Source organism: Pogoniulus pusillus, chromosome 22 (genome assembly GCF_015220805.1).
Source record: "Pogoniulus pusillus isolate bPogPus1 chromosome 22, bPogPus1.pri, whole genome shotgun sequence".
NCBI lineage: Eukaryota > Metazoa > Chordata > Aves > Piciformes > Lybiidae > Pogoniulus > Pogoniulus pusillus.
The window spans coordinates 12,045,209-12,257,129 of record NC_087285.1 but is presented as its reverse complement, the minus strand read 5'-3'; the positions used below and the strand labels follow the sequence as shown (position 1 = coordinate 12,257,129).

Sequence of the window (211,921 nt, the reverse complement as noted above, 5' to 3'; positions counted from 1 at the left end):
CATTCCATTCAAACATATTTCCGTATTCTAATCTCTGTGTAAGAAAGCTTATGTTGAGCAAATAGAGGCTATTCATATTTGTATTCCCGACACAGTCACAGCACCCACACTATCTAGCTCATTACTGAAAATTACTTTAGAATGCCTTCAGTATGAAAGGTGTTATTACAGTATCAAGTCTTACTCTAGTCTGCATTTCAAATTCTTGATTAAAACAGTATTTTGGGCTAACAGGTTCTCTATTAACATCTCACCTATATACTTTGAATAATTCTAAATAATTTGTTACATGTATGGAAGGTTAAGGCTGCTTGGAATAAGTCTGCTATTACCACTTCAAATGAGATGTTTACTGCAACACTGGATTCAGTATTGTAAAACATTACATTAAATCAACTGCTGCCAGTGACAGAACCTAAACGTCTGTGGTTAACAGGAGTTGTATGGCTGAGGCTAGCATCACACACTGCTATCATAAGGATACACTCTTTGAACAGGTAAGTGAACAGCAGATTGAGAATCATTTTTCTCCTCCATAGCAGAATGAAATAGAAATTTAGTTGCACTAAACTCGTCTGAAACTCTGATAGTGAAAACACTAATAAAATATGAAGGCGTTTTGGTTAAGGGAGCAGAGGCTTAACTTAAGTACTTGAAGTCAAATCTAGAAGCTCTGAACATCGCTACGGCTTATGTTATGCTCCGGGAGTCTCTTCGCGGAGCGCTGTGAGAGCTGCTCCGGGAGCGTCTTGGAGAGCAGGGCTCGGAGCGCTGTGCGCACCCCAGGGTGTCCCGGGCTAGCCTTGCGCCGGCCCTCTGCTCACAGCAGCGCCCTCTGCTGCTGCCCTGCGGGGCGCTCCTCGCCGCCGCCTCCCTCGCAGAGCGGTGCGCACCAGCATCCCGCTAGCGTCTTCCGGTGGGGCTCGATTCATGGCCACGTCCCCGTGTAAAGTACCTCTCGCTTGTAACAACTGACCCAAATATTCTAGGCTTCAGAAGATCTTCCTTCATCGCAACGCAAAGCTTTTCATTTCCAGGTGAAACTAAACTGCCCGTACACCCTGCTCATGGGGATGCCCACCACCGAATGGCATCCCTCTGCACAGGCGTAGCTCTGAGAGAACACCTCAGGCACATTTAAAAGCGATCACCTCTGTAAACAGAAAGGCCCACAGCCTGGAATACAGAGGTATAAAAGCACTAAATCTGCTTCAGAAGGGTATAATGCTCAAGACAGCAGTGAGTAGGCTGAGACAAAGCTTCAGAAGTGATCTAAGAAATTAGGTCAGACTTAGTTACCATCAGGGTATGCCAATCTCTTAAGCGACTTAAATATGCACGTAAACTGCTTTATCAAAATACTTTCCTGACATTCTTTTACACAGGAAAGTTTCTTTCTACTATGGTTGATTTCTTAGTATGGTTGATTTCCAAATAAAATCCAAGACTGATTTTTAAAATCAAATACATGAATTTTAAAGGAGATTTCTTTTCTTCTTTAACAACAGGTCATAGGTCTCTAAGAAAAGAGTTGCCAAACCTGCAGGCAAATGTGCTGATGGCCAGGAAACTGCAGCACTAGGGGTGGTTGGTACTGGGAAGACTGTGGAACTGCACAAGTAATTCTCAGATACATCAAGAGCAGACACCAAGACAAAAGTTAGACATGCCTTTACTCTTGTAGCATAACTTAGCTCAATAATCTTAGAAAACAGTACAGTTAGTAGGAATAGATCTGAGATGTTTTCAGCTGCATCTGAAAAAAATAACACTGAAGCCTGAAAATCTGTAACAATTTATGCCAGTTCATAACATTCCACAATCAGTCCTTACACATCTTGAATGATATTTACATTTTCAGAAGACTTTTTGAGTTAAGCACTCATGTAAAATATTTCACAGCTTCTGGAGATATGCTCAGCATATATTTCCCTGCATATCTATGACAAGTAGATCGGTTTCCTTTGGGGTTAACTGAGTAGTTTACCAAAGAGTGGGAGAAAGAAACTGAGAGACAAACTTTTCACTTAATAATATAAAAGCTATCCATGAAAGTCATAGCCTTCAGTCAAGTACAAACAATAAAATCTATTAGGATACAGTCAGAGATGGAATTCTGGATTGTTAAAAGTGCTATTGTGTCACTTGTATTTCCTCTGTGATAAATAGAGCACTTTTTACAAGTTCAGCCTCAGTTTTGATGACCTTGCTCTAAGCACCTCACAGACTTTGAAATGGAGAGCACAGCTTAAAAGGAACATCAAAACAGTTGAGTCCTCTTGAGGCTCGAGGTTTAAAAATGCATATCTTTTAACACAAAATGAAACTTTGAACTTTATTTAGTTTCGCATTATACTGCCACTTGTTCACTGTACAGTTAATATTTTCTAGCAGAGATCTTCACTAAGATAAATTTACCCATGGATTTAAATCAGAGTGAAAAAAAAACAACACCAAAACAACATAATTCAAATCAGTAACATCTACCTCATTTCTCATTTTTGAATGCTAAGAAATTTTTCTCCTCTCCATAATTCCCTAAGCATAACATAGCAGTTAAAACTCACCATATCCCCAGGTTCCAAACCTTGTACTGTTTTCACTGAGTCTTGGTTCCATTTTGGTCTGAATTAAAATCCAGATATTGTACTTGTTTACTGAAGGAAGCAAGGCCAGCTGCTGCTTGTTCATCCTGCATAGAAAATGTAGTCAAAGACAGGAACAAAGGAATCAAGGTTACTGCTATGAGAAAGCAGGGGAGAAACTAACAGTGAATTGTGAAGTTAGAGAAGTGCTATGACCTGAAGCCAGCAAGAAAGCAGGAAAGGTACATAGTGTGTAAGCCACCAAGGAGAATACTAAGAAAAGCCAAATTCATGGGCTGACCAGACCACAACCTGAACAATGCGGCCCCAAAGGAGTCGAGAAGCCTGAGAACCAGAGCTCATAAGTAGGTATACAAAATGAAGCAAGGAGATAGAGAAGATATTCAACTAATGTTGTAACAAATAGGACAATACAAGCAAGAAGTGTATAAACTTGGCAAATGCAAGCAGAAAAGTGTTTGCCTGCAAGATGAAACTCTTCTTTGGAGTCCACATGGAAGTTAAGACTCCTGACATTTATGGTTCTAACAGCTAGGATATGAAAAAGCCATCAGCTGTGCTGCTCCTTCATTCCATTCAGTGTTAATGAATACTGATCATAGCCACTACTTCTGTCAGCAACTCAAGTTTGTAAGTCAGACATCTGCTGGGTAAATGTAATGTATTCCCTAAGTGCTGATCTTATAAGATAAACTTAATATATATTTATAGTTTTAGTGCAAGTTCTTTATGTATAAGTGTATGTGTGATTTGTTTCTGTCTTCATCAATACTAGAAATAAAGTGAAAACTTCATGCTTGAATACAAGCTTTTGGATTGTTGCATTGGATTGACCAAAAGGCCTATTGTTTCATACTTCAACTTAATGAACACCTACATAAAAATGCAGAAATTGAAGTATTATATTCAATTTTATTTTTATTAAGATGTAATCAGTCCTTTAAAAACAGATAATATTAATTATTTTTTTCATTTAATAAGTGATCTCTAATCTCTTCCAAATTCAAAACCATTTGAAGTGTATCACAGACTGTTTCATCCTAACACGATAAGGGCACTAGGACTAAAACTGTCATCAACTATCAGTATCAGTCTGGTTTGAGTGAACTGTGGAAAGTGAACAACTAAAGGCCACAGTGGCCACAGTTGGGTGAGTAGCTGGGTAGCAATTTTATTCCTACAGACTACTCAGATTTCAGAATTTTCCCACTCTATATTGCAACAAATTAAAGCACTCTGAAACATTTTTATGACAAAGGAATGAAGGGAGAGGCGGGAAGCCCAAAACTACATCCTTACCTACCATAGATGTTCACCTAGGGTACATGGAACTTGTATTGTGGTTTTCAGTCTGCTAGGTTGAGCACAGGAACTCTGAAGACAGTTTTTCTTTCTTAGAAAATACAATGGCTTTGGTTAGAGAAATCTTGTTTTGCTTAGAATTAGCCTCTTGGCTAATCAGAAATCAACTTCAGGACAGGTAAATGGATCTTTGGGGGGAAAAATGTATTACAGTAGAAAGTTTCTGCTTATACAAACTTATTTTTTCTTAATGGAAAAATATATAATCAGAAAATCCATACTAAGTTCTAGGGGAAATATTTCTTCATTCCTTTGTTTCACTTGCAAGCTTTGTCACTATAATTAAATGATTTGTTTCAGAAGATAAAGCTCTTCTAGAAACTAGCATCGTATTTGCATTTCTATTAATTATTCTGATTGCATGTTATCTTGAAAACACAGTGCTTAAATTACAACATTTACTTCCCTCCCCCCCCCCCCCCTGCTGTTTATTTTGAAGGCATAATACTTTCTCTATACAGATATCTGTGGGACTTCAAGTAAGTAATTCAAATGTTTGGTTATTAAACAGAACTTGCTGATTCTTAATTCAAGTTTGAATTCATTGCTGGCTTCTTTCTCCAATTCAGGCATTCAAAATCGGTTCTGAAACAGATCTGTCCTGAAACATTTTAAGACTCATCAAGAAAAAAGAGGTTTCTGCAACTATTTCTTTCAAATACATGTAGAATTTCTACTTATGTAACCACATTAACATTTGCCTTCTGCTGGCCACGAATTCAAACTTCACAGTTCTCAGCAGAAAACACAAGCAGTCCAGGTGTCTAGCTATGATACTACATTTGACTTACCTTACCAGTCACCTCAAGTTAGAAAAGCAACAGAAGTAAAACCCTGGAAAGGTGAATACAATTATGTACATCTCCTAATACCCTTGCAAGGATCACAGGCAGCAACAGCATTGACTGGACCTTTAATGAGAGGAACTATCATGGATTCAGGGGATACAGACTCACTGATATTCACTCCACCCCCTCCGCTGTAGAGGGTATCCTCTCCAAACAAAGTGGTAAGGACAGTGTGTGCCCGCCCTCAGCCTTCACATCAAAACACATATTTACCTGCAACTTTAATTAAAGGTCCAAACTTTGGCTAGAAATGGTTAAAACACTGTTGAATTTTACTGATGCTGTTGAGGTACCACTCAGCCCTGACATAATGGGCACTAACAAACGAAGTAGGATTTTATGTATTTATCTGTGGTCATGGAAGATGAAGACTTTAAAATAATAAGCTGTTTTTTAAAAAGAAATCCTCATTCTATGAGCAGAGGTCAAAGCATACACAAGGTCTGCCTTGCATATTGTATTTCATACAGTAATATTTTCATCAAACTTTGAGCAGGGAACAAAAAAGTGTGATACCAGACCAAACAACAAATGCTTGCCCTGTTCAGCAGACAGGAAGACATCATCAGTAAGAGAACTCAAGAATGTAATAGAAAATGAAGAATTGAATAAGGTTCTTAGCTCTGTGTGTTGGAATAGCCACAGAAACATAAGGAGGACACAGTCACTTCGGTCCTCTGTTCAGATAAAGATACTGTCTCTCATGGGTCAGGAAAACTTGCATTGTCTGAGTCTGCTGACTTTCCTTCTAATAACTTCTTCTAAACATAAAACTTAATTTTACTCCACATTTTCTCTTTTCACCAGTTGAAAGGCAGTACGTTTTGAAGGACTCAGGAAGTTTTTTTTTTCTGTCCTTCTGAGGGCATAAGCTCTCATTGTACGAATGAACAAGACTTATCAACCAGGATGGTGTGTAAATGGATTCCTTTCCTTCACCCCCTGCTGCTCATCAGATGATATTTACACAAGTATATTTGTTTTGCAGAAGAAGATTTGGAGAAGCTTGTGTACAAACAGCACCTACTATTTGCTCTCTATGTGTTAAACACTACATAACTCTGCTTAGTAGTTATTTCTTGAACTACTACTGAGTAAATAATAAGGCAGTATAGGTGCCTCTAACACTTGTAAAAAGACTTTTTTCCTAGATTCATATTTTGTTGCATTTTAAAGAGCAACTGGGAGTGTCTGTGCGGCATTTCTCTGACAATGGTGTCTCATGATATACAAGTGTTTGCTTTGTTGGCTGATAATAATAGGGAAATGAGCTAAAAATCTCTTTCCTAAGTAAAAACAAGTCAGCTAAATCAATTCATTTTTAACTAAAACCTCTCTCCAACTTCAATTCCACAAAAGCTGCTTTTAAAAAGCTGATATTTATACCATTTTCTACATAAAATTCAGCATAATGAAAAATTGAGGCACATTGTAGGAGAGGAGGAGACATCCCAGGGAGGTTGTGGAATCTCCTTCCCTGGAGACATTCAAAACCTGCCTGGATGTGTTCCTGTGTGACCTGCCCTAGGTGATCCTGCTCTAGCAGGGGAGTTGGACTTGAAGATCTTTGCAGCTACTTCCCAAACCTTAACATTCTGTGATTCTGTGATTCTCACCTCAGTTCTGGCAAAGTAAACTGAAACTTCTTGACATCATTACTTATTTCCTAAGGAAAATACAGCAACCACGGGTTTTTTTCCCCTTTAAGTTTACCTCTAAATGGTAATGCAGGAAATTACTTGCAATTAATTGAAGTGTTAGGAAGGTAAGATATTTTACCTACAACAGCAGAGATAATATTATTCAGGTAACTTTCCACATTTATTCTTTTGGAATGTAAGCAAAAGTTGACATTTCCAAATTATTGCCTGATGTTTCTTTATGAAGACTGCTATATTTTCTTTCTTGAGCTTTTATTTAGCCATTCAGATATTTCCAAATTGCTCTCTAACAAAAAAAAATTGTCTGGTTGATTTTCAGGAACTGTTGTCTTTTTGGTAAATACTGTTATTTGCTGAATTTTGTATGTGGCAAATTTTTCTCTCCACTGTTCTAAGAAAGATTAGAGGGAAAATGAGCTCCTGTGATTAAATTTGCTTGTAAGAGGATAATAGATTGTAAATCAGCAGTAATAATGCTCCGTTACTATTAAAATACAAGAATTAAATGACCACTTTATGACAAAACATTTCATAAACCATGAAAAATAATCTCATTAAGAAGTATAAACTTTAACAACAACAACAACAAAAGACAAGTACAGCTGCATATGCCAAAAGTTTCACATGATTTTGAAGTAAATATATAAAAAACTATGAACATGGACTTCCATGTCAAGTCATAGATAAATTTCATGAGAGATATTGTTAACCACAGAATTGTAGAATGGTTTGGGTCAGAAGGGACCTCCAAAGGTCATCTAGTCCAACTTTCCCTGCAGTAAGCAGGGACATGCTCCATTAAATCACATTGTCCAGAGCCTTGTCAAGCCTGACCTTGACTATTTTCAAGGATGAGGCCACAGCTACCTCCCGGGTAGCTACCTCAGCTACCTGGACACCCCATGCCAACAAGTATTAACATAATTTACATTAATTGCCGTTGTCAAATATAATTTTAATATCAATAATCAGATAAGTCTTGTGTTAATGTTTGAACTCCATCCCTGTGCCTTTAAACACTGTTAAAAAAATAACACCCCCAAATTATACTCAAATCAGTTTAGCCTAACTCACAAGTAATAATAATAAGAGCAGATAAGACATCAGCAGCTACAAATTGGTGTAATCTGTCTACAAGCTGTGAGATCACACTATCACACATTTGAAGATGTGGCCTTTGCTTATTTTCTTTGGGAACTGCGTATGAGAGACCTATTTATGATAAATAGCACACAGCTCTTGGGTTTTCTCTTGGCAGAATCTATCCAGAACTTCAGAGAAAGCTATTTGTAAGAAAGCAAAAAGCAGTAAGGCAGTAACAAAGATAAAGCCTTTACCCTGAAAAAGGATCTTTCGGTACAGGTGTGTGCAACTGATTACTAGTTCTTTCATGGGCAGAATAACTGACAAAGTTTTCTTCTCTTAAAGCTAAGACATCCTGAGAGCATCTGTGAGAATCAGGTAGTAATGAGAGAGAGCAGGAGGGGAGTGAGTTACACAGGGCTGAGAGAAGTCATCCTGACTCTCTGTGAGAGAAGGCTCTCTACTAGTATCCTCACTAATTTTAGTTCTTTCACATCATCTTGCATTCTGCAGAGTGAAAAAATGCTGTTTGATTTGAAAGGTTTTGAATCTTCATCGTGAGGTTTAGTTACAGGTTTCTAAAAGGAAAGATTAATAATTGCTGAATGTATTGTACATGTTGTTTTTAATGTAGTCTGGATATAGAAAACAAGTTCCATACCATATTTGAAAGCAGAGCTACTCAACTTATGAGAATGAATTATGTTCATATATTATCTACTAGGATTTATTAATTATTTACCAGGATAATATCTCTTCTTTCAACAATATTAAGTTATTGTTGTAATAAGATAGCTCAGTGTGAAATAAATCTCTCAATTCCATGTAGAGCCATAAAGAGAATAACTGTTAGCCAATGCAAATAAACTAAGCCTAAATTTCCCTCTCTGTAAATACTTTTTTCCCCCTTTAGATTTAAAGAATGTGTCATTTTTCTCTGTCATGCCTTCAAACTTCTTCATGTTCACTTGAGTCTTTTTTTTTTTCCTTTATTGTCAGTTTAAGTGAGATCTTAGTGCTCTACAGATGCTCCTGAGTCTCCAGGTGAACGTAATGATAACTGCAAAAAGCTCTTTGGAAGCAGCAATAGTATCAGCAGCAAATCGAAGATAATTCAAGGAATTGTTCTCAATGGTCTGTCCTCCCTTGAAGATTTTGGACAAAAGGTGAATAGTGGATGGCACAGTATCTGCCAGTCCAATATATCACTTTAACTTGCTATCTTAACTTCTCTTGTCAGTCTGAAAGTTGTTAGACGACTCAGATTCAGATGGATTCAGTTTCATTTAATTTAGCTTTATCTTAAGTCTTTTCCTACAAAGAATCTCAAAGTGCTTTGGAGTTGAAGACAAGAAATGGAGATAGTGGTGTAACAAATTTGATACAGTTACCCTCATACAAATACAAAGACAGATGAAAGTCTGAAGAATGGGGAAAGTAATAGAGCATAGCAGGAAACAAATAAAAGAGATTTGAGAAAGTTTTTTTCCAAAGCTCTGTGTGTGACTTTATGTGCTGATATCTGTATGTGCTCCACTCAGAAACACACAACTCCCAGCTATACTGACAGTTTGTAACTAACGCTTCATACTGGTACTGAAAATCAAGTAACACAAAATACCAGGTAAGAAAAGTGGCATTGATAAGACCACACCTGCCCATATTGGGCATTTGGGGCATTTTTGTTTCTTTTTAATGGGTTTCAGAAGCCAATGCAGGAGGACCAAAGCTGAGTAATGGTAGTTCCTTCAAAATTCTGTCCTCTGCAGAACAAAGTTCCACAATTCACCATCCTATTGGCATCCAATTGATGCAATAGAATTGCAAAATACTGCTCTAAGAATTTCTGTCTGGAATGAAAGTTAGAAAAGAAAAAAAGAAAGCAAACCCAAGAACAATTTAACAGCTGTGGAAGTAAAATTGTTCCTTTTTTTTAGGTACATGCTAAAGATAACATAAGAAAATAAAAACATCTGCTGGGGAAAAAAAATCTGTGGAAGAAACACACCTTAAAAATTGATTGGATCATGAATGGGGGAAAAAAAAAAAGTAGGACTGTGAAGTCGTATGTACAGAGGCAAACATGAGTTGGAATTCTGAGATCAGAAAATCAGGGAGGAGCAGTTTGAAATTTCTCTAATGGATATTGCAATAAGATGGTTTTGCAGGGGGTATGAATGTGCACTGCTACATGACCGTCTCTAAAGCACCATTTGTTATCCTTCTGAAATTCATATGTGAGAAATTACTTTCGAACCTTCATACATATGCTTAGAACCTTCAAGTATTTTGTAGTATTAGAAGTCATTAATATTTCCTTTCTTGTAGTTCAGCGTACAGGAGCAAGCCAAAGTTGAGTAAGCATCTTAGGGTCTGGCCACATATTTTAAAAAACTAACTCTTCAGAAGGATAATTCTGAATCAAAATATCAGCTCTATGCTTCTCTAAGACTTCATTGATATAAGAGTTCAAGTATTAACTTCAATTTTACTGCTGGACTTATTTGTAATTGTAAATCCTGGATTTAGTTTTGGAGATTAGTTGAAATCCTGACCTGATTTCTTCTTTCTGTCTTCTTCAAAACAAGAAAAAAAATTACAAGATCCAACAAGAAGAGGTAATGCAGAAAATGAGGCTTGCACATGGAATGAGCATATTAATAGTGTAAGGACACTGCTCCTTTTCTACATACTTTACCAAATGTAGCTCAACTGGTGCCTGAATTTACTGGCTACTTATTGTGAACAACCACTGAAATGTGAGTTTCTGATGAACAGAAATAAATCTTAGCCAATGAAAATCAATAAACTCTCAGTGCTGAATACCTCAAAAATCACATTATGTGTTTTTTTCTGGTGGGGAAGAGTGTTAGACGCACAAGATGAAAGAAATGGAAGTCTGAAGAAAGTGTTTTATTATTTGAAGATATTGCTAACAGTTTACCCTGGGGACTGCCTTTATTGCTCTATTTTCATTATTTAATGAAATACATCCTAACTAAATGTGTTCCAAATGACTCTATCACTTTTTTTCCCCACTTTAAAATATCAGTAGTAAACACAGTAATCATAAGTCCTTGCCCTGGAAGACTCTGTTTTTCATTAGTGTGAGGGACATGAAGTAACATAAGTAGGAAATAGAGGCAGTTCAGTTAGCACAGAGGATGAAGCATAGCCAGATGTTCTGGAGGAAATATATTAAATGGAAACTAAAGGTAACTGATGTGCCCATCAATCTTTAAATGCATTATGAAATAGAAGATCACTTGGTAGAAAACTGCCAGTAAAAATACTGATATAAAATTTCAATGCCAAATGGCTAAGCCTAAAGTGAAGCTTATCATTTAAACTTCAGGAATAATCTTTCTGAGAAATTATGTGCTGAAGCAGTTGCTGTTGCCAGGAGGTGTCTGTATTATTTCTTGGATCCTCAAGATAAAAGCTCCATTCATAAATTATTGTTTGAACAATTCTTGAATGAATGTACTTCGAAGTGGATTAATTTGTCACAAAGAAAAACATGTGGAATTAACAAGATAAGACCATTTAAAGAACATGATTTAGCACTACTTGAAAGTGGAGGCATCTCTCATACACAGATGGGCATTTTTACATTATAGATTCTATTTTGGATGTAGTAGAATCAAGAGAAGATCAGGAAGTGAAAGAAGGAAGACAGCTGTGATTCTAACTGATTCCTGCATTTAGGAACACTATTTTCAAATGAAGCTATAACTTTTTCTAAAGGAACAATTGAGCCAAAACACATGGTGGAACAAAGACTTACTATGGAAGTCAAAATCCTCTTGAAGAGTCAAGTGGACCCAGCTCTTAAAAAAAGAGAAGGGGGCTGGGGGGAAAGAGGAGAACAGGGCAGCAGAGATGACAGGCACACCAGGAAATACTGCTTGAAGTGAGATTTTAAGTGAATGCCTTGGTTTTAACTTAGCTGCCAGCTGAGCTCTATCAGTCTGCTCACAACTTCCCAGATCATGGAGTTGTGAACATGGTGACAAGCCTTTACCACGTATGTGGTATATATACCACATATATGCCTAGATATGTGGTATATGTGGATTAAAATGGTCTTTTATAATTGTCTTCTAATCTTACAAGAAAATTGTCTCAGTGTAGAATCATAGAATCAGTCAAGGTTGGAAGGGACCACAAGGATCATCTAGTTCCAACCCCCCTGCCATGGGCAGGGACACTCTACCCTCGATCAGGCTGCCCACAGCCTCAGCCAGCCTGGCCTTAAACACCTCCAAGGATGAGGCCTCAACCACCTCCCTGGGCAACCCATTCCAGGCTCTCACCACTCTCATGCTCAACAACTTCCTACTCATGGCCAGTCTGAACCTCTCCACCTCCAGCTTTGCTCCATTCCCCCTAGCCCTGTCACTCCCTGAGAGCCTAAAAAGTCTCTCCCCAGCTTTTTTGTAGGCCCCTTTCAGATACTGGAAGGCCTCAATAACTTCACCTGGGAGCCTCCTCTTCTGCAGACTGAACAGCCCCAACTCTTTCAGTCTGTCCTCATAGCAGAGCTGCTCCAGCCCTCTGAGCATCATAGAATCATAGAATCAACCAGGTTGGAAGAGACCTCCAAGATCATCCAGTCCAACCTAGCACCCAGCCCTGTCCAGTCAACCAGACCACAGCACTAAGTGCCTCATCCAGTCTTTTCTTGAAGACCTCCAGGGACGGTGCCTCCACCACCTCCCTGGGCAGCCCATTCCAATGGGAAATCACTCCCTCTGTGAAGAACTTCTTCCTCCTGGCCCTTCTCTGGACAGACTCCAGCATCTCCACATCCCTCTTGTAATAGTGGCTCCAGAACTGGATGCAGTACTCCAGGTGGGGTCTCACCAGAGCGGAGTAGAGGGGGAGATTCACTTCCCTTGGCCCTGTTGGCCACACTTCTCCTGATGCAGCCCAGGATCTGGTTGGCCCTCCAGGCTGCAAGCGCACACTGCTGGCTCAGTCCACACTGTTGGCTCAAGAAGTGTACCTGAAGAAGATTTAGACATATCAGAAAGATCACAGCTGTCCGTGCTCAGATTGCTCAGGTTATGTTTTTTTTGTCTCATTGGAGATAATTAATTGAAATCTCTGGCAACTGAATCTACTAAAACCTTATTCCAGTAGAAACATCCATTTCATAATTTCTACCAAAAACTCAAGCAAACAAAACCCCCAAACCACTCAAACCATCAAAAAACCCCACAAAAATTCAACATATAAAATGTGCTATTGCATGAAAAAACAGTAGAAACATCTATTTTATATTTCTACCAAAAACTCAAACAAAACCCAAAACCCACTCAAACAAACCATCAAAAAAAACCCCAAAAATCCAACATATAAAATGTGCTATTGCATTAAAAAACTCCAAACTTCTTAGCAGTTCTTTCCACCTTTGCTGACAAATTCTCTGACTATGTTCAGAAGAGGTTTTTTCCTTTCATACACAATGGAAGAATATAAATGTCATAGTTTATGTATGCATTTATATGCCTTTATTATTCCACCATAGCTTCAACAAGCAAGGGTTTAAATGTGTAAAGATGTTATCAGCAGCCTCCCTTCAGCGCCTCATTATTCAAAAGCAAAATTGACTTAATGGGTTGGATGAAAGATGATGTTTCTAGATAGGGAGGAGGGAGCCATTGAACAGTGCACTGGTGAAATTAAGGCTTTTCTAAACTAATGGCATTCAGCAAACAATGTTACAGTTTAAATCTGATATGAATAAAAGAAGCAGATGGATGTAATAATTCAGGTCAACATGCATAAAGAAGTTGTATGGCATTTTGGCAAATGTGCAGTTTGATACCATTTCAACTATTCTGGCTGCTTGCACAGGCTGAGCAGAGCATAAAACCAGAGCCCATCTCCAGTAATGACCCATATCCATGCCCACAGCAATCCTCTTCAGTAGCTAACTGCACCTCTAACTATCAGGGAGAAAAAAAAAAGTGAAACACATCTAAGGCATTTGCTGAAAACCAAAATTGGCTCATTACATTTCCACTGAAAAGAAAAAATAGTGTGGAATTTTAATAAACAAGAAATTGGTTACAGTTATGAATGTGCAGAAAATCCATTAAATTATTTCCTGCTGTCCTGTCCCCCCAAAGACAATCTTCTGGTTAATACCTATCCCAGCTAAACACTTCTGCAAATGCCATACACAATTTCAGCTTATTGTCAGTGGAAGAGACTCACTGGGCAGAGAGTATCTGAATTTCCAATTTCAGGAGTTACCAGTTTCAGCTGGTAAAAACATTTGCACAGTGTTTACATATCACTCAGAACTGTATTGAAAGCCTTCAGCAAAAAGACCTTCTGCCTTGATGTTGTTTTCACTGAACAAAATGCTGATGAGTACACAGAAGTGTCTGAAGATAGCTGTTGTCTTCTAGAGGTCTTGCTCATATTCAGAAGTGATGTCACAAGGAGATAGTGAAATTTCTCCACTTAAGAATTACTTCCAAGAACAGGTTTTAACACTGCAACAGGGCTATTTGTCATGTAACTTTGCATGAATGCTGAACCAGGTTGTCCAGGGAGGTGGTTGGACCCCATCCCTGGAGATACTCAGAGTAAGGCTTGACAGGGCTCTGGGCAGGCTGACCTAGTTGAAAAAAGCAAACAAACCCAACCACAAAACCAAAAACAAAGCCACAAATTACTTTAAAGCAAATCTGTCACTCATTCACTGCAGGATGCCACTTAAATCTGTGGCATTTTACCCCATATTTGCTCCTATATTTATATTCATATTTATCATTCTCAGGAGACAGCAGTTCCCCTATTCTAAACAGGAGAGTAAATAAATCAATATTCTTCTGACACATCAAACGCAGAAGGTGCTAATGTATAAGGGAAAGAGAAGAATTTGGAAAAAGAAAAGGGGTCAAAATGAATCCTGCCCTCTGCTTGGGTTTGTCCTCCAGCCAAGCATCCATTTTTTAATACCTAGTTAAAGGCTTCCCACTGCTGCTTATGCCTGGACCACCTGTTCCCATAATGCACTCAAATCAGCAGGGTTTGGCGCTGCATTAGTTCAGAAAAATACTAGTTCAACATCAGGCATTTAGGGTGAGTAGTCTAAAGCACATGACCTGGGAGCTATTTATTTTCCTTCCAAAGATGCATGGTTTATGTCTAGGAAGGAGTAAAGGGAAAGTATTGAATACATTTGAGTATAGGTCAGGTTAGTAGAAATGAATGAGAAGGGACTTGGTAGAAATGCCTGGAGCATATTTGTAGCATGAATATTACAGGCAGGTAGCAAGGGACAGTGAGGAGGAAGAAATGTAGATAATAATTTGTGAAGTTAAAGGAGTGTGAATGCTGTAAAATAAGGAGAAGAGGCAACTTGTCTATTGATAGACAGGTATAGGAAGGGCAGGTGATAATTCATCTCATACAAAGAGGTAAATGAGGGGTTTATAAAAAAACAGTCCAAGGGGAAGGAGAAGGTAAAGTGATAGATAGCTTGCAGATTAAATAGGCAGGTTAGTTAGATAATTCCTGAGTGGCAGTTTCAAAAGATTGCTAAATCATTAATCAACCTTCACAAGTGTCCTCTGACAAAACTGTTGTCCATAGGTATGTATTTTCATAGCTGGGGAAAAATATCCTGAAAGGCAGTTACAAGCTTGTAAGAAACTTTTCTGGCTTCAAAGATGGAGCTTTCTGGTCTGTTTTGTTCAACATGCTCTCCTGGCTCCAGGCATAAGACACTATATAACACCTCATGTCTCAGGAAGTGATAGTGCTGCCATTCCAGGAGGTGAGGAGAAAGAGGAGCTCCTCCTCTTTCTGGAAGGAAGAGATTTTTGTTCACTCTGGTTACAACAGCATGCTCAGACCTCTATCACTTGACTTTTATTTTTTTTCTCTGATGGAGAAAATACCTTTTTTCCAGGCCTTGGCATTATAGTGTTCTTTGACATTAGGTCCACAGGGGTGTTCTCCCACACATAGTGCCATGTTATGAATTATTCATAACCTTTTAAATAAACAATACTAGATGCCACACACTTCATCCTCTAAATGCAAAAAGAATTTTTTGCATGCTTTCAGAACATGAAACTGAATGTACAACCTGAACAGGTCTGTACCCACTACATATTCCCTGGTGAAGTGGGAGGCTTACACAAAGAGAGAAACAGAGGTAGCTTTCAGTGAAAAGGGCATGATACATAGCTAAGCAATATGTTAGTTCTGGAACCAGAAGAAGGGTTGAAAGGTGGATTAAAAAGATAGCTCTTTGTGTGAAGTAGGAAGGTAGAAACAAATAGATGATGGAATATCATAAGGGTCATTGTGACCCATCTTTTACCTGGCATGGCTTCTACAGATCCAGAGCCAACAAAGCCCAGCTGTCCCCTTGCTCATTCACTTCAGTGTCTCTGCTTGGAGACTGTACAGTTATGAGCAAAAGGTAGGTCCACTACAGTTGAGTATGCACAGAGCTGGCTCAGACCCATGATAATCAACACTTTCATAATATAGTCAATGGCTCATTCAAGCACTTTGTAGCTGAAGAAGTACTGAAGAAGAAACTGAAGACATATTACTGTAATATATCTTCTACTTCAAATACACACATTACTGCTCATCTAAGCACCACCACGTTTGCTTTTTTAGATTGCCCCTTCATGCATGTGAAGTGGATACAAAAAGACATCATTGAATTTAAGGCAAATTGTTGAAAGAATTTGAAATATTCTTAGTCTCTAAAACTCAACTGAAGAACCAACCTTCTGCTTCCTCATCATGCAGGATTGAGCCCTTTGTAACAGTGCCTATGGAGTGTCTTGCCTCTTAACAAACATCACTACACAGAAGCAGACAGAATTGATTAGTATTTTCTATTAAGAAAAGAAATAAGTTAGTCTTCAGCAGTCTGCATTTATTGGGTTGTTGGAATTTCTTATGGAAATAGAACTATACTACAGTCTATATGGCAGCCTGCTGATACATGGCCCCACCATAGACTAGTTAGAACTTCTACCCCATGCTTCTCTCTGTTCACATCCCTCCACTAATACTGAACATGTGTGTATTTCCTACCCTTTTTGACATCATGAAGCTGGCAACTGTCTCATCCAATTTGCTGGAGCAAACCAAGGTGATGGCATGGCTTTCTTGAATAGTAAATATCACTGAATGTGCAACAGCTGAGAATGTTGCCTCTAGCATCTGCCCACATGCTGCAGGACTATCTGGCACATCCACAATCTGTTAGCAGGAAAAGAAAAAAGCCAAACCTACAACACACACACAAACAGGCATTCAGCTCTAACTGAAGTTAACTCTTTCTTTAGCAAACCCAAAGATAGCAGATCCAGCTGAAGCTGACTCTTTCTTTAACAAAGACAAATATCACCGTCTCTGCTTCAGAAAGTCAAGTTAACTATGAACAAATCACTCATACTACCCACACTTGCCTCCTCCAAAGCTGCAAACATGATACAGTTACAGAGGAAGAAATTCTGTCAAATTTCATGTGGTTACCGTTGCTTGGGAACCACTTCCTTGGTAACTACAATGCATTCCCAGCACGTCTCAATATCAATTTCTCTCTGGCTTTGAGACACGCAAACCTGCAGCATGGTGTGAAGAGAGAAAAACAAAAACCCAATAACAACAAAATCAACCTGAAGGGAATAGGACAGAATGAGCAAAAGATTTGTTGTTGCTGTAGTTTCAAATATGTCCAAATGAAAGATAACATAATTGAAAATATATCTGGAAGTTGTTTTTAACATTGGTCTGAGGAGAAACTGTGGACATATGTCAATAAATGTGTCTTGAATCATAAGAACAAGGTTGGAGATAGGTACTTTTGTGGATCCAGAGTTACTGGCACTGGGCCTGGTAGCAAAAGTTAGCTGTCACTGGTATTTCCTTTGTTGCAGCTTGTCAGAGCATTTGTTGCTGAATCTGAAATACGCTTTAGAATTCAGCTTTGGAAAGCATACACTAAAAATAACTCATTTGTATTAAACAAAACAAAACCAAACCAAACCAAAAAACTGAAGGAAATCATTAAGAAAAGATGAGATTATGAACTGCAGAGACCTTTCACAAACTGCTCCATAAGTGTAGCTCTGGCAAATCATGACACTAGGAGATGCTGCTGCTAAATCAGTGACAGTCTCACCATTGCTAAAAGTACATTGATCTTTCTTCCTAGTAATATTTACTCGAGCTCTTTGCATAGAAAACTTGGTTTATTCATCATTTTGTACCAAACTCCTTGCCTTCTGTTTATGTGGATCTCCAATCTCTCTCTGACAACAGCACCATGCATGCAGCTCAGCACAGGTGCTGCTGATGGACAGCACAAAGGAAATCCAATTATTCTATAAAACAAATGGAAAGAGTGCTCTGGTGACAGCATGGACTATTTCTTTCCAGTTTTGCTTTTTCTCATCCTTCTATTAGAATCATTAATGTGTTGCTCCTGCAGCCCAAATTAACTGACAGAAAGAAAGAAAAAGCAGCACTGAGAATTAGCGCTGCATTAAGTGTCTATGCACTATGCTTAAAAGGCAAAGCAGACTCAACAGCCTGTGCAGTCTATAAATGTGTCTGCAAAGGAGGATTCTTTTTACGCAGATAGAAATGAGTAAGATAGCAAAGAGGAGGCAACAGGACCTCTCTCCTGCTCCCATTTGTATTAACTACCTTAGAACTTCAGAGCACCTCTAACCAAGCATGGAAAAACAAATAAGGAAATCATTTCAATTATCCCAGTTCTCACTGTAATGAGAGAGATTTTTATGCGTCTGTATAAGTAAATGCACATGTATCTACATGCACACAGAGTCCTGCCTTGTCAAGGACAGCAGTAAGTCCTTTTGTTACCTTTTTGGTGTTTTGGTTTTGGTTTCTCCCTCTTTGCCCCTGACAAAATAATTAACTGGCTAAAGTTATTTTGCTCCCATAGGAGGAGCATCATCCCAAAACATTAACAGTGTCATTTTAACACCTTTGGTTCAAGCATGCCTCCCACCCACATTCCAAATGGTGGAGGATCTATGTAAACCACATCTCTTTCAGGAATACAGGAACTTACTAAGTCAATGGAAAGGTTGGTGCTAAGCTACAACAATATACTCATTGCTTTCCTGCTGCTGTTTAAATATAGGGACAAATCAAGAAATCTTTTTTTAAAAAGGAAGCATTTGCTCTCTGGGAACACAGCAGTTTGTATGAGATCTGCAGTATAATATGTGGCTGGAGGCCAAGGCAGGATGATTACTGCTATTCTGATTCCTAGAGAAGAAACAATGGAGGGATGTAATAGATCCCTACGAAAGTAATGCAGAGGATAGTATTTTTTTCTGTGATGGCTGCCTGGGACAGCAGCAGTTTCTCACAAACTATACTGTCTTCATTTAGAATAATGTATGGAAATGTCCAGAGTTGTTCAGCTGAATATTGTGCTGCTATTCCCAGGCAGTGGAAGTATTTCTTCAGCATATCTTTATGGTACTTAGAGAATGAAAAATGACAGTAGGAAATGTAAGACTTCCACATAGGTGAGACAGCACTTAAAGTGTTTTGGCAGCATTCCTTTCTCTCCCTGTGAAGTTTAATTACTCCATCCAAAAGCACCAAGTAGCCATTAGGATCACCAATACTGATGCCATGAAAGCTCTTCAGCATTACTGTAATATGGTCTCAAGTTGTGCCGGGGGAAGTATAGGCTGGATGTTAGGAGGAAGTTCTTCATGGAGAGAGAGATTGGCATTGGAATGGGCTGCCCAGGGAGGTGGTGGAGTCACTGTCCCTGGAGGTGTTCAAGAAACAACTGGATGAGGCACTTAGTGCCATGGTCTAGTTGACTGGCTAGGGCTGGGTGCTAGGTTGGACTGGATGATCTTGGAGGTCTCTTCCAACCTGCTTGATTCCATGATTCTATGTTTGTTTTTTTTTTATAGGTCTTCTGCTCTATAATTATTACTAAATTATTCTTTGAGGAAAAGCAGGAGGTTACATACATACAAGAAATAAAATAAAATAAAATAAAATAACAATAGAAACTCAAACCCCCCAAAGGGAATAGTGATAACTGAGGTTTTTGGTTTTTTGGTTTTTTTTTTTAACTTTCATTTTTTCATTACATTTCTCAGGGTTAAATTGAATATTCCAGAAAGTCACATGTAATAGAGGCTTCATTCCTATCCTCTCTGCACTACTCTAGTTTGCATTTCAGTACTGCAGCCAGACTTCTTCCTTTGGCCACATGGATGCAAAGTGCTTGAGTAAATCACTCTGATTTCATTTCTAATTTTGCATCTTATGGAATAATCATGTACTTTTGAGTAATACAATAGCATGTACATTTATCAATTAATCCATGGCAGAGGCTTTCCTAAGCATTTAAAACTTACTTCTATATCTAGCATTTGTTGAATATTTCACTACTGAAGTTTTCATCAATAAAACTTAAGTATTAAAGACATGTGAAAATGAGCACCCAATGTTACAGGGTGTCAGACTTAGACTTTACCTGTGGCCTTTTTCAGTCAGCACCATGTAAATCCAATGAAATCCAAAGGGCCTTTAGTATCTCACATTATCAGTTTCTAACGTAATAAAAAATTAGTCTGAGGGTTCTAGATTTTGCTGAGCCATCATCCCACAGGGTCATTGTGTGAGAGCCACTATTGTAACCTACTTTGTGGATTATGAAATGAGATGACAGGAGATACATACATGTAATAACCATGCCTTGTACTGGATGGTATTGAGGTGATTGCACATTAACTTGCAGTGATTGGAAAATCTGTGCTTATGGGAGTATTTCATCATACCTTCTGTATGTAGTTCTTAATGTCTTTCATCCTGGTATTTAAATGGAAGTGAAAAATTTATATCCTCCAGACAGAAGATTAATCAAACCAAGATTGTATTTCTGCGGTCTCTGTACATTGACATTTAACATTCCCTGTCTCCAAATATCAACTAAACAAGAAACTGTCAATTTCTATTGGACTACATTCTGATTTTCTCACAAGACACTGAGTAACATCTTACTTCAAAAGGGGCACCAACTAGTCATAGTTTACTAGAAATGCTTTAGACAAAAATTTGGAAAAGCAGAAGCTTGAGTTAAGGAAAAAAAATACCTACACCCTGGTACTATCTCACAGGATCAGATTTCTGCCTGATTAAAGGCTGTCAACCTGCCTTTAAACAGACAAATATTGTTGCTTCTTTCATATTGCTGGCTTGATTCAAGCAAATCCATCCAGCTTTTTAAAAGGCAGTGTTTGTATATTTAATTTCTCAGAGGATTCAGCTATGTTGACAGTCCATGGAATTGAATCGAGATGATTATTCTTCCTTCCAAACGCTCATTTGCAGGCACATCAGGTTTTCTGTGACTTCCCCACACACACATGCATTTTAAATATGTTAGTATATATCTGAAGGAGGAGTTTGTTTAACATGAAATGAATAATAACTACCATTCATCTTTGAAGATAAAAGATAGTATAGGTTGGGGACTGACCTGCTGGAGAGCAGTGAAGGGGAGAAGGGCTCGGGAATCCTGGTGGATGGAAGAATGGTCATGAGTCACCAGTGTGCTCTTGTGGCAAGGAAGGCCAAAGCCATTCTGGGATATATTAGAAGTGATGTGGTTAGTAGGTTGAGGGAGGTTCTCCTTTCCTTCTACTCCATCCTTGTAAGGCCTCATCTGGAGTATTGTTCTGGGGTCCACAGCTCAAGAAGGACAGGGAGCTGCTTGAGAGAGTTCAGCACAGAGCCTCAGAAATGATTAAGGAAGTTGAACATCTTCCTTATGAGGAGAGACTGAGGGAGCTGGGGCTTGGAGCTTGGAGAGGAGAAGACTAAGGGGTGACCTCATTCATGATTATAAATATGTAAGGGGTGAGTGCCAAGTGATGCCCAATGACCGGACAAGGGACAATGGGTGGAAGTTGAGGCATAGGAGGTTCCATGTGAACCTGATGAGGAATTTTTTGCAGTGGAACAGGCTGCCCAGAGGGGTTGTGGAGTCTGCCTCTCTGGAGATATGCACGAACCCTCTGGATGTGTTCCAGTGTGATCTGCTCTAGGTGATCCTGCTTGGGCAGGGGGGCTGGACCAGATGACCTTTCAAGGTCTGTTCCAGCCCCTGAGATGCTATGATTCTACAAGGATGCTGCAAATTAAGTTAGTACTTTATGTTAACTCAGTGTGCAAAAGACATTGCAGTTCATTGAGGTGAGGTACAATGCGAGCAAACTCTTTTCTAATACAGTTCCAGCCTAGAATTTTGCCTTTCTGCTGAAATGCTCAGTGGCTGTCTGTGAAGCATTTCAAAGCATTCACAGAAAGCTATCTTGTTCTTCAACATTAGAACACACTGATAAATTTTCAAAAGAAATGTTCTTAATGTATGAAGATCCTCTGAAGCAGTTTTACATAGAGATGTATAATTAAGAAGAGTGATTCAGAGCAAAATGATGCTGGAATAGTGAAGACTTCTAGTGAGAACAAGGATTTACGACAAAACAGAGACAAATATTCCTCTGTCTTGTACCTTTGGTTGAAGTCCTAATAACTGGGATATTTGTATTCTATGCCACTTCCCATACCTCTTTAAATATTCATCAAACTAATGAAGGGTGATTTGGAACATTGCCCATGACGCTAACGAATCGGGAAGAACAGCATCTCAAACCTCAGGCTCCCAGCAGCTATTGCATTGTTGAGCTCTCTGATGTTTTCACAAACTTAATTTGCACAGTCTTAATTTGTTTCAGCGCAGAATAAAGAGCTGAACCCTTACAATTTTAACAAAGCTTCCATTTTTCAGGCAGCCTTCCCTACCATTTCTAAAGACTTTTTCCTATGGCCCAGAGGAGTCACAGTTTCATAGACAAAACCCAAACACGGTCCCAGGTTTCCTCCAAACTAGAATTAACAAGCAAGAAATTTGTCTAAACATACATTAAACCTTTCCCTGGAGCTGCAGGGAGTCCAAGCAAAATAAAATCCAGGAAAGGAATGATTTGCAGAGTACATTGGACAATTGTGGCCAAACTGGGGCCCTGCACTTCCAAACATCCTTCTAAACCCCAACCAAGGAGTCACAGGTGGCACTTAAGACAGGTAGCATTAAGACAGGTGACAAAGAAAGCCTAGAGAACACCATTAGGCAATGGGAGCAACTATTACAGTGGTAAAGCAGAGATCTTCCAAGGAAATGTCCACAGAGTTTTGACAATACTTACATGAAATGGATTTAAGCTTGAGGAGGGTAGATTTAGCTTTGACATTTGAAAGAAATTTGTCACAGTTAGGGTGATGAGACACTGGAACAGGTTTCCCGGGAAGGTTGTGCCTGCCCACTCCATGGAGGTGTTCAAGATCAGGTTGAATGAGATCTTGAGCAACCTGATCTAGTGGAAGGTGTCTCTACCCATAGCTTGGGGCTTGGAACTAAGTGATATTTAAGGTCCCTTCCAACCCAAAGCATTCTGTGATTCTATGATCTTCACATAGACCAAGACCTCATCTCTTGACACCTGACCCTCATGGCCACACCACATTCTCTCACATCTCTCCAGCAAAATGATTTTGGTTTTTTTTGCATTTTCCTTAGTCTGCTGCTCCTTGATTTCCTTCAATCCTCTTCCCACTTAAGGGTGATATTTTATCTCTCTCATTGTGAAGGTTAAGGTGGGGAAAGTGTAGTTGCTATTATATTGCCCCCTTCCCTTGTGGTTTTCATCCACTGTTCTGTTCATCAGCAGATAAACAATGATTACAAGGAAGTAAAAGTAGTTTTTCTGCTGTTGCTAACTAAATGCAACTTACAAGATGGAGGTTTTCAAACATGGTAACTTGTATTAAAAAGGCTACTTTGAATTTTAAAAGCCTAGAAAAACCAGAAAATGTACAGTGCTTAGCATGTGGATGTGGGACTTCTGGAGATGGTTTAATGGCTATGGTGGTCTTACATTGATGGCTGGACTCAAATAATTTTTCCTGACCAAACAATTCTATGATTCTATGGATTCTATGACCTGAGTCACACTTTTGCAGGTAAGTAGGCTCTGGTTTGATGCAATGAAACTAAGTTGAACTCAGAACTTTTCCTGTTGCTTGTCTTGCACTCCAAGTCATCTCAGGTGCACTGAGTTTTCTATACTATTATCAATTAAATGAAAAAGAGAAATTAGGATGAACACTTTGTCTTTGGAGCAATAGTTTATGAACAGATTACTGCTTTTTTAAAGACAACCTTTTGTCCAGTGTATCTTATTTAAGCAAAGCTGTCATATGTCAAGAGAGAATTTCACCTTTAGCTGCTGGCTACAGTTGTGCTAATACTAACAATATGCAATTGGCCTTATTGATGCAAGGGCACACTACAGACCTGCAATCAACTGGTTGTCCCCTAGGTCTCTCCAGCACTCTCCTGCAAAGCTGATGTTTTCTAATGATAGAAAACTGCTACTCACAGCAAAAGAATCCTGCTAAACCCAGTTTCATATTCATATTACAGCACTGATATTTATGAAGGCTGAAAAGAGACCTTTTTAGCATTCTTCTGGATGTTTTTAAGTACCTCCTATGTATTCATAAGATATAACAGAATTGCTTGTGTTTCTGAGTCTAAAATCTTCATTAAACTGTTGAACTACTTTTCTACCCAGGAGTAACCCAAACAAGGAGGGGAAATTGCACTACATTTCTAGTTGTGTTCACAGATGGGTAATTACAGTCTACATTAACCTTTTTCTATTCAAAAGCTAACCTATGAAAGCACTCCCACTTCATTAAAATCAGCTTCAGAAAACCTTTCCTCTTATTTTCCTTTTTACTATTTATGAACCTTCAGGTTATGCATGAACTTTCCTGGTGTCCATCTGACCAAGAGGAGCTTCTGACTTCCCTGACTTCACACAGCCTGCAAGGAATTTGAAATTCTCAAAACTTTTTGTGCCAGGCTCTTTACATTTTCTCTAACTTCATTTGAATTGGTGATATTTATATTGCACACATCTCTGCCTCTCATTTGGATATACAGTTTCTGTGCAACACTCTGAAGCTGCAAACACCTGCACATAGAAAAGGTATTTTTATGCAAATACAGGATGTTATGTTTAGCAAATTGCTAAAGGAAGGAAATTATTTGTTACAGATTATGGCTCAGTATGTATTTAAGTGCCCCTTCAAATCTTCAGAGGACTGGCCTTTACTTAGAACTTGCATGTTCAAAACGTGTTTTAAGTTAAATTGTAGTGCAAGTCATTCTGCACATTGCTGCTACCAGTTACATCTAATTAAAATCTCTTTCAAAAACAAGAAGTCTGGGCACACAATGTTGTAAAAAGATCAGAATAAACCATTTGGAGTTTGTAGTGTTAAACGAGGACACTGAAACATTTACCTCTGAACTCTTGAATGGTGAAAGAGGAGCATTCAGAGACAGCAAAGAGTTGGCCTGTTAGGTTTCTTGAGCAACTTCCCAGCCATCTTCTGTCCTGCAGAGAGAAAGGATTATTTTCTTAAGAACTCCAAAGGAAGAAGAAAGGCTAAGAGCTGGGATAGCTTGATACTTTATATTGCAAAGAGTATTACTGTCATGTAATTGCAGCCCAGCATTCAGCTAAACGTGAACTGTGGTGCTGGGACATTTGGAGGAAGAGGACATACTTCCATCACCCATCTCTGCCTGTCCAGTAGTGACTCAGAAGAGTCCATTATCACTGCATGGTGCTTCAGTTCCAGAGTTTGCAGGATCAGTGGATTTTGTGCCATTTTCTCAGGACAAAAGTTAGAACAGAAGCAAATAGCAGAACAAAATTGCAATAAAATAACGTGGAAGAGAAGAGAAGAGAAGAGAAGAGAAGAGAAAAGAGAAGAGAAGAGAAGAGAAGAGAAGAGAAGAGAAGAGAAGAGAAGAGAAGAGAAGAGAAGAGAAGAGAAGAGAAGAGAAGAGAAGAGAAGAGAAGAGAAGAGAAGAGAAGAGAAGAGAAGAGAAGAGAAGAGAAGAGAAGAGAAGAGAAGAGAAGAGAAGAGAAGAGAAGAGAAGAGAAGAGAAGAGAAGAGAAGAGAAGAGAGGAGAGGAGAGGAGAGGAGAAGAGAGGAGAGGAGAGGAGAAGAGAAGAGAGGAGAAGAGAGGAGAAGAGAAGAGAAGAGAGGAGAAGAGAGGAGAAGAGAGGAGAAGAGAGGAGAAGAGAGGAGAAGAGAGGAGAAGAGAGGAGAAGAGAGGAGAAGAGAGGAGAAGAGAGGAGAAGAGAGGAGAAGAGAGGAGAAGAGAGGAGAAGAGAGGAGAAGAGAGGAGAGGAGAATATTTCACTTGGAAGAGATACACTCATCTAGTTCAATTACCTAGACTGTGTGGAATCACAACAAAGGAGGTGTTTCTTGCCTGAAAGGAACATAACCTGTCGATTATTTTGGATTATCTTAAACTGAACAAGAACAAAAGTCAAACCAGATTTTTTTTCAATGTTTACTTGTTTCTCTTCTTTGCTATGTTCAGTTATAAATGTCTGCACAGTGGAATGTACTATCAGCTCTTCAACTATGTTCAGGAAGACATACAATTAGTATAGCAGTAGTTTTGCCACCTATTTTTCATATGATACACTAAAGCTTTCTGGCAAAACTCCCATGGATGTGTTTCTTGAAGATAATAATTTATAGTATATAGCAATCTGAAGGCATTTTAAGTTGAAGTCTGCTCTCTTTCTCCCCTCTAAGAAGCTGAAGTGTGAACACAGAACCAGAGTTGTGTTTTGCTTTCAAAATTTTGTTGAAAACCAGACCAGAATTTGAAAGATTCTTATTCTTTTAAACAAACAAACAAAACCCATCAGCATTCACAACTGTCTCATAGGGTACATTTTGAAAGTATACAAGTAATCTGCCATTATCTATATGTTAGAGTAACTTGTGCTTCGCAGTCTTTTCTCTCTGCTTGCTGCACTAACTGCTTAGGAGCAGAAGCTCCAGGAGCCAATCTGCCACTGTTGTCTGTTTATGTAGTCTGATAGAATTTACATGGGCTGGCAGACAAAATTGCCCTTTGCATGCTTTGTCTCTAGGGGAATTTGGAAGTATGGCCAAGTTTTATAAAATAATGATAATCACACTATACACCAAGCACAAATAGCAGATTTTTCCAAAGGCCTTTTTCTGTACAAGTTAAAACTGTGGACAAACAGCAAATAGCAGTATTAAAAAAGAAAGGCAACCCATTTATGCATCAAAGTTTAAGTGGGTCACTCTGCAATGTAAAGTACATTTTTAGTGGATATAAATTTAGCAGCTCTCTGCAGCATTATGCATGACAGCAGTCTTGTGATATTGCAAGTACAGAAGAGGTCCCTGGAGACACCATGTAATTTATAATGGACTAACCATAATAAACTGTAACAGCCAGAAAAGGAACTAGTTACAATGAAATAAAACATGTTAGTCTATTGTCTTATGGGAACAATGTCTGTCGAAGGTACATCTAAGATCAGGTTGAAACAAGGGGTAGGTTGGTTGATTAGCAAAAAGACTTGCTAAAACGGAAGCTCTCCTCCTTTAACTTTCAGAGTAAGAAATTAAAGGAAAGAAAACAAAGACAAAGGATTCAGTACACTTTTTCAGTTGACTAATAATTAGCAACCTCTTCTTGCAAGTGCACAGCAAATGCCTTATTGTATTTTGTGCTGGCAACGCTTTATCGTAATTGGTGCAGCAGTACCTGCCGGGCCGTAGGCACTGCCTTCCCCAGCTTTGCTGCAAATTAATTAGGCACCAGCTGTCTACAAAGGCACTCTTTACTTTTGACATATCTGTTACTTCATTATTTCTCCCAGTTCTTGCAGGTAGACTGTGGGTGTCTGTTTGCTCCCTTCATAGCTACTAAAGATTGGTAGCAAACAACACGCACAGAGAGATGAGAAATGATAAGCAGATGAAAAGTGCTCATTTCTAAAACAGGTTTATTTAGCAAGACCACTCAATGCAGGCATCTACAAACTCTAAAATTAATGAATATTTAGGTTAACCCATTGGTGTTTAGGGACCAGAATATTCATTTCTAGATCCTAACTTCTTACAGGCCTTTGATAACCTGAGCAACTATAAAAGACATGGTTACAGAATCACAGAATCGTTTTGATTGGAAAAGATCTCTAAGATCATCAAGTCCAGCTGTTGACCTAACACCACCAAGTGCCATGTCTACACCTTTTTTGAATACCCCTGAAGAAGATGGCTCCACCACCTCCCTGGGCAGCCTATTCCAATACCTGGCCACTCTTTCAGTAAATATTTTTTTTTCCTAATATCCAATCTAAAGCTCTGCTGATGCAACTTGAGGCCATTTCCTCTTATTCTATCATTTGATGCTAGGAAGAAGAGACCATCACCCACCTCACCACAATCTTTCAGGTAGTTGCAGAGAGTAATAAGGTCTCCCTCAGCCTCCTTTTCAGTTCCATTAGCGTGAATCTGTGAAGAAAACGTTTGATTTAACACTCACACTCTGCCACTTGATCTTTAAAAATACCATTTTGTTAATGAAATTAAATCAAAAATCATAGGATCACAGGATCTTAGGGGTTGGAAGGAACCCAAGGGGATCATCTAGTCCAAGCAGGACCACATAATCAAGCACAGATCACAGAGGAATGCAACCAGACAGGCCTTGAACGCCTCCAGAGAAGGAGACTCCACAACCTCTCAGGGGAGCCTGTTCCAGCACTTTGTGACCCTTACAGTAAAGAAGTTCCCCCTTGTGTTGCCGTGGAACCTCCTGTGCTGCAACTTACATCCACTGCTCCTTGTCCTATGCCAGGGAGCAAGTGAGCAGAGCCTGTCCCCCAATTCCTGACCAGTCCTCAGATGTTTATAAACATTTATTAAATCCCCTCTCAGTCTTCTCTTCTCTAGACTAAAAAGCAGATCCCATCTACTAGTTTATGCATTATGAATTACTGATGTACTTGCCATGGCCACGCAGTTCTCATCCTCTTTAGAGGTGGATCTCAAACACAGAAACTAGCAAGTGCTATTCTGCTCTTGTCTCTGCTATAGAAGAATGGTGTGGAGGCATTACAATAGAACTTTTAATGTTTTGCAATGTCTGTTCTAATGTCATTGGAATTAAATAATGCAATTAATTCTGGCACAAATGAGCAAAGCCAGTTCTGTTCTCAGTACTGTACAGATGCTGCATACAAGGCTGTTTCCAGCTCAGCAATATGCACGACTGCCTCCAAAACCTAAACAAAATGTTTGCATTTAAAGCAGAGAGATTTGTCTTGTTATCTCAGTTAATAAAGGAGAAAGATCTTCCCTCCTCTCCTCCATTGTTTTAATCACTCAAACATTTTTTGGAGTGTGCACAGTAAATAGAAATACTCTCTTTTCAATAAGGTGCTTAACATCTTGTGAAATCCTTTGGGCCTTCCCACTAGAGTAAAGGATTTGGTATTTGTATTCAAGCATTGTCAGATGTAAAGTACACACCTAGGGAAGAAGTCTAGGCTTAGTCTGGACATCCTTTCCTTTCATCAACACCAGGAGATATTACCTCATATGGCTCCCCTGTAAGCAACATGAAATAGGATAACCAGGTGATGGATGGCTGAGCTGAAGCTAAAAAGCAGAGAAGCATACTAGGTCAGAAAATCAGCTTGCATTTAATTTAAAATCTCATAAAAAGAGTGAGAAAATATCTTTTACTTTTCATCTGCCTGTCTTTTCCACTTTTTGCTTCTTTCTTTTGTAAGTGTTTGTTTGGATATCATATAAAGACCTTTTCTCTTCTTTCTAAATTTTCTTTTCTTCCTCCATCCTTAATTAGTTTGAATGTCAAACCTGTTCAGTAATCACATTGCTTTGGGTGGTAATGAAGGCAAATAAATAATACTTAACCTTTCTCAGAGAGATCTGGAGACCCTTCCAAAACCAATTAAAGCTCGCATGATTCAATGGAATTAGCCAAGTTCTTCATTCTAAGTTTCCAGCCTTGTGTGAGAAAGAAAATATTAAGGGAGAAGGAGAAATTTGTCCTTCTTACAGTCTTACACCTTTCTAATTTTAAAGTATAGGATGATTGGGAGAAAGAAAACAAATTAGGCATTGTAGACTACATTTTATTGCTGCTTGGGAGATTGGGAGGATATTAGTTTGTTTCCCCCATGTATGAGTTCTTTGAATTTAGTTAGGTTTTCTATCACCTTTTCCTACTAAGTGAATTTTTCTCCTGTTTGGCACATATTTCTCCTGGTATCTTTTGAAATGTGACTAACAACACCAATAAAAAAGCATCAATCTTTTATAACATAAAATACAGAAGAGAGGCCAAAACAATCCAATTTTCTGCAAATCTTGCAGATAAATCTTGCTATCTTGACATGTAGGTTTCAGTCTGTTTATTATCCACATTTCTTCTCCTATCAGTATCCTCTTACCTAAGAGAACAATTTCTTTCCATGACATGGAAGGGGAAATATCATCCTCGCTAATGGAACTGCACTGATCCTTCCATGACCAAATTAGCTTTCGTGCTGTGGGTTTACCACTCCACATCTTTCCCTTTTTGCTGCTATCAAAGAGCATCTGACAAGACTCCATTCCCTGTAACCTGCATGACATTGCACTCTGTGCCTGCCAGTGGTCTCTTTGTTGTACCTTCATAAACATCAATGCCATGGAATTTCCACAAGGAAATACTGAAGATTAAAGACTGACAGGATCAGTCAGACTCTTCAGAAACAATCTTGGGAAACATTTAGCAAAAGGGGATCTCAAAGGCCACAGACCAGTTTCACACAGGCTTCAAAAGCAGCGGACGTTATCAACCAAGCCTGGAAGTGTGTGTGTGGCTCTACATACCCATGAGTACACACATCTCTACTCAGATATAGTTTGAAAAACAAATAGCACTGAACCTGAAAATCTGCACCATTTACACAGTTTAGTTTTTAAAGTATTTGTAAGGAAACATAAATAGTCCAATCCAGGACCCAGAATCTCAGAAAACCTTTGTTTCCTTGCTTATATTCTTTCTAGAAAAGAGAATGTTTTTAAAAAGTGGTCTCAGCTGGAAGCATGCCCTTAGCAATTAGATTGCCAAAATGAATGCAGGATGTCAGCTCTGACAATCTGTCAGAGAAGAAACAGTTAGGTTCCAAGAATAGGATGTATTCAAAAGTTTTGTCCCAAAATTAACAAAATACATGCAGCAAAACAGAAAATACCCCAACAGTGAAGGCAAACAGATCTCCATTTACATAAGCAATTTACATCACCTGAAAGCCCAACCCCCACTTCCAGACATTTCATTTTTATTTACTGCTTTCCTAGACTCACATGAGCATCATAATAAATGAGGCACTTCAAATATCCTTCAAGAGTAACAAGCATTACAAATTAGTAATGTCACGCTGGTCATTAACTTTGATAACCAAAGAATGTGCATTAGTGAACATAGTTGCTCTGTATTTGTTCGTGTTACTCTTATTTAACATGCAAGCTACAGCACGTTAGAAGCTAGTTGCCATTATTTGATTCCAGAACTGTTCAATATTTGGCAGATGCATCATTTCATTCCTTAAACCACTGATTTTCTTTTTAGAACTTGAGAATTGCACACACACACTGAATCACAGAATGTTAGGGCTTGGAAGGGATCTCCAGAGATAAAGACCAGGCTGCGATGTTAGATAATTTCTGTGATGATTTGAGATTATCAAGATATGTTCAACAGTATGATTTATCAATAAGAAACCAGTATTTATGCTTGTAATTTGCAATCAAGTAAATTGAATGGAAAGGCCATGTTACACAAGTCATTAAATGTTAAAGCTCCAAATAGAATAATGTGAATAAATTATTCAGATGCTTTGAAGTATATTAGTCTTATTTTTGTGTTCAGATTTAATATAATACCTATCAGGATGTGACATTAAATACACTTAAGGACACAGACAGGTGAAAATACAGACAATTTGCTCTATTTTGACTTGGAAATGATACTCACCAGTATGTATAGAGTTGAACTATTTTGCTTTCTAGCTTGTGATCTCTGAAAACATGGGCCAACAGTACACTACATAGTTGTGAAAAAGCATCTGTGCTGGCATTCTTCTGAATCTACTGTTCAGAAGCTTCAGAGGAAGATGAGATGTATGCTAAACAGTGAAGAGATGAAGTCATACTTGAGCTTTCCTTCACAGTCTGGAGTATTTTACTTCTTGTGTTCTGTGTCTCCTGATGCAGAGCAAGCATCCTGCAACCAGCAGCTCCTCACCTCAGTACCAACCACAGAGACTCATGAGTCTTGCTGTCTTCAATCCCTGCAGAACTGGTGCTATTTACCCACAGAAAAGTGACACAGAGCAGACCAGTTATTAAAGGACTGCTGTTTGTGGGGCTAGGAACAGAGTAGCCGGGGGGCAATTTCAAAAGGAATTATCAACTGCTGTCTCCATTTCCAGATGAAAATAAGGATTTAGCAGTTTTAGCCTTTGGCAACCTTTTACCCGATGGCCATTTGTTCTCTTTTCTGGTACTCCCCCTACTCTCCTTGGTTAAACTGACTGAGGAATCAGGTTGTGGCAGAAATTGCAAGTATGTAAAGCTAAGGCTACCAATAAAACCCTGCCATTTCCCCCATACAGTGATCCTTGGGGTCTGCAACCACAGCTATGAATTCCCATTTAGGAGAGTGGACTGACATGGAACAAGAAAAACTAATAGACATAAACAGTTCCCTCAGCAGGGGAAACAAAAAAGTCTAATTCTGACGTCTAGCTAATGCTCAAGATTCTCTAGGACAGAAAAAAGAATCAAGAACAGAACCATATTTGTAGACATTTCACATCTTGGGAGCACAAGAAGAGACTCAGCTTCTAGCCCCTGCTACGGCCAATGAAGTTTTGTAAGGAATGGTCAGCAGATGGAGCACAGCAATACAGATGTCACTTATGGCCCTGCTTGAATGCACTCTCTTCCTTTGCTGTTAATCTTGAATGATTTTTTTTAATGGAACAAAATTGCTCCAGCAGGAAAATCTGTAAGGCTCAGCACGTTGGTCATACAGGATCTCTCTTGTTAAATGTTAAGTAAGAAGAGCCAGGAATGGAACTCAACGCATACATGTCTTAGGTCCACACAGACAGACTTAAGACAGTGTAGGCCTTTTTTCCTGTAGAAGGAAATACCATTCCACAACTAACAGTTGCTACCATATTTCTATGAAGAGGCCAACAGCAACTTACAATCAGTAACAGATTCACAAGAGTTGATTCTGAGGAGTTAATGAGCTGAGATTTTAATCTGTGCCTCTTCTCTCAACATTTCCATACTAACTAGCACTAAGCATCCAACTCCACATTGATATATTCCTGAGACGCTCACCTCCCTGTGACTGCTGCACAGGCAAATTAGCACCACAGTATGGCTACCCTTTCACATATTAAACCTACACTTGAAATGCCTCAGTGCCCAAGAGTGCCCCCTTTCTGACCCAAATTCATAGATATTTACTTCAGATGAAAACTGTAAACTTCTGCAGCACTGAAAAAAAAGAGCCTGCCCAACATAACACAACTACATATACATCTTTTAGATTTTCTTTATTTATATTTTTTAATTCAAGAATTACACACTAGCCAACATTATTATATATTTACATGCTGAAACTGGCTGCAATAATTTTAAATTCAAGAAAATATCTCTTATGTGCTACTCATTTACAATCATCATTTTACTACCTCATATATCCCAGAGGTTAGCAGTCCTTTTGAGAAAGACATGAAGATCTGATGCAATGATATCCACTAGTATTTTGCATTTTCTAGCCATTGGAAAATGTGCATTATGTGCATATAAGAAAGGCTACAAGGTCATTAGTAAGGCTGATGATTACTACATTATGAAGTAAATAGTACTAAGTAGAAAAAAAAATCAAATTAAAAAAACTCAGAACTGTGCAAAGACAGTACTAACAGAACCATTTAAACACCCATGCAAAGAAAAAGGTGACAGAAGTCAAATCATAGGCAGCTTGTTAGAATTAATCACGTTTCAAATGTTCTTTTTGTCTTCAACTGAAAGCAACAGGACGGACCATGAACAATACAGTCTGGAGAATGTCTGTCAAATGACAGGAATAGTGGAAACATACAAAATGTTATCAAATTGGAATAGATGACCTCATGTCTGAAAAACATTAAAAAAATACAACCCTTAGTATGAAAGTAGAGGTGAGATCTTTAATCATTTAGGTTTCTTCTTCTTTTTTTTTTTTTTTGTCAAAGCACTTACAAAGAAAATAATTTTATACTTATGAAATGTTAGTGTTGCATATTCTTGTAGAGATGATCTATTTCGATTTTATAGTCATGGATATTGAAATTATTACTCTTTTTACAAAGTAGAACTGGGCAGTATTTTAGATCAACATTCCATCTGCTTCTTAAAAATTTAGACAAAGTTCCTAGTGCATTTTATTTAAGCTTTACCTTTGGTGTTAAGCAGTGACTTATTAGACTTCCCTTTTAAACAATTTCTGGAGTGAAGATTCTTTGGCTTTGGGGGACTATGCTATCTAAGGACAGTCTAACATCCTTTTTTTGTCTTTATTTTTTTTTTAAAGAAAAATATATGTCTACTTTTAGGTACCATAGGAGATACAGATTTCAGAAACAGACAGATGCAATATGCAGGCTTTCTGTAACGAAATCACCGACAGCTGAATTCTCACTTACTCTAGATTCCTTCACCTCTCCACTCACTGGAGCAACATAAAGGTGCCTGATTGTAAGTGAAAACCAGCCCTATTTGTTTTTGCTAATCTGAGTACTGAGTGCCAAGCTACTATCTTCTGTTGGCTGAACATTGTAACCATACAAAAGACTCGATTGTGCTAGCAGTAACGTTGCCGCGATGGCTATTTTACACCACAGTACCTTCTGGACTTTTTTGTATCTGGAATCCAAATCTGTTTATGCAAAAGGGTGTTTAAATTACTCTGCTAGAGCACTGCAGATATTGTACTTAGTAAAAAAAAGTCACTAAACAATTACTGTATCTATCGACTGCTCATTTACAGCTTATTTAATTATTTACATAATTTTAGGACACATTAACCTAAACCATAAGTAGAATTAGCTTTTTGCCTTACCATAAAGTACAAATTAGAAGTTAAAAATGTTTAAGAAATCTGATAATATTTACACACGTTCAGCTTAAGTCATGGTTGCTCACATTGGATGTTCTATGTACACATAGCAAAATGTTATGATCACTACTGATATAGTATTTGTACCCTGGCCATCCCACCCTCGATTATTTTCTAGAAATAATTAATAGTTTTGACCTTTTTTTTTGTTGTTGTTGTTTTCCTTCTTCTTGGTTCCCTAAGGATCTTGTGGGTTTTGAAAACTTACTAGTGGACAATGCTGTTATAAAAAGAGAGAGAGAAGAAATAGGCAAGCAATGTGAGGACTAGTCTAATTTCGGATGCTAGGAGGTACAGTACTATCATCATGTCAAATGGTGCAATGCTCCATAAGAATTCTAAGCATTGATCTGCTGATATAGAAATGCCCAGATACCCTGTATAGTAAGTTGTTTGTTTTTGTTTTTAAATACATTAACCTTTTGTTCTCAAAAATATATTCATACACTGGTTGATGGTAGAAACAAAACTATTATTAGCTTATTCCTTTAATATGCCAACATATGAATGTGTGTGCATATATATATATACTCGGTATGTGTATACATATACACACCTATGTCCATATAGACATTTAGGTACATGTCCATATGCACATATAGTTGGGTAATGTTCAACATCCATTCACTTATGTTTAGTACTGTGTTATAATAAAGAATTGGAACACAGTCTAATAATTATAGTGAAAATTAACTGAACTTTAATTTTAATGCATATTGGTCTGAAATAAATAGGACTTTCCCCCCAGGTGTAAGACCACCACTTGTTTTCTCTCTGCGTTGTGCTTTTGTGCCATACACATTTTATGTCCCTTTTGTTAGAACGTAAAAACTCTCTGAAGATCTCTGCGACATGCTGTTATCTAAGATTCTGTTTTCCTCCCCTGGGAATGAGAAAAGAAATGATCACAATGTCATTGCTTGAGTCTTTCTTCCCAGTCCTTAAACTGTGATAGGATAGAAACATAACATTCCTTATGCAAACACAGAAATATGTTGCATGAGTTTTCAGTTTGGAAAATGTGTATCATACTTACTAGCAGTCATGTACAGTATATATTTACAGATTGATCTCAAAGACTTCATTAAAACTGTGCCATGTTATAGTCATAATTTGCCCATGAATTTCACAAAGATGAAAAACACCTTAATTGCTGGCTATTATGTCTAATAGAACAATAGAATGTGCAACTATAATTACATTACAAGGTTTATCTAAATTATTAACTTTCATATTTTGCTTGTTGAAATGAACAACAATTACCACAATTAAAAATATCCAGAATATCCATTTTCAGTCAATTCCAAAATAAAAGCAATTTTATTTCAGTTTACCTGGAGGGTAGCATACATAGCAAACCCTATTTATCATGTTTGTTGATATAATTTTTCTTTCACTCAAGTATCTCAGAAGAGGAGTTAGGGCTCACCTTGGGCTTGAGTTATACTTTTCCCTTGACAGTGCCTCACCAGTCTTTCTCACCCCCACCTTTTTATATCACAGTGTTAAGCCTTAGTACAAAATGATAGAATCCTTTTCTTTCACTAATTTTATACATCACATTAATAGTCAGGACATAGTAAAAGCAAAAGTGCTCCTTCCCCCCAGATAATATATATCTTTCCTAGTGACACCTGAGCAGAAACCAAACATTTTCTTTCACTCTCTGCATAGTAACATCAGAGAGTATTATGGCTTGTACTGTAACTTCAGATAAATTAATGTGCAGTTCTAGGATTCAATCTCTGTGGTTTTCCTAATAGCTGATGTGGTAAACCAAAGCAGAGTCTCAACACATTCTCTCTAAGGTTTTACATTTGACAGGTATCAACCACAAACAGGCTGTGAACTCCCTGTAGTCACACTATGCTTCTGAGAAAGGAAAAAAAAAAGGAATTGGCAGCAATCTGTGAAATGAAAGAAAAGCTTGTACAGAAGGATACTGTAAGACTGCTTTTATTTATGATAATTAATACCACTTCAAAAGAACAGACTTTGAAGAGAATTACTGAATTTTGGTGTGGCTCCTTGTCTTAGAATTGGAGAAAAAAAATCCAACATGATTCATACCTATCAGGTGAAATTCCAGATGCATCTACATAGATCATTGCATTATGCAGGAAATGTAGTCAGAAATTAAGGATGTGAACAAAAAGCAACATTTTGACTTAGAAAGGTAATCGTGTGATGAAAGCCTGGCTCTACATATTGCAGACTCTGAACCTGGAGGCAGTATGAGAGCATACACACAACTCCCTTGAAAACAACAGCTGGTGTGTATGCCTGGCAAATCCCATTTCAGGCTCAAACTATTCTCTCCCATTTGAAGCAGGAATAAGGATACGATACGCTCCAAACAAAGTCAGAAAATTGGCCTGCTGGTTCCCAGCGCTGTTTTCTTCCTATCACTGTCATTCACTGTCAAATGGGGGGAAAAAATCCACAGAACTTATAAGAAAATTACTCTTTTAAAACAAGAACAAAATAATCAGAGAAAACATTTTATGAAAAATATTCTTCAGAACTGTCTTAAAGTATTGTCAAAGGAATGGGGAAACAGTATCTGCCTGAAGAAACTCCTTGACTGTTTGGAAGATACTTGGATTCTAGTTTCTTTCAGAAATTTGTACACAGATGAGAGGTAGTGTAGATACAACAGATGTGGCTTTTGCTTCATGAAATATTTAGTGTCAAACAATACTGGGGATCTAATTTAGTAAAAGCCATCAGGAATTTATACTTTATTATATACAGTTCTTGTGAAGTTCTTTTCAATCAAAAAAACAGTTTCCACAATGGACAAAATGGAAAGTTCTGCTTTGCCTATAAAATTCTGGGTTTTGTCTATTCTATTTTGCCTATAAAGTTCTCTGCAATGACAAAAAAAAATCTCACCAAAACTCATAAACAACACTCCCCATCCCCCCACTGCCATGTTGATTTAGAAGTTTCCCAAAGCAAAACTGAAATTTGGTAGTTTTTCAGTGGAAGTTACCCTAAAGAAGGAAACACACAAGAATGTAACTAAACTCCTAGTGATAGCTACCAATTTTTTTTTCCCTTTAAAAAAGTGCATTAGGAAAAAAAAATAAAGATGAACAGGCCTTGCCTAACCCAGACTGAGAAAATACCCTGTAAGGATTTTTTGTACTGAAATACATAAGCTTGAATCTTTCCTGCTGAAAGAGATATGATACCTTTAATCAAGCTGGATATAAGGTGTTAAACATAATAACAGTAGCAAGCATAATTGGAAAGATTGCAAACGTGGAAGAAATCACAGAACTCCACATGAGTATTTCAGACTTGGGTACATACTATAACTGACAACATTCATTTTCACAGTATATAGATATATGTGTATACATATATATATATACACACACTTTTACATATATGTAGCCTTCCCTATCCTTGGCTCTTGTGTTTTACAATCGCTCTCTAAGCTTTCTCCACCCTGGAAATGCAGGGCACCACTGGTTTACTTCAGCCACCTAGAGAATGTCTATTTGGCCAGCCAGCATCCTTTGGCACTTTGGACAGATGACTTCTTTCCCCCCCCCCCCCAAACCAGCAGCACCTCTACCCATTCAGAGTCAATGCATTTTTATACCATTGCTACATTCCTCTATGGATCACAACTAGTGTCATTGTGACTGTCAGCATATGTTCTCTCAAAATCCAAACAAAACTAGTGCTTTTTGCTTCAGCTTCTGTGCAAACACCCAACCCTAATATTAGCAGTCAAAGGTTTAGATCTTTCAATACAAAACAGGAAATACCTGAAAATGGTTGGGAAACCTCTGACCATCATCATCTCAGAAAGATGATAGGCACTACTTGTTTTCAAGTTTACATGTTTAAAAGGTAAAGTGTATGTGTTTCAAAAGCATGATAATAACTCCGTACACTCCCTTAAGTGTAGATGCATGTCTCAGGTGAGCAGTTTCTCTGGGAACGGTATGGACTGATGTTGAAACTAGAACTTGTTTCTCAAATGCCACTCTGTAATTTGTATCACTAAACTCAAATGGTCACTAAAAAATTAAGAAAAAAGAAACAAAGTGTGAGGGACAATGAGATAGGAGTGATTGTCAAAGTCTAATTTGCCTTCACACTCAAAATGCACTTGTATTCTGGTAAGGGGATAGGTCCATACTGCGACTTAACATATTCATGATTTAGCAGATACAACCAAAACGTTATAAAAACAGACCATAGAAGTGGGCCAGCAACTAAGGTGTTTTAGAATAACTTTTTGTCCTGAATAGAATTTTTCTAAGTCCCACTTTTGGCTGTACAACCGATTTGAAGAGAAATCCAGTTCTTTCTTCCTGTGTGGCTTTGCTTCTTAGTTCACATAGTAAAGCCAATAGACAATATTGAAGAAGGAAAAAACAACAGGGAAGAATATGCGAGACCATCGATCTATGGCATTTACATCAGTCAAGTCAGGAATGGTGATTTTCAGCTGAGATGCACGTCTCCGTAGCCTACTTTTCTTCTGTGCCACATGTCGCTCCAGGGCATTGCGGCCAAAGCTGTGTCTAGGTAAGCCAGCTTTCCGGTACTGGATGCTTGAAGTGTCATACGCCAGCATAGTGCTTCTAGGGTCCCCAAGCCCCATCACAGCCTCAGAGGCAGCCATCTCATTTTTAATTTCAAGTGTGCTCAACAAAATATTTTCATGTGGATCCATCTGTAAAAAATAAGAAAGCAGATTTAACAGGAGAAAAAAGAAGCGGAACCAATGGCAAGCTGAAGCCATGCTGACAAGTGGCAGATCTAACATTACTAATTCATTGGACGTCAGCCTGTCTGAAAGACTTCAAGCATAGCCATGACTGTATTTATTGCCATTTCTCCGTGAACTCAGGGAACAAAAGGCCTGTATAGTATGATGGGAAGAACGGTATTTCCCTAGACCCCATGTTCTGTGGGCAGAAGCAGTAGCTGGAAATGCAGTACATGGTCAGCTCGTGAAAGTGGGATTCTGCTACTGGGTAGGATATCTGTGGCAAACATTGAACTTTTGGTGGGGTTTGGAGGGAAACCAAATAGAAAAGATTCTGCTTTGGTTTAGTTTTTATTCTTTCAAATGGAAGCTTCTGCTCTGACAAAGGTCTTTCTGCCTCCATATAATGAGGCCCAGAGCACTTCACAAGAGAATGCAAATTTTCATTTTTATCCCTGTATTCCAGCCAGGATTTTTGGTTACTTGGAAAAAGGCACTGACGTAGTCTAACATGTGGAAACTCCATTCTGCAGTATTAATGAGCTTCATAAATACAGTGCATGCTGTGTAGACCTGAGTGCAGAAATAGCAGAGATCTGCCATTTCAAGCAAGGAAAAACATATACAGAGTGTAATCACAACAACTGAACAGCTGTTTCAATGGGTACTTTTAGAGACTTCATTTATTTATTTTAAAGGCAATTCAGTGAAAAATATTTTAATGCAATGTTGCAAAGAAACTCCTTGGACAATCAAGAGGGTCTCAAAAATGAGGAACTAAATTCTACTTGTAAGTAATCTGGAATAAATTTGAAGTATAGTAGCACAACTTCTAGATAATCTTCAAAATAATCTACTTAGAGAAAAAAAATAGAAGGCTATTTAGGAAGTTCTAATTTTCCTCAGCTTTCCCTCTAAGCATATAATTGGAACAGTGTAAAGAGTATAATAAAATAAAAAATATTTTACAAGCAGTAATAGGTAATGAGCAGCTAATTAAGTTCAGCAACTTAGCAATGGTAGTGCAGATATACTTTAGGCCAATTAAGGCACGAAACTGTCCCAGAGCTCCTTTAAGAATAATTCAGCCACATTATTCATTTATCGTGTACATGATATGAGCTATAATTATTACTGAAAGTGCACAAATGATGACTTTTGTGCATTTCTAAACAATAATATAGCATTAGTCTATTTTAACACTGAGAAGCCAGCAGTCAGCAGCAGCTACGTGGCTGCACTACCCAATGTAACACTGTATTTGCCTGCCATAATCTGTGAAGATTAGTTTCAAAATACCCTGTGTAATTATCTCTTGTGGCATCCTGAGAGAACTGGGTTAAAAACAGTTGCTTTTCAGTAGTATCCGCTCACAGTAACACAAAATGGGAAGTTGGACACTCACAAAAGCACTTTAGACCTATTGAAAAACTGCCATTTGAGTGATTACATCTGTTCAAGTGAAGCATAAAAACTGGCATTGCTGAGATGCCAGATTTCCCTCTTTTTTTCTCCCTTTTTTTCTCCAGTCTATGTGAGTTTGCACCCCTCTAGTTGCATTAAATTTTAGTTTTAGTTTAAATGTAATGACTCCATGAGAAGCAGCCAAATTTGACTATTTTTGCTTGCCCTCCATCAAAGCCATATGAAATCTTTGAATTTTCTAGCATGTGAGGGAAATCAATCTTTTCTGAGAAGCACTGAAAAAAATGTGAAAGCTGAGCTGGAGTCCAAGAAAAATTCCTTTTAAAAGCATGATATCTAGCATAGCGAGGAAAGAAACATTGTGTCCTAGCCAGGAGGGCCATGAAATCAGTTCTCATCCCCATTTGACAAAACTAAAGGAGAAACAGAGCATTCTGCTGTTGTAACACAAACAAAGCCAAACATATGCAAAAGCTTTCAAATAGATGTGTGAAACTTCTCAAAATAACTTTCAAACATATTCTTATAATGAATGCAGTGATTTAGAAAAGTCTTATGTGATTTTTTGGGTTAGACAACAATGGTGTCATCTTTTTTATTTCAGCAGCCTGGAAATACAGGCAATTGGCATTCACTGATCCCAAGAATGTCTAAAAACATATAGGACAAGAGGGGTGCAAAGCCATTTGCAAACTGCATTCTCTATAGTTGCACATAGCCTTAAGAAAAGAGCAGAAATTTTAGTTCCCATGACATCAGAGGAAGTTTGAAGCAACATCCACTAATGCAGTGTTTTTAGCCTCAACATTGTGCATTCTAAGATACTATCTTTGGAAAAGATTTTAGTGCCAACAAATTTGTTCACATCTTAAATCTTCTTAGGATGATTTTACTACAGATGTGTTATCCTTTTGATCTGCAGTAGTTTTAGACATTTGAGTGCTCTGTACACACCTGTATACTTTCAATGCAACACCAGTGCAAGAAAAGTTACTGTAGTCTACTAGAATTAGACACAGACATGTTTTACTGACATCACTCCTTCAGTTAACTTCTTGCTTTGATTCTTTTATCACTTTTGCTTGCATTTCAGTAAATTTCTTAACACAGCAAACTGCTGCATTTATCTGGTTAATCTTGGCAGTAGGTAGCCATATTAGTGATGCTGGGCAGAAAAGAAAACATTTAGCAGTATTCTAAATTATCTTCTAGGGCAAAGTGTCCTCTTCTGCACACATCAGACTGATGTGAGAGTTGGAGCATGGCACTTTGCAGTATTCCAAGAATTTTTCAGAAGTAGTAATGCAAGATACAATAAAAGTTAGTGATGGGCGAACCTTTGAGTGTTACAATAGCCAGGCAAGCAAAGTAACTTTCAGGTGCTTCTTAAGCATTAACTTCAATCTCCTGCACCTGGAACAGTGGACTAGGCATAACAAGAACTACATTTTTCATGGTATTTTGAATTCCCAATCTGAGGAATTCCCAAAGTTCCAATTTATAAGAACAAAAGAATGTAAAAATCAAAGAGACAAACACCCGGAAAAAAACCCAACAAAACAGAAAGAAATTAACCTAACTTCTCGACCTTTGATAAAACATTCCTTGTCAGATTAGAGAGAGCTGGGAGTGTCATTTCCACTAAACAGGTTCGCCCAACTCTAAATAAAACATGCCTTTTGTAAGTAAAGCCTGAGGCAGAATGTTAATGAATTACATCTCTTGTACACAGCACCGCCCAATCAAAAGGATCCCAAAGCGCTTTACAAGCATTAGTAAGAAGAACTACTTCACATCCCAGTGAAGCACAATCACCTCGGAGGCGAAATGTGGTGACTGACAGTGCAGAACAATACACTATATTTTAGTCAAGGAAATGGAGAATGGCCAATTGAAACTATGGGGTGAGTGAGTGGTGGTGGGGAATGTTAGGTAAGCAAAACAGTTACATAAATTGATATTTGGCCAGATGCTTGGGATTGAGATGATCACGCTATAAAAAAGTGCCATGGGATCTTTAGTGACCATAAGTGGTCAGGAACTGAATTCTAAGTCTCTGAGGATAAAAACATTAGAAAACAATGAAAGATACCTTTGTTGAATACATTTCTGGACAATGATATGTGCCAATTATTCTTCTGTCCTGTAAGTTAATAAAATCAAGACCAGTTTCCTTAGAGATAAGGCAGCTATTATCTTTCATTTAAAATTAAAGCACTCTAGGGTAATAATAGGACAACTAATGAAAAGGTATAGGGACCTCTAAGCCAACAATTAGCAGAATATTCTGGCTTCAGAGGTCCTATTTCTGCCTTGCTCTGCTCTTCAAGGTAACATAAGGTTGTGATGTAAATGTATTTTTTCCAGCTGGTCACTTGACCAAGGAAGATATGATGATATGAAAACAATTGTTAAAATTATTTTGGGGGAAAAGTGTAAAAGTGGATTCAAAAGGAGGTGGAAGAAGGTTAAAAAGATCTCTTAGTGCTGAAGGATTGTTCAACCATAGAACTGGACTCCTTATGGTGAACAGGGGAGTTCAAACTTAATGGGGAAATTCCCAGGGACAAGAAAGGAAGGGAGGATGAAGATGAAGAAAAAGCAGCAGGAAGTACCATGGAAATAAAAGGTGACAGCAGAACTGGAAAAGAAATGACCAGAGCTCAGTAAACATGCAAAAAGGTGTTTTTTAAAAGAAATTAGTCTTAAAGGTGGATGACAAAATACATGATGCAAATGATATTCACATGTAGGTCCAGGTCAACTGGAAGAAAAGTTGACCCTGGAGCCTTGAAAGAGGTCATGACAGTTTTAGTGCTCTCAAACAAAGGGAATAGAGAGGAAAATGTAGAAATGTTACCATTATATATTCTTCTGCTACCTACAAACTCCAAAATGATGGCTTTCTTACAGAATTCCTCTTACAGTGATACATTAGCAAGTGTGAAATACAAGGAAATTACAACTCACACACACACATTAGGAATCTTCCAAGGATGACCAGATCTCTGAAACTACTAACAAGGAATAAAACAGCATCTTGGTGATTATGCTCTATTGCTTTGTCAAAGGAGGAAAATTCATACTGATTAACTGAAAAAATGTAATATTGACACTTTTCCTTTCTCCTAGACTATTCATTTTCACTTATAAACTTCATTTAGAGGCATGTACTGATGGTTCATTTTAGGGAGAATGGCACAGAAGCCCTAGATAGAACAAACAGAAAGTCTGGAATTTCTGATGGAAAAATCTGGTGAAACAAAGGTTTTAAATTCAAAAGAAATATCCTTTTGTTACATAGGCATTAGACAAAAGCAAAATCTGACTAACTAAACTATGAAGGGACAACAAAGCACCAAATCTATTATAAAGATTAACACCTGAGATTAGGTTTCAGCATTTATAGGTCCTGTGAACTAACATTCTTTTCAACTGAAGACAGACATAAAGATCCAATTCACTATGAAGACCAACATAGGATGCCTAGACATAGTAGATAAACTGTTAGAGCTAAAAATCCTTAGTACTATCTACAACATAGCTTCCCATTTCTTAGAAGCTGACCTGTGTCTGGAAAAGCTTTAATATCCCATTCCTGACTAGTCCCAGTTAGATTTGCAATATAAAATGGAAGTACAAAGTGCACTTTACACACAATAGGGATCTGCCACCTCATCAGCAAGGCTTGAGTTATTGATTGGGAACCACCTATCTCTGAAGATTGCACTGACTACACAAGCTAATGTCTAGAAGGTACACAGTCATTTACAAGCTGCTGCTATGGTTGCTCTGGAAGAAAAAATGAATTAATGATTTTAAAATGGCACTTGCCCAAAGCCATACAGACATTTTTGCCTTGATAAGCAAGTCTGCTGTGGTAAAGCCCCATGAACTCATAAAGCCTAAATGCATAATATGTGAAAATATCCATACATGAAACAGGGCCCTTAGGAACGTAACAAAAACTGCATTTCCATGCACAAAATTGTACAAACCTGAATTTATTGGCAGCATTGCAGTAACTGAGACCATGTTAGCATGTGTTGGCTCAGACTGCATTACACACCTAAGGTGCAGGTGAGGCTGCAAAGCAGACAGTTACAGGACAGTAAAATTAGGCTGAGTTATAATTTCAGGTTACTTTGATTAGTTTCAAGTCAGACAACTCAAAGAAACACAGCAAATTAAACCAGATTTTTCTTTAGGTTCTTGAGCTTTCCAAAGGCTGAAAATGCATGCAAAATAACCACGAGATCAGTAAGAATTAAGAAAGCGACAGTGAGAGAACTTGGGAGGTCTGAACACGGAGCTTTAACACTGCTCTCCTGTCTTAGCTTGAGCTGGAAGAGCTCTGGGCAGAAGGAATTTACCCTGAAGGACTAAATAAACACCCTTGTAGAGAACTGGCTGTTAAATGGAAATACTGTTTAGACAAGTGAACAAATACAAAAGGCACCAAGGTAGAAGCACATATATACATTCAAAACCAAGCCTCAACCAGCCAAGCCTCTCTCTCCACCACACCAGGCCTCAGTAGGTCTCAGTGCCCCCTCGGAGCTGGCCTCAGTTGCGCAGCTGGAGAACAGCTTGCCAAGAAGGACCACAGAAGGCTGCACTCCCCCACAAACCAGAAACAGCAACAGCAACTGCCTGCTTGGAGGAGAGGGGAGGGAAAGGGTGAGACTGGACAGTCTGCCCTTTATATAAGCAGATGCAGGAATAGAGAACACAATAGCAGTGCAATATCCTGTGCCCCTTCCTGAAGGCTTTCTAGGCTCTGGAAGATTTGTATCTCTACAGTAGGACAATCAGCCCTAAACATATGACATTTAGGTACATACAATTTGATTTCAAGGCATCCGTTTTTACCCTCTGATATATGTGATTTCTTGATCATTACCTTTAATAACCTGTACTGTAGGACTGGAGAAGTGGTTGAAAAGATGCTTCCTTTCAGCATCACTTCTCCCTACCTAAGACACTGCAGAACAAATGCCCACATAGAACAAGAGACTAAAATATCTTTATCTTAATGACACTTGAATAAAAATCACAAAATACAAACTTGTTCAAACTGCTGGATGAAATCCAATGTTCTAAACCAACAGCCTACACGTGAAATGGGTAAAATCAGGACAACTGTTTCAAATACAGTACAGAATAAGAGAGCAGGGAAATGGTGTACTGGTGCTCTATTCTCAGCCTGAACCTTACACCAACATCTTCTAAAATGCCACAAAAAACACCCCTGGGTGTTTTGGAGTAAAGGGAGCAAATCACCTTTGTCAAATAAGGAAGCAGAATAAAGAGAACACTGATTCCTCAGAAAAAAAACCCACATCTTCCTTCTTTGCACTTTGGGCTGAGATAATTCAGTCCAATGCAATCTCTAGTAAAGTGGAAAGAATACATTACATAAGTAAGGCCTCAAAGTTGTACATGTAATTTTCATTCTAGTGCAGTGACTACACATAAAAAGTAGACAGATATTTGAGTCAGGAAATAGACTTCTCACTTCACTTAAGCAGACATATTAATTTAATGGGATTTAACTAAATATTAAGGTTAGTCATGTTTTAAAACGATTTCCTCCGAATTAGACTTTTGCTTTCAATCCAAACCCATGATTAATGTACACTAGGAGGGGGCCTGGTTTCAGCTGGGACAGTTAATTTTCTTCCTAGTAGACAGTGCAGCACTTTGTCCTGTATTTAGTGGGAGAATAATGTTGCTAACACACTGATGTTTTAGTTGTTGCCAAGGAGTATTTACACTAAATCAAGGATTTTTCAGCTTCCTATGCTCTGTCAGAGAAAAAGGTAGAAGGGCAAAAGCAGTTGGGAGGTGACACAACCAGGAAAGCTGACCTAAAGGGATATTCCATACCACAGAACATCATACCCAGTATATGAATGGGAGGCAGTTGGCAGAGAGGGCTGGGTCACCCCTTTGGCACTGGCTGGCCAATGGTAAACTTCGCAGAATCATAGAATGGCTTTGGCTGGAAGTGACCTTAAAGAGGTAAAGCATCATAATTAATAGCTATGAACAGACTGAAGATGGGCAAAAACTATAGGAGGGATTGAAAATACTTATCCTTCTCTTACTGGTTTGGAATACTGTAATTCTGATCATGAAAGCACTTCTGATATGACTTTTGGATCATCTGAAATTGACTTCCCCTAAATTAGATACAACAATGCATTGCTATCATCTCAGATACCATAAATAAAGCAAAAGGATTGTTAAACTGTCACCTACATTGCAGTATTTTTACCACTAGTGTCATCCTAGAGTGCACAATGCAGTGATCTCAAGATTCATGAGCACAACTAGGTTAGATGCCCTAGTATATAACATTTAGAGTTACCACTTTTTGGATAGAAGTTGACTGATTCATGGTTGCTCAATTAAACTCTGGCAAACTCTTTAGAGCTGGGCTGCTCTGGCAAATCAATTCAGCAAACTCCTCAGAAAGACCCAGCTTCTAGACTGCAACTGCATACATTTCTTCTGCTCCACTGTACATTTTTTCTACTTTTTGTGCCTTATTTCCCCAAAAATTAAAATAATGATATTAATTGCAATAATGCAACCGAAAATGTTACTTCATTCAAGGACTTGGGTGGATGGCAGGTTTGTGGATGCACTGCAAAAGCGAAATGGGTAACATGTTCTAAACGAATGGACTGCACACACAGCCTCCTAACAATAATTAAACATGGCATTCAAAGAAGCACGGCTGCAGAAAGAAAACCTCACGCAGTTGACTTGACCTTTATTCAGATGTCATGTGGAATACCAGCACAGACCGTGGAAGTAAATCACCTTCTGACTGCTGCTGCAAAGTGCTGCAGGCTAAAACTGGAACTTCCTCAAATTTCGCTCCTATCAAACCTCTGGTTTCAACATAACACGAAGAGGATGGCTGAGCACTCCGTGCATTGCTGACTGTTGTTTCATACACAAGTAGTTTTTGATAATGCACGAATGTAAAGGAGGAAGGCTGAGTTTTTCTATCCCATGTCCTTTAACAAACTTCTGTGTAAGCAATACCTTCTGACACCAGATTAAGGATCAGTCCTTGTGCGATTTCACCTGCACTGCAAATGAAAACTCTCCTTGGAGGGGAAAGGAAGAGGATGAATGTTTTCTCTGAAATCTGGACAACACCAGCATTGGCTGCAGCAACACAGAGCAGTAAGGCTGTGAGATTTTAGTCTGAAATTTTAAGAACTTCATGTAGTGTTTTAATATCTTGTTCAGTTTATCAAGTCTCTGCTTACAGACATTTTAAAATGCCTTTTTTTTCCCCAAAAGCTTTCCCATCTTGTTGCAAATATGCTTTACATATTTAGTTATGATTTATACTAGAAATACCTTTACTACATAGCATGTAAGTTTCAGTTATACATAACAAACACAACTACTTTTAGTTACCTTTGCAATAATTCTTCCTCACTAGAGGTTCACTGCATTATCTCTCCAGGTAGAAATGAACAAATACTGCAGTGAACTAAAAAGGCTGGAGGCGAGGCAAGAGTAAATCAGAGGGCAACAAAGTTACCACGTTAAGTGCAGCTGAGAGTAGTTTAATCTTTCATTTGTTCTTTCTTTGCCATCTCATCTCCTTTACCAACTGTGAGCTAATTTGGATATAACAACAGCGGGTCAGAAGGTCAATGAATTGCAATGATACTGTAGTTGTTTAAACCTTTTTAGCTTACTAAGCACTACATTCTTCAAGAGAACATTTCTATTGTGATTCAAATCTATTAATATACTATTTAGTTTCATCATCATGTTAAAGTTCTGTGTTCTCTACTTAGTACCCAAACTTCTGATACAACCCCACCATTAACCTGACAGTTTCACTTGCTTGTGACTTGGCACTGTAACATTCAGGTGTGCTGACTGAATATCTTACGTAATACGGACTACCGAGTAAAGAATTACTCATTGTTTTAAAAACACACTTGATATATTTTAAAGTCTTTGTGCTCAGAAAAAAACACCTCCTTATCTAAATATGCAAAGTTTAGCAATGTCAGTCCACATTTATTAAAAAAAGTTAAAATAATAATAAAAGATCTGTATAAATTTTCAGGAAGCTTTGCATAATATGATGGCATTTTCTCTTTCTTTTCAAAGGGAAATTGCTTTACTAATGTTCACAATAACATCAGCATGATTGCAAGACTAGAGGTAGTTTTATTTATGTAACTTATGATGTCCTGTACTTCAGGTGTAGAGCCTTTACACTTAACAGCATCTCTGTGCTTTAAAGCTAGGTCAGAAATGTTTAGGCTTCAGTTATTACTGCTCTAAACCCACAGTCAGTGCTTGTTTATATTATGTAAAACATAATGGGCAAATCAAATTGCTTTGAAAGAAGATAACCAACATTTTTTCAAATGAAATGGTAATCTGCAATAATTGACTGTTTTAAAGGTAATGATCTAACTATAAAGAAAAAAAACAACCACAAAACCAAACCAGACATAATTTAAATGCTACCTGAGTGACATGCTTGTATTAGATAGGACTAGAAATGGAAGGTAAGATGCATCAAATCATTATATGGCAATGCCTCTGTAAGTTCTGCTGTCTGTGTTGAAGAAATACAAACCCCATATCCTGTTTCTAGCTAATATCCTGCTAAGGAATTCAGTGTTGTCTAAAACTAACAACGAGCTCCATCAAGAGATGGATCTGTAGCCCTTCTTTTAGTAAGAGATGCAGGAACGGATAGCAATACTGACAGCGAGTATCGTCTTTGCTGCCTGACTCACTTCCAGTCTCTGTTGCTTTGGAAGAGGATGGCATACAGCTGCTTTACCATTATAATCACCCCTTGTCAAATGTACAGATGGCAAGATGCAACAAGCACTTCTTAGAGAGGAAGAAGAATCAGCCTTTCATTCAGCCCAGTACATTTACCATGGTCTTTACAGTGACAGTTCTGGTTTTCATTGAATTACCACATAGCTGTAACAACATATTTCTATCTATCCAGAATAATAAATACACATATATTGTTGATATTGAAAAGCATTTTTGCCTTACTTACAACTCTAGAGAAGTCAATTTATTTATGTAGTAGTCTGGAATAAATGAGTTAAGACAAGCAGCTGTGGACAAGCCAGTAACAGAATCCAAAACACATAGCAGCAGCATAAGCAGCAGATTGACTGGGAATTTACTGACACAAGAAAATATACTGAAAATACAGAGCTTAGGAGGTGATCAGACTGCAAATCCTCAACAACACAAAGACTAGAAGATACATCAAAGACATCACAGCGATCAGCATCAGCAAGCTCATCTAAGCCACAGTTCCCAGATGGAAACATCAAAGGTAAAAGTTTTGGATCCAAAAATGTAAGAGAAAAAAAGTTAATCAAAAATATCTTGGTTACTGGATTTTAGAAGAAAATTAGTGGGGATAAATCAGTATTGATAGAGCACAAAGAAGTTCTTTATTTGAACTGTGAAAACAAAACCTAAATATATTAAAATGGATGGAGGTCTACACCAGAAATTATTCACACAGCTGTACCAGGCTAAGATCCTGGTTGGGCTAATCATCTCCTTGAAATCAAAACTAAGCTTTATAAAGGAGAAAACTTTGAAGCTTGTTTCCCTCTCCACCTCACCCCTACCCCCCTTCTATCCCAAAAGGAAATAGTAACAAAAATTACAATTAAAAGGAAAAAAGCTTCACTGGAGGCTTCTAGAACAAATCCTTCCAGGTAATTTTTATGTAATTACAGAATTAACAGATACAAGTTATGGATCTCTGTAAAGCCTTTGACATACTATCTTAAAACTGAAGAGATGGTATGTCCCAGATATGTACCACTTCCCACAGGAAGACAGTCAGTTGAATGATAGTGTGAAGGCAGAAGTTGGGCCTATTTTTCAACATATCTGATAATTAACTGGAATCAACAGACAGTATATTAGATTAGTCCCCTGACCCTACAAAGCATCAAAAGGATGCTGATGACCATTGACATTCCTATTAGGTTTTCAAGTAGAGGTAGACTACTCCCAATTTACCTCTCCTTATATATACACACTGCAATAGCATACCATTCAGAACAGATGACATTAAAGAATTTGAAACTATAAGGATAACAAAGGCATTTGAAGAAATAATGTAAGATGAATCTTAAAGGTCTTTTTCAACCTAAATGATCCTCTGATTCTGTAAGGTGAGGCCTAAAAAAAGAAGCAAGGAAATGATGTGAATGCTATCTCCCATAAACAAATGATGTCTCAATTAGGAAGAAAGTCAGTGATTTACCTCTAAGCAATATGACTGTTTACAGAAAGAACAATTAGCCTTACCATCAGCAAAAGATGATGAGATAGACTAATGAAACAACCTGCTGAAAGCAAGTTAAGAAACTTCAAGATGAGAACAATCTTAACACAGCCATTTTAACCTGAAGTCACTGCAAAGAAAATTAAGCACATCTAACATAATTTAACAAGTTTGTGATAACGTAGCTGCTGCCAATTTGTCTGAATATTGCATCCTTTAAATTCCTCCATTATTTTATTACACAGATTTCAGACTTCAGGAAGTAAAGATCCCTTCTCTTGCTTTCCCTTACCACAAAGACAGCCAGCAGTCATTGAAAATGAGAGACTGTAAGAAGTTACAATCTTCTGTGATGTTTCAGACTAGATAAAGTGAAGAAATTTTGTATGATGAGAACAATGAAACACTGGTCCAGGTTTCCCAGAGAGATGGTAAATGCTCCATCCCTAAAAACTTTCAAGGTCAGGCTCTGAGTAACCTGATCTAGCTGAAGATGTTCCTGTTTACTGCTAGTTGGACTTGATGACCTTTAAATGTTCCTTCTAACTCAAACTATTCTATGATTCTGAATAAACCAAACCCAGCATCTTGGGCATATGACATGAATTCAACATGAAATGTAAAGAAAGATTTGGCCACAGTTTTTTTCTGGAATAGCCCTGAGGAATCTGCAGCCAGGCTGATGGTGTTCACTCCAATGGAAGAACAAGGACATTCTCCTGTCCAAGGATTCAGCAGCAGATACCACAGTCATGGAAGAACAACTTCTGTTGTGCTTCTGTAGAGATTTATAGGTTCTCTTGCATCTTCTGAATAACACTGAACAAAAACAGAGACTCTCCATGCCTGTGGCTGCACTGAGATCACAGAACACAACAGCATAAGCAGGGTATATGTTAACATCTAGTTTGATTTTGTAAGTAATAATGAATGGAGAGATTAATCAGTACTTCTCTCACCAACCACCTTTTGTTCTTTAGGAAGTTGTCAGAGGCTGTTATCAAAAAATGGTGTTGGAATCTGACTAAATCTCGTGTAGGTTTGATGGTCTATAATGTATGAACAAAGATGCTGTGCTACAAGCAGTATTTCCAATAACTATTTATCTGCCTTTTTCAACAGTATCTATGCTGAACGCAGTAGTGGTTGTACAGAAGTTTTCATCTTCATGTTTTGAGGTTTATTACTCAAGGCTTTAATCTTTCCTCACATAGTATCTGATTTGTAATATTCCATGTAGTGATGCAAAAGGCATCTATTCAGTAACATATCGAAAGAACACATGCAATTCATAAAATCAGTCCTTCAGTGTTGGATTCTGATGGAGTGTTCATTTGGTCACACTTCTGAAATACTTGGATTTTAATGGAAACCTGCATCTGAATCAAATTAGGCAATTCAGGCCCATTTCTGATTCTCTTACATGAGAATAATTATATAATGTTTGGCCCCCTTTCATAGATAAAATATTCAGGTCCATTAAATATGAATCTGTTTTCTTGCTGCTGGTCAAACAGCAAGAACAGCTGTCAGCTCCTTTCCTCCTCCCCAGAGCAGTCTGTGTGCAGTAGGACAACACTCTCTGATCACTGCTCTTTTCTGATCCTCTCCCATACAAATCACTTTCTATTGCTTAAGGGATTGCAAACCTGATTATCAGATCAGAGCATATCTGGATACCAGAGCAGTACTGTCACAGACTGGGACCATGCTGGCCTGGTATATTAAGTAAAATGATCAGTAGAGAAAAAAAATGTATAAATAATGTGAAGTTATTGCAAGTGCATTGTGATAATCCTGTAGGATTATTATTTCCTGGTGAATTAATTGGAATTTATTTATTCTGCTTACCAGATTGGACTAGTATACTCATTAGTGCTTTCAGATTCTAGTTCATGATTAGCAATGTGTCACTATAGCTTGTTCTGTTACATGGCTGAAAGATTTTTCATGTGAACAAGCACTTAGAAAATATCACAAGTGAAGTATTACACAAAAATACACCTTGGCTTGTGGAGACAACAACAGCTATGGACCTTAAACTTCAACTGCTGTTAGAGGAAAAGATTTCAGGGAGGTGCAGATCTAGTCTTATAAAATGGTTAATAGCTTTGATTGTTTAGGGCAAAACTGATTTCTAACAAATAAACTTGAAAATTAAATAAAAGCTTGCAGCTTTTTAAAACATTGCTGAAAGATAAAAGTCACCAAGAGAAAGAGAAAGGTTTCACAGTGTCTGCACGAACATTACACTGGTAGCACACTATCAGAATTAGTATCATCATTATGCATTTACCTTCATTCAATAAGCATGTTTCTCTCAAATTAAATAAAAGGACATTAACGAATGGGTGAGACCTGAGCCATGACAATATCATCCTCCACCTTCAAAGACTACAAACTTGCATTGTGCCATCAACACGCGGTGGATTATTGTTCCAGCAAAAAAACAGAGCAAAATGTTCTTCTATCTGCAGGCACACTATGGTAGTGTAGAAGTTCTGAACAAACATGAGAAATTCCACCACAAGAGCTGTATGGAACATATGTTTCACTTGGTATTTTCTGATTTACTTTTCCTTTTTTTTTCCCCCCCTTTTTTTTTTTGCTCTGATTGTGATTTTTTTTCCCCTTGAAGTATCCTGTTGAATTACAAACTCAAAAAACCTTACCATGCAAAACAAATAAAAGTCACTTATTTAATTTTATTTAACTTTCCAATTTTGCTTGTGTGTGGAAGTTTATACATTTCACACTGAGCACATTTTTAGTGTTTAGCCCAATTTGCCTCTGTGTGAAACTCATCCAAAAAGGCCAAAGCGAAAAATTACACCTGCTTTATGATAAGTGCTCTGTTTTCATTAAGTATAATGGATACTCCTTCCAAAAGTGTGTTATCTTGGCAAACATACTTTCTGCTTCAACTCTTCATCCCCAGGGGACCACTTTTAGATTCAAAATCAAGTGTGCAGAAAGTTGATGCCTTATTTCTGAACAGTTTCTCATTTAGTCAACAGTATCCTGGGCCATTATATGTTGAAAATATGCAAACTTTTCAAGCTTTAAACACTTCTGTAGCAAATATTTCTTATCCAGGTCATCTGAAAGAGTTATGAAAGTAGGTTAAATTTAGGTTTTATTTCCAATGTTTCATACAGCTCTTACTAGAATATGAGCTATAGCCATCATTTTGGATTTGTTCCTTTGGAAACAGATTAGACATATTTAACTCTATATCCTGACTGAGAAAGTATCTCACAGTAAAGCTTAACTGAATGCATGCTTTAGGAAAAACAACATTCAGTTTTCCAGCCTATGCATTCATTGCTGTGGTAGCTACGTACACTGCTCTGCAGAGCTAAGACAAGATCATAATAATCCCACTCCACTCATTTTCTACAAGAAATTACAGTTTAAAGCTCTATCTGGCAGAAGTGGAAGTCTGCTTTCCTGGGCCAATGCTAAAAATGTATCTCCATTTCAATTTACCTTATTGACATCCATTCGCAACTTCTCATTGTTGGCACTGGCAGCTTTTTCTGCTGCTTTCTTTTGACGCTGTGGTCCTCTGCCAAAGAAGATGTAGTTGACCAATGCATACTCCAACAGAGCCATGAAAACGAAGACAAAACATCCCATAAGGTACATGTCAATGGCCTTCACATAGGGAATTTTGGGAAGAGTCTCTCGAAGATGGGTGTTAATTGTTGTCATTGTGAGCACAGTTGTGATCCCTAGAAAAAAGAATCAGCAGGTGTACAGATAGAGTTAATTTAATTTTCTAGCATAGGAGGTTATAATATTCAACACTAGAACTGAAAAAAATCTATTTTTTTTCTTGGTGGAGAAGAACTCACCTGCCACCTCTGCCCATATGCCTGATTTTTGTCTTTTATTTTTTGTACAGCAAAGAAAATTACACCAGTAATAAACTGCATCCAATTAGATTCTGTAAGTATTGTTTTTAATCACCTAAACTGTAACCTTCTCTGATGAGCCTCAGTTACAAATTACCAGTCTAGAATCTCTGTTAATCTTGCTCTCCTCCAGCATTTTCAGGATGTCTGCACTCTTGACTTCTTCTAGATGATGCTACACAGAAAGGCCTCGGTAACACACAGACAGCACTCGAAAAAGCTCAAATACCAAATTCTCATTTGTATCTTTTATGGTGATTTGCTTATTCCAGCTATATGACAGCTGTACTGGCAAGGACTGGTCTGATTTATATAAATTTTAGCAATGGATACACTTACTTATTTTTGCAACATGCTTGAATCTTCTGACAAGGGGCACAGTATAAACAAACACGCATGGGATTAGTGATGAGATGCTAAGAGTACTCTAGAGGTTAATTAAGGAAATGGTTTGGGTTTTAAAATGTAAGGTACATGGTAAGGAAAAAAATCTTAAACATAAGAAGTTACCTATACAACCCTAGTAAAACTTTCTTTAATTCATACCTGAAAGGAAAAGCATTTTATAATCCATAACACAAAGAACGTGGTTTCTGGACTGCCATGAGCAAAGCAAAATAAATGTACACTCTTTGGAGTAAAAAACAAAGCAGTAAAGCAACAAGAGAACATGTTGAGACAGCTAGGGTAACTCTGGCTACTACAATGATACAGTTAGCTAATTCAGATATGAAATCACTTTATTTTTTTAATTTAAATTGTGATGATTTAACTGCTGATTTAAATAATATGAAGCTTAACAAGCCAGACATAAAAAGATCTAACAGATTTATTTTTGAAATCATGCACTATCCACTAAGCCAGAAGCAAGAAAAAGCATTCAGCTAATGCACACTGCATGAGATGTGTAAAAATGCCTACCTAAAGCAACTCTTGCAGCTGAAGCGTCATAATTAATCCAGAAGGAAACCCAGGACAGGATAGTGATCAGAATAGAAGGCATGTAGGTCTGCAGAATGAAGTAACCAATGTTTCTCTTAAGTTTAAAGCTGAGAGACAGCCTTGGGTAGGCACCTAAAAGAGAATATTTGGTATGGCCATAATTTACCTGTATAAAGCCTGAAAACATTTTTCTGTCATTTTGGTCTTATTGTTTCATGCAACACAGAACACACACAGAGCTGAAAGATCCAGGATTATCAGCTGCAGAATTTCTAGCAAGAACTGGGATTAAACAAATCTATATTCTAAAGGTAGAATGATGCTCTAGGTGCATATATGCTAGTAATCATCATATTCAACAACCAGCATCCAAAATACATTTCAGAGCATCCATGTATATAACTACTTCTTCCATGACAAGCTGCAGTATGCCTACTTCAGTGTTACACATTTTTGCAGCTTTCTCTCCAAGCAATGCAACTGACATCAGAAATACTTTGGTGTATGAAGCACTTATGCAAAGGGCTGCCTACATATCATTATTCAAGTTCTGTTTCTGCTTGGCTTTGAAGAGTTTGAGGGTACACAATCTTTCTATATTCCCTCCAAAGATCCTTTCTATTCATATCCATGTCACATAGAAATAACCAAACCCAACTCCTGTCACTCGTGAACAATATAGTATCACTGTAATGTTTTAGTCTAATACATCCATGGCTTTGCACAAGGAATACCTAGAAATAGCAAGACAAAGCTTTCTAAATTTCCTAGATGCTGGGTTGCTTCCTGTTGGCCTTAGAGCACTGAGGTGTTTAAGTAGCTTAATCAGTTTTTCTAGGAGCTTGACTGAGCCATGATAAGACAGACTACTATATCCTTCTCATATGTTAATGATCAACATCTTATCTATAATAAGAACTGCTCCTCTCAAACCTCACACTACTGCTCTAATTTATTCCTATTTCTAAAATGCTTGCTCAGATCCTGAACTTCACATTGAGAATTAACCAATTTCTAAAAGCCCTCCCAGTCAATTCCCCTTTTAGCTTCCCTTCCACAAACCTGTAGAGAAAACAACATTCTTGGTGATAAGCTTGTAGTCTACAATGGAGAACTGTGGCAGTTCAATCTTTGTCACTCCTGTGACCGCATTATCACCCCCACGCCAGTAAAATTCAATGTCATCTGTTGTATAGCCATCTATAAAAACAGAATGGAAGAGTTAAGATGCATATCTCTTCTGACATCATGGAGAACAGCCCAGAAAACAACTTCAGATATTCCTAAAATTAAACTGTGTATCACATAACAGGTATAAATACAGCCACAGGTAACTCTAAATATAATTTCAAATGGCCATCCCTAGTGCCTTCTAATTTTGCTTTTTAAACAAAGATATATTATACACAAATATTAATAAAGCAAACTGTAAAAAAAAAACAGACAGCAACTGTACATTCATCTAAAGATAACTTCTGATTCCAAGCTTGGACATGAGTGTGGGTTTGCTGTAATTTCCATCCTTGGGCTGAAACATTGGAAGTGGTAAAAAAACACAACCAGGTCACCAAGAGCGGCCTGGTTGAGATGTTTTTCTGACTCGTGCAACATGATCAGCATAGGAAAGAGGACATGCAAGAGAAGTTCAGCATGCAATTATCTCCTGATAGTTGCTCTGTATCTTAAGGTAGTTTGTAATCTGACTATGGGTGAAAACAAGTTCTACTTCAAGTCTGTTTGCATTTTACTTATAAAATCACCATCATTCTTTGTCTGAAAACATCTTGAACACAACCAAAGACAGTCACATACAGCTAAGGCACTTGTCAGAAGCAACTATAGCAAATGCAACAGTCATCACTCTGGATGGCAGAAAAACCACCCACAAAACCCTAACCAAAGTAAAATCCCATCACCTACAAAACCCCCAAGTGACAGCACGTGTTCACATAGTCATAAAACTTATCCATGAAATGTGCATCTGGGTTCACCAAATAGCATCTGAGCTAAGTTGCATACTCCAGAGTTGGTATAAGAACTGATAAGCAGACATCAGAACTAAATCAGGAAATGAGACATTCATGAAGGTTTGTAGACTTTTAAAGGTTTCTGGCAAAAAAAAAAATGTGAATAAAAAGAGACAGAATAATGGCTATGAACTTTGAGGGAGATGACATAATAAACTTCTATAAAGAGATATACATATATATATATATATGACCTTGAGTTTAAATTCTCACCCACAAACAAAAGACAAAATTAATCTAAACACCATTCCAGAGTGCTCAAGTAGTACTTAATTTCAAGGAAGAATGGAAATTATGCATTTTGCAATAACCTAGAAAGCTGTTTCCATACATCGTTAGTTTTTGGTAATCCAAGTATAATCCAGGTGTACAGAAGTAGCAGAAAGAGAGTTCAAAGACAGAAACTCAATAATCTGTAAAAACACTGAAATGACCATAAAAAATATAATCCATAATCCAACATACAAAGTTTTTAAGTGTGTTTTGATAGTTATGTTCTTAGAGCATATTGATAGTGATTCTGGTTTTCTGTATGTGTCAGGTCTTTTATTCTGGTTTTCATGGGGGTAGCAGCACATCTAAAGTAATTCCAGGGTGGAAAACTCACAGCACAAAATTGTTGCATATTGACCAAGAAATTCTGTGTTTAGAGATAAGAATAGCTTCAGTGCAATCACTTCTAATAGCTAAGCAAGACTTCCTTAGTGCAGCCAAGACTGCTGTTGGCATTGATTTTGAATTCCTCTGTAGGATCAGCTGAATTATTTCTAAATAGTCAAATCACAGACTTACCTGGAAGACTAGAACTGTTTTCTTTTCACAAGGAAATAATGTATTTTGGTGCTTAGATGAGATTTTCCACAACTGTCTAACTGTATGAGAGCTTTCCTCCCTATGTCTCATTTCTTCAATTAATCCTGATTTACTTTTTCCATAGCATAAAGATAGCAAAAGGTACAAAGCAGGAGAGCAGAACACTTTAAAAGTGTCTTTCCTTCCAAAAAGGCCTGAAATAATGAGGCACTTCCAAACATTGAACATTTTAAGAAATTAGGAATGCTTGTACTTAGCCACATAATTGTGATTACCATAGCTCCTGAACTAACAAACTTACCATAGCTCCTGAACTAACAAACTTGAGCTGCAAAACACAGCTTGAAAACCTTTGACAGCATATTGCAATCTTTAATTCAACTTTAAAAAAAAAAATCATTCTTTATTGTGGTAAAAGCTAATATGAAGTTCTGGCTCTGACGCTGTCAATGTAATAGCTTGGTAACTCCCCTCCTCTTTCCTAGACTGGGTGTCTGACTGCCTCATCCTGCATGGCCCAATCCTTTGGTTCTCCTGGCCAGGTGTAAATGATGTATTGCAGCAAAGGAGCTTTCTTTTTGAAAATAGTTACTTATCACCCCAATCCATTCATAACAAAAGCATGGAAAGAAGGCTCTCTGTTCTTTCTGTGCTATACACAGGACCATCACACCCATTGGTTTACGTTCTCCCAGTGGAGCAGCAGTTGACAGAGAGGGAAATTCCTGTTCACACTGGGGCACTGGCTATTGACAGCTTGTTTCTACTCTCTGCTGGATACTAGATTTTAAATACTTCTAGATCTGCTTCATTTGCTTTAAAAGGTACTTTTCCAGGAAGATCAATGATACATGGATGGAGACCATTAATGATTGTGTTCACAGTAAGACATGCCCACTTCAATAAGACATTTGAAGTGAACACACTCGTTTCAGTATTTTTGTGAAGCACAGATCCCTCATTTAGAGTATAAATCTTTTTGTTAATCTTTCCAAGAGTTACATTGAGTGAGGAATACATGCAGATTCCACAGACCTGAAATTCATTAAGTCATCATGATATCATTTACTTTTCTGGTCACAAACCTATGACAGAAAAGAGACAGTTTACTTATGTTCCCTTGTCTATTTACCACTTTACCTTTGTTGAGTTGCACTCTAGGATTTCAGACATGAAAATGAAATAAACTCTAAAATAAAATAAATAATAAACTGGATGGTCTTGAGATGTAAAAGCAAGGATATATTGTGAGAAATTAAATAAACCCAAATCCTTACAGTGTTTAGAAAGAATAATATTACACATCTTGTTATGAGGGTTCACTCTTAACTTACTTTGTGACATTGCTGAGTTTTGCTGGTATTCTATCCCAAATCTACCCTGCCCTCCAACAGCAAGCTCCAGAAACTAACATCATTTAGTGAACTTAGTAGATTAATCAAGGAAATTTATTTAATTTTGAGGGTATTTAACTCTTAAACTTCATAGCAAATAAAGCAATCTCTTTTCTTTCTGACAAAATAAATGCTACACTCCATTACAGAAAAAAACAACAAAACCCATCCAACAAATCTGCATGTAAGAGAAAACATGTCTATGAAAAGCTCAAGTAGCTCTTTGTTTTACTTTTTAGAACATCTGTCGGTTCTGCACAACAGCCTACACATGGTTTGCCTTGAATTGTCTAATGATACCAGGGCTCATGCAGAACTCCAGGTTTTATGTTCCAGCAGACTGCCAAATGCTCTGGCATTCTCCTTCTGCCTTGAAAATGTGGCTAAGCTTCTCCCTGTATTCTCACAGCTTCAGTACTAGGCAAATATCAACAACTACTTCTTGAGGAAAGCAGAATTCCCTTCGAAAATTTCATCCAAAAGTTCGAATTGATGATTTCAGAATACACAGCTCTGGGCTGCTCTGGGGAGACTGTGCAGAACTCCCTGACGCTTAAGTTACTTAAGCTGAGACATTGACATTGAATGACAAGACTTATTAGGCACCAGGAAGAAGAATTTTATGAAGTCTATTCAAGCTTTCATTAAAATACTCCTCTCTCTTTCCAAGAAGGATAAATTACCCTGTTCATTTCATAACATGGGGAAGGACCGAAAACAGAAAGTCATCTGCACATGAATGGTATTGTGTACTTCTAAAGTACCCAAAGATAATCGGATATAAGTCTAGTATCTGTGAAAGATCTGCCAGAAGATAGAACTGGCCTATTCATGTCTCTAGAGGATGTTTTATAGGTATTAAAGTCCAATTACCTGTGGCTCTAATAAACTCCATCTGCAGGTATTTGGGACTCAAAACAGCTCTACCCACGAGTTAAAATTCTTTACAGATCAACCTATTTAAAATAGTAATAAGTAGTCTGTAGAGAATAAACTGTGGCTCTGGACAAGGAAAAGGCAGATCTGAGGAATGTCAGCTCAGTATTTCTAGATTATCAGGCCACATGTCAGTGATGTAGAAAGCAAAATACACTAAACCCCAAAATGCTGCAAGTGATTTTTGCAAGCATTTGAGTTTAGCATAGCACACTATTTGATTGGGATTGTGAAAGAACTGTTGTTTTACTACATATTAAATTGTATGTAGCACTGCTACCAGCACAGAGAATCTGATTTATTGCATTTCCCTAAATCATTTATATATCAGCAGCAGCATGATGTACTTCACATCCAGGAAGTTCCATTTCTTATTTCTTCCTGCATCACACATCAGCAGTCAACCAAATCAAACCATTTACCAAATCAATCCATTGTCCTGGCAATATGACACCAATCCTGAGAGAAGAATAACATTCTCGACTCTCATTAACAGGGAGTTTATCATTGCCTATACTTCAAAAAATAGCAGATGATGAAGCATTGTAGAAGAAAAATAAACAATGGGTAGAACATAAAATAAAATAAAAATATCTTCATAAAGAAACTACAAGAAGGCCTATTTTTTCCCCCCAGTCCATTTAAGAGAAGTCAACATTTGGAAACCCTTTAGACTCAACCAAAAACTACCGCTGTAGCATTACTGCCTGAACATGAGAGTACTTAGACAAAAGATGGTTATAAGAAGCTCCACACAGTGGAAAAACAGAAGCCAACTTTGGTGAAAAACTCAAGATTTATCAGTAAGATTCACTACCTCACAATGCTTTTGTTTTACATGACAGCTAGGCTCAATTTTACAGTGATATATGGCCACACAGACATCTACAGCATGTGCATTGCATATGAATTCAAGTGGTCCACTTTACTGAGGACTAAAGGCAAGACATTTGTTTATTTGTGGAAAAAACAATTACATAAACATGCAGAACAGTGAAAATGTGGCTAAAATAGACAGAGTATTCTGACCCCATGCATTAGCCTCACTCTGCTCTGATCAACAAACTGCCTGACCGTGGCTTGGCACAGCATTGGGCAATACATGCTTGCATTCAGCATTGTGTCCCAGCTAAGGACAGCTCCTTCAGCGCTAACAAAGAGACAAAAGAATTCTGTTGGGAGCTGTCTTAATCCTAAACCCATTTGCTCAAGCTTATACAAAAAAGTGTCCCTTTAATTAAACCTTTTATCAGCAATTTTGGACCCTATCAGCATGGAAGTACTACAAAGCATGGTTTTGGCCACTTCAACATTTTCTGCTGAGCAGGTCTGGAAGCTTGGTGACAGCTGGCATTGCACGATCTTTCCGATCACCTGAGGTATTTGTCTTTTGCTCACCAACACAGAACACAGGAGAATCAGTTCTCAGCAGGTTCTGGAATTTAATACTGTGTTAAAGCAAGAATTTACAAGAAGAGGAGCACAATACCATGGAGAAAACCAGCTGCATTGCACACGCGGCTTTTGACAAAGCTCACTACATTACTTCACAGCACACAGGAATCTATCAACTCACAGGCAGGGAAGGAGGACTGCTGCTATTAATTACATCTCCTTTGCTCAGACACTTACAACAAAATAGCTTCCCAAAATGAAAATGAAAGAACTGAGGGAGGATACCTATGCCAGAACATTTTGATTAAGAATATACAAAATATTCTTACCTTACAGTCTCACAACACAAGGCTGGATGGGTGGGCAGAGGCCAATACGATGAGATTGAACAAGGCCAAGTGCAGGGTTCTACACTTCAGCCACAACAACCCTGAGCAGGACTACAGGCTGGGGACAGAGTGGCTGCAGAGCAGCCAGGCTGAAAGGGACCTGGGGGTACTGGTAGAGAGTAGCTGAAGATGAGCCAGCAGTGTGCCCAGGTGGGCAGGAGAGCCAATGGCATCCTGGCCTGCATCAGGAAGAGTGTGGCCAGTAGGACAAGGGAGGTTATTCTTCCCTGGTACTCAGCACTGGTCAGGCCACACTTTGAGTACTGTGTCCAGTTCTGGGCCCCTCAATTCAAGAGATATGTTGAGATACTGGAATGGAGGCAGAGAAGCTGGTTAGAGGCCTGGAACACAGTCCTGTGAGGAGAGGCTGAGGGAGCTGAGGTGTTTAGCCTGGAGAAGAGGAGGCTCAGGGGCAGTCTCATTGCTGTCTACAGCTACCCGAAGGGAGGTTGTAGGCAGGTGAGGGTTGGTCTCTTCTGCCAGGCAACCAGCAACTGAACAAGGGGACACAGTCTCAAGTTGCACTGGGGGAATCACAGGCTGGATGTTAGGAAGAAGTTCTTCACAGGGTGACTTGCCCTTGGAAGGAGCTGCCCAGGGAGGTGTTGGAGTTGTCGGAGTTGTCATGCCTGGAGGTCTTCAAGAAAAGCCTGGATGAGGCACTTAGTGCCATGGTCTAGTTGATTGGACAGGGCTGGGTGCTAGGTTGGACTGGATGATCTTGGAGGTCTCTTCCAACCTGGTTGATTCCATGATTCTATCAATTTACTCAAATGTAGGCCACAGACTGACTAATTGAGATACTTGATAGCTACAGGCCCTGTACCACGAGATGAATACTATACAGAAATACTACATTAATTATTAATTTTGCTTATATAAGAGATGATGGAACATCTTTAGTAGAAATATCTGTGCATTTCATTTATTTTCAAGCAGAAAACCACTCCTGGCTCTTTTATCAAGGATTTCTTCAGCAGTTTTGCATTGGCACAGAACAAACAGCAAAATTACTTATAAAACCACAAGCAACATGTGAGGCATACTTTGAAATTCCCAAACCCTTCAGAACATTCAAACTTGGTTCAGTGCATCACTTCATTCTTCACCATCCATTTATTCATTCAAAAACATAGCCAGAAAGAATGTTTGAGGTGTTTCTTTGAATTTGCAGAGATCTTCAAAGCTGAGTAGAATACAAGTCACCTATTGCTGAAATCAATGGGGTGATATGAAGGAGAGAAGAAAAGTCAAGAGTTTTTACACTGCTGAACACATTTGGTACCAGAGAAACTGGGAAAAGCACATCATACCTGTTTCTCTCTCCTCTTTCTCATCCCTCAAAAACTCTGTCTTTCTGCATAAAACATTAACATTCTTTTTACATTTTACTTCAAAGAGTTTTCACCCTGAGGCTTTGGATACAAAAGAGGATATACAATTTTCTGACTACAGGGAAACTCAATTGATTTTTGGATTAAATTGGTAACATTCTCAAAAAACAATCATCCTCAAGTTGTACAAATGGTTCCTTACTGGAGAGAATGGGATGGGGAGAAGAAAGAAGGGAAGAAGGAAATGTGACTCCATAATTAGTGTAGGACAACATACAGCTATTAAGAAAAGGTGCTTTGATGGACAAGTGAAATTAGAAAATTGATTCCAGAGCTCAGAGAAGGCTTTTCATGGTGTTAGCAGAGCCGAGCCAAGTTTAATTTTCAAGAAGGTATTCCAGGCTGATTCTTGCTTTCAGCAAGTTTGGTAAGTTATAGGTATGCTGGCACAACCTATTAGATGTCATTGCTGATAATTTTCCTGGTGTTTTCAATTAAAATAATTTGTACTTTAGGGTGCTTGCTGCATAATGTTTTCAGAAGTAAATTTCCATCATTACAACGACTCTAGGAAAAGACAGATCAGAAAGAGACAGCAAGAAACATCAGTGTAATAACAGTCAAAAACCTTCTAGATTCTATGACTCAGTAATTTCTTGCAATCTTTCTGCTCCCATAAGCACAGTACTCCCACCACTGTGAATTACCTAAAAACCTACTAGGTTCAACACTGTGGAGATCCTGTAACACTTAAGTGTTCCTCACATAACAGAGAGATGAGTAAGTGCGGCACAATGGTGCCTGGTGATATGAAGCTAACAATGCCTAATTCGCCCGAAGCTGGTACCATGTCATCAGAACTATGCTCTTTCTGTGACTCCAGCAACAATTAGGTACCACACTGTTCAGTGCTAACCTCTGCAGTGCCACAGGCTGGCAATTTTTGTGTAGCTTGCAGTACAGATCTTTCCTAGATGTATGGGAACTCACAAATTGTACACGAGAATGCTCTTCATTGAACTGTTAGAGTGAGTGCAGAGGAGGGCCGTGAAGATGCTCAGAGGGCTGCAGCAGCTCTGCTATGAGGACAGGCTACAAGAGTTGGAGCTCTTCAGCCTGGAGAAGAGAAGGCTTCAAGAAGACTTTATAGTAGCCTTGCAGTTTCTGAAGGGGGCCTACAGGATGACTGGGGAGGGACTATTTACAAGGTGTTGCAATGACAGGACAAGGGGTAAATGGCTTTAAACTGGAAGAGGAGAGATTCAAACTAGATGTTAGGAAAGGGTTCTTTACAGTGAGGGTGGTGAGACACTGGCACAGGTTGCTCAGAGAGGCTGTGGATGCTCCCTCCCTGGAGGTGTTCAAGGACAGGCTGGATGAGGCCTTGAGTGACCTGTTCTAGTGGGAGGTGCCCCTGCCTATGGCAGGGAGTTGGAACTGGATGACCTTTGAGTTCCCTTCCAACCTAAACCATTCTATGATACATTAGGTGCAGTTCTGTTTAAATGTCTGACGTTCAAGGGTTTCCATCACTACTGACAGTACAAATTATGTTTTAGAACCACGCACATTTTATACACTACCTAGAAACATCCCAGCCCACAGTTATGCCACTCACCTCATTTAGTAGAGGACTTCTGCTGAGGATAAGATTGATGATATATCAGCTTTTGTACGTTGATTAAGTCTGGACCATCTTTGAAGGGGACTTCAGTGTAGCACAGGTGGCAGAAAATGTTGTGTCAAGAGATATAGGTGGTGACTGTGACTTATATAAAGATAGTATTAAGTGTACCTATTTCTCACTTCTAACAGCAATATTAGAAAGAAAAATCCCTCCATCTGTAAATTTTAAAAAGCAGACTAGCATACACTACAACCCTGCAGTAAAGTTTATTGGCTTGCTTTTGAGCATATCATATAAAAAAGGAATTGCTAAGCACACAAGTAATTATACTAATCATGGCAAATATGTCTTTTATAAAGAGTTTTTAATGAAGGGGGGAATAAAGCAAGCTTTCTTCTATTTCTTATTCAAAGCAGACTGTGGTAGAATACTGAATGATGCTGAATGGGAAGAAAGGAAGAAAGGAAGAAAGGAAGAAAGGAAGAAAGGAAGAAAGGAAGAAAGGAAGAAAGGAAGAAAGGAAGAAAGGAAGAAAGGAAGAAAGGAAGAAAGGAAGAAAGGAAGAAAGGAAGAAAGGAAGAAAGGAAGAAAGGAAGAAAGGAAGAAAGGAAGAAAGGAAGAAAGGAAGAAAGGAAGAAAGGAAGAAAGGAAGAAAGGAAGAAAGGCCCTCTATAGATCTTTAAAAATAGTTACAGTATGCATTTTTTGCATAAGCAGCTCAGGACAATTGGATAAGCTGATTGAGCACAGTGGGGGCCATATCACCCATGAGAAGTTGGTCAGAACTGTTATGAATGACCAGAGGAAGCCACAAATACCTGAGTCAGTAAACACCACCATTATAGTCCTATGCTTGTTCTGTTGACAGTACATTCCCTCAATTAACATAATTTTGAAGACCTGCCAGTATCTTGAACCTCATCAGCCTCTTTCAGCCTCTGCTTAGTCTTCACTTAGCAAGTTTCTTGTGCCATGCTTCTGCGTATCTGAGTAAATTAATTTGGCAGTATCTAACTTGCAGATTTGAGGAAACACCTCTATTAATGAGGACACACATCCAAAATAGCTAAAAAATGAGCATATTTTGCATGTGTATTCTCATCGAACAAAGAATCACATAAGAAATCTCTTTTGTGCTTTTAAATGAGGCCTATGCATAAGTAATGACTCAATCTGAAAGTGCTGTTATCTTTTTACAGATAATAAAGATCTGACATGGGTGCAGAGGAAATACATTTTTGCACATTGATGCAAACATATACTGAATTTCAGAACTGTTTCCCAAAAATATAATTTTAAAGAGCGATAGAAATGTCATAACCCCCAACTTTTTGTGTAAAACTGTTCTGATGTTTGAAAACAGCTATTATCAACTACTGTCTCTAATCTTGAGTAGGTCATGTTTCCAGACTTTTATAGTAAAACATATATCTACACTGAGTGGGTGTAAATGATAAATTATTTTCTCCTCCCACTCTTTATTAAGGACAAAGATCACACGAGGAAAACAAATACATTTGTATCCAACCATGGTTTTAATCATTGCAACCTGTAATCTTCCTTCTATGTTTTGAGCTGTTTCCTACACTTTTATCTCATTAACATGAAATCTGTGCAGAGGAAAAGTGGTGTACAAAGCAATTACATATGCTCTGGAAATGATGGCAGGGTTAGATATTGAACATTGTTCACTAACAGGTAAATAAATCTCCCAATTTTCTTACCTAAGAGGAGACTCCATTGAGTGACTATATGTCCCTACCTGGCTTAACAATTGGTCAGTTTTTAACATCTCAAATCATTTAGTCTTACACATCCACGTTGCCCACAACCCATTATTGGCCTACCTTTTGAATGCTGATGTACATTAAGAAAAACAATGAACAACATCTGGCAACCTTAACAATATTTATAAAACTGCATTAATACTCTACTCTGCTTCATTATTCCCTGACCATATTCAATCCAAGGCTACAAGGAGGAAAATGTAATTTGTAGAAGAAAGCCCTGCTGGCTGGTGCCTGTGCCATTCCTTCAATTTAGAAAAACATATTCATTAAGATGCCTTAGCTCACAATGCAGTGTGAAGCAATGTTCTGGAATATCATCCTGCCTTTACCTGTAGCATTTAGGACATCATAATATCTATAACAGTTCTACTTTCAAGTAGAAATCTGGTTATGAAAAATAGAAGCAGTGTTCTCATCAACTGTCCAACAGCAACAAACTAAAAACTGTTATTGGTAAGAGCTTGACATCATTAGAATGTTAATAAACCCCAAGTTTTCTCACACATAGGATTAAGCTTAACTGAGCCTGCAAAAACCTACATTTATTTTAGTAATGTAATTTATATCAAACATTCTTTCTAAAGCCATCCAAATATACATAGATTTGGGAACTTTATAAAGTTTCCTATCTGGCTAAGTCCTCTGTCTTCTAAAAGCTTTTTCAAGGATAATTACATGTGCCTTTGCTGTGGAGAACTATTTACACAGTACCACGTGAATGAAGTTCATAGGAATGATAATTATAGACCCAAATATTGTTAGAACTGTATCAATATTTCCTAAAACTTGCAGTAGACCTGTAACATTCCCAGATGTCCTTCACACAGCCTGGTTAATATCAGAAGCTGCATTGCTGCCTTCTCAAAATACTTTGGTGGGAGCTGTGTGTGTGCCTCAAGGCTTAGAGGACTTTTCTGCAGGGAACTCTGTTGTGTCACCTATATTGGAAATGACAGCACAGGTTTGTTGGCAGTGTCCCAACTACCCTCCTAGGATGCTGAAAGAGGGGGAAATAAATTCTTTTGACACAAAACCCTCCAGGTTATAGAAATGGTATACAAAGAGAAGTTATTTGGCAGGTAACAAGATGCTAATGGTTGTGGATAGGTAAGCACAAGGTAGCAGGAAGTGGAAGTGTTTTAACAGGAGATGAGACAAGGCCAAAAGGAGGGGAAAGAAATCTACTTCTCTGCATTTAATTGTAACCCTGAAGAGCTCCAAGCATGCCACTAAGCAGCTACCTTCTCTGAAATCCATGACAGAGGCAACCCTCTTTCACATATTCCTCACTAGAATAGAAGAGTTTGCTTTAGTCCAGTTTAAAGTTCTGGCTTTTATGTAGCAGAAAGCCATGTTGAATGCTGCCCTGTAGGTAATACCTCTTTTCCCTGCTCTCCTGTATTCCTCTCTGGTTTGCACTGACATTCCCAGGTACCACAGCAAAAAGATTCCATCACTGCATTTCACATTTCAGAAGTTAAGTTAAACAAAATTGTCTATAACTTTTCTAACATTCATTTTTCTTCTGAGTAGCAACTCCAGGCATTGCTCGAGGCTATGCCTATTTCTTGAAGTAGATTTGACTGAGACAAGACAGTGTCAACCCTTGAAGGAACTTTTCCCTGCAAGCAGATTCTAACACACTCTGTTGACTTTTTTTCTGCTTCCCTTTAGCTCTAGTACCATAACTGTGTCAATATGCAAATATGTATTACATAAGGTGCCTCTTGGGCTGGAAAAGCAGGATATCTGCATGTAAAATGTTCATTAAAAGGATTCCAGTACAATATTTTAACATACATAAAAGAGAATCAGCCTCAAATACAAAAGTTAAAGCACTACATCTCTACAGTGGGAGCCCCGTGTGGACTGCACCTCTCTCTTGCCTTTGAAATTACTACCCTTCTTCAAGAGAACTTAAGAGAAAGCCACATGAATAATACAATAACATATAATACACGACACAGCAATGGAAATGCTCTTCTTAGCACTCAACAATCACTGTACTTTTCTGGCATAACCACACAAGTTCATTCTTGAAGAAATTATGACTCAAATTCTAGTTCATACAAACAAAAAATATCATCAAGCAATTTGGCAATACTGTCACATGAGCCTACAGTATTCCATGCCTGTGTTTGCATGTTCCTTATTCAAACAGCCTTCTTCTTTTGTACACTGACATTTCTATCACATCCTTACAAATTAAAGCTTATTTCACATGTGTGTCAGTATCTGTGTTTATATTCCTATTTTCCAACTGTCCTTCCTTTGGAAAGTGTTATCCTGTGTGTGTCTCTCTGAGATCCATCAGTCAGAAAACTCTTATTTGCAGGGAATGCAATGCTTCTGTGTAGAAGCAAAAACCTAAAAGTACAGTGAGCTCTCTTACTGTAAACATGAAAACTGGATTAGTCCCCTGCTCTGTAACACCCTCAGTCTCCAGATGGCTGTCATGGCTCAGGAGCATATCAGTGACATGTATCTAAGAGGCATCTTGTCAACATGTTTATTAAGCCATTGTCCTATCTGTGGTGTTCCCAATTTTGAGTATTAATTGAATTACTGCTGCAGTCTATGTTCCAAGTACATATATACTATAATATTTATTAAGAAGTATTTTATTGCTGCTATTGGATAAGGTAAGCATTTGTCTAAAGCTTAGAAAGTTGTCCTAAGAAGCTAAGACTAAATGGAAGGGACTGAGTTGAACATACCAATCTTGCTCATTAAGAGTTTTATCATGTCATTTTGATATAAGCTAGAAATGAGAGCACTGAAGAGCTGAACTGTCCCACATGGTTTTTAACAACCACTTTGATTTGGAACATATCATGGAACTGTTAGGATGAGTAGACAAGTGGAAAGGCCACAAACCAAATGTTTTCCTGGACACAAGGTCAGTAATTACATCCAACCTTTCTGTACACTGCTGAAATGTCTAAGAAATACTTTATTACCTTCCCTGTTCCAAGCACTCATCTAGAAACACAGACTGAGTCTAACTTTTTCTTTATAAAACACTAAGAGTTATTGAAGCAAAAAATGTTGCAGAGGCAAAGGAGAAGAAATGGGACATTTATCCTTGAAGAAAAACAAAAACCATCAAGGTCTACAAATTTGTATCAATGCAGTGCTGGTTGAACAACAGTCAATAAAGATACACATCAAAACCTAGAAGGTCTGAAAGGAGGACTACATGGGCTGTATGGACTCCTCATTTGGATGGAACTTTCTGGCCACTAACAACAGTTAAAGCTATTCTGATAAGTGCCATAAACATAAAAGGACGTGAACATAAAAGAGTAGGTTATTCCTAAGCCCAGAAAAACCAACAGACTGATACTCCTGTGGTCACAAGCACAGTAAATACCAGATGACTAGGAGCAGGATAGAGAGGAGCAGCTCTAAGAGGATGCACCACTGAGCTTTAAGCTCTATGCTCAACTTCTGCATTTCCTCAGGGACACCCCAAATTCTCTCTGCAATATTCATATATTCTCTCTGCAATATTCATATAGCTGGAGATCCCTGATTAAAACAAAACCCAAACCAAACCAAAATAAAACAACCAAACAAAAAAACAAAACCCAACAAACCGGCAACATTAGAAGCACAATTGTAATATAAATTACCATTAGCACAACACTTACAAAGTGGCAGAGGAAGGGCCTAATAATATTAAATGCTAGGGACATGATAATTTAACTGTGACTTTCCTTTCAAATTGGTTGGTTTGGGATGAAATTATATGCATAGGAGGCAGCCTTCCAGCTTCATCAGAATAATAAAAATCTATGGTGCACTGATCAAACTGGTGCCCTTTCCACTAACTCAAATGTATTCATGACCCTGCTCATTATGACTATTTGATGCACCATTAAATAAGGCTAATTGCGCTATATTGTTAATGTTTTCTGTAGGGTCATCAGTGCACTTCGAATAACATCAATAGCTGAAGATAGAGAATTAACATAATACCAAAATGTAAAGAGCCTGCTGGCAAGCTAGTGAGAAATCCATTAAAAAACAGTAGAATACAGGAGAGCAAGAAATGGACTTTTCATTTCTGAAAACATGTGTAAAAGTATGCTCTAAATTTCCAGATTTTGAAATGTGTAACCACTCTAAATAGCAGGGTATGATCTAATGCATAAAACTGTGCATGTAAGCATATGCCTAGTTACAGACTTTGTCTCCACATAACTTAAATATCAAGAATGATTGTATATAAACAACAATGACTATCAAGAAAAAAATTAAATGGGAAATCACCAAATCATATTTGTTGCATGCAATAATAGCAAAATTCTTGAGGACTTGCATCATAGAATGGCTCAGGCTGGAAGGAATCTTGGAGATGGGCAGGGACACCTCACGACTAGATTCAGCTGCTCAAGGCCTCATCCGATCTGGCCTTGAACACCCTCAGGAAGGAGGCATCCACAACCTCCCTTGACAACCTATTCCAGTCTTGCACTGAAAAACTTCCTAAGACCTAGTTTACACCTGCTCTCTCTTAGCTTAAAACCTTTCCTCCTTGTCCTATTGCTAGACACCCTTTTAGAGTCATAAAATGGCTTAAGCTGGAAGGGACCTTAGATATCTGATCTTAAGGAATGATACCTTCTTTGAAAAACAAACAAAAAGACTTTTCACTGCCCTTGTTGAGAATAATCTCTTAAGGGCACTCTCTTCTATCACGAACAGACGTATTGGAAGTTGCACTTACATCATCTGTGTTCCACAGTTACCATATGTCAGTATTTCAGAGTTGCTGGTAAAGCAGAAACTGCAGTAGGATTTTTTTTTTCTGAGAAATGACAGCAAATGCTCAGATGGTATTGATGGTCAATAACATCAGGAGGGTTTACACCTGTTGAGGATTTGTTAATAGACATTTTTTCAGCCCTGAAAGTGATTGGAAAGGATGTCAGGCTAACACTGGCTCCTTGTATTCAGTTGTTTTTACCACTGTGGCAACACCAGACAGCATTAGAAACTCAAGCATGAAAAAACCCACAAACTAAAATAAGGCATTAGCCAGAGAAAAACCATTCCACTTTGGAAGGACTAGAAGCATCTTAGTACTTACAGGAAGGCAAAAATCAAATAAAGTTTAGAACAGGGAAATAAAAGGTCTCACAACAAAGAAAGGCTCTTCTCAAAAAGGAAAATTAATTAAAGCTATCCTAAGAAAATAAACAAGGAAAGTAATTTTGTTTTTAAGCTGTCAGCCTTAACTTCAACTTTGGTAGACCATAAAGTGTTTATTGTTCTATTATTACCCAAATCCAGTTCAAGTACGTATTTAAGATACGTGTAAATGACTCCACAGTGCGTTACAAAGAGCTAACATGAAATGTCTAAACCATAAAGAAAAAAAGCTGGTTTTGGCAGCTTACTCACAAAATACATCTGCCTCACGAAAACACTGTTCAGCTTAGCTCCCTTTGCAATCTTTGCACTGTATTCTCTTTTTATATCAGTTCTCAGCATGGATGAAGTTGGTGTGCCTATATTTCATGGAAACACTTTACAGTTTGACCTCTACATTGCCTTCAGAGAATTCTCTAACACAGGTTTTAGCCAAACCAAATCACTTGAGAAGACTGGGGGAAACCAAGAATTGGTTTTCTCTGATGAACGTTTCATGGATTGTAGCTACCAGCATTAATAAATGTTAATTCACTTCACAAATGATAAGACACTATATATTAGGGGCTAAGGAGTGTATCACCTACCAATTAAACGCAGCCATTTAGTAGCACAAAGCAGCCTCACACCACAATTTACGGCATACAGTGAGGAATACAAAATCCAATTAAAATTTCAGGGGGAATTTAGCAGGGCAGAATTTAATTAGCAAAGATGCAGTTTTGCCAGGAGACTCTGGATAACACCTGTTCTGAAGTGTAAAGTGACAAGGAATATGTAGTAACACAGGTTCCGGTCATAATTTATGTTACATTTGCTAGACAGCTCCTCGAGTCACATTTAGATCCTTGCCTCCAACTGCAAGAAGCTCTGCTTCCTGCTACTGGCACTGATTACAGAAGCCTCTGACTCATTCCAAAATCCTAATCCAATCCAAACAATATTGTTGGAACACTGAAATACATGGATTTTCACATTTCTGCATACAGTTTAAATTCCACTTACTGGCATATCTTACCTACCACTCTGTAAGAGCTACAATGCTTCCCATAAGCTGTTGAGTGGCGCCAGGGGTACAGTGTCAGTGCCTATGCCACATGGCAAGCAGGCAAGGAGATGATGTGAACCATAGTGGGGTCTTGTTCCCTTTGGCAAGAAAGCAAGGTCAAACAGGCAGGGAGGATAAACAGTGAATGAAACCAGCTTTCTGTTGTATTGATATCTTTCTTTGTTTAGGAGAAAGTTGGTATTTGCTTTAATATGTATGCAAAACATCATGGAAATATACCCTTCATTCACAGTTCTAGAAGTGATACCTTGCAAAGTCTAGTAGGAAGGTTTTCAACATCTATTAAGTTGCTAGAGTTGCCAATGTTGTGAATTAAACCCCAAATTTAATTCTACCGTTTTAAATGACTGCAGTTAGTATTTTTTTTCCTCTAGATTCATAGGTAACTTTGTTAGTATTAACAGCAAGTGATTGTTTAGAAGATTAAGTCACTGATTAGGTTCATTTTATCAGACTCATGAGTATTAATGATGAAAGAGAAGGTATAGATACCAGAAACCCAGCATTAATCAAACCTACTGTTAGCAAATCCACATGTAACTGCAATGTAGGACAAATAAAGCATCACGATTAAGGCTTTGATAATTACATAAATAATGAGAGAGAAAATAGATTTGAAAACTTCATTTCGATATTCTATCAATGTCTTTGAGTGCAACTGAAGAGAGCATCCTAAAGAAGCTTCTTTGCCCTGTAGCTGGCCTTTGAGCAACAGAAATATGAAACACCATTAATCTTCAGTTAGCACTTTTAATTCAGGATTGAAAATCACAGAATCATAGAATCAACCACGTTGGAAGAGACCTCGAAGATCATCCAGGTCTAACTTTCCATCACAAAATGAGGGTGCACATTCTGTATTTCTTACAGTGGCCTTTACTGAAAGAAACACAGAATGTTGTGATTAGAGAAGGTATGAATTAACTTTATTTATTGCTGATTCCGCAAATCAATTGCTATAACTTAAAACTTTAATATAAAGTATAGACATAGATATAAAAGATTGAAGAGAAATTATGTTACTAGCTCAGCTGTGTATGGTTGAACGCAGCACTGCCAGATTACTAAGCTGTTTTTTGCATTTTGGTTTTTGTTGTTTTTTTTTTAATAAAAAGTAGAAAGGGAAAAATATTTGGTACTGGATAACCTGCTGTTTAAATGAAAAGGTTCTCAATGAGCATAGAATCATAGAATCAGTCAGGGTTGGAAGGGACCACAAGGATCAGACAGTTCCAAGTCCCCTGCCATGGGCAGGGACACCCTACCCTAAATCAGGTTGCCCAGAGCCTCATCCAGCCTGGTCTTAAACACCCTCAGGGATGAGGCCTCAACCACCTCCCTGGGCAACCCATTCCAGGCTCTCACCACTCTCATGCTCAACAACTTCCTCCTCACATCCAGTCTGAATCTCCTCACCTCCAGCTTTGCTCCATTCCCCCTAGCCCTGTCACTCCCTAATGGCCTAAAAAGTTGCCCTCCAACTTTTTTGTAGGTCCCCTTCAGATACTGGAAGGCCATAAGAAGGTCACCTTGGAGCCTTCTCTTCTCTAGACTGAACAGCTCCAACTCTTTCAGTCTGTCCTCGTAGGAGAGGTGCTGAATAGAGTTGCTGAAATAGAAGGGGATGATCACATTGTGTATCATGAGGAAGGGCAGCATCAGTTAATGCTCTGACTTTGAAATGTTCCAAGTCCAACAGATCTGACTGTGAAAATTCAGTGAACATCTATTGAAAAGTTTCATAATTATTCAGTGTACTGAGAACACTTGAGTTGCTTTTTATTCTTCTAACTAACAAAAGGATGACAAAGATGCCAAACTGTCTGGCTTTGCCTTGTGTAAATTCATGCAAAATGCCATTTTAATAAGAAAAGGTAGATACATGGTCAGAGTGGTGTAGGAACGACCAGAGACAAGCCTGTCTGTGGCACATCTTTGCTCTACTCTCTACAACATGACACTAATAATAATTTTTAGTCTTGAGAAGGCTGAAAGCAGACCTTATCAACATATATAAATAGCTGAGGGCTTGGTGTCAAGATGAAGATGATGGTCTCTTTTTGGTGATATCCAGTAATAAGGAACAGTGGGTACAAGTGGGAACACAGGAGGTTCCACCTCAACACCTTCTTTACAGTGAGGGCAACAGAGCACTAGAACAGGCTGCCCAGAGGAATCTCCTTGTGGAATCTCCTTTCTCTGGAGGCTTTCAAAACCCACCCAAACAATCTCCTGTGTGGACAGGTGATCCTGCTTTGGTAGGAGGGGTTGCACTTGATGGTCTCTGGAGGTACCTTCTGGCCCCTAACATTCTGTAATTTCCTTAACTTCTTTTCCTGATGCCAATAAAAGAGAGCTATAATGCAACAGGTTCTAGCAGAGGAGAGAAAGAATGCCAACAAATAGGCAATAATACAGGAGAATCTTCACAGCAGCACATCTAGTTTGGCTGTGATACAAGTGATCACTTGTATAGATGATCTTGAGTGAAAACAGGAATGTTCTGGAAATCTGTCTCAGAAAACAATAGAAATTATATTTTCTGTAGTGGGCTTATTAAATATATACAGCTCTAACAAATTCAATTTATTTTGTAAACAGATTTGCTTTTGTAAAATTACTCCTACACTGGCAAGAAACTCTCCAGGGCATGATATATGCTGTGTGAATGCTACTTGTTTCTGCACTGAACATTTTCTTCCCAGTCCTCTTCCTACCTAGAGTATTTGGTTACCCTAGTCAGTTCTCAGTCAGAAAATGACATTAATTATCCACTGTGAAGTGGCTGTGAGCTGTTAATTAAAGAAATGACTCAATTCCTGTGTGTGTACCCAGCACCAAATATAACCTGCATCTATAAAATCAGGTATTGTAATTCTGCCCACCACAGCACTGCCTTTAAATTTCTCCAATATGTAGGAATTAACATTTTTAAGAGACCAAAATGTAGCTTAAGATGTCTTAAAGTGAGTTTCAGTTCTAAAAGCAGGTGCTGACTGAAAGTAGGCATCTCAAAAACTCTGTGGGGTATAATCTGTGAAGCATAGTCCTTAGGACAACACTTCCATCCTAAAATCATTTTACTTCCCATCAGTCACAGTGAGAGTCATCTTCCATCAGAAATACAGAAGCAATGAGGAAGAATGAGTGAAGCATTGTCAGGCTTTCAGTAAAGACAATTATCTAGCACTGGCAGTCCTTATTCCAAAAAGCCCCCTCTAGACTTATTTTCCATCTGTCTATTGAGGTTGCCCTCTTTTCAGTTGAAATTTTGAATTCAGGTTTGCTCCAAATCTGTCTGACAAAACACACAATGAATAAAGAATTATAGCATAGGCTTAAATCTCCACTACGCATTATTGCCTTGTCTCCCAAACAGAAGATTTAACTCTATATTATGCTCATCACTATCGCTGTCCTTCCGATGAAGCTCCCCCTCCACAGCCACCTGGGTCACAAGTGCTGCAATATTAAAACAAGACTAACATTATAGCTCCAGCTCTGGAGCCCCAAACACAAGAAGGACATGGATCTGTTGGAGAAGGTCGAGAGGATGTCCACAAAGATGATCAGAGCTCTGGAGCACCTCTCCCCTACAAAGGCAGGCTGAGAGAACTGAGGTTGTTCATCCCGGAGAAGAGGAGGCTCAAGGGGCCTAGAGAAGAGCTGCAGAGATACTATTTAAAAGGATATGTAATTTTTTTTTCTATCTAGGAATGACCACCACTAAGCTGGATCAGCTGTTACTAAGGATTGAAGAAGTTCCATCTCACTGGCATTTAAACAGCTTTCATCAATATGCAATCTGAGAAGTCACTTCAACATGCTATTTTTTTGCACACAATATTGTTCCTTCTTCCTCTTAATAATGAATTCCCCTGATAAGAAAAGGTTTGCAGCTGAAATGGGGCACAACAGATGTAAGAAAACTGTGCAAGGAATATGCTTGTACACGTTACTTTGATTTTATCCACCACATACTTCTCAAAACTATCAGACTTAAGCAACAAAAATTTGAATTGATTCACGATGCAACTGTGCTGATCAGTACTCTATGCCTTCTTGGCTGTGCTGTTGTGACAACATCTGCGGCTTTCATGCAGTGACAATGCCAGCTATATCAAAATTAGCTTCACTCTGAAATCATATTTAAATATCAGTGATCAAGTAAATATGGTCTGCATATCCCACATCAATTTTGTATTTGACACATTAAAAATTAGGCAATAAAATAATCTCATAATTTAAATTCATAACCCAACGTCAAACAGAAAACCTCACACAGTATCTCACCTCCTCTATATCTTTAGTTCTGAATTGTTCTGACCTCTCACCTTTGCTGTCAGATTTACACTATGGGAAAAAAAAAAATTTAAAAAAGACTGAACCCCAAACAAAAACCCAAAGCCCCAACAAGATGATCTCAAATCCATTGTACAAACCGGATGAGAAAGCCCTGGCTGGTTGCAAAGATGACAAAATAATTGCAGCATCCAAACCAGCATGACCTTGTTGCTCAAATTTTGCTGAAAACTCTGACCTGAGGGTTCCTCATTGAAATATTCAAGATCCTCATGTCTCCTTGAGCTCTGCTGCTATTAATAACATGTGCAGCAGGGCTTATTCTGGTCTCTGTGCTGGGGATTTTTTTTGTTGCTGTTGATCTTTTATTTTTTTGGAAGTTCTACAAAGGAGTGTCTGTTTCCTGTGACAAACATTTATTCTCATACTTATTATACTCTACGGTTTTAAAAGAGGCAAAATTCAATGTCCTTGTGGAAGATTGATTGTGACACAAAAGCAATATATTTTTTTCTCCCCACTGCTCTCACATTCTGATGTACAAATGCCCTCAATACTCAAAGTGTTTAGTTTTAGTCAATGCCTGCTCCCTCTCCAGCAAAAAATAAAACACACCAATTGAAACATTTCAGATAGAAGGAGGCTGGCTTGACTGCTGCTGAAAATTACACTCTCTTGACTAGCTACATTAAAAATATTTCTGGTTTGCAAGAAAAAAAAAATAGAAAAAGGTATACAGTCAAAAAAACAGAGAAAGGGAACCAAAACAGGAATTCATGCATATGTTACATAAATGCAATCAGATGAAGTGCACTTAATCCTCTGGATTTCAAGATACCTGCTCTGTTTTTCAAATCTTGTTGCTTCTGAAAATTTCTTGATTGCCCGAAATAATTTACTTCCCTTGATACATAATATCAAATTCCACTTTGTTTTTAATTGATATGTGGATACTGATAGGAGTTATATATATATTTAATGTAAATGAATGAAAAGTAAAATATGTGAATTGTGTTCAAGCAGGACAGACTGCATATAGCTATTAATCTTCAGGGAGAGACAAATCAGATTAGTGTACTCTTAGATACTGCCTAATGCTATCAATTTCTGCTTGGAATCTGCAAGAAAGGCAAGAAACAATCATTGGACAATTAATGTGTAACAGACTATAGTATTATCTTATTACAAGGTTGGCTCTAATGAGGCCAATCTGTATCCAGTGTGCTTTCTCTTGGGGAATCATTGGATGCCTGATCCATAAAATGTGGAAAGAAAGGTAAAAGCTTTGCAGAAACAGCCTTATACAAAGAGATATTTAGGTGTAAAGAGCATAATGCTAATAGCAATTATTGCTGATAACTTGAAAATACAATGGGCTTCAGCACATACTCCACAGGAGCAATACTCTCTATTGGAAGCTACATTATATTCATTTATGCTTCTCTCACTATCAGCAGCTTCTATCCAATATTCTCTGCTACTAATAGAATCTGGACCTATAAACACTTAAAACACATAAGAAGGTTTTTTTTTCACCTGTACTACAAAAAGATGACAGAAGTGAGGTACTTCAAAGCATGATTATACCTCACCAGAAACCATTCTCATTTTGAATAAGCTACCATGATTAAAGCCCCCTAGGATTCAAATATATTTATATAAAGACAAGTACTCACGGCCGAACATTAAGACCCATGCTCAACTGCCCAGATTACAGAGCTGCTGTTTGGAATGCACATTTCAGATCCATAAACACAGAAAATAAGGATATGAAGAAATTTCTACTTTTACCACTAGAAAACACAAGACAGAATACACATTAATTGATTCTGTGAAAGCACAAAATTAACCTAAGTGAGACTTCTGGAGATCTTATCAGTGCAATTTGGGCTAGAGAGAGATTTAGCATCCATAGCTTCAGATTTCTGATCTTGAGACTCAGACTAGACAAAAAAAGATGGAGATAAAAGTAAGAATATCTGAAGGAAGGGCAACATTCAGATGCATACATCTTCCAGGGTATCCAGAAAAGCACTTGGAACAAACCTGATCTGAATACATACACGGTAATAACTTTCACCCTTATTTTTCTATGGTGATGTACCAGACAGGAATTACTCATTCTTCCTGTAATGCATTTAAAATAATTACAAAATGCAAACCCCAACTTATAAAAAGAGACTGAAATACATCCACTTAGCCAGCTTTAATAGTGGCCAGAATCAAAAGTGCCTTGATATTTGTGAGGAACGGAGCCTTTCCACCTCCTCTCCCTAACAGCGTAAGACTGACAACAACTTTCTCTCTTGGCACTGACACTTCCCAAGTGCTAGAGAGCACCACGCAGTGAAATGGCTGTCATGCCTCCCCTGAGACCACTAATATGGCTGGAACATGTCATCCCGTCCCTCTGCCATGCTTTACAACTCATGACCCAGGAGTCCTGCCGGAAAATGCCACCTCACCATCATATGAATGGGCTGCCCAGGGAGGTGGTGGAGGCACCGTCCCTGGAGGTGTTCAAGAAAAGCCTGGATGAGGCACTTAGTGCCATAGTCTAGTTGATTGGATAGGGCTGGGTGATAGGTTGGACTGGATGATCTTGGAGGTCTCTTCCAACCTGGTTGATTCTATGATATGCAAATGCTGCCTTGCTGCAGCAGCAGTCCTCTGTCATAATACTTGCCATGAGTTTACCTTTGGAGAAAAATAAATCTCTCAATAGACAGATTTCTGCTTTCCCATCCCAGTATTTGATTAATCAGTCTAAGTATGGCCACTGACATGAAGTAAACCAGAAAGTATTTTAACTGCATCAAATGTGAATTTTAACAGAATCAGACAGGCTTTTCCAGAGCATTAGCGCCACATTACAGCTTGTCACATTACAAACCACGTTCATTAAAAAAAACAGCTGAATCAAAAAACCCTCCATAGGACAGAAAAACAGTTACACTTAGGATCAAGATGAATACTAGAAACTCTGTGTGCCTCAAAGATGTTTTCCACATCATAGCATTTCTACAAAACCAAGCAGCACAGTAATCAAACCCCTGGAGTTTATAAATCACAGTTCTTTGAAATAATTTAGGATTTCTCCTTAGCATTATAGACAAAGCTTTTCCAATTACAGTTCCACTGGAAAAGACCTTTACTTAATTACTTATATATTAAGTATTTTCCTTCAGAGCTTCCTCTGAACAAAGTTTTGTATCCCACTTCCCAAGTCAATTCCGTGACTTATGTCACATTTCTGTCGCATCTCATTGCTAGGCTGCACATGATAATGCCCATGATAATAGAAGACAACAGCAACATTGACTGCCATACAGAGGGCTGCCAGTCTTCAGCATACTCCAAACTAGATGCATCATTTACCTTTTCATAAATGTATAAAGAGGAAAAATGAAGTTTTGGTTCCAACATTAAGACTGCTTTTTGGGAAACTTGTTCTTTGCATTGCTCTGAAAAGACTGCAACTTTCATTATCCTAATAAATTAACAAGGAAAGACATCTCTGTTGCAATCATGTTACATAAACATCTCACCAATAGAGATATATCATTAGATTATATTTTAAGCTCCCATATGTCACCAGAATTCATGCTGAAACCACCTTACAATGCAATCTTTATGACAGATTTCTGTGGATTAACCAGTCTCTAGTTTTCTCTGACATTTTGTTAAAACTTTAATACTCTAAGCACCATCGTTTGACATGCTTCCTGCCATTACTTCTACCAAGCACCAGCATATGTTACAAAACAGTAATGCTGCTCTTCGAGTTACGTCTTTTAGCAACAAAGGCATTTTGCATTGATACTCTGCATTGTTTTAAAAGTATGAAGCTGAATAATAGTTTATTTTACACACAGGATGTTGCTTCTGCATGTTTTGTTACTTTTACCATAATCTATTTAGAAAGGACACACTAATAACATGAAGTTCATTGATTGGTTTAAATATGCCATCACTACCTTTCCCTATCATAACAGAAACCTGCTAAGGTTAATGACAGGAAAGACATCTCTTTATAACTAAGCAGTAGGACAAAGTACAATGCATCGCAGAGAGGAATAAAATTACCATGTTTGAAGATGGAAAATGGACACCCTCTTTCCACTTTCTGGGCACAGGGCATAGATCACACATTTCACAAGTGGAGTGGCAAGGGAGATCTCTGGCATAGCCACAGCTGAAGAAACTGTAATATTCTTCCTCCTTGCTGAAGGCTGACACTTTCTTTCTCAAAAAATCTTAGTTTGAAAAAGATGACTTCTACATTTGAAACAATGGATACTGAGAAACCAAACACCATGAAGAATCTGAAACTAGATTTTGTCTTGTTCCTACACGCTCATCCAGAATCCTGAAAACACTTGCTACAATATGGCATCTTTAAAAGATGCAGCATGAAATTCCTTTCCCTGCTGAGTCCATTCTGTAGAGAGAAGTAAAGCCACATCACCACTTCTTCCACACATTGGTCTCCTTTGGAATATTAGAGCCACTTATAATTAACATCTAATTCCCAAAATAATTATGCCTATTAAGCAGTAATACTAGAAGAAACTAAAAGAACATGAAGGAAAAAAAAAACCCTCTGGTTTCCAGAGCAAAACACTGAGAGCAGAGCAGCATTAACAGAAATATAGTAGTCCCTAAACAGCACCCAGAACACTGACAATATCATGACCACTCACAAGCCAGGAATACTGACAAACTGAAATTGCTCAAGTCCCAGCAATATCACTGTTGCTTTTAGAGGATAATAAACAGTCACTTTCCAACTAGTCCATGTCTCCTGGATGGTAACATCACATGTTTTTATGGGCTCTTCCTTTCACTGTCATAAGCAACGGAAACAATAAATAGAATATACACACCAGCAAAGCCAGGCCACATGTGTAGGTAGTAAATCCTTCCTCAGGAAAACAAAACCCAAACCAAAAAAAAACCTGCCCACAAACAAACAAATAAATAAACAATTAAAACAACTACCACCAAAATCAAGCAAGCAGGCAAATGCTAGCATTCATTCTCTTTTTAGGCAGTTTTCATAGCACAGAAATTACATGCAGAAGGTAAAGGAGACATGATACCAACTTCCTAGGGCTACTGTAGAGGAAAACATAACACGAATTTACAAAGTCAGAGCTCAGCATGTTCTGTAGCTGCAAATACCAAAAGATGTCTTCTTTCCATATAAATACTACTTAATATGAATATATTTGCTATTTACTGAACCTTGTACACATCTGAATAGGAACTGTACACCATCAAATGGAGAAAATGTAGACAACTTCCTACTGGAAAATAAATTAAAACAACTTTTACTCTCTTGAGATCTGAAAAACAAGAGAGGAATGCTCTAGATCACACTTGGAGATTAATATTCTTGCTCTGCTTCAGACTGGTAGGAGAGAAATGCAAATGTAGTTCTTAAGTAAGGCATTGACTCTTGACTGTTTGTCAAGCATCACTTTTGTTTTTTTGATCAATTATTTAAACAATAATAATTTCATGCTGATGTACCCACCTGCCTTTCATGCAAAAACTATTTATGTGCAGGGTTAGAGACAACTGTATTGCCACAATTCCCACAGCGTTTCCTGCTCGTCTTGAGAAGCCTCCTGTGGGTGGGGTACAGTGTGTGAAAGAGCTACAGTCTAGCCCTGTATCTCACTATGGTTATTATTATACTTTCTCACCATCTTCACTCTGAAGTTTTGCTGCTGCAATTTCAGATCATTGCTTCTTGTACTGACCAACATGATAAGGCAGATTATCCTCTTTCTCTTTGCTGTACATTTCATATATTAGAAGACTCATCCCATCTCTTCCTTAGGTTCCTCTTTACAAGAGCAAACTCCATTCCATCTTTCTTTCAAGTCATGTTCTTCAGGTCTTGTATGAAATTCATTGGTATCCTTTAGATATACTTTAATTGACAGCAATCTTCTTTGAGGTGCAGCACTTGGAAGGACATAGCCTGACCACTGAGTACTTGCCACCATGGATTGGAAGAGAAAGTTTGCTCTAGTTATTTCACAAATAGCAGCTCCATTTATAAACCCTGATGTCAGCCTTACCATTGTAACAACAAGCTAATAAGGAATTAGTATTGCATTCCAATCCATGGCATCTCCACAGTGTGTTTTTGGTTTATTTGGTTTGATTTCTAGACCTCTACCCTGGGGTGCCATCTACTGAGTTATTTCCCTGGTTTAAGGTGCTATTCTTAGGTGCAAAATCTGGAATTTACTTTTCTCAGACCATCTGTCTAGCTAGATGAGATCCTTTAAAACCTAACTACCTTTTCAAGCTACTCCAATGTTTAGGAAAGTGTCTTAATTTTCACATCATTAAATGAATACACTCTAGATGGACTTTCCTTCCAGTAAGCTCAACAATTACCTTCTTCATGATGTATTCCAAATATAGTTTTCTCTAATTTCTGTTTCCCCATCTTGTTTATAAGGATGTCATTCAATGCAACATCACGAATCTTATCAATGTCAAAATATAGGACATCTACTGCCTGCAGCAAACTACTCTGCCATTCACAAATGGTCCAGGCAGCACCACATGAGATCCACTTGTGAAAATGAGTGCTAAGTTCAAAATGAAAGGACAGCCACATAAATAGGAAAAGTTTGCACTAGGGGGTGTGTAGATCTATAGAGAGCTGGCCAGCTTTGCATATTGGAGTTTTAAAAACAATAATTGGTCAAGTAATTCTGCTGCTCACTTAAAATCATTAACACTTCCAACTCTTAGTGTGACTGCCTAGAGATGACTTTTCTCTGGAGACTGCGCCTCTCATGATGCCATTGTGCTCGCAGCAGCCTTGAGGGCAGCTGAGGGTGCAAGGTCTCACTGTGCTGCCAGCTCTGCAAATACTCTGATGCATGTTTTATTAAAGAAGGTTTGGAATCAGGAGAGCTATCCTAAAACAGGAATTCAGAAAATAAATGATGATGGTGTCCACGTGAAACCATCATTAGTGAGATAGGTTACACTGCCCATAACATGGCAGGGCAGACACACAGTGTGCATTAACTTGCTGCAGTGCCATAGAGCAGGACATACCACTAAAATCAGCAATGGAAAACTAAGAAATACCTCTTGACTAGAGCATGCATTACCAACCCACCTAGGAGATGAATATAGGGAAGAACACATATGCATTCACTTCCACAAAGGAAAATGGTGACAGAAACAATGTGGAAAAACATAACAAAAATCCAAACAATCCAGAATTATTTTTATGACCAAAAGGCAAGTTGTCAACTTTCTAAAGGCAGATGATTATTCTAGGAAAAAGCCCAGGTAAAGGCTCAGGTTTGGTCAAATTGTCTGGGCATATTTCACAAGACCTTTAACGTGGCTGGAGTTATGGCACAGCTCACAAGACATTTCAGTAATTGGTGTGTCTAGAGGTAACATGGAAACGTGTGAGTAGTCAGCTTGGTTTACAGGAGATGAATAGCAACTGCTAAGCTGGTGCTAGGCTACCACCCTGACATTGTGGAAGTTATTACCAATTTGTTAGATTGGGACTTCACAAGGATGTGGATTTTGATAAAATCCAGATGCTTAAAGGATGAGTGGAATTTTACAGATACATGCAAGACTTTTTTCATTACTCAAGAAAGCCTGTGAGCAATGAGAGCAGAGTCTTTGTTTCCATAAGAAAAAAAAACAAACCACCAGGGGTCAAGACAACTATTCTGTCTAATCTGAAGATGATTAAAAAGCAGAGACATTCTTGGAAAATCTGAGATTCTAAAGTTGGTACTTTGGAAATACCTCAACAGAATAGATGGAAGAGTTAAGGTTGACCACATAAAGAGAATGAAAATGAAAACTGAATTTAAAAAGCCAAGCTGGGAGCAGAGGGGAAAAAAACACCGTGACAGCTACAGTGGAGGAGAATTGTATGCACACCACTGAAGCAGGGAAACTACATAATCTTCTGTGAGAGTCTAAGAAGCATATTCTGTGTGCAAAGAGCACAGCAATAAAGCATTAAGCCATTGGAATGGGCTGCCCAGGAAGGTGGTGGAGTCACCGTCCCTGGAGGTGTTCAAGAAAAGACTGGATGAGGCACTTAGTGCCTTGGTCTAGTTGACTGGATAGAGCTGGGTGCTAGGTTGGACTGGATGATCTTGGAGGTCTCTTCCAACCTGGTTGATTCTATGACAAAAACTCATGGACTGAAATTCCACCTCTTATAAACAAATTACAACAGAAAGCTTCTGACACAGGACTCTCCTCTTGTTCACACAACTTGCCTCATGACACTTTGTTTCACCCAAATATTCCAAAGGGGAAACAGAAAACTTGTATTTTTTTATTCAAGTTGAAAAACAATTAATAAAATGGAATAAAACCTCCCACATCTAAAGAAAATTCTATATATAAATATCTTCTTATATTTGATTCTAATTCACTGAATCACAGAATTTCTTAGACTGGAAAAGACCTTCAAGATCATCAAGTCCAATCATTAGCTTCTCACTGACAAGTCCCTGACTAAACCAAATCCCTCAGCACAGCATCTGATCACTATGAATCTCTATGGTTGGAAAGGACAACCAGGATCACCCAGTCCAACCTTCATCCCAGCATCCTTCAGCACTGGACCATAGCCTTGAGCCCCACATCCACTCTTTTTTCAAACATCTCCAGGGATGGCGACTCCACCACCTACCTGAGCAGCCTGTTCCAGTGCCTGACCACCCACTCAGTAAAGAACTTCCTCTGAACATCCAACCTAAACCTCCCCTGTTGCAACTTGAGGCCATTTCCTCTTGTCCTATCATTAGTAATTTGGGATTCAGATCATCAACATTAAGAACACACAGGCTAGTCCTCGGGAAGATGCTAGCTTTTCTTCATGTTCAGAGAAAAAAATAATCAAACACTGTGGAAGACATCAATTCCAACAGTCCATCTTTTCTTAAGACAGCCTCAAAGCTACAGACCTGTATTTTTCTCCCATTCTTTATTATTATCAATTTTCAGAGAAGTCATAGAGAACAAAAAGATAGGTAAAAAATGAACAGTGAATGAACAATAACCCTGTCCTGTAGCTGAAATACTCAACTATTAGCAAGATTTATGGAAGCACAATCATGCTCTTGTAAGCCAGCATACCTGTGCTCTCAAAACTGACATTTCTGAAGTATCCATCTGATCATACACATCCCAAGATCTTTTTTGCACTACCTTGAACAATTTTAAATGTATCAATATGTAACTGGGATGCAGACACTTGGTAAAGAACAGCCAATAATTTCCTCAGACAACATCCAGTGAATAACATGCAAGAGTTTCCTCATCAAAACCAAACTTGCAACTAAAGAAAACCTAAGTTATATTTAATTGTGTTCAACTGATTTGCTACATTTATTCTGAAAATCAGACATAACAGATTTACAAATGAATATTTTTGTCATATTCTTTCCTGTAAGTGGAATTTTCTGTCATCAAATGTGGCTAAGTTGATCAATTTAGAAATGTCAGGCAAAAAGGAAGGCATTGATGCCAAAGTTTGGAAACTACTCTAGTAGACACAGGAGATAGGCCTCCTTTGACAAAACAAAGCACCAAAAGCTGCCTTTCCCAGATGTCCTCTCAGAGCAGACCACCTCACATACTTAACATTAAATTAACTTGTAAATTAAAAGTGGGGAGATTTAGACTCAGTACAAGGCTGACATTTTTCACAATGAGGGTGATGGAACACTGGAACAAGTTGTCCAAAGAGGTGGTAGATGCCCCATCCCTGGAAATATTCCATTTCAGATTGGACAGGGCTCCATTTGCAGATAGCTGCAATGCAGTGGATAGATACTAAGATAACCAAGGGGCTGAAAATAGTCCAGGTTAAAGTACGCAGAGCTTCACATCAGCTCATCTGCCCTTCTTTGAGTCTGCAGGAACAGATGCATGCTATCTGGTAATTATCTTCCTCTGTGCAACTGATTCTGATACTTTGCTCAGATATTTTTACTGCATACTTTGATATTTTTATCATGATTGGGAAAACAATTTAGATAAGGAAAGATCTAACTAAAAGGCTTGCCTACTCATCATCCTCATAATTATTTAAGGCTTACATTTTTTCTTCCTTTGGAAGCAGTCTGTAATCTATTCTGAATAACTCACCAGGGATGATAACACTCAAGCTGATAGCTGAGCTTACTTCTTCGAAGGTCAGACACTCACAGAATAACCAATATTCATAAGCAAATTAGGAAATTTGGAGATATATTCATCTTAACAGAATGATAGGCCATTAACAATAGCACTTACAGCAAGGAATTACCTCATTTTTAACAGATCCAAGTTAATTTTTGGCTGCTCAAGTGGCCTCATGTGTTAACTCACAAACATGTGGAACCAGAAGTGCTGTATTTTCAGTCTCAGCTGGAGTCTCCCTAGTGAGCTTTGCTCTAGCTTCTGGCTACAGTACTTTCCAGAGTCACGCAAATCCCTGAAGGTAAAGAGAATTAAAAAAACAAAACAAACACCAAAAAAACCATCCAAACTAAGCAGCTTCTCTAGGTTGTCTAAATCACTGTTTTTAAGGAAAATATACTGTATTCAGAATGATAGCAGTAAGAGCAAATAATACCACAAAACAACATCACTCCTATAGAACCTCAGAGTATTCTCATCACCAGAGCAGCCATGTTAATATCACAGTATTTATTCAAGATAACGCTTTTCTGTTTCAACAAACTTACAGAAGTGGTCAGAGGAGCCTGACTCAGTGGGAGTTGCTGATTACACTCGAGCAGGAAAGACAAGTGCACCAGCCCTTTTAAGAAACTTCTTCCAACAGCAGATTTCTTACCCAGAAAAAACAGATGTGGTTCTATTTTAAAGTAGAGACAGAAAAGCTGCTTAGAATATAGCACTGTTTTATTGGATAGCATCTCAAAGGTACAGCAATGCAGAGTTAATAAAAAGAAAGTGCTCTCTTGTAAGTTTTTACTGTATCTAACTACCCACTTTTAAGCATCACCTTCATACTAATCTTATCTGTAAACCAGGGAGTTTTTGCACTGAAGAGTGAACAAAAGCATGGTTGACTATCTGACCACTAACATCACAGAAATCTAGACAACAGGCCATAAAGAAGTTAGCTTGCCATGTGCTGGCTACTGAAAGTAGTACCACGTCTCAAAAAGAAACACAACCACACATTTCAGCATTTCTTCTTGTCAAGAGTAGCATTTACTGCTCTAAGTCATCAAATTCCATCCAAAGGCAAGACTAGTACCACCACATGCTAAAGACAATAAAACAGGTGCTAACTCTACTTTGTGTTTACAAACACCACTTGAGAAACGTACCACAGCAGAGTTAATTAAGGAATACAGCAATCTAACTCCTGATGAGATCCTTGAGTACTGCTGTATGATGAGAGTAGCTATACTTTCCTAATCTCATAGATATACTGTCAAATCAACTGAGAGTATTCAGATATTTTTTTAACCCTGCTTGAGTCTCTCTTATACTCATATACTGTACCCAGCTCTGCTCTGGTTGGTCTCAGGAAATAATACGCCTTTAGACGTTTCATATTGGGCTGACTTGGATTTCATTAAGCAAACTGTCTGGGAGAGATACTGGAGCTGATCTCCTTAGCTTCCAAGACAAAATGCCAAAGGAGTTTTAACCTGTGTCTAATACATCTGTAGTCTCAGTACTCCACGTTGGAAATCAGTAATTCTCAGAACTGCACATGCCTCACCCCCAGTAGTATTTCACCTTCAGAATTAGTCTGTGACTCAAACTTGGTGACAGGTGTAAAATAGACAAAATTCACACTGCATCACTCCCTACAGAAGCACGAACACAAAGAGCAAGTTTAGTAATTCTTCCTATTTATCTGTGCTAATGAAACTACGACCCAATTCAGGACTCCACATTGCTCATCTTTTCTCTAAAGGACAGTGTTATAACAATGACTCAAGAGATTAACTGAAGAGCACCTGTTTTTTTTTTTCCTACAGGCATAATCACTAATCTTTTTTTATTAAGTTGCTAAGATATTATTTAGATGATGCTAAAAATCTTGATTTCATGGTTATTTATACACTTAGCCAGATGCCCTCCTGTGTCACAACACAGAGCTCAGAACCAGTACTGCAGGTGTTTGGGTTTTTTTGGAAAAATGCTTCAGAGAATACTTCTTGTGCATTGGTTGAACCTCTCACAGAACCTGAGTGGCCCTCTGGTCTTGCTCTCACATAAATGTTATGTCATTTCTTTGGTTGTCATCTCAGGATATCTCAAAGTACTTTTGAACACTACATTTGTGCAAGTCTCCTTCTGTCCTCTTTTGTTGGATTAATTATTTCTTTGTCTTCTTTCTTGACTGCCATAGACATCAGGTTTTCCAAGTACTGCTCTGCTGCCTCCTAAAAAAGCCCTAGAAATCCTAAATAAAACACTTGGGCTTTAAAACTTTGAAATCATCTGTTAGAATATTTTCCTCCCACTGAAAAGCTCAACCAACAAACCTTGATCACATTCTTGGCCTATAGGTACACCACCCTGGAATGAATATGTTCTGAATAGTCCAAACAGAAGTAGGAGTGCCAATATCTGTAAACATTGCCTATGGCTATAGGGAGAATATTTTTCAAAGGCTGAACCCCAGTTCAGTAAAGGACCAAGTGTCATAAAATTTGTTTGACAAATCCTGTATATAGAAAAAAATGCAAACAATCCTCAAGTTTCAAGAGCCCAATTCATTTGTTTCCTTTTATTCCCACAGTAAATTGCTGATAAGCTTTACTAATGGTCTTTTAAAAGTAGAAAAGATCAGATGGAAAGTGTTTTTAAGTAACAAGCACTTGAGTTTGCAACACTACTGTGAGAGAGCGTTGTGCAGGATCTGTGTGAAATTGCTACTTGCATTTGCAATAATTTCCCCTAAGGCTATATTAGATCAGAACAAAGATGGAAATAGTAGATTAAAAATATGGGAGATTGCTTATGGACACTTTAAAACCAGAACAACTGAAAAATCTGATGGCAGCAGATACTGACGGATTTTCACTGGTAATAAGACAGTCAAATGACATCTCGCTTAGGAATGGCTCTAACAGAGATGCAGATGAAGCACCCTGGCTCCAGTTTTGAACTCTGATTCAGTATTCCCAGAAGGCCAATGCTCAAGTCTTAATCAGGATAGACAGCTTCCTGTAAAGTAATTAATTTTAAGATATACTTTAAAGTATAAGAACATGTTGAAATACCTCATCATATATGTCCATTAAAACTACAAAAATCATCCTTAAATGATAATTATATCCACGAATTTATGATATGATATTTGGTAAAATTATAGACAGACCATTTCTAACAGGCATAATGACCCAATTTATCAAATATCCCTAAAATAAAAAGCAAGTTGGCGTCCAGCCACAGAACAAAGTGTCCCTGGGTAGAGTTTCCACGCCAAAAAAGAACTCATACATATGTAAACATCCAAAACCAAGCCAACCAACATACATCCTTCCCTCCAAAAAAACACCAAAACAAACTCAAACAAGAAAGAAAAACAACAAAAGAGAGTTTTTAAAATATAATTATTTAGATATGTTGTATGTGAAAACAGAAAACTCAGTTGCCAGGAATTCCAATTTTGCAGTCATCTTCCCTTAAGAGATTTTAAGTTTCCTATGTTTTACTATGTCTGAAATCCCCTTATATTCATAATGAAAACCACAGATACAGTAATGAAAAACAGTTTTATTTCTTTAAGAAAGCTAACATATTTATCAAAGACCTTGTAATTTTATAATGCAACTTTGCTACATCCATACAATCAATTCCACAATACACGAAGCGTCACTGTAAAAGAAAGAGAGCACATTACAGGGTAAAATGGACATTTTGGCCACAGCAAGGTGAAGGTTTTTATGCCATTGCAGCAAAATGGAAGCTCTTTTCTTTTCAATCTCATCTTCTCATAAATGAATAAAAATCAAAGATAAGCAAAAGCTAGCTCTTCTTGGCCAGCAAGACAACAAATGTTGACAGGAACTTAGGTATCTTTGCAGGAGAAAAGTAGCATTATTTACCACACAAGATTGGGACTTTCTGCACTTGAAGAAAGCTGTCCTTGAAACCTGAAAAGAAAACACTACTCTAGTTAGTACATGTGTGTGACATCACCAACACCAACTATGCTACAGCAGCATAAACAACTTACAGTGTAAGTGTAGAGCACTTTGGTGTTCATCAGCTGCCCTGCACGTTCACATTAACTGTGAGTGAAGAGTGAGAAATTCCTTGGCTTGGATAGCACTCATCCTAGGATGTAAATTCTGTTCCTTGGCTTGGATAGCACTCATCCTAGGATGTAAATTCTGACAATAGGAGTAACCAGTGTTACTGTTTATATTACTCATTTTAGCTCTGCAAAGCAATGAAGATAGAGAAGAATGATAGGTAAGAAGAAAAAGATAGAGAAGAATGATAAGTAAGAATAAAAAAGAATGATAGGTAAGAATAAAAAGAATAGAAACAACTATTGTGTTGTTTGCATCTCTCCAGAATTTCCCCAAAACAATGACAGAACAGACACTGGACAGGTAATAGATTACAAAGATCCAGACACAAAACCAACAGAGCAAATTTCACAAGAGTAAACTCAACTTACCAGCATTTCAGCATCACTCAGGCTGCCTGTGTAACATTTTGGTACAGATCAGTGCTCCAGAAGAAAGCCAATGAAGAGACCTGGCAGTTTCAGGCTGCGGTCGGGAGAAAGAAATTGCTGTTTTCTTGAAAAGCCCCTGATGGGCACAGATGAACTCCCACATGGAAAGATTCAGGTGATTGCTCTGCCTTTATGAGACCAGTCCTTGTCTCAAAAAGTCTTTGCCTTAAACAAAGCTCTGTCTGCTTTGAACACACGCTGTCAATGTATGTTGATTGTCACAATTGTTGCAGTAAAACATGAAAAAAGTGGTTGATTTTACCAGGAAATCGTGGTAAGAGGTTAGATAAACCCCACCAAATAATAACCACCTTTCACACATCCATAAAGAATCTGGATTCCCACACACTGCTTGATGTCATTTGTTGCAATCGTAGACTACTACTGTTACAAGTTGTTATTTCCAGTATTGCATAATCCTCCCCAGAGCACAGTTCCTGTATGGATAATGTCAAAGTAGAAAGATGTCTGTGCAGACAAACAGCTGACTGCTAACTTCCATCAATTCCTTGGGCTTTTCTGTTATGTTACCCTGCTGATATGTAGCATTGTTGCCTGGGCTGAGGTAACACCTCAAACACTGGCAACAGTAACACACCAATCATGAAATCACAAGCTTGTGTGATAGCAAACGTTAAGGAACGGATTGCTCCCTAACCAAAGAGTAGAAACGTGACATACTAAACAACTCGAAGCTGTAACCTAAACAAATATATTCCCAATATATCCCTGTAAAGCTGACCATTCAGATCTGTGCTCCACACACAATAAACACAGTTAAAGAACACTGAGAATTGTCTTTTAGATGTACAAGAAACACACTACTGAGCCAAATGATGTAATGATAACTCTTAGATCATTATCCAGGAGAGAATAATCTTCAGTTTGCTAAATCTTAACAAGACATTTCAGGCTACGTGGTGGGAAAAGTATCTATCAAACTTCAGAGATATGTACCAGATTACACCACACCAGATCATAAATAGAAGGAAAATGATACAATTTAACTCGTTCATTCAAAGACAGCTTTGTCCAAAAAAACAAGACTACTTGCAAAATATATTAACTTGTTCAGAATATTGTCAGGATATTGTTCTTAAAATTGTTTGGGTTTGTGTTATCAGTTTTTGTTGTTGTTCTGGGGTTTGGGGGATTGTTTGTTTGTTTCTTAACTGCAAACTAAATAGTATTTGAAGTTTACTTCTCGGAGAAAGCCTGAGAGATGTTCTCAGTTCATCATCAATTGGACGCATTCAAAGACAAAAAAATACCCACAATAAAAAACTTGAAAACTTGGAAGTGGACTTAGCACTAAAATTGAATGCTGAAACACTTCACTCTTCCACAAAAAAACAAGAGGTAATGAGGCAGTATCATTTCAATCTGCAAGCGAGACACAACTGCCACATCCAAGTCTTTCTGACAGAAGTTGAAGTGCATTATTTACAAAGAGCACTTTGCTATTTAGGTCATTTCACTGAGTCCTGAAAAAACCTTTGTTTAGCACTAAACTCTGCTATCCAAGTAAGCCTTGTATTACAGGCAAGCAAAACTTTATATGTGAGTAATGGATTTATTGGTTAAAAAAGAGGAAGAGGGATGGAGAGGATTATTCTCACATCTCACTGCAAAGTCAGGTATGTTAGCCGTATGAACCCAATGCAAAGAGACCTCACAGGAGCCCATCAAATCTGTAAGATAACCTACAGCTGAGAGTGATAGAAAAAAATATGACAAACCAATGTGTCACTAGGCCAAACTCAAGAAGTGCTGCCCCTTTCACCCAGTGAGCAGAAAATTGTTGCTATTGCCACTTCAAAACAAAAGTTACTTGTTACCATGAACAGCCTCTGATGCAAGGCGACCTTTTGCTGGCAGGAAGACAATGCACGCCAGCATTGAGTGTTTTTTTTCTGCCCCTGTGGGACATCTGTGTCATTTCAACCGTGGTTCTACAGTTAATAGTGATCAGGTCCAACACTTGGAAGTGCCAAGCAGCAAGTGAAACAAAATTGAAGGTGAGAAAGCTACTGCACAACTGAAAACAGTAATTTTTGTGCCTGAACCAAAACAGGAGAACTTGGCAGAACAATGAATGTTGCTGATACACCCAACACATCCCAAAGATTCTGCCTGAATTGTTGACCTAGGGAATCAAGGTTTTCAACCATTTTAAGTAGAGTAAACTTCTAATAAAAATACATGTTCCAGGGAAAATGGGAAAAATATAATCTCAGATCACATAGACCTAAAATATGTAAAAGTATCACAGATCTTTCCAATATCACCTATAAATACCTCTTTTTGTTGAACATATCACCAAGTACAAGGTTGCTTGAAAAGAATACTAGTCCTACAGAAAAAACATCTGCTGACAGTATGAAAAGTTATAACAGAAATCCTAGTACTTGGTTTATTATATATATATATATATATATAAAAATATTCACCTTGTTCAACTCATACCTTCTGGAAATAGGACTACCAAGTGCCAACCCACCAGTTTTCCATGCTTCCACATCATTTATTGCATGCAAGATTGTCAGAAATTTGTTGTTTTCTTTCAGCAAGCATCTTCCTACAGCATCAAGGATGCTTGGTGGACAGTCATTTTTTTTCTCCAAAGCCTTTAGCAAATGAACCTGGTGCTTTCTGAATATGTAGCCTTTGACCTGGGCCATTTTTACACTCAATCCCTTATAAAAGGCATGGTTATACACAGTAAGGACAAGTACAGTCTAGCTCAGATTGGATACAAAAGGCAAAATATTCTAGAAGTTGTAACTCTATATGCATTTTTTTCTAGTTATCTTTGATTCTATATATTCTCCACATTCAACTGCAGAATGATTTTAAAAATGAGCTTCAAGCTACGAAATTCTCCCTGGAAATCTACATTGCCTGCATTGTCTGGTGCTGATAAGCAGAGACTGAATATTAGTATCTTGGACTCCCCCTTAAATTTAACTCCCACTTGCTTCAAGGCATTAAGAAGCTGTTGCAGAAGTTCCATACAATTCTTTGTTCATTTGCAAACAATATTCATCTTGTTTATGTATGACTGCTGCAAAGACACACTGAGAGTCTGAGAGGCTTTACCAATGTCCCCACTCGGGGAGATGTGCTAGGGTCTCACCAAAATCTTACAAACACTTGCCCACGACCCACTCTAATCATATGTGCTGATGGTAGCCTAAATTTACTTCCCCTCTTCAGACTAGCCAGAAGAATTATCTACTGCTAGGGTTTTTTTAGCTCTTACTGAATCATCCTATCTACACACTGAAGAGGAGTCAAGGATTTCCTGTTCATTGGCAGTCTGCACTTGTCACTGAAATTATACCTCTTCTCAACACACTTGAGACAAAATTACTAAGGACAAATAAAGAACGAAGTACCTGTCCCAAAGAAGCTACACTATTAAGCCGATATTGCTGAAATGAACAATCTGGGTACAGAGATGGAATTCACCACTGTTTACTACGTAATCTCTGTCTCTTCCCCCTGTAAAGTGCTGTACATGTTGAATTGTCATAGAAACCAAATTAAGTCATCCAAACAGACAGATGAAAAAGGAAGGAAAAGGAGCACTTTGATAAGGTCAGCCCTTCTGTTGATAGAAAAATATCCTCCCGTACAAAGGCCACTATGTAAAGCAGGCTCAGTTGAAGGCATAAAGAGGCTCAGTTGAAGGCATAAAGAGACAAGACACATGCTACACCTGATAAATCTGGAAAAAAAAAACCCCAAGCCAAACAAAATTAACCATTATTAATATTTGGAACCTTCAGCAGTCAAAAGATCACGTATTTAGCTATCCACTTAGTGTGTAGTTGTTGGAAGTGCTCCCATGGCATCCTACTTTGCTCAACCCCAATACTCTGGGGATAAGAAGAGTTTCTTGGCTGCCATCAAGCACTTTTGCTTCTAAGCCAGAAAAGCCTTTCCTGGTCAGCTCCTGGAATTCTACCATTTGTCCTGTATGACCTGATTATAGCTTTGATATATGGCCAGAGCAGCCATCTGCAAAGTACACAAGGCTTCAGCAAAAGGCATCATTGATTTCTTTTCAGTGACTGAAATGTACTAGTAAAATTACCTTGAGCACACAAAGATGACTTCTGTTTCTCTTCTGGATGAGCTTTCAGATGATGTGATTAGCAAGACACTGGACTGCACTGCCACTGGAAGGAATGATGCTCTTTTTTCTGCCTTTTCTAGATTGTCTTACCACATGAAACTTTTAAACTTGTCTTAGGGTGTTTCTGTGGCCTTTTTGTCATGAAACAGGGAAAAAACCCCTAATCCAAACATCCCAAGCTGTTGCATGAATGAAATATCCTGCAAGCAACTATTTCTTATTCATGGGCAAAGAGGTCTTTCCCTGCCTGTGCACGCTATTCTGACTACCTTTTCCCACTGGTTAGTACATCTGAGTGGCAAGCTCCCTGTTTGCCAAGGCTGCAGACAGCAGGGCTTTAATGCACTTTGTTCAGAGCCACATCTTTAATCCACTACAGATTTTTTTTTTCTCAGAATGTGCTTCTAAGGAGAAACACTGCACATTGTTTATTCCACAGTAACAAAGAAATGGAGAAATAATAATAAAATCACTGTCACAAGGCAGGCAGTTTCTGCATTACACCTCAGCATGACATAAACATAGCTATGCCAAATGTTATGAAATGTGATACGAAGGAACTGAAGCAGATTTTTGCCTTTGTGTGGCACTAAATAATTGAAATGGTCAAAGGTGCAAATGTACCAGATGAATCTTGAATGATTACATTTAAAAATACTCCAAAGAACTGCAATTGCTTAGCTGTTATCCTAGAGGATGTGCAATGTATTTTACTTGTTTACAGGAATATATATATTCTTCAAGCTTGCTTGTACTTCTTTTTGCCTTTGAGCTCCCACTAGTTTTATGGTTGATTAGTTCACACATTCCCTTTCAACACTTACAACTCCAGAGAGGCAGGAAACAGCAGAAACCCAAAATTATTCTAGAGCTTCATCAGAGACTCAGCAATTCATGCTGCAGTGGCAGAGGTAGGAAGCAGAAAGGAGAGGTATTTTACCGAGTCAAGTCAATAGTCAACTGAAAAGGAAAAAGCTCTCTGTTGTCTGCAAGTTGGGAAAATAAGAAATGAATACACAGGAAAAGTGATTTCCCTCTGGTATTCTACGTTTGCTATTCAGTGTGTTGGGAAATAACAAAAGAAAGGGAGAAGCAGAATAGCTCCAATTAGACCCCCTTGGGAAAATATGGCCTACAGGCTTAGAAGCATCATCACAAAACTCAACATTCAACATATTTCTGCCATTTAAGGATGAGGAAAGTGAAACAAAAGGCAGAGATACAACTAGCTATACATTAAAAAAAAAATCCAAACCACAAGAGAATTTCAGTTCTCAAGTATCATATTCCATAGGCTAGTGGGGAATAGTCCTCCTCTATGCTTTCAGCATCTAATCCCAGTAATACTACCTTAAACTGAAATAAGAACAATGCTCTCTTGCCATTTTTCATGTTACATATAAAATCCTTTTCCACTGTAATTTGTAATTTGCAAATTAATCTAATTTAACTAAATCTAGATTAACAATTTTTATATTGGCCATAAATTTCAGTAAAGAAATGAAAAAGGTAACCCAGGCAGTTAAGAAGTCAATCAGCAATAAGACAGGAGGGGAGGGAAGGAAGACAGCAGAAAAAGAATGGAAGGACATCAGACACATAAACACATGTGGAGGTGGGATAAAAATCTATTCTGTCTTGAAGGATCTGGCTAGACAATAACTGCCTTTTTTTTTTGTTTTGTTAAACAAAATATATCTAACCTGAACTTGTGTAAAACATTTGATACAGGACTAAGAACAGACAATAATTACAATATATAAAAGATGTGCAGAAATTGTGCTGCCCTGACACAATGGATCATGTTCAGTACAGCAAAGATTTTTCTTCTTGGTATTAATATTCTTCAGTATTTGTGTGTTAATGAAATTTCTAATAAAACAAAATCTTTGGGCACTGTTAAGACAAAGGATCATCAGAGCAAATACAGCAAGAAGTGGATAATATTGCTATAGTCCTCAAGGTTAAGAATCTTACCAATCTATTTTATCATGGTTATGAAATGCCAAGTCATGTGTACTTAGTACTGTGTAAAATCTACCAAAAGCTAGAATCCACAGCTGGAAACTGAGTGAGGAAGGTAAAGACATTACTGTACTGTTCCAGGAAAGACTGTCATCTGTGAAAGATGCAGTTGTGAAGAAAGGCAAAAGTAGCTCTTTGGAAAAGAATTAAAACCATAGAATAATACAGATTTCACCTGGGATACTGGTCATGATACTATTTATTCCTAATGAAGAATAACGTTAGCCAATTATGGACTTCTCTCAACTAGACCATGGCACTAAGTGCCTCATCCAGGGAAGACTTGTAACTCAAAGAACATATCTGACACAAGCAGTGACTTTAATTTCCTGCCTTCATAGCCATGAAATTACTTGGGGTAGAAATGAGAGAATTTCTAGCCCCTACAAAAGAAAGCAGTAATGAAGGAAACATCACAGAATCAGCCAGGCTGGAAGAGACTTTCAAGATCATCCAGTTCAACCTAGCACCCAGCTCTATCCAGTCAACCAGACCATGTCACTAAGTCCCTCATCCAGACTCTTCTTGAACAACTCCAGACAACTCCACCACCTCCCTGGGCAGCCCATTCCATGCCAATCACTCTCTCTGTGAAGAACTTCCTCCTAACATCCAGCCTATACTTCCCCCGGCACAACTTGAGACTGTGTCCCCTTGTTCTGTTGCTGGTTGCCTGGGAGAAGAGACTGAACCCCACTTGCCTACAGCCTCCTTTCAGGTAATTTTAGACAGCAACAGGACATCCAACAAGATCAGCAGGACACAAAACAAAGCTCCTTTTAACATACAGCTTAACCAGGGTAAAGAAATAATTATGACTTGTGTACCCACAATGAACACCTCACAGTCACTTTCAATCCTATCTACTCTACCTATCTACCCACCAGCACTTTTGGCTGAAATGATTCATACAAATTAGACAGACTCAGGATTTTACCTGAAGAGAGTGACATGTATAAAGAGTAATAATTCTCTAAAGCAGCATGAAAGTGTTGAAAAGCACAGTTCAAGTGTTACTTGAATCCACATCTTTAATGGTATTTGCAGTGGAAGCCAGGCCAGCTCCATACTGTATCTCAATTTAAATTCATTTTACTTTCATGATGCTGCAACAGAGCTAACAGATCCACAAAGGAGCTCTCCCACATGCTTCCTAACTACTATGGTGAAATGAACTTCTGCCTTTTCAATATGATACAGTGAGTTCTGTCCTTTTCTCAACAAGTGCAATAACAATTTCAAGAGCTTAATACACTGTTTTCCAGGATTGTTTCTTGGAAGGAACTTCTACCACTTCAAACTTCTACTCCAAGTCAGATGAAAATGAAACTTCAGCTGACAGGTCCCAGATTAGGGATAAGAAGAAATGACCTCAAGTTGTACCAAGGGAAGTTTAAGTTGGATATTAGGAAGAATTTCTTCACCAAAAGGGTTATCAGGCATTGGAGTGGCTTGCCCAAGGACACGGTGGAGGCCCCATCCCTGAAGGAATTTAAGTCATGTAGATGTAATGCTTAGGAATAAACTTTAGTCAAGGACCTGTCAGTGTTAGGCTAATGATTTGACTCAATATTCTTAAATGTTTTTTCCAATCTAGGTAATTCTGTGATTCTACGTCTGAAGAAGAACAAATGCTCTCATTGAAAAGCAGGGACATATTTTCATTTTCAGTTTTTCAAGAAGACTGACCTGGAAGGTATTTTCTGGGATTATTTCCCAGAATGGCTCCTGAAAGCACCACAGGCAGAGAACATCTAGTTTGTGCATCCCAAAAATATTCAGGCAAATCAGCAAAGAAGAGAGACAAGAAGACTTTGTTGACTGTTTAAGGAGTGCTGTAAATGCAAAGAAAGGATGTCCTCTTGGCTCTCCATCTCTCCACTTTACACACACAATAGGAAAAAGGAAAACTTCCAGATCCTTGCCACAACAATTAAAAGCTGCTAGCATAGCAAGCCACATTCTCAGTAAAAACAAAACAAAAATCTCTTTGAAACTGGTTCTGCCAGTAGTTTTCTCATGCCTTAAAATCAGCCTACCACACTAGTAAAAGGCTGTGGTGTAAAATTTTGAATTAAATGCCATCAATAGAGATTTTATAATGAACTGGGGAAAAAAAAAACCACAAACCAAACCCAAACAACCAAGATTTTACCTGTTCTCAAATGAGCAAAGTCCATCATCATATTGGCTGCTTGTGTATTTCAGCACACAGAAGGGGTGAAGTTCAATGGCAAAAACAGGTTTTGCTTATTTTAGCCATTTAAATTATTTCAGACAGCAGTTTCACAACTTTAATTCAGGAAAGGATTGTGGCCTATCTTTAAATTACACTACAATGACTGAAACATAGACACAAATTTAAAGCATACTCCTAAATACCCTCCAGAACAGGAGAAAGAAGCTAAAGCTGTACCAAGTTCTCACCAGCCTGTAGCATGAGCTACTGTTATTTTGTACTTTGGTGCACACTGAAGTCCCACATAGTCTTTTATAATACAGAAGCTACTTTAAAAATAGACATTTTTGTGTACTTCATCTTAAAATGTGCCATTAATTTACATTTTGCTTGCCACATTCAAGCTAAAAAAGTACTTTAATTACAATCATAGCAGCATTTTCAAGCACCAAACAACGCATGCTTACACTATTACCTTTATGAAAGTGATCACAAGTTGTTTGTTCTCTGATGTACTTAGTTTCCCAAAAGATTTTTCAGTAAAGAGATATGAAATTTTATTTCACAACAGAAGTTCTATCTACATAGGAAGTTTGACAGACATCTGCTATTAAATCAGTACATAGTTCTATGTTGTACATGTTGAAAGTTTAACTATAGAACGGGGTTAAAAAAAACCCACACAAAACACCTCTTTCAAGGACAATTCTAACTTGCAGTTATTTATAAATGGAAACAAGCTGCCACACAATTCAGCAGTAAAGGAGGATAAAGAACTGATAATAATCCTTGTGCTCCTCACATGAACTCCAACGAGGCAGCTGAATGAGACTTGTAAAGCTGTAAATTGTCCATCAAAACACAGAATAACTTTTGCTAATCCTTGTGCCAGAAATTACTAATCCATCTGGAAAGCTATTTTTTGCATGTGTTTACAAGGATCTAAATGTCATCAGACAGAAAGACAAGTAGGTTAGTAGCATGTTGGGGGGAAAAAAAAGAAGAAAAGGATGACGACAGAAATAAAAACTCTAAAGCAGTTGACCACAGAGTAAGTAGGATTTGCAGAAGTACTTACAGCTCTCAATCTCCAGCGTGCAGTTCTGCTCATCCAGCGGATATCTCCGTAGGTCCATCATACAAGCAGCTGTTGTTGTAATTCTGTGAAGGAAAACAGAAGAGCTTGTTAATGTGTCTTGTTCCAATTTCTCCTTGATCGTGCATAGATGAGAAAATATATTTCTGTATAACTGATGCTTCTGCTTGTTTTTATTGAAACACCATGTCTGCTGCTTGCTTACAACTAACGCTGCTCTAAGAAGGTAATGCCAGCCTGATGGGTGAGCAGAGAGCTTCCCCTTTGCACACCATTATCAGAGTACTTTAAGCTTTAATAATCATCTAGCAATTCATCCTGACAAAATGAATCATGAACTAGGATTACAGTACTTCTTTCATTTTACAGTGGAGAACTTCAAGCCAGAGAGGAAAAGCTCACAGAAAAGGTGGCAGAGACAATCTAAAGAGGAGCAGAGAAAGACACATACGTCATATCCTGGCTTAATGCTCTAAATCACTTCAGGAAACTTAATGCCCCTTTCTTCTGTTCAAGAGCACTTTGTAACCAAAATATTATTTGATCTTCATGCTAGAAAGCAAACATGTTCAGGACCATTTTTGCAAAAAAACATTTAGACCACATGTCTGTCTCCAAATTTCACCAAACTGCTACAACTAATGTGTCAACTAAGCCTTTCAGATGTTCAGAGAGGTATCTGTAGTGTCAATAAATCTTCTGTAGATAAATCGCTAAAGGAGTATGATCCTGAGTTAATATGAATCAAGGCAAAATTCTCAGCAGCACTTTAGTACTACTTTCCCATCAAGTCTTCTCAACGTGTAGACAAAAATAAATTCCTCTCTCACCTTCACACCAGGAACATGCTATGTAACTGCAGTAATGAAAACACTACAATTTAGGAACTGCCATCAGTTAAAACAGCGTGTCCTGCACATACTCCACAGAGGGCCAGTTATAGATTTCATGAGTAAGCTGAGAGTTTTCTAGGCTTTCTTTCCCACTCTACCTGATGAGAAATCTTCTCCTATGGCTATCAACATCTGGTGATTCCTACAGACTTCTCAGAGAAACAATTTTCTCCTGTGCATTAAGTACAGCTGACTGGCCAACAGCATCGAGGGAATCTTTCCACATCCCCAGGAAAATGAGAGCATTGCACTGCAGCCAATTGTACAAACTTTCTTCAGGATAAAGGCTGACAAACTGATTCAACCCAAATCATAAAATAGGAGATGTTGTAGGTGTGCCTCCAAAATGGGACCTAAGCAGATAGGTGAAGTAACTACAGCACAAGCAGACACTGCACAAACGGGCAGGATTGGCAGCTGCATCTTTACAGGGTATTCATGAGATACTAGGTGACCAACGGCTTTCTTCTTAAAATCCTGTCTCCCTATATGAAGTTTTTTTATAGCAGGTATTTAGACTGTTCAGTAACTGTTTACAAACCAACTTTTACATTCTTCCACCTGAAAACAAGGCTGAGAATGCTTTCATTTGATGGACCCCATTCTTTCTCCTTAAATACCTAATAGAGTTCACTAGAAGCAGAAAAGTACCATTTCCTGAGAGAGACTCAAAATTCACTCGGTATTGACTCCAGCAATCCCTTCCACAAAGCACTTAAACACTGAGGCTACACAACCTTTTCATTAGTATCCTTGTTGTCCATCTTAACAATGCTTCACTGTCATTTCCAGAAGAAAAGAATCCTTGCAAATTTCTTCAAAGAAAAAAGAAGTAGGGGCAAGTTATTCCCATAAACACTGACTAAGCCCTACACCTTTCTTGTCAGACTTGACAAGAACCCTAATTTTGACTGTTCATATGCATTGGGCTCTCATAGACAAGAAATACCTTTCAACAGTAAGTTCCTTCTTCAGTCACTACCTGGGTACTCACAGAACTGCTTTTGGAAATACATTGTTTTCCATCAGTGTGAATCACCACAGATGCCTCAAAAGAAAGCTTCCTGACGTGGACAAAAGCAGGGGGAAAGAATCCTTCCTCAGTGGAAGGATTTTAATAAAACCAAATTTCTAAGGAATATGTATGCTGATAACAAATGCAAATGGAGCAAGTAGCAGAATATATTGTAATTAATTCTTGGATCCTTGTTTTAAACTTTGGATGGACATCAAAGAAACTGCCCTGCTGCAGTACATCTACATTATAGTTATTGAGAGCAACTGAAGGATTTCAGAGGAAAAGATTTACAGCCAAGGTTTAAGTGTACATATCAATTGTGGTAAATACTAACCTAGTTGGCTACTGAGTTTTCTAATACCTTTCTCTGCACCAAACACATTTCTCCTAGTACTGTCTACCAGACCAGGGGCTTCAGCACAGAGAAACACCCGTGCTATCCTCAGGAAAGTGTCTGCTGATGCTGATGGTGGAGCCAAGACCTGAATTCTGACACATTTTCAATAGGATTTTTGGGTGCAAACACCACAAAAGGAACCATAGGCTGCAGCCAGCTAGAATACAAGTTCCTCAGGGAACAATGTCACATCACGACAAGACACAAGTACCTTATCTCATCAGAATGTCAAGAAAAAAAAGTAGCACAGTCATGGAACAATTGGTAGGGCTTAGTTTTACTCAAGCCAACACAGCAGTTTCGAGTAAAGTATTTAATTCAACTCTCTTGCTCATTCTTATTCATGATGCAAATTTGCTGAAATAAAGAAATTTGTCCTTTCCTCTCTTAGCACATCCCCCATGTTTTTACTCTGACTTTTCTCACATTTATGGTAAAGCAGAAAAAGTTCTCTTTCATCTTTAAAAATTATTTAAATAATAAAACTACCTTATATATATATAATTCTTAATGGTTTGCAATTCACAGTGAATAACTAAACCAAATTACTGACGCAAGAGCATGCAAGAATTACCACCACAGAAGACTTAAAGTCAAGACACATGACCTACACCTTTTCAGAGGAAGAAACAGCAGTTCATTACAGCAGTTAGAAATACTTGAAACAGGCACAAAGCCTCTTTCCCAGAGCAGGGTTGTTTCTTTTCTCATAAAAGGATTAAAAATCTTTTTCTACAGCCTGGACTAATGCACAAAATGTAACGCTGTATTTCGCATAATGGCACCATGAGAATAAACAGTGAAAAAGTGGAAGCTTTGAAAAAGCAACACTGTGACTCAACACATTACAGTAATTAATGATAATTAACAGAGTAACAGATCTCTCAGAAAAATGCCACGTGAAATGAAATGCATTGCAGACCTGTCTCATAGGCTAAACTTTTTATCTGCTGTTAGAGTAACCTCCTGATTTCTATGTTATGATTCTTAACAATGCAAACGAGTCTTCAGCTTCCTCTTTTTATGATGTGTTTTGAATGCAGACTGATTACAGAGTTCAAAATCCAAACAAGACCAAGCAAACCACAAAGCATTAAACTGACTAAATAAAGTATTATGAACTAGACCTAAAGCAAACTCCCATGTGTCAAAGCAAGCATAGCCACAGTGCAAAGAAGCATGCACAACAACCAACTTGCACCATAAGTAAAGTCTGCATCACAACCAACTTGAACCAAAAATAAAGTCTGATGTCAATAATTCAGACAAACTATTATTTCTGAGAAAACTGAGTATTTGCCTATCTCCAAAGTCTGGGGGAGGTGGTATGATTCATGTGAGAGCTGGAAATTGGCACTGCTCATTTCACAGGGCAAAGTTGAAGGTCATAAACCATTTTTATTATAATGCTTTCAAACATAAAATGATACAGGAAAATAATGTACATCAGAAATACCATCCCAGCAGTGCTAATAGCTCTTGTTTTTCACTGCTAAGTAGAGGACAGTTTTTTCAAAACCCAATAGATTTTGCTTTTCTGACAAGTTCAAGTGGGATTTGAAATTCAAAATAGCAACTTAAACAGTTCTGACATCACCAGGAAAAAAAAAAACAAACCAGCACTGAAAGACAGGAGAGCAATGCTAATGATAAATGGAGATGGACAGAATCCAATTCCCACTTGGAGCTGCTGTAGATCTGCAAAGCTATGGAGAATAAGCAGCAACAGAAACTTATCTCTGCCCTGGAAGGAAGCAGCCCTGATCTGCAATTACAGGATTACAGACACAACAGAAATGATGAGCAAAATGGGGACAATTTCAGATTGCTCTTCTGAGTGGGGTGGTAGTAGAACTATATAATACTCCCTTAACTCTCACACTGACAGATCATGATCCTGTTGAGTCAAAGACAGAGCTGAAGCCCAGGAAAATACAAAGACTCACTGTTTCTCAAGTATATGCACATATATGTTGCCAAAAGCAACACGAGATTCTGCTTCAGATATGCATATCTGAAGGCAAACTACAACTCCCCATTAACAACATCAGGAGAAATCTAAAGAGCTTGCAGGGATATACCACACTGAAACAGACTCCATCTCATTACCCTGGGTTTTATAAGAATCCTCTGCACACACTGACCAGGAGTCTCAAACTCTCTGAATTAGTTACTGAGATCACATACTGCAGCTGAACCTACTGTTCACTTCTGCTTCCTGGAAACCATCCTGCTGGGTGACAGCTGGAGACATCAGTGGCAGCAGCAGCAGCAGCCACCAGAGCCAATGTTAAATACATGGATATCTGGAAACAAAACTGTAAGGTGACAAATCTCTTTCCTGAACAGTGATCTTGGGATTTAGATGTATGTGTCAAGGTTGCTAGACACACCAACAGATCTACTATATATAAAAGATCTATTGCTAATTAGAGTTCACAAACCTCTTCCTTCTTCTGTTTACTCACACAGCATCCAAGGGGAAGTTTAGATCTTATGTTAAGAATTAAGGCTTTGGCAAAGGATAAGTAATAGTGACAAAGTCCACCACTAAATCTGGGCATTCAGCTACTGACTGCTATAATCTTTCAACTGGAAACTGTACACACTGTTTATCAGAGCAGTTGCAGAGAAAGACAAAAAAAAAAAAAGTGACTGTTTTATTGATGCAGATGTCTCAGTTTGAGATGAAATTATATGATCAGGCTACACAGAATCTGTACTGTGCTGTCTTCTAATAACAGTTTTCAATGTTCCAGGGGTATTTCAGCTTAAATTCCAGCCTAGCTGATTTTTCTTACTGCATTTGGGACTTGCTGTCTAACAGCATGTAGACATTTTGCTCGTTTCTGTGGTGTGCGCTCCCTGAACAGTTCGGTACTCTCTGAAAGCACTAAGTGTATTTGTTAAAGCTAGATGGCACAACCAAGATACGAGTTAAGAATATGAAGGATATAACACAAAAACATTCTCTAAATGTAACACAAGATAGGAATAAGCTTCTGCAGCTGTTAAAAGAGAGAGATTCAGAACACAGCTACTTCAACCTCATTGAGAATTGTTGTTGTTGAGACTGATGGTGAAGGAAGTATACAAGATTTTTAAGAGGAAACTAAAATAATATATGCATCTGAACTTTCTTGGGAGGAAGCCCTGCATTTCATTGCTGAAGGATAGCCTGTTGTACCATCTGCACACCAGCTGGGAAGTCATGGAAAACTGGAGAATTTGACTGTAACTTTATAGTAAAGGAATTCTGACTCAGAAGAATCAGAATTTTGCTTCAGATTTCCATGCAATGATGCCAATTTTTCTGCTGTATCTTTCTGCAGGTAGCTCTCTAAATTGTTCTTTAAATCCAACAGCACTGACTACTAACCTGCCACTGAGTCAAAAATTCAGTCATGACATCATGATCATAATTTAAATCCCTGTAAAAAAGCACACTTCATTGCAGTAGAATCTCCTGGCAAGATAACTTCAGCTTTAAACTGAAGTTATTCAAGCCTTTTTTTCCTGAAGTAATTTGTGCTCCTCTAGAAGATAACATCCATATAATGCAATGCAGAAGCTATGGCAGAAAAGCTCAGAGGAGCACTTCATAATTTTAATATTTTATCACTAGGAAATGTATCCTTGTCTTCCAACATTCACTTCTCCCTTTCAAAAGAAATAAAGGGAGAAGGCTACACTACTGGACTTAAAAGAACAGTAAAACAATACGAGCATGAGGACAGAGCAACTCGGTATGTAACAACCAACCTCGGAATACAGAGCTCATACATCTCCTCCATTTATATAGAGTTCATAATCCTTTTGCTTTGCAACCATCACCAGAAAACTGAAAGTTGTACATCCAAATATTTTCCAAAGCATTGTCCTTATTTCACCTGTGAGAGCTGCATATCTATTTCACTGAGATAATATCAATGCTGAAACACAAAGTGCATCATTTCAACTTCTCTTTCTTGAAAATGTATGTTGCTACCACTCAAGTCAGGCTGTAAAATACAAATCAATCACGGAAGTCAAAAAATATACAGAAAACATCTTTCAGCCAACTGTCTTCTCCTAACAGGGGGAAAAAAAAAAGTATGCTATTCATTCATTTCTAAAATAAATTTGTACAAGTCAATACATGTCAGAACATATAAATCTTCTTTCTCACAATCTTTTTTGGGAGGCAGGCCATGTTCTATTCATTCAACTGTATACACATGAGTGCAAAGAAGATTAAAAATTATTGTATTACCTTTAAAAATAGCCAGCTTTCAATTCTGGTGTCATATTTAAAACAGACCCTCTTAAAAAATATGGAAGAGGTCTAGAACTTTCAATGGAGACACAAGGACTTGGTAGCTTTTTATATCAATTCTCAGTGCCTAAAATAACTGGTGGTTAGTTCCAGTGAATGTGTTGTCCTGTAAATGTACCCTGCATTAGCATTTTTTATGCCAGGATGATAAATTAGATAATTGAAGAGATAGGGGGAAAAGGGACTATCTTCTGCACAAAGTATGTACTGCTTCAGTGCACAAATTGTACAGATAATAGTGCTGCTAAAACACAGAAATAAGGAAGCACAGATTATGAGAGGTAAAACAGTATGAACTTTGCCCACAGACTACTTTTGTTGTGCCTTAAGAAAGTAACAAGTACAGCAGCACTGCCAACCCTACCATGCAGTTCTTTAGAAGAACGTTGTTGTTTCCTTCAGGAGCCTATGTTAAATCATGCAGGTCTTCAAAAAATACTGTGCAATCTTTTCCACTCCACCCCTGAAATGTCTGCAGCAGCCAACCTCCAGCAAATGCTTGACACAGCTCCTCATGGAAACCACCTTCAAACCAGATGTCAGTGATGTTCACACAAGCTGTGGTTTCTGCACCTTTGAATTATAGAATCAACTAAGTTGGAAGAGACCTTCAAGCTCATCCAGTCCAACCTAGCACCCAGCCCTATCCAGCCAACTAGACCATGGCACTAAGTGCATCATCCAGGCTTTTCTTGAACACCTCCAGGGAGAGTGACTCCACCACCTCCCTGGGCAGCCCCTTCCAATGGCAAATCCCTCTCTCTGTGAAGAACTTCCTCCTAACATCCAGCATCACCTTCCGCTAATTGAAAAGATTGGGCTCAGGATGATGAGTTCATACAGAAAATGCATTCACATCCTCACTACATTCTTAATCTATACTTTCTGTGCCAGAATTAATCCTACAAAATTCTCTCTTGTCACAGAACGCCACCAAGAATATTACCAATTACTTGTCTATTCAGGGAGACATTTGAGTGGAAGGCATTTTCATCAGTCTGGAAAAAGGAAGTTATATTCAAGTTAAAAATTAATGTGAAAGTCAAAACAATCTTCAGTAGAAAAGGCACATTCAGTTTTATGATTGCAGCTTATTTAGTAATTCTTACAGAAGAAGCAAGATAAGAGCCCAAAGCCCCTATTCCTCTGTCTTTTGTGAGTCAGAATAAGAAGCCTCATTTCCACAGGGAAATGTCAATAGAAATAACAAATGTAAGTGGATTCTTCATAAGCAGAATTACTCTCAAATCCAAAAAGGTGGGGAAAAGTCAGTAAAACCCCTCTAGCACAGACCTGAAATTATTGTTTCTTTGAAGAACCTTTACAATAAAGCAGCAACCCATAAAATTCTAACTCTCTCAAAATTCTGAGACAAAAGTAAAATGCACTCCCCTGTCTCAAGCAGGAGTCACACTTTAAATGCAATCAAAAGGGAGAGAGTTAACAGTCAGAATCAAGGCAAGCTGTGCAAAGCCTAGTAGACTAACAGGCACATCTCATTACTTATTCACACAATTATGATTAGAAATTCCCATCCACACACTGGAATACAAGGATAGCTGCACTGCCTATATGGCTGCAGGGTTTCACTTAGACCATTTACATTCTGTGCTTTTTTACCTGCAATGTATGCTTCCAATTCTAACACAAAAAGGCAAGAAAGCTCACTAACACCAATCCTTTTTGTTCTTTGCTCCGCGCTAGCAGAATTTCACAGCTGTGGGGGAAACAGCATTTGATCACCTCCCTTTCTTCTACTGTCTAAAGACAATCTGACATTCCCCAAAATGCCTCAGAAACTTTTCCAGTAGCATACTGAAGTGACTAGCACAACCAACCATGGGTGATCCGCTCACTACAAAAGAGAATAGGTTAGGGGAAAAAATCCTCTGAACAAATATGCATCTCCAGCTCTGTGTGCTAGCACTGGTGCCTTTCAATAACCACTACTGTCCAGACCGTTTCTAGTGCCTCATTTACATACACTTTGCAAGTAGCCATCTCTGTCCTTGACCAAGTCTTAAACAAATTTAGATCCTTTTTTTCTGTTTGGCTTTTACTGATGGCAAAAAGGATTTTCTCCCATTCCTTACTCCCTGAGTAGGTCTAAAAAGCAAACTGCCATTCACCAAATACTCAGAGTCAGCAATTATGCTGAGCAAACCCCAAAAATAAGATCTCTTGCACCACAAGGGAGCTCATTCTGACCATTTCAGCCCACTACAACAATTGCCTTACCTACAGCAACTGTAAGGAGCTCTGCATGCCCTGAGGTACTCTTGCAAAATGGATCCCCCTATCTCTGGTAACAGATAGCTGTTTTATTCCCCACCTGAGAGACATCAACTTCTTCCACCTACCTCTCTTGCTTTTAATGTTTTATAGAAACCACTCCCCAGATGCAGGTGGACAAACAAGAAGTAGTAACTACACTGGTGATTGGTTTTAAATTGCCTAGTTTTGTTTCAGTGATACTGAAACTTTGTTTTGGTTGTAATGAAGTATATCATATCATTTTGTATGTAGAAAAGACATTGATAATTAAAAAAATGAAATTAAAAACACTATTTATTAATTAATGTTTTAGTGCTAATATTTACTCTCTCAAGTTACCTAAGCAGATATATGTGTATGCAAAACAGGGTATCAAATCCTGCACTAAGTAAGGTAACTTGTGTGATAAAGATGGAGAATAAAAATGTAGATAGTGGGTTTGAAGGGTGACAAAGCTGGTGAGAGGCCTGGAACACAGCCCTGTGAGGAGAGGCTGAGGGAGCTGGGGGTGTGCAGCCTGCAGCAGAGAAGGATCAGGGGTCACCTCATTGCTGTCTACAACTACCTGAAGGGAGGCTGTAGCCAGGTGGGATTGGTCTCTTCTGCCAGGCAAGCAGCAACAGAACAAGGGGACACAGCCTCAAGTTGTGCCAGTGGAGGTCTAGGCTGGATGTTAGGAGGAAGTTCTTCACAGAGAGAGTGATTTGCCATTGGAGTGGGCTGCCCAGGGAGGTGGTGGAGTCACCGTTCCTGGAGGTGTTCAAGAAAAGACTGGATGAGGCACTTAGTGCCTGGATGATCTTGGAGGTCTCTTCCAACCGGTTTGATTCTATGATTCCATATGAAAAAAATACACTACTGTTTATTGTTTGCATTCCAGAACAATATTTTTAAATTATGGAAGAGAATTTGATCACTTCAAATTTGATCACTACCAGTATGCTTAAAACTGGCTACAATTTATTCCAGGTTTTGTTAATCATTATTTGTATTGCAGTACTGCTTATAAAGCATAGAGGAAAAAGACATGCAAAGCATCCTACACATGCACACTAAGAACTAACCTCAGGGGACATAAAGCTACAACACTTCGTGGTTCACCTGAGCCATCTACGTCCAAAGTGTCAGTGAGGCTTCTCCACCCCAATTAGCAGCCGGATTTGAGGCTGTTTAAGCTGTCGTTAATAAATCACCTGTTTGCACTATAGCTACATACCCCATCTGAACGACTATTCCCATGTGAACAGTATTTAATTGAGGACAATGAATAAAGATTTAGCAGATATTTTTAGGCTTAATTCACAGCAATACAGGTTTCAAGTGACAGATTCCTGTTAACATCAATTGACTTTCATTAGGGCTCCTACAGGGAGTGGGGGAAAGACAGAAAAAGATATACAGATTATTTTGTATGTAAAATGTTACAATGGGGAGTTGGGGAAGGAAGAGAATCCTTCTTACTCATATAAACGTTTCAAGGTAAGTCTGACTTGGAGAAAGCACAAATAGTTTATTCTGCACGTTTTATTCTTAAACACTGATATATTTTCCTACTCGGGCTAATCTGCAAGTAGACATCTGTGGAGAAAACCTGGTTTGCAGCTATTTCTGATCCTTCTCTTCCTCTTCTCTCCCCTGACAGCTAGGTCTACTGTCAGGATAACTAAACCAGTACATTTTTTTTTCTTTTAAGAATGTAAAAATAAATTACTTCATGCTTCCTCCTATCACATTCCAGGTGTCATGCCTGGCCTCATCTTCTCATTGACTGTCTGGGGCTTCAACTGTCAATTTTCCATTTCATATCTGGTCCATTTTATACAGTAAATACACTTATTATTTTAATATGTTATTAAAGTAGCAGCAATATTATTTGGAAAATGGGAAGTAATTTTCTCCTTTAACTTTTCCAAATCAATATCTACATTTCAGACTAATTCAACTTTAGTTATGGGTTTATTGGATTCTGAGAGAAGCATATAGAATTTTCTTCTTTAAAAATGAGTCAAACCTAATGAATACAATTAGCAGGCATCTAAGTTAACTCCAGCTATCCTGCTGAAATCCATACCATTTCCCAAGGGCTATGTCTCCTCCTGTGCCAGAGTTGGCATGTTCAGTTACAACCATTTTCTTCCTCATCTTCATTTTAGGATACTGATATCTTTGCTCCAATCAGAAACAGGGAACACCCCAAAACCTTCTGACATACTAGCTGCATCATGCACTGGCATAAAGAACAGAGAGCTTGACGAGCTATACGAAACACTGAGCACTAGAAATCTAAACAGAAAAGCTGCAGAGAATCTGCTTTGTGATATTCACTTGGTCCTTTCCTGTTTCTGAAATAATACCTTCCAAGCTTCTCAGTAACTAGAGCAGGGGCTACTAATCCATACACTGAAAAAAATACAAAAAGAGGGAGTTTCCTTCTAATTACTGTATTTTGCTGCAGAAGCTTTTCAATAAATGAAATTTGTATTCATTTAAGACACACTTCAGTAACCTAAACAGAGTCTCTTCCATTGTAATGATAATAAGAGCCATCAGTTTCTACAATCAAAGTTATTTGCATTTATGATCAATAAGCTATTAGATTTGGAAGATACTTGACTCTGATCTGTCAAACAGCCTGAGATAATTCTGTACACAATGCTGTTATCAGATAGCGTAAGACCTGAGACTCAAGAGAAAATCAGAAGAGTTCAACTGATTCTAATCAGAGTTTTATCAGGTCTCTGCTTTCCATATACTTACACAGAGAGTGAGTATCACTTTCAGCATTTGGTATACCCAGAACTGCATTTTAGCAACTCATGCTGCAGGTGAGAGTTGAATCAACATGTAGACTGTATGCAAAGGATTTCTTCCTATTGGGTACTTACATAATGTGATTAATTAAACATGATCCTGTTACTGTTCATGGTGCCTCGTCTATACATGAGACCTTCTTTTCTCCAAGAAACAAGTTATGGTTAGTTCACAGTTGAAGTGGATAAAGAGTCAGCTGAAAAAATATCAGTCCTACCCTGAACAAAGGAAATATCTTTGATAAGAAAATAAGTGCTTAGCTAAGGTATGTCAGACCTGTCCTAGAGCCATTTCCTGTAGTCAGGAGTTTTTTTGAAGTGATCATTTTGCTGTAGAAAAATGCACTTCTTTTAGTTTTTTTTAATCATTTCTAAAATTACTCCCATGTTTTATTTAGATGTCTTTTAAACATAAACAATAGGGCAATGCATATTGAAACTCAGTAAATTAAATTCACTGCATCAGGAAGGCATTTACTTGATTAAATGCACAGGTATTTTGAGGTGACTGAAAACAGTGGCAGAAATCCACAAGGTGAAAGCATCATTTGCATAGTAGGTTTAGCACAAAGCCATCCCAGAGGCACAGCCATGAGTCACATGGCTGCTGTGTCCTCTTTACACATCCTCACCCACTCCTGAGCCCAAGAACGGGTGCAGTGGCACTAAGGAAGCAGGCCTTCAGAATGCTTGATGGAGTCGGCGTAAACTGGAATCCACATTTCATAGAGATACAGACAGGGAGGTGATAACCAGCTTGCTCAAATCTGCCTGACTTTTCAGAATTTTTAACAGTAAACAATCTCAAAGTTATGCCTCCAAAAGCATGCAAGTATGCTTCTGGTGCAGTGGAGCTGCCTCAGCTTTTCATTTCCTCAAAGGCATTTTCTAGCCAACCAGTTCAATTATGACTGCAGTGCGTTAACAAGGTCTTAATAACTTCTCTCCTCTTTGAATAGTAGAAAGCCTCCTAAATTCAGAACACCAGCACTCGAGTCAGAGGGCAAACTGTGTATTATGTAAAGCCTTTCATCTTCTGTGTTAGCTAACAGAAAACTACTGAATGCAAACCCTCAACTCTTTATGTAAGAAAAACAAGTTCCTCTCACATAATTTCTATTCCTTTTTAGGTCATGTCCACATTCACATTTCTGACTGTCTATGTCTCAGGAACCTTGACACCTGCCAAACACAGTCCTCCAGATCCTCCTCCCTCTCTCTCAGCATCGTTCTCTGTGAGCTAAAAGCTTGTTACCCGCCCCTCGCCCTATCCTCTTGTAAGCAGCTTCAAGTTCAGAAGTATTAGTCCCTGTATTGCCACAGACAATATCTCTACTTGATTAGGAGACACCAGAGGTAGAACTCTCATTGACAGGTAAAGAAATGCTCTCTTGGTCTGCAAAAAATAATTTTTACACAATAATCCTGAACTTCCTTTTATTGCCCTTGCACAGCAAGATCTTTCCTAAACAAATGAAGAGCAAAATAAATCATGAAGACAAAACCAAACTGCCCTAATATTTGTAAATAATGATCAGGAACCCAGAGGTGATACTAAAAGGTAAGTAAGCCTTTAAATTATGAATAAGTTAGCTATAAAAGCAGTGACTGTTGTGAAGAACAAACCCAGAACATGTTTGAATGCAGAAATAGCAACACTGTTCTGCAAAACAAGCAATAGCAGACAATCTAGATAGTCATAATAGACAGATGACATCAAAGAAAGAAATTCTAGAGAATTCTATCAGTTGTGCCTAAATCATGATTTTTCCTGCTGTTCTTTGTAAACCATAAGAGCAAATAAATGTATCATTAAGAAGGAAAAACAAATCATTAAAAAAAGACAGGCAAAGACTTTACTTTCCATCTGTTACATATAAATTCCAGTAATATGAAAAGTGTTTGCAATGAAACTTAAATACCTGTAAATCTTGGCTTCAGTTTTTGGCTACACTGCAGACTGAGAAGTATGTGACTCTTTTGGAAACATAAGGAATGACTTACAGTTACCAACATAGATCAGGCAGTGCAAGCTTCACATGTTGTCAGTAGGAATAGAAATGAGAATTCTGTGCTCCTGACTGTGATTTGTTTGGAGGGTTCAGGCAAAGCTTGGCACAGGTGTGCTTAAAGGAATAAACTGCACACACAAATTCTGCTTCTTAGCAACAAGATATAATCTTAGTATTTGATTTAAAAGGCAGGTGATGAATCACAAGTCTTCATAAATAAGGAGATGGCAACACATCCTCTTTGCATGGTGTAAATGTCGTGAGAGGAGGAGATGGAAAACGAACTATCACATAGCTAAGCCACTGCCATCTGCACAATTAATGTAAGTTCTAAGCAGCAAGAGAGTAGGAGGGAAAAGCATCGTCACTTATGACTATGTAGTCATCAGCTGAGATCCTAATCTTCATTAGACAAACTAATTAAAACTCACCATTTACTGAAGCTGCCACAGGGGCTCCAAAACAATACTCTAAAAATGGTCCCACTGGAGTTGGATGGAAATGATGCATTTTGAAGGAGTAGTTAGTAAGCTGAAGCATGGCATCAAGACAAACTGACAATCTTATGCTATTAATCTAAGGCAGTCCTCTTCCCTCCCCACCAATTCAAGCAATTTTTACAATAAAGAGAGAAAGAAATTAGAGCACATCACAAATTTTGGAGGAAAATGATGAGTCAGGGAATAAACAAAGCCTGTAACTGAACAAAAAGCTGACCACAAAAACACAACTGCCTTTCCAAAAGATTTAGAGATTGCACAGACTTTGCATCAGGAAATCGCTGAAGAGAAAGCCTGCATGAGCACACAATGATGAGGTGGAAGAGTAGCCAAGCAAAGCCAGGAGGGAAGAGGATAACACGTTTTCAGAGCAAACACAAGGAAACCAGAGAGCTTTGTCAAGGCTAGGAATACACAATAAATCAGAAGGAAAACTTCTCACACTGCCACTCAAAGATCTCAGCTTACTTATACAGTTTATTTTTGTTACTACTCAACACTGAAAACAATACAACAGTAATGCTTGGATGGGAAAGGGGAATGTTTTTGCCAACACTAAGAGGCACTCGTTTACCTAAAAACTCTCATGAGTTCCTGGCTAGAAAATGGGTTCCGTACAACTTTTTCAGCAGATAAATGCTCTGATGCTGAGCTGACATCCTGTTCTCTTAACTGCTATCACACTTTCAGGATGGAGGACAAAAGATTATTTGTCACACTAGGCCTGAAATACCAATGTCCTTTAAAAGACTTCGAGCAGAATGTTTTCCAGGGATGGTAACTACTGAACAACAAAGAACTACAAAGAAAACAACTTTTCACTTGTGTCTTCTCATTTCTCTCAGCTGAAATGGAACTCAAAAATAAAGATACTTTATTTCTGTAAATATTCCCAGGTTTCTGCCATGGGCACAATATTAAGTTTGCCACATTCCCTCTCCATTTTAGGAGGGGTGAGAAATTCAAGAATCTAATAGGGCTATTTTCTGAGGCCCAGCAAACTCTCCAGGTCTATCAGCTTGGCCATCAGTAACATGCAGCACAAGATGAACATAATTTACAGATCCATTACTTAACAAAGCAAAATGAAAGCTGTTTTTGCTGCTTACTGTACTAACAAATACAACCTAACTAAATAAAAAAATCTAAGTGAGAAAAATGGCTTTACCAAAACATTTTTCTTTCAAAAGGTCAAGTCACAGTTACTCTTATTCTCTTGAAGACATAGTTCAGCCACTGCATCATAATTGGCCTAATACCAATACTTTTGCATAAGTTACTAATATGATTCTGCAAATGCTGTGATGAACAGCAGAGGTAACTATTTATTTTCATTCTTGATATTAAAAAACATATTACTCTCCATGTCCTTTTTCTTATATTTAATTTTGTGGAACAGACAGCTTTTCCCACTGCCAACAATCTCACTGCCTTTATTCAGTCTGACTATTAAATAGTTCTATGGCTAAGGCACAGCACATTTCCCTAGCAATCCCACAGATCATAGATTGAATTGTGTTTAAATAAAAGGAAAGTATGAAGCTTAAAGAAAACTAAGTAAGGTGAAGCAGACAAGATGTGACCTGATAGAACAGATGGAAGAAGAAAATTGTCTTCTTCAATACATGAAAAACACCTTCAGCACTCTTGGAAACAAAACATTAACATAGCAAAACCCCCAAATGTAACACCAGAGTACCAGATTCTGAGATCTCTTACCACATCACGTTTTCAGATGGTTTTGGAAGTGATTCATGCCAAATGTTCAAAACAACAAGAGTGCCATGAGATGTGATTGCTCTGTACTCTTTTGGTCTGTGCAGTTGAAGGAGGAGCAGAAAGGAGATGATGACAGGAAACCTGACAAATGCAAAACTGCTGCTGATTGACAGGAAAAAGGCCTGTGGCCTCAGTGGCCACCTGCAGAACCACCTGTGAGGAGCAAAGGTCTCTTTCTAATCCTTGTGTACTCTCAAAAAGCCCCCTAACAACATGAGCCATCAATGTGCCTTGCAGCCCAGAAGGCCAACTGTGTTTTGGGCTGTATCCAAACAAGTGTGACCGGCAGCACCAGAGAGGTGATTCCACCCCTTTGCTATGCCCTCTTGAGACCCCACGTGGAGTACTGTCTCCAGTTTCGATGCCCTTAGCATAAGAGGGATGTGGAGCTGCTGGAGCAGGTTCAGAAGAGGGCCATGAAGATGATCAGAGGGCTAGAGCACCTCTCCTGTGGGGCCAGGCTAAGAGAGTTGGGGGCTGTTCAGACCGGAGCAAAGAAGGGGTACCTGAAGGGGGCCTACAAGAAAGCCAGGAAAAGACTTTTTATAAGGGCTGGTAGTAATAGGACAAGACAGAATGGATTTAAGCTTGAAGAGGGTAGATTTACACTGGATATTAGGAAAAAAATTCTTTACAGTGAGGGTAGTAAGACACTGGAACAGGTTACCCAGGGAGATCATGGATGCCCCCTCCCTGGAGGTGTTCAAGGCCAGGCTGGATGAGGCCCTGAGCGACACGGAATGGGGGTTGGAACTAGGTGATCTTTAAGGCCCCTTCCAAACTGAAGCATTCTATGAATCTACAAATCCTTCCTTGAAGGCATAGCAAAGTTACATGAAAATGACTAATGGCACATTTTTCTTAGAGCTACTCTCTCTTTAAAAATCCAAGAGCAAGAGAGGTCATCCCCTCTCTGTCATACATGTGATTTCTCCAGCAACACTAACACTATGAAGCAATACTCAAAGGCATTTTAGGATAACCATAATGTAGCATTTGTACATGAGAATTGTATGTACTTTGAAGATCCTCTTCTTGTAGAAACAGCCCACAGACTAATGTTTAAAGAGGCACAGTGCTTTATTCTCAGTTGTTTGCCGAGAACAAAACGTAGTCTGGGATGTAACTATGAAATAAGCCTCTAACGTGTCTGATTAAAAACAAAAGGAGGGATGAATACTCAGCATGTGCCTGCCTTTGTCCTGTCTCCCATCTTCTGCACCGACTGTCACATAACTGCGTTTCAGAGTCAGAACCAAATGGAGCAGATCTTAGAGAGAGGATGAAAAAGCGAAAGCACAGATGATGCTACACACTGTAAGGATAGAGCTTACCAGAGAGGTCTAAGAATAATTTACTTTCTCAACTGACCACATACAAACATTCTGTAGGCATCTATGTTCAGGGAATTTCTAAGCTCTAGGCGGTTTTCATTGGCTGCATTTTGGTGAGAACAATCTATGAAGCAGACTGTGAGAAGCCTTGTGACCATGGTACTTTAATGGTTTGTTGCTCTCTCCCATAAGCAGACATATTCAGAATTTAGTTGGGAATATTTCTTCCTATGCCTTACCAGCTATACTGCCCTGTTAAGAAGGCCAACAGCACCCTGGCCTGCACCAGGACTAGGCAAGGTATTGGCCCACTGGACTCAGCACTGGTGAAGCTGCACTTCAAATATTGGGTTCAGTTTTGGGCCCCTCACTACAAGGATATTGGGGTGCTAAGAGTATGTCCAGAGGTGGGCAATGAAGCTGGTAAAGGGTCTGGAGAACATGTCTTGTGAAGAGGGCTGAAGAAACTGGGGGTGTTTAGCCTGAAGAAAATGAAGCTCAGGAGTAACCTCATCATTCTCTAAAGCTACCTGAAAGGAGGTTGTGGTGAGGTTGGGGTCAGCTTCTTCTCTCAAGTGACAGGACAAGAAGAAATGGTTTCAAGTAGTGCCACGGGAGGTTTAGGTTGGTTATCAGGAAATAATTCTTCAACTAACGAGCTGTCAAGTCCTGGAAAAGGCTACCCAGAGTAGTGGTGGAATCTCCATTACTGGAGTTATTTAAAAGAAGTATAGATGTGATGCTTCAGGACATAGTCATGGACTTGACAGTGCTGAGTTAATGGCTGGACTTGATTTTGAAGTTCTTTTCCAACCTAAATGACTTTATGATCATATGATTCTACTTACAGAGCATGTGTGAATTGATATTCACTGTCAGCAATAGCCATCGTACAGATGGAATTGTAACTTGTTGCAAGGTGTCAGTGGCTGTTCAATAGTCTGCATTTATGGCATTTTTTAATGAAGAAGTATCCTCAAGTCTGGTGTACTCTGCCATATGAAGATGAAGAAAACATGATGTCTCAGTTCAGAAGCTGAGAAGAGTAATGTGCTCTGGTAAACCCTACCTGTGAAATGCTGAATGTGGACTTACAGTTCATATGTAAGAATAATTTACGGATCCAAACATCTGATTTTTTCTGGCAGTTGCCCAGAAATGAGAGTCTACAGACTACAGGCCATGAGGATCTATCCACTATTTGTCACAACCCACTGAAACATCTTCTGCTACACAAACAGCAGTTTTGGAGGAACCAGTCTCCAGGTCATATCACTGAGGTAACCACTACTGTCCTTTTTGTTTGAGCACCAGGAACATGTTTGCATATAGTTCTTTCCTTATGATTTGATCTTGAAGTCTCTGGCACTGAGACATTTTTCCCATCTGCTCATACAGATGGCACATTCAAGTGAATACAAAAGAATGGCTTCCCAAAATTTTCATTCTCTCTCTCTCCACAAATTGCATTGTTCCAGGCTAGCAAAAGCAGGGTGGGTTCTAGGGATGCCTGTTCAGAAAGAAAAAAAAATTTAAAAAAAAAAGAGGCAAAAAGGAAAAAAAAGAGGCAAAAAGGAAAAAAAAAGAGGGGAAAAAGGAAAAAGGAAAAAGGAAAAAGGAAAAAGGAAAAAGGAAAAAGGAAAAAGGAAAAAGGAAAAAGGAAAAAGGAAAAAGGAAAAAGGAAAAAGGAAAAAGGAAAAAGGAAAAAGGAAAAAGGAAAAAGGAAAAAGGAAAAAGGAAAAAGGAAAAAGGAAAAAGGAAAAAGGAAAAAGGAAAAAGGAAAAAGGAAAAAGGAAAAAGGAAAAAGGAAAAAGGAAAAAGGAAAAAGGAAAAAGGAAAAAGGAAAAAGGAAAAAGGAAAAAGGAGTATTGCCTTCTTTCATACATGATTTATAGGAGAAAAAACCTATTCACTGAATGGCTAATACAAATGTCTGCATTAAAGCCTAAAGACAAGTCACAAGTACAACTTAGCAATGTTTTTCTGCAGATGAAAAGCCATGCTCAATGATAAAACATGATGAAACTATGGGGGTGAACAAATTAGCTAGCCTCTTCATGGAAAGTGCATTCAAAAAAGAAGGAAAGCCATTGGGGAAAAAAGAACCACTAAACCCAGATGTCTGACTGGAAGGAAAAATAAGCCAAAATACTTGCATCTGCAGTTACAACAATTGTTAGGATAAAAAAAATACTGAATGCTCCTTTCATTGAAGAAATAGTATCTAACAATATCTTATAGTATGTTCATAAAAGTGCAAGATTTGCACATCTGTGCAACCACAAGAACAATTAGAAAGTGACTATTTGTGATCCACAGAAACAAGGAAAATAAAAGAGATATGATCAGTTCTAAGCACAGCATCATAACAATGATTTTCCCTACAAATGTAAGGCCTTAAAATCGCACTCATAAGGCTCTCTAACTGTCATGGCTCGACTTGAATCTGCTACTGATACTCAATCCCATGTTGCCTGTCACACCAGCTCCAAAATTAAAATAATAGGGTTTTCTAAGCATCGTGGGGCTTGAAGGGCAGCCTGTAACATGTGAGGCTTCCTGTGTCTTGGAGTGTAGAGCTTTTCTGATGGGTGGGGTTCTGCATGCTTGGGTGAGGGAAAGCATTCTATCGCTGCCTTCTTTTCTGCTGCTTCTGCATTTTGCTGCACTTTCTGTAAACAGGCTAAGGCATTTTATTATTTCCAGTAAAACACTTTATCTCAACCCAGATTTTTTTTTGGTGGTACTTTCCCTCCTGTTTGTGTAGAGGGGTCTTGTAAGAGCAGGCTGACACAGGACACTGCCTCTGCGCCTAGTTACAACATTCATCTCAGATTTGAAGAATTTGAGACCAAAAATATAATAGCTGGAAATATAACTTTACACATACATTCATGCATTGTACTTGTGTGCCATATATATCTCATGTATTTAAGATCATATGTTTACACACACATTTATCATCAGCTAAACTTTTTTTTTTTACAGCATTCTGAGATTTTAGTTTTGCCCTTCTGATATGAAAATTTTCATTGTCAGGATCGCTATTACCAACTAACATGAAGTGATAAAAGACATTACAGAAGATAAACAAGACAGATTGCAGTAACTCTAAATTATGTCACTATTTAAATTTCAGTTAAGGATTAAATGGTTGATGACCTCTATTTGTTTTAGGAATGTGCAATATCCTTGGAGCAACTTAAACTATTACATGGTTGTATAGCTGATGAGAGCTTTTCTTGCTAATACAGAGCCAATGCCTCAGTCTGTCTGTTAGGCAATAAAACCAGTTTTCAGTTCATTGCAATGTAATAATCTCAGATAATAGGGCTTTTAATGGAAAGGATTCCTGTGACTTAAAGCTTTTTTCCTTATTAAGTCTCATTGAATTAATTATTCACATACTAATGATTTAACAGCCACTTCCTATAAAATAAAAGCAAAAGACTCTCCTGAATACTCATCCCATACTTAAGATCTAATAAAGGAACTGAAGGAGAAAAATATCTTTGTTTCCCTTCAGATGAGGAGGTATTTAAAATCCAACTACCCTCCCTCCTGCTGCAGATGGAGGTGTTCTGAAATGATACTGCTCTAAATCCTACAGCAAAATGCATCTTTAATCTACAAATCCTTAATTAAAAATATATTTATGACAGTGATCTCCTCTTCATTCAAAAAACTGCATCTTTCCCAAAATTCACTCATTTTGTGAATGAGCTGCTATACAGGGGAAGTGGAACAATGTGATGCTAAGGCAACAATGTGATTATAAGGCAAACAGAACAGATTTGTATCTATAAAACATCTATCCCGAGGTGCATATGCAGGCTGGCATTTTATAATTCTTCGTAATAAGACCTGGCACTTACATATTGTTTGATGGGATCAAAGCACTTCAAAAACTTATTAATTAATCTCCACAACACCCCTGTGAGTAGGTAGGATTTAGTACTTGAATATAATAAAAGGCATAACTGAGGCAGAGGAGCTGTATAATTTGTTTCACGTCACAAAGAGTCCAAGTCTTCAATTTATATACCACTAGAAATAACAGCAATAGTATTTCTGTGCTGAATTACTTGGGACCATCAATGAAACTACTCATAAGAGTAGAGAAAACAGAGTCTGGCCCATACCTTCTGCCAGCACTGATACCTTGTTTAGTTAAAACAACAATTAATTCACTTCAGCAACATGCTGAGATTCAAGTTCCCTTCCTTATGTTGGATCTATATTCACTGTGCAAGACGAGAGTTGGTGATTGATTTGTCCTGCCCTAGGATTTCCAAATAATGAAACAGGGTGGCAATGCCTCCTTACTAATGCAGATGATGCTTTGTATTCAAAATTTTAAGTAATTGTGCAGTGTGGGTAATTCAAAGTTTTGCAGGTCTTCACAACAGCTGTAAGACTTCAATTTGAGATATTTTTTTACTACATTTGTATTTATTTCTTCCCACTTTCAAAAAGTTCCTGTTTTAAACACCTGCATGTAAGACCTAAGGGTTCTTGTAAATGTGTACATATACTCTAACAGCTTTGGCAATTTGGCCACAGAGATCCAATTCAGCTCATTTCATGTGCAAAACTAAACAACTGCATGTCAGACTGTGAATTAGCTTCAGCAAGTGTTGGCAAGTGGAGGTGCAGTAATTGCATCTACGAGAATAAGCACAAAAATTTTGCCAGGTAACATAATGTAAAACACTTGTTCACAGTAGGGAGATTCTCATGTTCTTACTCAGACAAACGACTTTCCATTTTTTGCAGTACTTACATATATTGGGGGCTTCAAATTCACATTATGCTTTTACTGATGATTCAGCGCCCCTGGCACAACACTTGCAACACCCTCATGAAGATGAGAACAATGTTAATATAATTTCTTTCTCCTTTTTTTTAAAATATATATATAAAGGGAAACACTACTTTGAGATGCTACCGAGAGAGGAAGCTGGTGCTCAAGCTGATACACTAGAGTGATAGAACAGTATCTTACTCCAGGGCTTTTTATGTCATTGCAGTGTAACTCTGTAATGTTAATTCCTCTGCCCCCTGAGGCTAGACAAGACCCCAGTCTGAGTGGAGTACAGCCAAGAGAGGTATCAGTGTGATGGAACCAAGAACACCTGCCCCAGGATAGTTACATGATCAGGAACAGTGTCCAAAATAACATTTTCACACACACACAAGAAAAAAAATCCAGGTCCTCTTGCTTTCCTGAAATGGTCAGACTGAGAGATGGAGACAATAGGAAAGAATATCTTCATCAAAAGAGTTGTCAAGCACTCAGATAGACTGCACAGGGACATGGTGGAGTTACCATCCCTGGGAGCGATTTAAAAGACCTGTAGTTGAGGTGCTTAGGGACATGGTTTAGTGGTGACCTGGCAGCATCAGGTTTATTGTTGATTTGATCTCACCAATCAAATGAGTCTACGATTTTTAAGAGAACTTTTGCTTAGCATGGCACAGTATTACAAGTCTTTGAACAAAACCTGGCCACCATCTGGAAACACGTTTTTGAGCAAAAAGGTAGAACAGATCTTTCTGTCCTTTTCCTATAGAGGAAGTTTGATAATTAGAAGGATATTCAAACTAGGTTGTATCAGTGAAATAAGAATTTTTGCTGGTTGAGTTGTAAACTTGTGATTGGCAAGCAATGTATAAAATAAATCTTGGCAAGCAAAACTGTTGGGCTTTCAAATAGGAGAAGTCCTTCATTTCTGAACAAAATTATTCTCTTTTATTTCCTTCTGGCTAAAAGGATGGCAATGTCACCACCTCACAGGATGTGGCCCCTATCAGAAGTTCTGGATGGATTCTACCTTTCAGCAAAAAAATGCCCTGAAGCTTCAGCTACAGAAAGCATAAAACCAGCCTACAAATGAGATACGAAGGCTTACAATACTCTTTATCATTCTCAGTCCTCAATGACAATGCCAGGGAGTTCACTTAGGAGGACTGTGAGAAGTGTATACAAGAGTTTCTCTAAAATCTGCCTGTTAATGGTACAAAATCACATGAAACATTTTTGTCTTCAGTCACTTCTTCAACTATACTTGTATTATAAACTTAATTTCCTCCTTATTCTGACACACAACACCCAACTGCTCTCTTCCATCGAAGAGGCGAGTACCAAAAGATAACCGGGAGAAAGTTACACAAGAAACTCGCAATTCCAACTGGGCAAACAAGAGGGTCCTGCTCATCACTCTGCTTCCAGGGCCAGAACACAAAATTTTGAGAAATTACAGTACTTCCACAGGCTGCTAAATCAGGAGTGAATTTCCCCAGAATTACACAGAATAAACCAGAAGACAGCCTTCAGGGATGGTGACTTCACCATCTTCCTAGGCAGCCTTTTCCAATGCCTCACCACTCTTTCAGTCAAGAAATTGTTCCTAATATCCAATGTCAATCTGCTCTGGCACAACCTGAGGCCACTTCCACTCCTATCACTTGATACTACAGAGAAGAGACCAACCCCCACCTCACTCCAACCTCCTTTAAGGTAGTTGTAGAGAGCAATAAAGTCTTCCCTCAGCCTCCTGGTCTTGGCAGCAAAGAATAATTTTTCTTGCCAAACAGAATATTAAATAAAGCATTTTCCCAAAATATCAATAGCTGGCAGCTCAAAAATAAAAATCTTTCTAAACTTCAAAGTAACCACTATGTCATAAATTGCCAATATGTTATAAATTACCAATATGTCTGTAAAAAATTGGTTATGATTCAGTTATGCTCTTAACCAATGCTCTGGAGCAGTGAACAGGGCAGCCTATGAGGACATAACCACCACATAGATGCCCACACTCATTATTAGTCACTTCTCCCACTCTCTTCCCCTACCCTTCTGTGAAAGCATAAACCAGGTGCTTACAAAACTGCCTCCCAGTCCTTCCTGAAATTTACCTTCACTGTATTAAACCTAATCAAAAGCTGGCATGCACACCATGTATAGGATCTGTTATTAAAAAAACAATGGATGATTCTAAGCCATTACCACTTGTTTTATCCAAAACAGAAATTAAACTACAGGAGCATAAAACAATACAGATTTACATGGAGGCAAGAGTTGAAAATTAAAGACCATTAGTTAAAGAAAACTCAGTTGAGTGCATCTCAAAGTAAGAATAAGCCAGTGGAAGAGTAAGCTAAATGAAAATAATGCCAGCAACGATAGTTGTGATTTTCAGAACAATAATAGGGTAAAGATTTTTTAATTATATGTGGAAATAAATACTAAGCAGGCATTAAATTTATCACTACTGTGGACACTTTAAATCACATTAACTTTGAATTAATTTTAGATTAAATAGATAGTTAAAGCTATGTAAAGCTATAAGACAGAAAGAATCATATCACTGATTGCCAGATGGTCCAGTGAAGTCAAAAGCTGAATTATGGCCAATCACATAATTTTGTTGTGCCACCAGCATGTGTACATGCCCCATCCACTCCAGTGTCTGAAAGACATTTTAGCCAGAATTCCTTCGTGAGATTTAATTAGCTGAGTCTAAGGAGGAGGAGAAAGGATCTACTACATTTTATCACAAAAATTTGTCCATGGATTATTAATAATTAGGCTATGTAAAAAGAAGGGTTAGAGGATAACTTTGTGATTATGACAAAGCTATGCTGACACTCAGGTGTGTCTCTTGCCCTTAGCCATCCCCTCTGCAGTCCTCCTTGGAAACAGGCTACGTCCAGAAAAGGACAGACAGTAAGAAAAATTACAAAATGAAAAAGAAAAGATAAAGCTAAAAATAGTTCTCACCCAAACAGTGTAACATTTTATGTGTGTGTATATATATATGTGTGTGTATATATATTTTACAAACACACACGTGCACAGACTTCTCTAAAGAAGACTTCTCTAAAACAAACTTTTGCAAATAACAGAGACCAAACTATTTCATCCAAACCCATTATCTACTGTGCCTTTAAGTGTTTTATTTTTGCCTTGAACCTAAATGTCACAAAAGCTAGAAAGAAAAAAAACCTTAATCTTTGTTGTTGTGGAAGAACCAATAGCCTTCCAACACTCTTGACAGAGTGCATGAATTTACAGAAGAGAGGGTAAACTATATAGTGAGGCATCTAACACATCAACGCTGAAATGCATCTTTCTAAGTGCAGCAAATAACCTCAACTCTTCTCCCTGCTCCCTTGCCCTGAGGTTTTAGTGGAGCATTGGGTAGAACAATGAAAAAGAAGATTTTTTATTATTAAACTGGCATTGCTAAGTCCCCATTTTCATTCAAGTAAGAATAATAATTAGTTGACTTCTAATAATAGCTGGTAACTTTAATCTGACAGTACTGCCAGGACTGGAGGCTATTTAGTCACTCTTGCATTAGAAAACAAAATGGACTTCATGAATATCTTACAGCCGAAAGCTCAACCTTTCCTTGCCATGTCCTCATCTATTAGGTTTTTCTTTGTGCTGCGCAGCCATGAGAAGATGCTGCCTCTCCAAAAAACCAAGAAGTGTCTTTCCCCTTTTTGCTATTCCAGCACATAGTTGCAGCAAGACCTACAATTGCAGCCCCTAATCTTTAGTGGATGGGCAGGGGCAGCACAGGCTGACAATCATTTGCCCTCAGCATACAATTCATTTCGGCACACAAAAGGAATGAGAGCTCAATTCACAGTCATCTCACAACAGAGTACACAGCAGACATAGCTTTAAAATGTGCCAAGCAGAGTCTTAGAGGGATGTAAGAACTGATAATCATAAATATGAAATTGCTAGGTATACTGGAATACTACAAATTCTTTCCTGATCTGAAATTCTTGTCCTAGAATAAAATCCTCAACGCCTTTTCTTTGTGCTGTGTGCAAGTTCTACAACAAAACCAACATACAGAAGTATTCTAAAACTTTTTGGATACCATATTATGATTTGAAGTATTGAAAAAACAACTCAGATAAATAAAGGATCAAAGCACTAGTAATGTTTTATCTGATTCCATTGAACAGCTTGGAGGATAAAAATATTTTTAAAATCATTTTATCACATCACAGAAAGATATTGAAAACAATTTTCTATATATGCTTAACGAAAAGGAGGAAAGATTTCACCCAAGATAATGAAGCGTTTAAGTTAAATGCCAAAAACGTTAAGCTCAAAGTCCTAGGAACCTTAGGACCTAGTTTTAGATGTCTGAGTTCCAGTATAAGTGTCCATGTCCTATACAAAAGCCTTTAAAGATAAATGTATTAATGCAACTCAAGATTAGTTCTACTTGCTCAGCTGTCTCATTAATCCAAGTAGTTCATGGTATGGGTTTCTAGAAACACCTGCACGTTAAATGCAATAATAAAACCAAGCATATTCAGATGAGTGACTTGTAATAGATGATTCTAATGAGGTATGAACTTCATGGTCCATGTTCGTTCAAGTAACAGAACCAAACATAAAAGACTGTGTCACTTCCTTTACAGCTAGGTAGAAAACGATCAAATTAAAAGTGTGTACTTCTTGACTTGACAGTTACAGTCAGACAACTTACAAATCTCACTGAAAATGAAAGACACACACTAATGAAGGTTTCAAGAACTAACTTATTAAAAATTATTATTGTATATGGTTCTCCATGTGAAAATGAGAGACATTCTAAATTTAAAGTCTGTAGCACTTTCTGCTTTCTCTAAAGCAGTCAATGCTCTCTTTCTATTTTATCACTCATCTTTTGCAGGAATGTATTTAGATATTCTTTTTGGAAATAATTTTTTCCATCACCACCACTAAACAGACATTTTCCTCTCTGTTCTGAGAACTCCTCGTGAATGACGTTCTTCTGTTGATCTCTCCAGTCACCACTCTCCATATGTTTACACACAGTGACAACATCAGACTTAAGAACATTTCGAGTCATGCCTCATCTCAGTGAAAATTAGAAACCTGATTCATCTGGGTAGCATACAAACTGATCTAATATTGAACAAAAAACATTCACTCAGTTAAACTATCCAACTAGCTTCCATATACACTCCCCTTTTTTGCTCTAAACCTCACTTTGTATTTGTTTCAATTCCCTTGAAGAAGCAGTTCTAAAACTGCCTTTTAATCCAGAATTGGTACTTAAAACAGTATTTCCAGTCTTGTCTGTGCTTAATAAAACTCTCTGAACTATACTAAAGATGGCAGGTTATCTCCAAAGTTTATATATTCCTGAAAACAAAAAGAAGTTAAAAACATCTTTATCCATTCTTAGAATATTTGAGTTGAAATTGTTTCTGGAATATTATCACTTCTATAGAACAGAGCAATAAAAAGAAGAGTGTCATTTGAAGCCATGATTAAAGGGCTAAAAATAAAAGACAGAAGAGCTAGAAATGGTTCATACTGACCTGAGCCCATAAAGGACTGTCCCATCTGGATGCAAACGGATCATTCTGTTCTTCACAGTGACACCATGTACAAAGGACTTCTTGTCATTCAGAAAGTAGGTATCGGGAACCCACAGCTGATCAGCTACTCTGTTGTCCAGAGTAAGGTTTAGAGGTATTACATTATATGACAGCCTCTTATCCCTCCATGCTTGCTGAAAGTACATGGTCAAGGTATAGTCCTGTGATTACAAAAATAACACAAAAAGAAGTTTGCATTGAAACAAACTGCATAAATATGCAAAAAAAGAAAAAGCTATGCAAATACACATTTATTCATTGCAACTGTTCTTAAGTGCAAACATTTCTGTTCAGAATTTCCATAAGTAGAGTTATTTATTTTTACAGTACTGAACATTTTGTGTATACTTAATAATAGAAATGAGAACAGGGAAAAGATGGAGTATTTAGGCTTTATGAATGACTTGAGAGTTCTCTTCTCAATGCTTAAAAATAAAAGGGGAAAAAATGTTTTATCATTGAACAGTCTTCGATTTCTGCACCACTTTGCGAGCCTGGGAGTTCTTGGAAACAGGAACACCCACAAATCTGGATTTCATCTTATGGTCCTCACTGTATTTGGTAGAGCTCAAGATCACACCTTCTATCTCCGAAATTGCAGTTACCACCCAAACACTTGTATAAATTAAAATCTCTTCAAAGTCTGTTAACTTTCCCCTGGGCACTGAAATCAATGGGAAGTCTCTGAGGTTTCTCTGCTACAGAACCTTTGTCTTCTACTTAATTTTACAGATGAAGTAACTCTGGTTACTTCAATGGAACAATTCAGAGAGCACAATTAAGCATCTGGGTAAATATCTGCAGTATTACAAGTCTCAGTTTGCCTTGATGTCATATGCAGGAGATGTTTTGATCATTCAGTGGTTTAGAGGGTAATTCCAAAACTTCTATTTTTGTAAGACCTGTTATACAGAGGCAGAATATGCATTATCTATTAGCCCATATTTAAAAGCCTCTGTATATAATGCACATCTGCACTGTATATCTGATCACAACTCACTGGGTCAAGAGCTATAAAACATATATGAATACTGAAAGAAAGGAGATGCTAAACCCAGTATTTTGGTTTGCTTGTTCTACAGAAATCATAATCTGTCCTCATATTGTTTTGATTTAGATTTTGCACTTAACATAGACTTCATTAAATAGTGAGACCTGTTAGCTTACAAAAGATTGATTTCAACAGAAAGTCAGCAAAACCTGCTGTAATTGTCAGTAACCACAGGATACAGCCACGTGAGAACATGCAAGTCTGTGTCTATGAATCAGTCTGAGGCACTGAAAACAAGAAATGCCACCTAACTTAGAACAAATAATTAACTATTAATGAACAAATAATTAATTATCCCACAAATCAATGTGGTGAACATTTTATTGCATAAATTGTAATATCAGTTCTCATTATTTTGCATTTGAAAGGTAACACAGCTATTGAAAACTCATTTTTATTACCATTGGCAAAGAAACATTAATCTTTCTGATGAAATACTATCACTGCTGTTTTACAAGCATAGATATTTTTAAAAGATATGTATTTGACATATGAGCACTGTATAGAACCTCTCACAAAATACCCTATTTTCTTATTTTGCAGACTCAGACTAAGCTTCCAAAATACCCTATTAAGAAAACACTGAAATTTACTTTAAAAAAAAAAAAAATCAAACCCCAAAACACTCCATAAACTATCTCAAAAACAGCACACAGAAAAGTTACATTTCCCACAAATAAAAAAACAGACACTACATTTCCTCCACTAATACGCAGAGAGGTGGGATTCATTCTACTTAACTTCAAGACACATCACTCTCCACTGATGTTAGAGCATCTAGGGCAACTGGTTCTAACCTATGCACATCAGCTAAGTGTCTCCTGTTAAGAGATGTGAATTCAAGCCAATGTTGATAGCAAATTGAAATAAAAATCAGATATAACTTTTATTACCAATATCTAAGTACCCACAAATACACTGTTCTTTTATTAATGAAATTTTGTATGCTGATGTAATTACTCACTTTAAAATGTGTATGGCCCCCCCTGAAAACCACGCATTAGGAAGGGCCTGTGACAACTATGGCTACTGCAGCAGAGTTCTCTAAACAACAACAACAGCACCTAGAGACTCACTGATCCTGCCCTCTGCTGCAGAGGAGTGTGTGCTGAGATGAATCAGTGTAAACTGTTGGGTTATTTTTTGTTTGGTTATGGTTTGTTTTGGTTAGTTGTTTTTTTTTTTGGGGGAGGGAAAGGGTTGGTTGGTTGATTGGTTTGTTTTGGTTTTGTGGGTTTTTTATTGTTTTATTTTCACAGAGACCTGTATTTCCATGGTGGAAACACCCTTAGTTTTCATGCATCTTTCCCTAGAAGTGTTCACATACATAAGCTTCCAAATGTCTTCAGTTTTCACTGTAGCTGGGAGAAATCACAGAATCATAGAACAGCTGAGGATGGAGGGGACTTTAGAAATCATCTACTCCAACCCACTCATCAAATGAAGGACGCAGAGCTGTTGCAGCAAGTCCAGAGGAGGGCAATAAAGATGATCTGAGGGCTGGGACACCTCTGCTATTTGTCAACTGAAACTCAAACTGGTAATGCTGTCCTTTCAGTCTTCCTCCTGTATGCAGTGGTTAAAGGTTAATCAGTGTCACTTGCTAAGCCTTCAGGCCAGAGCTGCATCTGCTAATGGAAACAGGTACACCCAGTCCAAACACAGAAGGCTGCTCAGCTTTAGTAGGGTATCACAAAAATGAACAAAACTGCAAAGTTACAAGTAGGTAAACAAGAAATAAGTGTTTCCCAATTATTTTACTGCCAAATATATTTCCCTGGTAACTATTCTAATCTGATCAATTTTAATGATCTGAAATCTCCTCTCCACCCCCTCAGGATGAGGATAAAAGTCTGCTTTCAAGAACATTCCACCTACATGTAAAGAACTTTACTGTTATGCTTCCACAGTTCTGCAGCATTTGATTCATAACCAGATGCCAGAAAACGTTCAGTAATATATGGTCCATAACAAAATGCATTCGTTTTCATTATACTAATAGATCACAACAAAAAGCAGACGAGCTGTAGCAATTGCTCCTCTATTATCCTTTCACTTTTGCATATTACTCCTATTTTAAGGAATAATCTGAATGTATTAATATATAATATATATATATAGAACACACTTCCCTCTTTACACCTCAGTAAAAGAGGAAAAGAAGAGGAGGAAGAAAACCAAGCATGTATGGTTCAATGCATGAAAATGAATTACATAAAACTGCAAAGCTGGAGCACTGGTATAGCCCAAAGAAATGCCAAGTCACCAGGCTGGAGTTCAGAACCAAACACACTGTTCCTGAAACAGATCTGGTGTTCCAACTAAAAATTAGTTGTCATCTGTTAGCCCTAGTTTTCAGATGTGACTGGAGTTTCTCATAGTCACACACTTTGAATAATCTTTTATAAAGCCCTCACCACTTTTTGAATGTAGGTGAGTATTTTTATAAATTATTATGAAAAAACAACCGTGCCCAAGCTACATATTTCAAACTATAACTGATTAGTTGGAATTAAAAAAAAAAAAAATCACAAACAAACAAAACAACAGCAACAATGACAACCAAAATAAATCCAAAACCCCACAACAAAAATCCTGGGCAATAAGCTGCAATCCATACCTTAGAAAGGAGGGACACATCTGTTTTCAGAATCCCAAATGAAACAGTAATTTGAAAACATGATGTGCATATACAAAATGTCCCTGAAGCATCCCCAAACACTTTATACTTTGGGATTAAAAACATGCTCATCCACCAGAAATATAAGAAAAAAGTCTGTTAAAAGCACATTAACTATGGGAACTCCACTCTATTCAAAGGATTAACATCCACACAATTTATTCTCTCTAGGAAGACAGGCACAGAAAGGAGAGGAATAGAAGTGGCTAGTTAATGATGATCTTAATTTGGGAAGTCCTTAGCATCCTTTTCAATTTACAGGATGGAACTGTTGGAAGTTTAGCCTAAGTATGAAGGTGAAAGAAGAGTGAATTAATTTTAAATGCCTAGCACAAGGCAGTAGTTACAATGAGTTGTAAGAAATACCACAGCAAACTTCATGTTGACTATGCCTGTGCATACCATTATACCGAAATAAACTACAATAGTACAGACTATTGACAATACAAGCAGTGCTACAAGCTGGGGACAGAGTAGCTGGAAAGCAGCCAGGAAGAAAGGGACCTGGGGGTACTGGTAGATAGGAGCTGAACATGAGCCAGCAGCATGCCCAGGTGGCCAAGACAGCCAATGGAATCCTGGCCTGGATCAAGAACAAGGGAGGTTATTCTTCCCTGGTACTCAACATTGGTCAGGTCACACCTTGAGTACTGTGTTCAGTTCCGGGCTCCTCAATTCAAGAGAGATGTTGAGATACTGGAACGTGTCCAGAGAAGGGTGACAAAGCTGGTGAGGGGCCTGGAACACAAGGCCTATGAAGAGAGGCTGAGGGAGCTGGGGGTGTTTAGCCTGGAGAAGAGGAGGCTCAGGGCTCACCTCATTGCTGTCTACAACTACCTGAAGGGAGGCTGTAGCCAGGTGGGGTTGGTCTCTTCTGCCACACAACCAGCAACAGAACAAGGGGACACAGTCTCAAGTTGTGCCAGGGGAAGTACAGGCTGGATGTTAGGAGGAAGTTCTTCACAGAGAGAGTGATTGGCGTTGGAATGGGCTGCCCAGGCAGGTGGTGGAGTCACTGTCCCTGGAGGTGCTCAAGAAAAGACTGGATGAGGCACTTTGTGGTCTAGTTGACTGGCTAGGGCTGGGTGATAGGTTGGACTGGATGATCTTGGAGGTCTCTTCCAGCCTGGTTGATTCTATGACACAGGCATACAAATGGACATGAACAGGCTCATCAGCTACCCTCAGCTTGTGAAGCATGAAATGCTGTACAAAATTTTATTAGTAAAGGCAAATTTATGAGTAAAACCTAGCATATGAATAGGCAAGTGTATTTTCTGTAAACACAAAAATGTTATCACTTATATAGTGTTGACATAATAAAGTTTTATTCTGTCTAGATGCAGAAATTCAGGCATCAGTAAATGGACAATTACTCGAATTCTACCCTGATCAAATATATCTCCTCCTCTTTTTTCACCAGTTGAAAGTTCAGCTTCACAGTTATCTCTTCTTCACACAATGAAAAGCAGCAAATATGAGACGAAGTTAATGCAAAATTTCTCATATGGATAAAAAAGCAATGAACAGTTTTATTAGCATTAGCATATTTATGAGTGACTTATTTTGAACATTATCTTTGTAGGGTTAGAGCTGCCTGCGATCACTTTTAGCTGCTGGAAATGGATATAGGCTTGCAGACAGCCAAGCTGATATTTAATGACTATCAGTCTCAAAGATCCAAGGGAAGACAGGGCACAGAGAATCATCAGATTTATCTTATTTATATCTTTCATTTCATTAATACTCTCTAACTTTTCTTAAGCCACAAAAGAAATGGCAGTTTGGGCCTATTATTAGCTTAAAAGATTAGAACACAGGCCTTAGCTAAACCCACCCATGGGTCAATAACTGTGAAAGACATATCACTGGTCCTCTCTTTACATTGGATAAAGGATCAAGGCAAAAAATGGAACACATTTCACAGTATCACACAGTACGTTTCATGAACATTTCCAACAGCAGTGGGGAACTGCCAGATGAAATGTTTTCCAAAGCATGAGAATAAGGTCCAATGTGAGGGGAGAAAAAGCACAAAACAGAACTGAATCACACTGCAGCTTCAAAATGTATGTCAACATTTGTGTTGAGGGATGTAACACAGCTACTGAAACGCTTCAGAAGTAATGAAATCAGGAAACTTCAAAGGAGAACAAAAAATAGGCAGAGGAAGCATTCTCTCTATTATAAATACAACATATAGCAGCACAAAGATGAAGGAGCTATTTATCTCTGCCCATCACTAATAAAGGGAAAACTCATTTGTGGTTTGACTTACATTCACTTTTTATCACTTTGCTGTTTATTCCTAACTTGTAAAAACACTTTACTCTGTTTCCTGGAACAGCATTTTTAAAGCTAAACAATTTCCTTCTGAAAATGCTAGAAACTGAAAGTTTTGCCTGAATGCTGTATTGATTTATCATGTGCATTTGAAAAGCTGACTGCTGATGACAAATAATTGAAAGTACAAGTCAACACTTCAAAGTAGATGCTGATACATTAAAAGCTATCATATATTTAAGAAGAGAGGAGCAAAAGTAAATTCTACTCCCTCCTCTTCTATAGTGAGAAGTACACAACATATTTCATTGCTCAAATAGTACATAAAACAATCCAAAAGTAAGCATTTCAAGCTAAAAGAGCTTCAGTGGTTTATTCCAAAAGTGGTGTTTCCCCAAGTGTTGAATGACAATCCTTTCAATTTTCATTTCGTTTAAAACCAGCTACTATACCATGTTTGATTCATAATTACCTATCTCACAATCAAGTCAAGAAAATTGACACAGAAGTCTGGTCTGTTAACACTGGAGACACGACAAAGTGGCTTTCATAGAAGTAGAATGAACTGCTGAAAGAATGGGTGATACTAAAGCAGTGTCAAAATACATTCTGCCATATGCCCCTTCAAAACAAGTATTTTTCACGCTCTGTATATCTTTCAAAAAATCAGGCCATCAAGAACTTCTACACAAACTGAACTCTCCCTATTAAATCCCACTTCCCAGGCTCATTTCAAATCCATCAACATTTCTAGTTACTTGTGTCAGCTAAAACTTACCAGGTAGTTTTTCTTGACAGAAATTGTATGATCTAAAGCCTATGAAAAGTCTAAAATCTTCTCAAAAATGAAAATATCACAACAAGTAAGGTTACCAACTATTCTGCAGCACCCATCCCAGAATTATCCACCAGCAATTCTCATTTCTCAGATGAACAAACAAGCAAAGACAGGCAGTTTATATCCTAGAAGAGTTCTCAGAAAAAACACAGCATTCCTGAATCAAGCAAAAGACTTGTGTATAAAAGTCAAACTACTATCAGCAGAGCTTGAGTCCTAGACATAAAACTTTGTACTACTGACGTATGAAATCTGTAGTAGAGACTGCTTACCACCTCAGTGATGAGACCATTAATTTCTGTCTCCTTAGCACTACTGGCAGTAGCCAGTATTTATATTGTTTCTACCCAGTGATTTATATATTGCACTGAGATGCAGTGTCAGAATATTTCATGTACTTAAATGAAACAAAGCAGTTGTGGCCAATATGTCTCCTGTAATGTCAATTAACTAAGCAAGGCACTGTGACACTTGATTTTAATTTCTGACAAGTCACCCAGACTGAACCATGATACTGCATGTTACTGAGCCAGCAATCTACATGGCATTGCAGGCAAAAAGCATCTGCTGTATGCCTTTTAACTATCTCCCAATTGCTGCCTCTTGATAATAGGAAGATTTATTAAAGTGCATCTGAAATTAAGTATGTAATCTAACTGCTGCTTGATACCTTCAGATTTTTCATGTTTGAAAGGATCTAAGCCTTCATGCAGCATTGCAGAATTGTCAAATGAATAATGCAAAGATTAATAAATGCACACCATGCTTATTTTAAAGAAAAGTGATGGAAACAGTGCTTTTCTGCCCTAGACAAATTTATGTACTATTAGCATTTAGTCATGTCTCTGAAATAAAATATTTTAAGCCACAAGAAATATTAAAATACTTTATTTAAATTTGAGTATTGGATGCTTTTTTACTCATGTATCACAAGCCACTTCCCAAAGAAAATAGTTTTGAGTGCACAGATCACTTCCTGTGCAATTGTACAATCCTACAGATCTTCAAGGAAGAGAAAGGCCTACTACAGAAATCACATTTATATTGCTTTTATTACTAGGTTTCCCTTACTGTAGCCTATTATTAATACTATTGCAAAAGAGTAAAAAAAAAAAGTATTGAAAATACTAAAGAAAAAATACCAGAACTTCTTAAACAGAGTAGAGATAAACTGATGATTAAGCAAAAATGGAGATTGGAAAGTTTGATGAAAGCAGACACTGGCCTAAAGTACAGCTTTGCAGAAGAGACTCAAAAGCAAAATAAGACCCAAACCACACAAAAAAACCCCAACCAAACAAACCCAAACCAAACCAACAGGGAGAAGTACCAAAAACCTGTGTGTCTTACTAATAATACTTTGAATGTCTAAATAAATAAATAATCCCAGTTAAAAATAAATTAATTGATAGCAGAATTAAACCTGACTGAAACATGAGAACTGAAGTTGTGCTTAGGAGCAGAGCTGAACTGGCATAATACTTGGATGCCTGCCCTTTTTGCTGACACTTTACAGTTTCCAGAGCTGCCAACATATAAACAAAGCCTTAAGAATACTTTGAGACACTGAAAGAATTGCCAAGTTAATCCTGCTCCCTAGCAGTGCAATTAATTTCTGAACAACTTACAAAATTAATACTTGAATTGACGTTCATTTAAAGCATATAATACTTGTTTTCAAGATAAGAATTTTGCAGCACCTTTGAAATGATTAATTCATTTTAAAATAGAGCTTTGCTTCCTTCAATTAGGGAGATGTCACTCCATCAAGGCAAGGAGACTCCAATGACAAAGTGCCATTAATATCCCTGTTAATACACTAGCTAGCTCAATCTGGTTTTTTTCACATCTAAAAGGGTGCCTACCAAACCTTGAACTCCCAATTGCAAGCTTTGGTCCACTAGAAACTGAGGTTTAAGAAGAATAAAACAGTTTAAGATGCAGTCATCATTGTACTACTACAATAGGTTGTTTATTTACATCCATCCGTGCTAGAGACACTGGCTGACCATTACAAAACCCACTGAACCCTCATGAACAGTTACAGTTCTTCCCCTTTGATGCAGCCCTGATGAGATATGAAAAAGTATCATTTTAATAATAAAAGCATTAAGAGAAAGAGCTGAAGAAGAAAGAAAAAGATTTATCATCTGAGCTACAGAAAGCATTTGCATGACTAGTGCTGCTGAGAAATGCAGTATTCCAACAAAAATGTGTCCTTTCTGTGATCCCATTTAATTGGGCTGCCTGAGGATGCACTGCTTGAAAAAAAGAAATATACTATATGAATATTTTATTGGTTCATTTTTATAGGCAAAGGAATTTACTTTGCTATATTTAGTTTGCTGTACTAAGAAGATTATTTTGCTAGTACTTCCTTTCAGGTAAAAAGCTAGCAGTCTCCTCAGCAATGGGAAGTTTCTGCAAGAGAACTTCCACAACTGCTGCACTGTAGAAAGCATAAACATGTGTAATTTCATTTTCCTAAATATGCTCCAGTCATTTTTTTCTGTTCTATTCTGCTATTACTGTTACCCTCTGTGTGCCAAATTTCCATCATATTCCCTCCACATTACAGACTACCAAAACATTTCAAGTAGCTTTAAGATTAATTTTCAGGCCTTCAAGATTTTTCTCCTACAAAGTCTTTGACCAGATGAGAAGGTTACTAACTTCTGCTTCACTTGTGATGTAATATGTGCGACTAAGATAAACAAAATCATATTAACCATATGAAAATGCTCTTTTGATTGAGAGGGCCAAAGACATCTCAGATAGCCATACTGCAAGTACAGAAGAGATGAAGTACTAATATTAGTCAATACTCTGGCAATATTGCCAGCAGTCTCATCATCATGCAATTACTAAACATCACCTCCATTATAAAGGCAAACAAAGTAAAAAAAGAGCTGGGAAGCTCAAACTAATGTATTCACTCAGATTTTAGGAGGCATCAGAGCAAACTTACTAACAAAGCTGGGCAACCCTGTAGTTTTCAAAACTGTAACTTCTACTGTATGTAGTGAATAGACAAGGAAAGGCTTTTGTATTAGCACTGGAAAAGAGGACAAAAACAAAGCACTTTTCTAAATGTTGCCCTAAACAAACTGTCTGATATTATAATACAGATAACACTGCTTCATGCTTCAGTGCTTCTTGACATTGAACAATGTCATGGATTTTGTTCTGACTCGGAATATCCTTTAGCAAGATACAGATTTAGTTATACAACGTTGTATTTGTAACACTCCTAAAATCAAATCATCAAGGATATATTTAATAATAATAAACTAATATTTTAGTGCAACCTTTACAACCAGCTTGCAAAGCAAGGTTTACACTCATTAGGCAATCTCATAGAGTACTGACACAAGAGAGTTAGTGAGAGCAAGAAAGTGAGTCTGTGGAAAACATTTCCTCTAAGATTTAGAGGTTATCTAAGAATAATAAACATTTGATACATAACATTTAATTTAACAGCAGATAGTATAACAAATTAAGTTAGACTAACTGATTTAATTAGTTTATAGTCTCCAGGACCTCCTGACACTTCTCAGAAATGTACAAGAGAAAAAGTGTCAGGTATGTGCATGACATACCCTGATTTATTTTTGCCTTCTCTCTCTCTATGCATGCATGTTCTCTCACACAAGACTAACCATGCTAGACTTCTAAGCTGCTTTTCTTGGTATTTTTGTGGGGTTCTCCTTTCAAAGAAAAAAAATAAATAGAAGTTAGATGATAAACTCAAATACCTCACTTGCTTTTATTAAATGCACCCACTTTGGAAGCACAACTGGCAATGGTTCTACTGAACAGTAATCTGCCAGTTATTTTAATGCCATTTCCACTCACATATGAAGCACCAGCAGCAGTTCCCTTCTGTTAAACACTGTCACCACAGATCCTGCAACACTTTGTCTCTCTGGTCTGCTGACTCCAAGAAGTTCTCTAAAACGGTTCATTAATCTGTTAGTGACAAACTGATGTCTTGAAAGAAGCAATGTACTCTGGAGAGTAAAAATCTCCCACAGATAAATTCCTATAAGCATTTATACATCATGGTCTAATACACCAGAGGCTACATGCTGCACTTCAGACTAATGCGTTTCTTCTCTGTTTACCTATAAATCTTGTGGGAATAGACCAAACACCTTGATTTAGCTGCTTTCCTCAACCAATAATCTCTTGAATCCTCTAACCTTACATACAGATTTCATGAGGTTTGAGGAGTGAAGAGTATGAGGATGGAAAAAAGAAGCAGCATCATGTCACACAGGCTTTTCCCTATATTTGTATGATCTTCTCCCCATAAACCAAGATCTGACAGGCTGTTTCTCTCAAAAACATCAGGCATTGCCTGCACTGAAGTAGAAAGGCAACTTTAAATAAGTACATATCATTTCTTTTATAATGATGACAAGCCTGTGGAAACAGATAGAAAGTCCAATTTGCATGGCAGCCCAACACTTCAGCAAAGAGAAAACGTTTAATAGAGACACTTCCAAGAGAATAAATTATGTATTTGGATGAAAAAGAAATGAGTATTATGTTCTACAGAGACAAATCAGAGAGAGGGGGAAAAAATCATGTGGAAAAACATTGCATCTTCTGGAAAAATGCTGCAACATCCACCACAACACAATATCTTATTTTTCCAGAATTAACTCCAAGATAATCATTAATCTATGATAAGTTAACAGGAGATTAATACTGGGAAGTTTTGAAGGGACAGTGCTATATTAATATTTTCATAGGATCACTGGAAAACGGAGGTTAAAAGAGACCTCAGAAGTCCCTAGTTGAACTGACTCAAAGCAAGATCAGCTGTGAGATCAGAACACATTCCTCAGGCCATTATCTAACCTGCTCTTGAAGATCTTGAAAAAGACAGACTTAGCTTTCCTTCTGTAGGGATTAGAAAAACAAGAATCTAATCTGAGTTGTAGAAAACAAACTAACCCAGGAATCAGAAACAAATGCTAGATTTTCAGGAGCAGGAATCAACAAACATTCTTCAGAATTTAGACAAAACACGTTTTTATTCACCAGGTAACTTGGCAGGGTTTCAAATCCCATAACTGACTCCCAGTCACAAAAGCTCACTGTTAACTCTTCTCCCCTTCCAAATATGCTGCCATTGCACTGTAGAAATTACAGCCCCATAATACATATTGAATTCCATAGTTACATTGGATCCATTCAGTTATACAGTTTCATAGAAGTTCATAGAATCAACCAGGTTGGAAGAGACTTCCAAGGTCATCCAGTCCAACCTGTCACTCAGCCCTGTCCAATCAACTACACCATGGCACTAAGTGCCTCATCCAGTGTTAAGGTCTTTCTAAGAAGACCAAGACAAATTAACAGGACTGCCTTGTAAGAGGTCTCCAAGAGTGCAGATTGCTGAAAGCTCTCTATGTAGCTGGGCCAATTGCCCCAGAATATTTGGATGCTAAGAATATCCACTTTGAAAAATGCAAACACACATATTCATACACAAAAATCAAAAAGCTCTATGATGATCCTACTCAGATCATCCTGAAAATATTGACCCATCTCCTGACTATTTGTTCAGTCTTGATGACTTTGCAATACTGAATTTCTGTACTCCTATTATACCACCATAAAAAAAAAAAAAGGTCAGTTTTTTTGTCTTAAAAGGTTCAAAAAGACCTCAGCTGAATTGTTTTGGGGTTTTTTTTGTTTCAAATCATTAGACTTTAAGCCATGGCAGTAAGTGCATAGCTTCAGCAGGTGTTAGAAAAGCATAATCTCAGGCAGCTCATATATTCCTAGCCACGACCTCATGTGCTTTACATGGTTATTTCTGCTTGAGCACACTACATGTTAGTCAGCAAGCAGAACACATTGATTTGAAATCTACTAGTTAGTAGCTGGTTAATTCATGCATGAAATGCATTTATACATCAGTTCACTGGCTTGATTTATGACACATCCATTCTTTTAACAGCATTGAGTTCTCCCTCAAGAGTCACAAAAATGCTTTACAACATATTCTTATATTGTTACACACCAGTTAAAATTTAGGGTTTTTAAAAGAAAGCCTTCTTTAAGATGCTTTCTTAACCATACTAAATGATACACAAGCACTCTAAATTTTTCTCTTTAAGAATAATTCTTTCCAATTTGGAAAAAAAAATCTTATAGTAATGCTCTTCTCAAAAAGAGTGTTTCACCAAAGTGATCTCATTTTCTTCCCCACTTTTGTCCCTTCTATTAAGTAAGCAAGAAAGAAAGCACAAAACCCTAAGCATTACTTACATCCTATAAATTTGTTCCTACAGGGTTTTGCTTATCAACATTCTGTGAGCCCAGAAAGTCACAGTGAAAGCAAGGAAATATTCAGATTCCTATTTACAAAGAAACAACAGAACTAGGATTTGATAACAGCACCACTGGAAAGGAGCCCTGTGTTTGCTGCAGACAGGGGGTTGCTTTTAACATTATCATTACTATCATTAATTCCAGCTAGTGTCTGTAACCGCTAAAAAGTTTGATTACTTTCTTTGCTATGAAATAACTACCAAAAAAAAGAGAGAAATAAATTCATGAGCAGTACCCTTTGTGCACTGCCATATTACTGAGATCATAGAATCAACCAGGTTGGAAGAGACCTCCGAGATCATCCAGTCCAACCTAGCACCCGGCCCTAGCCAGACAACTAGACCATGGCACTAAGTGTCTCATCTTTTCTTGAACACTTTCAGGGACAGCAACTCCACTAACTCCCTGGCCAGCCCATTCCAATGGCAAATCACTCTGTGTACAACAAAAGTGGCACACCTTAGACTATTTCAAGTATAAACTTAACTGAAAGTTAGACTGGCAGATGAGCCTTGCATATAGGAATTCTGCTCACAATTCTCCCTTATTTATAGTGCTTTCCTGCGAGAACTGATGTATCTAATATCGTTGTAATAGAGAACACCTACAGTATATTAGTTAAGTTGCAGATCTTTAAGAAAAAGGCATTATGCTAGGAGAAAAGCACTGGTGTTACCCTCCTGAGAACAATATTCCTTTTTTCCAAATGTTTAAAAATCAATTAAAATACTGATATAGAAAAGATTTATCTCACATTAACATAATGACTAAAAATCATTACCATGGATTTCTTTTTCCCCTTTGGTATTAACTTAAAATCTAAAATATGAGAATATACCAGATGTTTTCAAACATCAATTTGGCATTTTTGGAAAACCTATACAACAGAACTTGCTGCAATATTTGTATTGCCTCATGGCATCACTGCCTCAGTACCTAAATCAATCCTAATCTGTTAAACAAAAGTCTTCCAAACACAGTAATTATTAATTTCAAACAGCACTCCAGAGCAACCACTTGCACGGTCTTCCTGGAAATGTCTTTATAGATTTTACTCAAAGTGGCTTATTTATTGTCACCTACCTCTTGCATGCAAATTGAAGTTTTGATTTATAATTCCAATACAAATTCTTTATTGTTTGCTTTTTGCTTCATTAATTGTTATAGTTTTTTTTTCCCCCCGAAGTTCTGCAGTATCTTTACTAGAGCGTATTATGCATATTGTAATTGCACCAGTATCTCTAAAGAAAATGTTGTCTGATAGCCCAGGCACAGAGACTCCTAACTCATGGTATTATTGACAAAACTGTTGTAAAAGACTGATGTTGAGTGTGGGTGGAGGGGAAAGAACAGGGAATGGAGGCAACACCCTTTGATCTTTCAAGCTCCCTTCCAACCTGAGCTGTTTGTTCTATGAACGTTTTCAGACAAGTATGTCCTAAATTAATTGCTTCATTTCTTGTATTAGACAACTTGTTATTAATGGCACCAAATATTACAATTAAGTACTCCTCTTAAATTATCTCCTCATCTCTGCAATGTTGCAAAAGTCCTCGGCTGGCCTACGGCATAACATGATTAGCTACAGAAGTCCAGAATTAACGAATTATAGTTACGCTGCATGTGCTCTCAAACACACTTATTTGGGAGCTCACTGAAATAGGAATCTTGGTATCTGCTTGCTTGATCCATTCAGCAGGGAGAAATTACAAGTGAAGATGCTCTCAGAACCTGTGAGACTTAAAGACTCTTTAGATGAAATAGGAAAAAAAACCTCTAAAAAGAATTAAAGTTTGAACAAATGGAAGGGAAATACATAGCAATACTTCATGAAAGTAACTCTCTTGAGGAATGTAGCAAGTGTTTAAAGCTAAGTACATCCTCTCAGTAGTTTTCCAAAGATACTTTGAGTACTTTACCAAATCAATGTTGAGAAGAGTCTTAAAAACAAAAAACATGCAATTCACAGGCAAAATTTAATTCACTTCTGCGTTTTCATGAAGGCTTAGAGGTTTTTATGCACAAAGCTTCACCTAGATCTAGGTCTGGTAATGCTGCACACAGGAAAATCATGGCCAAAGTTCAGTGGAGGGCTTGGGGGGGGGGGGGAGGGGAAGAGTTCCATGGACTACTAATACAGAGAGAATTCCAATCTTCCCTGAAATTGTGACATATGCGAGTCATTTTAAAATGGATTCTTCTTAAGATTCTATTTTATTCCGTGATTCTGTTTAGATCCTTATTTCTCTAGATCTGGGTGCAAAGAAAGTCTCTCTATTCCCTACTGCACTTCTAGTAACTGTATTTCACTTGCATTTTATTTACCCTGCTGTCACATTGTATAAAAGCATTAACTGCTGAACAACTAAGTAAACACTGAATATCTTTTTAATTTCCTAGTGTAAGTTTATTCTAAATGTTTACATGAATAGGACTCCTGTAATATGAATCAAAGGAACACAAGGATCTTAGAAAAACAAATAACATTGCCATGAACTCTTCAATATATTTTTTTCCTAACAAGAAAAAAAAAATCTCTTTATTTATCCCTGATATATATAGATGCACAACTGTAAATAATTGTTTGGGTGACAATCTGAAAATAAAACTCCATACTAAAGATCTCAATTCATTTAGTTAACGTTTACTCTTCTACCCCAATGAAGTTACAAAACCAACAGAAGTACTGAGCTCTTAAGTTTATTTCTAAAGGCCACCATGACACTATGTTGCAGACACAACACTATATTATAGCGACATAGGCTTTTCCTTGCAGCAGACAGTGGAATCCAGTACACCACTAGCAAGTTTGCAGGTGATACCACGCTGAGTGGTGCTGTAGATATGCTAGAGGAACGGGATGTCACCCAGAAGACTTGGACAAGCTGGATGAACTTCATGAGGTTTAACAAGAACAAGTGCAGGGTGTTGCACCTGGGTCAGAACAATCCTCATTATCGATACAGGCTGGGAGATGAGGTGCTAGAAAGCAGCCCTGTGGAAAAGGACTTAGGAGTTGTAGTGGATGAGAAGCTGGACATAGAGCCAACAACACGCACTTGTAGCCCAGAACCCCTCTGCATGGTAATGGAAGTAGGAGTAGCCCATCAAAACAATTCCTCCTCACACAGCCCCCACACCATCAGTCAGATGTGTCAAGGTGAAAGAACCATAAATCAACCACTGCTAAGTACTTTGCTGATAACTTCTAAATACCTTCTCAGTACCTTTCAAGTATCACAGTATGGATTTGGAAAGAAAAGTGTCAGATGTTTTGAGGTGGGGGATGCCACTGTGCTCAAAAATAGTGCAATCTCACCAGAACTTTCCAGATGATAAGGAAATCTCAGTGTGTTTGTTAGCTTCTGCTTATTTGTAGCACAGTAGCAACTTTTAAAACATTTGCCTTAGTTCAGTGTAATTAGCCATTCTGCTCGGAACACACAACGAAATTAAGGGGTAAAATCTGGCAAAAGCGGATTCAGATTCCAACCACTGGATAATTTACACAATGCCCATAACATATTATCTATTATTAACACTAAAAGTCACACTTTTAAAAAGTGGATGGTGAAATCTAATATTCCTGGCTACCAGCCACGCATAGGAAACAGTCAGGCTAATGCTTAATAAAACAAAATTTTATTCATTTACCTTCTGTGTGAAATGAACTGTGCAGTGAATTATTTAGAAGAGGAAAATTGTAATTGCATGTGTAATAAAGCTGAAAATTAAGGAGAAGCAGATGGAAGACTAAAAGTTCTTTTTTGTAAGTGATAAGAGGATGATTCATAAGTATTTGACATTAGTTAAAATTACTTATGAAACAAATGTTTACGGAAAAGTGTTCCTCTCAGGACAATATGCCATCACACAATCAGCAGACAATTATCTGAATTGAGACCCCTAACCAAAAAGGGAAAGGGAAATCAACTCAAAGAGAAGGGCTAAACTTTTTCACTTCTCCTGAATTGCAGTGACAGTGCCTTAAGCTTTCTACCTCAAGAATTCTGACACTATTAGAAATGCCATACACCACAACAATTCTGTTGATCTGTAGTTTTAAAGGTGCTTCATACTGACAGCACATGGTAATACACTTCCTGCAGGCAGCTGAACATAATGCGAGAAAGGACAAATGAGATGGAACTGCGTGAGACTGGCGATTGTGATGGTTTGGGTGTTCCCCGCCCCACCACACTTTAGAAATCACTCAGACTAAACTCAGCCAGCTCTGGAAATATGAATGAAGCTTATATTTATAGCTAGCACAATATACAAGCAGAAATTTACAGTATATACAGTTATAGACAGAAAAATACAAGATAAAAAGCTAATACATAAACACAACTCCCCTCCCAGAAACCTGAGTCCCCAGGAGGGGTCCTCAACCACCCCTTCACCTACCCCCTACCCCTCTCAACCTTACCCCAATCCCAAGGAAGAATAAAAGTTTGGCCAGGAGGTTAGGAAGCAAAGTGGATTAGTCCCAAAAATGGAGGGCGAGGTTAGAGAGCAAGATGCAGCTCAGCCAGCAGCCCAAGTGAGAGTGGTTATCTAACCTTTTGAATTTCTTGTTGCTATATATCTCAGCAAGCCTGTGAGCAAAGTAGACATCACCATCGTTTTTTTTCCACAGCCTGTAATCTAGCTCTTCTCACCAAAACATTCTAGCCTGCTTCAAACTAGCACAGAGATGTTACCTCACTTTGTGGTAAGGAACCCTGGGAAAAGGCTTTTTTTAAAGTTTCCATAAACTTCTAAAGAGAGATTAAAATTAGATCAATGATCCTAACCAGACTTACACTCTTGCACACACCATGAAATACACGAAATATTTACTATATATGAAAACATTCACCTAAAGTACCAGAAATAATGCAAACCACACAGGTCATTGTTTTTCTGACGTCGCATCATGGAAAATGCAGCTACCTTACAGATGGTCCTTCAGTGGTTTTTTTTTGTTTGTGTTACATAATTCCTGCAGTTTTATCATGCAGTCAAGGGTTCATTCTAACATCAACACACATTATCTCCACACAGTGCAGAAGTCAGCCTCACTCTAGCAGGTGTGGATGGTGAAGAATTAAGACTTAGGCAGTTTGTTGTGGCATTTCAGCAGCAGACAAGAGGTGCATTTCCATTCTAGCATCAACATTATCCATTGATAGTGGAGCTGACATCCCTGGAGGTGTTCAAGAAAGGTATAAATGTGATGCTTCAGGACTTGGTTTAGTAGTCACGGTAGCTGGGTTACAGTTGGACTCAATGACTTTTAAAGGTCTTTTCCAACCTTAATGATTCTATGATTCTTTCCTTCCTGTTAGAATACACTGTTAGATGAGACAGGTAATCTTACAGATAGACTTCAGTACCTCTTGATCCTACCCTGACAGAGGAGAACTGTGGAACAAAGCTTCACATTTGAAAATGTCAGTAGAGGAGAATTCAAGATCTTGCTTCTTTCAAATACTATGATGATTTTTTTTTTTTTTTGCATCCTTTCATATCAAATAGTGTTAACTGTAAAAAAACATTCTTAAATTCCACAGTACTGGCTGTATCATGACTGATACATAAAAACTGGACACTGAAGGAGCTGATAGCTTCACTCCTGTGAAGAATATTTTGGCAGAAAAAGATTCTATTATTATTTTTTTTACTTGTTCAAAGGTACTATTTTACCCATCTTCATGCAATGTTTCCAAACATCAATATGATTTCCAACTTGAGCATGACAGACATCTTTTTGGGGATAATACAACCTTTTAGTTTCTATTTCATACTATTCTTTCTTCACATAAAAGCGGTTGGTGTTTATTCCATAGTCCTGGACACTGTTTTCTGAATTGATCTCCTCTGGCATTTCCAAGAAAAAGATATATTGACTTTGATTCCCTTGGATTCCTCTGACAGACACATATCTGTCTTCCACACAGTTATATATTACAGGATTATTCACAGCTTAAGTATTTATAAAGTGTCCATCTGTTTAGTTGTTAATATGGCCATCAGAGAGCAGCATTGCTTGTTGTACCACAGATATTTTAAGATCTCTCATGGAAATGTAGAAACCAAATACAAGTTTGTAAGATTATGTAGCCAAATGGGCAGAGGATCTATCCGAGTAGAGGAGCTTTGATTCTGGCTTTGTTCCACATTACTACACTTTTAGCCCAAAATGTCAATCATAGCAGTCAAGTTCATCTGTCAGCTGCTTTGGTTTTTCTGAATCTCTTACTCAATAAACAACCAAAGAACTGTCCCTGCTCATAATCCTGTCTCAGTGAAGGGAAGATCAACAGAAATTAGCTACATGAACTAACATAAACTTTACATTCACATTTTGTCTTCTGTGTAGAAGAAAACATTTATGCCTAAACAATTTCTTTCTCTAATACTGTGTTACTTAAGAGATAATGTCAATGAAATAGTGTATTGTTAGAGGATAATGGTCTCCTGCTGCTATTAAATGCCAAGGCACAGCTAAGCCATTTATTTGCAAAGCAAGGGACATTAATCCTGTGATAATATTCTACTACAAATGCCATTTCTATTATACTGAACAGGGTACGTTGACTCAATCATTTCATCTGATACCTGCTACTGTAACAGAGCAGGAGTTGCTCAAACTTGCTACTCTGAACGCACCCCCTACAGAACCCTGCAGCATCTGCAGCCAAGCACAGAAATCTCAGCTAAATCACAAGTAATATTCCATAAATATTTTATGGCAATCTTGTAGACAGAGATTTGAATGTTTGTCCCATCTTACAGTACACCATCAGAATGACCAGAAGCAGAAATGGAGAAATGGTTACCTTAAAGGAGAGGCATGCCTTTCTACTCAGGTTTGTAACCATTCACTAACATGTAAAACCCAGGATGCATTTTGTACTAGCAGCATGAAGGCTTGTTGTCCTTCAGAGTGAGGTGTGCTGTATGCCATGAAAGAGGAATGGAGGGCAGGCTGGCATCACATTTCAATGATTTCAGGTAACTCAAGCAAGTAGACTGCTCTTTTCTTTTGACTCATTGTTCACACATCACTCCTGCACTGTGGGGGCCTCAAAGCAGTAATAACTTAATCCTGAGCTTTGTTCGAAGTCTCAAAGCATGACTCAATCACTACTTTAAAACTGTCGCTTTTCTGAATTTCTGCACTGAGATGAACAAGAAAGTGAGATGAACAAGGCCCTGCAACACTTCTTCAGCTGAGGAGAAAGCAGATGATTCGAGAAAGGTTTCTCATGTCCATCGACAGTTGTAACTGCAGACATTTTGCCTTGCTTCAGATGGACGGAGATTTTGGGATGACCTGGGGGGTAGTCTAGTGTCAAAGAAGAGAGACCTCTGGTGTCAGGACTTGTTGGTGACTGCTTTGCTGTCTGTCTGCAGCTCAATATTATTAAGCTCATGCATCTACAACAGTGGACAGAGCTACTGTAGGTAAAGTCCTGTCTCAGCAACAGCAATTCGACAATGTAGAAAGCAGCAAGGAAGTTGCCCTAACTGCTGGATAATGCTGTTGAAGAAAAAAGTATATATACAGTACTTGAATATTCAAGTGCAAAGACTCTATATTGAAATGGAAGTCCATCAGGAAGCCCGGATCAAATCCATACAGGTTTAAGATCTCAGTAACTGCAGTGCTAATGACTGCTGTTGCACAAATAACTGCTAGTGAAGCTGATCTATTTGGTGATGTTGTCAGTCTCATAGCACACAAGTGAGAAGGCAACAGCATCTCTCCTGAGACACACGATGGCTTGCAGACCAGTGATGCAGCTGTGCCCAAGAGGCTTTTCAGCATTTCCAGTATCAGGAGATACAAGCTGGAGCACCTGAAACTTCCTGTGAATCAGTTCACAGCCCTGTACTTCCAGTGCTGAAAAAGCATCTCCAGATTTAAGAAAGTACAGCCTACTGGCTGCTTTCCTTCCTTCAGAGCTGGTGAGCTGGTTTCCTAAGCCAAGCTTGACAAACTGGATAAGCACTGCATTGAAATGAAAACTCAACCATGATAACTTTATGGAAAAACATAACTGAAAAGCAATTTACTAATTAAAGCAAGGATTCCCCTGTGGTCCAGCTGAATTTAGTAAAAAATTCAACTCACTCCTAACTCAGACAGCAGGCACTTGAGAACACAAAGGAACAACAAAAGATCTGTTTCACATTTTAAACTACTAAAAATATCTTGAAATACAGGAGCTTTAAATACATGCATATCCACAGCAAAACATGTATACAGTCACTGCAAGGAGAAACAAGACTGTTCTAATGATAAGCATCTTTGCTTCAGCAACTACCAGAGGAGCTCTACAGTAAAAAATTATGAAAGTGCTTTTATAAGCTTGCTTCAAATATTTTATTTTATCTATATAACAGCCATCCAGCTACCTCTAATGATCTGCCATAGATGTCAACTTTAAAACTGGATGCTACTATACAGTTTACATGGTTTTAGACACTTCAAACTTCATTATATCTCACGTAACTCCATTTATTACATTATTGTTTTCTTTCAATTAATATGAGCAGTTTCCTAGGGAAGTTTCACAGTAAGTAACAGCACTCTATGTGTCCCAAGCAAAATCAGCTATAAAAATAAGTAATTCAGAAGTAACTTCTATCATCAGCATGCAGCCAGTTCAGACCAGGAAATCATGCACACGTAGAGTCGACGTGACATTAAAGCTTAAAATGTTCCTCTCAAGCAACTCCAAAGCATAAAGCCTTGACCTGTTCAACATTTCTTTCACTTTTAATCTGGAAGAGTAAGCTAGGCCCAAGGCATTTTTATCCTCTACTCTCTTTATATAGCCTCACTTCCTTGTTTGGCCAAAATCAGTGGGCAACCACTAAACCATCAGTTTTAACCATCAGTTAAGTTCCTCTGCCTTCTACAAACTTATTTTTTGTAATCAGGAACAAACCACTTGAAACATTCTGTAAATTAAGCTGTATTTTCCTGCTGGAGGAAGTGTCTAAGTATATTGTTAGAAAACCAGGACAACCCAAAATTTACTACTGTTTGACAAGAAATCTATAGATTCTTAAACTCAGCTCAGCAAACACATTAATGCTCTGGAGGCTGACTCAAATTGCATGTTCTGCATGTTTGTGTTTATGGATGTCTGAATAAAGGATTGTTATTTGCTTCCTTATAGTCCCTATGGCATAAGGTAATGTGGTGGCTACAGCAAACAGCACCAGACAGACTTAAAAATTGATCCTACAGTTCATTATGTGTTTTCCTAAAGGGCCTTTCATTAGTAGCACCCGAAGAATGAAAGCATAATTTACCTTATGTAAGATAGAGTTAATTATCCCACATTAGAGCCCCAGTGACCAATCTATAAAATAGCTGGTAAGATTTTTTTTTTTTAATTGCAAACCCATTGTCTATCCACCTCTTTTGTTTCCAGAATGCTATGTGCAATTTTCTTGGCAATTTTTGCCTGCCTTACAGAAAGCTGACCTGATTATCTCTGGATAAATACCACATGACTAATGTCAGAGCGTAACAGATACTACTGAAGTACAAAATTCTCCTTTCAGTTTTATGAAATCTATATGATATTATAAAGAAGTAGCAATTTCTATTTCAGCATTGCATTCTGCACATGATGCAAGCAAGAGCTTTTATGAACAAGTTTGTAAGTAATTAGGAATACTTATTCATAATGGATTAGGGCTCTCATCCCATTCTAAGAAGAAACAAAAAGAGCCTAAACAACCCCAAAGCACAGGCAATGCCCACACCCAGAGGTGTTATAGTCTTGAAATAAACGTAACATACTTCTGAAGACATCACACTTGCAGTGAGAGAACTGCATACTTAGGATCAATCCACATTGTCATAGCTATAAATTTTAAAAGAAGTGATAATTTGTGGACACAAAACCTTAGCCGACCTACCTTGGAGTACTGTGTCCAGCTCTGGGGTCCCCAACACCAGAGAGACATGGACTTGCTGGAGCAGGTCCAGAGGAGGACCATAAAGAGATGACAGAGCTGGAGCACATCTATGAAGACAGGCTGAAAGATTTTGGGTAGTTCATTCTGAAGTAAAGTAAGCTCTGGGAAGACCTTGTAGCTACATTTCAGTATCGGAAGGGGACCTGCAGGAAGGCTGGGGAAGGACTGTTTAAAAGGGCTTGCAGAGATAGGACAAGAGGCAGTGGTTTCAAAATGGAGCAGGGTAGTTTTAGTCTGGACATAAGGAAGAAGTTCTTTACAATGGAAGTGGGAAAACACTGCAACAGGCTGCAGAGGGATGTGGTTGAGGCTCCATCGCTGGAGACATTCTAGATCAGACTTGATGTGGCCCTTGGCAGCTTGATCTAGTTGGAGGTGTCCCTGCTTACTGAAGGAGAGTTGCACAAGATGATCTTTGAGGGTCTCTTCCAACCCAATACAGTCTGTGAATCGGTGAGTTATGATTCTACTGTAAACCAAAACTACACTTGGCAGAGTGCAGAGGCACCCATATAATGGCACTAGTTTTTTTAACTGCCTGTGGTCCTGTGACCTTGGAATTTTTGACACTTGGATATTAATGGAATGAAAAAGAAGGAATTAATCAAATTAAAAAGCTGCATTATAGCTCAGTACAATAAAAACCTCTGTCAGAGCAAGAAAGGAAGCAGGGAAAGATAAGCATTTTTCATTGTACTCCTTTGCCCTAATCATTCTACAGCTCTCTGTTTTTTCATTTTCACCATGAAGTCATCCCAGTTGGGCATCACATAGTGATAAGGTTGTTACAGAACAAAGCACCCTCTTACAGAATCATTTCAGATGGTTCAGATTATAACCTATGCATAAAACTCACTTTCCACTCCACTCAGCAACAAAAAAACTCTCATCTCCAAAATGTGCAAATAAACACAAGGACAGAAAGGTAACAGAGTTGATGTGGTCAGTGAGATCAATTATTACACAGAGAAAATAGATTGCCAACTGAAAACTGAATCTATCTCCTAACTCTCATCACATCATGAATCAGTTATACATTGCTCACAGCAAGAAAATGATGTTACTAATTTGAGATTATTTTGTTAAACTTCATTCACTTCTTTAGCTCTTGGTTCACTTGACTTTACTGACTCATAAAAAGCAAAAGCACAATTAAGAAACAAAGCATCCGTCTGACTACCAAACATCGGCGAAGTAACACTGACAAGTGAGATAAAAGCTAATGGCTGCTGCTGTAAAATGTATTTCACAGCTTCTGGATTCATCTGTTTGCATTCTTATTTTTCAGATAATGTTTCTGTTGAGATATAAAAATTAAGTATGTAAATAAACATAAGATTTTCTACTATTTATGAAACGGAGCCAGCGAACACAGACACACAGAAGTGGATCATGACATGCAGCTGTGGTCTGGAGAACCTGACCATTACTAAAAGTCTGCTGTACTTATGAGAGGCATTTTGATTACATAGACTTGGGTTTTTAAAGCCTTGCATCCAAAAGGCAATTATTGAGATAATGAAGCTTTTTTATATTAAATGTCTTTTTAAATGAGTCATTTTTAATTGCACTGCAAACATTAGTTTGAATTTTGTGCCCCAAAATTAAGCTTTTCAGGTGAAGCACTTTAACATACTACAAGCTTCTATCATCCTCTACTCTTAATTTGCAGCTCAGTTCTAAGAGGTGAGAATTAATTCCAGTTCCCATCACCTCCAGCACAAACCATAAAGATTCCACACTGCTCTTGGTCCCTGAAAAAAATACGGGGCTTAAAGCAGACTGACCTAAACAAGTCACTTTCCACTGAGAGTGCCAACATCCTCAAGTGTAGAAATCTGACAATTCTAAGGAGTCAGCTTTGAAGAGTGAAAACTTTTCTGGAGATTGTTAGACATGTTATATCCAGGTTTCCACAATACAAAAGCCAATCATTTCCAACTGTGTGAACAGTTAATAGGGACTGTCTGCTGGCTGTCATCACATCACTTGTCAGCTGCACTTTGCCCTAAACAATGAGCATGTAATTAGCTGGTTACTAATACTAGTTTGTTCTATTCATTTTAACTCTTTGGGTTTTTTTTCTTATATATTGTTCCAAGACAAAAAATTGTCAAGTGTGGAAGCATTTCTTGTTGACAGAGGACATGATCTGATAAACATGAGCAACCCGTGCTGTGAAGAGTGTCCTTGAGCCCATCTCGGAGGCAGGACCTCAGGCAGCGAAACAACCCCCACATCCAGCTGCATGGGGGCAGAATCTGCTGACCGCAGGAGGCTGGCCCCATAAATGTTTGCTTTGAGCCTTAACCTACCTGCTTCTTACACATAGCCTTAATCTATCTGTGCCTTCCACATGTACCAATCTTAATTAAGCTAGCTGAATATGCCTCTTCTGAGTTTGGCATAAAAGACGCTGTATCACCACAACAAAGGGAGGATGATCTAACCACACTGGGAGATGTCATTACTCTGGCTGTGGACTTTCACCAACAGTTAAGAGGCTTCTTTCTAATAATTTGTAAATGCTGAAAGAAACCATGAGCTCTTTCCCTTTTTTTTTTTCCTCTCCTTTTTTATGCTAGGTGGAGCACAGCTCCACAGCTGACTTGTTTCTTGCACCATCTTCTACTTGCTAAAACATGCTCACCTGGACATACACAGCTGGGAAATTTTTTTTTACCTCCCAGTTAATGAAGATAATCCATTGGCTAGAAAATTCAAAGTGTATTCCTTAGCTCACTGAAAATGCTATGGAGAGTAGGACATATGTGGCTAGAGCTTCAAATCAGAGTTTGATAAAATTTACTTCTGAAAAGATCTTAGCTCACATAAATAGGATTTTACATAGAGTAAGATACCTCTCAAAGTGAGGATGGATATAGTCTTAATTTTCTTATCTATCTTGCTGCATTCTCTCCTCATCAGGATAAGAAGGCTCTAAAGGCATACTTATGGTGCGTATACACTAAAGGGCTCTAAATCACAGACTGGAATTACTTTAAAAGCACAGTTCCATTTTCTATTTGGGGGATAAGACTAAGATAATAGCAGTGCATTTTTCAACATTCTTACAACGAAGAAGGTAAGATTCTACTGCAGGCAACTGCAGTTGTTTTATCCATATCCACTTAAAGTTTTAAAAATACAGCATCTCTGCCTCCTAAAAAAAACCAAAACAATCTGGCACTTGCTAAACTGTACAACTCTGATATCAAAAGATTGACGTGGTTGTCAAATTACTTTTGCATGCCCATTATTACTCAACTGAAATCTGTCATTCACCTTCACCACTTCTATTTGCATACAATCCAACACACACACATATATACATAAATATAATGCAGTGACATACACAAGTCTTCTAAATCACTGACTTGCCCTCTACTAGGATGAGAGTAACCCTAGACTGCACAGAAAAGGCTATAAAAGTTACAGGTGTAAAGGGCGACAAAGCTGGTGAGAGGCCTGTAGCACAGCCCTGTGAGGAGAGGCTGAGGGAGCCGGCATGTGCAGCCTGCAGAAGAGGAGGCTCAGAGCTCACCTCATTGCTGTCTACAACTACCTGAAGGGAGGTCGTAGCCAGGTGGGGTTGGTCTCTTCTCCCAGGCAACCAGCAACAGAACAAGGGGACACAGTCTCAAGTTGTGCCGGGAGAGGTCTAGGCTGGATGTTAGGAGGAAGTTCCTCACAGAGAGAGTGATTGGCATTGGAATGGGCTGCCCAGGGAGGTGCTGGAGTCTCCATTCCTGGAGGTGTTCCAAAAAATACTGGATGAGGCACTTAGTGCCATGGTCTAGTTGACTGGCTAGGGCTGGGTGATAGGTTTGCCTGGATGATCTTGGAGGTCTCTTCCAAGCTGGCTGATTCTATGATTCTATAATGAGAGTTTTATAGAAATTTAAATAAAACCTCTCTCCTCTGGAGAAAGAGCATTCGGACATCAAAGGCACATTATCCTTTATTGCAAGTGTGTCTCAAGACATGCTGCTCCCATGTGACTAAGTTTGTTGCAATCATACTTTCTGATGAACATTAGTAACAAAATCAATAAAATTACCTTAGCCATAGGACAGTAGCATGTGGAAAGCTGCTGAAGCTGAAAATTATGTTCTCCCAGCAACATGAAAGATACATTAAATCACTGAACAACAACTAAAATAATCCTGCCAAAGTAAGGCTCAACGACAATTCTAAACTTGTAGCATTTTAAAGCAATAACCGAGCTGTCATTCCTTGACCTAGATACTTGGCTTGCACTCCAGATGTTCTTGCATTCTTTGCTGCAGGATTTGCTTTCTTACAGGCAGTATGAATGGGTACTCCGTTAACATTCTCAAAGCACTGGTTAGTCACAGGAACACAAAAGTGGTTTTCACATTCTTTCTTAATGCTCTTCTTCTACATTTTTGTCTCACTGGGTTTGCTCAGTATTAAAGGGTTTGAGTAGTCTTAAGAAAAAAAAAAAAAGCTAAAGCAGTATGTTAAGGAAAGGGTTAAGAGTACCTGAAGAAAGAGATAACAAATAATTCTGTATTATTCTTATTACTTAGTACATCATCCCTTCTTCTATGAACACTGACCAGGCAACACTCACAGTAACCTCTAACCTGAGTGCTACTGACATTTTTTTTTAGGTAACAAAACAAGTATCATGTTACTGATTCTCTCTGTGCTACAGACAGCTTAGAGACAGAGCAGAAGTTCATAATTAGGCATTTAAAGTTAATTGGACTACTCATTTAATTTGCCATTCAAAGTACACAGGACTGACAGCAGGAATACAGCTAAAAGGAAACTGAGATGAAGCTTCTATCATTCTTTTTACAGAACTAAGGTGAACCCCATGACAGTGCTGAGCCATTCCAATACATAATGCACTAAAATTAACCTTCACAAATCATTTTCTTGACCCTAAGTGCTGCACACCATAATCTAGCCATTTTTCCTTCTTCTCTGAGCCACACATGGATGTTCTCCTAAAGAAATGATGCAAGATGAAAACTGATAGCGCAAAATGTGCATTTGATAAAAACATTACTAAACTTTATCTAGATAGAATACATAGAACTGTGTGCATTAGAAGTGTCATAAATGGAAAAGGCAGCATTTATCTGGAGTTGGTTCTCAATGATAGAGTGGTTACATCCAAATATACAAAAGTCCTAGCTAAGTTACCACTGTATGTCACTACTAAGTGATGACAGTTTCCAGGCACTCGCTACATAAGTAATTTAAAATCTTTTCAAATAATTCAACAAGTAAGTTTATGGATAAACACACACAAGAGTCCTATATACTCTCTGAAGACTTATAGCTGTCAATTTGGCATCTCAATTAAAATCCTGGGTTTTAATCAAAACAAAAGGGCATGTGCAGCCAGACTGCACAGCCTCCAGAAAAAGCTAAGTGTCAGTAGACGCCAAAATGGGACAACACGAACAGCCTTGAACTGTTTTAAGTCAAATTAATCTGCTGTAGGTGTATAAGGAAGTGTTTCCCATCATTACAAACACTAGTTACCTCCAGAAAAATATTTGTGCTTAAAAAATCTCCAAAATGAAACCACAAAACCCAAACAAATTTGAAAACAAAGTGACAACAACGAAGCTTCCTCCCACTGCTTAACCATAAACCACACAAATGCACCTGCTACTTTTGCTACACCTTAATTCAAAACAAGAACAAAAACTCCACCAAAAAACAGGTAAAATGGATCTGAAATTCAAACAGAAAATCCACCAGTCAGGTTTCTATGTATTTCTCTGTATCTGCATGTCACAGCAATGCATATGGTCACTGTGACACTGAGTTGCACATAAAATAAAGGAATGCAGGGTAAGAGCAGCAATGCATGGAGAACCATGAGAAGAGATCATACTGAACATTTAGTGTATCACTGTCAGGCAGATGGCTTCCTAGGAGAGCTGCAGCCCACAGCTTTGGTTTGCAATGTAACGACAAGACAACATTTTCTAGTTGAAATAAGATGAATAGTGATATACCTATAAAATCTTTGTGATGGTAACTCAAAGAATATTGCTTTTCAACAGTTGCCTTTCTATGAATATTTTTTCAGTCTGCATGATGAAAAAGGTTTATGATTTATCACTACAAGCAAACACATGAAAGCAACAAAGAAAGGACAGAAAAAATGCAAGTATAAAGAAAAAACATCAGCAAGATAACAGAGAAGATGAAATGCTGGATATCTTATTTTGCCTGTGTCTCTTGCAAAGACTATTTTCATATAGAAAATAATTCCAGAAAACTGACACTGCTGATACACTGGAACATCAGCTTACCTGAATTCCACCTGTTCAGTTTAAACCTCCTTCCCCTTCTGCTACTCTGGTTCACCTTTAGAATAATCATTACCCTTTTCCTACTAGACAATGCTTTAGGCTGAAAACAGAGGAAGTGAAAAATCTCAAAAGAAGGTGAATAATTACTGCTCTGACAAAACCAGGTCTTAAAAAAAAATGATTTTTCAAGTGCCTCCTCAGTTGGGTGCCTATAAACAGGCGACAAGCATGATCATTATATCATAAAAACCTCTGTGCTGTAGCATATTAAGAACTCAGTCATTGCTTAAAAGGATATTTTTGTATGAAGAATTATTTTCCTTTTTGCCAAGTTATGCTCACTTACAAAATGACTAATATGGTATTTTATTTCCTGTAGCATATTAATGTAGATGGCTTCATAAACCAGGCTGCAGTTGAGCTATATTTAGAAAACATGAGGGAAAACAGCCCAACATAGCAATACTTTTCTGCCGGTGAAGACTTTGTTTGAGACAGGAGCAATATGGCAACTGTTCTTACCTTCATGAATAAAGATCTATGCAAATTCCAATTGTGAATTTGCAATCAATATTTTCAGAAGACAGATATTTGTTAAATCTTACTATTGAAGTGGTGAAGGAAGAAAAAATCTCCTGAAGTCAGCTATAAAGGTAAGCAGCCACAAAATTCAAGTTGCATTTATAATGTAGACACTTCTCTAAAATACTGTATCAGAGGTGTACAAGGGTGACACACTGAACAGCACCTTTGGTCCACATCACTTATAAAGGGATATAAGTATCATCTTGGGGGGACACACAGAGGGGATAGAACAGTTCCACTGTCACAGAAAAAAAAAATCTATTCTGACATAACTTACTATAGTCAGTCAGATATTTAACACAGCCATGTGGCTAAAAGTCTACAAAAGAACTTAGTTCAGCGTTCTGTAAATTAGGATTGGTAACAACTAGGTAGAATTGAGAGGTCTTCCTGAAATCCATATCAATAATTTCAAAAGTTTCATCAAATGCAAATTTAAAACTAGATTTTTTTTTTTGTAGAAACGTACAAGAGAGACATAATAGAGCATGTGTCCAGCTGATCAGATAGAGTTAAGACAAATAATTTTTCTTCCAGTTCTATTCATATACTGTCAGTCATCTCTACACACAAGAGGAACATTTTTTTAAAGCATGCTATGCTGCACCACCAAGATCAAGCTCTCCAGAATCTGCACCTTTCTCCCTCTCTCAGGAAGAAACTAGTTCAAGCTTCACTAACCTCTCAAGGAATCACTCTAACACCTTGTCATTCCAAAAGACTGCCTGGTGTAAGTTCATTAATCTTGAAAACGTTTAGTTTGGGTGCAAGTGAGTGCTTGTCTGTAATGGTGGCGGTAACAGATCTCTGGCTTTTTCTAGGAACCACCACAAAGGTAGCTAATGACAAGGGTCGACTAAAACTTTGCATGATAAGTAAATTATATCACAGGGTTTCTTTTTTAATCCCAGTAAATGGCTGCTTTTCCATTTTCCTACTTGGCTTCCAATGTACCTGGCCACTGTTCACTTTAGCATACTCAATTATTTAAAGCACCAATTATATCTAGTTTTACCAATTACTGTACTGTTATATATTCTAAATACAGTATTTTGCAGCTAGGTAAACCTTCTGAAAATAATCATGTATGAAAAAGTCTATGAAATCTGATGACTATAATTAAACCACTTCTTAAACAAATCCTTAACTCAGGAATTGTGAATTTTAAACACATTAGTTACTTCATTTCATACTTGCTACTCGTGAGTCAGCTTTGATCTGCTAAAATAACATACAAAAGATGAAAATCTTGAGAGGGGAAAGAATATTTCTGTGTTATAAACAAAATGTTTCTTTTGTTAGTATTTAAAAATGACATTAAGATGACACAGCAAAGTGGTGTGGGTGAGAATGTGTGGGAAGCTGATCAGAAGCAGAGTGAACTTCTTGGATGTTCAGAGAACAGCTGATGCCTCAAGGGGAATTTGGAAAAAATATTCTGCATGGAGAAAAAAAATCTGTCTATATACCACATTTCATCTTTCTCTCCTAAGGTTCCTTATCACCAAGAATATTTGCAGGAAAACAGATTTTCTCTCTGGATGGTTGTCTAATCTGCCACTTACCACTCTAGAGATAATCCTGTTTATGACATTACCACTAGTCACAATGGAAAGCTTCCCCATCTCCCAGCTATATTCAGTTTTGCAGGATGATTGAAAAGACACTTGAGCAAAACACAAGCTTAACTTCTAGCACACGCTTGCATCTTCAAGGATATGTGTCTTCACCAAATGAAGATGTGAGGACAGAACACAAAGAATTTCTCTTTTTGCCTGGGTAAGCATTCAGGCTGCCATTATGGCTCTGTGATTCTCCTCATGCAGCCAGTGCCATGATAAAACAGTAGTGCCAGCTAGATTAAGGCCAATGGTCAGACATTTACACACTGCAAATTCAACTACAGATTTTTTGTTTGTAAACATGCTCACAGCTAGCTGAACCATTGATGCTCCATCATTTTACTGTATCAGCAGAACAAACTTAGCCAAGGAACTGAATGAATGGGCACTGTTACACACGCATTCAAGGGGAAGAGAGAAACAAGTGGTGCAGTCAGGCCAAACTGACAGAAATCGATAAACAACAAACAGGAAGAACAGGATGGAACAGTGGAGAAACAGATCAGCTATGAAGAGGAGCAGTTTGCACCTCAGCTGATGTCCAATGCAAACAAAACCATGAACACATTTCATCTTTCATACATGCATTATTTGTATGCCTGTATTATCCAGCGCTGTGGTCAAAGGACAAATAAAAAGATATGATAGGTAAATTCACAGAGGCCACAAAAGTCACAAGGGCTGACTCTAGCCCTCCCTACATTCATTCTATAGTCTGTGAGAAAAAAAACAACAGCTGTTTCGAAAATACAGAATGGTCTCCCAGATATGCTGCCTGCAAGAATGTGAACCCATTGTAAAGCTGGGGAGGGGCTAAGGAACAAATTACATTATGGTTTACCATTCTACAGGAAAAGGATGCAGTTGCACCTGAAAAAAGTTGAGGGGGAAAGCTTACAACTGGAATATTGCATGAGGGAAAAATAAGAGGCAATTAAAATTCAATTCTATACTTAAGACTTTGCATTGCCATCTACCCTAGCCAAAACAGTTTCAGAAGAAAAAGGTTCATTTTTATTCATTCAATTCAAAGTAAAAGGATGCCAGGAAGGTGTAAACTGATGTCTTCCACTCCTCAATAAGCCAAGCCTGGCACAGGTAGGAACCACATGAGCCTCCTAATGCTGCCTCATCAATGCACCTGGTTATGGTACAGACTCAAGACTAAGAGTAAAGAGAGTACACTCTTCCTATGGATTGGACTCATCAGCATTTAAATATTCTTAAATCAAAGCTGCTGGCAACATCTTAAGACTCCCTAGCCAATAAAAACTTCCAAAGACACCCACTCACTTCAAAAGAGCACCTACTACAGAACAACAATTTTGGAGACTATTACCTGGTCCCATTTTTGCTTAATGTCTGAGACATCATAGGAACCATCTTGGGTTGCATTTCCAGCCATTTAAGCACCCAATAAATCTTCAGTGGAAACAGGGCAGAAATAGCCTTAGTGGAAAAATCGGCATCAGATTTACATGCTTCAAGACTTCAAAACCAGCCTCACATAGGACTTGAGCTCACAAAAGCATTCTGCAAAGCCTATGCACAGAGATGGCTGCTATTAATTGCATTTTTGAATGCAGCTAGTTTAGAATTATTACAGATTTCTCTGTAAGTGGTCACTTGTGTCACATAATGGCTGATCAATGAAAACTGTATTCATTTCTAGGCATTTACACTAACAAGAATGATTACAGTTAAGGGTCTCCTGGCATTTCCATTACAAATCTATTTTTCAGGGACTTCTACTTCAGCTATAATAATATACTTTTGATTGCAACTTGGGACAAAAGGTCTCAGGTATGCTTAACTCAGTAAACGTTCCTGCACCTTTGAAAAGGCTTCCTTCAAGACTGCAAAAAAAGAAAGTGGTTTTGCAAGTAATTTTTCTATCTAGTTAGGGTGTTAAGCATTTTATCCTGAGCAACCTAAAGTGGCATATGCTACATGATACAAACATTACCTCTTTAATTCTATTAGGGATGGAATTCCTAAAAGTATCCTGCATTGCAAAATGTCACCAAAGAAGAGCAGCAGAACAATACAACAGATTGAATACTAACATGCATTTGCAGAAGATTTCAGACTGATTAAAAGGTTTCTTTGGCCATTCTGGACTCACATGATTAGAGAAACAGTGATGTAATTAGATGCAAAACATCACTTTTCATTTGTACCTATGACCTGCTTTTATGTTTAATCCTGTTTCCTTCTTCCCTGCATATTATCTAAAAGACTAAATCATTTCATATTAAGGAACAATGGAAGAGTTACACTCTAACACTACTTTATTTAGAAATTCTAAGGTCTACTAGCTCTTCAAACTAATTTTAACTTAAATTCTATGACTCCTTCAGTGCCCATCTTGTCAAATGTGGATTAACACTGTTACTCTCACATCCCTGAGGGAGCCAACCGAGACTATTGGGTCAGCAGTCCTTAAAAGAAAAGAAAAGATTCCACAGTTCTCTACAACTCCTTGAAGCTTCAGGGTCTATTAACTGGAAAATACATTTCCTAAAAGAAACAAATATGGTTTACACAATTCATAGATTCAGAGAATTATTTAGGTTGGAAGAGACCTTAAAAGGTCATCGGGCTCCAACCCCACCTGTCATGGGCAGGGACACCTCCCACTAGACTGGACACATTCTGGACTATTGGGATGTACCTGTTATACAACTGAGATCACATATTTCCCACTAAGGACCATAAGGAATTAGCAGTGTTTCACTAGTTTCAATAATTGGATGCAATAATCATAGAAATATATGTGTGTGTGTATACAAATATACTATTATTTTTACAAAATACCTTTTTAGAGGTCTATATGGAGAGTAAATAAGTTTAAGCACTAATTTTACTCAGCTGAAAATAAAGCATTTAAGATAATGTAAACATCCATTAAAAATTTAAAATAGAAACTAGGAGCAGATTTTCAAAAAGACTCTGCTTCCGTGCCAGTGAAGAGTTTATCTAAAGGCTTCAAAATGTTATTGAGATGCTTACTACATGTAGTTCTCACTGGGAAAAAAAATAAATTAAATGCTTTCAGTTCCTTGACAGAAAAGGGAACTTGTGGCTACTTCACTGCTGTACACAATGAAAAAAGTTGAACGAGAACCACTTCCAAGTGTGACAACAGTCACATCACAGTTCTCAGACATCTCAGATGTATGAAAATCCACAAACTTTTCTCAGCAGCCTTCTTCTCATTTCAAAAGGGTTTAAGATGACCTTTACCTAACTCTAAGTTTTCTCCATTTTTCTTCAAGGGTCATATCTAAAAAAAGACCCCAAACCAATGACATTTAGGGCATTTCACACATTAGGGCCCTTTGCCCTATGTCTGTGATGACTCACTTCTGGAAAAGGTTATAGTCACAAGTTGTTGCCATTTTGACTAGCTTCCCAATTCCCAAAGACCTGTACTGCACTTCTATTCAGGATGGAGCTGCTGCAGGTGAGCAGGCACATAAGCCCATTCAGACAGGTTTACAATATTTAAATCTCATAGTATGCTAAGTCACATCTAACACAGTAGTAAGCCATGGCTACTGTAATTCAGAAACATTTCCAGTAACAGAGTAAAGGGTAAAGGATGTGTTGGTGCCTTTTCTAGTTTAATTAATGATATGAAAGACCTCTGTTTCTGGTTCTCTGCAAACTAAATATTTCCACTCACAACTAGAATAAAGGTCTACTGCATCCAGGCTACTATGCAACAAAGAATTCAAAACTCATGACCACAGGAAGAAGGCACTCAGAAGCAGTAATCAGGACACTCAGCTGTAAAGGAAAACTTTTGGGTTTTAATCCATTTTCAGAGCTGCCTACTCATTAAAGAAGAAAGGAATGAAGAAGTACTACAGAAAGCAGACAGTGGACTTGCCACGTCAAGCAGCTGGATTTTTTAATATGCATTCATTAGGGTCATTTAATACACTGCCCTGTCCAAGGCCAAACTTCCTGTATTTTTTTTTCTACTGGTTCATAATTTATGAGTGGAAACCATCTTTCAGTGCAATCCCAACAAATCAGTGGTTTGTCTATAGGAAAATAAGTTGAAATGCTTTGAACTGCTTCATTTACTACAACAGCACACACTTGAAATGCAAAACGCATCTCTTAGAAGGGCTGCTTTTCCCCCCCACATAATTAAACTCTTACTACTTGAAAAATAACAACTTAATCCCTGTCAGAATTTACAGAATAAAAATTAATAGATTCAGCCTTGATAGAGATACTCAAAAAGCAGCTCCAAACAAATAGTATATAGCACAGTCCCCTTGTTCCTTAAGTCCGGAGACACAGGAAGAGCTCACACTCTATTTTACCTGGCCTGTGATAACCTTTGTTCAACATAAACTACAAATTCTACAAGAGGTTGCATACATGTGAACCTCCTGATTGTCAAATATATTTTCATACTTGAACAGAAATTTTAGTTTGGGAAGTAATTACATACTTATTTGCAAAACTCATTCAAAAAGGACATGTGCAGTAAAGATGATTCCAAGTCTGGGAGAATCTTTGCATTGATTTGGCTAATTGGAAGTTACTTAGCCAGACAATTTGTATGCAAAGATCTTGGTAGGCAAGACCTATTAAGTGAGAGCACTGCTAGTTCACAGCCTGGCCTTCAGAGAGTGGACAGTATACACTGTAACTATGCCTACTATATCACTACACCTATAGGGCTTATATGACCCATTATATGCCCATTGCACACAGTACTGCTGTCAAGAAACTCAAGTAGGGTGGAGTCCCTGTAGAAGCACACAGAGAGTAGTTACAATAAAGTACAAATACTGCTTCTGTCCTGTTTATCTTCTTGTCAGCCCACACTATGCCTACAATTTTAATGTAAGTATGCACATGCATTTATTTTTACATTGCAGATTGCATCCACCCATAGTAGCCAATGTTTCAGTATTAGTAACTCAAGACATCTGACTATTTCTGAAGTTCTTAACTCTAAAGACAAACAAGACAGTATCTTCCATTACTTAAAAGAGGCATTAAAGAAATTGTCTCAAGGGTAAGCTCCCTGCTTTGAAACAAATGGACTACTTTTTTTTCAATCTAATTCATACAAAGATTTGGAGAGACCTACAGCATTAACTACAAAAGTCTACAAGGAATCTGGGTTACTTCTCTAGAAAAGCAAAATAATTATTACTATATAGGACTGTACTTCAACATGGCTGAATACTAAAGGCTCTGCTGTAAATCTTGTAGAGAACCACACAGGGTATGAGGATAAAAAAGGGAGGGAGAAATAATAAGGATGTAGTCATGGTGCACTGACAGACTTTAGAGTCACTAAGAAGCACAAATATGACCACTGGAACAGCTTAAACTTGTAACAAGTTTGTAGAGCACAACATAAAATCTTTCATTCTACTACACCACTTATCTATAAATATTTTATGTGATTTTCAGTAGAGAAGTTATGAAATAAAACAGCCTACAGTGGGAGCTAGCAAAGTACACTTCATGTTCATTCCAACACTTCAGCGCCAAGACACTGCCCATAAAACATATTAGAGATAAATATATCTTTTCTTCTATGTCAGGAGCCAAATTGCTTAAATATTTATAGTCAAAGATTTCTAAAAACAAGAAGACAGCAATTATTAATCCAGTCATACACATCACCTTCAAGGCAATCTCTTTAAATTGCTGACAATCATCCTCTGGCCTGCTGCAGGGAACGATCACTGAAAAATCACCACCACCATCAAGACTTTCTACTGACTAAAGTTTGGCAACACTGCAGCACAACAGAAGTGCAATCCAATTAACAAACCATTTATACTGACCTTAAAAAGAAACAAGAATTGTCATGCTTTTGTACATATACACACACAGAGTATGTTACTGCTTCTGAACTAGCTAACAAAAGTACTTACAAACTCACTGCATTCCTGCATGTATGTCCATTTCATGCTGTGGCTACATATATTCCAGCAAAACCAACATGAAAACTGCAATTTACACATACCATACCAACAGGAACACTGGCTTTTGGTTCCCAAGAACAAACATTTCACTTGTACATAGCAGCACATTTACTTTTACACATCTTAAAAGTAACAAAACACTCAAATTAGAGACATGTAATAACAAGAAATGGACACTCATACAAATATCATTTACTCCAGTTTGAAAATAAAGGTCTTGTGATGTTATCCCAGGCAATAACCGAAGGTTCTGTGAAACAGGGCTTTGAGTAAAAAAAGTTTTCTCTTCTAAGATATACATCATTTGTTCTACTTTTACAGGAGTCTCTGTAGACGTTTTAGAATGAGTTTGTAGTGTACAACCACAGTAAACTGGCAAGAGCCACATTCAAAATGTCCTCTGAGAAATGTAAGTTTATGTGAAGAGGCATATGCACCTATGACAGGGGAAATAAATGAAACCAACAGTCTCTAGCAGCAGGAAGTATTTGTTAGGGAAGCAACACCCTCCCAATATTTCTAATACTTTGTTTTCAATGCATCATCAGTCCTGCCTTCTCCTTATTCTCTCTAGGGATGATGTACAGCAACATGTACAACTAGAATGGATCAACAAATAAAGATATTGCTGACAGGAGCCATTTTCCTCACCTATTTCTGTTACCAGTGTATATAGGACACTTGTTCCCGGTTTATGATTTTCCTTCTCTTCATTTTTCTCTACATGGACTTTTCCCCTGAGTTTTCTGGTTTGGAATAGCTCCATCCTATTTTCTTACCACTTAACCCCCAATTCTTTTAATATCACAAGTCATCTCTTCCCTTTACACACAAAGATAATTGCTGCTACTCAAGAGGTAGCTGCACAGCTCCTATTGTTTTCATAATCTAAACCTCTGTCTCCTGAGCTTTGCCACCATCTCCTACTTAAAATACCACATGAAAACAAAAGATTTAAAGAAAATCAGTAGCAGCTCTCAGTTATCAACAGCAACTGAAACTCAGTAGTCTGACAGCAAATTGCAGTTGTGATTTTATACTGACAATATTCTGATCTGTGAGTATTATAGCTAGTATTTTATGCAACTTTGGCATAACTCAAATATAGAGGTTAAATTCAATTCAAAAATATCTTACTTTTTAGAGCTTTAAAGTTATTAGATTATGTGGTGTAAAACCTGGCATAGACTAATAAGCAAACTTTTCTGTAAGAGGTAACAGCTCCTTTGTTTCTCCAGGTCCCACTTGAGGGAAAGATTATGCATTCAATCAACCCTAATGGCTCCCACTAAGACAAGCTATCTATTTAACTGCACCTATACATAGAGTCCACATGCCAACATCTGTGCAATGACAAGCAAATACTTTGAAATAAACTGTTCAGATTCCTCTCTGCAGACCCCCACCGTATGAATAGTTATATTTAATTAAATATACAAGCTACTACCTCATGAAGTGTTTGTTTCCTGCATAAAAACAAATCTATAGAACTTTTCTCTCTTTTTTCAAGATATCCTTGTACTGGAATCCCAGAACAGGCACAGATCAAGGAAGTGGAGCAGGGGGGAAGAAAAAAAGAAACAAAATGTTGACCTATTTAACGGGAGAAAAGTCAAGCCACTGAAAACCACCACAAGACCAGCATTATCCATGGAAATCCTCATGTGTTATCTAGAGAGATCAAATGCATAACATGTTAAGCAGAATCTTCAGTGGTGTCTGGATAAAAAATAATTATGTACTTCTTAATGAACCTGTACCAATTCTTTAAAACAGTTCATAAGGGAATTGTTGGGAGCAAAGGGAGAAAATGAAGATGGAGAACAATCTCAGTTGCTGTGTTATCCAGGGTTCTACTCCAATAACTAACTGAGGAGAAGAAAACGTGGAGATGTGACATCCCAGCTAACACTGGGAGAATGGAGAAAAGCCCTCTGGAGGTATTATTTTTACAATGAGATAGTATTAAGGAAAAAGAGGCTAAGAAGAAAATACAAGTACAGCAAGAAACAGGAGAAAACTACTTTGAGACCATTAGACTCACTGCAGTATAGCTAATCTTACAGAAGATCGATTTCATCAGCCTAGGAAAACCATTTTAGTAGCTTTCACACCTCTTCATGTTATTTTTCCACTGCTAATTGAGTAAGAGAAACTTTAATAAAATCTACAGTATAATAAGTGTAAAAGCATACACTCAACAAAACTGCAGGGCCTGGTCCAGAGAGATGAGTGGAATTCGGCATAGTCATTATTGTGCTGCATAAAATCATTACCTGATGCCTATTTTTTCTTTCAAAAATACAAAAAAAAAAAAAAGTCCAGATGGTCATGACACTTGTCAACAGCCACATCTGCCTAAGATCTCATTTTTCTCATGTACATTCAGTATACTCCCCACAGACAGAAAGAAACATTCCCAAGTACCAGAAATCAGAAACCATTTATGGAAAGTAAGGCACCTGCCAGTTCAAGTTTCTACCTTAAGAAAGTTAAACAGTTCATAGGTTCAAAATATTTGGAAGGCTAATTGCCTGTCTACAAGTTTGTTATGATGTAAAGTATTTGTTTACTCTTTAAGAATTCAAAGTCACCAATACCATGCTTGATCATTCTAAACACATATTTACTTCCTAGGACAGCAACTCTAAACTCTTCTTTTCAAACTTAAAACTTTAGGATTTACTTCATGACACTGGAGCCATGCCTTCTGCCTGCAGAGGCACAAATGTATCTTGTAGACAGAAATGTGCTAAGAATGGAAGAGAAATATAAGAATGATAACTTTAAAGCAAATTAACACTGGCATTAAGAGAAATGAGCTCAAGCTAAATAACTATGATTATCTAGCCTTGCTCTCAAGGCAAAAGTTTGATCCCATTACGTTAATACATGGTCTCAGGCAATGATCTGCCTTTATCTCAAGTCAATGGTGTTTGCCATGACTGCAGGCAAGGCAACCCCAAGCCAATGGCTGGGAATAAGTCTGCAACCCAGTAGATTCTTTCCGTGTCTCACTGTCTTAGAAGGCTTTGCCTCAGCTAGCATTCAGTGGTATTCCTCGTGGTTTCCACTGTAGTTTCTGGTGACTTTGCAAGGAAGAGGTCAAGACCTCGTATTCTAAGTATCTTCTTGTTTGCTTGTACGTCTTCTCATTTATTTCAGGCCCATGAGGCTATATTAGTACTTGTTATGCTATACAGACCATAATAAAATTAACTGTTGCATGTTGTACTTTGCAGTTAAGTGGATTAAAAAACCAAATCTTAGTTTGGAATCTGTTTTGAAACTGTAAGTGGCAAGTGTTATGCAGAATGAATGCTCAGTTTTAAGAAGTAAGTACCTTCTTAGAATACAATCAACCCAGAGCTTAAATGTTTTAGGCAAACATGTGGGTCGAAATTGCCTATACATTTGCCCTCCTTCCACTAGAGCTGCAGAGTCTGAAAAGACTTTTTTTCCACAAAGGTCAAACATGTCACAATAGAAACATAATAAACTGCTTACAAGATACTATAAATAACACTGATTTTTATAGTTAGTCTACAAGCACCAGAGTGCAGTAATGTGATATGCTATCACCTTCAACTAGAGACCAAATTTCTAGACATCCTAAAAAAAAAACCAAACTAACAACAACAAAGAAAAAAGAAACACAAAAAGAAGACTCATAAGAATCTGCAATCTATTCAGAAAAAAACAAAAGCATTTGGCACTAGCTTCCAGTTTTGAAGAGATCAGAGGACAAAGCACTGACCTAGTAGACTGCAGTTCCATCAAGAAAATCATCCTGATCCCCACCAGAAACAATTTTGTACACCTGTTTCTTTCCTACACACAGTTCTTTTAATGAAAAGCAAGTGGTTTAGAATACAATATATTTTCTCTTCATTCTTAAAGCTCCTGAAGGTATAATACTGAATTGCAAGTTTCATGAAACAAAGTTTGGAGGCCCATTTTAGCCACTTATTTCACAAGTGATGTTGCTCAAAGTGAAATTATTCAGAACTTTCCTGGTATCTTGAAAAAGGGCAGGCTGAAGTTGTCTGGCATCCAGACCTCCAAGTCTCAAAGTACAACCACCAGTAATGTCATCCTCAGGTTAAGCCAAGAGCTACAGTTTAGATGATGAAAAAAAAAAAATCTCCTGTACATCACACAGTGCATCCAGTTTTTTGCCCATTCATTCAGTCCACCATGTCTGAAAACCCAAGCACGTCACTGACGAAGAAGACCCAAAATATTTTAGTAGTAAAATCACATTAACACAACTGGTAACTTCCAAACACTATTTTCAAACGCATCAACACAGCTACAGCAGTATCCCTAAAATCCTATTTGTAAAAATGTTTCCTTACAACTTCTTCATCAATAATGTAAAGTTTTCTTTGGATAATAAAACTTTATCAATAGCAACAAATATTTCACAAAAACATTTATTTTGCATCAATTGCTGCAACCATGCTGCAATGTCTTGGTTTAGTTTTCTTCTACAACTCCCTAACAATATTAGACCAAAATCTATGTCCTTAACTAAGTAAAATGTAAGTTAGGACCAAAATTTTTAAACTTAACCCCATTTCCAAATAAAGACAGCAAATGTCAGAGAAGTTAGTCTAATACAAGAACAGCTTCTTCTACAGTATGAACCCGAGGCTTCTCCAGTTTCCTCCACACTTTATTCATCTCCCAGGTAACAAAAGCAAAACAGAAAGCATCCAATTGGTGTATTGAGGACCAGTTCAGCAATTAAGCACACCCAGTTCAAATCGTTTGGATAGGAGAGAAAACTGAACTTGGAAAAAGTAAACTTGTAAAATCATTTCTTCATTCATGACCATTCCAAGTAGCGACAGGTAAGCTCTGGACACGCAGAGAACTAAACACCGTGCTATTTTAAGTACAGCAAGCTGGGTTTTAACATCATAACAAGAAAGCAAACCAAGAATGATATAAAAGCAAGTAACCATTAATGCCTAGACGCCGTTTCCCCACGAAGCAGGGCCCGGCGAGGGCAGGCGCGGCCCCGCGGTCAGGTGCGCGGCGCCCCGCGGAGCGGCAGCGCGGCCAGGCGGCGGAAGGATGCCGTGCGCGCGCGTGGCCGGCAGGGGGCGCCGTTGCTCGCGGCAAGGCGGCACGGAGAGGGCAGCGCCTCTGGAGCGCTGCCGCAGGAGCCAGACCCGCGGCCGTCGCTGCCGCCCCCGGGCTACTACCGGCCACCCCGAGCTCCATCGCTGTCGGGGCGAGAAGCGCGACCCTCTTCCCACCAGCTCCCACCAGCTGACCCCCTTGCAGGCAGCGTGCTTGGCCTCGACGGTGTTCCGGGACAAGAGGCCACGCCGGTCCCCACGCGTGCCCCTTGGCACGAGGGAGGAGGGGACAGCCCTTCAGAAAGCGACCAACCCCAAACCCTAAATACTCACCATATTGACTTCTGAGACCATATCTATACTGGCAATGTCTATGTTCATGCCAACAGCCACTGGGGGACCTGCAAACCAACAAGATGGTCCGCATTGTGATCTCCAAGAAGTTAACTCATTCTTACCAGAGTTAGCAGCGCTAAGGCAGCGCAGAAAGGAAACGACGTTTAAACAAAATCAGAAAGTCAGGAGGAAGGAAAAAAAGTGTCCCCCCAAACGCTTCCCCCCACACACCCTCCCAGAAGCGAGCACAAGCCGGCTCTCGCCGGCCCGCAGGGAACCTGCGTGGCACCGGGTTCACCCGGCGCGCCCCCCGGCAGCGGTGTTTATGTAACGGGCACACACGTGTGAACCGCGGGGCTCCCCGCGCCCCGACGGCGGAGCGCACCGAGGACACCGGGCTGGCAGCGGCTCGTGGGCAGCCGGCCGTGGCCGAGAGACTCCCCCGCCCCCCAAGCCGGGAAGCTCAGGTCCGATGCCGGCCTCCGGTTCCCAGCTCGCCACCCTCACTCCTATGCGCTGGCGGAAGGGACAGCCCAAGGGACAGTGGCCAGTGAGGCCCGGGGTGGGGGGAGGAGGAGGGGACACCCACAGCGAACACGTCCAAGATAAACAAACAAGTTCGAAGTAGGAGCACGGAGGGGTTAAATGACATTTTTGTATCAGTTAACAGCACATCTTGTATTCAAAAATAGTAACTGTGATCACAGGCACATTAGACTGAGAGGAACAAACGGTGGATAAACTTAAGAGACTTGCATCTCGAGAAAACCAGTTAAACAAGGCTTTCATTACGGGTCGATGAAGCATCATCATACACACAAAATGAGAGACTGATTACAAATATGCAAGTGATTTAGGTGATCGCATTGGGAGTGTTCAGTGCTAAGAAATTAACAAGGGGCTTAACTTCAGGTCATCTTAAGAAAATGGCAACACACACACACACCCCTCAAAACAGCAGTACCCACAGCACGTTTATAAACCACACACACACCCCAAAGGTACATAGCCCAGATGTGTTATCTCTCTTATTCAAAAGCAGTCAAATTACCTCCAAAATCTGGCCTCAAGCGAATGTCATAGCCCTTCAGCAGTCTATCCACGGTCTCTTTTACCAGTGACATATTACTAGGGTCATTGACACTAAATAAAATAAAAGAATAGTACTGTATTATTTCTTATTTCTTAGACCCAAGCCGTACATTCCTCTCAGCAGCAGCATACAGTGCAATTCTAAGTAAATCAAAAGAGATACCTTCATCACTTACCTCTGTGCACACACCGCGGCTATTATTAAAGGGAATGACCAAATCCCAAAGTAACCCTTTTTCCGGACTCTCAGCATCCCTTTAGCTTTTGATATGATTTAGGGTTTCAGTGAAGAGAAGAGATCCAACTTATTCTGGCCAGTGCAGTAATTCTAATGTGAAGCGCATGCGCACGGCGTACCACAACATCAAAAGGAGCAGTGGTTGCTGCTGGAGATGGAGCAAATTTCCTTGCCAAAAAAAAAAAAAAAAATTAAAGGGGAAGAAGGAAATGCATTATTTTAATTTTTTTAAAAAAATCATCCACAGGAGGCTCGAATACAGCGTTGTTGTCCTTTTCCTTAGTATAAAATAATGGACCACAGCAAGAGAAGTTTTAGGAGTTGCGGGGTACAGCGGCTTTGCAATCTAGTTTAAGGAAAGGGGGGGGGGGGGGCTAGAGTGGGGGCTGGACGGACTCGGATTAGACGGAGGGGAGATAGGTTAATAAAGGGAATACACAGTGTACGTATAGTGGCAACCAGGGGGGAAAGGAGGCAGCTTAACTTTTTGGTCCCTGGGAAGAACCGCCTGAAGCAGGGCGAGGTGCGGGCGAAGGAGCCGGTGCTCGCACTGGGGACGGGCGGTGGGGGAGGAGGGGAGATGGGCGCCTACAGCATTTCTCACCGAATAAAAAAAAAAAGAAAGAAGGAAAGAAAGTGATGACGAATAGTTTCTTGTAAGAGGGGATTAGGCGCCTTCCTTCCTTACTGTTCTGCCAGGCGCCGTTTCAGAGGCAGAAGCACTACGGTCTGAGGGGGTCGCCGGCTACCGCCGCCGGCTCCAACGGGTCATTTGCCGGTGCTTTCAAGTGCGGGCGCGGAGCCCCCGCGGCCTTACTCCCCCCGGCCGAGCCTGCCGGCGCGTATTCCACCTATCGAACGATCTCTAACACGGGGATGCAAGTTCCTCAGGTAGAGCTATGCCTGGCCACGGGGTTGGGGGAGGGGGACGAGGGGAAGAAAAACACCACCCAGAAAGGCAATCAAGCATCTAGTGACCATCCAGACCCGGTGCAGGTACATAAACCCACTTACCTTCGGGGGGTAGAACACCCAGGCTCTTCAAATGCAGCGTGTGATCCAGTTAGTGTCTCGGAAGAGACCGGAGACGAGCGGAAAGCTGATCTGGGGATGCTATGAGTGACATTTAAATCCTGAGCAGCGGAAGAAAAAAAGGGGAAAAAAAAAAAAAAATATAGGAAGGAGCGAAACAAAAAGGCAAAATCTCGAAAAACAACAAACACGGGAGTTAAATTATTCCTCGCAAATCTGCTTTGTGCTTGTAGCTCCTTTTACACCTCCTCCTTCTCCCGCTCACAGACCCTCGGCCCGGCGGATCCGAGATGCCTTGCCGAGCGGATCTGGGCGTGCACACGCGTCCTCGGCCGGCCCGGGCTGCGTTGGGAAGGGGCTAGGAACGCTCGGGCGTCAATTAACAAAAGAAATATTTAATTCGCGGTAGGAGGAAGGAGGTGGAGAAAAAAAGAGAAAGGAAAAAAAAAAAAAACCCACACACCAAAAAACCCCACCACGAAACACACACACCCCCAGGGGGGATGGGACAAGGGTGAGGGTGTTGCTCAGAGCCCTCTCGCTCGCTTCCTCGGCACCGCTGGGTCCCGCACACCCAGGGCTGAGGCGCTCTGGAGCTCCCTTACCCTGACTCGCCGCCCCCGGGCCGCGCCACCGCCTCCTGCCGCCGCGGGCACTTGGCAGAAAGCGGAGGCAGTCGGCTCTCACGGCCGGGACGTGCCCAAGGTGCGCAGGGCCACCAGCCTGCTCACGCACTCTGGCTGGGGAGCAAGAGCAGCCGGACGGGGTGCAATTCGTGTTGGGGGCTGCCCGGAGAGAAGGGGCGGCGGCGGCGACTTCACGGGAAGGACATGGGAGAAAGGGCTGAGATGGGGGCTGACAGGGAAGCGGTGAGCTGGAGCCTCACCGTGGGGAGCGGCGGGGCGGAGACGGGGTCGCTGCCCCCGAGAGACGGCAAGGCTGCTGAAAAGATAATCAGCACACCCGTAAAACAGCCAGCAGCCCCGAAAAGCAGGCAGCCATTTAACACGGACCGGCAGCTACCTTGGCTGGAGCGCTGAAGAGCGGGGAAGCCCCGCGACTAGCCCCACAGCATCCACCTGCCGCTGAAGCAGGGCCAGGGGAGCTCTCCCCCTCAGCCGCGCGTCCAGCCAGCGGGAATCGGCACCCCCGCTCCAGGCTGCACGGCCCTGCCGACCGAACACACCGACAGCATTGCCAGCGGGCTGACAGATTGTGCAACGCTCCCCCCACCCACTGTCAATGCCTTAAAACACCACATCGTGTCTGTGAGAGCAAGTAAGTATCTGCTTGGGCTTTGCTTCCAGAAGGGAAAAGCAAACAAACCAACCGCAACAAAAAAATCCCCAAACAAAAAACCCTACAACATCCTAGAGTGGGGGGGTGGGGGGGGAAATCGCCACCTTCTCCCATTTGTAGCAATGGGCATTCAACAGAGGGTAAAAATACCCTTTTGCAGATTAAAAAAAGACAAAATTTGGGGTGTGTGATGTCTCATATGTGCATTCAAACCAAACAAAAAACACACACACCACCTCCCCCAAACACTGAGTTAAAGAACATTTAAGCATTTGTTAAAATGTGAAACACCACTACCCCTCAGCTTTTCAGCTTTCCGTTCCATGCCTGGTGTTACAGAGCTACTCTCCGTGTTCACCAGTGGAGGTTTCTGTTCTCACACAGCTAGTCAGCTTCACTGCCAAACCTCTTGAAATATAGCCCTGAAAGGAAGATGGTGGATACTCTGTGCAGGGAATCATTTTACTTTAGATGTGTAAGAGGCACCTTTTCTTTTTTTCCCTTTCTTCTGCAATCATATGATAAGAACGGGAGGGCTTGAGGTAAAATGCTTTAATCCTGCACTGTGAAACTCCCCTCCAGGTGCTAACTTGGGACTACACTCCTGAGTTCTGAGCTGTTTCTGAGTCTCTGCTACTAATTACCATTACATCACAGAAACATTTCATTCACCATGTTTATATTCAAACTAGATATGAACAAGAACTTGAAACTGAAGACTGGTAATATTCAAAATCAGAGGCAGAAAAGTACCATTTTCCATGAGAATGTTAGAAGAGTATACCCAAAGAATTCAAACTATGCCAGTGTATCTAGCAGTTTTGTTCTGATGTGGTGTGGTGTATGTACTAATAATCAGGGAGTACTCTTTCTGGGCCCAGTGTAGTGGAACTTGCTCTTAGGTTGGCTGTTCCAGCTAAAAGGAATGAACATATTGTGCCGGGAGAGGTATAGGCTAGATACAAGGGGGAAGTTCATCACGGAGAGAGTGATTTGCCATTGGAATGGGCTGCCCAGGGAGGTGGTGGAGTTGCTGTCCCTGGAGGTGTTCCAAAAAAGACTGGATGAGGCACTTAATGTGTGGTCTAGTTGATTAGACAGGGCTGGGTGATGGGTTGGACTGGATGAGGTTGGAGGTCTCTTTCAACCTGGTTGATTCTACAATTTTATGAAATTCAATACATACAGATATCATACATGGAAAAATAATGTATATTCTTGGGGTTTGGAAGCTTAAAGGCTCTACTGAGCCATGCTTGGGATGCTCTGCATAACCCATTATTTTTGCTATCTCTAGTGCACCACCATCTGAACACCACAGTAACACTTACCACTGCTCCCAAAGGAGTCTATGCAATAGGGATGTCATCATTATAGACTGACAGAGAGTACAAACTCATACAATACTTTTTTCTCCATGCTTTGCTATACGCTTGTGACAACACTGCTTCTCTGGCCACAGGATTCTAATCTATCTCTGTCATTCAAAATCTTCCATTTATTTTAAGCAACTTGTCAAATCATTCCTCTCTTTCTCTCACTTGTGTCTGTGTGTTTGATTGAAGAGAAGAGGAAATAACTGGTGTGAACACCAGTATTGGCAAGATGTAGAACAGTTCATGTAACACATTTAAGGATTGCTATCTAAGATTTTAGGTGACTTACAATGGGGAAACAACCTTGTTCCCATCTGGATATGGTACTTTTATCTCTAAAAAACAGATTACAACTACTACAATCTTTCAGAGAAGACAGCAGAAAGTCATATTTTAAATGCCAGCTGCAGATTATTTTGATTCTTAGCTTTCTAGTTTGAGGAGTATAAAATCACAGCCTCCCCCCAAATGAAATACTCTGAATTATTGTTTACTGTTATGTTACACTATGCAAGAATATTGTAGTCTATCTTGTCAGCCCCTTACTATAGCGGTATATTCCTGTCAACCCCAAGCAACATCCCAGGCCATGTACTAAGAACTGCTCTAAAGTGTTTTTCAGATGGTTTGCTGCAAATATGTAGATTATGCAAAACAAGACCAGTAATAAATGTAAGTTTTATCATAATAAAAGTAACACTCTTTACAATAACACTGATAATATAACGTGTAATAGTTCTTTTCACTGCAGTTCAAGAGGCTGGTATGAATATGGTGCTAGAAAAGTGAGGTGTCCTGAGCATTTGGATGAGATGCAGTAGTAACAGAAACACTCAGGCTGGGAGTTGTTTCCATGTATCTCATAAGATCTTATGTTATAATTTACAGAAGAAAGTTAGTTTGATATATGTTTCCATTTCTAAATCTTGTAAAGATATAAATTAATGTAAAATAAGCCAAACCACAGTCAACCCTTGTAGAAACTTCCTGAACAAGGTTTCAATATACTTTATCTTAGTTGCACTTGTCATTTTAGGTCTTGAGATCTAGTATGTAACAGTCCACATATGCCACACCATTGCATTAGCAGTCATCCTGTCAGCATAAAAATCTGTTACATCACATACACAGGAAAAGAAATGCAAGTCTTCCTTGAGTCAGCCTTTCTGAACAATGAAATTCACTTTTTCCTTAATGACAATCACCTGGGACTTACAGATTCATATTAGCTTCAACTCCTATATGTTCAAAAGAATCCAACCTAGTAAAGCTATCAACAAAAGCAACAATATTCCTTTTGTTGATATAAATGGCCTGCCCCACTTATATTGCTCTTGCCCCTTTGAAATTATTAGTGTTGCTAGTATTGCACAGAAACTGAGTCTGAAAAGTTGCTTAGGAAACAAGTGCCACTTGATAAAGCATGAGTTTCACTTAATTTCAAGAGAACAACAGGTGAGAGGGGCAAGTCTCACATTGGTTTACATCTTTTTGTAGGGATTTAATTGCTGAAGCTTATATTTGTTCATTCTGTAACTCACTGGATGGCATCCCCACAGGGTTAAAGATGCTATAGATAAAAACTTAACCCAGATCATGACCTAGGCTGTACTTTATGAGTAAAAGACCTGCTGCAGCTTTTAACAAAAATCTTTTGTGTGGCTTGGGATCAAAATATCTTGGATGTGCATTAAGGGAAGTCTTTTAATCTGAAATTGAATTACAGATTAAAAAAAAGTGAAAGTAAAAGGTTATGCTAGACATCCACAAGTGCTTTGATTGCAGACAATTGTTAGCAGCTCGATGGGGATTGGAGTGACATCCAAAACGTCTGGCTCCTAGAGTTATGATGGAATGAAATCTACTGTTCTCTTATCAAATCATGAAAGCACCACAAAATGCCCTATTTCCTTCAAAGTGGTGGAATGTATTAGTTTAATACCTATATAGATGGCAATTTTTGAATTCCTCAATTTTAGCTACAAAGGCATTTAGCTAGGAAATATCTACAGTATGTGCATCCTTTGATGCGAAAGCATGGCAGGGCACAACGAGCAATTGCATAGGGTAAGGATAGTAAAACATTTGAAAGAGAGAGCAAAATGCACACAAAGATTATGTCACTCTGTGTCTAAATCTCCTCCATGCTGTTTGTGTAAGATTCAGCTCTGAAAGCAGATTGCAGAAACCTGTTATTAAATTAATGGAGTGGCATTTGTCTGCATCAATTGATTGAAGGATTTGGTCTTCCTTTCTAAGCTCTCTTGCACAGAGTTGGTTTCCTAAATGTTTTATATTGACTAATACATTGCAGAACACTGCTATGAACAACATCTTGGGGTTCTAAAACTGTTAGGTTGGAATATTTTTGATGAAAAATGTTATAGTTTTAAATCTGTTTATCTTCAAATTTCAGAATTGTTCTGGCATGCAAGTTTGAAGACTAAAATGGAAGTCTACATAGTTTTACCTGGATTTTTCTTAGCTGGAACAACCTCACCATTTCAGAAAATGCCTCATTATTGCCATCACCTTGACCAGGTGAAGGGACAACAGTTGAAAAGAAGTGTAATCTGAGTCAGGAAAATTAAATAAGCAAAGTAACAGGGCATACGAACAAGTAGGCAAGAGAAAGAAAAGGAATAGTGGAGTCAAGCATGATGCCATGTCACAAAGAATTATGAAGGGAGGAGGGCTATTTATTTTTCTGGGACTGAAAAAAAGAAACCTGGCATGAAAAAAAATACTGCTGATTTAAATTAACATGTAAAATGTGAAACACTCCTGTCTCAGAAATCAAACACAGCTCCTACATCAATTCTTTATTCTCTAGACAAAGAGACTACTGAAAAGTGGTTACTGAGACTCCCAACCACTGTAATAGCAACTATCAAACATGTTTTGATCCAGATGAAATATTTTGAGACTTAAAATGTATTTATCCTGTAAATTTGGAACTTTACAGGATCCTTCAATCTAACTTGCCATTTTTACTTATAAAATATATTTTCACGTGTAAAACATCTTAATCAAAGTAAGCAAAACCCAAAGAAATCAGCTGTGACCAGGGTACAGCAGCCAAAGCATAATCAGTGGATTCTATTTTAAGAATGCAAACTAATTTATTCATTTATTTTAAAAGATACCAGTATTATGCAATGCACTTTCTAACTCAGATGTGCTCCATATATCTTCTGGTAAGCAACAACCCAGGTGAAAAACTTCATAATAGAAAGAGATCAAGGAGAAATGCTGTCGATGGTTGTAATCAATACTCTGCTCTTCAAGCAGAAAATTTCCACTAAGAATTATGAGAATACAAGTTGCTATCTCACTCTAAGACAGATTACAGCTGTCCTTTTACTGGTGTGCTAGAAAGGGAGATGAAACTGCTTTCTATACATATATATAGCACTATTACTCCAAGCCTTCTTGGAGAACAAGTGGAGAACATTGTGCTTTTATGGTCATCTTTCATGGTCATCTTGTGCTTTTATGGTCATCTTTTTGCATGTCTACCTCAAATGTGCTTGCGTCAATATTCTTATTCATCCCTTTCTATCCTAAACTCTCAGTCCCAGTGATGGTGTTCTATCCCACAGTGATGCAAATAAGCATAAACATATGTTTTGTAACACATTCTGCCTCCAACTGATGCTTTCTGACTTTGTGCATATAGGCCAAATGTTTCACAAAATGAACACTTGCTTTACATGTGATCAGCCTCTAGTTACAGATGTTAGAAAGCAGAAATTTCACAGATTGATGTTTCTGTTCAGCAGTAATTAATAAATTTGAATGGAACAGTTTTGCTGACTTGAAGGTGTTTTTGTAAAGCTGCATTACCCTCTACTGAAAAGGTATTTTTACTTAAATAGCATACTGTGGAAAGGGATTGAAGGTCATTGAGGATGGCATCAAATGCAAAACCACTGTTTCTACTTATCATAAAGAACATTTGAAGAAGCTATATACACTTTAAGGGTTTGTATACATCAAAGAACTTCTAAAGCAGTGTAAAATAGATAAGACCAGGTGAGTGAATGAACCACAGTTGTGGAATTTGAAAACATAACATAAAATGAAGTTATCATGGAGAACACAAGTGTTGTAACTCTGTCTTAGAGGAAATTATCACAGTCATGAGAAAACAAGTCAGAATGCCATAGCATAAAAACACCAGAAACAATAAAACAGCCACACCAACAACACAGGTAACTGGAATAATGCCTCTCTTGAGGCTATATACAGAACAAAACTTAGTAATACTCTCACTTGCATCCAAGAATCTCTCTAAAATACCTCCATGTTTCTGTGGATATTTATCTTTCATTCTTTCCTCCTACCCCATTTTATGCACATATGTGCTAATTTACTAACAGTTATGATTTGGAAGAGATCTCCTTCAAGCAAATAAGCTAGGTTTCTACAGTATTCTTCTACCAGTTTCACCTTCATCTACCAGGTAGATGAAGCACACACTGGTTAAACACCCAAGACAATTCCTTCTGAAATTAATCGCCAAATCCATGTTGGGCTCAGAAACATCAAGTTCCATCTTACAAAGTGCTAAATAGCAGAAAAATGGACGAGTGCCCAAGAGTCATGACTATCCAAAAACTTCATAATTTTTATCTAATGAAGTACTAGAAGGGCATTAAAACATCTTTAGGTTCTTACCTTTTTTTTTAAGCTAGACCTTCCAAAATAGAGGATTCATCTTGCTGTAGAAACATCAACGTCTACTATGGGTATGCTGTCCTCAAGCAGTGGTAGAGGGAGCTCAGAGAGGGTCTGAAGCAATTGTAAATTGATTTGGGTGACCTCCCTGCTGATATTTAGGGACATGGCATACCTGTCCCCTACATGCCAATATAAGGTCATTTTAATGACTTAGCATTATTGACCCCTGTTCCAGAAATGGACAGATGAGTGAAATCTTAAACAAGGCAGTAAAACTGTCTTCAGGGCTGCTTTAAGAATTGGAAATTAACCAATCTGAGCAGTCTCTCACTCTAAACAGAAGAACAGCTGTGGCCAGTAATGCTAATTATGGAATTAACTTTGTAAATTTATTCTCACAGGTGAAAAAAGCAGCTGAGTAATATCCACATTTGATGTTATGACACAGCAGATTCAAAGTACTACTGTGCATTTTATGTCTGAAGAAGGCGATTTTGGACATCTCCTGCCAGTGTAAATCAGGAATAACTCCACAAATTTATACCAGTGCTATCCTACACACACACATACAGCCTTGCCCTAAGTAGAATTTAGACTAAGCCCTCCTCTGCACAGTGGAATACATATGCAACTTTAGATATGCATTTAACTTAACCAAATACACACTTTTTATCTCACTATGAAAAATTAAGTGTGCTTTATGTAAATTCCACAACAAAGCTTCATAATCCTAGCTTCATATATTAATTACTTGTATGTCCATCGTGCCTCAGAGTTCATGTTCAGAAAGAGCTGGGTTTGTCTTTCAAATATATTTTGATTACCCAGTCACACTATAAATATAAATAAATAGAAATATAAATAATCTATAACTATAGTTGATTTACATAACAATAAGACATCAAGGGTCATTTGAGCATGTCAAGAAATTAAGGGTTAAACACTTTATTCACTAGTTTCTTGAAGTTGAGGTCCTGTTTAAATTCTTTGTGAGTTGGACGAGTTTCTTCCCAGAATAAGTCCCTATTATGATGCTTAACACTAAGCAAAGGATACAGTTGACACTGTCACAACTTATTTCTGAGGCTATGGATAACGGTTCTTCTCTTTTCAGGGCAAGGCTGATGGATGTTGCTGTCATTTACTTGCAATTTTTTTTCTGAACCCATCAGCTTTCTGATGATGCTGTATGAGCCTCAAGTCCCACAGGGGAACATGCCATATGCACAAGAGATTTGGCCATTACTGCCAGATATAATTCTGTATGAATGACCTTTTTTTTTTTTTCTTAAGGTTATTACAGTAAAAAGTTCATTATGATTCTAATTTATAGTGTCTTTACAATCAAAGTGATTCTTTCAACATTCTTCACTTCTGATTTTTGAGGAAAAAAAACCACTGCCACTACCCTCCATTTCTTTCCTCTCTTTCATCCCTTTAAACATTCTTATAATTAATTATTTGCATCAACAAACTTATGCCATGCAAGGAATGCAAGCACTCTAATGCCATTGTGAATATCCTCATAGTAACCCTGCCTTTCTTTTAAGAAAAGGATTTAAAATTTCTGATTCCTATAGTTCATACCACAACATAAAAAGGGAAATGCTGCAATACATAATTTTGAAATAAAAGCGTTAGCACAATAAATAAATACATAACAAAAATCAACATACCTGAGAAAATTTAAGGTAAGCTTCATAGCATTTGTGAGAAAGTTTGCACTTCTAAAACATAAGTGAAATATTTTCATGCAGTGATAAAAGACATAGATACATAAACGTGTCTATGAAGAAAATCAGAGTCTATGTAAACATTTGGGAATATGTACTTGGACACACAGTTGGGTATGTCATACATCCTGAAAAGAAATATGCAAAGTCTAAGGTTGTTTACTAGTGTTTCCTAAGCTCTTCTTTGTATTGTCCTGATGAAAATGACTCTTTGATGACTACATACATCCAATTAATCACTACAATGTTTCAAAGTTCACAACAATTGATATTGTCTTTCCACACTTTACCAACTATGCAATTCAGTATCAATGTGACATGAGAAGTACACCATGCCTGTCTTATTTTTCCCTCCACTAGGTGAGTCATGGACTAGTATATGAAACTTCTGGTTCTGTGCACCTGAGGGATCATAGAATGAACCAAGTTGGAAGAGACCTCCAAGATCATCCAGTCCAACTGATAAGTCTTATTCTAAGATGGTCTTTCTTAGGCCAGTTCAGAGATGCTGGAAACAGTGTTGTATATGTAGGTCATACCTCAGAATTTAGATAGGTCCTCATTATAGCATGATCCAAGCTGTAGAATACTCTTACAGTGGAGAGTGTTTGCTGATCTTCAGAGAGATTTGGAGATCTGTAGCAAAGTCTGTTGGGACAATTATCATACCAAATATAAATGAGTTGGACGTCACATCACAACATAAATTGGAAAGACAATTTTGAAAGTAATAAACACTAGCATCTTGGAACAGGTCATTCTGAAGCATACTAGAGAGTAGGCTATTCTGGTTTTTGCCTTAAGTAGCTTTCTGAAATAATTCCTGTAAGTATGACAGAAATGCTAAAGTAAAAATATAATATAATTAAATTTGACATGTTTCATGAGACCAAAATAAAGGTAGTTTATGACACTGAAATTTAAGACCCAGACTCTTTTAAAATGAGTAGACTACAGCAGTTTGAAAGACAATTAAGTAAAAAAGAAATTCATAGGAAGCAGCCTGGATACCATCCTGTTAGACAGGGCAAGGGTCCAAAACCTCTTGTATACCCAACCAACAAAAAAGAAGCAAACAGGGCAGATTCTTAGTCCTTTGAGCCACTTTTTCTGAATGAAATTTGAACTATGGCAGTAAGTGTAATGGGTTGAGTTAAATCTGCTGCTGATACTCAATACCATGCCACCACCATGCCAGCTTCAAAATGAAAAGCTCTGACTGGACCAAAGTAGCTGGTTTGAAGTTCAGATTGTAACAAGAGAGGCTTCCTGTTCTGGTGGTTGGATTTGGGGTCTTGGTCATTTCCACTTGGTGGGCTGCAAGTCAGGGTGGGGAAAAGTCTCTGGCTTCTGCTGCTGCATTTTGCTGCACTTTTCTGCAATTGTGTATTGTATCATTTCCAGTAAAACACTTTATCTAAACCAAGTTTTTTTGGTGTTATTTTCCCTCCCATCTGTGTGGGGTGAGAGGGGTTTGTGAGAGCAGACTGCATAACCCAGGACAGATTCTAAACCAATGGCCAACTAGGAGGTTGCAATTCTACTGTGATGGCAAAAAAAAGAACAAAACTCAGTAAAAGTATATTTTGGAAGCTTGGCAGAATACACATGGGATACCAGCATCCCTAGAGATCTTATAGTGTGATAATCTTTTTTGCTTAGTTCTTCAGACACAGTGAATATGAGATACCTATATACAGAACTGACACAGGAGCAGCTTTTGAGGCATTCCCAGAGATAGAGATATCAAAAATTACAAGAGTAGTAGATGAAATAAGAGAAGGAATCAAACTGTTTTAACAATTACATGACTTTATCCCTGAGTTTTGAAAGAACAGTAACATAATATCATACAAACCTTGAAACTGAGTTAATACCTTCACATTATATATATGGCAGACTAGGTTCTGAAAGAACTTTAGTTCTCTAACTTCTCAGAGATCTCTGAAAACTAGTATCTGTAGGACTCCTCAAAGAGTAGGAACATTCTTTCAGGTTAAGTCTGACCTGAGACATATATAGGCTACTATCTGGATTCTAATATAGATATGTTAACATTATAGTAAAATCTTGTGCCAAGATTAGTAAGATAAATAAAAAATACCATATATTACTAGTTCAAACTATTGCTATCAGATGAAGCATCTGTGAAAGGCTGAGACTTTGTCAAGAAGAAATAGCTAGTCAAAGTAGAAAGGGGAATACCTATGGCCCTCTTTCCTTCTGTGAGTTCTGGATTGCAATTACAGGATCAGATTTCCAAAGTAGTTGCATCATGAGGTTTTTACAGCTTTCTTTTGAATTTTGTTGTTGACCATTAAAGTGGAAAGAATACTATTATATATGTTAGGAATAGAATACATCCTTTGGTCTGGATCATTCACAGGATCACAGGATGTTAGGGATTGGAAGGGACCCAAAGACATCATGGAGTCCAACCCCCCTGCCAGAGCAGGACCACATTCATACTTATATGCACTATGCACAGTAATCATACTGTTTTTTAGCTTCTGCTATCTTTGGAGTCAGTTCATGGCTTATTCCTATTCATGATGTATAATTCAGGACATATTTTCACTGAATGATAGCAAAAATAAAACGTTTACAGTGAGCTACAAAAAGGTCTGTTACATAGATCCCACTGAAGCCCTCTTTTGATCCCTCAAGAAATATTCAAGCAGTGCCTCTCAATGCATTCAAAGAGCACATCTATACCACTGAATCTTTGGAGGGGCTTCCTGTGGAACTATATTTAGCATAGGTATGAGGAGCTCAGCTCTAGCAGCATGAAACTCAGCATGCACTAATTAGACAGGCTTCTCAGAGAGCACTTGCAGGCCATGCAGAGCTCTGTGATGCTGCAGATTGCTGTTACTATTTGAAATATGTGGTAGCCTAAAAGTTAGCTTACTTTTGCTGCAGCTGCAGCATAGGGGACGCTGCAACAAGATGCATTTTTGTCCTTGACTGTAGGTGTCCATGTGCTTCAAAACAAGACATTAGGCAGCTGAGGATTAATACAGCATACATACATACAGTATATTATGTCATTTCTTAATTATATCTTGTCTCCACATATATAGAACAGAATATATAAATATTCAGGTATAGTATTAGAGACACATCTCTCTTTTTCTGTTGTTTTGCTTTGCTTCTGCTGAAAGTTGTATGCTATGCACAAACCAACTGAATCATGAATAGCAAAGACATGTTATTTAATTCTCTTACTGGAGATCAGGACTACTCAAGGGTGTTATTTTTGTAAATAAGAAAGGAACTAAATGAGCATAGAATTCATCATTAGGAAATAGTCTCTTATTCAATTAATGCACATTCAAGAGAGCCCCATATGCATGTGCTTTATTCAGTGAAGTACTGTAGAAAAATAGGAAGAGATCTCCCAGGGTGCAGCATACCCTGCTTTCTCTACCATATGCCTTCTAAATATGTTCCTCCATGTCACTATACTCACAAGACAACTTGCTGATTCTTGGCAAATTGATTCTGATACATTACAACCATATCATTCCTAAAAAAATAGGCTTTGCTTATTAAAAAAAAAACCACAACCAAAAACCAACAACAACAACAACAAAAAAACAACACACCAACCCAACCCAAACAAGCAAAACCTAAAATCCGAGCAAACACAGAAAACCAAACAAAAACACCTTGACAGAAGAGACCAGTGAATTCTGGCAACAGATAATATACTTTCAAAATCATGGTGCTGCGCTGTACTTTCTGGAGTAATTCCATCTCATGCCCTGTTCCAGCAAGAAATTAGGTAGGAAGCTTTGTTTGTAAAAGAGATACTTTTAAAGATCCTTCAAATAGTCCCTGAATGAAGAACTGTTAATTAAAAGGTGATTTAGAGGTAGACGATAGGGGAAGAAACAAGTGATTTATATAAAATCCAAAGTGTATGAACATATTTGAAGAGAATCATAGAATCAACCAGGTTGGAAGAGACCTCCAAGATCATCCAGTCCAACCTAGCACCCAGCCCTATCCAGTCAACTAGACCATGGCACTAAGTGCCTCATCCAGTCTTTTCTGGAACACCTCCAGACAACTCCAGCACCTCCCTGGGCAGCCCATTCCAATGCCAATCACTCTCTCTGGGAAGAACTTCCTCCTAACATCCAGCCTGTTCTTCCCCCGGCACAACTTGAGACTGTGTGTTGTAAAAAAAAAAAAAAGATGAATCGAGGTGAAGTAAGGTTGGATAAAGATAAAAGTAGCAATTAATTAGCATCTACAGGTGACAACCAAGATTAGAAATTCAAGAGCTGAAACATTAGCAATCACTTTTAGAAACTCTTTGATAACTGAAGAGGTATCAGTTGATTGGAAACCAGTGTTTTGTTTCAGTACTTAGAACAGCTTTCTTAAAATGAAATACACATCTGCAATTTCTGCATATCATCAGTGTGGGCTTTGAAAACACAAATCTTGGTTTGTGTGTTGTCTGCTTGCTTTCTAAACTTAACATTGTAAGAATGTTTTTCCCTACAACTTGGGGAACCTGAATTTCTAACTATACGTTCCACAGATCGCGTAACTGCATGGATTTGTGGAAAACATCCTTTGCCCAGCTGTGAGTCTTAGAATACTTTGTTCCATTCCATATGAACTTTTGCAGTCAATGATATCCTGATTACCAACTGTCTGGAAAAGTGCTGTATGAACTGGCAAGTTTCATTTGGTCTAATGGGCAGAAAAACTGAAAACAAACAGAAAGAATGTGTATAAATGTTTTGTATTATTGCAGAAACAGACTTTGAAATAGATACATTCATATGACTGCATATTACCTGATATAATAATAATAATTACTATTTTAAAATAGAAAATTGCTATTTTTTAATGCAGAACCATTGTACAAATGGCTGAAAATATGAGCAGAAAAGTCCATCTGCAAATAAGATAGATAACTCAGGGAACTAGTGAATATTTGCTGGGTAGATACGATTTATTTTCGCTGTGCTCAACAGAATCCATCAAAATCCATCACATACAATGTAGAAAAGATGGGATCTATGTTAAGAAGATTTTAGTGTTTAGAAGGCTCAGTATAAATCTTTTTGCAAAGTAAATCAAATGCTAAGACATTGCATGTTATAGTAAACGGACTCTAAGGAAAATTTCAACTAACACTTGACAGTGATTCCTGCCATAATATCATAACTCTTAGAAATTCATCACATCCATTTTAAGAAATTCAACCATGTTATAAATCACAAATAAATGGAGCTGTCATTGTATATTCATAACACCTCACATAACATGCAACACATTTCATTTATCATGGCTTAAATTCTAAACAAACAAGGCTTTTTGTTGTTTAAAAATAATGTGTACTAACTAAATATGTAGTGAACACTGATAGCATCAACAATACATACTGTTGCTGGACAGCTGGTTGCATTTGTCTGAAGGTTGTTTTGTTTCTTTTTCTGACCCTGTCTTTGAGGAGCAGCTTTCTGTTTCCCAGAAAAATATGCAATTGGACATCTGAATCTGAGGCTTTTGTTGTGCATATACAGATAGTCTGCTGAATATTACTTTCCTTTCAGTAGGTCTCCACTTACAGTCTGAAGACGGATCACATTGCATTTTTGCCACATATATTCACTGGTACACTGAAATCATATTTGCATGTTATGAACACTGTGCTTTTACTTGTTGTCTTTAACATAGAATCATAGAATCAACCAGGTTGGAAGAGACCTCCAAAATCATCCAGTCCAACCTAGCACCCAGCCCTATCCAGTCAACTAGACCATGGCACTAAGTGCCTCATCCAGACTTTTCTTGAACACCTTCAGGGACGGCAACTCCAGCACCTCTCTGGGCAGCTCATTCCAATGGCAATCACTCTCTTTGTGAAGAACTTCCTCCTAACATCCAGCCTAGACCTCCCCTGGCACAACTTGAGACTGTGTCCCCTTGTTCTGTTGCTTGGTTGTCTGGGAGAAGAGACCAACCCCCATCTGGCTACAGCCTTCTTTCAGGTAGTTGTAGACAGCAATGAGGACACTTCTGAGCCTCCTCTTTTCTGGGCTAAACACCCCCAGTTCCCTCAGCCTCTCCTCATAGGCCTTGTGTTCCAGGCGTCTCACCAGCCTTGGTGCCCTTCTCTAGACACATTCCAGCACTTCAACATCTCTCTTGAATTGAGGAGCCCAGAACTGGACACAGCACTCAAGGTGTGGCCTGACCAGTGCTGAGTACAGAGGAAGAATAATCTCCCTTGCCCAACTGGCCACAGTGCTCCTGATGCAGGCCAGGATGCCATTGGCTCTCCTGGCCACCTGGGCACACTGCTGACTCATGTTCAGCTACTATCTACCAGTACCCCCAGGTCCCTTTCTGCCTGGCTGCTCTCCAGCCACTCTGTCCCAAGCCTGTAGCGCTGCTTGGGGTTGTTGTGTGTAGAACCCTGCATTTAGCCTTGTTAAATCTCAGTGAGTCCCTTCCTTTGTTCCTGAGTAACAAAAACTCTCATTCAAATGTTGAAGGAAGTTATCACCTTTAACAACAGACAATAATGTAAAAAAAATTCCCATTGCACCGTTTAAAAAGATGGGCCTTTAAATAATTTATTTTCTAGGTTTAAAAATGCTGTATTATATCCAAGCCATTTGCACAATCAAAATTACATTCCAGCTATTGCATAGCAACACTAAAACTTTGTGTCTAGTTTTTTCTTCCTGAAAATTTTGCTCAGTTTTCTTTGTGCAGATTTCGTTCTGGCTATTCACATTTAAAGGTCCTTTTGAGACCATTTTGAAAATGCAGCCACTAATGAGAGGGATGATTAAGAGGCCTGGTAGTTTGCTATTAGCATATGGAAAAGTGAAGCAGTTTCCATCTGCATACCTATTTTTATCTCTCTCTTTCTTCTTCTGCCCTTACAGTAGAACTGTAACATTAGGTAATCTGCCTTCTTAGGGCTTTGGAAAAGCAATCCAAAGTGGGAATCCTCCTGTGATTGCTGTGTGAGCCAGTCCAGAGTGTTATTATCTTTGTGCTATACCATAAAATGAGTGTTATAGCTGTGTTAACTGACATCTTTCAATTTAAGTTTGTGGGTTTTTTTGCCAAATTTGCTGAGGATTTTCCAACATTTGAGGTAAATAATGATGTACACGAAGTTGTCAGATATTAGCAGTAAGCACATTAACTGGTTAAGTGTTGTGTGTTAAGCATCTCTTCCAAGTTCATGCATTAACTTCTGACTTTGCTCTTACAACAAATGAAGTATATTTGACAATTACTTGTGAATATTCAATGCACTATATCAGGCTTAATCTCTAGCACTGCGGGTTAAATCTGCTGCTTCTTATTAAGCACAAGACAAAACCAAAAAGAGTAAACAAATCCATTTCCCATTAGAACTCCTCACTTCAATGTATTTTTCATTACTACGTCTATCTGGTACTTAAGAGAAGGAACAGATTCAAGAGCAGCGCTAATCTGAAATCTCAGATAGGGTTAATGCTGAGGATACAGAGAAGACATTAATTGTTCCTCAACAAAGTAGCAAAATTGTAGCCTTGCCCACACTAAAACAATAAGCATATCACAAACCTCAAACTTTGACAAATTCTTCAGTATTTGCTCTAAATTTCTTGGTTTTAGGTTTGCCCCAGCAAATAGTCGGTGTGACAAATCTAAGTGGCCAAGTTAGCTTTTTCTTTAGAGAAAAAACACATTAGCCAGACCAGACAGAAAATCTGGTAGGCAAATGAAAGCCTTTGGAAGGAAAATTTGTTAAACTTTATTTAAGGGGGCATAGAATTAAAATCAGGACAACTCATCATTGCCTGCCCTCACTTTTGTGCTGCTTCCTTCCAAAAGGGCAGAAAGAAACCGAGATATGATAGAGTATCTGCAGACAGGATCTTTCTGTGACCTTCTACCATATGCATCAAACCCAAGGAAGTGTCTGACTTGCCTCATGTTGTCGTTCTTAACCATGCCTGAGTGGGGCAGAGACATTCTCAAACCATACCTCATCATCTATCATCAAACCAGTTTCTGTCAGAACAGCCATATGAACTTTGAGAAGTTTGAATTGTGTAGTTTCCTGTTTCCCACAAAACAATGCCTGCTTGATACTTTAAGGTACAAGTTTCAAATCAAAATATCTAATGACATTTGTTAAACACAAGTAGTTTATGAATTTTTAGCACTGTACATTATTACTAGTCTGAGGACATCATCAGAAAGAATAGAGGGGGAAGGCAGGTATCCTTTGCCTAGGAATTCTGTGCATTTATTTTAATAGATTTCAATAACATATTCCAAAAGCAGTTACATAATTTGAATCAAATATTCTTCAGAACACCAATGTAGCAATTAAGTATGTGTATTTTCAAGCAAATAAAGAGTCATGAAACAACAACCTAGAAAACACAGCCTGACCAATATTGCTTGCCTGGAGGCATGACTAACAGTAATTGGACAAAAGAGTACCAATCACAAAGCTACTTCCAGCAAGTCCAGAGGGTTGGGTTTTTCTTACAGTGCAATATAATACTCTGTCCAGAAAAAATAAAATAAAATCATTCACAGCACAGATACAATAAGCTGAAAGCAGGGTTCAGAGTGGCTTACTTATCAGAAAGGGAAGAAATTAAGAGCAAGCAGCTACTGAACTGTTTCAGTATCTGAAATATAGTGTGGTTAGTGTGATGCAGTAAATGAACTTGATTAATTTCAGATAAAGGGGAGGTAAAACCATGCTTCATTTCAGAATTCCCATAGACAAGGAATAATACTTTCAATTTTATTTATCTATTTCATCCTGAAAAAATATTGCTATATGAAGCCACTCACCATATATTTGCATCCTGACAATGCCTATCATCAAGTTTGGACTACAAGAAGCAACCCTTATGTAAATCCAGTCGAGCAAAGATTTAGTTGTTTGAATTGAGGCTGTAAGCAGTTTGCACATAATAAAAACTGATAGACATTCATTGGTTTGTGGGTGGGGGTTTTGTTTTGTTTGGGTTAAACTTGGTAGTGGTTTTTGTAACCACCACCAGCTGTTACAGCTGCTCTGTATCTACTGAATCATTGTAGTGATGTTTCAAAGGATGCAAATACAAACTGATGCAAGTATGAACAGGATGAGAATTTTACAGCTGATTTCATGGGGAAATGATGACTGAAGTCAGGCATAACCTGACAGCACTATTTCTAAATCAGTTCATTTTTGCAGCTGTTGAGATGCTACCAGAGAGAATTTCCCAGGCTAACTGCATATTCAAAACATCATCTATTAAGTATTATTTCATCATCACTGCTTCACACACATTCAAAGGTACTTGTTGCTACAAGCAGAACCTAGAAACATAGGGAAACATTTGGTAAACAAGCTTGCAGTCAGGAGAGCTGTGTGGCACTGTAGTTTTTTGCCTGATGTATGTGCTTCAATGCTTCACAAGTAAATCTTTGAGGTATAAATACGGTCCTGAAACAAAAGTGGTTTAAACTACATTTGAGCCTGTAACTGGGTTTTGTTTGGGGGTCTTTTGTTTGGTTTTGGTTGGTTGGTTTTTTTTTTAAGTTCCTGATGCCTAAATTCCATTGATTTCAAAGTGAGTCAAGAACCTAAACATCTTTACAAATTGGCCTCAAATGAGTGGCGAGACACTACAGATCAGATAATTCAGCTGGGGTATCATAGAATCATAGAATGAGTTGGAGGACTTCCAAATGTCAGCTAGCCTGACCCCCCTGCAGTGAGGAAGGACATCCTCCACTAGATCAGGTTGCTAGCCTGACCTTGAATATCTCAAGGGATGGGACCTCAACTATCTCCCTGGGCAACCTGGTCCACTGTTCTACCACCCCCACTGTAAAGAACTCATTCCCAACATCCAACCTAAATCTACTCTCATTTCAAACTATTGCCCCTTGTCCTGTCACTGCAGGCCTTTGGAAACAGCCCCTCTGCAGCCTTCTTGTAGCCCCCTTCAAGTACTGAAAGGCTGCAATTAGGTCCCCCTGGAGCCTTCTCTTCTCCAGGCTGAACAACCCCAGCCCCCTCTGCCTGTCCTTGTAGACAACCCATTGATCATTTTTGTGCCCCTGCCTCTGGACCCGCTTCATCAGGTGCATGTCCTTCCTGTGTTGAGGATCTAGAGCTGGATGCTGCACTCCAGGTGAGGTCTCACCAGAGCAGAGCAAAGCAGCAGAATCACCTCAGTTCCTCAGTTGATCTGCTGGCCACACTTTTGATGCAGCCCAGGATGTAATTTGCCTTCTGGGCTGTAAGTGCACATTGTCTGCTTAGGTCCAGCTTCTCATCCACATGCACTCCCAAGTCATTTTCCTCAGGGCTGCTTTCTATCGCCTCATCCCCCCAGCTTGTATTGATAATAAAGACTGTATGTCTAGCCTTGTCTACAACAGGGGCACAGCTAGTGGTGCCACAAAATCTTAAAAACAGAGAGCAACAAAAGTAATATTTTGTGGAGAAAAGCTGAAGTAAGAGAGAAAGGTCCATTGGAGAAGGTAAGTCTAGAGACTGTCCAGGAAACAAGAAACAGAGTGAAAAGAACAGCTTAATACAAGAGAACCAGACAGCATCAGTTCTGTCATAATGCAGTATGATAAGATTTCCTGTCAAACTAATGATACCCAAGGGTGCTACTCTATGTCAGAATCTCACTTTAAACATTGAAGTGTCCATCAGTGAAAGCACTAAGCAACATTCCAGGTCCCTGAGATAGCATTAGGGAATTGTCCACAAGCATCAGGACTTCAACAAATTAGAAACTCAGAAAACAAAGGTTATAAAGGTAATACTGCAAACCAGTCTGAAGTTGTGCCAGGGGAAGTATAGGCTGGATGTTAGGAGAAAGTTCTTCCCAGAGAGAGTGATTGGCATTGGAATGGGCTGCCCAGCGAGGTGGTGGAGTCACTGTCCCTGGAGGTGTTCAAGAAAAGACTGGATAAGGCACTTAGTGCCATGGTCTAGTTGACTGGATAGGGCTGGGTGCTAGGTTGGACTGGATGATCTTGGAGGTCACCTGGTTGATTCTATGATTCTATTCTATGGGGGTTGGTGTGGCGAGTAGTGGGAGTAGTGGAAGTGCAAGGAGTATTTTTTATAGCTCTTACCATTGACAAAAATTGTTTGTTGTATGGCTGGTATGAAGATAAAGACACTAATTTGTATAATATCAAGTAAAATTTCTGTGAGAAAGACAGACTTTGTCTTTTTGTTCCTGCTTACTGTAGGGTGGTTTGACTAGATGGTCTCTAGAGGTCTCTTCCAACCCAGTTCATTCTAGGATTCTGGGATTTAGATATATAGAGAAGCTAATGATCTGAGTAAAGGAGTAGAAAATCATCAATAAAGTATTATTTAGAGATACTAAGAAATCAAAAGAAGTAAAGAACCACAGAATGGCTTAGGTTGGAAGGGACACCTACACCTGTAACGTATGGGCTTAGCAGCTTGTTAGGAAAACATTACAGAAGACTGGCCAAAGATCTCCTGCATCCAGGGTAAGAACTGGGCTTTGGTGTTCATTTAGAGAAAAATCATCCTGAACAATCTGTTTCAAGATGAACAAACAGCATCTCATTGCTTGACAGATGTCTCTCACCATCAGAATAAGAAATCCATTGGCAGCAAGTAAAACTCTAGTACTAGAAAGAAACAACTTCATTTCAGTGCACTGGAACGCTCTGCCCAGAGAGATTATGGAGTCTCCTTTCACTGGAGGCATTCAAAACCCACCTGGATGCATTTGTGTGTGACCTGCTCTGTGTGGTCCTGCTCTAGGAGGGGGCTTGGACTAGACTGTCTTTTGAGGGCTCCTCCAACTCCTGACATTCTGTGACTCTCTGATCAGGTGAAGGTGGAAATTGGATTAAAATAAAACAAGTGAAGGAGATAATAAGGAATAAAATTTAGAAATGGAAAGCATGGAAAAATAGATAACGTAGAGCGAGTGTCTTTATCCCAACACATCTTAAGATATTTAACTGTATTCATACTTTTCAACTTTGATTTTAGGATTAGTGGTACAGAAAATCTCTAATAAGTTCTCTTCTTCATGTTTCAGTAAGAAATACAGCCATCTCAATCCATTCTTTCTAAATCTGAATTTAGGATCCTCTTCCAGACAGTTGGATTGCTAAGATTAAGTAAATTCTGCCATTTTTAAATTGAAATAAATTTTGGAGGGTTTTGTTCCTTTTAGGTACAAAGAAACTTAGCATTCCAAATAATTTAGTGTGAATTTGTGAAAAATAGAAACCCTATCTATAAATAGAATTTATAGCTTAATAATTAGAGATACAATTTTAGAAGTACCAGCAGTAATGCTTTATATGAACAATAAAACAAAACAACAAACCAAACCAAACTGAAAACCAAGGTAAGTTGTTATAGGCTAGATGACAAAATAGTTTGTTGGCAATGAATTATTAGGAAGGATGCTAAGGATATCTTACCAAACATAAACACTATAAAAATCAGAAAATCTAGAAATAAAAATAACTTAAATCACAAACAAATGAAAACCCCAAAGAGTACTAAAGGAGAGGAGGCAGGAGAAAGCTCTTGTCTGCTAGTGTTAATTTTCTAATAAATCATGGAAAACTGGAGAAACTCCAGAAGATTAGAAGAGAGCCAATTGTTGTGCCCATAATAAAAATGCCAAGAGGGATGAATCAGGTAACCACAGGCCAGATGCCCAACTTCAGTTCTTGGCAAAATAACAGAAAGCTGCTACAATAGCCTGACAAATTAAAGTATAGAAAAGCACTTAATTCCCAGCTACATGATTTTAAAGACATTTGGACTGGACAGAAAGCTTGATTTCATTCTTTCAACAAATTACAAATTTGACTGATGAAGGCAATTGCCTACCTCTAATAAACAATTTTGAGAGGTATCAAAACCAAGCACAATCCAGTTCTGTACTCCACCCATGCAGAAAAAAAAGGCAGGTGACTGCTCTGGAACACTAGCCCTTGAATTCTTGGGATTTTCTGCTTTGAAAGAATGAGTGATATAGCTAGAGTGGAGCTGAGAGATTAGAGCAGCCTTGCAGATATCTTCCTCTTGTCTATGCTTAACATCTGACTGTTCACCTAGTGAGTAAACGTGTAAGAATCAGGACAGAAATTTGTTTCAGTGCCCTTTTTCACATTTTTTTTTCATTATTTGACCAGAACATTTCTTATTCATATATTCCTTCCCTCCCCTCCCCCCCCCCCCCCCCATTTTGTTTAGGCTGAAATGGAGCAAATAACTCAGACAAGTGTCTGTCTAGCTGCTAGTCTTGAAACAGACTGAGGGGTAGCTTGCTTGTATTTAAGTACTTGCTCACAATGAGAGAGGCAGTAGGTACAAAAGAGTTCTTTAACAGAACAAAGAATCATGGAAATGAATAGGTAAGTGCTACAGGTAGATTAGCTGGAAATAAGACACAGTTATCATAGATATAGTTCATAATTCAAGCTGGAAGAGACCTCAGTGGACATTTAGCCCATCTCCTGCTATAAAGCAGCCTCAGCTCTGATGTCAGTGAGAATCATTCAGGGCTTTATCCAGTCAAGTGTTGGAAACCTAAAAAGGTGGAGTCTGCAAAACTTTCTTGGGACAGCCTGTTCCATTGCTATTATCATGGTTGAGCATAAAGGTGAAGAGGTACTTGAGCAATACATTATTTCCTTAATTAGAAAGATATAGACAGTTATGAAAAACGTGTTGCAGACATTCAAGAATGAAAACAAAATACTACTCCTAAGAAGGTAACAGCTGAAAACCAGAGGTGATAAGTATCTCTCTAAATGGTTATTTTAATTCACACTCATTCTTTTCTCCTAATACAAACATATAAATAATCCTAGAGTAACCTGGAAGATTATGTCTTTGTAATGTGATATAAACTCTTCACTAATATCAGATGCAACTTTTTGACAAACAATGATGGTCAAGTAACAGTAGATATGGAAGACAACACCAAAGTACAGGAGAATTGCATTGTTATCTGTGGCTTTCTAAAGAACTTCTTGAGACAGTATTTTTTGCTTTTCAAAAGTAACTGAGACAATCTGACATATGGAGGCCTTAGTCACCAGTCAATTTTTCATTATTTCTGTACTGTTGAAAAAAAACCACACAAAACACTCCCCAAAAACTTAAGCAGAGCACAGTCAAGGATATTGAATGCATCACTCTAGCCTATCAGTATTCATGAAGTCAGCAGTGAGCAGCACAGGCTATAAAATAATTCTTAAGGCATAGGGGGGGAAAAGGAAGAATATAAGAAGATCAAAGAATGGGAACAGTTTCTATTTCTCTGACAATATAAGATATAAGATTTTATTTTGTAACAGTAAATAGCTTCATACAAAGATCTGTCCTGTTTTCAGTATAGGTTTTGGGAATTGTTCAGGGATTTTTTTGTGTCTAGGGTTTTGTGGGTTTTTTTTTGATCCTCTCTCTTAATTCCAGAACCACATCCTATAGCATAGATCTGCAAAAACAAACAAGCAAAAATCCCAAACCAAAACCAACCAACCAAAACCCACAAAACCAACCAACCAAACAAACAAAACCACAAAAGAAATCAAGGAATACTTCTAAACATAAAGAGTTAAAAATGTCTGTGAGGAGGAATAAATTCCAAAACCCACTATAGCTTCAAAAGAGATGAATTTTTCAATCCATTACTCATTCCAAACAAACTTTCAAGGCACTGCAGATGTACCTCTTCGTGTGGCTTGCTTCAACACAAAACAACCTTAAATTGTGAATCATTTAGTGCTACTTACTTTGTGGAACCTATGAGATGTCTGCCACTTGAAACTGCCCACGACTTTCATAATCAATTGGAGAATGCAACCAATCAAAATTCACCCCACGATAGTTTCCAAGGTAACCAAAGATACCGACATGGGCTGCAGGCAGTGGAAAAAAATGCACAAAGCCCACTGCTGCATTTCCACTCTTTTCAATACTTTGGGTTGTTTATTATAAACTGCTACAAAAACTAAATCACTATTGACAAAATCAGTAGCAAAAAACAAAGCAGAATTAAAGACAGTGATGAAGCACTTCTGTCTTCAGCGACTCAGAAGGGTTACAGAACCTTCTTGAAGCTTTGCTTCTCATGAACCCCTCTCTTCCCCTATTAACCATGGAAAATGAGAGCAGCAACTTGTTATCACAATTAGGACACCCTCTCTGTTTTGTCCCTGTAAGTACTTTGTTAAATTCATATTTGTTTGCCAGTGATCCATGCAGAAATGAACTGTCTTTGTCATGATGCAGCATCAGACACTGATTTTTACATAGATATATGCTGGAACTTTAAACTGTCAGCCAAGAAAGCAAACCAAAACAACCAAAACCAGAAACCAGCCCCTAAACAAAAGAGAATAATAGTACTTCAGTGTGAAAGAGGAGTCCTCAGATTATTCATTTACTCATGAGAAAAACTCTCCCTTCCCTTTTCTCATCCTCTACCTCATATCAAGACTCCTGTCTTTTCTCATCCATTCCTATCACTCAAAGTAGAACATGCAAGGGGGAAATGTTAGATGTTTTTTCTATTGTTTCGATTTTGGTTTGTTGAGGGGATGGTGTGTTTTGCGTTGGGTTGCTTTTTTGTTTTGGTGCTGTTTTGCTGGCGGTTTGTGGTGGGTGGTTTGTTTGTTTGTTTTTCTTTTCACACAGAGAACAGAAATTTGGATCCTAGTTTATTTTATTTAATGTATCTCAGACAATCATGACAGGCAAAATGATCCTGTGAGAGCCAAACTGAGCTTTTATTAGTTAAAGACTTAAAACTGAGATTTAGCAATACACAGGTTCTGTGACAATCACACCAAGCATCATATACACATATAATGGGACCTTTTTCAATAAAGCACTTATATGTGATAATGAGCTCTGGCACAGGAAGATTTTCTTGAGAAGTTCTTGACAGAACTTCTCTAATTTTGGAGTTCTGATCAGAGATTGTCAGTTATATTTCTCTGTACAAAGCCATGTAGTAGATAGACATCACATTCCCCAGAATCTAATATGATCCTGAGGCTTGGGTTTTCTTGTGAATTCATTAAAAAATGAATCTTTGATCTCTAGCAAAGAGGCACACTCTCTGCATCACAAAAAAACTGCTACGAGGCCTCCTTAGAAAAATTCCAAAGCACCCAAAACCAAACCCCAAAACAACTCAAAGCCAAAACACCAATCACCCATCTATACACACACCAAAAAGCCAAGAACAATCACAACAAAGAAACCAGATGTATCGGTTTAAGCTGACCGACCCCAGTAGGGGGGACAAGGGGTGGGAGGACAGGGCTACCTCACCCCCACAGTGGCACCAAGTAACAGAGCAAGCTAGGTTGTGTATTCTACACCATGCTCATGTCATGCTCACTATAGACAGGAAGTAGGTTGGCTGAGGTTTATGGTACTTGCAATACCTCCTATAACTTGTAAAGTTTCTTGTTCCAGTTTTTTTGTATTTCTTCCCCAGTTTCATCTGCTGCTGACATTCAATACCATGCTGCCACCATGCAATGAAAGTGCTGGCTGGAGCAAAGCATCATGATGCTTCAAGTTCAGATTGTACTATGAGAGGATTCCTGTTCCAGTTTTGGGGGGTTGGTCTTTTCCACAGGGTGAGCTGTGGATCAGGGGGTAAGGGAAGGTCTCTGTCTTCTGCTGCTGCTTCTGCATTTTGCTGCACTTTTCTGCAAACAGGCTAAAGTAATTGTGCATTGTAACCTTTCTAGTAAAACTCTTTATCTCAACCCACAGGTATTTTTGAGTGCATTACTTTCCCCATCTGTGTGGGGAGGGAGGGGGTCTTGTGAAAGAGGGCTGTGTTAACCTAGGATACCAGAAAAACCTAAACCAGAACACACACAACGAGATTCCAGTCACTGAAACTATTTCTGTCCTCTGATTATTGTATCTTACAAGGCAATTCTTCAATGCTTATAAAGGAACATTTCTTGTTCATGAAGACAAATCCCTCACAAAGGCATTTCATTGCATTTTAGGAAGTGCTGAATTACACAAGCTTGTGAATGCTTGTGAAACTGACTCTTCAGACTCCCAGTTCGGTGCAAATGGTTTGAAATGCACTAGAGGCTCAAATGGTTGCTAACGATTTTAGTCAAAATGGTTAGGTTATTAAATTTAGCAACTGTGCAGTACTTGCTAAATAGTTTATAATGCAATAATGCTTTGTAAATATTGAAAACTTTAATGCTAGCACTAAGATAACCAAATATATAAGCATTAGTGTAGATCAGAAGTCAGCAATCAAGTTCAAATTTTAATTACATGTACTTCATATTAAATGTTATCTTTAAGATAAAATGTTTAAGGATATAACTTTAATTCTCTTACATTCTACAGCCCTTGTAAAAAAAAGAGGCACAGTGAATTCAACTTCCTACACTATTTAATGAGCAGCTCCATAAATAAAATTAAGGCCAATTTTTGAAAGCAAGGTGCAGGCAGTGAAAATGCAATAACCTCTGTTTGCAAATGCAGACAGCATAACTACATGTTTAGCCATCTGTCTGCACAAATACCAGTTTTTATTCTTTGGACTCAGAAAATACAGGTTTTAAATTGTACCTTGAAACTTCACAGAACACAATAAATAATAAGCTGTATTTTTATAGTCCTCATTCTATATAGTAGTAAACAATAACAACACTTCTAGGAAATAGAGAGATGCAATTCTTCTAGCTTGCCTATTTGCTTTACATTTTCCCATCTATTCAGACTGCATGGAGGGGGCATGGGAAAGAATGTGTTTATTAAGAATTTGTATGAGAACAGATTGACCCAAATGTCTGTTACCAAAATAGATTATATTAGCTAGAATGGAGTGTGTTGCTTCCATGCAATCAGCAACAGCCTTATGAAAATGTCAGCTCTTATATATACACATTCTGATACAGGGTAAGACAAATTCTTTTTCAAGTCTGTAAAATAAATACATTAGAAATACTGTGGTTTTATACTATGATTACAGAATATAAGTCTCTTAAAAATACTTGCAATGAGTTTCTTTAAACACTGGCTTTTATTTATCCCTTTTGTAGACTACTAAAATAAACTGAGTTTCTGACAGGCTTCTCAACTTATTAATCATTAAGATTAGCAGATCAACAGTTGCTGTGATCAGTTGTGTCCTCTGATAGTTTAGAGTGGTTAAATCAGCACTGAACATGAGTAGAGCAGATCATACTTGCAGATTTAGAATAATCTATATTGTGCTTTAGATTGAAAAGAAGTCTTTTGCTCTGAAAACCATTGCAGAGCTTACATCTTGCATATCAGAAGGAACCCACAGATTACAAAGATACCAACATTTCTAAGTCTATGAAGACAGTGAATTTGAAATGTGTTGCAGTATAGTGCAACTTGCTATATTCCACTCCAATATTTTTCTTAACCATTTGTCATTTAGTTTTTCACTTAAATGCATCTATATAAGGGCACGTAGGGGACAGAAAGGCCTATTTTAGTCTCAGTAAGTTGCAGCTATTTCACTTTTATCCACAGTCTTCTAATAATTAGATAACAAGAGCATCAAAGCTGTAAGATCTGGATTAGATAAAAAGTCACTGTAGAGTGGAGTGTCATCTTATTAAAAATGATCTCCAAAATGTTTCATAGTGCCACAGAACCATAGAATGGTTTGGGTTGGAAGGGACCTCAAAAGGTCATCTAGTCCAACCCCCTTGCAGTGAGCAGGGACATACTCCACTAGATCAGGTTGCTCAGAATCATTAAATGACCAGTAAAATGATCAATTAATTCATGTTAGATAAATGCAGCAGAAGAAGAAACAAAACAAATAAAAAGAGAGCCTCCTTTTTTGCCATAAGCACCCAAGAGAGTTTACAAAGTTAATAAGAACACTCATTATCTCTGTATGTCACCAGTAAGCTAGTTCTCTCATTGAACTTTCCTCCACACTTCTGTTAACAATCAGTAAACCATTAACAAGTCTACATTTATGTACAAGTGATCGATATAATATTATTCTTGTATTATAAAATATTTCTTGCAAGTCAGAACTATTTAATCACTATTTATTTATTTACATATATATATATCTGTATGCAAAAAACATGTTACTAGATTACTCATGAACTAGTAAGTGGTGTTGTTTTATGTGTTCATCTTTTAAACCCTTCAGTTAATTTTGATATACCACTTCATTTACCAGATATTTCTTTTGCCTCTTGAATAGATTGTCCCAAAACCTACTGGGAAACATGCAAGTATTTACCAGGCATACTCACTTGCAAATTTATGTGCTATCTTTTGTTTTATAACCTTGCAAGTATCATTTTCTTACTAAAATGCAAGTATCAACAAGTCACGAATAACATTGCAGCAATGTTCTGTGCTTTATAAGAAATTATATCTTCAGACACTCTTCATGATTAATAATAAAAACCTCTCTCTAGTCTGAAAACTCAACATTAAAGTATGACTATGGACTCATTATAAGAATAGGTGCTTAAAAAAAAGAATAAACAGCTATACATACCTTGATTTATGATTTGCTAATTTTACAAAATATTAGAATTGTTATTTGGCCAAGAATGTTTAATAGTTTAATCTCTGAGTGAGAAGTAAAAGAAAAAAGAAAACCTGACATAAATACTGCAGTTGTTGTGTGTTCTTGCCAAAGTAATTATGCCAGTGAAAAGCAGGATGTACAGATGTTTCTAACAAGCTACACTGACTAAACATCACAAACGATTTTAATGTCCCTGTTGAACAAGAATCTCCAAGGTAGAAACTCTATCAATTTGAGGACTAGCCTTAAAAAAACAAATTTCTTCCAGTTGTGGAAAAAAGGACATCTGCCCATAGTTTAACAGATTCCAGCTATTTAACTGCCTTTGTGCCAGATACTTGAAGGGCCTAAAGATGTAAAAGATACATATGGGATTTACAGAAGTGACTAAGTGAAATTAAGTGGGAAGTAGATGCTGCTGTCTAAAATGCCTTTAAATAATTCTGTTAAACATTTGACTGTATCACCAAAGCGCCTAAACAGATCTTCCCCTTAGTAAACCCATCTTTTTCAGCATTGCTGGGCAATGTGTCTAGTTGTTATAAGTCTCTTATTTCTGTCTAGCACTTACACCAGCTTTGAGATATTAAGAAGTAATGGGTCATTTGGAAACATTATTTGAAGTAACTAAAAAGTACAGTGTCTCACAGTATGAAGTCACATTCCACTGATGTCTTTCAAATTTAAAACCAGAATGCTTTGAAATTTTGACTATATCTATATATTGCCTTGTGCAGAATGAAGTCTTCATTTAGTGTCACTACATTAAAAATATATCTTTTAAACTTACTTGATTATATTAATTACAACATCACTTTTTTGTGATCATACTACAGTAAATTATACATCTGGAAGGGCTGGGAAAAGGAAGAGGTGAAACTATCATAACACATATATCTGAGAGAGCCCATCTGGGTTTCTTAATTCAGATTCAAGTTGCTATCTAATAAGAAAGTTATTTTGTAATTAACAGACTTGGGGTTTTTTGAGAGAAAAAAATGTATTAAAGCATGTCTCTGCCCTGGGAGCTGACTGGCTGATGGGATATCTACAAGGGGAACAGGTTCTGTATTCCTCCATGCTGCAAGAGCTAGACACTCAGCATTCACCTCCTTACTCCCCACTGCAAAGTCTTCTCCAGATCATAAAATAATACTGAAAAATGGACAACAAGTTAGGGTATATGCTTCTATCAGACAGATCTGATGCAACAGAAGGGGCTTCATTTTACTCCTTAACAGTACCCCTATTTTGACTCAGCTGTGGCCAGTTAATTTGGGACTTTCTGTCTCTAGCCACTGAAAATACAGCATCAGCCTGTATGTGGTCACTCAGAGTCAAGGCTTCATATTAAAATGGTGTAAAAAAAAAAAAAAAAGAATCACTAGGACTATCAGGTGAAACAGATACTTAGCAATCAGTTGTGATTAACAAGTTTACTAATTTTTCAAGTTGCTCACCCATCAAGTTTTTATAGAAGAGATCAAATTTGCTATAGAGAGTTGAAGTTAGGAGGGAAAAGCAGCAGAAAACTGTTCAGACCTCAGTAAGGTGGATGTGAAATGTATTCTTTTAAAATATTTTTTAAAAGATGGTTTAGTTAGAAAAGGCAATTCTAAAATGCATACCCTTCAGGTACCCTAGTTATAATGTATGGCTTTCCCTTTCAAGGGCTTTCTTATTCTCACTTGGAGAAAGGGAGAGAAGCAATTTCTCATGCTCTTTGAAATTCCCGAAAGAAGTGTTAACCATTCAAAGTTAAGTTGCAGTCCTGCATGCTCATCAGAAACACCTAGCTTTTCCTACTCATCTTTCTCAACTGTAGATACTTCTGGCAACAAAGAATGGAATTTCTGTTTCCAGTAAGTTGCTGGCCATCACCTAAGGAAAGGATGACTATATAGTTTTGCAGAAACTATTGCAGGTTTTGAGCACTGCCTAAATTCGGTCATTAGGAAAAAATGTATATACATGGAGACACTATTGCAACTTATAAACCCAAATCTGACTAAGTTTTGATTTCACAGGTGAATCTTTGCTATCAACCTTTTCCATGATCAAGATAGGTCTGGTTTAAAAATTGGAGCAGTAAGAATATTTCAAATAACCGTTCTTAAAAGAACCTATTATGCACCAAGTACTGGAGAAGACTCCACATATTCACATATCCACACATTCACATTCCATGACCTACTGATGTAGATAAACAGCCTTGTTATTTACCTCAAATACTCTTGTGGCAACAAAATTGCAGCAAGAAATTAGTAAATTTCTGCATAATGCTCATCTGGAGCCCATTATAGAACTTCATTAGTAACATGGCACCTTTAAAATGTGCCACATTTAGCTCATGCCAGGGAGAAAAGCGGCACTTGGAATTGGATGCTTGCAAACTGCCACAAATTGGGAAAGGAAGGATGACAATGCACCAACAATCCAGTGGTTTGATCCAAGAATTGGAACTGTAGTCCGGGAATGTCATTTTTTTAATGGTCAAAGTCATAAATATAATAAAAAGATAACTATGGACATAAAGCATCTGTAGCTTAACCATTTTGTATGACCAAAGTAAGAAAATAAACCAGTAGCCAAAACATCACCACAGTTTTTTCAAAGCAATGCATTTTGTAATGATCAAGAGAATCTAACTGGAATCTCAAACAAAACCATTGTAAGACGAGAGCTGAGAATTACAATTTAATTACTGTAAGGGTAGTTATCCCTTGAGTTTTGATTTGTGGAGCTTATCCCATGTTAACAGTTATACAGCAATTTCAGTTAAAGTCAAAAAGAAAAAAAAATCAGTTAAATGGCAGACACAGGTATTATTAAAGGAGTTTTCAAATGGGAAGGCACTCAAAATATTTGGTTTAGGCTTTAGAATATCTAAAGACACAACATTATTCTAGATTTAAGAGCAAAAATCTCCTGTGTTCAAGATGTTGTATTTTGCATATAAAATACTCTAAGCAGTTTTAGTTCCTTTAGTTCCTTTAATGTAGTAGCATTCTGTATGCAATTTGGAGGACAAATACATTAATTATCAAAATCTTGATATTTATTACATTGTTAAACACATTTTTATACAATATTTACTTAAATTCCCACTTCACTAGGCTATAAATCAGGGTCTTAAGCTCAATAAAGCTGTTTTCTTTTGTCCAGAAACAAAGCAAAAGGTTTTAAACTTGCTTGCAGTAAAAGGAAATGGTAATTAGGGGAATTGACTTCCATATGATATATTAAGGGTTGATGCATATTCTCAAAAGGGAAACATTTTAATAAGCTTCAGATTAGGACATAAACTACTGAACTTTCTAACAACCTAATTTCCTGGAAAATTATTTGTATTACTCTGCTGATAAGTTTGCAAATGAGTTCCTCTACTACACTCTGTTGAAGATGGGAACAGAGGAAAATTAGAGTTTAAACTGTTCACTACTAAATTTCTGAAACAAAACCCACAATTCTAGAAAAGCTGTTATACCTCATTCATATATTTAATACATTTCCTAGATGTTGAATAGAACTTATTGTGTATTATACCAAGAACAGTTGCTTTTTGAATACCAGTTGGTCATTTTTATCTTCTTTTGTCTTCCGTGTTCATATGAGTGAGAATCTTTAATATTATATAGAAAGAAATAATCCATTATACCTTAAGTCATTGTCCTTTTAAAGGAAAGCCTCATTTTAAGGCTCCTACTCAGTCAGCAGATGAGTAATTTGTAATTCTAAAGGCATGGATATCTTTTCTTTAGAGCAAAATCTGCAGTCTTCATAGAATTTCCATGAGTGGCCCTGTTTATACATGTCTGGCTTGGGCCAGATGCAGTAAGGGGTAATATTTGGTATGAGTCTTGAAGTACAATAGCATTCTAAATTCAGTTTTGATGTACAAGTAATTTGCTGGCCTTTAAACCTGTGCTTACTTGCTGAGTATGTCAAGAAACACATACATGTTAACGCAATCTGCATTTCAGCTGGATATAATCTCCACCTCACTTGATTGTTAAAATAAAACTGCAAAATACACCACTAGGCAATTAGAGACCAATATAATTTTCTTTGTATCATAACCATCCTTATGTCATTGTTACTGACTTTGGATCAAAATGAACACATATGTATAAAATGAATGCCTATCAAAACTTCAGTTTGATCATAGTTCTGACAAGAGAAACATAAAGAGCAGATTGACCATCTTCCTGAAATAAGTAGCAAAATTTTCAGACCCTGTTGCAATTTTTTTGAAGTCATCAATATCAGGCCTTCTAATGAGAAAAAGTTACTCTCATAGCCATGTTCAGATAAAAGTGAAAAAATAACCTGGGGAGCTCAAGGAAGAGTTGAGGCAGAGAACTGGTTGGGTTTCCATGCAGTTGAACCTAGGTATACATAGGGTTTGTGCAAATGAGAATATTCAAGTAAAATATAGCAGAGTAAAAGCTGGGAGTACTCTTGAGTAATACTCTACACTATTGGCTTCTGATGCACCACAAAATTAAACTGCAAGACCAGCAGCTGCCCCACTGAGAACTCCCAGTGCTTCCACAACCATGCTGATTAGTCTTGTCAATCTAAGTAGGTCCAGTGAGCTGAAGATGTCAAACCCTATTTTTTTCTGTACTTACAAAAGTGAAATTCAGCACACTGTGGATAAAGAAATGAGAGAACATGACCAATGTTTCCACAGCTGTGAAAATATAATGGTAGCCATAAAAGGTAAAGTAATTTTGATAAGGATATAGAAAATAATGCACATTTTATCAAGGCAATTTTAGAGCACTAATGCCTCTACTATTAGAGCATTTACCAGTAGATTTTCACATGAGTTTCTGCTGTAGTCAACCAGTAGATTTCCACATGAGTTTCTGCTGTAGTCATAACCAAATTGTTAATTTATTGCAAGAGCAGGCTGCAAAGTTTAAATACTTTTGCAAATGTTTTAGTAAGTGCATAATACTATTACTAAAATTAAATAGTGCTATGAACAATACCACCACCACAAATTAATAAAACTCAATGATACCTTAATACTCATGATTACTGTATTTCATTTCTATTGCTACATTCCAAAACCTTTGCCTGAGAATTATAGGCCGAAGGAAAGTGAAAAAAATATTACTAACAACATGTAATAAAAAGAAAAAAAGTCTAATTCTCATGCATATCAGCTCAACTGGTTCGTGGAGTCATTTAATACGTTCTGTAACATTACAATTTAGCTGAGTGCTAAAGTAAGTCTTTAGGTAACCACGCATGTCATTGCAGGTAATTGTGTAATATAGCCTCCTCCCAGTAGATGGAGATACGAAAACAAACGAAATTGATGCATAGCAATCCATTTCTCTTCAACTTTGGCTGAACTTGCACTGTTTTGTTAGGCATCTGCATTTGTCAAAACTATTGCATAACATAGCTAGATCAGTGTTTTCTTTTATTAATGTTGTTTCTAAGAATACATTCTCTCCCTCAGGTACTCTGACTACATTCAATAGGAATTCTTTTGAAACTGCATTGGGATAGAAAGCACTATGGGCTACACCAGGGTTCATTGCTACTCTGGCATTATTGCACCCCATTCCTCTTTCCCTTTTTCATCTGCAGTTTCACATTCTCTGTCATACTCCGACACAGACTGTTCTTCTCTTTTGTCCACAAAGAGTGTCAAACACTGATTATGTAGTTGCATTACTTTCTGGTGTTTCAGCTACCTTGGGCAGGCTGTCAGCAGCAGTATGTGTGAGGTAGATTGGAATCGGTGGGAGGAAGGTTAAGTTCACAGTAAGAGTTTCACAGATGACAGGACTAACTTTGATGCAGTACAGGAAGACCGAACCCAGATCACAGCTTTCCTCCCACTTCTAGATATGTTTTGTGTTACACATTGAGAAGATTTGGATTATTTATTTCACTTCTGTCAAATACTATTAATGCACTAATATAAATCATAAAGAAAGCAGAGAACAGCAAGAATGAAAATTCCATGTGGATAAATAGGAATAAAAATTCACAGGAAGATGGATCAGATATTGGAACAGACTACCCAGAAAGGCTGAGAAGCTCCATACTTTGAAACACTCAAAAATGAGGTGGATTTGCCCTGAAACAAAATTATTTGACTTTGGATCTGCATTCAGTCTTTGAGCAGGGTGCAAGAACAGGTGACCTCCAGAAATTCCTTCCAGCTGAAATTATTTTATGAAAGTATATTGCTCCTTTCTATCCCAGATATACCAAAAGAAAAAGGTATAAACATCAGGGTATTAGCAAAAGAAAGGCTTTATATTTTTAAAATTTTGTAGGTCACAATAGGAAACAATCAGAACAAGGAGGACCAAGATCTGAAAATATTGTACATGGGAAGAAACATCAGGAAAACTAATATTTTTGTCTGTTGGTAAAATTGTGCTTGTCAGGCAAAGACAACTGGAATTATTTGCTAGTCTTTGATTGCTGAAACTGACAGACATTCAACAATACTCCCACAGAAAGCATTTTTGACTGGAATTTAGCTGTTAAATTTGCCATTGATTTTAAAAATACATTCTTGAAGAAAGCTGGCAATTCCCATAAGGTATTTGATTACTAATTTTCAAAGCTTCAGTAGATAAGTGTTACCCCATCAATAAAGGCTGTCATACAGATAGCACCACAAAGGTCTAATTGTACTAGGCGCTGTAGAAACTAAGATTTTCCAACAGATCTCTGCAGCAAGCTAAATAATCTGCATCAGTAAGGCAGACACATAGGAGAAAAGGAGGATGAAGAAGGCAGTATCATATTATCCTTGACTTGGAAAAGGCAGGTTTTTACAATGGATTTTGACATTTGCACCAGCAAAATCCTGAAACATAGATATTCTCTGCAAAACTTCTACCTCCACAGACTTCAAGGGGACCTTCCTAACCAGTGGATAATGGCAGCCCAGACAGTAAGACAGAGGAAGTAGACACTCTCTTCAGAGTTGCTCAAATGCTTAAATCATGTTCCTGTGTTTAGCAAGCAGTGTGACTGCTGACAACCTGAATGAGAAAAGCTTCAGAAACCTATAGATGTGCCTCGTAGAAACAAGCCTGAGGTTCTTTGCAGCTGAGACAAACCTTAAGCATTCCTTCAGGATATTTGACAAACAGATTTTAACAGAAAATTTTACTGTCATCATAATTTTGGGGTAGCTATGTTAAACCAGAAGTAGCTGAGGCTTCAAAGATGCAAAATTATCAGTCTGCAGAGACACAATATTTGGCTGTAATATAATGGTGGACAGAGCTCACTGGACACAATGAAAGCTGGCAGATATTAACACAGTCAGGTAATCTAAAACTATTGCTCTAGCATTTTGTGAATACCATTTCTAAAATAAAGGATACCTGGCAAATAAATTAGGGTTTGCTGAGAGAATTCCCTTAACTTAAACTC

General features: G+C 38.2%; 1 protein-coding gene and 1 long non-coding RNA gene across 5 annotated transcripts; both read right to left on the bottom strand.

Moving 5' to 3' along the window:
• Positions 1-33,175: 33,175 nt before the first annotated feature.
• Positions 33,176-176,883, bottom strand: GABRB2 (gamma-aminobutyric acid type A receptor subunit beta2). 3 transcript variants are annotated; one of them, XM_064161748.1, is made up of 12 exons: positions 176,816-176,883; positions 175,775-175,893; positions 174,699-174,928; positions 174,482-174,573; positions 173,428-173,495; positions 130,277-130,497; positions 102,562-102,644; positions 57,216-57,353; positions 56,133-56,285; positions 54,784-55,028; positions 43,054-43,104; positions 33,176-39,500 (listed from the first exon to the last, which is right to left on the bottom strand). In XM_064161748.1, exons 3-12 carry the CDS (start codon positions 174,773-174,775, stop codon positions 39,153-39,155), a joined length of 1,476 nt encoding a protein of 491 aa, XP_064017818.1. In that variant the 5' UTR covers positions 174,776-174,928; positions 175,775-175,893; positions 176,816-176,883; the 3' UTR covers positions 33,176-39,152. The 3 variants fall into 3 exon arrangements, with proteins under 3 accessions (XP_064017818.1, XP_064017819.1, XP_064017820.1); XM_064161749.1 differs by lacking the exons at positions 43,054-43,104; positions 176,816-176,883 and having other exon boundaries at positions 175,775-176,374; XM_064161750.1 differs by lacking the exons at positions 33,176-39,500; positions 43,054-43,104; positions 176,816-176,883 and adding an exon at positions 52,380-54,395 and having other exon boundaries at positions 175,775-176,376.
• Positions 92,188-94,577, bottom strand: LOC135185211 (uncharacterized). 2 transcript variants are annotated; one of them, XR_010306402.1, is made up of 3 exons: positions 93,079-94,577; positions 92,629-92,834; positions 92,188-92,545 (listed from the first exon to the last, which is right to left on the bottom strand). It is a non-coding gene; the product is annotated as an uncharacterized LOC135185211 (long non-coding RNA). The 2 variants fall into 2 exon arrangements; XR_010306403.1 differs by having other exon boundaries at positions 92,629-92,785.
• Positions 176,884-211,921: the final 35,038 nt, after the last annotated feature.

Excerpts from the sequence above, each read along its gene's own strand:
- GABRB2 (XM_064161748.1), bottom strand. The coding sequence starts at position 174,775 with ATGCTGAGAGTCCGGAAAAAGGGTTACTTTGGGATTTGGTCATTCCCT. Across the intron at positions 173,496-174,481 it reads CTTGAGGCCAGATTTTGGAG|GTCCCCCAGTGGCTGTTGGC; the intron begins GTAATTTGACTG and ends GTTGGTTTGCAG. Across the intron at positions 130,498-173,427 it reads TGGTCTCAGAAGTCAATATG|GACTATACCTTGACCATGTA; the intron begins GTGAGTATTTAG and ends TTGTAATCACAG.